At 52.1% G+C, this 279,192-nt stretch overlaps 20 protein-coding genes, 1 long non-coding RNA gene and 1 other non-coding gene across 41 annotated transcripts in view; 16 read left to right on the top strand and 6 right to left on the bottom strand.

Moving 5' to 3' along the window:
• LOC122368204 (double-stranded RNA-specific editase 1-like) overlaps positions 1-14,926 on the bottom strand; it is a gene marked incomplete at its 3' end in the record, with an annotated part of 20,673 nt that extends 5,747 nt beyond the window's left edge. The window contains 4 exon segments of the mRNA XM_043341921.1: positions 3,846-4,029; positions 5,731-5,964; positions 10,004-10,152; positions 13,652-14,926. Of these exon segments, the coding sequence (XP_043197856.1) occupies positions 3,846-4,029; positions 5,731-5,964; positions 10,004-10,152; positions 13,652-14,714 (1,630 nt within the window).
• A 12,248-nt stretch (positions 14,927-27,174) lies between these two features.
• On the bottom strand, positions 27,175-34,528 carry LOC122368228. The gene is made up of 3 exons (XR_006254203.1): positions 34,495-34,528; positions 27,768-27,816; positions 27,175-27,519 (listed from the first exon to the last, which is right to left on the bottom strand). It is a non-coding gene; the product is annotated as an uncharacterized LOC122368228 (long non-coding RNA).
• A 2,125-nt stretch (positions 34,529-36,653) lies between these two features.
• Positions 36,654-44,849, top strand: LOC122368227. Of its 2 annotated transcripts, XM_043341960.1 has the most exons (3): positions 36,654-42,861; positions 43,202-43,620; positions 44,294-44,849. In XM_043341960.1, exons 1-2 carry the CDS (start codon positions 37,071-37,073, stop codon positions 43,240-43,242), a joined length of 5,832 nt encoding a protein of 1,943 aa, XP_043197895.1. In that variant the 5' UTR covers positions 36,654-37,070; the 3' UTR covers positions 43,243-43,620; positions 44,294-44,849. The 2 variants fall into 2 exon arrangements, 1 of the variants encoding a protein (XP_043197895.1); XR_006254202.1 differs by lacking the exon at positions 43,202-43,620.
• A 24,754-nt stretch (positions 44,850-69,603) lies between these two features.
• Positions 69,604-78,455, top strand: LOC122368226 (SWI/SNF complex subunit SMARCC2-like). The gene is made up of 16 exons (XM_043341959.1): positions 69,604-69,756; positions 70,962-71,081; positions 71,391-71,495; positions 71,847-72,015; positions 72,252-72,395; positions 72,682-72,842; positions 73,021-73,142; positions 73,393-73,514; positions 73,857-73,963; positions 74,173-74,363; positions 74,556-74,673; positions 74,971-75,209; positions 75,566-75,689; positions 75,982-76,078; positions 76,399-76,649; positions 76,920-78,455. The coding sequence occupies exons 1-16, from the start codon at positions 69,643-69,645 to the stop codon at positions 77,676-77,678; spliced, it is 2,943 nt and encodes a 980-aa protein (XP_043197894.1). The 5' UTR covers positions 69,604-69,642; the 3' UTR covers positions 77,679-78,455.
• A 456-nt stretch (positions 78,456-78,911) lies between these two features.
• Positions 78,912-103,572, top strand: LOC122368223 (activating signal cointegrator 1 complex subunit 3-like). The gene is made up of 37 exons (XM_043341957.1): positions 78,912-79,085; positions 80,897-81,054; positions 84,279-84,909; positions 85,106-85,256; positions 85,581-85,758; positions 85,986-86,256; positions 86,547-86,747; positions 87,030-87,222; positions 87,445-87,557; positions 87,760-87,881; positions 88,163-88,289; positions 88,650-88,870; positions 90,315-90,420; positions 90,762-90,986; positions 91,255-91,374; positions 91,667-91,781; positions 92,076-92,212; positions 92,504-92,680; positions 92,953-93,181; positions 93,594-93,735; positions 93,937-94,048; positions 94,314-94,482; positions 94,757-94,977; positions 95,244-95,496; positions 95,886-96,020; positions 96,313-96,444; positions 96,582-96,743; positions 97,183-97,301; positions 97,644-97,764; positions 98,166-98,298; positions 98,645-98,812; positions 99,072-99,141; positions 99,429-99,619; positions 100,589-100,829; positions 101,216-101,413; positions 101,688-101,885; positions 102,296-103,572. The coding sequence occupies exons 2-37, from the start codon at positions 80,897-80,899 to the stop codon at positions 102,596-102,598; spliced, it is 6,543 nt and encodes a 2,180-aa protein (XP_043197892.1). The 5' UTR covers positions 78,912-79,085; the 3' UTR covers positions 102,599-103,572.
• On the top strand, positions 82,196-83,831 carry LOC122368224 (coiled-coil domain-containing protein 42 homolog). Its single transcript, XM_043341958.1, has one exon. It carries the CDS (start codon positions 82,396-82,398, stop codon positions 83,371-83,373), a length of 978 nt encoding a protein of 325 aa, XP_043197893.1. The 5' UTR covers positions 82,196-82,395; the 3' UTR covers positions 83,374-83,831.
• Positions 103,573-104,562: 990 nt separating the features above from the next.
• LOC122368222 lies at positions 104,563-127,513 on the bottom strand. Its single transcript, XM_043341956.1, has 9 exons — positions 127,412-127,513; positions 125,899-126,069; positions 116,472-116,562; positions 114,995-115,166; positions 113,067-113,225; positions 112,340-112,556; positions 111,841-111,943; positions 107,050-107,184; positions 104,563-106,525 (listed from the first exon to the last, which is right to left on the bottom strand). Exons 2-9 carry the CDS (start codon positions 126,030-126,032, stop codon positions 105,269-105,271), a joined length of 2,268 nt encoding a protein of 755 aa, XP_043197891.1. The 5' UTR covers positions 126,033-126,069; positions 127,412-127,513; the 3' UTR covers positions 104,563-105,268.
• Positions 118,238-123,215, top strand: LOC122368221. Of its 3 annotated transcripts, none has more exons than XM_043341954.1 (2): positions 118,238-118,702; positions 119,447-123,215. In XM_043341954.1, exons 1-2 carry the CDS (start codon positions 118,660-118,662, stop codon positions 122,614-122,616), a joined length of 3,213 nt encoding a protein of 1,070 aa, XP_043197889.1. In that variant the 5' UTR covers positions 118,238-118,659; the 3' UTR covers positions 122,617-123,215. The 3 variants fall into 3 exon arrangements, with proteins under 3 accessions (XP_043197889.1, XP_043197888.1, XP_043197890.1); XM_043341953.1 differs by having other exon boundaries at positions 119,390-123,215; XM_043341955.1 differs by having other exon boundaries at positions 119,377-123,215.
• A 441-nt stretch (positions 127,514-127,954) lies between the features above and the next one.
• LOC122368220 (NF-kappa-B essential modulator-like) lies at positions 127,955-131,953 on the top strand. The gene is made up of 2 exons (XM_043341952.1): positions 127,955-128,135; positions 129,178-131,953. The coding sequence occupies exon 2, from the start codon at positions 129,220-129,222 to the stop codon at positions 130,855-130,857; it is 1,638 nt and encodes a 545-aa protein (XP_043197887.1). The 5' UTR covers positions 127,955-128,135; positions 129,178-129,219; the 3' UTR covers positions 130,858-131,953.
• Positions 131,954-133,940: 1,987 nt separating this feature from the next.
• LOC122368218 (WAP four-disulfide core domain protein 5-like) lies at positions 133,941-135,572 on the top strand. Its single transcript, XM_043341951.1, has 2 exons — positions 133,941-134,390; positions 134,907-135,572. The coding sequence occupies exons 1-2, from the start codon at positions 134,083-134,085 to the stop codon at positions 135,106-135,108; spliced, it is 510 nt and encodes a 169-aa protein (XP_043197886.1). The 5' UTR covers positions 133,941-134,082; the 3' UTR covers positions 135,109-135,572.
• Positions 135,573-136,646: 1,074 nt separating this feature from the next.
• On the top strand, positions 136,647-156,336 carry LOC122368217 (multiple C2 and transmembrane domain-containing protein-like). Of its 2 annotated transcripts, none has more exons than XM_043341949.1 (18): positions 136,647-137,088; positions 137,648-137,756; positions 141,064-141,206; positions 141,559-141,638; positions 142,322-142,517; positions 143,164-143,306; positions 143,652-143,810; positions 144,818-145,004; positions 145,853-146,049; positions 146,360-146,462; positions 146,777-146,887; positions 147,525-147,670; positions 149,690-149,819; positions 150,095-150,190; positions 150,600-150,659; positions 150,934-151,040; positions 151,342-151,549; positions 155,096-156,336. In XM_043341949.1, the coding sequence occupies exons 1-18, from the start codon at positions 136,867-136,869 to the stop codon at positions 155,186-155,188; spliced, it is 2,490 nt and encodes an 829-aa protein (XP_043197884.1). In that variant the 5' UTR covers positions 136,647-136,866; the 3' UTR covers positions 155,189-156,336. The 2 variants fall into 2 exon arrangements, with proteins under 2 accessions (XP_043197884.1, XP_043197885.1); XM_043341950.1 differs by having other exon boundaries at positions 136,660-137,088; positions 150,934-151,037; positions 151,399-151,549.
• Positions 156,337-158,083: 1,747 nt separating this feature from the next.
• Positions 158,084-161,189, top strand: LOC122368216. The gene is made up of 6 exons (XM_043341948.1): positions 158,084-158,400; positions 158,730-158,833; positions 159,168-159,308; positions 159,966-160,082; positions 160,342-160,545; positions 160,745-161,189. The coding sequence occupies exons 1-6, from the start codon at positions 158,136-158,138 to the stop codon at positions 160,892-160,894; spliced, it is 981 nt and encodes a 326-aa protein (XP_043197883.1). The 5' UTR covers positions 158,084-158,135; the 3' UTR covers positions 160,895-161,189.
• A 4,506-nt stretch (positions 161,190-165,695) lies between these two features.
• LOC122368215 (zinc finger protein 706-like) lies at positions 165,696-169,821 on the top strand. Of its 2 annotated transcripts, none has more exons than XM_043341946.1 (3): positions 165,696-165,782; positions 167,110-167,255; positions 169,225-169,821. In XM_043341946.1, the coding sequence occupies exons 2-3, from the start codon at positions 167,112-167,114 to the stop codon at positions 169,312-169,314; spliced, it is 234 nt and encodes a 77-aa protein (XP_043197881.1). In that variant the 5' UTR covers positions 165,696-165,782; positions 167,110-167,111; the 3' UTR covers positions 169,315-169,821. The 2 variants fall into 2 exon arrangements, with proteins under 2 accessions (XP_043197881.1, XP_043197882.1); XM_043341947.1 differs by lacking the exon at positions 165,696-165,782 and adding an exon at positions 166,263-166,576.
• Positions 169,822-186,861: 17,040 nt separating this feature from the next.
• Positions 186,862-198,842, top strand: LOC122368213 (cAMP and cAMP-inhibited cGMP 3',5'-cyclic phosphodiesterase 10A-like). Of its 2 annotated transcripts, none has more exons than XM_043341942.1 (17): positions 186,862-187,208; positions 187,665-188,163; positions 188,609-188,715; positions 189,051-189,243; positions 189,820-189,918; positions 190,175-190,290; positions 191,241-191,387; positions 191,619-191,828; positions 192,336-192,576; positions 192,886-192,992; positions 193,271-193,389; positions 193,716-193,953; positions 194,280-194,483; positions 195,600-195,718; positions 196,761-196,872; positions 197,705-197,874; positions 198,358-198,842. In XM_043341942.1, the coding sequence occupies exons 2-17, from the start codon at positions 187,794-187,796 to the stop codon at positions 198,515-198,517; spliced, it is 2,712 nt and encodes a 903-aa protein (XP_043197877.1). In that variant the 5' UTR covers positions 186,862-187,208; positions 187,665-187,793; the 3' UTR covers positions 198,518-198,842. The 2 variants fall into 2 exon arrangements, with proteins under 2 accessions (XP_043197877.1, XP_043197876.1); XM_043341941.1 differs by having other exon boundaries at positions 186,902-187,208; positions 187,665-188,238.
• Positions 198,794-202,697, bottom strand: LOC122368214 (akirin-2-like). 2 transcript variants are annotated; one of them, XM_043341945.1, is made up of 5 exons: positions 202,683-202,697; positions 202,282-202,476; positions 200,920-201,134; positions 200,445-200,607; positions 198,794-199,374 (listed from the first exon to the last, which is right to left on the bottom strand). In XM_043341945.1, exons 2-5 carry the CDS (start codon positions 202,448-202,450, stop codon positions 199,364-199,366), a joined length of 558 nt encoding a protein of 185 aa, XP_043197880.1. In that variant the 5' UTR covers positions 202,451-202,476; positions 202,683-202,697; the 3' UTR covers positions 198,794-199,363. The 2 variants fall into 2 exon arrangements, with proteins under 2 accessions (XP_043197880.1, XP_043197879.1); XM_043341944.1 differs by lacking the exon at positions 202,683-202,697 and adding an exon at positions 202,643-202,661.
• Positions 202,698-203,254: 557 nt separating this feature from the next.
• On the top strand, positions 203,255-213,975 carry LOC122368210 (endoplasmic reticulum-Golgi intermediate compartment protein 3-like). Of its 3 annotated transcripts, none has more exons than XM_043341938.1 (11): positions 203,255-203,281; positions 205,942-206,069; positions 206,652-206,810; positions 206,963-207,082; positions 207,224-207,329; positions 207,748-207,913; positions 208,192-208,249; positions 208,557-208,685; positions 211,095-211,201; positions 211,519-211,613; positions 211,868-213,975. In XM_043341938.1, the coding sequence occupies exons 2-11, from the start codon at positions 205,973-205,975 to the stop codon at positions 212,001-212,003; spliced, it is 1,173 nt and encodes a 390-aa protein (XP_043197873.1). In that variant the 5' UTR covers positions 203,255-203,281; positions 205,942-205,972; the 3' UTR covers positions 212,004-213,975. The 3 variants fall into 3 exon arrangements, with proteins under 3 accessions (XP_043197873.1, XP_043197874.1, XP_043197872.1); XM_043341939.1 differs by lacking the exon at positions 203,255-203,281 and adding an exon at positions 203,564-203,572; XM_043341937.1 differs by lacking the exon at positions 203,255-203,281 and adding an exon at positions 204,079-204,183.
• LOC122368212 (reactive oxygen species modulator 1-like) lies at positions 208,913-210,476 on the bottom strand. The gene is made up of 3 exons (XM_043341940.1): positions 210,336-210,476; positions 209,851-209,984; positions 208,913-209,219 (listed from the first exon to the last, which is right to left on the bottom strand). The coding sequence occupies exons 2-3, from the start codon at positions 209,976-209,978 to the stop codon at positions 209,111-209,113; spliced, it is 237 nt and encodes a 78-aa protein (XP_043197875.1). The 5' UTR covers positions 209,979-209,984; positions 210,336-210,476; the 3' UTR covers positions 208,913-209,110.
• On the top strand, positions 210,671-210,742 carry Trnap-cgg. The gene has a single exon. It is a non-coding gene; the product is annotated as a tRNA-Pro (tRNA).
• Positions 213,976-215,103: 1,128 nt separating the features above from the next.
• Positions 215,104-219,376, top strand: LOC122368208. The gene is made up of 5 exons (XM_043341933.1): positions 215,104-215,947; positions 216,241-216,395; positions 216,954-217,101; positions 217,408-217,579; positions 218,306-219,376. Exons 1-5 carry the CDS (start codon positions 215,658-215,660, stop codon positions 218,612-218,614), a joined length of 1,074 nt encoding a protein of 357 aa, XP_043197868.1. The 5' UTR covers positions 215,104-215,657; the 3' UTR covers positions 218,615-219,376.
• A 2-nt stretch (positions 219,377-219,378) lies between these two features.
• LOC122368207 (protein PRRC1-like) lies at positions 219,379-227,496 on the bottom strand. Of its 6 annotated transcripts, XM_043341927.1 has the most exons (10): positions 227,330-227,493; positions 226,820-226,856; positions 226,192-226,658; positions 225,900-225,999; positions 225,236-225,471; positions 224,891-224,896; positions 222,209-222,311; positions 221,778-221,945; positions 221,239-221,425; positions 219,379-220,973 (listed from the first exon to the last, which is right to left on the bottom strand). In XM_043341927.1, exons 3-10 carry the CDS (start codon positions 226,655-226,657, stop codon positions 220,863-220,865), a joined length of 1,377 nt encoding a protein of 458 aa, XP_043197862.1. In that variant the 5' UTR covers position 226,658; positions 226,820-226,856; positions 227,330-227,493; the 3' UTR covers positions 219,379-220,862. The 6 variants fall into 6 exon arrangements, with proteins under 6 accessions (XP_043197862.1, XP_043197865.1, XP_043197863.1 ...); XM_043341930.1 differs by lacking the exon at positions 224,891-224,896 and having other exon boundaries at positions 227,330-227,496; XM_043341928.1 differs by lacking the exon at positions 226,820-226,856 and having other exon boundaries at positions 227,339-227,493.
• A 160-nt stretch (positions 227,497-227,656) lies between these two features.
• Positions 227,657-234,180, top strand: LOC122368209 (receptor-binding cancer antigen expressed on SiSo cells-like). Of its 3 annotated transcripts, none has more exons than XM_043341935.1 (5): positions 227,657-227,797; positions 230,296-230,462; positions 232,643-232,780; positions 233,017-233,139; positions 233,323-234,180. In XM_043341935.1, exons 2-5 carry the CDS (start codon positions 230,298-230,300, stop codon positions 233,467-233,469), a joined length of 573 nt encoding a protein of 190 aa, XP_043197870.1. In that variant the 5' UTR covers positions 227,657-227,797; positions 230,296-230,297; the 3' UTR covers positions 233,470-234,180. The 3 variants fall into 3 exon arrangements, 2 of the variants coding, with proteins under 2 accessions (XP_043197870.1, XP_043197871.1); XM_043341936.1 differs by lacking the exon at positions 227,657-227,797 and adding an exon at positions 227,869-227,917; XR_006254201.1 differs by lacking the exons at positions 227,657-227,797; positions 230,296-230,462 and having other exon boundaries at positions 230,627-232,780.
• Positions 234,181-235,926: 1,746 nt separating this feature from the next.
• LOC122368205 (sphingomyelin phosphodiesterase-like) lies at positions 235,927-279,192 on the top strand. Of its 4 annotated transcripts, none has more exons than XM_043341925.1 (15): positions 235,927-236,041; positions 243,378-243,487; positions 246,062-246,538; positions 252,460-252,593; positions 257,317-257,478; positions 258,092-258,195; positions 269,800-269,926; positions 271,669-271,841; positions 272,461-272,652; positions 272,858-273,028; positions 273,488-273,671; positions 275,816-276,000; positions 276,429-276,528; positions 276,812-276,900; positions 278,317-279,192. In XM_043341925.1, the coding sequence occupies exons 2-15, from the start codon at positions 243,430-243,432 to the stop codon at positions 278,375-278,377; spliced, it is 2,217 nt and encodes a 738-aa protein (XP_043197860.1). In that variant the 5' UTR covers positions 235,927-236,041; positions 243,378-243,429; the 3' UTR covers positions 278,378-279,192. The 4 variants fall into 4 exon arrangements, with proteins under 4 accessions (XP_043197860.1, XP_043197857.1, XP_043197859.1 ...); XM_043341923.1 differs by lacking the exon at positions 273,488-273,671 and adding an exon at positions 273,983-274,187 and having other exon boundaries at positions 235,928-236,041; XM_043341922.1 differs by lacking the exons at positions 273,488-273,671; positions 278,317-279,192 and adding an exon at positions 273,983-274,187 and having other exon boundaries at positions 276,812-277,657.

Raw genomic sequence — 279,192 nt, 5'->3', positions numbered from 1 at the left:
CAGATGTGGGTGACCACAGGAGGCGGTGATCGACGCGGTCCCTGGGGTGCAGGACCGGCTGTCGCGGTGGTCAGGGAAGTCCACTGGGATGGTAAGAGATAATCCCGGGGCAATGTTAGCCCACTTGGCGCACTGGAGACCCTTTGGGGCCGATATGGGTGAGGGAAGAGTTAAGACGGACGTCAGTAAACTAGAGCCATCACCGATATGCTTGGAAAAATAAATATCGCCGACCGCAGCATCACGATTCTGACACCCCGACACGAGGGTCTGCATTTGTCAGAGCTGCTGAGGATGCAGAGCTGTCAATGTGAATTAATGGTGCAAATTCAATCACAACTAGAGTTGAGCCAAAATCTGGCTCTGTCAAAACTGATTGTGTGACTGAGTTCAAAATAGTCAGACTTCAGACTCGGCAGCGATGAGCTTTTGCCGTGAAGATTGATTTCCAGGCCCAATCAAAATACTAGTTAGATATTAGCCCGACACGAAACATTGCTCGCAAAACATAGTAGCGCTGGGGATATGACAGGACTTACAGTTGTCCAAAATACTGCCTCTCTGCTCCCCAGCTGGTCCGAAACCCACGGTCTCACCACGAGCGTCGTGTCGGGAACGTGGCCACACCAAACACCCTCCGGTTTAGAGGACGGCCCACAAACAGTGCGCCGGCAATACACACGGCAGGTCGGCAGAGTTACGGCTGCCCAAACCAGCCACCAGTGCCACTCGGCCGAGACATACGCCCCCATCAGACCGCCGGCCAGCCGACCACACATTCACACCTCGTAATGTCGTCTAATTTGAAACCAGCGAGACGATAAGTACCCATTAGGGCGGCCACCAGCTGTCACAGCTGGTTGAAATTCCGCCGCCAGCGGCCACCAGTGTCGGGTCGGGTGGCACCACAACAGCGGTCTCTCGGGAGCGGGTCGGCGCGGCGCCGGAACACTGCACCGCAGAGCAGAGAGCGGCGGACGGGGTCCACCGGGAGCCGTACCAATAACGGCAGACCGCCGCCCCGGGAGCCACGACCACCGGCCGTCGGACTGCCGGTAACATGGCGGGGGGCGGGGCACCTAGCGACACCGGACAGCGGTGGCAGTGTGGTGGTGAAGAGTGAAGGTAGTGGCCACAATTCTCAGGGACCGATAACAGCACTGCTGACAGACTGAGCTAGCAGTGGATACGGCACATACCTACCACGCTCAGACCGGAGCCATCGTATAGTTCAGTTATGACTTTACCATGTAGTCATACTTCATAGCTGGCCAAGCATCTATGACTATCGTCGTACAGTTCGCCTCGCCAGTGCGGTAACGACAGACTGAGGGACGCAGCTACCAGGGGACCAGTGACCGCTGGTCAGCCATGGCCCATCGGTCAGAAGGCCAAGGCCAGACTACCCCCCCCCCCCTTCGGTCAGACCGGAGCGGGGTAGGGTGAGCCAATCCAGATCCAGCTCGGACAATGATGGAGGAGATGCAACGGCCATTGGGGCAATACAGCACAGGCAGGCGAGACGTGACAGAACACAGGGCAATGGGGCGATACTGTGGAGACAAGCCAGAGACAAGACGAGGCAGAGCAGACGAGGCAGAGCAGACGAGGCAGAGACAAGACGCAGACGAGGCCGAAGCGCTCCATCAGACCTGAACCAAATTAGATTATCGTCATCTCATCCTAATAAGCATGTGTAAGCGGCAGACGTGCATCATATCCACAGCTATAAGAACAGCCATACATGTCTCATAATCGCATATTTGCGGCCTGAATTTTACCGCTTTCATTTTCCTTCATATTTCTCAGCGGTCAGGTCGAGGTTTCCGAATTCCACCAGGTTCCAGCTTAGTGTCAACATCAGGATACCATTCCAGGGACAATTTCACACACGAATTATGGCCCACTTAAACCCAGCAAACCGTCGCGTAAACGGTCTTCAGCCACCCATTGGCAGAGGAATTATGGACAGTTTCACTGTAAAATACAGGTCCCGTCCGCCACCGCCATACGCGCCGTAATTCAAAAATAAAATGAGAAAGGTAAGGTTTGTCTCCAACAAATGAGCAGCGAGCAAAAATTGTTTTATCACCCCAGCATGTAAAACATAACAGCATCGATTATGGACCGTTAGCGACTGGATTGACTGATAGGTTGGAGCCAAAGATGCCGTTTCGCCGGTGACACATTGCCGAAAGAGAAATACCGACGCATCCCCAATCACTACCCGTAAGTATAAAGCTTGTATCCGACCACCCAGGCGGTTGGTTGGACGAAAGGTCTCTTATTCCCTACATCCGTCACACCTTTCCTAGTCGCCCATGCTGCGCGATATCAATTTCGACTCATTCCTCTGCGCTCCCTCTCATGCCTCTTCTTTTTCATTGCCCCTCCCTGGTCTTCTTTCGCCTCCTTCTCTGCTCTATTCTCTCTTCTCGCCTCTTTTCCTCCTCACTGCTCTCCTCTCGTCTTTTCTCCTGCCCTCTCCCGTCCAGCGGGCCGGAAGGGCGCGCGGACCGAGAACGACCGACGGCAGCAGAGCGGCGCGCTCGGTCGATACAAGGGTTTACTTGAGAGGCGCAGCGGCCGCCCCCGAGAGCCCTCGTCGCCGCGGGCACGGCCCCAGAGCCGGCCACGGAGACGGGCGAAACCTGGCGATGACGCCGATCGGAAAAAGTCTGATTTCTTGGAGGCAGAAAGGTATAATGATTGAATTATGTTACATAAATACATGGCTTTAGTGATCAAGGCCGTTTCAATATTTGGTTTGTGGACTCGTAGCATCGTGACAGGCGTGTAAACCCCTCGCAGAATATATGTACAGCCTGCGGCCCAGCACTGAAGCTCTCGGAGCCGGCGCTGGATCCCCGCCGTTCCCGCCGCTCTCCCAGAGTTCTCCGGTGACTGAGTCCGGTTCGTCTCGGCCCGTCCAGACGGCACAGCGCCACAGCGGCGGCAGAGCTCTAATGGAGCAGTTCGGGCGGTCGTAAAAACGGCGCCGGCTGCCGCCCGTCGCTTCTTCATGACACGGCCGCGCCGGCCGGCTACAACTATTGTTCCACAGGGACAGGCCGGAGAAAAGAACCGGCAGACAGCTAACACAGGACCGGGCAGACAGCGGCCGCGCAGGGCTGATCGTCCCTGAGAACAGCCAGTCAGCTGCTGATGACGCCCATGACGTCAGGCAGCCGGGATACGGGTCGCCGTGTGATCGGAATTCCGTCCGCCGTCGCTGGTTTAATGCAGGCGGGCCGTTCGGACGGCGCGGGACCGCTCTGTATTCACAGGGCGGAGTGAGCCGGCGACCGTCCGCCACCGGACCCAGTCGATAACCGTCGCCGGAGGGTTGGAGGCAACGCGGGGCACAGGCTTCATTGGCCCTGACTGCCGCCGCTCACATCTAGCCATCAGACATTGCGGCTATTTGACTACCGTTCCCGGACAGACCCGGCCCGGACCAAATCGTCCCTGCTCCCGCTTTAACCAGCTCCTCCACGCCTCCACCCGTACTGTACCGGGGCAGATCGCGACTGACCGGCAAACACACCGAATAATTCAGACGGTGGAGTTTCCGACGCCAACGCCCAAACTTCAGCCTCCATCGGAAAAGATCAACGAACTTTGAACTGAATCGGTCACCTGGGTGCGACCCATTGAGCCCGGAGAAGAGAAATGAATCGGACATTTACCAAACAAACCGACGGCGAAAAGTTTGCCGTCGCAGAGTAAAGTTCAAACCCATTAAAGCACACAGTCGAACGATCCGCAAACTGTATGATCACAATTCAAATTCCTGTCCCATACATCGTATTCCCACTCTCTACCCAGTCCCCTTCTCAACTCACCGACGCCGTCGAATTTCTCTCCGTCGACGAGGACGCTCATGCTGAATTTCTTGGCGTGCGGCTCGCCGGATTCCTCCTCGAGGTCGTACTTGAGGCCGGGCCGCAGCTCGTTCAGCAGCTGCACAGGGTTCTTGTCGGCCGGTGTGAGCGTCAGCCGCGGCCGCGGGGTCGAGCCGTTCGTACCCTGGTGGAAAGGCGGTGAGAGATCAGACTCAGACTCAGACGTGTATTAAGGAAATCCACTAAAAGCGGCTATTACATCCTCTCGTCAAAAATTAAAACGGTGGTTTCAAAGTCAAGATAAAGAGAGACAAGCATCACAATCACACTCGCATACATCATAGTCAAGATAATACAAGAAACATAGATACAGACAATACCAGCACACATACCCACACAAAAAATAAAACGGTGGTTTCAAAGTCAAGATAAAGAGAGACAAGCATCACAATCACACTCGCATACATCATAGTCAAGATCAATAAGGCGAAGGGTGATGCGATTCGAGTTTGCTTGCGTATGTGTGGAGGGACTGCAGGGAGTAAATGACAGGAGAAAGAAAAGCAATTGGAAGTGTCGAAAACATGCTTCGAAAACATGCTGGCCGGTACCAAACATGTTTCGATAACATGTTGGCCGTTGGGCCTGTTTTGCTAATATCAAAAGCACAGTTCAAACAGCAACCAACTCATTCCCACATCAAAGCGAGCGCCCACGCATTGCGCCACACTGATGTGACAGTCAGATATCGGAAATGAAGAGCCCGAGGCGTCATTGTGTCTGCCACGGTCCCAACTACCCTTCATTTTCAGCGGCACTCCATCGAATTGGCCTCTTGTTATCAGGCGGAGCAGTTAGGGAGTTTGACCGCCCCAAAGTTACGCGGCGCCCAACTTTGGGTATTGATCCGGAGCGTGAACATTGGCGGGCCGCCGATAAAACGCTCCAGTATGACCGATCGACTCGTATTATTCGGTAGCCCATATGTCACGAAGCGCGCTACTAGGCGATAAAATTAATGACCGGCCTCTGAAAGGCGGACAATTTCATGGCATTCGCATCGCCCGATAAGTACTCATAGTTCGGTCCAATTAGCTAGCTGACGTCGCGTCAGCGCCTGAAGGCTCGCAAGGCTACCTTACTGACCGGCCTGACAGGCGAGGAGCAGCAGCGGTCTCCCCGCCGCAATCTGCGCCCACTCGTGGGATTATGACCACACTACCGGGAGGCGGAGGAGAGCCTCCCCGGTCAGCCTGTTTTCTCTGCAAACACTGCCCGCGCACATAATCCCCGGCTCATCTGATGGAGAAAAAACGCCACGCCGCATGGTAGCTTCTTACGACCGACCCAATTTCTCAGAGGTTCGGGAGAAATCGTCTCTATTATTTTGGCAGTAATCCTGCACTTATAAACCTCCCAAAAGCCGTCTGACATCAGCTCCTTCCAATATCGACAGATGGGGACGAGGGAGGGACGGGGAGGGACACAGTCGTCAGATCAGCACTGCAGCCTCCCGGGGAGGTACGGCTCCCGTAAACAGGCCCACTGTTCTGTCGGCCGCCGGCAGCGACAGACGCCGCGCGTTAGTGGTCTGTTTATAGGCCGCCTGTAGCGCAGACACCCACTCCGCCTTCACCAGCCAGGAGAATGGGGACGAATGGATACTGGTGTGATCGCTATAGCAATGCAGTGGTCCGGACTTACATTTATAACTTTGAAGAAAGTAGGTTAGAGATGTCAATCAGATACCAACTTTTCGGTATATCGATACCGAGTCAATAACAACTTGGTATTTGGTATGTCAATCCTAGTTACTATCTACTCCACACTGTCCCGTTGCTACCGATACCGAACATCCCGCCCGCCAGTCGGGTCTGGAACGCACCTCGGCGCTGCCGTTGCTGTCGCCGTTGCCGACCGCCTTGTTGAGCACGAAGTCGCCGCAGCCGGTGACGCCCACGTCAGCCGTGAAGTCGGCGGCCGGCGCCGGAGGGTTGATGGCCAGCTGGAAGTCCGGCACGTTCTTGAACTGGATGAAAGAGCGGAGCGCCGCCTCGGCCACCGTCTGCTTGGCCTGCTTCTTGGAGCGACCCGTGCCGACAAACTCCTCACCATTCACCTGGAGCAGAGATAGAGAGACGGGGGTCAGACATGAAACTCTTTGTTATTTACCGAGCGGAGGAGGGGAGCGCAGTCATGTAAAATAAGCGGGCAGCCGTCAGTGCGCCGGGGTAGGAGCAAACAGCAGACATGTGCATGGATCCGAGAAAATGGATCTGGGATCTGATCCCACGGATCCTGATCTCGGATCCGACGGGATCATAGATCCAGCTCTGTAATTTATCGAAAGATCCGTAGGGGTCACAGATCCGAGTCTCATTTTTTTGCTTGAGATCCAGTGAGATCATAGATCCTCACTTATTTTTTGTCAACACATATATCCCAAAAAAGCACTTGTTTCAACTCACAAACGTTCTGTTTTAGTGATTTTATGTGATCGCACGTCATAATCCATAGTTTTGTGTCACTTATTGGCATAGAAACCCTTTATAAAATGGTTTCAAATGTGGTGCATGGTGGGATCCACTCAGATCATAGATCCAATGTCGTAATTTATCGTCAGATCATATGAGATCATAGATCCAAGATGTATTTTTCACGCCGGATCCGGTGGGATCATAGATCCCAACCTGTACTTTGCTTCGAGATCCACTGGGATCATAGATCCATCACTCAGATCCATGCACATGTCTGGCAAACAGCAGCACTGGAAAATAAAGAAAGGAAAGAGATCTACGAGGGATTTCCAAACTTGATCTCGCTGAACTGGAAAATAAAAGCGGAAAGGCAGATAATTAATTTTCACAGCCTCGTTACTATTCATTGTTTTCAGCTGAAGAACATCTATTCATTAAAAACAGCCGCCATCTCCAAGGAAGTTTTTTTTTTTGCATCACGGTTCACTTTCAGCAGGAAAGATTTTAAGGAATTCAACATCACGGTGGGAAAATAGCAATGATTAAAAATATGATGGTTCGAACAATCATTGCTGGGTCGATCACGTCTTTTATGCAGCACAGCAGATCCGTTTTCAGCCATCACAAGGCCACGTGCCTAGGGAAGTGCTCTCGCAGAGGGGGCCCTGCACCGTCCCGCGTCCGTCCGCGATGATTGGGTTCCACCATTGACCGGAGCAGAGTGGTCAGAAAGGCCCACTCTGCCGCCCATAGACGGGACCGGCCCGCCCCGGTCCGTCCGGCCGGCGGACACCGGGGCGGGGGCGGGGGCGGGGGCGGCTGCAGTGAGGATAATGAGCTGAGAGGCGCGCCGCTCCGGTCAGCCGGAGCAGCGCCACACAACGAGCGAGATGGAGGGAGACGGATCGCCACGGGAGATGGCAGGCATACAGCGAACTGGGATTACCTCGCGAGCGGAAAGGAGCTAGTTGTATAGATAAAAAAGAGCGAATGGGAGACGCAATGCAGCCGATCAATCTACCTCAACAGTGGAGAAGTCCCAGAATGAAGCACGGCCCCAGCACAGCGCCAGTAGCTGGACGTAGTCCAGGCTGTTCTCCGCCACCACCTTCTATTTCCTCAGAACAAAGCACCGACGGGCCAGGGAAGGCCGGGCATCGATTATCCGACACACCTATCCACACAGACGGCGCCCGTAACGAGCCACTCGTCAGGCCACTGACAATATTACTGACCTCCCGAGGGAGACTGACGTTTCCCCGATAACCAATTGGCTGAGCTGGGAGGCGCAACTTTTTCCTGTCATGGGGAAAAATCCAGAAAGAAATATGATTTTCCGGTAATCATACCTGTCTTTCATGGAGATATGACATTGTTTATCTCGACGGCTGCCGTTGTAAGAATTAAGAAAGGTTGGGGTAAAATCATCCCTGTAGTCGTCTTGTAGACAGAATTGACGCTTTCTCGCTCACTGTAGCTGCTGTCCAAAGAAAGGTCGCCGTTTTTCCAGCTCCGGTAGCTGCCGTCCGGTGGTGACTGACGTCGGCTGTGTTCGGTCGATGACCCGACACGGCCCGGCGGAGGTAACGAGCCACTCGTCTGGGAGGCGAAAAGAGAATCGAGCGGACCGGCTGAGACAGACCAGATGACTGTGCCCTCTGTAGTCCCCAGCTCAATACGGAGAGGAAGACCGATAATGAGCAATCGTTGACCGATAATGAGCAATCGGCGGCTGTCCAATGTCAGGCGATGGGTCATAAATCGCCAAGAAGTCAGAGGTTTTTGTCGATGTGGTTTCCGTGTCAATAGCGGCAAAGATGGGGAAAATATAGTGGTGGCTATGCCTCAATTGAAAAGAACCCTGATGTTGACAGTCGCCGATTTCTCAGACTGCGAGCGGTCACAAAACGACGCCACCGGAACTTGACGCGACCGCTGTCGCCCCCAGGCGCGCAGTTCGTTATGAGCAGCGCAGCACAAAAAGCCGGGATCGTGGCCCGCCGTCGGGCGTCACCCCGAACTGGCGTCGGCAGAGCGACCATCCGTCACAGCCGGCCGACAATGAGAGCCGCCGACCGGCTGACACGGCCGGCGCTCACAAAAGCCGCCACCGGCCGCGGTCGGTCAGACGGCACGGTCTTTCCCGGCGGCGCCGCGCCAGCGCGACAGACGAGAGCCGCTCTCCAAACGGCGGCGCGCACTGACCTGACGGCGAACCCGGACAGTGATTCATGTCGGCCGCGAAGCCACGTCGCCACCGCCGGCTGAAACGTGCGCCGTTCCGCTGCGTGAGTGATTTATCCATGATGACAAATGTCCCCTCATTTGGAGCGGGCGACGCAATAAAATACATCAGACGTCGCGCGAATCTGAGTAAATTTCGCCATCCAGCTCTGACGGCGCGTCACCGAGCAGGCCTCTGGGAGAGCGTCAGCCGACCGGGCGGACCGACAGACCGACGGACGGGCGAGCGGCACCGGCAGACGGGCGAGCGGCACCGGCGCACGGCGGCGAGCCTCTGCACGCCGTCCCCGGAGCCCTAACCAGATTACGCCCGCCGATCTAGAGCGGTTGCAGATCCTTTCATCAGACCTGCCAGCTACCAGCGCTGGGATAACGCCTGTCTCTCTGCTCGTCCCTGCGAGAGGCTGCCGGCGGCTCGACTGGAAGGGTGCCGGAATCGCGAGAATGACGCACATAGATATACAGCGACGCAGGCCCCACGACCAAGTAAAAGACAGCCAACTCAAGACATGCTCAAGACACGGGTTTGATTAACGATCACGGGTAACGATAGATGAAATGGCCTGTCCAGCGCCCCTACGGCGCTGTTAAACCGTTCCCAGCTCGAAATCTGGAGATGCTTTCAGTGCAGCCCCCGTCACGACTTCTTTTCTTAGTAGAGCAGGGCTTTTCTAAACCCAGATCTTTTTGAAGTTCAGCATTCTTACCGCTAAGACCTGGGCTCAACGGGGCAGATTACATAAGACGACTCTGTACACAATGACCCCATCGGCTTACTAACGTCCCAAGCGACCTCCGTCGGGCGTCGCCTGGGTCCGGTTTGGATGCATATAAAGCATCACCGCGCCCTGGGGACCATCTCCGGGCCGGCGGCGGCAGGACCACAAATCCTGCGGGTCTCCAATCAGGACAGTCGGGCGGCTCAGCGCACCACGTCCGACGGACGACCAGAGACCGCAGGCCGCTGCAGGGTAGGACCGGGTAGTGGACGAGCGCGGATATGTGCTTCGTCAGCGGAGACAGAACTGCCCGCCAGCGACAGGACGGCAAAAACGGAGAGTGGACATCTGCGAATGCCACGACCGCAGACACACGGGGGGGGGGGGGAGAGGGGGGCCTTGCGAGATCCCGCGGGATGACCGTTTACCACCACTCATGACCTCAGAATGAATGATGATTACCGGTCTGCTATTATAAGACTGCTAGTAACGGTCAATCAACAACTGTCAACATAAATTAATAAGTCCAGCAATACTAAACGGAGGACTACAGGTCAGTAGTCGAGGATTGATAGCAATGCCAGTGCTTTGCATTAGTTTCCAGATATTCAAACTGTTGCGGCATGTCATGTAACTTGTAAGATAGGGAATAGGTATCGCGTTGGCTCAGTTGCCAACCCACCTGGACCCAGCCCCTAGCCTGGCGTCTTCAACCTACCTCAATCTGCACAGTGAATGTGGGCGCGTGCGTGGGACCCTCCTGTTGGATGACTTTGTACTCGAGGCCCGGCTTCAGCTCGTTGAGCGCTGAGACGGCGTTCTTGGGCTGGGCCGGTCCAGTGCGCAGTTTTTTACGCCGCTGAATGTCTGAAAGACAGGGATATCAGAGGTTAGAAGTGCCAGACGAATCAAGTCGGGTGAAAAAACATAAGGTAGGACGACAGACCGTAACACACAGTACACATCACAGCAGCACCAACCTCTGCCAACATTTCCAGTAAGCAAACACTTTCGAACGCAGTAGGGGATATTGTTTGGCAAAGTTGCTTGGTGAATACGCGACTAAGCTTTGTTTGCGATTAACACGTCAGCCCTCCAATTCGTTATTCCAGCACGGCCCACGCGTTGCGTGCAGCTATGCAGCGTGTTTAACAGTCAGCGACGGGCAATGCTCGCTGTATGGTGGCACTAGGCTCCTCGGTACCTGGCGTTGGCAGTGGGTACACGGCCGGCACTTGAGCAGAATTCAAACAGGGCAGGATGGCGGTATCACAAACAGCGGGTGGAGCTGCGGCTGTGACTTAAACGCCAGGGGGAAGAAGGATGGCAGGGGAGCGCAAGGGAAGGTGGACTGAGAAGGAATGTGGAGCACCCCAGCGAATTAAAATCCACAAACAGCTTTCGGTTCTCTGGGATATTGGTGCTTCGAGTACTCACGAACTCTTGCACTGTAAATAATGGAGTTTACAATAGACATTTTGTTTAAATACTGGTACGCAATTAATCGTTTGAATAAATACCACCAGCGCTATTCATATTCGAACATAAGATACCAATTTTACACCACAGGACTGCTGCAACTGCTGCAGAAGTCAGCTGAGCTCATTTTCGTACTACTATTATAGCATGTGACCTTGTCACAGGATATTGTCCGACGTAAGTATCTGACAGGACTTTAGAAGCGCTCCTCCTTAGGCTTAACAGAGCGGATATTGGAGGCCGAATGGAGGAAATCGGGCACTTCCATCCATCGGGGAACGTCTCATCACCAATTCAGGCTTTGGTCGGCTGCAATCGAGCGCTCGCAGCTCCTCCAATACCGGCTGACGGCCAGATAAAGGCAGGCCGATTGGCGGTGGGCCACCAGACCAGCCAAATGTGCCCGCCGCCGAGCCCGTCTGATCAAAGTTTAGGTATTCACCGCACCGACCCAGCCGGGGACGGAGAGAACAGACATCAGACAGGTAAGTAGGAGCGCAGAGCTGGACCAGAGGGCAGTCACCAAAACTGGAGTAGGACGGCATCTCTGTGGCCAAGGTACCGGCAGCGGCGCTGTATCATCGGGAGGTGAGCCGTCACAATCGGGCGGTGAGCCATCACCCAATGCACCACCACACCACGCACTTTCACAACGGGTTGGCGAGCGAATGTTTAATAAATGTGCTACGCTTACTCTGCAATGCAGAAAATCGAAGCGGTTTCGCAACGCATAGGAGTCGTTAAGTGTATGCTTCCATTCTCCGAACTCTTCAATAAAAGAATAAAATAATAACAATCAATAAATAAATCACGACAAATTTGGTTTCCCAAATTTGTCGTGATTGAATTGATTGCTATTGATTGAGTCGTATACAACCCTGCATGTAAGATAGGGAATAGGTATCGCGTTGGCTCAGTTGCCAACCCACCTGGACCCAGCCCCTAGCCTAAATAAACTTTATTTAGCGCGCTAAATAAAGTGTCTTAAGGAATGAGGCGGCCTGGCATCATAAAATTATTCGTAAATTTCCACATCATCACTCACAGTACTTAGAAGACAATATGTAGCTATCCCTCAGTGAGGGCAACCATTAATATACCAGCCAGTAGGCCGAAACACGTCCCGACTAGCCCACCGCCGATGGGACCACAGCGCAGAGTCAAACGTTAAAACTTTACCTTTAGGACGCCTACCGTGCAAGCCACTCACTCGACGGCACCTAAGCGAGGTAGGCGGTCGGTCGATAGGCTCTAAACGGTCACTCAAGTTAGTGGCCGGCAGACCCGCACTGCACCGCAGGGTGGACCGAGATCGATACGATCACGCAGCCCACTCGCACTCCACACCCGACTGGAGTGGCCGAATTCGATACTCCAGGATCCAGGGACGGGTCAGAATGCAGGCGCCAGGAGCACAGGGCAGTGGGGACATCCACGACACGCCTACCACACAAGGTAGTAAGAAAAAAGTAAGGATTGCAGCCAGACACTGAAGTCTGTGAGGCTGGGTTATTATTAATTCAACAGTTCTGTACTGCTGGGTTATCATTCAGCAATCCGGGGAGTCCCGGGTAAAGACATTTGAAAGTGAAACGTGCAAAATCAAGCGTGTCAGCCACTGCTCATTACATGCAAAATGGAGAAAAAAGTATGTCCTGTCATGTCCACTCATAAGGAATGCAGCCATGAATCAAGGCATGGCTACGTTATCAATGAATCATGGATTAAAGCTATTTTGATGGAGCTGAAGGCTGCAAACTCGAGACGCATCTGTTCCCAGCAGAGATAAGTCATCCAGCCTGGCAAGTATGACGTCAATGAGGATACCGGCACCGGTTTCTCCAGATAGTTTACAAGGCAAACAAACATTTGATAACTTGATACCAAACGAACGATACAACCAGCTAGGGTCGAGATTTCAGAGCAGCTCCGACTGTCCGGCCCAGAGGGGATCCTCAGCGACATCCGTCGCCAGGAGATATGGCCCGGACAGGGGCCATTTCTCCGGCGGTGCCTTTCGCCCGCGCACGAAGGCTCCCCACAGATTAGAGCGACTGCGTCTGGGGACGGCACTTCAGCGACGGACGGCGGCGCTTTCGGCAAGGGAGGCGAGCTATCGGCCACGGTACTGACACCAATTTCGGCCACAAAGACGGCGAAGGGCGGCGGTCGAGCGGCCAGACCACAATTTGCCCATTTCTAGCGGGACAAAGCCAGCAGAGGAGGGCGCTGTGGACGGTGCTCGGTGCCCAGCCTGTCACTGAGCGCGGAGAGCCGACAGCGAGACACTCACCGGCCGTCGGAGCGGGTGCCGGCGGCGGCGGCGGCTCCTGGTGGAACGCACACCCCGGCTCATCGGCGAGCTCGGGCCCGGTCGGCTCCGGGTCACTATCGGTCGCCTCGGGCGCGGCCCGCGGCACCGTCCGAGTCACACCCATGGTCGCCGCCGGCCGGCGCCGCCGCCGCGGCCCCACTGACAGCGGCGGCGGCGGCCGGCGGCCCAGCGCGGCTGTCCCCCGGGTAACCGAGCCGGCCGGCCGACCACACGAGGGAGGCGTTAGGGCCGGCCGCCCACCCCGGCCGTAAACCCGCTCCCGATGGGTCCGATGGTCGGCCGCGACGTTAGCGGCGACGCTACGGCCGCCTGCCCGCTACACCGCCCGGCCGTCGGCCGTCAAACGGCGGGTAATGAACCATGAACCGCCCGCCCCATCCCCAGCCCGGACACACCGAGTGGCGCTCGTAATCAAAACGCCATGTGACTTCCTAATCGCGGCACCAAGAGATGTCGATAGGAAATGGTCCGGAAATGCTCAGAAAACGAATAGCTACTGCTAAACAGTGGGGCTGACGATGCAGTGGCGTGGGTCCAGAGACTCGTACTCACTGTTATTGGCATCCGCTGACGAGGCGTCCGTCGCCATGTCGGCCGTGTCGGTGGAGATCATCGACGCCGTCGACGCGTCCGGCTCCTCGCCGGTCTCATCGTCATCGACGCGCAGTCCGAGCAGGAACTCTGCCGTCTGCTCCACGACGGCGACCGTCTCCGGCGCCGGCGGCGCGTCGCCATCCTCCTCCTCAGCCGCCGGCGAGTCGTCCTCGGGCGTCGACGAGCGCGTCGACTCGTCGTCTGAGCCGACGCTGAAGCGGACCGGCCGGACGGGCGGCAGCCAGGGGTTGCCGGTAGGCTGCTGATGCAGCGGTGGTGGCGGCGGGTCGGGCTCGGCTGGCTCCGGCGGGGTGGCGGCGCCGTCCACCGGCAGTTCGGTGATGCGCACACCGCTGTCGGGGTCCGGCCAGGGCGCGCCGCCCGGAGACGGTGGACAGCAGAGCGGCGGCGAGAGGGGCTGCACCACCAGCGGCGGCGGCGGCTGCGGCGGCGGCGGAGCCGAGGCCACGGCCACGAAGGCGCCCGGCGGGCAGATTCCGGCCACCGGGCACCAGCCGCAGACCAGCGGCTCCGGTCGCTCCGGCTCCCCGGCGCCGTAGCGTGGGTAGAGGGCCGCTCGGTCGGGCGCCGGTTCCGCGGCCGACGCACTCACCCGCTGCTGGTAGTCGTGGTGGAACTGCGCCGCCAGCTGCTGCTGCCGCTCCAGCTGGTACTGCAGGAGACCCTGCTCCCGCTCGTACTGCTGCGCCAGCAGCTTCTGGCGCTCGGCCTGCTGCTGCGCCAGCTGCTGCTGGTAGTGCGCCAGCGGGTGGCGCTCGGGCTGGTACTGCGACACCTGCAGCCGTCCCTCGGCGTGCAGCTGCCGGCCGCGCTCCTGGTAGTGCGCGGAGGGCTGCAACTGCTGGTGAGAAATGTAGTTCATGATCTGCTGATGCTGCTGCTGTTTCTGATGCTGATGAAGGGAAAGTTGCGCCATAGCCTGCTGCTGCTGCTGCTGCTGCGGCTGACACTGTTGCTGCTGCTGCGACACGACGAACTGCTGCCGCCGCGCTGCCGCCATCCGTAGGTAGACTTCCTCGAGGCTGGCGGGCGGTGGCGGTGGCGGCGGCGGCGGCCGATGCGGGGGCAGTGGCGGCGATGGCTGCGCGGCGGAGAGCGGCGGGTAGCTGGGCGCGACCGTCACCGCCGCCGCCAGCGTCGGCAGGCTGTAGGCGTGCGGCAGCAGCAGCGGCGGACGCTGCGGCTGCTGCTGAAAGCGACGCTCATTTGGGTCACAGTCGCGCGACTTCAGACTCGTCGGGTAGTTGCGAAATTCATTGTATGAGGCTGTCTGCGGCAGTGGCGCCCCACCAAACACCATCCCGGCATGAGAGTGGGACGGCGCCGGAGGCGGGGCCGATACCCCGAAGCCGGGCACGGAGGCTGCCGGATGCGCGGACGAGTAGGGCGGGTTGAAGCCCGGCGGCGGGTAGCGGTAGTGCGAGCCGCAGGCCGACTGCCAGGCGGACTCTGCCGGCGGGCTCGCCGGGAGGGACGGCCTCGGTCCCAGCGCCGGCGGACGCCACTCCGGCGACGGCGGCGACGACCGCATGCGGCGGAACCTAGGAGGGATCTCCCGCATTTTGAGCCGCGGCAGCTCCGACTGCCCCCAGTCGGCCGCCGCCGACGGCCGCCACGGCGCCGACCATACCTCGTCCGAGCTGGCGCTCGACCGCAGAGCACTGTTGACGTACACACGGCTGCGAAATCCAGTGGCGGCGGGCTCCTCGTGGCATTCGTCGTCCTCTTCTGACGCCTGCCGGGACCGGTCGTGCTGCTGCCAGTGCGCGCGAGGCTCGGCCGGACCCACCCAGTGCCGCATTTTCAAAGCTACTGAGCGGCCGGCCGGGCCGCCGGCCGAGCCGGCCTTGGCCTCAGGGCGGAAGGCCACGTGACCTGGCCGGTGGCGCTCGGACCAATCACAGTGCGCCGTTGGGATTGACCTCCAGAATCAACGCTAGGGTCGAAACTCGCCAGCAAAACAGGCGAGGACAGGCGGACTTGTAGCCCGGTTTGCCATCGATCGCCAACGGGACACAGGAGCACGGGACCTTGACCTTTCCGTAAAGCTCACTATATACATACAGCGTCACAAGACCCAACGTGATCTTCAACAGCTCAAGTTTTCCACATTCTCCAATATCATCAACCTTGTAGCGGAGGAAACAAACAATACCGTCCCGATCCCCTGATAAACGATATTTTGCGAGCCGACTAGTAACTCAATAATGTTCAATAGATTATTATCGATTTTTTTTTTAAACAGGCACGAAGCAGCCTGAATAATTTGTAAATGGGGATATAAATAATTGTTTAGTATTTTATTTGATTCATATTAATCCTAGAGTTGATAGGGCACTCAGCATTACGTAACCTTTCAAGATCTGACAAACGAATTGCTTTTTTAAAGGTAGAAGATATATCTACACAAACAAGAGCAGGATGAAACACAAAAAGTAATGCGCAGCACCCTGTGCAAATGGCAAGCGTTTCGCATTTCTTGAGCTGTCTTTGATTCAACCATTTACCTGCAGCTAAAATCTTGCTACAATAATCAACGCAAAATGTTGCAAGAAGTTGCAGCCTTATGACATTATTATTCACCAAAATATTGCTAGTCCTAAAAAGCAGTTACTTATGTAGTCCGGCGTACGCCGTCTTCACAATGTCTTTGATGACAATTCTATGAAATTCAGATGCCGCAAATAGGCTAGTAGGTAGGTAGGGGAGAGTGGGGTAAGATGCCCAGGGTGGGAAAGACGCCCCACCCCCTCTAGCGACGAAACAAAGAATCGCACCTGGAAATTAATGTTCTTAGCGTAAAGCGGAAGCCTGCCTTGTTAACTGCACAAAAATTTGCGAAGCTCAGTTGGGCAACGGCTGGCTGGTGATTGCATGTTTTTTATTTGCTGCTTTCAAAAAATATTTTGGTGTCAAAACATTATAAATATCAAAGAAGGTAGATAATTTTTGCGTCCCTTGCTATAGTCGTGATACATTAACATGCGTGTACTGTGTCCCAAACAGTTTGTTTCAGGGTGTAGTTTTATGGCTAACAAATTGTACTGATTTAATGTCACTTCGGCACCTTGGGGTAAGATGCCCCCTGTCCTGATGGGGAAAGACGCCCCCCAAAATCCGTAGGCTGTCCTTCAAGCAGCCCGTCAAATCATTTATTACATACTTGTGATGAGAGACAAAAGCCGATCTGGGACTATTGAGAGTCCAGTACGGTCGGGTGCTCCCCATGCCGGTCTCTCGGCCCACACAGCGACTTTTTGGGCGGCATCTGACTCTGAGAGCCCTCACGACGGCCTCTGTGGACCCCATTATTGGCTCCAGGGCCCCTCACGACATCCTTTGAGGGCTCCCACGTTGGCTCCACGGGCCGCGCTGGCATCTGAGGTCCCCACGATGGGCTCGAGGGACCTCAAGCATCATGAAGACCTATAAGGGCCCGACAGTGGTCTTCGAACGCCACCACGGAGGCTTGTTTGGCCGCGCTGGACTATGATGGCCCTAACGATGACCTCTGAAGCCCCTTACGACTACTTTTGAGGGCCCTTACGATGATGTTTGGTGTCTACTGCAGGCTCGAAGAGACTACTGATTCGTTCAGGCGATTCACGTGCCCATTTATGTCACTTAAATTGCAGGGGGCATCTTACCCAACGCCAGGGGGCGTCTTTCCCACCCTGTGGGGTAAGATGCCCCCTTTCACTTCTTCGGGAAAATGCTTAATAGCAAAAAAAGTAATCATATTTCAGGCACGAAACGGTGATATTTTTGGAGAAAAATGATGTTGGCTTCCGTTGAAACTCCAAGTTTTTGCTTTCCGATCGTCATTTTCGAATAATATATGACATAGCAAAACCCTGGGCATCTTTCCCCACTCTCCCCTACTTCTTTAGGTAGAATTAATTTAACTAACATTTTTGGAAAGTAAAGCACTGAACTGCACGAAACATGATATTCAATATCTACACTTATCATCAAGCAGGTGCAAAATATCAATTAAAGTGAAACTGATAAAATATATCGCGCAAAAAATACATTTGTAAGTAAAAGCCCCACGCCTGTCTGCTCATGGCTAGACTTGGACCGCAGACAGGCTCACCGGAGCGAGGTCGGCGGGGCACGACCTCACTGTGAATTGCCTCGGGCACAGTGGAGACTGGCAGCTCGCTGGCTGGACCCGGCAGTCGCAGGATCCAGAGCCCCGCCGTGATAGGTGCACGCTTCGGAATAACAGAGGGCTGAGCTACGATGTAAAGTAAAACACTAGCTAAAGGGAAGGCATTTAGAACTTTGATTTTTTTGTTCGCCTTAATTTTACTTCAGACTTTCCGTAAAATTTCAGAGTTTGCAAAAATACAGTTTCAGTTACAGAGCGAACTATTCCGCTCGAAAACTTCTTCCAAATAGCTCATTATACGCATAACTGACAAGCGAACCAGTAAAGAAATGCGTAGCCAATAAATCGCTGACCATCGTAACAATGAGCATTGAGCATCTTAAGTCAGGGGCGCGGGAACTACTTTCAGACTGGGGGGGGGGGGGGGGGGATACCATAATAGAGATCGACCTAGGGTACCCCCAAATCAAGTTTTCTCATCGGTTTTAGGCCACTTATTTTTCATCGCATGGCTTTTTCAACAAAAAAGAAAACATTTGCAAAAAAGTGCGGTATTTCGTCTCAAAGTTGAGCTAAAGTGAAAGCTTACACAGTCAGCTAAGCCCTTTAGGTTGCAACATTCAGCCGAAGAGTGGCCACTGGCCAGCGATCGTTGCCACCCAAGTTCAAATATATCCCACTAGTCCGGCTGTGATGATGGCCCACTCCGTCGCGGGCTCCGTCCTGTGACTGTCGTGTCGGCCGTCACATCTCCGTCACTCCGTCACGTCCCGGTGACAGTGGCGCGACTAACGACGTGTCGGCGTGTCAGCGGCGCAGCGATGAGCACGTCACGAGCTTCAGCTATTGACAGATGTGTCTGATCAGGTGCGAGCGCACTGAAATCCGCCCAATCTGTCACGAAAAATATCAAGGGGGCAGCCTTGTGGGCAATAACTGGAAAGAGGCGCAATAAGCAGCCATGGCGATTGGCGCCTGACATTTCTGAGTCGCACAATTAAAATACCGAAAAAGAATTACAGGCCACTCCACATTTATATCCCATTGTTCCTTGCGTGTGATTTTAGGGCGCCCGGCCGAGGCCGGACTTCAGAGGTCATCGGAGGCACAGGCAGCCTTCACTGCCAGTCGAAAATTGAAATGTAACCAACTGCTGGCAGAATTGCTATTTAATGCCGAGCTCTGAACTAAATTTTGAAACGCGATCTGTGTAATTACGGCACTTGGCTGCAGATTGTTTAGTTATAAATCTGACACAACTTCCAGCGGGAATCTGCACATTAATCATCTAAGAGTGGGGAAAATTACCGTACAGGCAGCCTGGTGGAAATGAGCTGAGGCAATTTCGGGCCAATGAAATATGAATTTTAAATGTAAGGGGCTCTCTATGCACAGAAGTGGTAAAAGACTCCGTCTAATGACTCAAAGTGATATCGGATTAAAAAAAAAAAACGGCGACATGCTTCCGCGCTGTCGGTTTCCGGCAGCCACACCAAAATTGATATTCAGACGACATACCTATCAGATACATGCTTGCTGTGGAACTGAGTGCCACTGATATAGTCGAGTCCACGGTGCTACGGCATATGAGCTATTTCGCGTGTATCCAAAATCGCACTCAACAAAAAAAATCAAACAATATAAATTTTACTCGACACCGTTTAGAAGTCAGCACAGTAGAAACTCAGGCTCTTTATTTCACCCTTCTGATTAAACTTGAAAATATGGGACCTAATCGAGCGGTTTCTGTTTAACAGAAAGCAATACCTGTCTGCGCCCACAGCATAAATTCATTTCAGGTTATTATATGCGACAACGACATTAACCTTTCTAGGCCGCCCACAGACACCCCACTGGGAGCCTCGGGGCGCGTCCCGGGGTGGCCCGGGGGCCGGTGATCCGACGCCGATCTGAGGGGCCGCCAGGCGCGGAGGAGGGCCGGCCGACACGCGCTGACAGCTCGGAATGGATCGCACCGCCGCCTGAAGCCGTGATAAATCTCTCCGGCGCAGCGAGGAGCTGTGACGCCGATGGGGCGGCAAAGGTGGCAGAAAACGGTATTCGCCGCAGAAGCGCCACTCGTGTTTCTCCGAGACAGAAGACGGACGAGAGCCCACACCGACGGTGGTGGTCGATGACCGCCATTTGTTCAGTTTGTTCGGGTGAGCTGGAGCCTCCGCTAAGGTAGGACGGTTTATGCCAGAAAACGGCTGACCCTGCCACTCGCCACCGACAAATGATCATACACAGTTCGCACCTCACGTCTGTGCAACAGGGTGACGAAACTAACACGCCAGCCTCTCCAGTGACGAATCTGGCGCGTCCACTGCTGCGGTGACAACTGTGGCGCGGTAGTGGCGGCGCGGAGACGTTCTTGCCGCACCAGTGACACAGTCGACGACGGAGGGGATTCCAGCTGTCTGGCAGTGAGCCAGGTCGCGCCCGCCTGCTCTCCTAACGGCCGACATATGGCAGGTCAGACGGTTATAACTAGCCACAGCGGTGTCCGCATGTCGGACTCGATCGTTAATCCGGCAAATCTCAGATGAATCTCTGTTTGACAGTTTCACTGGCATATATGATGGTTCCATGGGTAGGTTATTGAAGAAATGCTCCACAAACATCAACAAAGTGACGCCAAATACGATGCTCTTCAAAATAGCCAGCGCGCTGCAATCCATTACCGTGTCTGTGCAGTAGGGTTGTTAAAAAAAACCGATTTTTGGAAAAAGTATATGGGCTCATGGCTCATGTGGTGCGGTATTCTTTTCTGAGTCCAATGAAACCCTTTTTTTCCGAAAAGTATTACTGCTAGGCGCTGCTCAAACGGCTTAAAGAGGACCATGTTACGCCCGCCGACCGGCCGGTGTCAATAAGGGCGAGAACTCGGCGCCGCGCGCCGGCGGCAGCGCCTTATCGGCACCGCGCGCCACGGCATCTGCCGGGCGGCCGGCTGGGCAGTGGGAAGTTACAAGCGCGTGGTCTTATTGCACACGATCGGGGTGAGCTATCCCATGTTTTCGGGGCGGAAAGTTTCAGTGCAGCATCGGTGCGGCTGCTGCGGTGGTCTGTGTCGATGGTACAGAAAATAACTCAAACAGAGCTCAGAAAAGACTGAACGATTCCGGATAGTTGCCTCGAAACAATCCGTTTCAAGAATACAGCTGCCTTCTTAACGTACTGTATCACTTTTTAATTCTTCAAAAAGCAAGCTCTGAGCAATAACAGACTTTTTTGCATTGCTGTTGACAATTTAAGTTGCTTTTGGACGGTGGCTCGCAGCTCCAAAATGCTGCCGCGTAACTCTATTCCAACGACGAAACGGCAACTTAGCGAGAATCGAAAATTTAACGAAGTAGGTACAACAGGAGCTGGCAAGGCTCCTGCATTGGTCTATCCGTCATGAGTGACACACCGGGGTAATGTGTCACGTCAGGGCAGAGCTGTGTTCTATGCCGGGTCTGGAATTGGATTCGGGTCTTGATCGGCATCGGTGGGCACGGCCGCCCTGGCCGGACTGCCGGCGTCGCTTATGCTCGAAGGATTGGATAAACGACGCTTTATAGGTACTCCGGCTAATGTCTCTACTCATGTCTCACTTCGTCACACTGTCAGGGTGGCCACCTGTCATTCCCGGACATGCTATGTTTTATTTCGGCCTGCTAATCTAAGTTAAACCTGGCGTCGATTCTGTTGCTTCAGCATTTGACATCAACGTATCTGCATAATGACATTGGTGACGCCCATGCTCGTCAAACCCACCCCCAAACTTGGACCGATGACTTCCGGGTCTCTATATTCTGTTCTTGTGCATTGCCAGCTCTTGCTGTACGTAAATCGTGAATTTTCGATTCTCGCACAGTTGCGCGTTTCGCCGTTAGATTTAAGATGCGTGGCAGCATATTAGGCGTGCGAGCCACCGTCCCAAAGTAACGTGAATTGTCAACAGCAATGCAAAGAAGTCTGTTATTGCTCAGAGTTTGCTTTTTAAGGAATTAACAAGTGATACGGTACGTTAAGAAGGCAAATGTATTCTTGAAATGGATTGTTTCGAGGCAACTAACCGGAATCATTCAGTCTTTTCTCAGCTATGTTTGACTTATTTTCTGTACCATCGACACAGACCACCGCAGCAGCCGCACCGATGCTGCACTGAAACAGGAAACTTTCAGCCCCGAAAACATGGGATAGCTCACCCCGATCGTGTGCAATAAGACCACGCGCTTGTAACTTCCCACTGCCCAGCCGGCCGCCCGGCAGATGCCGTGGCGCGCGGTGCCGTTAAGGCGCTGCCGCCCGTGCGCGGCGTCGAATTCTCGCCCTCATTGACACCGGCCGATCGGCGGGCGTAACATGGTCCTCTTTAAGCCGTTTGAGGAGCCCCTAGCAGTTAATACTTTTCAGAAAAATGGGCGTCATTGGACTCAGAAAAGAATACCGCACCACATGAGCCATGAGCCCGTATACTTTTCCAAAATTCGGTTTTTTTTTTAACAACCCTACTGTGCAGCGTTCAGTGTCGCCTATCACTCGCAAGGCTACTGTTTCAGCTCAATTGGAAATTCCGGGCACAATCTATTTGAACAGAGTGACAATATTGCTTCATCCGCTCCCGGCTCGTTGAGGGCCGGCCGTTTTATCCGAACCCACCGGCACAGTGGACACAGAACAGCAGCTCAGGATAGCTCGCAGCGCGAGCCTGTGCCGAATTTAAAGTCGCTGGATGGTCTATATAAGCCCACATGGACCATGTCGACATTTTCGTGAAGGGTCTATGATGTGGCGCAAGTGACGGCTGAACACAGCCTGGCTTATCATGGGGCGCTGGGTCGAAGGAGACTCAGGGTAACTTCCGAGCGAGGGATTTAATGGCAATGAGACACACCACACTGTGAATTATCAATGTACAAATTCACATTGCCGGGCAAGAGCTTATGATTCATCTTCACTTTCAAGCATAGTTATTTTCAAATCACTCAACATGGCAAGGAGAAAGGAGTTGAGCTACGCAGCAGCACAACAGACTTTCCTAAAATGGAAAACGCTGCGCCCAGCCGAATATCACAGTCCCCGCAGCTATTTCAGTCTATTTAATTCCATTATTTTGTGACCATCAGCGACTCTCATTAAAACAGCCGTCCCGTGAGATGGGTCTCCAAATCTGTCCTCCAATAAAGAATGGCGCGACGGCAGCGAACGAAAAGTAATGTACGTTTAGAGTAGAGCAGAGCTGATCACCCGAACGCAGCTCTGGGCTCCGCAGTGTGCGCCCCTCTCTTTACCCACCTATACAACCTTCCAGGGAATGGGGGGGGGGGGGGGGCGTGCTGCTGACACAGAAAGGCACTCGCCAGGAGGCACCGTTCAGGTCAGACCATTTCCCATCGGGATAAGATTATTGTGCTGAGAAAAACAAACGACGCGTGTAAGTGCTGTGCGCTGTCAGAAGCGTCACGCAGTGTTTGCATGAGTTGAGGTGCAATGTAAATTATCTGTGTTCGCATTCCTAAGCAATATATATGCCAAGAATCTCTATGTTGAGCTAATAATAAACTTTGTCAAACTAGCTGAAACTTGTGAAAACTCTGTCACTGTCAGAAAAAAAAACACCCACACCCACAAGATAAATGCGTTAGATGCGTGCCGCCGTATGCTTATGCACCACGCAGGGAATGAATACCAAATCACGCTCGCGACGCTTATGATTTACGGCACCGATCCTGAGAACAATTTCTCAAAATAGCAATTTAACTATTTTAAGTTACTTTATATTGGTGCGAGCTCGCCGCTAGTGCATATCTGGGCTTGGGACGGCCGAATTGTTGCAAAGGGATGGAGCCAGGGCTCGTAGTTGTCTATGCAGTACATATGTATGCTTACTCAATCGCTGTTAGACCAATCAACATTATTAAGCCTAAACAAAACTTAAAAGAACTATCGCTTAGCATGACGCCGTTGTGTGCAGTGGCGTACGCACATACAAGACATTCCGTGCATGCCCTGTCCCTTTGGCTCATCGTCCCCGGCGCCCTCAGTGACTGGCGCCCCTCTGTCCAGTGTTGGCGCTCCTCCAGTCGATAGCGGCGCGCTTCTAGTTGATGGCGAAGCCCCTCTGTCCAGTATTGGCGCTCCTCTGGTGATAGTGGCGCCCTCCTAGACGATATGGTGGGCCGGTGGCGCCCCTTTGTCCAGTATTGGCGCCCCCCCCAATCGATAGCGTCGCGCTCCTAGATGATGGTGGGTGACGCCCCTCTGTCCAGTATGTCAGTTATGTTCGTTCCGCACGTGTACGAACATAACTGACACATTCAAGTTTCAGATATGTGGCGCCCTCCTTGTTGTTGGCGCCCTCCTTGTTGTTGGCGCCCTCCTTGATTGGCGCCCTCTCGTCCAATGCCCTGGTCCTTCGCAAATTCCTGGGTACGCCACTGGTTGTGTGATATCGTAAAACTGCCGACCACAACATGACACCTCAATAGATTGACCGCAGGCACGAGGGGCTGCCATCACGAGAGCGGTCGGTAGCCGAGGTCCGCTCAGGTTGGCTATTTGTGGCGCCGTATAGCGCCGTGAGGCAGACGGATGACAGCATAATACGATGATTTGTGACCGGCTGTTGCACAGTAACGAGCACAATCAATCGCCGTCCGTCCATAAAGCCGGCCCGATGCAGGGAACGGAGGAAGAGCTAGGGAGACGACAACGCTCTCCAGTGAAGCTCAGAACTGAAGTGACGAGTGTGACCGCCCCCATCGTCCAGGGTCACAGACGGACCTCCAAGTTCAGTAGTTACAGGCCATGAAATCGTGATACCTCTACCGCATTACGCCAGGCTGAATCGAATCCAGACTGACGGATAAATCTCAGGACGATCGGTAATGATTGGTTAATGATCCGATGCGCACATTGAAAAACACTACCGCACGTTTGACTGAAGTCCTTGATAAGGGGCTTTCCAGCATATGCATATGCATGTCTTGCTTTATATCAACTATAATCCACCGTAAGCTTCACATGCATACAAAGAACGGTGAGACTTATCGCAAACATAAACAGAATGACGGCGATATTATATGCATAACTGGCTCTGAGGCCCATCTCGCGTCTATCTCAGGACTAGGGCCGGCGCCGTGATGGCTCAACACAGTCTACAGTGGCGCCTGAATGCCAGAAGGATAACAAACGATGTGAGGATTTAGCAAATCGCGTCAGACGGACAGCTCCTCGTAGTAAGTCCCCTTCCCTCCCCGCCGAACGACCCCCACCCCCACTAGTTCCACTCTCCACCGGCCGCTCTATCCCTACCGATCAACTTTCCAATCAGGCGTCCGATCCAATCCAATCCCTCACAGCCCCTTCCCCTCCCCCGCGTTCTGTCATGTATCAGCGTCACCTTGTGGCGCCCGGTGGCGGCGGTGACATCAATATGACCCAGATAGGCTCACGCCTGCCCGCCGACGCGCCGGTACGGTGCCTCCGGGCCGTGGGGAGCGCAGGGTCTCGTGAGACCCCCGCGGTGTGAGGGCGGCGGCACCAGGATGGATGGCGCGACGGTACCGGCTCGCCCAGTCGGCGATATACTCGGTGACAATGTCGCACGGTCGTGTCCGTAGTCACCCAGGTCTCAGATAGCGATATTGCTATCACCGGCGTTATAGTGCTATCGCAGACTACTGCCCACCCACCGGCTGGTGTTGGGACGTCATTAGCATGCGCAGCACGCATTCAATGCTGCCATTCACCATACGCGCACAATAGACGACCTTTCCTACCCTGAGTCGCGCCAGTCAGAAAAGCGCATATCAGGTAGTGATAGAAGACACCTGCTATTGACAGGTTAATACCATGACGGTCGAGATACAATTTTTTTTATCGTCGGCACACTCCTCAGCACAGTACAAAGGAAATCCCCCAGGCGAGCTTTCCAGTCTCCACACACGATCCTTGTGGCTCGTCTGGTAACCAAACGGGGCGGGTCGGCAGTTTCTAATCGTTACCGACTGCGGCTCCGTGTAGTGCTGTGCCTTGTAACTCGGCACAGGGCGAGTGTGGAAACTAAAATGCTGGCGGCAGTTTCGTTTTAAACTGTACGAGGTGCGTTAGCCCGATAAGAGTGATGTGGCACTGAACAGATAATACCCCAACAACGCAAAACGTCCTCGTGAAACTGACCGACTGAGTTCGGTAATGGGTGACTGAACAGCGAATCGCTCGAATTCGACTGATACCAGATGGCGGAAATGGAGCTGGCCCATCTCACACGTCCGGCAAATGAGCTCGCGTTGACCTAGTTTGATACTGTCGGCGGGTGACGGCCGGCGCTGCGTCGACGCCATGAATTCGTCACTGATGGCGCTCGGCAGCGGTGATTTACAGCGGTGGCCTGAGTTCGGGCGGTCCATCGCCAGCCGGCGCGGCGGGGTGGACGGGCCGAGTGGCCGCCCACCCACAGCGAATGGTGGCATTCGCGACCCGGCCTCGATGGCGCTAAAAAAGTTTGTTCGAGTACTGATACCTGACCATGAATAATAATAGTAAGGGAAAACAAGTAAAAGTAGTTAGTTAGGAAACACCAGATAAGTTGCATCCATATGAAAAATGAATGTGTGCTTTAAGCGTCGAAGCATAGAAAAAATACAACCACATCAAGAGATCCTCAACAGAAGTGCTTGGCATCCGCTAGTCGTTCATCAATGACAAGAGTTCCTTTTATTCCGTACATTTACCTAATTTAGGTTGTCACCATCAGTATCCCTGTGCGAGACACATCACCTCCCTGTGCCCCCAGCCGCGACGAGCGCACCCGACCGCGCCCAAAAAATCACCGCTCTACTGTCACTACACATAGAGCCAAGATCCGGTCAAGACCCGGAGCTAACGGCGGTGCTATTGCGAGTGCCACCCTCACATTTCACGGCAGGTGAGTCCTAAATCGGGCACTAGATGTCTAAGCCCAACTGTAATTGATGAGCGTTTAAAGGCGCAACGATCGTATATACGTTAGTCCTGGGGCCGACCGATAGATCTTCGGAGCCGTCAGAGAAGAACGCTCCGTTGGACAAAACGGCGGTCGTGCGCGACAACGTTTCATGAAGTAAAACAATCAATTCGGAAGGATCCTCTCCAGAGCGTGAAACAAATCATTGGAACACGAGACTGATGAGCGCTGACTTGAATGCACCGATCATATCCGTGAGCATGGAAAGCAATTCAATACGAATGATGAATCGCGTCAGAAAACCACTCAAAGTGGTTAGATGGTGCTACAATGCCAGACTTGTGTATGGACGTTGCCATTGTAGACTTCCAGTTCATAAAACAACCTGGCGTCGCTGGTCATTCCACATATTTCTAACAACGATTGAACGATTGGTGCTTGATGACATTGTATCGCCACTTGTCATCGACAAATGGCTCCCTAGGTGACATTTCCGACCACCAGTCTCACAGAAACCGCCGTACTAAAAACTGGCTACAATCAAATAATAAGACGCAGTGCACCATCCATTTCCAACGGGGCCATATAATCGGCATGTCCGGGGGGCACGACGGTGTCATACCGCACTCTGCTGGTACGATACCACCGGCGTAAGCCATTAATCCCGACACCTAATAGCCAGCGGCGCGATATTTCTGCCGAACGGGGTGGACGGTGACAGACAAATGGTCGCTAAGTCGTCCATCAGACACCCTGTGCCCAAACACAGTCAGACGGACGATAATTGGGGCGGCAGACGTGGGACAAATGACAAAACACGACAGGTAGGTTATCACACTGCACTGAATGAACACACGGCATGGGATGTGATGACCTTTAACATGATGCTAAGACTTCCTTTTATAATTGCGTTTCCATTGACAAAACGAATCATATGTACGCATTAAGTCTGGATGACGTAATTGAAAGCATGACAGCAATTGAAAGCAACTAACACTCACCACTGTCATCGAGAGCGTCCGACGGCCGCTTCAGAATTCCGTCTCCCTGCTGAAGAGAACAGGTCACATCAGGTCAGGTGAAGTCAGATTAGGAAAGGTACGATCAGACAAGGTCAATAGCGCAAATTCTATGGGACAGTCATGCTGCACCATACGTTAACGCTTCTGAAACCGATAACTTTTCACCAAAAATATACTGGAGAAGACGAGGTCCATGCTTATCACAGATCAGTGATCATCCAAACGCTTCAATAAAGCATGACGGTAGGGGAGAGTGGGGTAATTTGGCCGTTTTTTTTTAGAAAACGCTGTAACTAAAAATCGACAACACATTTCTGCATTTTCTCAACGCTGACAGGTGTGGCGTACATTTTACTTTCTTGGAGAGTAAACTTGAAATGATTGTGTAACTACTTATATTGAAATTGTGGCGCATTACAAAGGTCTGCAAAGCGGCCAAATTGCCCCACTAGCAGGGTTATTTGGCCGGGGGTGTGGGGCAATTTGGCCGGTGTTAGTTTGAGGCCGTGATTTTTGTTATAGGCGAGTCAGCTTCACATTCAGCAATGACGCGTGTCCTACGACGCATTTGAAGCATTTTGGAGGTTGACTCAGCCGTCACAGGGGTCAAAAATAGTCAAAATAGCGGCTCTAGATGCGATGACAGTTTTTTTACGAATAACTTTTGAAGTAATCAAGTTAGGCAAAAACTAAAAACACCATCGTAATTCTCTCGTCATTCCGCATCGAAACATGTGTGTGTTGACCTCGAGAGGTCAAGGTCAAGGTCAAGGTTGGCTTCAGGTCACGTTACCTCAGGTCGCTTGACCTCAAGGTTACGTGAGTTCAAGGTCATCATGTATATCATTCGATGCGCCTTAACGAGCTGAACACAATGAGACCATTTGCGCGGCTGTATCTTTTTCTGTAAGTATTTATTAGCAAAAAAACGTTAGTTAACCTTTGATGACGTCACATGCCCTTACAGCTGTCCAATAGGAAATATGGCATCAAGGTAGTCAAAGTTGGTTATGAATTATGTCCTTTATGGTATAATTGACCATGACAACTCGGCCGTCCCAGCATAGTGACTCTGAGCGCACCGGCCAAGTTGCCCCGCTTGTCCCGGCCAAATAACCCCACATTGCCATTCTGAAATTTTTTGTCTATAAAGTCGTCATGGCTGTACAGAACTAGATGAAATTGCTCTTGGAACCGCTGAACACCCTAAAAAATGGCGCTATAATGTTTTAATTCGTTTACAGCCCAAATACTACATGTTATACAAATTTTTAAACGGAAGTAAAAGTTACCATTTTCTAACGTAATTCACCTTTTATTAATTTTGAATAAAACAAAGAGGGGAAAAGTTTTGACATTTGTTCTCGAGTTAGTTTTGCCGATGACAAATGAATAGAGACTTAAGTTATTTCATTCACTTTTATCAGCTTTCGTACAGGTGGGGGCGGCCAATTTACACCACCGGCCAAATTACCCCACTCTCCCCTACACCACCAACAAATATCCATCCCCAAACTCATCCACCTCAAAACCAGCAGCACAGCCCCGTCACCTCCCAACCCACCGGCCACCACTCCCTCCCGCCATCCTGGCCCTCTCCCATCACCCCTCCCCCTCCGTCGACACCCGACACCCGGCCACCGACACCCGACACCCTGCGCCCCGGCTGTCGACGGCGCGCGCCACCACACAATCAGCGTAATGGGCGCGACGATCGGCGCCACCACTCACCCGGGCGGCCGGGGAAGTACTACGCACCTCTCCCAGCCGCGACCGGGTCACACTCACCAGCCGGGGAAGTACTACGCACTTCCCTTGAGCCAGGCAGGGTCACAATTACCGCCCACAGCCACACTGCACAGCAAGCGACAGACACACACCACTTGCGGTCCCGTACCAGCAGGTCTACCAACTAACCGACTAAAGTCCCGCACCAGGAGCACTCCAATCTCTTTCGTTATCGAATACGGACAACAATAATACATTACATCTCCCCAACCACGAACAAGAAAGAGCACTTTCCCTCATTCCAAAACACGATCAATAAAGCGTGTTGTATCTCCTCACCCTCAGCGAACACAGAAAGGCCGCCTGCTGCTGTGCGGTACAGCATACATACCAGGCGTACCACACTAGCGCCATCTATGGAGAATCAGGCAAGCTGCGAGCGTTTCGATAGGCTGCTTCGATTATGGCGTCAAAACGATGTGGTACTGACGAGAGGACAGACTATATTAACAATTTATATCACAGCGCAAACTATAATTCCAATGGCCAAACTTAAATGTAAGAGCGAACAGAATGGTGCAAAGAGAACAACGGCCGTCTTTCTGCATCCATCAGAACCATGAAATGTCGATAAGCGGTATCGACGATACCGCTGAAATAATTCAATGGGACGAAATCAACTATATTTCTACAACAGAATCGCCAAAAAATATGTTCCTGGTCATAATTTATCACGAAACTACCTTCCATTGTGGAAACATTGTGGGTGCATGGGTGCAGAAATCCAGCCATGGCCGGTGAAGCCGGGGGGGGGGGAGGGGGTAGGGAGCGGCACCCGAGCGGAGGCTCCTTGTGAGCTTTGAGGGTGTACCATGTCGAAAAGGTACCTACCGATGATAAGTGTATTTAGAAGCGTTGATAATGTCAATATTGACTACCGCAAAAAGTACCTAAATGCGGCTAACTTAGCCATTTTCGAAGATAGGTATCGGGCTAAAACTTTTGAAAGTGGGTCATCGGTATGTGTTCAATCACATGTGTTCCGTTGCTTCCTTTTTTACTTGAGCGCAAATGTAAGTTTTGAAGACCATCACAGTAGCAAACGCTTCTAAAGGTGGAAAGTGGGCAAACTATCCTGAATTTGTTGTGCTGCATGGGAAGTAGTGTTGATGAGAAAAGGGGTTTTTGTTCCAGATTATTGTGGGTGCAGAATACATTGTCTGCACCCACTGGATAATTATTGTGGGTGCAACTGCACCCACTGCACCCATGGTTCCTACGCTTATGACTAGCTATAATGAAGCACTAGCTATTTTGCTCTACTAGCTACCAGTATGTTCAATAAGTAAGTTCCGTTTTGATATAACTCTTTTATTTTTTGGCACATCTGAACCAAACATGGCTCACGGCTCGACGAACTCGCTCTGCAGGCGAACGCATCGGTCCCATCGTTTGGCCAGGTCCCGGATGGCCGCACGGAAGCTTTGAGTGAGGGTCTTTTCGCCATACTGGTAAAAAGCAGACCCGAGTGCAGACCGCGAGCCGAACCTCCGGCCCCGGAGATTTTTCTTCATGTCTGCGAACAGCCAATAGTCACTGCGTGCAACGTCTGGAGAGTAGGGATGGTGTTAGAGCACCTCGATGCCCTCTGCCTGCAGGGCATCCCTCGCCACGAGGGCACGGTGAGAAGGCGCGCAATCCTGGTGGAGGATGAACCGACCACGGGCCTTCCCGGGGCGGCAACTGGCGATCACTCGCAGGAGATGGTCTCTAATGATCCTGGCGTAGGCTTATGTTTAGGCTTTCTGTTATCGCCTGGACAGTAATCTTTCTGTTGGCCATCACCATCTCCTCCACTTTGGCGATGTCAGTGGCTGTGTCCATCGTCCTCAGCCTGCCTGCACGTGCCAGGTCGCGCACGCTCTCCCTCCCCTCCCCAAACTTTTTCTTCCGCTTCCGAACTGCGGAATCCCTAAGAGCATGGCTCCCGTACACATTCACGAAGTTGGCGTGGATGTTAGCCGCCGGCTAGCCCTGGATAGCAAGGAATCGTATCACTGAACGTTGATCCTCTCGGGTGGCCGATGCCATTTCTAAAGCAGTCTAAAAAATGGTGTTATTTGATCTGCTTCATATCGTCACAGAAATGGAATAAGAAGCTGAAAATGCGGTCACTTCGACATAAAGGTCTGATTTCTAATCCCTGAAAAAATCACGTGCGTAGACCGCGTGAATTTTATGTAATTGCTCTCCGGAACTTACTTATTGAACGCACCTAGTATATTGACGCTAGCTGTTTAGTCACTGCTGATTACGAGCGAGCGAGCGCAGCGAGCGAAGTGAGTCTTTTCAATATAACGGGAAAATCTCAGTATGAGCGGCCCGGCCCGGCCCGGCCCGGCCCGGCCCGGCCCGGCCCGGCCCGGCCTGTAACGCTTTTGAGAGGCTTATATCTCAGCAACCGCTGGACCGATTGGCCTGCGGTCTTTTTTGTTGGGTAGCCCCATCCCTTCTACCCCGTAATTGACTACTTTTGATACATCTCAGTGACCGTCGTGGCACGTGCCACGTGAAAAGTCAAGGGTGTTCAAGCTGTTTTGCAAAAGTAGTGATTTTGAGAGGCTCATATCTCAGCAGCCGCTTGGGCGATTGACTTGCGGTAATTTTTATAGGGTAGCAGCATCCCTTCTACCCAAAATAGGATACTCTCGATGCATGTGGGTCACTCCCAGTGCACGTGCAAAATACAACAATAAGAGGTGCCAAATTTGTTCCCATTTCAGTAACTTGGTAATTACTGGGGCGATTTCGCTGAAACTTGGCATACAGGTAGGCACCCACCAGGCAATGCATTCCCATGTGTTGCGGTTAGGGTGCTACTGCACGTGCGCACGTGCAGGGGGCGTTTCCAGATCTCGAGAACGGCTGGGCCGATTGCGCTCAAATTTGGTACACGGTTGGGGACCAGTTAGTAGGGTGCCGTGCAAAAGTCATTTTGGACCCCGTTTGCACGTGCGCACGTGCAGAATGCCGCTTCCAGATCTCAGGAACGGCTGGGCCGATTGCGTTCAAATTTGGCACACCGCTAGCGACCAGTTAGAAGGGTGCTTTGCGGAAGCCCGTTGGAAGCACCCTCTCGCCCTTCCGCACGTGCAGGGCTCACTATCTCGCTCGCTCGTTCTTCGCCCAAAAGGCGTTTTACTGGTTTAATGCACTAGCTATTTTGTATTACAAGCTATTTTGGCGCTAGCTGTGTTGTCACTAGCTGTTTTGAAGCACTAGCTCTTTTGTACTAGCTCAAAAGTCACTAGCTCAATAGTCACTAGCTGTTTTGACGTGGACCCTCCCCGTTAGTAGCTTATAAGGCTCAAATTTGCCTTACTCGTCTCTAACACAAAGGACTTTATCATACCACGTGTCACCCGTCCGCGTTCCTCCCCTGTGGTAATAAAGTGTCATCGTCGCGACGCGTCTCGGCCGCTATCCCGTCCCCAGGCCTAGCCCGTCTCTATCGAGCACCGTGTAATGATGAGCGACCAACGGCAGCCTGCCAAAACCGCGGTGTCGGCTACTCAGGAGAGCCGTGAAGTGTTTGTTAGCAAGACGAGGAGAGGGCTCGAAGGAACGAGACGGTTTAAATGAAAACATGGCTGGTGTTCATATGATGAATCGGCGGGGAAATATGGTGATGATGCGGAGGCAGTAAAATATATGACATGTCAGAGACAAGCTATGAGACTATAGGGTAAAAAGATACGTCTAGTGAGCCAACCAACCACCAACTTCCGATGTGCTGAGTGCAATGGTTAGAGAATGATACGGCCGCCTCGGCAGGCCCGCCGGGACCGATCCGCCGTCTGCCACAGCTGTGCACCGCGGTCGTCTCCTCTCTGACCAGGAGGGTAGCGAGTCCGCCACAGCAGCGGACCCGCTCAGCCACACCAGCCGGCTTGTTCGCTGCTTATTTCCCAACAGTGGCGCCGGGCATAACAGCACAGCCAGTAATACAAACGGCCTCGGAATGACTGATGTCTTCATATTGGTTCCATCCATTTCAAGTGGGTTCATATGGGCTGGCGTTTTGCGCCATTAGTTCTGAACGGTCGGTAATTTTGTCAGCGCTGTGTGACTGCCGAGTGCCTCCCGTTTTGATGGAATTTCGGCGTCCCGCGGGACTGCAGCACGCCGCACGGTAATTGCTTTAGCCGCGGTCTGTGGCTGCCCGGGATCGGGCGGCCAACACGGCACGGCGGTGGTGGCTGGGGATCGGAGGGGATCGCCGGGCCCCTGGGGACAGTACAGGCAGACTGCTGGTCTCGCTGGGAAGTCGGCCAGAAAACTGGGTCTTACCTAGAAATTCCTTCATACCATTACAGGGGACAGGCAGCCGAGTTACCTTTCAACGAAAAGGAACATGGCTTGCGAAATAAAAATGCCCAGAAAAAAATAGGTATAAAATAAAAATGGGTGAAAATAAAAAAGGTGTTTTTAACTTACGACACACAGGGTGAAAAATGATTTTTCATTCTTACTATTGTCTAGAGTTGTGGCAAACATTGACTCCCAATAGCTCCACCTCTCACCTTTCCCAATCAATTACTCTGACATTTCCCAAACGTCCAATCACCCAGACGAGCCAGAACGGCCGGCACGTCCCCACCAGACCACTCGACGTCTGAAGCCACACACCCAGCCCGTCGCCCGATCGCCCGACACCAGCGGCGGCAGTCCAGCGATGACCCGACCCGATCGCCGTCGAGCTTGGTCGGCGTTCGATCTGTTTATTGGGGGCGCGCCGGCCGGCCGGAGAGCGCGAGCGGCGCCCATCGAACGTCAGCGTGTCAGCGTGAGTGAATTGGATCGGAGCGGGCCGAAACCCGAGTGGCGGACGATGCTGCGGTTCGGTAGAGGTCGGCGGAATGATGAGATTGGTGCTCAATTAAAAGTGATGAGTTTGATGGCGAGCAGGAGTACTTACCCCAGCCATGTTTGGGTTGCATTCATTCTCCTTATTCCCTTGCATTCCTGAAACAGACAAAAATAAAGACGATTGTTAAAACAGATCACAGCAGGCGGCGTTCCAACAAATCCAGAGCGCGTCGACAGCAGTACAAAGTGACATCAGTTGTAACGGCTGGCGATTTTGCTGCGCGCCTGGCATTTCCAGGCCATTATGTCGCCATAGCGGCCGGCAGTTAGGGCGTCACTAATGCCGGCTGCAGCTGGACGGGCTACACGCGTCCCGCCCCCGCCCTCCCCTCCGCCCGCCCCCGTCCCCGCTCGGAGTCCAGGCATGCTGTGCAGCGGGGATGTCAGTTGGGGAAACTACGAGGCGAATGTCAAAAAATTAATTGGTCAATAAATGGACTTTTGATGACCATATATGGACATAAATGCAGCCCCCGCTAGTAAGGGTAAAAACGGTATAACAAGCCGGTACTTGCGGTATCGCGTCCACTTATTGGAGAGAAAAGGCTTCCATTTTTCACTAGGAATTAGCGTGATTTGATTAAATTCGGCGAATTGACTCGAAAATGGCGAAAGGAAAACGGCTTTTCTGCAGGTTCTGGGCGTCACAATCAGCTGGCCATTCAAAAAATGGATTGGTTTTATGAAAGAAAATTGTTTAAAGATTTAATTTAATTACAATAAACAAATATATTTAATTTTAAAATAATAACTTAACCAGAATTAGAAAAACCATAAACAAAATAATAAAAATAATGACATTTTTAAATCACGGTACTGCTTACATTTTTTGGCGCGTCTGTTTCAATCCGCCATATTTGCCAATCACGGTTTGACCTTGCGTTGTAACTCTGCGATTTAGAGCCGCCAGTTAATTATGCACCGGGTGAGTGTAGGCCTTGTGTGGTTAAAAACATTCTTATGCCTTATTTTTTCATTTGAATGCTAAAATTCATTGAAAAGATGAAGTTGTCTGATTTTATGACCATATATGGTCATCGCCCCGCCCACTCCAGTCGCTGATTGGCTAATCCAATTTTTGATTGGCTCCTCGTAGTTTCCCCAACTGATGTCGCCGGCCAGCCAAGTTCAGAGGACCACGGACGGCACACATGAACAACACATTTTAGAAAGCACCACAGACCGACGGCATTGGCACTTAACAATGCCGAATACACAGCAGCTTCAACAAAAGTGGCAAGTGCTGCACTCAGGCAGCAGGGAATTCGAGCCACGACCAGGGCATTCATATTCGTACTCATGTAATTCAGCGATGGGGGAGCAGCAATAATGTTTCAAACGTTTTAGCATTCCAAAGAGCGCTGCAGTGAAACAAACAATAGTGACAGCCCGACACTATAACTGTCGGTATATTTTATCAATAAGAGGTTTTGTATATAACCAAGTGTTTATGTCGGGAAGATTGGTGTGACTTATGCATATTTTGACGCTGGAAACGCATCCCACAAAAGATTTAGGTGTCATATACATCAACCTACTTGAAACGCTGAGTAGACTTTTCGCCCGTTAAGTAGATTCATTCCTAGCATAAAATGCAAATGTGATTGCCGTCTCTGCAGCTCGCCGGATTTATAAGGCTCGTTATAGGGAATCGATTGTTGGCGGGTGACGCGCGTCGAGTGCGGGTCGGATCCCCAGCGGACCGAGTCTTGGGAAGAGATGTGCTCGGAAGGAGATCCAGTAAATGAAAACTGGGTGGTACCGGCGCGCTTGTCCAGCCTACGAATGGCAGCTGATTTACAGCGACCTGAATTTAAGTGAAGGTGCTGAGCAAGCACAAACAAATAACTTCCCGCGCCAGCCCATTGTATTCCAATTATAAACATCTGTCTTTATAATCATATCCAAAGAATTGCAGCATCGAATTATGGAATAGACATCAATGACCACAATGCAAATAACGTCATTAATTGAAGAGCCCCAACACAGGCCCTGATAAGCTACACATTGACAAACCTCACCCAATGTGTGTTCTCTGAAAGGTTTGAAGCTTCGGAGTTGCGGTAAATGCCGCCATGGAAATCGTGTTTGTTTGTTTGTTAATTGGGGCTTTATTTGGGGTTAATTGGGCCATGGAAATCGTGAGAAACGGATTATATTACAAAGATGAATCGACTACATTCATTTATAGCCAATAACCGTGTCGCCGACTCTGTGGCTCCCCGAAAATGGGCGCACGAGCCTATGCCAGAATTTGTTATAGGTCACGTGCCGAGGTCAACGAATGTGCGTAAAAATGATAGTTTCGAAAATGAGGTCGATAGAATTTGGCGAGTGTGAATACATTATGAAGTGATCCGGTAAATACGTTTCGATTCGCTCGTTTTAACACATCGATTTAAACGATCTAACGTAACGTACTCGTTCGTATCATCGGAAATGTCAAAGTAATTCGCGACATTTTTTGGTCCTCCGGGCCGGATCGCTTAACGTTCGATATCGTGAAATACTTGCGCTCGATTTTGCATGTCTCTGACGTTTAACGTAATGAGCATGAGGCATGCCCTTCTCGAGCTGTAACGTAAGCCTTTTGCACAGTCTGTTTTTGTAATTGTCTTTCCGACAATGGATAGTGCTTCGTTAAGAAAACTGAGAAGTCGAAAGAAGGCTCAGTTTACAAGACTGTGTAAACGGGCTGATACTTTGGTCGACACATCGGGAAGCCGAAGCCAAATCGAAGGCTTACTTAAAGAGCTTGATGAGGCTCTAGACGCTGTAAGTGAAGTGAATGACAGCTACACGGACAGCCTGAAAGATGACGACCGTGAAAAGGATCAGACCGAAGAATACATGACAGACGTCGAAGAAGCACATCAGAAGATTTGTGAACGCATTCGTGAACACTTCAGATCCCGTGGGGAATTAGCGTCGTCAGAGTCAGGAACAAGCAAAACAACTTCGAAGTCACAGTCTGCTGTCTCCAGTCGGTCAAGTCGATCTGCGGCCGCAAAGGAAGCCGAAATCGGAGCATCCCTGAAACGAATGGAGCTCAGTCAGCTCGAACTACGGATAGAAGAAGAAAGAAAAAGAGACGAGCTGAAAGAGAACTTAGAGAGGCAGAGACGAGAGATAGATCGAGAGGCACGAATCGCCGAAGCCAGAGATGCTGCACATCTCGCAGCAAGAGAAGCGGAGCTGCGTAAGGCAGCAGAAAATGAACTTCAGTGGGAACGGCGGCACGATTTTGACGGCGAAAACGAACTCGCTGGACCTTCTCAAGAACAAGAACGAGTTGGAACAGCAGAAGAAGGACTTGCAATCGAAGCTGACACCCCTGTGGCTGATAAGTCTCAAACGGAAACTGGTAATCGGCCGGCGCCGGAGCTGACTCGGGGTCAGACAGCTACATCATGGATATTGGAAGCTGCGAACAGGCCACAAGACACAGAACCGCCGAGAAATGGTCACTCGGGCTATCGGAGTGTCCCGCAGATTCAGCTCCCAAAGTTTAGCGGTAAGGCCACTGAGTGGCCCCAGTGGATTGGCCTTTTTAAATCGCTCATCCACGACCAGCCAGGCCTATCGGACGCTGAAAAACTCGCCCATCTCCAGGCATCCGTAACTGGTCTAGCTAAGCAGGCTGTCGAAGGAATGATGTTCGATGCAGCGCTGTATCCTTCCGCTCTACAAGCTCTGATGAAACGATTCGGGAGAGAAGACGATATCGTGAGCGCAAGCCTCAGTGCCGTCTTCAACACGTCTCCAATGAAAAATGTGGACCCGGTCATGCTGGAAAAGCTACACGCCGCCGTTCACTCCGCGGTCACAGTGCTGAACGCCATGGGTTTCCACGGAGACCTTAACAGTACTGAGAACCTACGTCGCATCATTTTCAAACTTCCGAATGACTTGAAAAGAGAGTGGGGACGTGAGGTCATCAAAATGGAGCCGGAGCGCCCAAACATGACACACTTTGATAGCTGGCTGGGACTACAAGTTCGAATCGCAATGGCCGTTCCTGCTCAGCCGCAAGATCGCAACATGGCACGCCCCAGTTCTGACTTCAGGCGCGCGCCCCGCACTCACTCGACATCGGTTGCTGTAACGACGACTCCTGAGGTCAGCGACAAGAGCGCAACACGTCGACAGCAAGTCAGTCACAACGAGCAGCCCTGCTGCTGTGGGGAGCGACACGATCTCGCCGTTTGTCCGTCCTTCCTGCAAAAATCGCCAAATGACCGCGCTAAGTTTGTCGCTGAAAGCGGGCGCTGCTTCCTCTGTCTTCAGCCCGATCATCGGTCTCGGCAGTGCCGATCCACGCAAAAATGCGGAGAGAACAGGTGCCAGGGAAGGCACCATCACCTGCTCCACGGCAGCGAAAGAATCTTCTCTCGTGCAGCCGGCACTGAGGAACGTTCAAACAGAACAGTGGCAGCAGCCTCAGGTCTCGGAGGGACGACACTGCTACAAATAGTACCTGTGCGTGTACATGGCGAACACAGCTACATCGACACATTCGCCGCTCTCGATTCCGGTGCACAGACCTCGCTGTGCACGGAAAATCTGGCGAAAAAGCTCAAACTGACGGGTGAATCGGAGTCGCTCCGTCTTAACAGTATCGAAGGAGCCGGGCCACAGAGAATCGCTCTGAGAACGTCCATGAAAATCACCCCCCTGGCTCGGGAATCGGAAGAAACAGAAGTCATGGCAAATGAAGTGTGGACAGTACCGAGGCTGAATATTCCCGTGCCATACATCAGCAGCTCAGCACGTTCGCAGTGGCGTCATGTGGAGGGGCTTGACGTCGCGCTTCCGAGGCCAGAGCAGGTGGAGGTCCTTCTTGGAGCAAACATTATCGAAGGAATCATCCAGCGCGAGGTTCGAATCGGAGAGCCTGGCCAGCCTGTGGCCATAAAGACGCACTTTGGATGGGCTTTGACCGGAACGATAACAAACCTCGTTCCATCGTCAGAACATCACGTGATGCATGTTCATCGGAGCCCAGCACAGGACCTCGATCTGACCAACCTGGTTCAGAAGTGGTGGGACATGGAGACTTTTGGAACAACACACTCCAAGGTGAAGCCTACATCGTATGAAGACCAAAGAGCTCTAAAAATCCTTGAAGAAACGGTCGAGCTGGTGGACGGGCGTCTTGAAGCCCCACTGCTGTGGAAAGACGATGACGTCTCGCTGCCGGATAACCGTCTCGGTGCGCTCCGTCGACTCGAGCGAAGCGAGAAATCTCTCCATAGAAGTCCAGAGACAAGAAAGAAATACCAAGAAACTATCGAAAGCTACGTGCAACTCGGTCACGCCCGAAAGCTCGAAGAATCGGAAGTGTTGAAACCGAGCTCAAAACGCTGGTACCTGCCACATCATGCGGTTCGCAATCCAAACAAGCCGGACAAAATACGGGTCGTATTCGACGCGGCCGCCAAGTTCAGTGGCACGTCCCTGAACGATCACCTGTTGACTGGACCCGATCTCCTGCAGGACCTACCTGGGCTGCTCATTCGGTTTCGTGAGCGGCCAGTCGCAATCGCTGGAGACATCGACCAGATGTTCCACCAGGTGCAAATTCTACAGCGTGACCGACCAGCCCTCAGCTTCTTGTGGAGGGACATGGAGCGGAACAGACCTCCTGACACGTATGAAATGAACAAAGCGATATTCGGAGCCAAATGCTCACCAGCAATCGCCAGTTTTGCACTGCAACTAGTCATCAAGAACGGCTCTGAGCTTACGCTCTCTCGTGATGAGGCCGCTGCAGTGGCAAGACAGTTCTATATGGACGATTTCGTTACATCAGAGAACTCCGTGGAGACGGCTAAAGTGATGCTCCATACTGTCGTCAAACTGGTCGCTGAAGGTGGATTCAAGCTTCGGAAGTGGGTCAGCAATTCACGAGAGGTGATGGAGTCAGTAGCACCTGAAGACAGGGCTCATGCCAAAACAGATATGTCCATACCGCTGCCGTCCGAGCGTGTCCTTGGTATAGCCTGGGATCCAGAGACAGACATGATCGGTGTTCATCGACCAGAAAAACGCACTGCCCCGCCTACCAAACGCGGAGTTCTAGCCACCACGGCATCGATCTTTGACCCACTCGGCCTGGTCGCACCGTTCACCCTTCGAGCGAAACTTCTCATGCAAGATCTCTGGAAACAGCAGCTGTCATGGGACTCTAAGCTGAATGAAAACGATACACATCGATGGACGGCATGGAAGATGGAAGCTGAGCAGCTCTCCCGACTGAGGATCCCCCGCTGTTTTGCTACGCCGGAGAGTGAAGTCGTTCGAAGAGAGCTCCATATCTTCAGCGACGCGTCGGAAGCGGCATTCGGTGCCGTCGGCTACCTCAGGCAGATCGACTCGACCGGCACAATCGCCTGCTCGCTGGTGATGAGTCGGACAAGAGTGGCACCGCTGAAAATGCTGACCATTGTGCGGTTAGAGCTGCAGGGCGCGGTTTTGGCCACACGACTGCATGACAGCATACAGTCGGCCCTCACGATTCAAGTGAACCAGACGTTCTACTGGACCGACAGTGAAGTAGTTCTCGGCTATATCAACAATGAGGCTCGACGGTTCCAGACCTTCGTCGCAAACAGAGTAGCCGAGATCAGAAGCCGATCGGAACCATATCAGTGGAGGCATGTCCCTGGTTCCCTGAACCCAGCGGACGAATGCTCCAGAGGCCAGCCGCTTTCCGAGATCGACTCTGACAGCCGGTGGTTCCGGGGTCCAAACTTTCTCTACAGACCGGAAATTGAATGGCCTTCTGCTCCCAAAACGGCCCAACCAAGTGCTAGCGATCCTGAAGTCAAAACGGTGGGCTCCGTGACCGTTGGACAGTCAGTTCCGACACTGCTGGTCGACCCGGCTCGCCACTCGTCGTGGACCCGCTATAGGCGTGTTACCGCCTGGGTATTGCGCTTCGCCTGCAACTTCATCGCCAGACACTCAGCTCAGTATCGAGACTGTGGCAACAACGGACCACTGTCTGCAGAGGAGCTGCGACTCGCTGAAATCCACATCCTCAAAGCAACTCAGCAGGACGCATTCAAGTCGGAAATCGACCTGCTCTCTCGTGGGAAGTCGGTGTCTGTCAGTAGCACTCTGCTTCAGCTTACGCCGCTGCTGGATTCAAGCGGAGTCATTCGAGTTGGAGGACGGCTGCAAGCAAGTCAACTTCCATTCTCAGCCAAGCACCCGGCTCTCCTACCAAGACGACACGAGGTTACTCGGCTCATAGTGACTTCAGTTCACCGTCAAGTGCTTCACTCGGGAGTCGACCACACGCTGAATGAGCTTCGGCAGGTGTACTGGATTCCGAAGGCGAGGAGCACCATCAAGTCATACCTACGAGGATGCGCCGTTTGCAAGAAACTGCACAGCCGCCCCCAGGCCCCTCTGATGGGGGACCTGCCTGAAGCGAGATTTGATTCTCAGCACGCTTTCAGCTCAGTCGGGCTGGATTTTTTCGGTCCTCTCCAAGTGCGTGTAGGCCGCAGGACGGAGCGTCGGTACGTCTTGCTTATCACCTGTCTGGCGTCAAGAGCGCTACATTTGGAGACCATCCCGTCTCTCGACACTGATAGTTTCCTGCTAGCACTCCGCCGTTTTATCGCTCGGCGCGGGAAACCAGCTCAGATATTCAGTGACAACTGGAAAAGTTTCAAGAGAGCCGATAAGGAGCTTCGTGATGCTCTCAGAAACTGGAACAACGAACAAATAAGCAACACGATGGCACAGAAGAACATCAAGTGGAGCTTCAACCCGCCTGGCAGTCCTCACATGGGTGGATGCTGGGAGAGACTGGTGTCTTCAGTGAAAAGAGCACTACGCGTCGTCCTGGGCAACCAGCTCGTCACAGATGAAGTTCTCAGCACTGTTCTCATGGAGGTCGAGTTCATGTTGAACAGTCGGCCGCTCACGTATGTGAGCACCGATGCAGATGATCCAGAGGCCTTGACTCCGAACCATTTGATTCTCGGTCGCGACTCTCCCAGTCTCGCTCCAGGCATGTTTTCTGGGGAACAACTGAGTTTCCGGAGACGATGGCGTCATGCTCAGCAGCTTGCAGATGTGGAGAAGGAAATCATGCCTCCCACTCCCGATGGAGGCCCCAAATGTCGGACCCCCTTTTTTGTATTTGTCTGGGTGTCTGGGGCGCATAGCGACACGGGACCGCCGGCTCGCTGGCCGGCTGCCCGTCCGGTCACGTGCTTGCGTCCCGACACCCACCATAAAACCATGTTCTTCGGAAATACACGCGCTCACTTCTCCTCTACCGACTGTGACGCCAACACCATCCGCGGACCCCGGCTCCGACGAGGGCGGCCGAAATGGCCGGCCCACAATTGGTGCCAGCGGTGGTGGTTGGTTGTCGGTGGAGGATTTTTGGCTTCAGGTGAGTTCTCTTTAAATTAATTTTATTTGCTATTTGTGATGTTTGAAATTTAATTGTGGGCCGGCCATTTCGGCCGCCCTCGTCGGAGCCGGGGTCCGCGGATGGTGTTGGCGTCACAGTCGGTAGAGGAGAAGTGAGCAATTGCAATTTCATTGAGCTCAATTCATTGTAAATAAAGCATCCACGATATATATGCTAGTATGAGAGGTGAATGATTCTCATTTGTATGATTGCCAAAACCTATGTTGTCGCTTGCTGTTGCCATCTTTCATTTCTTTACATATGTTGCAATGTCAAAAATGTCTTGATACTGACACATTAGCCCTGTTTCTTTTTTCAGGTTCGTGCTTCTTGTGGCGGAACGAGTGCAGCGTCAAATAATACCCAAAGGACATGCATGCTTCTCGATATTCCCAATTAATTAACAGTATACTTTATCGAACTAACTACTGATTAGCTTTAATTTTAGTCATCTGGTAAAAAAAAAAAATGACTTCTATAACATTGACCAATAACTTTTGGCCATTCTGAACAATTTACACCAGCGAAAGTGATAAGTGGCAATAAAAATTGTCCACAGAAAGTTTGTAAATTCAACAATTTACCAGCGATATAACTACATTAGAAGTATTGCTGTATGCATGCCTTCCCAAACGATTTCACGGGTATGACGTAATACACAGATGCACTCGTTCAGAAGACGCCACTCTTTAAAAGGACTTCATTTTTTCAACCGTATATTTTTTATTAAACAACTAAGTAAGTTCTAACACAATAGTTAGATATTCCAATAACACTTTAACCCACTAAAAACATTGGCCTCTTCAATTTATTCGTTAAAGTAATTCACTTGGCAGTACTATTAAAACCGGTCTTTTGCTAGTCATTGGCTCATTAGCCCAATTTTTTTTCTCCTTACTACTCACTTTGCGACGTAAACGATCTCTCGATCGACTGACCGGCGGTACTGCCCGTTTTTAACAATCATTCAATGTTTTGCTATCCGCTGTGTCAAAAACATGTCTTCCGTGTCATTTATACCATGATGTCTTCCAATGAATGTTCAGCCTTCACAAAGTTCATACTGCCGTTTTATCACCCAATTGTTATCACACACCAGGGAAAATGTATCACTGACCGGCACAGCGATAGCACAACATTATAACAAAAAGTGTATGTGGATGCATGTTTGAATACTTGGACACGGAAACAAATTCGAATGTCCTACGGACCCGAATGTTTTGGCCTTTGAAAGTCCATGGGTTCCGTGGCACGCCTGGGGAAGCATTACGACACTTGTGTCGCCCAGTGCTACGTGCCTTTTGTACAAATGTTGTACTGTACAGCTGTAAATATGAATGACTGTTTTGTATGATGTATATGTTGGGGCATTGTTTCGGCACATTTTAATTCGGTTCTTTTTCTATTACAGTCCTTGAGTTTCTGTTACCCATCTGGGAGTGGCCACTATCTGACTCCCCGAGCATCGACTACGGAGAAACGCCGATACGCATCACGGTCTGCAAAAGCTGGATGATCATAGTCATGATGGGATCGGACGCTCATCGCCGACCCGTCTGGCTGTCTCAGTCGCTCTGCATCTGGTCCACGAATCACACACTGCAACTGCGGACGCCATCACCGACTGCGCAGCAGCCGTACCTGCAGCAGCAGCAGTCGTACCTGGCGTTCCATGCGCGGTGTCATACGTGGATCTATGCAGTTAGGATCGTGATTGCTTATTGGTCGCCTCCTTTTGTCGGCTTGTTGGGGGAGGAAAGATATGTGGAGAAGGAAATCATGCCTCCCACTCCCGATGGAGGCCCCAAATGTCGGACCCCCTTTTTTTGTATTTGTCTGGGTGTCTGGGGCGCATAGCGACACGGGACCGCCGGCTCGCTGGCCGGCTGCCCGTCCGGTCACGTGCTTGCGTCCCGACACCCACCATAAAACCATGTTCTTCGGAAATACACGCGCTCACTTCTCCTCTACCGACTGTGACGCCAACACCATCCGCGGACCCCGGCTCCGACGAGGGCGGCCGAAATGGCCGGCCCACACAGAGCACTTTTGGAAATGCTGGCACAAAGAGTATCTGCCAACCCTGATGAAGAGGACCAAATGGTCGCGAGAGAGCCGACGAGTTCAGGTGGGCGACGTTGTGCTAGTCACCGACAACAACTTGCCGCGTGGAAGATGGCCGCTAGCACGAGTGGTGAAGGTCTTCCCCGGTTCCGACGGTCGCGTTAGAACGGTGGAGCTGAAGACTAAGAGCGGCACATACGTGCGACCGGTAGTCAAACTGTGCGTATTGGATGCCTCGGATGAGGAATAGGATGTCCAAAGGTCAACGTTCGAACGCAGTGTTAGTAGAATGCGCTCATGCGATTAGTGCTATGTTTTGTATTTTGTAGCCGGCGCGCGTGTAGTTAACGACCGTTTCCGCAGTGAGGGGGGAGGATGTCGCCGACTCTGTGGCTCCCCGAAAATGGGCGCACGAGCCTATGCCAGAATTTGTTATAGGTCACGTGCCGAGGTCAACGAATGTGCGTAAAAATGATAGTTTCGAAAATGAGGTCGATAGAATTTGGCGAGTGTGAATACATTATGAAGTGATCCGGTAAATACGTTTCGATTCGCTCGTTTTAACACATCGATTTAAACGATCTGACGTAACGTACTCGTTCGTATCATCGGAAATGTCAAAGTAATTCGCGACAAACCGTAAGAAAATGGAATCAATCTTTCAAAATAAACCACTGGTATCATAATTTACAATGCCATCAAGAACATAATCATCGCCAATAATTCAGCTTAGATTTGGTCTAAGTTCATCGCTATTTATTAGATTGGGATAGAGTATTGGCCATAGAACAGCACAGCTTGTTGCGTGGACGGTGACCACTGACCAGCCGACAGATTGACCCATTTCAGTCACCAGACCAACTTTACTGTCCGCCGATTGAAGCGTGCCTGCCAGATTGGACACGGCTCGCGGTGACCAGTGAGGTCATCAATGCGGTCCAGTGACGTCACGCCACCGCGGCCGGCGACAGAGAGCGATGGGTCGGCCGTAACGAGAGCCGGCCATTCGTCACAGAAAGGATGCAGATCCCCTACCAGCCTCCCGCCGGATGGGCCATACATCACCCACATACCGCCCGGATAGCCCATTAGTGTATCGAACAATCTCCAACGCATTAAACATACGTAATATAAATCAATCATTGTCATCCGCCTACACCTTATACTCAGCAATAAGCACAATGTCTGCTTATTGTACCAGCTGCAACGACCCTATACTCGGCATTGCCCAGCACCAGCCTCTAGCACCAGCCACGGTACGCAGACCGCACCGCCCCGGGGAACTAGGGGGTGGGAGCGGCATAACTGCATGATCGTGTGGAGTCAAACGGTCACACATGCGGTATGCGAGATTAGCGACGCACGCAGCACGGATAATTCCCTATGCAAACTAAGTGACGTACCACGGTGCATCGGCGAATGAACACAAGTAGATCCTGGATTAGAATGATGATGGTCTGAACGGGCTGGCCTTCAACACTCAGCAGTGGTCCAATACGGAAGCTGCATAATAATTGTATACAACTTTGCCCGGGAGCCCAAAGAAAACCTACAGAAATCGGCAACAGATGTCCACATTTTCGATGGGCCTCTCACTCTGAACTTATCAGTCTTCCATTTCATACTGCGAAACTATGGAAACGCGTATTGCCACGGGAAGAGGCTCTCCTCATGGCCCCATCGATCTGACCCCAACCCCGACCCCCTCTCCCCCACACAGTCAAGTGATTGAGAGCACGTTAACCCCGGCAGAAGTATCCCAGTTGAGACTCTCCTGCCCGGAATGAATCGTTAACCGACGAAACTATCCCCCACTGTCGTAACCCTCGGAACAATCGCTAACCCTGCGAGTGACGCCAAGGCCATGATGCCTCTTTATGGGCCATGATCCTGTTCGTGTCACGATAGCAGTAGTTACTGGCACGCCCCGAGAGCAGACGTCATAAGGTGCTTTTGATCGTGAGACGCTAACGATTCTCACACGCGAGCAGGTCTAGTCTCAATGGGGTTGGGAACTCGATTTTTTAAGAATGCATGAAAATGATCAAACTATTTTCACAGAATTTATGGTGCATACCATTGCCTCATAAAATCAATATGCTGAGAGAAATGGGGGAAGAAAGATAGGAAACTTGTTTTGAAAAGTTCTTGAAAAAAGATGCTCTTGATGCTGTTACGTCACATGTCACATTCTGCGGTTGACAAATAATGGCGCATCTGGCGCACCACAGATTACATGTTATATCAATGGGTGAAAGATGTTGTTTGTTTCACTCTGCCATTCGCGCTGTTTTTAACTTTAAATTATGCTAAAACATTTACGGATGAAATGTTCAGTGTCAAAAATTGATGTGTCTGCCGTGTACTATATTCCCACTTAACATTGAGCGCGTGATAAACATTTTATGTACCTCGAATTTTCAAATGATAAAGATGATGAATCGGAGGATGCTGAAAAGCAAAAGCTCATTCCAATATTTGGACTACTTTACGATTAAAATGTTTACATTCCTGTCATCTTATTGATCATTTATTTGTTCTTTTTTATGAAAATAACTTAAGGCGTTGAGAACCGAGGTAATTTCTATCTACCGTGCCTTAAGTTACCAGCAACAGCAATCTATCTACGCCCTACGGTGGCAAGGGAGACTGTGAAAGAAGCGTAAGATGGATTCTAAACAATTCTTTTGTGATATACTGAAGGGCAAAGTGCAGAGAAGAGCGTACAAGTCCTGTTTTGTGCCAGGCTGTTGCAGTAGCACTTATGAAACTCCGAAAACGATCTTCGTTCATATCCCGAACAACATTACCCTGAGGAGATGATCGTCTGCATAGCAGGAAGAGCTGATGCAAGTACTTTGAAATCCACTATCAAGTCGGTGCTATTGTTGTAATGATCACTGTGAGGTGAGATATTTTGTGCAAGGGCTGAGTGTAACCTGGAGTGTAATGCCCAGGAGATGACCTCCATTCGCCCACTGACCGGTCAGGGTTATAAAATTTGAGTGGATGGCGGTCCGTTTGGGGTTCAGATGTCAATTGTATTTTGTTACTGTCAAACAATACATGTTATGCTGGCAGCGAATGTGTGTAACGTCGGTTTTCGAAACAGAAGTTAGAACTGTAACGGCAGAGTGCTTGCTGGTCTCATCGTAAGTATTGTAAGTGTTGTAAGCAAAAGCATTGTCAATATTGTAAGTATTGTGAGCATTGATGTATGGTAGATATCACCTCACATGATCTCGGCTCAGATAACCCTCCCCGGTGTCCCTGTCAGTAAATGGCACCTGGATCATTACAGATAAGATAATTTGTCATAATTCTTAAAGAATTGGGTGGTTTTGACTCGTTTACTCGAGGTGCAGGTCGCATTTCAATACTTTTCCATAGGCTTGCAATGTAAAGGTCACGACTCTGACCTAACCTCAGGTCACAGATCAAAAATTCTGAGATATACAAACGACACATACTGCAGGTACTGTTTTGAAGACTTGATGAGAGGAAATAACTTCGTGAAAAACTCAAGCTCTGACGAGTTTGCAAACTTTTCTGAGGTGGGGTCAACAAACCCGCTCTGGTTACCTGACCTGACCTGACCCGGCATTTTTTTTTTTTTGCTGAGATGTGCGCAATGAGCATTTAGGAAAAGTCACCAAATATGAGCTGAATGTCTCGCGGCGTTTGGCAATTGTACAAGAAAATCCTGAAAGGCCTCCCCGTCCGAAATAGGAAATAGGGTTAATGTGTATATGAAGAGTTGCAGATGCCAAACATACCCAGATCTAAGACTGCAGTTCCCAGCGCCGCTGCAACGTTTTTAAAACAAACATACATAGGACATACAAACATGTTTATTTGCATCTGTTTTGGATAATAGCAACTCATGGCGCCATCACCCGCGATAACTGTTAGGATTTGAGATATATTTTTATTTAGGCCATTAGTTTGGCTGTAATGTTAATTAATATTAGTTGGGCGGAGTTTGGTAGTTTTTTATTTAACTTGTGGTATGTTGTGCTGATTGCGGGTTGTTCAAACCTTTCAAATGTAAGGACCTTATTGAACTCAACCCTACCCCTACACTACCCTACATACGACTGGACGCTTTCCAAGCCCACAAGCATCACGACGCCGAGATGGAAAGTAGCCGGGAAATCACCCTCGCCATCTGCTCTAGAGCTAATCGTGTGGGGCGGCGTGTGGGGCGCCGCTTAGCCTATGGGGGTGCACTTCTAGTGGATGGGGGACGGGGGTGCACCTGCACCCCTTTCATATGGAAAGTTACTTCCCTGATTACAGCTCCCCGTATTGCACCTAATCAGGGAACGGCCAGCAAACGAAGGAACTATTTCTGGATGACAGGCGAATAACCGCTCACGCAAGGAGCGGAGCTCCGCCCCGTCCAAAGTGGCCAACAAAGCAGAGACAGAGGCAGCATCACATCTTCCATCAAAGAACTGGTTTCTGGCTTGGAAGATGAGCTCCATCTTTGCATCCGAGTCGGTGCTGTCAGGAATCAGCTGGTCTAATGGAGTGAGAGTAGTCAGACGACTAGCTATTGTATCAGAGCTGCCTGGTCTTCGTAGCATTTGCACCGATTCTTCTCGATCGGACTCTGAATTCTGTCCCTCCTGCGTATTACTTGAGGCATTGCTATGTAGCTAAGTCTTTGGCACAGTTTCATTATCCATGCTTTGCAAACAGTGCCATAACAACACAGTTAATTAATCACCAAGCTTCTTTGCAAGTTCCAATACAGTTGAATCGCACGCGATTTGAGTGCAAAAATCAAGAAAAGTGCCAACTTGTTCCCGTAAAATATTTTGAATATTGACCTAAAAAAATGAGTAATTTCCAGATAAAATAACAGCGAAATCAGTTTTCGCTTGCCAATAAAACTCACAGATATTGAAGCTCCATTATTAAAGGAACATTTTAGTATATGCCATTCTTGATAAAACTTCTTAGCCACGCAATACCAGCGCAAAATAAAGAGACACTGAAAACACGACCAATCACTCCGATTTACCATAGGAAAATACCACAGGGGAGCAATGCCGCTTCAACCCTATTGGCCGTAGTGTCTAACGGTGGCGGCCATATTGCGCAGACCAGAAACCGGCTGCCGCCTGTGTTGAGGAATAGGGAATTCGGGACCTCGATTTACGTTTGCGGCCGCCGTATCCGTTACGTTCAAGTTACGTAGATACGGAACCCGGCATCTTACGCAGAATTGAGTGGGGAACACGGTCGTATCTTCAGAATTCCTCAAATTCACTCGCCTGACCTACATTTGCCCCGGCCGAGGGGGTTGGTTGAACCCACCTCGCTAATGCACCGCTAATTAAACTAGAATTAAGCGGTAAAGTGGTCGTATGCGGCAAAGTATAATGCAGAGTGACTGGTAGGAACCCGCTGTAAGGGTCTCAGGTCAACCGGTGACCTCTGAGGTCAGGTCAAGTGATCTAAGGCACGGGTTCGGTTTTTGGTAAATAACTTCGCCAAAAATGGCCGTAGCGCCGCGATTTTGATATCATCGTGTTCAGCTAGCTCAGGCGCATCGAGTGATATACTTTTTGTTCGGGTCAGGTCAACTTAGGGTATTGACCTCAGGTCAAGGTCAGGTCAGCACCCCCAGGTCACGAAGCTGGTCGAAAGAGGTCATGTCGCATATCATTCGATTCGGCAGGTCTTCCTGAGTCCATTGGTGGCTTTCCCGACTCGCTAGCTCAATTTGATCGGGAGTTATTGAAGAAAAATGGTGACCCTTGTGACGTCACGAATGACGTCACGCAAGGGCAACAATGCAAATATGAAGCATAGGACCTTGCAAAGAGTGCATGAAATCATGATTTTATATGCTTGAGATAGTTTCAGATCATTCTCGGCGCCAAAATAACAATTTTCATATTTCCCCATTGACTTATAAGGGTTTAACGTATTAGTTCCTTATAGCTGATGATTTTTTAGGATTTCATCTTGTTCTCCACTCAATTCTGCGTAAGATGCCGGGTTCCGTGTCCACATAGCTTGAGCGTAACGGATGCAGCGACCGCAAACGTAAATCGAGGTCCCGAATTCCCTATTCCCCAGCACAGGCGGCGGCCGCTTTCTGGTCTGCGCAACATGGCGGCACCGTTGGACACCATTTGGCGGCCGATGCGCATTCCACATTATAGAGTTCAGTGGAAAATACATAGAAAATGTCTGTCTCAACTGCGCCAAATATACAGACAGTTATATACCTACATGTGACGTCATGATTAGCCCGACCAATCAGAAGCAAGTTGTTTTCAGCCACAAATAATTAATTTCTGAACTAACTAGGCATTTTTTTAACAAAGTGATTTTAAATTAAATCATTAAAAATTCTGAGCTTTTTTATTTTACCAAAACATACAGAGCATGCAGATAGGTCCCAACCCTATTAAATGGATGTTTCGGGATGAAAACATGTTTTTTAATGCTAGTACGGAGTACCACTGCCCTTCGGAAAAGATAATAGACAATTCAAAAGATAAGCAGTGCTAGGACTCGAACACATCCTACCAGAGCACCAACTCAGTCCCACGCGCCAGACAGGTATATCAAATTATTCAAATAAGGTCACCTAGCGACAACTTATCGATGAAGGTACGACACCAATAACATATTTCCTACAACACCTGAACGGCACACCGTCATAAGACCATCCCAGACGATAAAATACAGCCGGGCGTCACTTCACTACCAAGAAAAGCGTCACCGAGCCGCCGGCGTCCGTGTCAATTCAACATTTACGTCACAATTCCCCGACCCAATCAGCCGCGGCCGGCTGTAATAGCCGCTGACGAATGGTACGACATCCTATTCGGCGCACAAATTGAAGGCCGGCGGCGGCCGGTCCCGGCGGGCACTGGCGGTGACCCGCGACCGCGACATCAGGTACAGGATCAGCGCTCGGCTCTGTTCCAGCCTGCGCGGCGACACCATCATATGACGTCATGGGAAGCCTTGGTGAGTTAATACGGTCAATTAGTGGACATGTGCAGCAAGTGGCAAGGAAACAACACCAGTTGTTTGAACTGGCGGCAGCAACCAAAGTTACGAGTACAGCTGATAAGAAAACTGAAAAACAAAATGGGGCCCAGACTGTCTCACCATCGACTAGCAAACCCGCTAAGCGAAATACACCTTATGGTGTTATAATTATGCTATAGCGAACGTGACCAGAAAAATCATAAAGCAAATCCCGAGAAATAGCCGTAGAGGTACATATTGAATCATGCTGCCACTAAGAGCACGGCCCACCGAGTCAGCCTCCCAGGGTTTCCAACGGACCGCGGTCCCACTCTGGGCTCGGTGGTAGCCCCCGTACATCACCCACCATCACCGTCACGTACAGGCGTCACCCGTTCGTTCAACTAACTGCAAATGAGGGCCGGCCGGCACCACTGCCGGCCAGCGCGGCCCTGCTGGCTGCTCAGCTCACTGGGCTGGATCGGTCAGCCACCGCCATGAGAGGGACGTATGGTGGTGTGAGCGTAGTCAATGATTAGCCAACTACATATTCGTCTTGTAGATTCAGGACATGCTGTGAAAAGCTGACACAATATACAAAGAAATATTTGCATTGTGCGCCTCAATAGCGCAATCAAGAGACCAGTTCCACTAAGTCGAGCCGGACAAAGAAAAATGGAAAGGATTCCAATCCAATCATTTTCCTTCGAAACATCCAGCTCCTCAGGCCACAGCCGTTTTCCACGTTCTCTGATATTCGACCACTTTCAACAAACAAGCGCTGTAGAAATAGAGAACTGGCAACAGCGGCTGGCAAATCAGACGGTTGGCTGTCGAGTGCGCCCAGATTGTGTGGAGGCCGTCGGCCCGTCAATTCCCCGTCAGCGGCAGCAGACAAACTCCATTTCTCTCCGACGTTAAAAGTGTCTCCACTCGACGCAAGTGCAACCAAGGAGGAGGCGAAATGAAAAGCATCCAGGCCGACGGTCATTGTAGGGTAGGAAAGAGCTCATATAAAAGAAGGAAGACTGTGCGAAAAAAGGATGAGGGTAAATAAATTTGGCTTTGAAAATATGGCTAAAGAAAAGTTGAGTTTCCTTAGACAGGCATGCAGAGCATATCATATCTCTATGTCCATGTCAGGAAGGTAAGCGGCTGTCGCAACTTGGCATTCAGTCTTAGGTGTCTCAGCATGAACCACGTATTCCAAAACAAAGCAACAAGGCGAAGGCGCAGGCAGACAAATACGGCACAGGTTAACAAAATCTTGGTGATTCACAAAAAAATTGACGGCGTTTTACTATATTCAAATTTCAATACAACCAGCAAAAGAAAACGATGAGCAACAGAAAACAAAATGAAGTGAGCATCGCAAAAACGCAGGAGCTGGCTTTCCGGACCCGGTATAGGTCCATTGCTCAGTGTCTCGTCAGGCATTAGCGATCGGACAGTGGACCGTGGACAGTGAATGGCCGACAACCGGGACTAAAAGCAAACGGGACTGGGGCATTCGGCCGCACTCGCGTGTACTGACAGGGTAGGCTGTACCGCAGCGCACGCCTGTCGCGCGGCACAGTCTACCAGTACAGGCAGCGACGGACCGCGCGCGGCGCACACAAACCCCGCCCACCACGCTCGCTCCACCGCTCGCGGGGCAGAACATATAATTCACCGCCGCTCACTTCCACAAATCTCCACACCACTTAGCACCCGGCTTACTGATAACGGGCCAGAACGTTCGCTATTCATTAGCGCGGCACGCAAAAACACAATCACGTCGCTCGCAGGCCCGGTCGGCCGCTAAATAATGAGGTCTGGAGCGGTGCGTCCGTGTTGGTGCCGGCCGCTCGGGCCCGGAGCTGTTACCAGGGTCGCTGTGAGCGGAAAAACGGGCGGAGGTGGAAGCCGCCTACAGAGTGATTGGATGGATGGCACGGCCCACCTGCCACTATAGATCCGATTCCGATTCGATTCGACAAAGCACATTCGATTTGCTGACAGACAGCCACGGCGTCCGACGGCTTGTTGGGAATGCACATTCGGAAATTGATAACATCCGGTCACGTAACGGGCTGCAAAAACACACCGTATTCGTATACAGGCGGAGGAGCAGTGGGGATGGAATGACTGGCATCCATCGTGTTCCTTGAGCATATTTGCTGTTCTCCGATATATTTAAACAATGCATGAAAAACCAAACAGATGAAATCAACAAAACCGTAGGCCAATGGAGATAGGTATTAAAGGCTTTTCCACGGTTGTTGATACATTTCTCCATAGGTTTACCTCAATAACATCGATTAATGACAAACCTTTTCAGCACATAGAGGATTCTTCATGGCTCAGAGTGAAAGATAAGGATATCTTTTCCAAGCGGGTTACTGAAAAACCGAGCGACGAAGGAGCGAGGTTTTTCTGTAACACGCGAGGAAAAGATATCCTATCTTCCACGAGTGAGCCATGAGGAATCCTATATCTTTCTATGTTGAGGTTTATTTTTGATTAATAAAATATCATATTTAAATATATTCATCTATGTAAAAATAAAATAGATTCCGAGTAGTTTGTTCTTATTTCATAAGTTATAAACAACCAGTAAAAATGTCGTTCGGTTATTGACCCATCATCACTTGAACTCTTGATTTTTCGCTATGAACCCTCGAGACCTTATCTTTGCATCTCAGAGGGATGCAGAGATAACAATTTCTTATCTCTGCATCTCAGAGGAGTGCGAGATAGAAATATCCCTGCACTGTAGACCCAATGGCAAATAAACCTCAACTAGAAAGATAGCAATATCAATCCGCCATGCATCGGGCGAGACGGCAAAGGAATGACCAATGGTTTCGACGCGGCCCGAAGGACGGCCTCATGACGGCCTCAGTCACAGCCGGTGGATAATGCATGATTCCAGCGAGCGTCTCTCGGACGTCAGGGCCACTTGGACGTGAGTTTACTTCAATGGGACTCTGTCGGCGACACTGCTGCAGCGCTGACGAGTGTATGATACCAGCATAAAGCGGCCTGCGGTATACCGATGCAAAGTCGCCGTCCACACTGGACATTATTATTTATGTTGTGTGACAGCAGACGCAGAGGTCTCGTAACCCGACTTTCTGATAATGCAGTTAACAGTTGGACAAAAACAGGCCAAATCGTGAATACTTTTTTCCGGGTGAGTTAATTGAAGTTAATTGAAGTCAAGAGTCGTAGAACCATTGCGGCTCTGGGAAACACACCAAGCCGAGCAATTAAAAACCAAACACTGGGTAGCTAATCTGAGTTCAGCCACTGTGAATCTTTGACTACGTAACTTGAGAATGCAATCAGCAAATGGAAAGGGAAATCACCCACTGCCACCCAGACATACTGTTACCCAGCCGCACTAATACCCCATTCGGTGCGTTTCAGACAAAGCAAGTGCAGACCAAAAGTCGATCTAATCCCCCACACACCGGCACGCAAGCCATCCACGGTTCTCAGCTCGCATAAGAGCCTCGTAGCGGCCAGTAACGGCCGCACGGCGCTCCGTTCGTCTGTTCGTAGACGGAGCACGTGCCAGGCTAGCCTTGGGCTGGGGCGCCGGGATCAGTGGGACGGCCCGGCGGCTTCCCTCGAGTGCCCTCGGGCCGGCCGCGGCTGCCAGCGCCTCTCCTCCGCTGCCATTTCGTGGTGGGATGCGTCGTAAATCCACAGGGACTCAGAGGTGGCGAGCGAAGGCAGCTGGGGAGGGGGGGGGATAAGGTGACCCTAAGGGGGATGTGGAACGATGGTGTCAACGCCAGGCCACAGATCCAGGAACCTGAAGATAACGCACACCCATAATTCATTGCATAATGTGGAAGCAAACGAAATGGAATCGACAAAAATGTCCCGTTGGGGAATTCGTGGGGAGAAATATGCTTCTTTGAAATGGTTTGAATGCCAAGGCAGCCTCCATCAGCTTACCCTCAAATAAAGCATCTTCATCTCGGTTTTTCCTACGCCAGTATCCATCAAAAAGGCGGCTTAGAAATGCGAGGCGACGATCCTCTGATGGCGAAAGTTGATACCGTCATCTATTCTCTAATCTCGCTAACGGAAAGGCACCCTAAAGTGTACCATCCGGTTCGGGCGCCCTCAAGTCCGTCTCCTCGCGCTCCCCTCGATACTCTGGTCGTGATAGTGCGATCAGAGAACAGCAAGCCGGCTGCGTTTCAGTCAAATAAAACTCGGCGCCATCAGGGACGCGATCGCTAGCAAACAGCCAGAAACAGCAAACGAATTGCGGCCAAAGCCGCTTACAGATGTCGGCCTACGCCCATCATTCAGGATAAACCGTCCCAAAAGAGTTACGAGTGTATTTCGTGGGTTTATTTATATCCACAATGGTGATTAACTGCACCGGATGTGTTTTAATAGCCCTCAACAAAACAATATTTGTCATAAAGGAGACAGAAGGCTTGACTATTTTTCAGAGAAGCTGTTCACACTTCAAGAAGTAAGCAAATCAGATTTTGTTATTTTACATTTACAAAAAATGACGAAATTATTTAAAGGTACAGAAGCATTGACGACTTGAAAGCGAGAGTGCAGTGCATAAACACATAACATTCATTTATGTCATTCACCCAGGCTCAGTCACAGGCTCACAGCACAATTCCACCACTGAACCGGTTCGAGAGTCCCGACAATGGGAACTACCAGGCGCTATCCAATCAAACATGGCGAAACAAGCTCCCGGTGTTAATCAACTCGTGCCAGGCGAGGAGACCGTCTAAGTTGACAGGGCTTGTAAACCACTCTGACCTCTAGCAACGTCACTTCGCCAGGGGTCAGAGAACTCTGGAGTACAGTGCCGTCTGAATACCAGCCAGCAGCATGGTAGTTCTGAATTCGAGTGCTGCCGAGTGCCGGCCTGAGTCCAGCACGACAAAGAAGTTTGAAATTCACATTAGCCCTAACCATGTAAGTTGTAACCGGCAAACATTCTAGAAAAAACGAGTAAACAACTGAGCTTCTTCCATGCTGCTCCCCACATCGACCATCGACACTGTCATATTAGCACCAGTGCCCGAGCCGCCTGTCCCGTGCGTGGTGCATCACCTGCTCCAGCCGGGGGCACGGTCTGGACTGACGTGCTCGCGTGACGGGGCGGACAGAGCGGGGCGATCATCGCTGGTCCGCCGGGGGTGACACGCCACGCGCGGCTGTCGCCACAGACTGACTCCGTCCGCCCATCGCACTGCAGTGACGAACGGCAGCGGCGAAAGGCAGCGGACACGGACAGACAGTGGCTACGGCAAGAGAAGGAAGGATGGGCGTCACTGGGTCGGGCGTACTGATGGACAAAGGAACAAACCGAAGAGCAGCTACCACCGGACCACGGCAGGAGCCCGGCAGACGAACGGGTTCGCCACCGCGGCGCGGCGCCCGTCACCATCAGTCACAGCAACCGTCACCAGCCGCCGCCGCTGTCGCCAGTGCCCCGGAGCCCGTGCCAGGAGACGTTGCCATCGCCGCCCCCGCACCGCGGGCGTCCGTCCGCAGGGATGACAACACACGACAGGCACCGCGGGACAACGGTACTGGCACCTGGCCTAGCGGCTCACCGGTCTGAGCAGCGGCCGAGTCAGAATACCAGCGGCCGCGGCTAGCGGCACACAGCAGGGACAGTACCGTCCACTGATGGCCCGGCGACGAGCCCTCCCTCCCTCCTCCGCACACACGCACACGGGGCTATTGGTGGACGGTAGCGGGGAGCGCTAGTCATTACCAGAGTCACGGAGCGCGGGTCTGGGCCAACACAATGGCGCAGAGTCGACCGAGGGGCGCACCGGCCACTGTCGACCCCACGCACTCGGTGCTGCATTAGCTAATGGTCAATACCCGCCAACAAAAGACGGCATACGTCAAAGGCGACACAAGCGAGCTGAATATTAAGCACCAGCAGTCAATATCTTTCCACGCCACGGCTGTTGTAGCTGATGCTAGGCAAAAGCGACTCCGCTGCGTGTGTCCCGAGTCGCGTGTCAGAGGCGATGGCGGTATCGGCGTCGCCGGCGTGTAGGTGGGGTGGCCGGCCGCACACCGGCCGCGCCGGTCACATTGGAGGGGAGGGTGAGCCCGACCAGGGTCGACGGGGAACGCTCTGCTGCTGAATAAACCATCAGCCGGACATTGGTGCGTAGTCAGACAAGGGCGGTCGTGGCTGCGGCGGTCGAGCCTTCCCGGATGGACATGAAGGAGGCGGAAACAACACTGTTTCTGGGACGGAGGAGGGTACGGGTCAGTAGACGGGCCCTCTGGGCGGCTGAACCGGTTGGTGACACAGCTGGAAAGGTGACAAGTTGGCTAAGCAATTTGCTTGTTGAGTTTTAGGGGCATGCCAACAGGAACCGTCACCGCCAGTACCGCTGTGCCACCTGCCCATGCCCATTAGCCAAGAGTCTAAGACTAATTATCTGCATCAGGCGTGGATCCCGCTCGAAGGAAATAACTAAAAGCATTTATACCATTGAAAAAAAAAAACAGTACACCCAATATGTGACCAGACTAGGCTGGACTACCACCGCTGAAAGCATCGGGACGCACCGCTGACGGAGATAATAGAAAAAATGACAGATGAGCTCGGCTGAAGGGACCGATGACATCGGAGGAACGACAGAGCGAGCGACGGACGCGGCGGCGGAGCTGACGGATGGAATCGGTAGCGCTGATAGATCGAATCGGTGTCGCTGACGGACGGAATTGGCGACGATGGTGGATGATAAGGAGACGAGTGTCAGAAAGAGGAGGGAGTGATAGCAGCGCAGTGAATTAGATAGGAGACAGAATAAGAACGCTTTATCTCTCGAGGCGGAGAAAAGTGGAAGCAGTCGCTGTCAGTGCTATGCAAGAGAATCTTATGCATCGGTGCAACTGCCACTCAAACGTACAAGGTCGACCTAGAAATGTCCAGGATCCCGGAACCGGAGCCCTGAAATCCCTGACAGCTGGGACATAAATGATAGCCGAATTAATTCCTCTGATAATACGACTGTGGAGGCACCTTATCGAGATCCGTCACCCGCAGACCACCATCGACGTCCAGCCGACGACATATTGCTCCCGAATGCGCCAGCAGACCGCCAAAGCAAGCACATTCCGCAGATATCAGCGGCAATCCATCAGCATCGCATAATACTGAGAGCATCCCGGCGGCGGTGTATTATCATAGCGGGGCGGTATCGCGCCCGTGTGAGTACACCCGCGCCCCGGTGACGGATGCGGCCCAGAGATAATGGTAACCGAGAGGGCGACGGCGCCACTGCCCCGGCACGCCCGGCGCGCGGATAGCCCCCACCGCCCGGCGGCCCGTAATCAGCCGAGTGACACGGAACGACGCTGCAGCGGAAAGGTGCGGTGATGGAGGGCACTTCCAGCCGGTCATTCTGTCCGACACATGTCAGCCGACAATGTGTCCCAAATAGCACACTGTCGCCAGCGGAACGGTTGAAATGTGCTCCCGTGTAGCGCTGCCGTCACAAGAGCGGTTACTTTTACATTGCATTGATGCTTGGATGGTCGAGCAACGGCAAAGTTCCACAGTATAAACAAGTGATTTGACGAAAATGTTGAAAAAAAGAAAGAATGCAAAGTGTTGAAGAATGTCAAAATTGCGGATTTTAGGAAACAGCACATCTGAACTACGTTATCCTCAGTCCACAGGTAAAGTATGCAATTATGCATGCCTTGTGGCATTGGCTGGTCTTCAAAGACCGATTTTACGCTTCAAACACATTCATTGGCCCGTTTGTTAATTAAGTTATTCATGAGGAGGAAAAAAACGGAGAAACTGCCATAAATTGGCTACCAGTAACACGCTAAAGTCACTGCACGATGCCAAACATCAGAAACGCATCAACAGCAGATGGTGCGACCATCGACCCCCGTCCGTCGACCTTGGTCTTCGATACTGAAGCCTACACCACTAGGTCATCCACGAGTTCGGCAGACCTAGCCTCCCACCGTCTCTCGAGTGGCGAACCCGGACTAGCCCCCTGACCTTACACCAGCTAACGACACCCGCAAACATCACTGCACCAAACGACCCCAGTCTACCTCTGCAGCGCTGTCGATCCCGGCACCACTATCCCCGCACGAGAGCTCAGACGAATCCCACAGCACCCACCTCTGCGCGGCTGACCGCGGCGGCCGAACCGCCGAAATCTCGGCCCGTTCGGACGGCGCTTCATGTTCCGTCGCCGGGCCAACGCCGCTACCTCAGAGACTGCACGCGCGCCGTCCCCTCACTCACACCGTCCGCGCCCTGCCCACGCTCCGCGGCCGCGCGCCCTGCACTGACGACGGGACGCGTCGCTGCCGACGGCGCGGCCGACGCGCGCTCGGCGCTCCGACGACCGACGGCGCACCGGGCGGGTGGTCACGGCTGGAAGGCCGGCGCGCGGGGAGAGGGAGGAGGAGGGGAGGTGAGGGGTACCAACCAGGTGACCCCCGATAGGTGGCTCCCGGATGTCTGTGGTTCGGTCACGGACAGCAGCTGAGAAGGACGGGCTAGGGTGGAGTGAATACCGTCAATCAGTGACTTGGTAGTCATATGTTTTACAAATTAACATCTGGTCAATCAGCGAGAGCTTCATGTCTCCAGTTTTATCTTCGGTTCTATCCTTTCACTTTGAATGGAATTGGATGCTATTATTCTGAAAAGTTTTGTGCAAAAAGACATCGTTGACATGTTTTTACTTCATCAACGTCCTCCTAACTCAAACTTCAATCTCAATAATTTTCATTAATTCATCGCTCCTTCACCAGTTTGGCAACTTTCTCTCCACCTTGATATTGAAGTAAAGTTTTAATAGCCAACCGGCGAAAATAATAAGGCGGAGAGCACTATGGCGGGCACTCAAGAACGATCAATAGAATGTCAAAGACCATTCGCCGAGAGGCAACGCTATGTTCCTGGAGCGTATTTCGGGATGTGAGAAAACACCGGTAATATATAATACTGAACGAGGCCGGTGTAAATAAATTTTAAAGACCGATTTCCTTACTGACTTTTTGAACGAGGCCGAAGGCCGAGTTCAAAAATCAGTAAGGACTGAGGTCTTGAAAATTTATCACCGGCCGAGTTTGGTATGTATTTTACTGTATGCCAACGATAAAATAATTGTCTAGACCGAAGCTCTTAGCCGTTTTTTGAACGAGGCCATCCCAAAATGTTGACTTGGTAATTCGTTTTTGACCGTGGTCAATTTGCTTACACCAGTTATTACCACACCCCTCTGGCTAATGTATTTGAATAAGCCAGGCATACAGTAAATACCACGGAACGAACACCGGAAAACACGAAAAATGAGTTATCACCGGACATTACAGTAATATACCATACCGATCGACGCATCAGTTACACGTCGATTTTGACAGCTACCGCACACCTCGGTTGCCGTTCCGACCAAGCCGTCGCGTCAAACAACTCTCCTTGACGAATGTCCCGTGCCCAGATGGCTTATTGATTCTGACAGGTGACGACCAACTCACCTCATTGCACCTCAACAACGCGAACGGTCGAAGACGGACCGAGCGGCGGGCCGCGGCCCGTGCCGAGGTCCCATTCCCTTCACCGCGCACCAGTCGTGTATCGAGCCATCGTCGCCCAGCCATGGGCACCCAGCCGGGGGTCTGGACGGACAAAACGGCGCACCATCGACCTGGGCGGACTCGCACAGGGGCCAACGGGGCCACCGAGCGACACCTGGCCACCACCACCGGTCACCCGAGGTGGTTACACGGTCACCAACAGACCTCAGTCGTTAACGACAGTTGCGACCGACGGCGACAGTGCAGCGGTCAATGAGTGCCGCGCGGTGACTTTGGCTGTCGTCTGGTGACATGACTGCCCTCTGGGAAACCAGGCAAACTCAGCCGGCCCGACAATCACGGGAGGACCTCCCGGCCCCCGCAGTGCCTGCGATAAGCTCACAGCGACACGAGACACGGCGGAGGCTATTCAGCGAGATGACCTACTATCGCTGAAACTAAACGGACCACTCTCTATGCAATGGATGGGGTAGATTCTCTTATAAAGTCTGATGGCCAAGAGTTGCGAACGAAAATTATAATTAAAATCTAAATCTTTTTGTATTTCAGACGTTTCGACAACACTGTGCCATCGTCAGTAATTGATATAAAATATTTCCTAAAGTCACAAATCACATTTTAAAAATAACCTATTTTTATTAAAATAACCTATTTTTAGTTATTTTTAAAATGTGATTTGTGACTTTAGGAAATATTTTATATCAATTACTGACGATGGCACAGTGTTGTCGAAACGTCTGAAATACAAAAAGATTTAGATTTTAATTATAATTTTCGTTCGCAACTCTTGGCCATCAGACTTTATAAACATGTCTTACAATATTGAACAAAGATTCTCTTATGTCGGGAAATGACTATCTTCGCCCGGCGGAATTCAATTTGCAGATATGAACAGGGGTGACACTGAACGCTATCAAAGTCTGGTGTTCACGGACATTTGATCAAACACAAGGCGGGTTCTCGCAGGCAATAGAAATGAACCTATCGGAAGGTGTCACATGCGAAATGATCGATAGTAGTCGGGAATGTAATTCTGCGGAGTACTTCTAAATGTGGTGGCCCAGTGTCAGCCAGTGTCAAACGTTCTCAATGTGAACGTGACGGCGTCGATAGGACCATGAGCAATTGTCGACCCTGAGCCCCGGTCCGTCGGACGTCCCGCTGGAGCCCGTCCAGCTCGGCCGGCGGTCCAGCACCTCTCCGCCGCTCGGCGACACGACCGCTCAGACCGACTGACGGGACTGGCCCCGTTAATCGGTTTGGTCTTGTCGTGAGTTCGGCACGGCTGACGGCCGGTCGACAGACTGTTTATTTGTTCACAGGACGGCCGGTCAGGGGTCGGCTCAGGCTGTTGACAGTGCTCGTTCAGCGGTCTGCCAGGTGTTGACCCGGAGGGCCCACCGACAGGGGGCCTGTCCCGGCTAATCGACGCCGCAGGGGCGACAGGGGCACCGCTGTGGGTGAGAGGTCACTGCAACGAACAGGCTTTCAGAGTGTGGTGTGAAAAATGAATGAATTGCAAACGATCTGAAAAGTATCCTGAGCTCTTTGAAGCGAAAATGAATTTTGAAGGCTTTGCAATACATTCTATTCCAAATACGTCCATCATAAATAAAACCGATGCTGCTGGCTATCTGCAGATCCCAGTTCAGCACAGGATACCAACAGACATGCTCAAGGGGAATGTCGCTCCGTAATTACCTATTCCGCTTTTTCCTCATATTCACCATAGACATGGATCCATTCCCAGTAACCACAGCCAGTCCGCTGACCACCCATCCCCATCCGTCACCACCCCGTCATCAGCCCGTCATCCGTCACTCGCTACCGACGCGTCACCGTCTGTCGGCTCAATACGGGCGACACTGTCACGGCGCTACGGCCGCCCCGCACCTTGGAGACGCAAGGCGCGCTGGTGAGTACCCGTCGTATACCAGCGCCCAGGCCGGGTTCGGCCCGCCACTGTGTATTATGGTAGTGGCAGACCCAATTCACAAAGTCGGAGATCCAACTGCAGTGGCACACAATGACGCCTCGTGCTCGGCCGGAGACGAATGTCACCGCCAACAATGGGACTGCTGTAGCGAACGCTGCGCCCAGCCGAGTCGTTGTGTACTAGATGGCAGAGTTCGTCAGCGTCAGACCCCCCCCCCCCCACAGCTGCAGACCGGCCCGCCGAGACCCACTCGCGCTGCAGAGCGACGGGTAGATAGCACTCTCTGCCCCTCCCCATACCGGAACAGTTAGTTCCGTCCGGCCCCCGACAACAGCGGCGGTGCGACCGACCTGGCGCTGCCCCGGGACAGCGTGCGGCGCTGCCGGGCGCCGGGTCTACTGAGAATTAGTGCCGGATATAACTCACGCGTCCGTGATGGATCGCATTCAAATGAAGCTCCAAGCGACCCAGACACTGAATGCATTTGCAAACGCTCACAATTGAGGAAAGTGCGCCGAAATTAATGGCTAAACATCGAGCAAAATAAATTACGATTCCCGAATAAAATACGATTCCCGTTCAATGCTTGTCGAACATGGTAGCTGTAAACGCTTAACCACTGTGATTAGCTGTCAGTATCAGCACACGCAACCGTAAAATGGCAAAAACAATCAGAAAAGAAAGTTCTGAAGACACACCGGCTGCAGGCAATCTGTTGGCAGCAGCTGTCCGTAGAGACGGACCACCGGCCAGCAGTCGACAGGAGCTGAGTGTAGACAGAAAAGCTGTTGACAGGAACTGGCTGTAGAGAAAATCCACTGTCGGTAAAAGCTGGCTGTAGAAAGAAAAAAAAAACTGTCGGCAGGAGTTATCTGTAGGCAGAATAACTGTCCGTCGGATCTGACCGTGGACAGGCCGGCTGTCCGCGCACTATGGAGACTGGTGACCGGAACCGATGGGAGGAGCAGCTCGCAAACAATACATCAGTGCGCCGCCCGCCGACGGCTGGCCGTCACAGCCGATCCGCGGCTCGCGTGCCGCAGCAGACAGACAAACAATCGACGGGCGCCCACGGAAGACTCAGTCGGAGGAAGACTGAGGCTGCCGGCACCGGATGGCGGATCTGCAGCGTAATTTGGTGCAGATGCGAGAGGAGGACTGAGATTCCTCAAAACAATATAGGCACTAGGCAGATCCGGACACCCTACTTTATTAACGCAAACAAACCATCCCAAACAAACAACGCACTGTTCTGAAGAAAAAAAAATGTATTAAGGAAAAGGAAGCTTGAAAACCGTAATTTTGAATTCATTTTGAAGTGATTAAGTAATTTTGAAAGCATCCAAGATTCACGAAACACGGTTCTGCGGCCGTTTTGAAGCTTACAACGGCACATTAGCACTAGCTCCGCAGTGCTCAAATCCGACTTCAAAGTGAAGCATCCTGTAAAACTAAAAGGCAGTTCCATTGGCCAATGACAGAATCATAAACAGCGCCTGCTGCTTCGATGCCTTTCGCTACATTCATCGGGCCCTGTCTACCCTATCTTAGCTATATCCTTCGCCCCAGTGGGGGGGGGGGCATATGTTACCACCCTGTCACGTTTTTTGCGTGTAAATAAAAAACCGCGGCGCGTAGCGCCGCGCCGCTTGGGGTAGCTTTTGGTACATCAATTTTGAACAATGTGTGAAATTTTTGACCCCAGGTCATGTCAGGTCAGGTCACCAGGTCAAGTTAACTGACAAAGCCTAAAAAAAGTTTGCAAACATGTCCAGTCTGCAGTGTTTGTCAGAAAGGTTTTAAACTTGGTGGATTGCATGATGTTATGGGCGCCTACAATTTGTATATCTCGGATTTTTTTTTTTATATCCGTGACCTAAGGTCAGGTCAGTGGCGTGACCTTTCCATTACAAGTCAATGGAGAAAAATGAAAATGCCTCTAGATCCGTGTGTACGCATAGGAACAGTCCAACTATTTCAGAATCATAATGATTTGGACCACCCGTGATGACCAAGGTGTCACTTTTGCTGATAGCCTCTAGAAAGGTCATCCGAGGTCATTTGAGGCTACAAACAGTTTTTTGCTAATAACTCGCGATTGGAAAGAGCTAGAACGCTGGGGATGGCCTCATTGTGTTCGTCTTGTTGAGGCGCATCGACTGATATGCAACATGACCTTTTCCGGTCAGGTCATGACCTTGACCTCAGGTCAAATTTTTAAGTTGACCTTTCAAGGTCAAATTATAGTTCATTCGACGCGTCTCGGCGAGAGGAACACGATTCTGGCAACAGAAATGTCGTGGCTTTTTGTAGTCGAAAGTTATTGTCGAAAAACACTTTTCGTAAAAACAGCTATCTTTTTAGTTTTTGCCCTCTGGAGGCTAAACCGTTGACCTGAGGTCAATTTGGCAAATTTTGACCTTTGATGACCTCTGGTGACCCCAATTTTGCTCTAAGATGAAAATGACCGAAATACTTTCAAACGTACGCATTGAGAGCAATCGACTGCTTTTTACCGCGTCTTTCTAGCCCTCTTAGTTTTTGAGTTAGAGGTGGGTGGTAACATATGCCCCCTCCCCGCACTAGGGCGAAGTTGGCTGAGACCGCCACTGGGGCGCGGGATATACCTAACCCAATATTAATCAGCTAGCGTTCCCCGGTAGTGTCCATCGTTCACCGTATCGTCCACGATCCCTCGTCTCGTCTCGTCCGTCGCTCTGTATCGCCCCGGCCGTCAGCCGTCAGTGAGGGGAAGTGGGCGTGTAATCGGCCAGGCGCCGCGTGTGACATCGACACGGGACGAGCCATGATGGAGCGCCGGAGGTGACGCGTCGATCGAGCGGCGCCGCTGAGCGCGCGCATACCTACCGAGCCGCCGGCGGCGCCGGCCGGAGCCAGGTGCTCCCCATCCCAGCACGTGGCCCGGTCGGATCGGCGGGCAGTGGACTGAGCTCACCGGTACATAACGATGGACAATGGGCAGCGAGGCGACCATTCAGTGAATATTCAAATGTAAACCTAACGACATCATGAGATTCACCGTATAAATAACGTGGTTCACGGTTTCATTCGGTCGAGATGAAGGTTACGAAAGGAATGGAGGCATATAAATAGGTAGTTATGCAGTAATGGAAAACATAAATTGTAGCTTTTACATGCCCAAAGGTAGTTTTATGTTACAACTTAATATTCGCTAGATCCGAGAAAAGCCAAGGTTATATCCGAGGGAATCAAAATTATATGAACATCAATCACAGCATTCTGGTGTCGAATGCTGAAAAGATCAAACCAGTACCGCTGATGCTCGTATCATTTCAGAAATAACACGAAATTGATGATGCTTTTCTTGTGCCGAAAACCAACGCCATTAATTTCGGTTCAGCAGTCCGGGCGGCGTTGGGTTGGCTGGCACCACATTTTTCTCCATACTGTCCGGTGTACGATATTGGGAAGAGGGTGTTTCAGACCCGCCTATCTCCTACAGCGAGAAGGAGATGCAGCACGGTCGGCACCACGAGTCCCCGAGGAGTGCCGTTAAGAAACGGCCGCCCCCGGCGCTGCGGAACGAACGGCCGACGGCGCCCCCGGCCGGTCGGGGCCGGCCATCGCCGAATGGATGCGTCCGCCGGGCGCGCGCGACCCCGGCTGCATCATGGCTCATGGAGTATGCATGGTGTACCGGGTGTGTCACGGACCGAGGGTCCATTTCAGGCGGGCTTCACACGACGGCGGAACGGGCGGGTTCGTCGAGGTCGCAAGGGAAATACCGCTATCGCGTGAAGGCAAGTGGACAACTGACGAAATTCGCATACATGATAAACAACAGCTTCACGATAAAAACGGAGACGGATAAAATGAAACACACGGCACATGTGACAACAGTTTGTTTAATGTTTATAGAAGAAAAAAACACATCGTCTGCAGCTAAACGCAGATTTATCAAATAGGTACGCGTCTACCTCCTCGAAAATTCATCCCAGCCGCGCGTAGCGATCGAAGGCATCCCGAAAATATGACCGAAACATAAAAAACTGGATCTCTCTCATATCTCTCCAGAGAGAGACCATTTTTCAACACGCCATTTTACCTCGCTCAGACGCCTTGCTTCAGCCACGCAAAAACCGTCAATAGCGCCTTCCCAGCTCAGATCGTACCGATGAAACTGGTGTGTGGAACGATCGGAGGGGAGGGGAGGGGGATTGTCGGGGGTTCGGGCAGGTTTGGGCGTCCGTCAGTGGAAAGAGGGGGGGGGGGGGATGGGACGGTCCGGCTCGAGCGGCGATCAGTAGGAGGGGGAGGGGCTTGTCAATGTAGGTAAACAAGCCAGGGAATTCCAATGGGTACTGTGTCAAATGACTATTTAATTGTAGTAGCACATTTATTTAACCTAAGTAGGTAGGTAGGTACTCACCTTCAGTGTTCTCTGGCAGTACATTTGCACCAGGCCTGGTGGCATCCAGGCTGGCACCTGAACTTGACTGTGGCACATTTTGAGCAGTTGATTGCATGTCTATGTCAGAATCCAATCCACTTTGCACTTTTGTCACCATAATTATTGCCTGAAACAAAAAGGAAAATGATGCGTCAAACACCATACATGGACAAAGAAGATTATGGGGCCTTGAAGAGGGCACCTTGATTGATCTAGCTGAAAAATGACATGAAAGACAATGGCTATTACATTTCAGTTTGTTTTGACAATGATGCAGATGATCTCAGCAGCCAGCCACAAGGAACTACAATTGGTACAGCTGAAACTTCAATTTTGTCATGGTCAATGACTGCACCTGACCTAGCCCAGCCTCATCCCACCCTCACTGAGTCACACAAGCACACTGATATCAATATACCTGGCCATTGCCAGGTAGATCAAGATAAGCTGTAAAATGATAAGGAAGAATACTTCAAAGTGTCACTGCTCGTACTAACTAGGCCACTTAATTCATATTCAAAGAGCTTTCAACAAAATCTTTGTATCCTTATATCAGTGAAGCTATCCGTCGCCTTGGAAAAAATAAGAAGAGGCTTACATTTGAGTCAGAAGGTTACCTACTTATCTGCACAGAGCACCCAACAGACTGAGATCAAGATGGGAATTAGAAAACACTGACAAGAGTGAGAGAATCCTGGCCGGGACGGTCTCTTCTCATCTCAATCTGGCGAAAACTCGCACACATGCCGAATGACAACAGCCAGATAAAAAGAAATGTAAAAATGTATACTATGCTTGATGGACACTACATCCACGTATTGGTATATATGCTGCTTTGGTCTACCGTATCAGTATCCAGTGGAACAAGTGCTAACCGCACCGGAGGGGTGTTCACGGGCACCGCACACTGCTGCGTGCGCTGTGTGCGGTGCGTCCAGCAGGCGTGGGGGTAGGGGATGGGTAGGCGGCTCTGACGTCACGGCTGCGTGCGGTGGACGGTCCGCTGTGGCCAGTCCCGACCGGCCACAGCGATCGCTGTGTGCGGTGACGGAAGGCTGACGTAGGGACGAAGTGGGCGGAGCTTCGAGGCTGTGTGCGGTCCGACCGCACACAGGGCCCGTGAACAGCCCTCGGAACTCTCACGCTGTTCCAAGTCAAAGTCAGGGTATATTGAGTGAAGTCAAAGTAGCCTGGCAGCGGCAATGGCCAATGTGAATGCGACGTCAGACGTGCATAGCCCGGGATTCGAACCCGGACGGCTGTATTTACAGGCAGGGAACTTACCAATATTCCCCCTCACGTTCCTGCAATATACGTAGGTATTTCCGTATCTACGCAGGACGTATATTACGCGAAATTGACTTCAAATCCAAGGCCAATTCAATCCTCAATCCAAGGCCTTTAATCCGACGCAACCGACAAACAAAAACACACAAGTCGCATTACTTTCAAGTAAAATACACAATTCAATGTAGTGAAATGACGTCATAGTTGAAAGAGTCTTTATTTATTTGAACCAAAACTAAACGTTTTTTATCATTAATCCCATCTTATTTAATAATAAAACAATATAAGTATTGAATATAATGCAATTTTTGAATCTATTATGTGTAATAAATTCAAAAAGTAAAAAATTAGACGAATTTCATTGGCCTAAAAATATGACGTCACAAAGCCTTTTGAGCAATATCAATAAAGCAAATGGTTTTGAAGCGATAATGAAGTGAGCGCCCGAACTAACGCCGGCAAGATGGCGTACGCACCGAAGAATGACGGCCGTCCGAATGTCAAGTTCTACGAATCTGCCGATATTTTGTCTCTTTTTGAAGGAGTTAAGTCATGGCTGATGAAGAACGCAAAAAAGGTATGTGTATACTCCTTATGTTGTGGTGTTTTAACGCTTTAAATGTGCGCCAAGTTCGCCGCATTTTGGGTCCGAGCTATCTCGCCACAATTTTACCCTTTTTACTATTTATTTTGTTATTTATATTTTAATTTACATGATCTTTTGATCAATTTTAGAGCACGGATTAGGTTCACTAGTCTCTTGTTAGTAAATATGATTTAAGGCACCAATAATCCCAGGCTGATAAAGTTCATATGGGTCGGTCTAAAAAAATGTGATAAACGCAGAATAGTGGAAGTAATCTGTTAACTATACCTTTCATGATTTATAAAGAGAACTAGTATATGGCAGTTATTATTAATTAATGGTTGCTGTGTTTTGGCTAGGATTGTGGCATAGACCACTTTTTCTTGCATGTTATAACAATACTGTGCTTCTTAATTATTTTCAGTCCATTGTGCATGCCCCACACAAGTTGTCCTAACTGTAAGAGTCTGCCCCGCAATAGCTGAACCCTCCCCTGAATTTTCAAAGGCTGCCGGGATTTGTGCCCTTGTCCCAGCGAAATTTCATCAAACCCTGCCACATTTTGCTTGGTGGAGTATTGTTATTGACCATTTTAATCATATGTAGGGTTGACTTTGTATCCATTTTGATTGTAATTGTAGTTCTGTTTGACATCACCTGAATCTCAAAGCTGACCATTTTTAAACAATCTGCCTCATCCTGTCAAATAAATAATAATTTTCCTTGAAGATTACCTAATGCCCATGTAATATGAAGTTGCTCATGCAGTGCTGAATGGTAGGATTGCAGATAGTTACCTAATGATCATGATCTGCATTTTCAAGCCATATGCAAGGGCTAGCTTGTTTTTGTGCAGCCTGCAGGCATTCTCAAAGTTTTATTCTGGTTTTATGTTTCCCTTTTCATTCTTCTGTGTGCCATAATTAGTATTGATCTGTACTATTATTGATTTTTCATTAAGATGTCAGTCATCTTGCACCAGTGGCAAGATGTTTAGGTAATAACTATTGGGGTATGGTAGGCTTAATGCTTTATTAGGTCTGTAAGTTTTAATTGGCATGCTATACATGAATTGCCTGTGATATATCATATCATCTGCTACACAGAGCAACAGGGATGTTGGTCATAGAGTAACAATATCAATGGTACCTTCAACCTCTAAATCACACTTATTACTAATGCATTTCCTTTTTCAGCATGTTGCTACAGATCCTCCAACAGCAAAAAGCCTGTCTCAACTGGTTGTTCAACTGCTGCAATTTCAAGAGGACAATTTTGGAAAGGATGCTGACAAGCCTGCTAGAACACGACTTCCTGTAAGCTCTATCGCCATCCAAATGTCATAGTAACATTGTGCTTCTGTGTGTGCCATGTTCTCTGACTTTTAAATATAATCTAAGACAAAAAAAAATTATGAAATGCTCTAAATGCAACTGTTTGTAGTTGATTGTGAAAACTGAACAGAACTCCAGCCTTTAGGTATTGTAATCGAGGTATGCCATTTTTGTCATGCATATATTACTTATTTCACTTGATGTCAAGCCACTTTTTAGACCTTGCAGCGTGTGACCCATGTTAGTTATCAAAGATGTTATTGACTATTGAGACCTGTTTTTTTTTTTTAGATGCGCTGCTTTGTGGATTTTGAGCCTGGAAGTGGCCTCTGTCAAATTCTGGCTGCTGCTTACAAGTTCAAGACAGACCATGCCCTTCGCAGATTTGATTTACAGGTAAAATATGGAGTTACCAACTTTAGCCACCATGATACTATGGTAGATGAATCATATAAAGTTTGATGCAAGAAGAGCGACAGTAGCAGTTGCAAGGTGTGAACAATTGTTTAGCCTGTTAATGATAGCATGCAATCACACTGTCTAAGAGTTGAAAATGGTTTTATTCTCAAACCTTTTTGAGGTAAAGAAAGTAAGATCTTAGTACTCGGCCACTGTGTTAGTGGCTGATTTCTGATATAAGTGAGTTTTTGCTAACTGAGCAACGATCGCACTGTATGACTGTGACTTGGCTCGATGTATATCCTCCACCTCCCGACACGTCGGTCTGACGGACTCCGCTCGTCCCAGTCGCCCTCCAAGATGGACCGGCACATCGAACTGTTCTCGGCCATCGAGAAGGCGCTGGTGGCCGCCGGCCAGATGGTCGTGCCGTCCGTGTTCATCACCGCTGAGGTGGACAAGGCCGAGCGTGACAAGCTCAAGGAGACGGTGCGCTCTCACGGCGGCACCATCGCGGGTGAGCGCAGTTGCGGGCTGGCGATCAAAGCGCGTCATATGGAAAAATGTGCGGGGACTGGGGCTGCTTGGTTGTGATCGCTGCTGCAAAGCCAGGACTCAGCACACTTGAAAAAAAAATGCATCAATACCTGAATAATATTTGTGGGTGAGTGACTGCAGTATACCACCCTGACGCGAGACGTTTGATAGGTGTTTTTTTTTTTCGTGGGACACTGAGGATCGTTTCATTTCCAGAGTCGCGCGACAAGGCGACGCACGTGGTGTTCCCGACTCAGGACCCCCTGGAGGAGGAGTACGCCCGTCCGCTGTTCCGGCGCGACAAGTACACCATGCTGCACTGGTACTACTTCCCCGACTCGTACGACACGTGGGTCACAGGTGAGCAAGTCAGCACACTGTACAGTTGATCGTCAGCCGCTTCCCTGGGTGGAGACAGCCATCTGATGACATTAGAACCCTTTTGGGTTAATGTAATCCGATGGTATTGTCGGCAATGTCACACGGTTGGCCATAGCTTCCGATCTTTTTTCGGGCGGCGGCAAATGTCGAACGAGCTCTAGCTAGGATCGATCGGTATTCGGGACTAGTTTGCCGCTCGTTTAGCGAGGCCAATTTAGTGTCTCTGCCAAGTTCATGACGTGACTCTGCCGTGTCGTGACGCCAGGTCTGGACCTGGACGACAGCGTGCCGGAGACGCCCGAGTTTGACGCCGAGAAGCAGTGGCGCGTGACGCTCAACTGGGTGCAGGACCTGGACGAGTACAACGAGTGGATGAACGAGGAGGACTACGAGGTCGACGAGGCCGGCAAAAAGAGCAAACATGAGGTAGGCTAGCCATGTCAGCACTAGATTTTGGGTCGGTACTTGGTAAAAGTCGTCGGTTCGATGAAGTGCCATGAAGGGTGGTCTGTTGTGTTTGTGTAAGCTGCACCTTTTAAGCGGTTTATGCTGGTGGAGTACTGCGCCGTATTTCCCGTGGTCTGACGGTTTCCCTGCCCACCAGCTTTGTCTCTCCGTGGATGACCTCGACGCCATGGCCGCTGGAGAGTCGGAAAAGTCCAAAAAGGGCTCCAAGAAGCGCAAGCGGTCGCCTTCGCCCGCCGCCTCGAAATCAAAGGGCAAACGGTGAGTGATCAAGTGACCATGATATACGAAAACAAATACGCTGGTATAATGTGTCAGCTGATAATATATTGCGTCGCAACTCGCAACTTCAATAAGTATGATCTCGGGTTGATTGGTGTCTTTTATGCTATTTGATTGTACTGCATCGCTAATTTCAATTCATTGAGTAACATTCTGCAGTTGTGCGCGCGCTTCAATATGCTAGTGAACAATAACTGGGTATTAATGTTTGGTGACTGCGTCCCGACAGGACGCCGGGTCCGAAGCCGAAGAACAAAAAGTCCAAGACTGAGGAGGAGGAGGACCTGACCAAGGACATGGAGGACCCGCCGGCCGACACCAACCTCACAGAGGTGGTGCTCCCCAAAGGATGTGAGTCGACAGATTTACTGGGACGGCGGACAGGGTGGAAGGGGCGGATGGCCTAAATGGCCGGTAACACAACTTTTTTCTCAAAACTATGAAATGTTTCCGGCATTTTTATGCCTTCTTGTGCTTTGCAAACGATTAAACGACCGCTTCTCTTGCAATGGGAATGCTGTGTTCATAGTTTTGTAAGGGGAATTACGGATTGGGGTGCTTCAAGCGGTGGGCGCCGCCTAATTTACATCAGCGCCAGCTTGCCTCGAAATTTACGTTGTAAATTATTAGGCGTGATTGTGTTATCGCCGAACTATCACTGAGCCATTCGCGTCTCTCTATGTGTGCGTACAGCGAGCCGCAAGGACGCCGACAACCAGCCGGTGAAGGGCGGCACGGTGGTCGATCTGGACGAGGAGGCCAACCAGGAGGACCCCAGCAAGTCCGCAGAGGAGAAAAAGGTGGGCAAAGTGACCCTCCACGCGCCGTTATGACCTGACTGAATGGGCGACAGCTAGTTCGTGTTCCTGTGTTGGGCAGGCGTATTGACTCAGCTCTGTGCGCTGCGCAGTGTTTTGCTTTTGGATTGTCATTGGATGAATAGGGTGTCTGAAGTGGGAAAAGTTAAATTAGTGTATTTGTTGATGTTGATATATGTGTGTCATATCAGGATGAGATGGAGGATAACGCCACCGAGCAAACGCACAACATCATCGTGCCGAGCTACTCGGCTTGGTTCGATTACAACGCCATTCATGGCATCGAAAAGCGCGCCCTGCCCGAGTTTTTCAACGACAAGAACAAGAGCAAGACGCCCGAGACCTACATCGCCTACCGCAACTTCATGATCGACACATACAGGTAGGAGTCAGTTAAGGAAGAGTTACCGCTTGAGGCTCGAAAGTAGCAGGGGGCGCCCTATCCGGAACGTATACTCTTGTTTTCTGTGATATATGTAGCCATGCCGCTTACCGGTCGTCTGAGTAATTAATGGTTCGTGTTTCTCCTGGCATCTGCCGTGACCTAGGTCTGATCCAACACTCTCCGCCGCAGGCTGAACCCCACCGAGTACATGACGAGCACGGCGGCGCGGCGGAACCTGGCAGGAGACGTGTGTGCCATCATGAGGGTGCACGCTTTCCTCGAGCAGTGGGGACTCATCAACTACCAGGTAGGCGTTCGAATGCTCTCATTCAAGACTGAATGGGTTGGTAGGTAGCGTTATAGTGAGATGGCGACCGGTTAGTAATTGTCGGGAACTGTCTGTAGCTACAGCTGCGGCCTGTCTCACGTATCCATGGTTGGTTTAGTGAGTCGCCATGCTGTTCCTCCCGCCCATGAGTGGCTTCATTTCTCATGTTCACTGCGACTCATTGGTCGTACCGTTTTCACCATCCCCCGGCTCTACTCGTACCAAGTCCATCTTTGCGGTGCCGCAAGCCTCCGTCTGACATGTCTATCCCCTCAGGTGGACAGCGACAGCCGTCCGACGTCGATGGGCCCGCCGCCCACCTCGCACTTCCACGTGCTGTCCGACACACCGACCGGTCTGCAGCCCATCAACCCGCCCCGCACCGGCCAGCCGTCGGCCGCCAAACAGCTCTGCGACTTCGACAAGAAGGCGGAGGGCGGTGACACGGCCGGCGCCGGAGCCGCCGGAGCGGATAAGAAGGATATCACGGATAACTTCGGCCTGAAACTGGACCAGTGAGTAGCACTGATGAAGGCTGGTGTGATTAGGCTGGTTGGTAGGTTGGCGGAATGCTGGGTCAGGCGGGACACCAAGTGACGGTGTCCTAGCAGCTGAGCATAGTGCTAAAACGGGCGATGCTTATATGCCGGTCGATTATCACTCAAATACTACATTATCGATGGCTTACCACACCGAAAGGTTTTGAACCATGTCTATTTCGTATGTGTACTCGTACAGTTTCCTTCTCTGTTTTAAACTTTTCACCCAAATTATGTTTTGCATTGAGATAATCTCTTTCTCTCTGAAGCCTTTCACTCCGATCCCGTTTCCTTTATGATGCCACTAACCTACCGTCCGCGCCATCCGCCAGGTACGCCAAGAAGTCGGGTCTGATGCGGAATAAGCAGGCGGCGAACCTGTCTCGCGACTGGACGGAGCAGGAGACGCTGCTGCTGCTCGAAGCGCTGGAACTCTACAAAGACGACTGGAATAAGGTACGACAACGTTTGGATGGGAATGATGAGCCGTAGGGAGGAATGTGTCGTGGGGCGCAGTTGAGAATGAGTGGGGAAGGAGATTGGTTTCGCTATTTGTTGAGTAAGGCTATCAGCAACAATTCATGTCCCGAGGGACAGGAAAGGTTGCTTGCTTATCTGCATTGTGTAACTACCAAGTTACAGATGCCTGAGACGCTGCTGATACTGCTTGCATATCAGAATAATAACAACCTCAGCTCCGCCGGGGTGCAATAGATGTATGATAACTGAGATTGACGTTTGTTGGCAGGTGTGCGAGCACGTGGGCACGCGCACCCAGGACGAGTGTATCCTGTACTTCCTGCGACTACCCATCGAGGACCCGTACCTCGAGGATCCCGCCTGGGGTGAGTGGGCCGACCCGCATTACTCCGCGTCGTCGGACGGTGCCGAGGCTGAGTGTTTCAGTGTCAGACCAGTCAGGAAGCCAATATCAGCTCGGATTGAGCAAACAGAAATGGCTGAATATATTCTCCTGTCAAAAATATTATTGTTTAGCACTCTCGACTGTCGTAACGCTTCTAGTTAATACTCTGATGTGCTACTTGTCTGTGCATTATCGTTTTGCTAAGGTGACTTAGGTGACCCCATGACTTAGGTGCTGTTGGATCAGCCGATGTTTGACCCATCGCCCAACTTTGACCGTCCCTCCCCGCCCCTCCACCAGGAGAGGGCGCCATCGGCCCTCTGGCTTACCAGCCGATCCCGTTCAGCAAGGCCGGCAACCCGATCATGTCGACTGTGGCCTTCCTGGCGAGCACGGTGGACCCGCGCGTGGCCGCGTCGGCCGCCAAGGCCGCCATGGAGGAGTTCGCGCGCATCAAGGAGGAGGTGCCCTCGGCGCTGCTCGACCAGCACGTCAAGAACGTGGCGCGCGCCGTGGCAGAGGGCAAGGAGCCCCAGTCGGCGCTGGAAAAGGTATGTGGCAACGACGGTTTACGGGCCTTGTCGAGTAATTTAACAGGCTGACAGTGGAGGTTTTCCATATGTAATTTATTCGTGGCAGTTGTAATGAACACGCTGAAATAATGAACGTGCTTTTTTATCACAAAATTAATTTACGCTGACATTTAACACTGAATCATTCACAGTCATTGATTTGACTCGCATACTCATTGTTGATTCACTAACTATGTGGCGAGTTTAGTCTTTCACGATGATTATTTGCCATTGGCTTGTGGCCCGCAGAGCGGCATTGCCGGTACGGTACCTGAGAAGGAGGAAGAAGGCGAGAAAGAGGACGAGAAGAAGAAGCGGAAAGAGAAGGAGGACGAGTCTGCTGCCGGCGGTGAGAGCGGTGACAAGGCGGAGGACCCCGCCGCCGCTGGGGAGAAGGCCGCCGCCGAGACCAAGGAGGAGGGGAACGGAGCGGCCGCCGAGAAGGAGGCGGGCGCGGGCGGCGACCAGCCGGCTCCGGCGGCGGCCGCGGCCGGCGGAGAGGTGAAGGAGGAGCCCGCCGAGCCGCCCACCCCCGAGGAGGTGGCGCGCGTGGAGACGGAGCGCGACCGGCTGGTGAAGGACGCCAGCCTGCAGACGGCCGCCTCCGCCGCGCTCAGCGCCGCCGCCATCAAGGCCAAGCACCTGGCGGCCGTGGAGGAGCGCAAGATCAAGTCGCTGGTGGCACAGCTGGTCGAGACCCAGATGAAGAAGCTGGAGATCAAGCTGCGCCACTTCGAGGAGCTGGAGACGACGATGGACAAGGAGCGCGAGACGCTTGAGTACCAGCGGCAGCAGCTGCTGCAGGAGCGCCAGCAGTTCCACATGGAGCAGCTGCGCGCCGCAGAGTTCCGCGCGCGCCAGCAGGCGCAGGCGGTGCTGGCGCAGGGCGGCGCGCCGCCGGCCGTGGCCGCCGTCGGCTCGTCCCCGGTGCCGTCGCCGAGCACGGGCGCCTCGCCGCAGCCGCCGGCGCAGGCCTCCCCGGCGCCGGTCTCGCCGGCCGTGCAGTAGGCGGCGCGCGCGTCGCCGGCCGTCCGCGCGCCGCCGCCGCTGCCCCGGCACTCTGTGGCGCTCAGCCTGCTCCGGGCGCCCAGCGGCGGCGGCGGCGGCGGCGGGCCGGCGCCGTGGGGCGCGGCCGCGCGGCCCCGTCCTCGGCCGCCGTCCTGCGACGACGGGTCGGAGCACGCGCTGCCGTCGTCCACCACGGACCTGTAGTGAGCGCCGGACGGCCGCGCGGGCCCACCGCCCACCTGCCGAGCCGTCCAGACACCCGCGTCCGGAAAATGGCACTCATCGTATGTGTATCCGGCGATCACCGAGCAAAACAACGCCTAATCAAGGACCCAAAAACTTTAAGACCGCCTGAGGGCTGAGAGTGTGGGCAAATTTGCGATTGGTGGTCATATTTCTCTGCGTTCAGCTCTGTCTGGGGGTGTCATCGCAGACTTCATCACGTCTTGTCACGGCTGCCCGTCTGGGACTGCCGTGACGTCATCTATTGGAATGGGTGTGTCGCCTGCGCGGTTGTGTGCTTTTGTGCGAGATCGAATTTCCACAGGGGGATGATAAGAATTAGTACCTAGTGAATGATGTGTAACTGTGGCATATGTGTAGATGAGTAGATCTGCCGGGTTGGAGGTCCTGGCCTTTTCCATGGTCTCAGTTTTTTTTCGCGGCCTCGTCAACTTGAGTCCATTGCCTGCTTTTCACCGACTCATGTACAACTCCTCCGACACTTGTGTTGAACAATATGTCTCATATGCCGCATTGAATATAAAATGATGTTGACGATGTTTTTTTTTCAAAATAATTTTATTGCCTGTCCCTGAGTAGGTATAAGGCTAGGTCTTGTTTGTGAGGTTCAAACCGTAATTTAAAGAATATGCTTTGTCTGAAATCAAAGCTGGCCGCATTGTCGGGGATTTAGCCGAAATTTGCCGTGCCCGCCTGTTGCATAACGTTTCAGAAACTCCGTTTCGTACAGTGCCCGACGCGTACCTATCTACAACACATATTGTCATTGGAATCCGTATTTCAAGGATTGAGATATCTCTGCTTTTTGTTTTGCAGTCAATGACCTGTTGCAATTTAATTTACAACCCTGACATATTGATATAGCTGGGCACTTCGTATCGGCATTACTGGAAGTACTCATTACTGGATCGATGGAAACCCTCTTTGGCCACCTCTATTTGTGTTATTTGGCCATCTCTACTGTTTTTTCAAATCTGACGCACCTGTGACAGCGTATAAATGTCAACAAATTCGCCGCATGCCGCAAAGCCATTTGCCGCTCGTCCGAGTTCTAAGTTGTGATTATCCGTAATTTCTTTCATTTTAAAGCCAAAAGTAAAGCAAGGGCTTATCTGTTATATTGCCTTTCAAGCAGCTTGAGGGCGTTGTCCTCTTTGGTTCAAGGTTAGTATCTAATCACCTACAATAACAATTGAATTGCATGGCTCCAGTCCACGGACCGTGACAGTGAGTAATTGATTAATCTTAATTAATGAATTTAGATTTTGATAGAATGACATGTCAATGTCTTTTGCATTGGATTGTTACTACCTACATTATGAAACAACTTGCTGTGATAAATGTTTTTTTCACTTAAGATATAGAGAAAAATGAAGTAGTTCAAAAGCCAGATAAAGGTTCTCTGACAGGAGTCAGAATGTCACCAACTTCGGCTATTTTTTGTCTGATGGTATCCCCAAATTTTGCCATCCACACTGTAAATAGAAGTTGTTGATTAGAAAAGGGCATTAGCAGAGCAGAAGTCACACGACGGTTTTCCAGCTGAGGAGGTTTGTAGGTTGTAGGATGCAGGTTTTCAGGTTGTAGATTTGTAGGATGTAGGTAAGGTAAGGTCAGGTTAGGTTAGGTTTGTTTAGGTTTTGTTAGAAAGAAGCAGCTCCGGGTATGGGTATCTCGCCTCTCCTTGGTTGGTAAACCAAAACCTTCATGTGACGTTTGCTCTACTATTACCGAGAAAAGCAGCATAAATGAGTCTGTCTTGTTTTGTGTTTTCACATCACTATTTTCAAAGTGGTTGGTTTAACTTGAGGGAGACAAGACAGGATTGGGGGAGGAAGAATTTAAGGTATTGGTATAGGCAGCTTGCAGGTTTTCTGTTGGTGAAACTGGCCTCAGATGAATAAGTTAAATGTGGTGGTCATTTCTGTTTTACTGATTATCATGTTACACAGTATGTATGTGCCACTTTGCTCTTACTGGGATGTACTTTCTGCCTCTTTCTGGTCTGTTGTCCTATCCCCCTTTGTTAACAAGTTTTATCAATGAGAGGTTCAGATCTGACTGGCAAAACCTTCCTTAATTCTGGATCCAGTAAATTAAAGTAGGTAAGGCAAAAGGTAAAAGTCTTCTTCTGCTCTACAATGTCATACCTTTTAGCACATACTTATCATTCTGCCATGAATTGGCAAAGACTTGTTGGGTCACCCAACCTCTGGCCCAACATTACCTCTGACCCAGCATAGTAGCTTTTGCCTTTGCACAGCAGCTTTTTCCTCAAGATCCTGATTAATAAGGTATTGTGGCTAATTGATACCATAATACAACATGAACATGTTTTGATATATGTACTCTGTAATATTCATTTTAGAGCCATTTCATTCCCTTTTTATAATAATTCAGGTGACATTCAATAACATCACAGGCCATAACAATGTACTATGCGGTATATTTATTTGTCTTTTACCTAATTTCTTTTACTAACGGTTCCTGAGGTGACAAATGCACACATATTTGTGTGAATAAGTAGCTGAACTTGATTGGCACTAAACTGAACAGGTTTAATTAAATTGATAAAGCCCAGAAAATATGGTGATGTACATATCTTAGATGATCCTTGAAGTATTTTATAAGTCCTTGTCCTTCAAATGAGATGAAAAGTTATTTATCCTGCTACTAACCTCCCTTTTGGCATAGTTTTAAATAATTGCAGGATGACAGAATGAATTGAGACTGATAGAGCCCTTTATTTGTCATGTTTTCCTAGGCTTCATTGTAGCCATTCAACCCTTTGTACCAGGTAAGTCACAATAATCTTTATGAGCATGCATCTGTTATCTTCATAGGCAATCAATCAGTGGTGCCCAAAAATGCGATCAATGATTACATGACCACTTGATCATGAGCTCATTGGTTCACACTGTTGCCCTGTACCCCCCTATGACACTGTGTGACAGCTTCTGTCCCGCTGCGGTCAGATGGCTCCGACGCAGGGCCAGCCGCCGCGGCTGTCGGCGGCGCTGCGCCAGTTCACCGACGTCTGTCCGCGCCGCGCCGCTCCGCCGCCGGAGGGCGCCGCAGCCGCCGAGAGCGTCCTGGCCCGCCGGCTCCGGCAGAAAGCCGAACAACAGAAACGGTGGGTCCCGGGTGGGGCAGAGGAAACAGTGGGTGGGACACTGGGACAGATGGGAGAACGGGAACAGTGAGTGTCATCAGCGATGAATTGGGTACTGTTAAAATGGTGCGTGGGACGGATGGGACAATAGAAACGATCTGTTGGTGGGACCGGGTGCAGCGTATGTGATGGGTGGGACGGACAGGGCGGGTGAATGGAAAAGGGATGAACGAGAGACTAGGGCGCAACTGGGAGACGGTGCGATACATTGTGCCATTCACGGAACAACCGGGAGACGGTGCAAGGAGCGGACGAGACAGTGCGAGTGGTCTTTGCCGTTTGGAACTTGTTTGGAACTTTGGAACAGACAGGACAGCGTGAATTTTGGACAGAGTAACGTGAAGTCTAGAGTTGTCCTGTTTCCATACGGTCTCACACCGGGCGCATGGTAGTATCTCGTCGCGTCTCTTTTTTGCCCATCAATTGTCACACACGTAAAGCCCGTGGTCTCTGATTTATAAAGGCTAATTGTGAACGATAAGGTTCATGCCGTTCCCCATTACGCACCACATGGCGTATTGTGTCGGCAATGAAGATATTCCTACAGGCTTAATTAAACAATTGGTTGAAAATAATAGTTTTGACGTTTATGTAAACAAATGAATAATTAAACGACGCCTGATTTTACCGTTCGGATTCGATTCATGTAAAAGCAGCCGGTGTTAGGTTATGTCTCTGACCCGAGATGGCGCTGTCAGTCATCAGTGAGCGCCTGAGGGGTATACTGTGTCGCAGCGCAGCACGTTTATCGGCTGAGAGCCTGCACATCGGGTGATTCTAAATAAAGCAAGTCGAACTACCACACTCAACCAACGAAATGTGTTTTGCTATGACTTATGGACGCTGCGGACCGTGCGGGACGACCGGCGGCGCCGTTGTGTGATCGATATTCCACGCTACTGCGTCTCGGTATCCGGGCCGACTGGCCCACAGTGCGTCCGGTCCGTCCGCGGTCCCCATGCAGCTCTGCGCTGGGTCACGGTGTGACGCTGACTTTTGTCTGCTAACGGCCAGCCAGTGGTATCCCCTGCAAGAAGTTCGCATATGAGATTTATAGCGTGGCTCTAGCGCTGACCTCTTTTTCAAGGCATACTTATTTGGTGCTGGCTGTTGCCCGTGACTTGTTCTGTGATGCTGAATTGGGTCGCAATAACATGCTGAGAAGGAACGTTTGAGGACACCACTGAAGCAACTACGATTCAAATTATCGCTTATCGACCACGGTACAAACACTAAAAGCTTAAATAAAAATTGACAGATAACATTTGAAATTTACCCAAATCGTCTCATCAAACTCCAACCATGAAGAAGACTGAGAACATGATGCGCGATCTGGAGGACTACTTCCGTATCCGGTTCGAGAACAAGATCGCGATCCGCCCGCGGCGCGAAGACTGTCACCTGGCGGCTGCCACGCGGCTGCTGGCGCGCAAACAGGAGCTGGCAGAGGTGGAGACAGAGCTGCGACGCTGCAAGGCCAACTACAAACAGCGCATGCAGGAGATCTCTGAGGAGCGCGATGTGCTGGAGCAGCGAGACAAAGCGCTCAAAACGTCACTGCTCAAATTCGACAAGTTCCTGGCGGAGAACGACTCGAAACGCTACCGAGCTCTGAAGAAGGTCGAGGAGGAGCGAGATCTGCAGCATGTCAAGGATCGTGAGATCGCGAGGCTGACGGAGGACCTGCAGAAACTGAATGACTCGAAGGCGCTGATCCAGGAGCGGGTGGACGGCAACAAGCCGTTCCAGGATTTCATGGAACGTGCGGTGGAATCGACTGAGGACTTTGAGGAGGTGCACGACATCATGAACCGGTACGACATCCTGTTCGCCACCAAGCAGCATCTGATGACCAACGAGCAGGCCAACCAGGACCTGGTGGAGGCGGCGCGCATGGATCTCATCGCCTACTCGGAGGACCGCAACACTGAGATCCTGGGCCTCAACAACCGGCTGTCGGAGCTGCAGACGCGCTACGACCGCGCCCAGCAGGCAGTCGTCAGCTGGGAGAACACCTGGACCAGAATCAAAAACACCGCCGCCAAAAAGACGCTGCTACTGGGCCAGGTGAAGATGGCCATCCACAACCTGTACCAGCTGTGCAACCGGTACCACCAGGCGCGCAGCCTGGGGCCCGAGGAGGCGGTGGCCTGTCACGAGCCGACCACCCAGCTGGGACGGGTGCGCGAGGTGCTTATGGACCTGCTGTTCATCACGACGGAGTGTCGGCGCGCCGAGCAGGCACTTCAGCAGGAGACGGCCGCCCAGGCCAGCTACTGAGCCCAACTACTGAGCCGTCCCTCAGATGCGGGCAATGCGAAACTGCTGAATGGTCCAACCGGGCTCTCGGACACGGGCTCTCTCCTGAACCAACCCGAACGGTCTGTGACCGAACGGCCCGGCGCCGAACTGAGTTACCAGCGGCTGCCGGCCGCCCGACTCGTGGGACGGCGCTGCAGGTCTGCTGAATGCGCAAACCATCATACAATGCCGGCCATGTGGTCAATAAGGAAGCAGCTCACAGTGCTGGATAATTGTTGTGCTCATGGACTGGTTTGGGTGTGCGAGAGCCATAGCATGCTTCGAGAATGCTGCTCCCTGCTGTCGCTATAGCCAGCTTTTACTACTAGAGATAATAAGATTGTATGCAAGTGCATAAACGGCAATGTTGCGCGGTCTGCCTAGAGCCCTGGCCGCCCTTTCATATTGTCATGTAACGAATAAATAACACGAACGAACTTTGTACGAACGATACTGATGTGATCGAAGCATCTTGGCAGTAGCTCGATTGCATTTCGAAGCTGCGCCAAATAAGCCATTTTCATAATTGAATTTGCTTTTAGTTCGTCGTAATTCATAGGTAGTGCCGCACGGTCTACTGAGTGCAGGCTAGCGAACAACAAAACTGAATACAAGTCGGTTCGAAAACGTCCTTGGGCATTCCTTAGTTTCACAATTTTTTTTATACGTTTTAATGTAGTCTACGACCACTTGATCTCTTACATCGGCCGTATTAACAACAATTAAGTGGAATCAAAGCATCAGTTTACGATCGAAATGGACATTTTTGTAGCTGACAGGTATTGAGGAAGTTGTCCTGGGTCGGACTCGCTGGCGGTACGGCTGTTTGGTGTGCATTCGACAGTTCGACACCACTGACGCCCACCCGTGTCCCCCATCGGCAGATGCGCCGGCGAGCAGTGGCACCGACTGCAGCAGGCGGCCGGGCCCAACTGCCGCCGCCAGCTGAAGCAGCTGCAGCTGGCGGCGCTGGCGGCGCTGGGCGGGGACGCGCCGCCGCCGGCCGTCGAGGAGGCCGCGGTGACGGCGGTGCGGCTGTTGGCCGGCGCCGAGCGGCTGACGGCGCCGCTGCGACACCAGCTGGAGGCCGCGCTGCCGGCCGTGACGGCCGCCGTCGGCCAGCAGCTGCTGCAGGCCGTCCAGGATGCCGTCACCGAGATGGAGCCGGCCGCGCTGACGGCCGCGCTCAGCCCGCCGCAGCCGGCCGACGACGGCCAGGAGGCGGAGTTCGGAGCCTCACTGCGGCTCGGCGGACTGGAGCCGTGTGAGTGGCAGGAGCCGACCCTCTCCGACCTCGGCGGCCGGCCCAACGGCACCGCCGGCGCCGACAGCTCCTTCAACATGCTGTACCGCAGCGACGCCGCCCCGGAGAAGAAGTCGCTGCCGTACGGGCCCGACTGGCTGGCTGCAGAGCTGTCCCGCGCGGCCGGTCCCAGCGACGCCCTCGACGACCTCAGTCTCGGTGTCTACAACCTGCTCGAATCGAACTCTGACAACGACGCACTCCAGAGCGAGGTAAGCTTCGAGCTCTTCGAGTAGTTTAAAGATCGGCAACATCCAATGCTGTGTTCCGTTGTGTTTTTTCGTTGTGTTGTGCTTTTTCATTACCTTGAGTGAAGTTTAAGGCTTGCGTGATTCAGACCCTACCAAAACGCTGTCTTGCTTTGCATTTCCACCATCGATGATGACCCGGCCTCTTATCTGTTCCCAGCTGCTGGACCTGTTGGGCTTCGAGCGGATCGAGCTGGTGTCGACGCTGCTGTCCCGCCGCTCTGAGGTGCTCGAGGCCCGATCAGCGGGCGCCTCGCAGCGCAGCGTCTCGCCAAGAACGTTCCAGAAACTGTCGGCGCTCGTCAATGGCCGTAAGTTGATATGACGGCCCTGTTTGTACTCGGGTAGCTGAAAAGAGCCATGGGTGGGCGAATCAAAATCTTACTTAGATAGTTTGTTGCTTCGTGACCGTTACGGATACAAGAGCTTTTGCATTCCATATGCTGGCACCCTCGCTAGTGTCAGCGCTAAAAAGTCAACAGGACCGCAAACTAGGCGATAAGGCATGTGCTCAACCATCTTTCCTGCAGCTTATTAATAAGTAACAGAAGAACCACTCATCTGCTATCTTTTTCCGCTACTCGACTCGTTAACCACCCGCTGGTACCCTGACACCTCCTCTCTCCGTCATTCAGAGAGGCCGGCCAACCTGCCCGGTCAGTCCATCACCGTCCAGTCGCAGCGCGAGGTGGAGGCCAGGAAGGCGCTCCGACGGGAGGAGAAACGGATGCAGAGGGAGCGGGGTCGACAAACGGCCACCGGACAGGACTCCGAGGCGCCGGCCATACAGCCGGAGTTGGCGCGGGCTCAACGGTATGACAGGGGGGACGCTAGTCGTGCAGCACCACTCACTTAGCCGAATGAAAATGGAGAGACACCTGTCGTGCGACTTGAGTTTACTAGCACGGGAATAAAGATAGAGAGTAGTAGGGTAGGGGTGGGGAGCGGGCAATGAAAGAGTACGTATAGTGTACCGTCACATTAAATGTATAATATCTGCCCTCTCGTAACCTGACCTGACCTGACCTCTGTGCCGGCAGTGAGATGGAGCTGCTGCAGGCCATGAGCGCGCCGCTGTTCCCCGACCGGCCGCGGGCGGCTCCGTCCCTCGCCGAGCGACTCCCGTACGTGTTCGACGCCTACAGCCAGGCGCGGCAGACGTCCGCGTTCGTGGCTGGCAACAAAATCAGTCTGCCCGTAGGCTGCGAGTGGAGCGACCACAAGCTCTACCAGGCGGTCGAGATCCCCGTGGCCGAACAGGCGCCCACCGGCGTCGGCGATGAGCGGGTGCAGATCAGCACGCTGGACCAGGTGAGGACTGCCGTCGTCTCGGCGTGTTTTCCGCTCGTTCTTCTGTCTGTCTGTCTGTCTGTCTGTCTGTCCGTCTGTCCGTCCGTCCGTTTATCTATCCATCCATCTCTCTGTAACCGACGGCGCCTTTCTTTTTTCTAATGGCTGATGAATGACACTGTTTTTGACACCAGCAGTGTGTTCTAGTTTTTGTTTATCCATGATGAATGCTTATTTTTCTCCCGACATGGTCTTTCTTTCATTTGCTTGTAGTTTATACACTAACCGAACCCGCCCGTCTGCCTCCTCAGATCGGTCAGAAGGCGTTCGGTGGCATCAAGCAGCTGAATCGAATCCAGTCGGTCGTCTTCAAAACGGCGTACGAGACCAACGAGAACCTGTTGATCTGCGCTCCGACCGGAGCCGGAAAGACCAACATCGCCATGCTGACGGTGGTGCATCAGATTCGACAGCACATCGACAAGGGCGTCATACAGAGGGACGCCTTCAAGGTGGGTGCCTTGTCAGTTTAGGGAAGATGAAAAGACTTGTGTATGGGTAGAGGTGGAGAATGGGTGTCGGGAAGCGCACAGCGCGCGGGGTAGGAAGAGGAGACTTTCGAGTATACCGTCACAATTTTTTATCGACATAGTGAATTATGCTTGCCGACTTTTTTATTCAAGTATAAGGATATCTTGCCTGTATGGCTGCCATTCCCGTTTGGAATGTCAGAATGCGTGCCACCTTCCCTGTTCTAAACTATCTATAACGGCCTTCCGTCTCTGTTCTGTCAGATTGTGTACGTGGCTCCGATGAAGGCGCTGGCGGCGGAGATGACGGCCGGGTTCGGCCGCCGGCTGGCGCCTCTCGGCATCACTGTCAGAGAGTGTACCGGCGACATGCAGCTCACCAAGCAGGAGATCATGCAGACCCAGATGCTGGTCACCACGCCCGAAAAGTGGGACGTGCTCACCAGGAAGAGCACAGGTCAGCTGGATTCCATTGCCTTGCCGATATTTTAACCACAATTGCTGGAATATCTGGTGAAAAAATGTCGTTTAATTGCTAGCAAATATATATTATGTACGAAGCGATTGACTCAGAGTGCTGTGCTCGGAGCGGTGCGGTGTTACGGAATGCTAGCAGCCACTTAGTGATGTGTGGTAAGCGGACGTATCGCAGTGTGCTGACGAGCTGTTTTCTGCGCAGGAGACGTGTCGCTGACGCAGCTGGTGAAGCTGCTGATCATTGACGAGGTACACCTGCTGCACGGAGACCGCGGTCCTGTGGTCGAGGCCCTGGTGGCCAGGACATTACGACAGGTAAGTTACCGGAGGCACGTCTTGGTGCGAGTTTATGTAACAGGTACCTTAACTCGACTGTTCGCAATTGGAAGGTATAACCGTATGTCCTGAATGAATGTTCCATGAATCAATTGTTATGTATTTCGCTTCTCACTGTTTTACGGTCATGAAAAGATGGCCACTCCCCCTTCACGACATTACTATGCTCGTTTGTCGTCAGGTGGAATCGTCGCAGAGCATGATCCGTATCGTGGGCCTGTCGGCCACCCTGCCCAACTATATAGACGTGGCAGAGTTCCTCCGAGTGAACCCCAGGAGGGGACTGTTCTTCTTCGACGGACGGTGAGCTCAATTACTGACTGCGGATTATGTGTTTGATGACTGTCGTTTGTCATATCTTGCCTAATGAGAGGAAGAAAGGTGTGGCTGCTAACTGCCAGTAAGCATAGTTAAAAGCAAGGTTGGAAATACGTGATGCATCCGTAACGTATTCAAAATGGCCCAGCTGCTGTGCCCTCGCGTCTTTTCATGCGCTGTTGTTTGTCACCTGTCCTGCCCTTCCCCGTCAACGGTGAATACTATCCCGATGAATGTTCTACCCTGACCTGACCTCTCTATGACAGGTTCCGTCCGGTGCCGCTGGGCCAGTGCTTCATCGGCGTGAAGGCGCTGAACGCCATGCAGCAGATGAACGACATGGACACGGTCTGCTACGAGAAGGCCTTCGACATGGTCAGCAAGGGTCACCAGGTGCGTGCAGCTCTACCTCGGCGGTACCGTTTGTTCTCGGTCAGAGCCGTCAGTCCAGTCACGGCCAGGTCCAGACGGTTGGAAAGGACAGAGAATATGTCCGGGGCCGAGCGACTGGCGGCGCTCTCCGTGTCTCTGGTCCAATGGTCTCGTCATTACGAACTCGAGGCGTTCGGAAGAGGTCTGTTCTAGGAACTAGCGGTTCATTGGATGATGGCCTTTGGTATTAGCACGGTTCTTCGGTAATGTCCCGTCGAGTCCATCGTAACACCCAACTTAACATTAGCCGTCAACCAGTGAGGTCCCATACCCATCAAACGACTGCACCCCTCTGACCCCTCCCTCCCCTCTCCACCTCAGGTGATGGTGTTCGTTCACGCCCGTAACGCCACGGTACGGGTGGCTACCCGTCTGCGCGAGATCGCCAAACAGCGCGGCCAGCTGGGGCCGTTCCGGGCCGAACAGTCGCCGCAGCTCGGGGCCGAACAGAAGAACGTCCAGAAGAGCAAGAACCGCCAGCTGAGGGAGCTGTTCGATGACGGGTTCGCCATGCACCACGCCGGCATGCTGCGTCAGGACAGGTGAGAGGCGTGGCGTATGACAGCAAAAGGAGCGATGAGAGGCGAGGCAGGACAGGATGGTTGTGGATGGTTGTGGCTTGTGGACAGCGGTTGTGTGGAAAGAGGACTCACTACAGTGATGCATCGGGGATGGGGACTTTGGAGCACGGCCTGCTCATTATTGTGAATGGTCTGATTACTTGCAAAATTGCTGTGCTTATATTCTGCATCCTGTAACCAAATGTCCAAATGTCCAGGATGAATGCGAGAGATTGAACTTGCTACAGACATCAGGAAGGACGATCAGCCGCCATGCACACTACGAGCACGGGCGCTGGAACACATTGCCTCATATGATGGTTTTACCTCGGTTTTTACAGACGGCTCGAAAACAGAACATGGTGTCGGCTGCGCTTTTGTGATTGGTCATGACACGCACATTCTCTTTGCCAACTTCTGCCTCTGTTTTTTCTTCCGAGCTCGTTGCGATTGAGAAGGCTTTGTGTTTTATCGAGGTGTCTGACAGCTCCTGCTATCTGATCTTGTCAGACTCCCTTAGCAGCCTCCTATCTTTACGGAGTTTTAATCCAGACAACCCGATAGTACAAGACATTTTATCTCGTCTTACGTCGGTGGAACGAGCAGGTAAATTCATCCAGTTCTGCTGGATACCGAGCCATGTGGGCATAAGAGGCAACGAGCTTGCCGACGCGGCCGCAAGACGCGCGGCCGCGGCCCCCTACCTCCGTCGTTTGCCTCTGCCGGCTCGCGATTTTTACCCAGCCGTTCGATCTTTTACGATGTTTAGCTGGCAGACAGAGTGGCGTCTCCATGGATCCGAGAAGCTACGAAAGGTGAAACCTACTCTGGAGCCCTGGCAGTCCTGCTTTCAAGGCAAAAGACACCATGAAGTGGTCCTCTGCAGACTACGGATAGGGCATACGTATGCAACGCATGGCTATCTCCTCCGTGGAGATGATCAACCAACATGTAGCCATTGTGCCGTGCCGCTCACAGTCACTCACATTCTCTGAAGTTGCCCGCACCTCGAACCAAACCGGACACGCTGCCTCGGCCGCATTGCCCCAGGCACCACCATTCGCCACCTGCTGGGTGATGACTCACCCTGGGTTTTATCCGGCAGCATCTTTTCTTATATTCAATCCATCAGTTTTCCTGTGATATACTCGTTTTACTAGTATAACGTATCTCAAGTAGTTCTAGTCTTCTTCAGTTCGTCAGTTCTCTGTTGACATATCCGCTTTACCAGTACAGCGTTATGGGCGCAAAATGACCACCGCAGTCGACGCGCCCGTAAACCCCAATGAACGAATGAACGAAAAGACAGACAGTTGGTTTTTGTTGTGTATTTGCTTCACGTCCGTCGGCTCTGTTTATGAACTCTGTACGTCATTGCCTCACTCATCACTTGACTGCTATCTGTGTCGTCTGCTCGCGTCCCCAGGAACCTGGTGGAGCGGCTGTTCTCTCAGGGGATGATCCGCGTGCTCTGCTGTACGGCCACGCTGGCCTGGGGAGTCAACCTGCCCGCTCACGCCGTCATCATCAGGGTAAGTACGGCTGGGACTGGCTGATAGCAATTAATTGTCGGGGATGTGCGGCGGGGGCAGGGGGTAGGCCATCTTATCTATGCTATGGAGTGATCAGCGGCGAATGCCTATTGCAGGGCTTATGACCAGACGAATCAGTGTTTTTCGTGCTTATTATGCTAATTGTCTTTGTTCGTTCTTCTATGGGATATCAGGTTATCGGTATCATAAAAGCATTTTGGAATCAGAGACGAATTCCGAGACAGTGCTCCCAACTTCTAACCTGCACCGTCAGTGATTCGTCTCTAATTTCACACGCTACAACTGTCTGACTCCTCTATCACCCTTCTCCATTTCGACAGGGAACCGACATCTACGACGCCAAGCACGGTTCGTTCGTCGACCTGGGAGTGCTGGACGTGATGCAGATTTTCGGCCGCGCCGGTCGGCCCCAGTTCGACCGTTCCGGCCACGGAACCATCATCACCACGCAGGACAAGCTGTCGCACTACCTGTCACTGCTGACCAACCAGTACCCGATCGAGAGCAGCTTCACCAACCTGCTGGCCGACAACCTCAACGCCGAGGTGGGTAGGATTGTCTAGGTAGGGGCGTGTGAAGTAGATGATGTGGCTGTCTTGTCTGTGGCTGTATTCACTTCACCATGACTGGTCTTCCTTCGTCAGTCGTCACTAAAACGTTTCCAGCTACGTAAAACCCATAGAGCTTATAATATTATTTATTATAAGATCTCTATGCATAAACCACGATCTATCTGTTCACGATTATCACAATTATCTGTTCACCAGTGACCAGAGACAGCTAACTGAACTAACGTCCCGCTCTTGTCCTCAGGTGGCGCTGGGCACGGTCACAAACGTCGAGGAGGCCGTCCAGTGGCTTAGCTACACCTACCTGTACGTGCGCATGCGCAAAAACCCGCAAGTGTATGGCATCAAGCCCGACGAACTGCAGGTAAGGATAGCCATTGAGCTGTATATGGTCAGAACTCAGAAGCATGACATTTTAGGCTACCCACAGCTTAGCCTAGGTAACATGGTACATGGACCAATTAGACACTGGTAGACCATTCACAAATTAACTGAGTCGAATGTATGTTATGGTTCATGACACTATTGCCATTCAATGCTCAGCTTCATTCAGTCATGATTCTGGTCGAACCCGAGGCCGAACTGTCGGCAGCATTAACGTCCTAACCTTTGACTTTTCCTGACCTCTGACCTGTGGCAATGTCGTTGCGTGGCAGGACGACACTCAGCTGCTGATCCGGCGACGTCAGCTGATTGAGAGTGAGGCCGCCAAGCTGGACAAGGCGCTGATGGTGCGCTACGACCCGCGAACCACCTATCTCGATGTCACAGGTGAGATGGGACTGCACTCCAAAGTCTGACTCATTTGACCCGCAAACCACCTATCTGGACGTCACAGGTGAGAGGACTCTGCTTACTGTCTGGGGGTCCTACCAAACCTCTTCGTACAAGTTGGCCACTGTAAAAGCTGCACACGGGCTAGGATCGACTGCAGCACTTTTTGATCGTACAATGGCTTAGCTCCAGACCTGTTCTTTCTATATACTCTGTTCCGGACTCCGTTTCTCTAAGCGTCTTCTCCCCTACATCATTGCGGCGTTCTGATCCGCCCGTTTCTGTTCTCAGACCTGGGCCGGATCGCCAGCCACTACTACATCAAGTACGACACTGTGATGGTGATCAACGAGCGGATCCAGTCGTCCATGTACCAGCGGGACATCCTCGCCATGATATCGCAGTCGTCCGAGTTCGAGCAGATCAAGGTAAGGGGACGCACGGAGAGACGGGACGGTTTGGGGAAGTTGGGAGCTGGGTCGAGGCCAAGAGGATGGGTCGGAAGAGGATGAAGGATTCATTGGGAGGGACGGGAAGTGTGTCAATTTTCCCCGCTCAACTTAATTTTATGCGTCCTGTTTCATGGAAGTGAAGTGTGTCAGCAATCTTGCGTTCTCGCGTGTTCCTCGCCGTACTCTGTACTGCGCTCTTTGTGCCACGCATCACATGCGTCGTCGCCGTGACGACCGTTACTTATGTGAAGCCTGTGACGGCGGCAGGTGCGTGACGACGAGCTGGACGAGCTGGACCGTCACATCCACGAGGACTGCGAAGAGCCGGTACTGGGCGGCTCAGAGAACGTCCACGGCAAAGTCAACATCCTCATCCAGACGTTCATCTCGCGCGGACGCATCGACTCGTTCTCGCTCGTCTCCGACATGAACTACATCGTCCAGGTAAGGAATTGTATAAATAAAGAGATACCTTGCGGATGAGAAGATATCGTACACGGGATCGTTGTTTGTACTTCGCTGATTATCTGTTACTGATGAAATTGGTAACCGATATGATACAGGGTGAAATATCACTATGTAAAGACTAGATGACTAGAAGACTAATGCGTATGTAATGTATTGTATATATGTAATGCGTTTGTTAGCGCCACTCGTTTCTCGTCACCAACTCTGAACTGTCTCGGCCTCCCCCCCCCCCCCCGTCTCCGCCGCAGAACGCCAAGCGCATTGTGCGCGCCGTGTTCGAGATCTGTCTGCACAAGCACTGGCCGCTGGTGTCTGCGCACGTGCTGCAGCTCAGCCTGCAGCTGGAGCGCCAGCAGTGGGCCTCGGAGACGCCGCTGCGCCAGTGCGGCGGCGAGCTGAACGCCCTCATACTGGAGAAGCTGGACCAGCGCAACCTGCGGCCAGACGACGTGCGGGAGATGGACGTCAAAGAGCTCGGTAAGTGATGGGGATGGTCGGGGACGGAGGGAAGCGACAGGTGAATGGCTGGGCAGAAACTTGGTATGTTATGGTTTTGAAGGAGATAGTTGCTTAAGTAGCAGAGAATAGCGCCGACGACCTGTTTAGTCTGGGCGCCCAAAAACCCCAGTTCGTCATCATCATTATTAGAATAGACCCTTGAAAGACGCTTTTGTGAAGACCATAGACTGCTGACTGGTGACCACTGACTCTAGGAATCTGAGCACTGTCTGGTGAACACTGACTTCTTAGCACAGTCTAGTGACAATTGTCTCACATCTTACTGCTAACCACTGATCAATGACTGACTGCTGACCGACCAGTGACTACCGACCACTGAGCACTGACCGTCTGTTCACTAACCATTGATCACTGACCTGACTGCGTCCAGGTTTTCTGATCCGGGACCAGAAGAAGGCGCCCGCCATCCGTCGCGCGGCCTCGGAGATCCCTGCCGTCACCCTGGACGCCAGCGTGCAGCCTATCACCCGGCGGGTGCTGCGAGTGAGGCTGACCATCACACCGGACTTCAGGTGAGTAGAGGTGACTTCACATCATCACACGGCCGGTCCAGCTGACCATATTCACACTGGACTTCAGATCACTTCAGATTATGTGACACTACCACAGCTAGTCCGACAGACCATTACACTGGACTTCAGATGAAACGATTGGATTGGCCCAGAGGTGATAACGCTGATGCGAGGTGATGACGTAAGAGCTTTGTTCGACAGATGGAGTGACCGAGTGCACGGCAAGACGTCCGAGACGTTCATCGTGTGGGTGGAGGACCCCGACAGCAACTATATGTACCACCACGAGTACTTCATCCTGCAGAAGAAACAGGTCAGTCAAGGCCGCATCATACAGTCAAACGACTGCATCGGGCAAAAACGTTAATCGATGGATAAACGAAAGAGGTCACCCTAATCATAGCACAAATTTGGGCGGTGATTTTTCATTCGTGTTTAATGGTTGCAGTTACACTGAAACAAGTCACAACCACCCCGTTAACATCTCCGCGCCTCCAGAGCATCGCATTACACCCAAGACAACAACCGCCGTCCCAGGCAGCCCCTTTACCCCTCTGACGCTCCCCGTCGTCCCCCAGGTGCTCCGCGAGGAGCCGCAGTCGCTCGTGTTCACGATCCCGATCTTCGAGCCGCTGCCGGCGCAGTACTACATCCGCGTACTGAGCGAACGCTGGCTGGGCTCTGAGGCTGTGCACCCGCTGTCGTTCAAGCACCTGATCCTGCCCGACCGCCACCCGCCGCACACAGGTGAAGAGCAGGTTAATGGTGGTGGGTGGAGGACGCTGTTTGGCTGCTACTGTGTCTGATTCTCATTTCGAAATACTTTATTTTTAAAATCATTGTGGCTGAGTGTAGTTATTTTGCGTTATCTCATATGTGCGATATGATATATTCGCAGAATTATTATTTACAATAGTGCCTAGCCCACCTTGGCGCTAGGTGGGTGGATTGATCAGACCTGACATCTGTCCCTCACAGCGGCGCTCCCACCTGACTTTCCCTACCAAACCGTACCTTCCAGATCTGCTGAACCTGCGGCCGCTGCCGGTCTCGGCTCTGCAGAACATCCACTACGAGAGTCTCTACGGCTTCACCCACTTCAACCCGATCCAGACGCAGCTGTTCCACGCCCTGTACCACTCGGACTGCAACCTGCTGCTGGGGGCGCCCACCGGATCCGGGAAGACGATCGTTGCAGAGATCGCCATGTTCAGGGTGTTCACTCAGATGCCCAAACGAAAGGTGGGTGAGATTGCGGACAACAGCGCGACGATTGTAAGACTGCTATTGCTTTGTTTTGAGATAGATGCTGTGAATATTATTTTATATTCCTTATGATAATGTTTAATGTTTTGCTTATGAACTTTGCTTTAAAACATCAACTCGTGGTCAATATCCATCGAACTCTTTTCGCGACCTTAAGCTCGTCAACTGTTTTCGGCCCTTGCAGTAATTGCAGTCTGCCCGTCCCCGTTATCTGACGGCTCTCCTGCCCCGCCCGTCCGCAGGTGGTGTACATCGCGCCGATGAAGGCGCTCGTCCGGGAGCGCATGAACGACTGGCGCGAGCGGCTCCAGAGGAAGCTCGGCCTTCGTCTCGTGGAGCTGACCGGTGATGTGACGCCCGACGTGCGGGCCATCCAGTCGGCGGACGTGATCGTGACGACCCCAGAGAAGTGGGACGGTGTCAGCCGCAGCTGGCAGACGCGCAACTACGTCCAGGACGTGGCGCTCATCATCATCGACGAGATCCACATGCTCGGTGAGCGTGGGTGGAGGGCAATTTGGCCGAATGAGACGGGTGTGGTGAGTGGGCTGGGATGTAAATAGAGGGGTGATGGGAGGTTGAAGAAGGAAGGACCGAAGTTTGGCTTGATTTCGCGGGCCAGATCGGCATGTATTGTCCAGGAAAACGTATGCAGTTGTCTGGTCATCTTTTAAGTGAGATGTGCCATGTGTTTGTGGCTTGTGCTGGCGTGTCTTCTCATTCTGGAAGTATTGTGCCGTGTATGTACATATTCTATGACGTGTTTCAGACTGTTACCGCAGTCCCGGTGCTGCAGGCGATTGTATAAACTCGCACGGTCCATAGCAGCTGTGGCCTGTGTGGTCAGTGGTCCGTCTACAGTTTATCCTTTCCCTGCGTTTCAGGCGAGGACCGCGGCCCGGTGCTGGAGGTGATTGTCTCTCGGACCAACTTCATCTCATCCCACACCCAGCGTCAGCTGAGGATCATCGGTCTGAGCACGGCCATGGCCAACGCCGCAGACCTCGCCTCCTGGCTCAGTACGTCATCGCTCGTGGGAAGAGGGTGCCAGTTTTTGGCCGGACGGTGGGACGTTATGTGGTAGTATTTGATATCAATCCATGTTTTCAAATGCCCTTGTACTGTTTGCCGGGAGTCTTATTTATTCGCGATCATTGCAATAATTATGGAATGTGGGCGGCGCAAAAGCCTTCTCTTCATCATCATTCATCAACCCGAGCATCTGGCCCCGCAGACATACAGGGCGTCAGGCTGTAAAACTTAGGACCGACGATACGGTCTTGGCCTGACCTTTGACCTGTGACCCCTCAGACATCAAGGGCGTCGGTCTGTACAACTTCCGGCCGACGGTACGGCCGGTACCGCTCGAGATCCACATCCATGGATTCCCGGGCAAACACTATTGTCCGCGGATGGCCACCATGAACCGGCCCACCTTCAAAGGTAAGCAGTCTGATACGGGCGTTACAGCGGGCCATCTATGCGATATTTAGACTCGCCGGGTGGACCAAACACTATTGTTGAGCGGGACGGCTGTTGAGCGGAGCGACTCTCTGACCGGACGACTCTCCCCTCGGCAGCGATCCAGACGCACTCGCCGGAGAAGCCGAGTCTGGTGTTCGTCTCGTCCCGGCGTCAGACGCGGCTGACCGCCCTGGACCTGATCGCCTACCTGGCTGCCGAGGACAACCCCAAACAGTGGCTGCACATGGACGAGGCAGAATTACAGCCCAAACTGGATGGTAAGGGAGGCCGGGAGGACGACCCCAAACAGTGGGAGGGGAGGGACTAGGGAGGGAGACAACTCCAAACAGTGGGAGGGGAGGGACTAAGGAGGGAGGTCGACAACTCCAAGCAGTGGGAAGGGTGGGAGGGGAGGGACAACCCTAAACAGTGGCTGCACAATTGCACATGGAAGAGGCCGAGCTTCAGTCCAAACTGGATGGTACGGAGGGGATTCATTTATCGCCATTGTTATCTGTTCTCGCTACCATGCCTGAGGTAAAAGGGGCTGTATCTTGTAAACTTAATCTTGATCTTGTCTGCCCTGATCGGTGCTGGCGCTGCTTCCCTGACCTTTGTTGTTGATCTACCGATGACAGGTTCTGGCCTGGTGCCGATGCCCCCCCCCCTGACCTACCCCCGCTCTGACCTGTGCCGTTGCCCTGCCTCACCTTGCAGAGGTGCGTGACCCGAACCTGCGTCTGACGCTGGCTTTCGGTATCGGCATCCACCACGCCGGCCTGGTCGAGTACGACAGAAAGCTGGTCGAGAAACTGTTCGTCGAACAGAAGATCCAGGTCGGTGGCCGCCGGTGGCCGGTGCTAGTTGGACCGTTTTCTCCGGCGTGTGGACTGGATCGTGTTATATTTGTGATTTCTAGACACTAGGCTGGTCTGTGTTACATTTGTAACTTCTAGACACGAACACGGTTATATATGTCGACTGTTTAATGGTGTTTATGGATATCAGTCTATACTTAGGGTCATTATTATAATTGAGGTAATTTTTGCTTGTTATTAGTAGGTCGAAATAAGCACATGCTAAGAACTTGACATTACGTCGGTTACAGAGAACTTGCTACTGTAATTGTGGTGCTGCTTCTTGTGATGACCTATTCCGGTTTTCCTCCCTTTACCCAGGTGCTCATCGCCACTGCTACGCTGGCCTGGGGCGTCAACTTCCCCGCCCACCTGGTGGTGGTGAAGGGCACTGAGTACTTTGACGGCAAACAGAAACGCTACGTCGACTTCCCGATCACGGGTGGGTGATTGTGCGAAATGGCCGGCTCCGGTGGAGTGGAATGGGGTCGGATGAAGTGGGCACACTCATTGACTAAATACCCTTGATATCTGTCTGGGTCGGATGTACGAGATACTGCCTCGCAGACTGTATGTCGCTGCTGAGTAATTGGGCATACTTATAGTAGACTGGCAGTCCAGTGGCACGTATGTTCGATCATGAGCAGCGTATGCTGGATACTGTGATTTAAACTGTATTTCCATACGAAGCTTTCTTTAGCATACGAATAATTGTCGACGACAATTTCGTATGCTTTTCAATGAGACATATGACGTTACCAGCTCCGGCTGCGCTGACCCAAATGTGGGCGCTGCTGTCATCCCCGTGCTCCACTCACCGTACGGTGCTCTGCGTTCGGACAGACGTGCTGCAGATGATGGGCCGCGCCGGCCGGCCGCAGTACGACGACAACGGCGTGGCCGTCGTGCTCGTGCACGACCAGAAGAAGCACTTCTACAAGAGCTTCCTGTACGAGCCGTTCCCCGTGGAGAGCAGGTGAGACACTCAAGCCGCTTTTCACCGTCATTAGGGTTTTATTTTATCAACTACCTATCCTGACTGTCCTTTTTTTGACCTTCTTGTCACTCCTTCCTCAAAGATCACTGGGCGTAGGTCGGTTTGCGTCTAATCTCATCACGCTTACCATGAACCCCTAGCTGACTACTCGTATGTCTGACCCTCTGACCATGAAGCTGACACTTCGCCCCTTTTGACCGTCGGCAGTCTGATGAGCGTGCTGCCCGACCACCTCTCATTCATTTCTTACCCGTAACCCAGCTGCCATCAGCTGACTGCGTCTAACGCTCTTATAACACCTAACCTACTCTCTCGTCGTCCTCAGTCTGATGAACGTGCTGCCCGACCACCTGAACGCCGAGATCGTGGCCGGCACGCTGCAGAGCAAGCAGGACGCCATCGACTACCTCACGTGGACGTTCTTCTTCCGGCGCGTGCTGCAGAACCCCACCTACTACGACCTCGAGTCTACCGATGGAGACTCGGTCAACAGGTAACCGGAGCCAAATAGATGACCTCGTACTTAACTCTCAGGGCCAGATACACGCAGTGTTTACGGACGATATAACGACTGCCCTTGAGCTCACCATGTCGACATAAAAAGCAAGCATGTAGTGTTAACCGAAGCACTTTATCCATATGAGTTTGAATGGTATTGGGTTATAAGATTTTGTTCAGGATATCTGACATTAATATCAGGAATACCCTCTTTCCCTTAAACCCGCTGACCTGCTTCTTGTTTTGCTTGTCAGGTACCTGTCTGAGGTGGTGGACGGAGCCGTCAACACCCTCGAGCAGAGCGGCTGTGTTGAGGTGGACGCCGTAAGTATGCGCAGCTCTCTACAGACTGCAAAATATGCGTGTTTTATTAGGGAAATTAACTTAGTTATACTACAGTGTCGGGGTTACCAGTACATTTTTTCTTGTCCCAGACTACTCCATTCATTGTTTTGTAATCCCTGACTCTTGCAATCTTAATATATCGTAACAAGATTGTGATAATTTATGGACTCAGCAATCAGGTCTTTATTGCTGACATGCTACAAGCGTTCCCTCAGCGTCACATGAGACTTCCAACTGACTTACCTCGCCTGCTACTCTCCCGTCAGGACAACCGGGGTCTGTACGCCACCGTGCTGGGCCGTATCGGCTCGTTCTACTACCTGAACCACCGCACCATGGAGCTGTTCAGTGAGCGGCTGGGCGCCGACACCTCCGACCACGACCTGCTCAAACTGGTCTCGGACGCCTACGAGTATGACGAGATTCCGGTCCGACACAACGAGGACATCACCAACGGGTTAGTCGGTGGGACTGGTGGAGATGGGTGGGGATATTTGGTACCGGAGATGTGTGTGGTATCGGCTGTGGGATGTGTCTGGGGGCGGCGGGTGGCAGGAAATACATAGTTGAGGTGAGACTCATAGGCAAGGGTAAACTCAGTGAGTGATATGCCTTATTGTGTCGCGGTATCTCAGCAGCAGCGAATTTCCTGGATAGATGGAATTCTTGAATGGCCCCTCAAGTCAGCTCTCATTGTCCGTCTGACATTTCTCCTGACTACCCCTGCAGTGAGTTGGCGGCCCAGCGTCTCGAAGTAACGTATTGCCGATCCTGGCCCTGCCATGTCCGTTGTCCAGTGATAACATATCATGTCCCTGTCTGCCCGCAGTGAGCTGGCAGCTCAGTGCCCGGTGGTAACATCTCTCTCCCTGTCTGCCCGCAGTGAGCTGGCGGCCCAGTGCCCGGTGGTAATATCTCTCTCCCTGTCTGTCCGCAGTGAGCTGGCGGCCCAGTGCCTCGAAGTAACATAGCCCCGGTTTTGTCTGTCCCGCAGTGAGCTGGTGACCCAGTGCCCGGTGGTAACATCTCCCTCCCTGTCTGTCCGCAGTGAGCTGGCGGCCCAGTGCCCGGTGGTAACATCTCCCTCCCTGTCTGCCCGCAGTGAGCTGGCGGCCCAGTGCCCGGTGGTAACATCTCCCTCCCTGTCTGCCCGCAGTGAGCTGGCGGCCCAGTGCCCGGTGGTAACATCTCCCTCCCTGTCTGTCCGCAGTGAGCTGGCGGCCCAGTGCCCGGTGGTAATATCTCTCTCCCTGTCTGCCTGCAGTGAGCTGGCGGCCCAGTGCCCGGTGGTAATATCTCTCTCCCTGTCTGCCCGCAGTGAGCTGGCGGCCCAGTGCCCGGTGGTAATATCTCTCTCCCTGTCTGCCCGCAGTGAGCTGGCGGCCCAGTGCCCGGTGGTAACATCTCCCTCCCTGTCTGTCCGCAGTGAGCTGGCGGCCCAGTGCCCGGTGCCGGTGGACAAGTACAGCTACGACTCTCCGCACGTCAAGACGCACCTGCTGTTCCAGGCGCACTTCTCGCGTCTCCGGCTGCCCATCGCCGACTACGTGACTGACCAGAAGTCGGTGCTGGACCAGGCGATCCGCGTGTGCCAGGCGCTGCTGGATCTGGTGGCCGAGTCGGGCTGGCTGGCCACCACCATCAGGGCCGTCCAGCTGCAGCAACAGGTGCGGGGATAATGGGCGGGCGGGCAAGTGGGTAGGCGGTGGGTAGGTGGGTAGGGCCGTGACGGAAGGAATTGGCAGGTCAGCAGCCTATCGAATGGGCGAGCCGAATGACTGACCGATCGGCGTATAGCGTTGACCGATCGGCGTCTAGCGTGATGATGTGACTGCCGCTGATGCTCACACCAATTATGTGAACAATGCGAAAGGCAGACAATCGTCAACCTTAGCAGAATATCGCAAAAATGTTCTAGTTGTGTTACTACATACTTTGCATGATGCAGTGATACGGAAATGTGTCTCGGACTGCTGCAGTGGTTTGATTCCCCCCCCCCCCCCTCCGGACTACATGCATGTCAGCTGACCGCACCGGCGTCTGTTCTCTGCAGCTGATCCAGGCGCGGTGGGTGACCGACTCGCCCCTTCTAACGCTGCCGCACCTGGAGAGCGGCCAGCTGCGCCTGCTTGGCCGGCTCGACTGTCTACCGCGCCTGGTGGAGGCGGCCGGCGGCGGCGGCGACCGGAAGGCGTTCAGCGCCGTCCAGGAGAGACTGGCGCAACACATGGACGGCTGGCAGCTACAGGAGGTGGGTGCCGGATCCGACGGCCGTGACAAGGCATGACTGTCTGATGACTGGAGTACTGGAGAGATTTTATCTGCGCCGTAGTCATAGGCGTAGTCGTTTAATAGAATTCTTCCACGTGGTGGCTCTTACGAACTCCGTCGAAAAATAAACAGAAATTGCACATATGAAACGATTTCTACTAAAATTTGCCAGACTTATCCAATGCATATGAAAGTGTGCCTGCCTGTCTGAAGTATGGTATGCGGATTGTCTAACATCTCTTATCCTCTTTCAGATGAACGACGCTCTGCGCCGTCTGCCCCGGATGCGTCTGTCGGTGGCCGTCGAGGGCTGGTGGGAGGCGTCTGCCTCGGCCGAGCGGCGTCCTATCGCGTGCCGCCAGCAGCCGGCACAGCCCACCTGGCTGGACCTGCACGCTGACCAGGAGTACACGCTCCAGGTGGAGCTGCGCAGACTCAACCCGCCTCCAAAGGTCAGTGACGCCCGCAGACAGCCCGGCGGCCCGGGGTTCCCGGCGGGGACGGGGCCGGCAGCACGTTGTAAGGAACGTGAGCTAATCGTGCGTCACACCTCTCCTGATTTTGATATTGAGCGCGCTCTGTTAGCGTTCTTTGGTCGCTGTCTGTGGCATAAATTAATTGGTTTAATATAACTGTGACGCAACTATACTATTCTAGTCTTGTTGATACACGGTATCTGTTTTTTATAAGGCTTGCTGGCAAGCCATAGCAGATGATTCCCTGTTAGTGGGCTTCAGATAATAATCCTGATTGTAGTTCCCTGATCATATGCGGTCTTGTCGGTGAGGTGAGTCGATCAATACCACTCGGTGTCCCGTTTTTCACCTCCTCCCCTCTCACCCGTCCCTCTGTACCGTTCCAGGAGGGCCGGGCGCTGGCTCACGCGCCCTGCTTCCCCAAGCCTAAGGACGAGGGCTGGGTGCTGGTGCTCGGCGAGGCTGACTCGGGCGAGCTGCTGGCGCTGAAGCGGGTGGGCGCCGGCCGCGGACGGTGCGCCGCGCCGCTGGCGTTCCGGACGCCGGCCGAGACTGGCCGGCATATCTACACGCTGTACCTGCTGTCAGACAGCTACCTGGGCCTGGACCAGCAGTACGACCTCTGGCTGAACGTGGTCGAGCCGTCGGTGTCGGCACAGGTCAACGGCGAGCTCGGGGACCTGGAGTAGGGCCGGCCGGGGGGGGGGGGGACAGAGGGGTGCTGTGTTTACGGGCCAGGAGATGGACTGGTGGACGGGGGGATTTGGAGCACAGAGGGGAGCCACAGGACAAGCGAGAGCGGAAAAGACCAACGTGTGGACTCTAAGTGCTAGAACGCGTTCTTGAGGCAGAGGCAAATGCGTCATATGAGCTGCGAATAACCAAGAAATTGTTACGTTCAGGAGCGTTAGGCTGTCTCAGTTCGAACCGAAGGGACTGATTCAGATGAAGGAACAGGTATTGTGTGTCATTGGGTCCACGACAGAAGATGGAATGGGCACATATTCTTCAAACGTACGTTTCGTTGACCGTCCCGGGTGGGTCAGTACCTGTTACGGTGTTTCTGTGTGTATGATGGCACGGAGTCGCCGGTAGTGACACGTGGGGGCCACCGGGGCTCCGGCAGTCCAGACGGCAGGGCTTTCCTTGTTACGAGTGCTGCGACGGTCGCAGGTGATTTTGTATTGTGTGCTTCTGGCTCGGTGTGGCGAGTTCACTGGTGTTTATACTGCATGTGGTTTCATGTGACCCGTGCGGAGAAGACTGACAGGTCGAGAGGTCAGTGCTGTTTCCTCAACGTGATAGGGTATCACAGTAAGGCCAGAGTGCACAATGCCTCACTGTTCGTTGACCAGAAGCTTTATATGATTGTCTCTTCTTATTGTATGATTTTGTAAAAAGTCATCAACTATGCATTGGACCGAAGGGCGGATGGCGGGATCTGTGATACCCCAGCAATTTCCACAGCCGCTTCGCCGGAGGTCACAGCTGTCATGTGTTGTCCATGTCATCCGTGTTGCGACACTGACATACCAGCAAAGCCTGTGTGATTTTGTCGCGCCATGAGCGACAGTTTATCACACCCGCCAGTGCGTCGTTCCTTGCGAGCCCACAGTTGAGCATTATAGCCCAGTGACACGTTGAATACAGTGGTGATCGGAAAGCTGTTTTGTTATGTGCATCCGCTCAGGTGAGGAAAGCATCCCTGTCACAATGAACCTACAGAACCTATTTTACGACTATTAGTCGCAGCTCTCAACGTTGACCAACCCTCGCGTGGTTTTGTAAGGAACGTCCCAATTTGTAAAATATTTCAGCTCTCAGCCGAGTAGGTAGTCATCCCGTTTTTGTAACTGAGAATGTGGTTGAGTCTGCGATATGCCAGACAAAGGGACGCACCGAGCTTGCCAGACGCTCTTTTTACCACCGGGCGGTGAGAGCGTGGAATTGCCTGACCCCCGAGATCAGAGCATCACCAAATATGACTGCTTTTAAGAAAGGTATGTCGATTGCGCACTTAGGTTGATGCACTTGTTTGTGATTACTGTCATGCTAGGTACGTGTTTCTGTGTGTGTATCTGTGTGTCTTTCATTGTCGCTTTTATTGTCGGATGACGTGGATTGCTGAAAAACCATTTTATGGATGTTGTCCGAAATACATGATGATGATGATGATGAGGGAAGTAGGTAAATCCTTGTAACTGGCAGTTCTTCGGACGGCTATTGCTGCCTGTATATCGTGTACCGCTCGCATGTCATTCATCGAATCCTGAACCCAATCGCACTCTGAATTCACACTCGGCTGAGCTCATTCACACCAGATCCGGCATTGATAATGCTTTCCAGCAACAGACGGACTCCGTTCCATGAGGGTGCCCGAGGAGTCAAAGGTCCGGTTTGGTACGCGTGTTGCGTCAAAAGTAATGATAGATGCTACAAGTAATCGGCCCATGACGGCCATAACCCACATGTGTTGAGCGGGGTGTCAATTCTTGCCGACACGTGCGTTGTGATCCGTGTACCAATCTAAGAAGGAGAGTTTAGGAGACCTCTGGAACAACATAAGCCGGATATGAGTAACCGGCTTATGTACAACCGCACCCTCCGCGTTCACCTCACGCCCCACTCAGCCGGTGTACGGCAAACACCGCGCTGTCCGCTCCACTTCCAAACAGCCTGTATTGCAGCGGACACGCGGCCGGCGACGGCCGCCCGCCGTCGCACCCGCCTCGTTCCGGAGATTTGGCCGCACAATAGAGTCGACATGTCTAAAAACAGACCGGGCGGGCCGGAGGGCCGCGTCGAGGCACAGCTGACAAATTACTAGCACTCCCGCGTGCAGGGCGGGTGTACACGGGAGACGCGGCCGCTCCCAGGCCGCGCCGAAAACAGTCGTCCACAGGTAAAACGTTGTAGGAACTCCCCGAGCACCCCCTCCCTTCCCGCAGTCATGCCCTTGCTCCCAGCCGTGGTTCATCACATACAGACGCCCAATAAGGCGCGTCCAACGCACGCGCGCGCGTAAAACACAAACATGGCTCACTACGGCGTAACACAAGGCTGCATCAGACACCGGCATGCATAATAAAAACAACGGCGCTAATATCACAAAATCTGAAAACGGGTCAACACTATCCGTCCAGTTTTCGCATAAAATGGCTACTTCGTAAGCCTGCAGGGTTCTCAAGGCAAGACATCGTCCCTGTTCATACACCGCGACAGGAAAGGCATAGATCGGTTACCGGCCGGCCCTGGCCACTGCGTCCCCAACGAAACATCAAGGCGGTCACACGGGCGCGTCACGGCGGTCACGCGGGCGCGTCACGGACAGTAGCACCGTCACGGCGCGCAGCCGACTATCAGCTGGGCGCGTCGGCCGCCCCGCACAGCGTCACCTCGCTGAAACAGTACTGGCGCACGCGGCCGCTGGGGTCCAGCTGGGACACCACCTCGCGGTGGCTCAGCAGCAGCAGCAGGCACGTGCAGCGCGACATCATCGTGTACAGCTTGCGCTGGTCCAGCACGTCCGTCACGTCCACGTCCTCGGCGGGTAGCACAAGCACCACCACCGGGCACTCGAGGCCCTTCATGCGCAGCAGCCAGGTGACGCAGAAGAGGGAGCGGTCGCGCGCCTCGAGCAGCGCCTCCACACCGCGCACCGCCTGCGGTACCAGACTGCCGGGCTGGTAGCCGGCGCGCAGCCGCCCGTTCAGCGCCTCCACGTCCACGCTGTTGTCGTCGAAGAACGGCATCACGCAGATGTCGCACGGCTGAAAGCCCTTGGCGCCGGTGAGGTCGACCACGAGCGCGGCGACGGCGGCCGTGTTGTCAGTGAACTGGGCCAGGTCCACCCAGAACACTGGCGGACCGTCCACCGCGTGTGCTACGCTCAGGTCGGCGGCGCAGTCGCACAGGCTCCTGAACAGGTTGAACACGTTGCGCGTGCTGCGGTAGACACTGGTGAGGCGCAGGTGCGGCTCGGGAGGGATGCACACCGAACGGAACACGGCCGGCACCGTGCGCTGGTTCTCGTCCACCGACACCCAGAAGTGGCCCAGCGCCAGGTCCACGGCGCCGCCGGAGCCGGGCGCGCCGCCGCCGCCGCCCGCCGCCGCCGCCGCCGCGTCCGTGCGCTGTCGGATCGTGTGGCACGTGCCGCAGCAGCCGGCGTCCAGCTCCATCGGCTCCGGCGTGTCGGCCGGCGCGGGCTCCGGCGCCGCGTCCCGCCCGCCCCGCACCCGGCCGTCGTCGCCGCTGTCCCCACTGCCCTCTCCGCCGCCGTTCAGCGGGTGTCCCATACCGTTCACTCGGCCCGGCTCGCTGCCAGTGCTGGCGCGCCGCACAGCCGCGTTTCCCCGCACATAGAGCGCGGCGATCTCGTCCACGATCTGCGCGCAGAGCGGTGAGATGAGCACGCTCTCCAGCTCGTCCACAAACACGTGCCGGAACCCTGCGCTCTGCTGGCGGCACCAGCGCACGAACCAGTCGTTGCTGATGCTAATCCTCTGAGTGACGACGTGCTCAATGCCCAGCCGCTGCAGTCGCTGCACCACCTCCATTCGAATACCGGGCCAGTAGCACAGGAACAGCGCCTGGCTGTCCGGGCCCAGCTGGCCCTGACGGACACAGAAGAGAGGGGAGGGTCAGAGGGTCCCTCTCATAGAGGGTGAAAGGACGTATGAGAGCCACACTTAATCCCTGCCATATAACGGTAACATGGATTGAAACAAGGAAGTCAGATCAGATACCACACAAATACGTGGGGTGAGTGCCATATTCAGATAAGAGATTAGCTGAGAACGTGGGGTTACAAAGTACGGCAGGAAATAAAACTCGTCCTAGTGTACTGAGTGATAGTGATAGCTGTATAAACACGAGCTATCAACACTTCAGACGTGGCATTTGTGAGCTCCGTCCACGTTACATGTCCACAATACGCCCCGCGCCCAATAGCTATAACCGTGCCTACGCTCTTCTACGGCATGCCAAAGGCTATACTATTTTGACAGTTACAGCTACACAAACAAGGGACAGTGTACATAAATAAGTCCTTCAGAGATAGTTAGAGTCTGGCGAACCAATATCCTAAGCACTCATCCACTCTGCCGCCTCTGACCGTCATTCTCTCCAGCTGACTCACCATATTGTGCAACATCTCGATCTTCTTCATCATGATGAGCGTCTTGCCGGTGCCGGCGGCGCCCTGTATGACCAGCGGGTGTACGGTGCCCGGCTCCAGCGGCTGGGGGCCCGAGTGGAGCAGCCGGTGCTGCGTCTGTGGAGAGCAGGAGGTGACAGCTCAGCTCAGGTGGGAGAGCAGGGGAGGGTGACAGCTCAGCTCAGGTGGGAGAGAAGGGGAGGGTGACAGCTCAGCTCAGGTGAGTAAGGGCCGGTCGAATGACAATGGAGATGAATATACCTGAGATAGAATTCGGTACTTCCCAGGGGGAAAATGTACAAACAGTCCGAATGGCCTAAAGGCGACGTTATCGCAATGCATCAAAATAAAAGCCATCACTAATATTTCTGCGGCACGTTTGCGGCGTCCTCCGAGTCGCCACCGTAGTTCCAAATGAGTGGACACCCCGACTCACCTTACACCGGCATTCCCCGTTAATTCTCGCTCGTTAGTGTCGTAATTAGCTGGTTACTGCCGCGAGCCTGAATACCGCCGAACGTAACGGTCCACCCACCATCCGCTCACCAGACAGCGGCAGTCCAAGGTTAAACACCGGGTGACTAGCAGCTAGCAGCGCGTGCTTAAAATCCCTTCGTGTAAGACGTGTCCATTGTCGAGCTGGGTGGTGAGCGGTTGCTTATAGTTGGATAATGGATGGTTATAGTTGGATAGCGGTTCCAACTATAGCGGATCCAACTATAAGCGGTTGTTTATAGTTGGATAGTTATAGTTGGATAATGGATGGATATTGTTCCGTGTATGATCGCTATTCAGTCGGTGACACACCAGGGAAATAAGCTAAAATTAGAGCGCTCTATTTATTGCTTCCGCTACTTCACCGTCTCCCATAGGGTCCTGTGTTGAGCTGGTGTCGAAGCTCTAAAAATGACGCCGATTTTTGCACCCTTCTCACGAAAACCGCTCGGACCGCCTGGAAACTAATTGTTCCGCTCTAAAAATTTCATGATCGACGGGAAAATGAACGAGGAAAAGATTGGTCCTGAAATAATTTTGAACTCCCTGTAGAACTTATCGAAATATGGCTGCAAACTAGGAGCATGTCAAAATCGACAAAACAATACAAATAAACTTACCGGGATTTTTTTATTTTCCATGCAACTGTGTATAAAATCAGTCTCTTTTTCGGAAAGATCATCTTCTGTTTAATAAATAATTCCACAATTGCAATCGAGAAAAAAAAAACATTTCTGCTGTGACAGCAGTTTTGGCATTGTGCCAGTTGTGTGGCGTGCGCGGTGCTGCGTGGTCGTTGGGACGGAGTTGTGAGTATTTTCGGTGTTTTAAATGGTTGATGGCCATTTGAACGAGCTTTATATTATTTCCTACCAAATTTTGCATCAAATTATTGCTTTGAAAGACCATTGAAACCCCTTATCTCTTCTTGAAACACGATCATATTCATCGTCGACGAAAATGGCGCGGAACTCCATGTGCGTTTCGATCGAAATAAATCGTAAATTAAATAATATTCGATGATAAGTATCATATTCTAGTGACACATTTTCATAACATAAGGCATAAACTTTGCAAGTAAGTCAACATTGGATAATTGGATGCTTATTTTGCTCACATATCCTGGTAGTAGTCAAATGGCTCAATTGTTAGATAAATGTAAATATATGTTTTGGCTTGATGTTTGCTGTGAAACCACCCAGCCACTTGCTGGTTGAGTGGTTTTTTGATAATTACCTGATAAGCATTTCTCCTTTTCCTTAAAAGAAACTAAAATTCTTTTCAAAGTAACCCATTTTTAGGAAAGGCGGGTTGCTCATTGACATTTCATGTTCTTGTTTTGTTATTGCTGGCAGTATTTTGATACAATAATGCAATATGAATTTTTTGCAATAATAAAACCTAAGACAAACTTAGCCAATGCGTCAATCAAACACCCAACAAAGATTGTCCTTGTGATGTGAAGTAGAATATTCTATGAGTGTTTTATAGAATATGCCAAATTTTAAATTAATTTATTATTTGATACTGATAGCCGAGCATGTGAATTATGCCTCAATATAATTTCATTTTCTGGTTTTGAAATAGCCGGCAGTATTTTACTTCAACAAATGTAATATACATGGAATACATGTTGTTAGGTTATGTTAAAAGTTTAATAACAGGCAACAGAAGGGGCTGTTTCAGCAGATAATGTTTGTACCTTATGCATTACCTTTCTTTTCTGCAGGACCATGCTTCCGCTGGGTGGTCGACATTTGCCTCCTGAAGAAGTTGAGCAACATGAAGACCACCAGATGAGGTGTCTGCAGTTCATGTGGAACTCTGCAGACTACAAGTGTTATGCCAACCACAACCAAAGTGATCATGGAGGCATGAACCTCATGACAACACTTCAGATTTGCAGTTGTACCAAAGTGTGATTCAAACCACCTGTGGCATCTCACTCAATGCGTGAACAGTGTGATCATTGTGCAGTGTTCAGCTGCAACTAAGACATTTATTAGTGACTTGTTTTGCAATTAGCCAGTAGTCACCAAAAGTATTTTTGGGCTGGCTGCTGTAATTTGTTGTGCACTGCGCAATAGTGGTAGTGTTTTATCACTTGTCAAGTTGTCAGTTGTGCATGTTGCATGTTTCTTTCCCCTCGGCCCTCATTATCAGTTAAGTGGTGAATTGGCATCACTCAGTCTCCCCAGATCTCCATTGACTGTCTGTCAACCACCTAACTTGAGATGGTATTTGCTAATAGTGTCAGAAAAGAAGTGCTTGTAGACATTTTTAGGAATATGAGCTCCGTTTCATGCGTGTTCCAGTGGTCATTTTGTCACATGTCCCATAGTGTAATAAATGGAAACTGTTGTTCCCTTTTGAAGGTACTCGCGGATGCAGAAAGCGTTGGGCCTAATTATTAAACGCACCCTCCTATCAGCGACGCACGAAATCGACAAATATCATCCTTTTTAGAACAGGAGGAAACGAAAACTTGTGAACATAGCTGTACCTACAACAGTGCATAAGGAATTGAAATTCTGGGAGTTTTTGAAATTCGGAGAAACTCAAGTTGTCGACAGGTATGCCCCTTCTACGTCAAAGATCGCCTAAAAAACAAACTCTACAAAAGAAGGCAGTATTCGTATGTTCGTTGCAAATGCAGCCGCCTAGCAACATGCATTGCGGTCCGATGGCGAATTACACTCGTGCTCAAAAACTATGCCGGCAACTGCCAATGCACTTACTAAGGTGAGGAGAGGAAGGGTTATGTCAAATGTCAACATCATAGAAATGGCTTCATCTATTGAGCTGTGCCTATCGTACATAATTCAACTAATCTATGCATTTCGTTTCTTGCAATCTACTCATGCTTTCACTCCAGCTTCAGAGTAATCATCCCATATTGTACGTCTTAAGATATTGATTTCTATGGCGGTTTGCAATTGCTAGCCACGTCTTATCTCAGTTTGGTGGCCCCGCATCGGTCCACTCGGCCGCTCTAAAATTGACTTACGGAGGAGGATGGTGGCTTTTATTTTAGCTTCTCCGCTGACTGCGGGGAGCGCCGTCGCCGAGGTAGGAGCAATAATTAGCTTATGTTTGGGACTTGTTTCTACGCTTAATTAACATTTTAATGTTATTTTAATTTATTCATGTTAATCTTTGACGCATTCTCTTTCTATTGGTACCATCCACCGGTCTGAGAAGTACTGCCTTGCTGCGTAAGGGCCGATAAAAGATCACGCTTTTAGGGGTATCTCTTCAACATGGGGCAGGAGCAATTAATAGAGCGCTCTAATTTTAGCTTATTTCCCTGGTATGTCACCAACTGTATTCGCTTATGATCGTACAAATGAGCGAGACTATGGCGAACCACATTGATGGCCTCAAATCAAACGCTTTTGCATCGTTACTTTTAACATATTGTGCTCGAAATTTTGAAATTGTGCACGTCTGCAAACCAAAAGAACAATGCATTAGAACAAAATATCGTTCTGTCTCAATAATCAATCATTTTGGTGCCCTATTTTTGTACTTTGGGTAGATATTCACCGGTACAATAAAAGCGATACGTTATTATGCTTTGGAAAAAAATGTTCAACGCGGAACTGCCGGTCTGGGACGTGGTGATTGTCCAAGTTGATGGATACTTCCCTAGACCGGTAGCTTATATAACACAGCATACGTTCACGCTGAGGCTGAGCGAAGGTCGGATATTTTGCAGAGGAGACCGTGCATTAAAAATAGAACAGGTACTTGGTAAACGACTTTTTTATAGTGACTTAAACGTCTCCGGCCACGCGATGAGGGCAACGGCCAAACCACTTGCGCTGCGGGAAAACCGGTTTGCCCTAAATAAACCGGTGGGCGTAACACGCTTCGCTCAGGTTTAATTTCCAACGTTAAATAACCACGAGCGCCATAACTCATAAAAGTACACAACTTATCACCCGCCGAGTTTGGAAACGTTCTGGGAAAACCGGGGCCCATGAAATTCAGCCGAGGGCCCGGCCTGGGTGACGGCGGCGCGCCCCTTACCACAGAGAGCAGAGCCACGGTGACGGCGGCGCGCCCCTTACCACAGAGAGAAGAGCCACGGTGACGGCGGCGCGCCCCTTACCACAGAGAGCAGAGCCACGGTGACGGCGGCGCGCCCCTTACCACAGAGAGCAGAGCCACGGTGACGGCGGCGCGCCCCTTACCACAGAGAGCAGAGCCACGGTGACGGCGGCGCGCCCCTTACCACAGAGAGCAGAGCCACGGTGACGGCGGCGCGCCCCTTACCACAGAGAGCAGAGCCACCGTGCGGTCCATGTCCTGGCTCATGGCAAAGTCGAGCTCGCCGCCCAGCTCCCGGACAGAGGCGCCGCAGGACAGCAGCAGGAACCTGCCGGCCGGCGGCATAGCTCAGCGGCCCGGTCTGGCTGCCTCGCGCTCAGTTAACACAAATAAATACGGCAATATAAATAACACTTGAACACGTCAGACATCGAGACATACGGCGGTGCCAAACATAGCGAGACATACAGTCGAGACATGCAGTCGAGATACAGAGCCCTGCGGTCACTTCCACCTGTGGAGCAGATTGTTAGTTATTTCTACCAGACTATGAAGCAGTTTGCTGCTGTAGACCTAGCTCGCCTGTGGGATAGTTTCATCTACAGATTCTGTATCACCTGTAGAGCAGCTTGCTCCACTTTGTCCGCTTAACATGTGAAGGTAGTTTACAACCATATCGTTCGTGTCACCTGTGCAGCATTTCCCTCTGTTTCCACCGTCTCACCTGTGGAGTAGTTTGTTCCAGTCGGCCAGCGGCAGGTCGGGAGTGCAGGCGAGTCGCTGCACGAACCAGCGGTTGAACAGCTCGCCCGAGGCCAGTGTGTCGCAGAACAGGTGGAAGTCCTCGGCCTGCCAGCGCGCGTTGGTCTGGTTGGTGCGCACGTCCACCGAGCGACCGCACAGGAAAGGCCACAGGATGAAGCCGGGGATGCACTCCTCACCTGCAGGGAGACGGCAGGGTCACAGTCAGGGCACAGTCTGAGTTACCGCGGTAGCGGTAACGTCAGTTGAGCAAATCTGGAAATAAACTAGAACAGTGGTTGACGTCACAATACGGAAAAATGTGATTTGTATTGAACGCACGCGCACGTTTTAATGTCCCCAAAACCATACACAAACATAGGATTGCTGGAGATACACCTTCCACAGTCATCACCGCTCGTCCTATTTGCAGCGTTGGGCTTTACCCCGCCTTTCCGTCATATGTCACATTGTCACATATGTAATATGACCTCGTCACAAGCGGATTTCGCTCTTTGGCGAATCGCCGTCACGTTCCGCGTCTCAGAAATCAGATACGGAACAACAATCCGTGACTACATCGATCGGAGCCGCGATTCTGAAAATACGCCTACGGTCCAACTAACCGCGACATAATCCCACTACACGTTGATCCCCGGGTGAGCGGTGGTGCCGGCGGCCGCGTGCCGCCGCGGCGCGTGGCGTCTCACCGATATTGAGCTGCTGGGCGAGCACCTCACGGTGCCGGCGCAGCTGGTTCAGCGCCGACCGCTTCTGGTCCTTGACCTCACGCGCGTTGGACGTCTTCAGCATCTCCGACTGCGAGTCCGACGTGGACTTCACCTCGGCCAGCAGGATAAAGTGCCGGTCTGTAGGGGGGGGGGGGGGGGTCAGATAAGCCCAGGTAACCCGACGGCTGATGGTGGGGAGCGAACCGAGGGAAATGATGGCACGTTGCTAACTAGTAGGCCCAAAACAGCCAACCTTTATTTATTTATTTCTATATCTAATAATTATCAAGTTATTCATTTATCTATACATTTATCTATCAACATATTCATTTCTTTATTTATTTCCTTATCAGCGCCTAGTGGCGAAATCCAGCCGTGATATCATGTCAGAGCTGAGTTGGACCTGTGTCGAGCTTCGTGAGGGAAGGGTTTTCCGATCTCATCAAAGGACATTGTTGTTGCATGGCCTGACCAGTCATGTACTTGGTACTAACGCGACGTCATTTACAGGTAGTTATGTGATAATTGCTTTAAATTTTAAGCTAAAGCATATGCAGTGCACTGAAAGATATGGCATTACACCAATTTACACACGCCACCGTTCTGGGCGCTTCTAAGATTCCACACTGATATCCAACTACCAAGTTAGCTTTGCCTCCAGCTCATGTCAACTCATGGCGATAAAACCGGCACAAACTGGTTGTTAGTGCTGGCCGGCGTAGACTAGCTGATGCCATCATTTACCAGCTTTTATTTATTATATTAAGAAATAATTGACTCTGGCGTACACAGTGTGCCAGTGAAGGGCGCGCGGTTGGGTCGGCTCTATTCTGGGGGCGCTGCCCGACGGAAGGGTGCCAGCCGCACGGTTCTCAGCCCGGTCGGCCCGGTCGCGTTACAGCGCAGCGTACACGGCAGGCGCGCCGCATGGCCGACAAATAATGAAACTCACAAATAAAAACCAGATCAGCGACAGAGGAAATAAATAACGAAACTATCTCGAATGAAAAAGCAATAAAAAGCGGTGATTAATCATTAAATAAAAAAGAAATGTATAAATAGGCAGTGGCAATTACAGAGAGACAATGGGGTCGAAGAATGCATGCAGAGCCTTCCGCACCGTACGCCGTGAGGAATAAATAAATACATATTTCAATTAAACTTGCAGCACCACGCGCCGTGAGAGAGAAATAAATAACAATACTTTAAAAAGCTCAGAGCAGAATATATAAAGAACGTAATGTTCAAGAAATAAAGAAGCAATAAATTAATAGTAGCAATAACACAAAGACCCTGACGGCCACGCCTGCGAGCCTATATCACCGTGAAATAATTTATATTTGGTAACAGTTTGTTTGCTGGAGTTGGACTGCAGCGTAGCCAGGTCGTCGGACTCAGAACCCACAACCTAGCCCCTGTACGTATTAACCACGGTACATTAAATACCAAAGGTACCTGAGCATCCGCATCGTCCCAGATCTACATGCATTAGCATACAGAGCGGCGGACAAAGCCGACACATTTGTATTTTATGGCGCACAGACTACAGAGCAGTCATCAGCGAAACAAATCGACAGCTTTCAATACGTTAGCACTGACTACGCTGTTCATCCTTTGTTTGCATTTTTATTGTCTTTATCTTTAACATGGTGAGAGAACATACAAAGACATAAACTTGTAAGGTATTTAGAGTACCCACCCCGTCCCAACATTTAAGGCATTGAGATTTGAGAATGAGTCAATCGTAGCCGCTGAATACTTCTATACCCCCACCCCATGCCGTATCGCCCGGTCCCCGTACCGCGTACTCATCCCGGTACCACCCCAGTACCCATCACCGCACCGGGTGGTACGTATTCACCACGGTACCACCCAAGTACCCAGTAGCACCCGTGTCCCGCACTCACCGTGGTAGCGCACCAGCACCACGTAGTCGTGCTCTCGGGTGATGAGGTTGCTGCCCGAGGTGTGCTTGGCCGTGCGACCCGCGTAATGGCGACCATGGAAGAACAGCACGCCCAGACCGGGCGCGTGCAAGCCCCGCAGCAGTTCGAACACGATCCGCTCCGCCTCCGACGCCTGTGTAGAAGACGACACAGGGTCCGGTCAGGTCAGGTAGACAGACCTCAAGTCAGACAGACATGACAGGTCAGATCGAGTCGCATCTGATTAGGTCAGGTCAGGGCAATGAGGTTTACGTCGGGTTAGGGCGAATCTGATCGGGACATGTCAGGTCAGGTCGAGTCGGATTACGTCAGTTCACCGCAAACCATTTAGCTGACGTCCGACGGTAGAGAGGTTAGAGAGGCGATGTCAGTGGTGGGATAGGCGACAGATGGCTGAATTACCTTCCGCCGCGGAAAATCCCAGCGATTGAACATTCTACAGTTACAGAATGAGACATGGAACAATGCCCGAGGAGAAACATCGAAGCTTTGCCCATTATTTCCAACGTCCGTTCAGCCAGGTGTTCGACCAGATATGTTCCCGTTGCACCGAAACACTTCAACTCAAGCACTGATGTGTGCAAGCCGAATGCTCACGCTGTTTTCCGCCTGCCTGCTCAAAGTGGTCGCTTATGACAGCGACAACCGCAGCTCGACGAGTTCTCGGATGGGTAATTATCGGGTTGCTATGGTGCTTGGAGTTACGGAGTGCCTTCGACATGAGCAGTGAGCATCAACGCATGGATTTTCAGAGCAACATGCATTCATGCAAGGGCTTTAGGTCGGCATATTATCGCGTCGGTGCCATATGCCAGACCGCTATAACGTTCAAAACCGCATGGTAGCACAGCATGGGTGGTTGAGTATACGCGCCAATGACGCACTATTTAGGACCACTGCACCAGCACTGCACCAGGAATCGCTCGGGTAGAACAACGACAGAGCAGTTTGAGCTAGAGTCCTATAACGGATAATGTTGCATGTAATAACTTGAAGGTGCGCTAATAACAATGGAATCGGTGCGCTTCGCTGTCTAAATATGAGCAAGATTCGATGGCATGCATTGTCACTGAACAACGGGTAGCGAGTCTAGTTTGATCTAAACATGCTCGCAGCACTTTTCTTGCGCGTTTTATCTTATCGTCTCCGGCTATTCCATTCAAGCATAGAGCAAGCGAGCGTGCTGTTGCCATTTGATGTTCAACACACATTAGCGCTATCATCACCAAGAAAATAGATCCTCCGCTGCCTAAATGGGAAAGAATGGTAGGTACCTATTTCTGTTAGCGTGGCAAAAAATAATAATGACAAAAGTAATTCAGAATGTGGACCTTGATCTCTCCATCTACCTCCGTGGGCTTTTAGCGCGCTACAGGGATCGCATTCATCGGCGGCCAGCCCGGCTGACGGGGCCCAGGGGCGAGTGTGTCCGCCTCACCTGGTGTTTCTCCGATGGTATGTAGACGCTGGGAAGACTGTACACCACCGACTCCCGGCTGTGCAGCAGCGGAAACTCACGCGAAACATAGCTGAAACAAACACGGCAAAACGATATTAATGAGTCATAAGAGGAACACAAGCAGATCCTGCCACTCAATACAATTTAGCGTCAATTGTAAACACAGAGCCGGACATTCAAAATAGTCACGCAAAATAGTCAACGAACCAACAACAAACCATTCACCAAATCACTGCCGAGCATCGTTTACCAAGTCATTGTCACACATCCAGTGTTCAGGGCGCGGCTTAGCGATTGATCATGCAGTTATATAAGCCATAACCAAGATCGCCTGGCATGTTTTGTCGCAGCCTGGGTCGCACGCGCCTAGCGCTGACAAAATTCGACCGCCGCGTGCCGAGTGCTGGCGAACACCGTCCGCTGAGCGCTGACAAACACCGGCTGCTGAACGCCGGCAAACACGGCTCCTGACCACTGACCAACATCGGCCGCCGCTGAGCGTAGAGCGCTGACGAACGATCGCCGAGCGCCGCGGGGCGTGCGAGAAGGGTGATGTATCTCCACCTCGGCGGGGTGCGTCTCTGAAGCGCCCGACCGGCCCTTCTGCCACCGCCCGGTCCGGCCAGCAACGCCGTCATGTCCAAGGTTACAGCGACGCCGTGCTGCCGCCGAGACGGATGACAGACCATCGGAGCGAGAGACATCGCCGGCAACGTTGCGTCAGCGACCGGTACCTACCGCTCCAATCAGGTGTCGGCATCTGAGTCGGCAGTTTGCCGCTCCTGGGCCGGACGCACGGGCCCGGCACTTGCAAGTCAATGACGGCGAAAAACGGCCGCCCCTGTGAGATTCAGCAGGCAAAGGCAATCCTGGCCATTTCACGGCCGCTGCTAGCACGCTGCCAGTACACGTGGCAAATTGGATTCCCATGGAGTTAACAACAAACTCGGACGCTCCAACATTGAGTGACTTGACCACAACCTGTGATGTCAGCTCGCGAAATGCGCTGGTAGCAGGCAGTGTGGTAGCAGCGTGCTAGCAGCGGCCGTGAAACACCGCCCCTGTGTGTGATGCCTCCAATATAGGACCGGCGTCATGTCATGAACGGTGGCTGGCGAAACATGGCGCTGTCCTCGTGTTGTGTATTTAGCCGGCGCTCTGTCCTGGGACCGAGTCTGGCTGGAATATCTCGCAGCACCAGATCTGGCTCCAGACGCCGGCCGTTAGCCCATAATATGGCCGGAGGCAGAGCGCGCCCGAACGCGCCGTCCGATCCCGCTAGCCGCGGGAACCCCGCAGTTCGGGGAACGGTCGCTACAGTTCTGCGCCCACGGCGACCCACACATAGTTCAGAGCTCTCAAACGGCGGCGCGCAAGGACTCGCTTCCTTCGAGGATAATCTCCAATTATTTCGACTATGTATCTAAAATTGAACACGGGTGAAAAATGCACCTCTCATCCACAGCGTGAATATGTTTTGAACCTCACCCGAAACTAGTTTTTAGCTCGACCTTGGAAAATCCTGTGGCGGCAATACATGACATGTGTTATCCGAATTCATTCCTGTTCCCGCGAGAACGCAAGTCATATTTAGAACCTAGTTAGATAAATATTTATTCTTCAGCATTGCTGCGACATACCGACACTGACAGTAGTGGCATTTACCGCCGTCCCTAATAAAGAAAGCTGTTAGGTATATTACGCAACACTTTTGACAGCTCGTGGGTAGGTAACCATCCTGTCGTGTGTTCGAGCCCTTTTCCTTTATCCTCCCCGTGCCTATACTAGTTTCCTTTCCGACTTTTAAAGTATCCTCTATCTGGTAGCCCGTCCTGGATCCTTCACATTGCGCTGTATAAACCGAGTTGATTTCGCCCCCGTTTCGTCCTCGTGGTGGAGTTCCGCCCTGACTGCCGCCGTGATTGTGTCGCCGCCACGTGTTGAGAGTGTTGAGAGTCGCCGCCGCCGAAGATAATATAAAGTAAAATCAATTCAACTCTTTCTTGACAACGAACCGGCTATTTTTATTGTTAATTCACCACATAGTCCTCCGCTGGCCGGATCAAGATTTGCTGTTTGTTGTTCTTTGCTTTGATTTTGATTGAGATTTTGATTTTGAGATTGAGATTGTGCCTTCAAGATTTGAGTGTTTCTGTCAAGAGCTGTGATGGAGGAAAGTGAACTGCGCCAGAAGCGAACCTTAGCCAGAGGTAAGGTAACCAGACTTTTGCGCGACCTCTCTGCCAGTGATCAGTCGCAGGAGGATGAGCTGGCCCTACGCATTCACCACCTCGAGATGCATTATGAGCATATGCTACAGCTACAATGTGAACTTGACAAACATGGGATCGGGGATGATAGCTCACACATGCAGGATGCGTATGATGCTCTCTTCAAGGCTAAGCGTGTTCTAGCCAGGCTCGAGAGGGGAGTAGCTTCTGCTCCAGTACTGCATGAGCGCCAGAGTGCTTTTAAACTTGAGCTAAAGCTGCCTAAGTTTGATGGAGCAGTTGACACATGGCCTGAGTTCTGGAACCTGTTCAGAACTGCTGTTCATGACAACAGAGCTTGTTCCCCAGTGGAAAAGTTTGTGCACTTGAAACTGTACCTGACTGGGAGGGCACATGCAGCTATCCAGGGACTGCCGTTGACTGATGCTGGATATGTCAAGGCCATTGAAACCTTACAGGAGAGGTTTGACCATCCGGACCTGCTGAGGGAGTCACTGATGCAGAGACTGTTGAACACTCGCTGTGTCCCTGATGACCATGACCTTCTGCAGCTGCGTCAGATGGTGGATGGTTTGGTGTCTGATGTTCGTGCACTGGAGACGATGGGTGTGACTGCTGAGTCGTTTTCTGTGCTTCTCATGCCTGTGCTGAAGTCCTGTGTCCCAGAGACATGGAAGCTGCAGTGGATGAGAGCGCAGAGTGGTGTCTCCGAGAACCTCCCAGACTTCCTGCAGTTTCTGCAGAAGGAGGTGCAGATGAGAGAGGATGCAGCTGCACAAGGGACACCAGCCGCCAGCCCAGCTGTTCACCAGAGTCAGCCGTCCCAGCCAAGATCAGCGAGGTCAGCCACCAGTGTCCTCAGGATACAAGGCAGGTCAGGCAGGGCTGGTTGGGTTTGTGGAGTGTGCCAGAATGGGAGGCATGGCCTCTCTGCATGCCCCACTTACAGGAGCATGGATGTTGCCTCACGCTGGAGGGCCGTCAGGCAGGAGGGCCTGTGTTATCAGTGTCTGGGGCCTCACATGGTGCGAGTGTGCACGAGCTCTGCATGTCCCAGGTGCGGTGAGGCTCACCACTCATCTCTGCATGATGCGGGAGGGTCTGCTGCCCCTGTGCGCCCATCTGCTGCCTCTGTGCGCCCACCTGCTGCCCCTGTGCACATGTCTGCTGCCCCTGTGCGCCTGCCTGCTGCACCTGCACGCCAGGGCACTGCTCGTCCGTCACCTGCTGCGCCGCCTCGTGCTGTTGACCGCTCAATGCACGCTGTAACGTGTGCAGCGCCTGCTGCTGCTGCTGCATGGTCGCCTGGCTGGCCTGACCATCTGACCTTCCAGGACAGTCAGACACCAGCGTGGACAGGGAGAGCGCCTGTTGAGCTGCCGTCTGGAGGTGAAGTGACTGGGCACGCCTCTGCCGTCGGTCCGTCCGTCCAGTCGCCCAGCGCAGCTGCCGTCCAGCCGTCCTGCCAAGCCACCAGCCCTCGTGAGGGTAAGCGCCTTTACAATGTGAACGCTCAGAGCAGCTGTTTTGTTCAGACCGTGTTGGTAGAGGTCAGTGGACCGGGAGGTGTGTGCCAGGTGCGCGCACTCATCGATGGAGGCTCTGACTCTTCGTTTATCAGGTCGTCTCTAGCAGAGAAGTTGGGCCTGGAGACTGAGGAGCAGGGAGTCTTCGCCTGCGTCGGGTTCTTGGAGAGCACTGAGGAGGCCAGAGTCTACGACCGAGTGTCAGTTAAGTTGACTGGCAGACAAGGAGGTGAGGCCACACTGTCTTTTTGGAAAACTGATCGCCTGTGTGTACCTGTTGGGACGTACAGCCTGCCTGAGAACCTGTCGCTGCCCCCAAGTGTCGTGCTCGCTGACGACTACCGTGAGGGGTCTGTGGATCTGTTGATCGGGTGTGATCAGATCTACCAGGTTGTGATGTGGGACCAAGTGGAGGTTGGGCCCGGACTGCGCCTGATTGAGACGGTGTTTGGTCATGTTCTCCATGGGCAGGCACAGAACCAGCAGACTGGACAGAGGCGCGTCTACCGCTGTCAGCTGGCCGACGTGGAGAGGATGTGGAGCCTGGACGCCGTGGGAATCTCGGCGAAGGAGACTGCAGACGAGGTGCCACCTGAGCCGACCTGGAACCCAGAGGAGCAGCGTTACCAGATGGGTCTGCTCTGGAAGTCGGACAGCAGGCCGGCCTCCAAGCTGACGTCTACGGAGCTACGCACCCGACGTCTGGTCTCCAAGATGAGTACCGACGAGCTCGACAGGTATGATCGTCATATCTCAGAGTTGATTGTGAACGGTGTGGTTGAGGATGCTCCTCTCACAGATGACCCTGATGACGCCTTCTTCCTGCCGCACCGGGGTGTTGTCCGGGGTGATAAGCTGAGGGTGGTTTTCGACGGGTCCGCTCCTGATGCCACCGGGGGGAGCCTGAACGAGTACCTGAGCCCGGGGGAGAACCTGTTGAGCCGTCTTCCCTCTGTCTTGCTGAACTTCCGCACCAATGCTGTTGGTTGCCAGGCAGACATTCGAGCCGCCTTCCATCAGATCGTCTTGAAGGAGGAGGACAGGCGCTACGTGCAGTTCCTGTGGGGAGACCGCCACCTGCGCTTTCAGAGGGTCCCGTTCGGTGTGTCATGTTGGCCGTACATGCTGTTGCGCACAGTGTGCTGCCATGTCCGCCAGTGCCTTGTCTCCCAGCCGGAGCTGATGCAGAAGGTGCAGGGAGCGCTCTACATGGACGACCTGTGCCCGACGTTCGGCACCAGAGAAGAGGCGGCTGCTGGGATGAAGGAAGTCAGCAGCGTCTTCAGCAAGGCCAGGATGGAGCTGCACAAGACCCGCACCACAGGTGATGTGTCCTCCGAGGACTCAAAAGTGTTGGGTCTGGCGTGGAACACCGAGACTGACCGACTCGCTGTGACCGTGCCTGAGATGTTGTGTCCTCGCACCAGGAGTGAGCTTCTGTCCGCAGTGGCAAAGCCGTTTGACCCGTTGGGCCTGCTCACCCCGTGGCTGGTCAGAGGGAAGGCTCTGTTCCAGCGGACCTGGTCGGTGGAGCTGACGTGGGACGAGCCGCTGCCTGACGCGCTGCAAGCTGAGGTCGCCGCCTGGTGGCAAGATTCTGCCGGCAGCACCGTCTCCTTCCCGCGTGCTGCGATGATCGGTGAGACCAGTCTGGGCACGCATGTCTTCTGTGATGCCTCCAAGACTGCCTACTGTGCCACTGTGTACGTCTCGCAGGGTGGGGAGTCTGATTGTCAAGTTGTCCGTGACAATGCCCTTGATCTCGTCAGTCATGCGCCGCGGTCAGTCAAGTGGAGCTCCATCCCCGAGGCCGCCCCGTGGTGGGGCGGGTTCTGGGAACGGCTCGTCGGTGTGACTAAGAGCGCCCTGAAGATAACGTTGCACCAATGTCACCTGTCGTATGATGAGTTGGCTTTGACGCCGTATGAACTTGCTTTTCATCTCAACCTGAGGCCCCTGACCCCTGGTGATGGAGATGATCTACTTACCCCGGCTCACCTGTTGTTTGGGGTTACCACTATCTCCGGTGTGGTCTGTCCCAGTCTTGACTCTGACTCCCATGTGGGCAGGACCTGGCGTAACCGGCGCCGTGTGAGTGACCGTCTCGTCCGTCGGTGGACGACCGAGTACCTCGAGACGCTGAGAGGCTGGGCCGCGTCACCGCGCGGCCGCCCCACTCGCCTGCCCGCGGTCGGCGAGGTCGTCCTGCTGCAGGGCGAAGGACGCCGGGGCACGTGGCCCCTCGCCCGGGTGGTGTCGCTCATCCCGGGACCGGACGGCCGCTGCCGAGCGGCTTTTCTCCGTGTGCGCGGCAAATTAACGCGGCGGCCAATCTCCCGACTCTTCAGTCTGGAGGCCGCCGAGTAAGACTCTCGTCCGCGCGCCTGTCGGTGTGTGCGCGGAATGGCGACTGACGTGCCCGAGTGCCGAGTTGTGCGCGCGTCAGAACTAGAGGACCGTTTCTGTGTGTGCTGATTGCACTTGGTTGTGCTCAATGTGTCGCGAAGTGTCGAGACTAGTTTAAGCGCTGTGATTTGTTTTGTGCGTCTGACTGCGCACTTGTACCGTCGCGAAGCGCCGAGCTGGCTGCTCGCGGTCCGCCCTGTGTTGCCGACGCTTGAGCATTGGCTTTTGCGAAGTAACCAGAGTTACTTCGGGTGGGGAGTATGTCGTGTGTTCGAGCCCTTTTCCTTTATCCTCCCCGTGCCTATACTAGTTTCCTTTCCGACTTTTAAAGTATCCTCTATCTGGTAGCCCGTCCTGGATCCTTCACATTGCGCTGTATAAACCGAGTTGATTTCGCCCCCGTTTCGTCCTCGTGGTGGAGTTCCGCCCTGACTGCCGCCGTGATTGTGTCGCCGCCACGTGTTGAGAGTGTTGAGAGTCGCCGCCGCCGAAGATAATATAAAGTAAAATCAATTCAACTCTTTCTTGACAACGAACCGGCTATTTTTATTGTTAATTCACCACACATCCAATCGACTTTTATTCCAAGGTAAAATCCATCTCCTGATAATGGAACCCGAAACGGTCAACCCTGTCAGCGCCCCGCACAGACAGCGCCGTGCAATCTGCAAAATATTTACACAGCAAATGCAGCGCTCAAAATATAGAAACCTATTAACCCTCGCACGACCAGGCCATTTCTCATAACACGAACGACCAGGGGGGGGGTTGTTACGACCCCCCCCCCCTGGCGTTTCGAAACGGAAGGTCGTAGAGCTTAGCGGAAAAAACCAACGGATTGCTCTCAACGAGATCTCGCGCTTGGTGGTATATTTTTTGGTCCTAGGTCAACATTTGACCTACTTTTGACCGGTCAAAGGTCAAATTTTCGGAAAAATAGACTTTTTTCAACTTTCGGCGGCGATTGCGGCAAAACGGTGGGAGATATCGACTTGAAACCTTCACTATCGTGTTCCTTGATCAATTCTCTATCGTTTGGTATGTATTTCGTTTCCCTAGCTCTAAAAATGGCGCGTTGGGAGCGCCGGAAGTCGGCAAGGTCACAGTCGGCGGCAGAAATTCGAAAAATCAAAATTTAAATTTTTGAAATCTGATTGTATTTTTGGATTTGGGAGGTCCATTTGCTCCCTATAGAAGCTAATATTGCTGCATATTCCCATTGAGGTGACAAGAATTAGCAAAATAGTGGTTCGGGCGCTTTTCAAAAATAGTACCGGACGCTGTTCCTCTTGTGACGTCATAGCTCCGTGACCTGACCTGACCCGGTCAAATTTCTTATACCATATGATAGCCAATACTTGCCCCAACATGCATGGGAAGTTTCATCACGATCCATCAACCGATGTCCGTACCACCGGCAGGAAACCTCGGGCGTTGGCACTCAGTTTGTGAAAATCCGGCCGGAGGCTGTACCTCTTATGACGTCATAACTCCGTGACCTGACATGACCCGATCAATTTTTTTCGGCAAAAGATGCGCAAAGGTTGCCCCAGAGGGTATTGAAAATTTCAGCCCGCTACGACAAGCCGTTTAGCGTGCACTTCGAAAAAACCTCAGGGGGGGGGGTTGATACAACCCCCCCCCTAGGCGTTCTAGGGTTAAATCGGCGGCGCGGCCTCTGGCGCCGGCCCGGAACGGGAGCGGGCGGCGGCGGCCCACGTCAGCTCGCTATCTGCTCCTGCACGGCCGGCCGGCACGGCACACGTGTTTTTGCCGGGACGCGCCGGCGTGTTTTTCAGGTGCGGCCCGCCGCGCCCCACTCAGCGGAGCGGCCTCGCTGGACGGGTGAGCCCGCTCCGCGGAGCACACCAAGACGAGCGGCTGCGGCGGCCGGCCGCTGCGCCACTGCCCCCGGCCAAGGAGCCCCCGGGGAGCGCTCCGACCCGACCTTGTCGGTGACCTGGCAATGAGGGCGGCGGCCGGCACGTGGGCCCGATGGCGTGGTCTACAAACTGTGACAGCGGTGTTGTCCGCGGCACATGGCAGCTGGCGCCCGGAGGATCGGCGGGGTGCTAAATCACAATAATTTGAAATGGGTGTAACGCTCTATCCCAAGGCCTTTGGTCATCTATCAGAAACGCACCGCCAGTCGGGCGCTAGTACGTATATAAAAATTATACTTGATAAGCCGGCTTAGCCGAGGTTATAGACTGAGCTTATATACGGTTATGTTTCTCGAACTTAACTGTGCAGATGTGTTGTATTTGGCGTTAATGATAATGCGAAAGTAAGATGCAGCGATATAATTTGTCCAATTCCCGATATGGGGCCGGGCCAGAATAATTGAATGCGTGCATACGATCTACAAGGTTAACAGCACTAACAAATTTTGGCCTTAAAAACTTGCAAATCTAACTAACATGGCCAATTTCCGCGACAGACCCAGCGACAACAGGAGTTGTTTAGCACTTGTTTAGCGTTCTGCGTCACCTCATTAGGAAAATCTGTGTACAAATCATTATATGGAACTGAGCGTTTAACGTGTCCACATTGCCGGAAGTATCCGACTCCATTCGCGAACCGCGATTCATCTGACCTGAACCAAAAGCACTGCCAATGACCGCAACACGCAAGTCATCCCCGTCAATGGTAAAAAAAAAAAAAAAAAAAAATGCGTCAATGGCCCGAGCCGAGTTCTCGCCGCCATCTAGCCCTTCAGGAATCGAGGAACAAGCATTTCAAAGACCTTTTACGAGACCATTTCCGCAGATTCACGCGGATTTCGCGAGGCTGCTTTACTGAGTAGCGTTATAACGCGTAACACTATTTATTTAATCGACCATGAATGCGAGATCGGTACTATCTTCGTCTCATGCGTCCAAAGATCAAAATAATAAAACGCGTCGTGGACTTTAGAAACCGGTGCCAATCCAGTGTATGACTCCTCGCGCTCACTCGCTAAGTGCCAAGTCGATTGAGAGAACAAACCGGCCTGTTGCCATTGGCCAACTTTGTCGATCGTATTCTACTGACGTCTGTCGACGGCCTCAAGGTCCTCCTCGACCCACTCCGGCTCGCCGTGATCCTAGATATCCCAGAGGTCCTCCTATGACCTCCCAGATTCACCAAGGTTCTCCTCTGACCTCCTCGACTTCCCGAGGTCCTCTCCTGACCTCCCAGATTCACCCCGAAGTCCTCTGACCTCTCCGGATCGCCGGAGTCACCTGATCTCCGCCGACTCACCTGTTGAGTGTCGGCTCGAGCTGCTGCAGCTGTCCCCCGAGCTCGTCCAGAGCCGGCAGGTAGACGCCCACCTGTCGGACCACGGGTGTGGCGCTGAGCGGCCGGGGCGACGCCCCGCCTACACAGCCGTCCATGCACTGCGCGGCAGCCGGCCGGCAGCGGCCGGGTCATCTGCCAGCACAGACACCACCCAGGTGATCAGGACTGGGTCACACAGAACACTGCCCCATCCGCTCAGCTGTGAACAGGGACAGCCAGGCCTCTGGTGGACTTGGAAGCGGCTGTGCCCTAAAGGAAGCTCATGAACATAGTTCCTGTCCCCAAGATCTGATGCTTCAGACAAGAGATTCAGGGCACTGTTCATGGCATGTAAGGCTTTACTCTACATTGCAACATGTAACATTTAAAGGAGCTGCAGTGGCTTTGTGGCAAGCTGAATGCAGATAGTAGATACTGAATTAAAAATGTTATTGAAGCCTTCAATTCCATCATGTTACCCTAGTGCATCCATAAGAATGCTGATGTCCATCAGTTGGCCATAATTTATTCAGATCTCAGCAATAGTTTAGATGAAGAACAACCCATCTTTTCTTAATCAAAACCAACATTTCTTTAATCAAAGGGCCTTTAACAAACCATAAAATACCAATTGAAACAATGTACCTTTACACTTTTGGTTTGGACATAATATTCTTAACACTCTTTGAACAGTCAACACACTCAGTCAAGTCACTTTACCTAAAAGAACACAAACATGTAAGTAAGCTTATACCTACTGTACCACTACACATTTTATGACTTGACAAAGGCCTGTATCCAAAAGCTCAACAAGCTTTCTTAAATACATGCATCAGTGTTATGTTTTCTATATTTTAGGAACATGGTCTATGAATCTACAGATGGGAGGCATGGCTGTCTAAATTATTCAAGTTCAAGGTTGAGGTAGGTAGGTAACAGACAGCACAAGTCATCAAGTCTGAGCCATGATAACAATTTGGGCTGCATCAAATCAAATAAAAAATGGATGAGAAGTGAAGCACTGTTCTTTTTTAAAGACATTTAGTCTGCATGGTACGATGGGTGAATTAAGAGCCAGCAACTGCTAAATGCCCAAGAGCTTGATTAGGTAACCTAACACCAAATTCCAAAGATCCACAAGCTGACAGCATCACCTGCTTCCAATTTACGTCACTATGGTGTCAAGATTTTAGCCTAATACAAGGTAGGTATTGCAGGTAGGCACATTGCGGCACAGTGATATTGGCTCTGGGTCTAGCATAGCTGTCTTGTCAGTTGCATGCTAGACTAAACAGCAGCATGAAAGCAAAGCTCGTGCCTATCTTCGTTTGTTATCATAACAATGTATGAATCCAAAGCTATGATGACCTGTCCCGACTGCCGCTATTAAAAGGCATGTCAGTACTCAGTATACAATTATTTACTCAATATTTTGCCGACTTACAAATTGATTGATAGCATAGAAATCTAAAAAATCCCAGCGACGCCCACTCACCTATTCACCCTCGACAGCAACGTTCAGCAATTCGCAGCAGCCTCGGAGTGGAGTCAGAGTGAGATGCCGCCTCCGTGAACTTCAAGACCACTTCACGGACAACCCTTATATTACGACGTCATCGCGCCTATTAGATGCTCCATCTAGAGTGATCTGAGTGATTCCTCAATGGAAATTATTATACCACCATAATTACGAGAGGTCTTATGACGACAAACTGACGTCGAATCACATCACATAAAGAAAATATTTTGTCACAGATGCGTCATTTCAAGGTTGTCTATAAAAAGATGTTGTTCCTGCTTAACACGTCATTTTTTACAGTAAAAATTACGTCATCAGAAAACAATTAGCCCGCTAGTAAGGTTTAAAAAATGAAATATCTATTGTAAATTCTATCAGGAAGACTCTTTATTTTAAAATCATATTTAATACCACTAAAATCATAATAAAATAGAATCAACCTGAACACAGAGAACAGAATATACTTCGAACATGATGACGCCATAAAAAGTATATGTGACCGACTCACGTTGGATCAACGTTGGATGCAGCATCGAACTATGCAACATAAATATTGTGATATTTTTATGCATGTTTATATTTGAAGGCATATAGGAATCTTGACATTTTCCACAATTTTGAGATTGGGAACAGCCTGCCGAGTAAAATCCTGGTTCTTTAGTTGAATGGTTTGGAATGCTTCCGAACTTTTGCAAGCAGCGTAAGTATTGACGCTTACAGTGACTACACACAACACGGTTATATGGCCTTGCACAACACCATTTACACCACAAGGTCACTACCTATTTCAATTTGTCGCAGGTGCAGGCATTGGGGCTTTGAAGATTTTTATTTAGAAAAATAAACTTTAAGTATTGGAATCTATTTTTTGTGTTTTAAAGCACATTTGAATATTTAATTTATGGTTATTCCATTGCCCCTATTTTGTTTTCATTTGGTTATAATATTGTTAAAAAAGATGCTATATAAGTACCCAAACAAATTCAGAGTTTCTGAATAATTCAGAAATTTAATGAGCTATTATAATTTTGCAATTATGGGTTTGTTCCCGTCGCTCCTCTAACCTCCTCCAAGCTCCTCTAACCTCCTCTCGTTTCAAAAAATCGTTCCCGTCGCTCCTCCAAGCTCCTCCAAGCTCATCTTCATTTCACATCTCACCACCACTATTTGCCTCCTCCCTCATCCCAAACGAAAGTTGGTTTTTTGGAGGAGGCTCTTGCGTAGACATATTTGGCGCACGTAATACAAATGTGAGTTGTTTATAAATGAGATTTGAGGGAAGTGGAAATGATTTTAGTGATTGATGACGATTGGATATCTTGAAATAGTAATGTTTGACATAAATCTAAGGTTATTTTATTAGAAAGCGATTATTATCTCTTGATTTATGTTTGCGCGCCATAAATCGCCGACCGTTACAGCCCGCAAACAGCTGATTTCCTCGCGAAAATGTTCCCGTGGCTCCTCTGAAACGGCTCTCCTCCAAGCTCATCCAACCTCATCCGATATTTTTTGGGAGGAGCGACGGGAACAGACCCATAATAGTAGCACCTCTGAAATGTCCCTATTGCTTATACAAAAGTAGCATTTTCCTCATCAATCTTAACCATTTCCTCACACAAAAAGTGAACTGCTTTCAGTGTTTCCTACAAAGTTGCCCATTGTCCCAGCTGGGAGGAGGGAATAGTGAACACTGAACTTGCAGCCCACAAATGCTAACTAAACTTCATCTACTTCTGCAGAATGAGCCAGCACTGACAGACGACACCAGCACAGCTGATGACATGGACATGAACTACCAGCCGCTCTCCCACACCTCTAGCAATGGTCCGGACATCGACAGCTGGGAAGAACTGCAGTTTGAAGGTCTGGTGGGCCCACAGCCGGCGGCTCGCGACTCGGCCGGCAGCGGCTCCGGCCCGGGGTCGCCGGATCGGCCGCGCTCGCGCTCCGACCCCAGCGCGCTGATGCTCTCCTCGTTCCTGTCGGGTAACTCGGCCGTGCTCGATCTGGACGTGGACCAGCTGCAGACCAAAATCCGCGGCGTGCTCCTGGAGAACACCCGGCTGCGCGACTCGATCCGCGACAGCTCGGCCTCGCTGCGCCGCCAGTGCGAGGCGCTGCTCGCCTGGCGTGACGAGTGTCAGCGGCTGCGCGAGGAGCGCCGCCAGGTAGCCGCGCACTGCCAGCGCGCGCGGGACGTCATCACCCAGCTGCGCGAGGAGAACGCCGACCTGCGCCAGCAGCTGGCGCAGCAGCCGCCGGACGCGCCCGGCCGCGAGCCGCAGCAGGCTGAGCCGCCGCAGGACCTGTGTCGGCGCGGCGAGTCGCCCGGCCCGGCCGGCGCCGAGGTGGCACTGCGTTCGCAGCTCTCCCAGCAGGCGGCCGAGCTGCGAAACAGTCAGCGCGAGGTGGCGCGCCTGCAGTCGAAACTGGCGCGCCAGGAGGCCGAGCTGAGCTCCTACCGCCAGGTGGCACCGGCGGCGGGCCCTCAATCAGCGCCGCCGTCGCCGGAGCTGCAGCGGCTCAAGGACGAGGCGGCCCAGCTGCGGCACAGTCTGGAGAGCGAGCGCCGCCAGCGGCAAGAGCTGGCCGCCTGGCTGGCCGGCGACCAGCAGTACACGCCCGTGCTGGAGACTCTGCGCCAGGCCTCGGAGCGGCTGAGCAGCGGCCAGGCGGCGCTGGACGCGCACGCCGCCCGGCTGGCCGACGCCGGCCGCGCGCTGGACTCGCTTTCCGCGCGGCTCCCCGGCCTGGCCGTCTCCGAGGAGTCGCCGGACCGGGTGGCGGCCGAGCTGGCGGCGCTGCGGGCCGAGCTGCAGCAGCTGTCGGCCGCCGCTGCCGAGGACACCACCGACGGCGGCGAGGCGGTGTCGGCCTGGCGCCGGCTGAGGGACCTGTTCAACAGCGTGGCGTCTCGCTGGGAGGCCGACGCGGCCGGCCCGGACCCGGCCGGTACCAGCCAGCAGGTGCACACCGACGGACTGCAGGCACGCATCCTCTCCATGGAGGAGCTGCTGAGTGCGCGCGGCACCGAGTGCGAGCGTCTCCAGCGGCAGGTGCTGCAGCTGCGCCGCGACCTGCAGGCGATCGACATCCTCAAGGCGCAGGTGGACGTCTACCAGCAGGACTTTAACCAGGAGCGCCGGCAGCGTGAGCAGATAGCCCTGGAGCGCGACCACCTGCGCAACGAGCTGGCGACGCAACAGACGCGTCTGCGCCACCTCCTGGCGCGTCAACAGTCGGCCACTCTGACGACGAACGCGGACAGCGTGGAGCCTTCGCGGCCGCCGCCGCATCCGGCCGCCCGACCGGACCCCGACGTCCAGTCCACCGTCTACTCGTGTCCCAAATGCGACATGGCGTTCCAGGACTTGGAGCCGCTGCAGAACCACGCCAACCGCTGTCTGGACGGCGACTAGAGCCGAGTCTGGTCCGGTGCTGACTGGGAGCCCGGGCAGTGGGCCGATGCCCGTTGCTCCGGCGGCACAGCTCGGGCGGCGGATGCCTTACCGCGCCACCTGACGACCGGCTAGAGGTGCTGGCCTCCCCACAGAGGGCGCCGGCTGCCGTGGGATGCGACCGAACGTGAGTGTTCCGAGATTTTGCTACTTAAACGACCGCTTGTAGTTGCCGCTAGTGTCCGTTTCATGCAATATGTGATAGATGAACAGAGTTCGGGGGAGTCTCTTAGTCCGCGGCCCTTGATTCAATGACTCTAATTGTCACTGAGTTAAATGAAAACCAGTGGTTTGATGGTAGGATATACCATGATAAGCATGTAAATATGGCAGCCCCCTGAGGTTCGACCAGTGCTCGAATGGGCATTTTCGGGCACTGGGCTACTGTGTCTCCGGTGTGGTGTGATCATTTGTGGCCTTGGCTTTAAACCGTTTTGGAATTGATTCACTTTCCAATTAGTACTGATAAGATGCCTTCAACTCAGTCCAGTTTCCGGACATGAGCTCGCTTCTTTTTTAGTTGATGGCCGACGGGTGCCTCTAATTAAGGTTTACTGGTTTATAATTGCAATGAAGTTTATTGATTTTATCCGTCATAGTTTTGCACAGCTGTTAGATTCCGTATCGAAATGTAGTTTTGCTTTTACGATAAGGTATGTGCCATTACGTATTTTACCAAGTAATTCCACCCCGACGGGTGGCTCACAAAGACCGAAATTCAGCCTCTATTTCAGTCGTTGTGATAGTGATTGTGATTGTGATACTTGTGGGCAACTATATGAGCGGACAAATGTAATGGATGATGAATGAAGCAGGTACGATGTAGAAATGCATGGTCTACGCAGCCTTACCACCAGTCGCCTTCTGAAAAGGACGTGGTGAGTTAGAAATAAATTAGCCGCGACTTTCTATGTAGGTATTTTAGCATTGTCTCAGTGTTTATGTGCGTGTTGTAGAATGATCAACAACTATGCTAGTTACTAACATTCTAAAATGAATGCTTATTTTGTTATGCAATATGTGTCACAAAAATACATTGTAAAGCAATCAAACCAAATTGTTATCTCTACCACTACGCGTCAATTGATTGTTACTCGACCGAGGCCGATTTTGTTGTGATTTGGGTAGCCTTGCCCCTCGCTGCTATATATAATCCCGCTGCACAAAATGCTTTCCAACCAGCTTCGATTTGAATCGGTCCAATTTTTAGAAGCTTCCAAGTCATTCGGTTATGTTGACAATGGTCAATGATCCTGTCTAGTTTTTTTTTTCGGCCAAGTCACGACCTCAACTTCAATTGACCCTTGACAAATGTTTCATGTACCGTCACTCACTTGCCTGTCCGTTTGAAAACGGTCCATACACAATGATTATCAATTTGCGTTAAAAGGACCAAAACGTGTTGAATGATGAATTGTTGAAAATGGCGAATGAGAAAAAGAGCCCACTTTGAGCATGCCCGGTTATTTCGAGGGGCGTTTTTGGGTGGCCTCAGCTCTGCCCCTTCCCATGACTCACTGCATGGCTCATGTGGACGTGCCCATTGCTCACCGGGCTATCACAATGGTGGGACCGGGCGGCGTATTCCGGTTACTGCAGCATGTCTGATCGCAGGTGACACCACTGGCAGATCCGGCCCCCTCCCGTCCCGGAGCACTGTGCATTCGACCGTTCATGTGCAGAAATACTGCGTACTTCGGTACTCGGCAGACTGTGGGTCATATTTGCCAGAGTGGCTTCGTGAAAGCTATATTGTCTGGAGCACAGTCTGGAGTCATTGGCCTTGCCGAATCTGAGTCAATTCTGAGCAGGGCTTCTCGCCCAATTGCACGTTCTATCAGTCCAATATCAGTCAGCCTATCAGGTGAAGGACACTGCGTCACCATGCTTGTCTCATATCAACGTTCGACGCCTAGCAGAACGGAGTGCGCCGGATCCCCCCGGCTGAGCGCCTGGGACTCTCCCGCCAGGAATGCGTGGAAGCCGCGAGACGCCGTACCGGCCACTCACTGATGCTGCGGGAGTACCGGCACCGAATCGTAGGTACTGGAGAACGATCCCACTTGCCCTGAGTGCGGGCAGGAGGATGAGACGCTAACTCACCTCCTGACCGACTGCCCCGCCCGGGCAGTGGTGAGACTAAGGATATTCGAAGATGACGAACCGGAGGTGAGGGAAGCGCTGGGAGACCCGACGAAGCTGGTGGAGCTCCTGAGGCGGCTGGGCCGCCTGTAAGGCCCCCCCCCCCCGTATGGCTTCCCAGCCAAGGGCCGGAAGCACTTCAACTTCAACTTCAGGCAACCAAAGTCGTTCGACAACCTGTCTACATAAACAAAACCGAGCTCCCCTGCACTTATGGTGCTAGATCGCTGTGAGCATGCCTCGCGTATTCGAGATGACATTTTTGCATTGAAGCTTGCAAGTTGCAACACAACCGATCCTTAGGGAGCTTTCACGGCACATAAAGAAACCCTTCAGACAATCGATTAGCACCATGTAGGATATGCGTGTAGCTCCGCTTCCCATTCAGGACGATCATTTTGAATACATTACAACCGTTCGGAGTGCATCGTTTATGATGTTGACTATGTGATGTGTCCGCTGCTGCTGTCAATGCTTAGCTAAGAGCTCACTTGAATCTTGTCGGCTGAGGCTACTGGAGCAGTTGTATTCGACATTGATCTTCCTTGACATCAAGTCCATCACCTTGTCCACGTGCCCCGGTCAGTTCGGTGAGACCACGTCCCGGTCAGGTGATACGTGCCAAAAGGTGACGGTAGCGGCTGGTCTCCCGGGACCGGTACAGGTGCACTCCGGACCTTTGGTACCTGGGTTTGGCCCAGGTACGCAGTCCTCTGTCATCATGTGCACCCCTGCTGGCATCCCCATCTGCAACCCCTGCACTGATGTCCGGGAGGTTCTGCACGATGCACAGTGCACTGCAGACTGGTGGTGGTCACAGGGGGCGCAATGGGGCCTGGGCAGGGGTCAGATGAGGTATAAAAGTCGGGGCTGCTCGGCCCAGGTCATAGTGCTGTCCGGTATACAGGACGGTCGCACCGCCAGCTCCTGCCGCAGTCAGCAGTCACCAGACTCAGCCGCCGTCCGAGCCACATCACCTCGCTCCGATCCGACTCGCTCTCTGCCCCATCAGCCTGCCATCGTAGTGACCCTCTCCAGGTCACCATGAAGTTCTCCGTCGCCGTGCTGCTGCTCGCCGCCGCTGCTGCCGTCGTCTCGGCCCAGGAACCGCCGCCGTCCAACTGCATGAGGTACTGCCGGCGCTCCCGTCTGGAGACGACGTGGGACACCTACTGCTGCCAGAGCTCTGAACACGCCGGCTTCTGCCCACCGGTCGTGGACGGCTGCGAACCCGGCGAGGCCGCCAAGAGCGCCCCGCGGCCGTGCGAGACCGATGCGGACTGCGCGGAACAGGACAAATGCTGCATGGACGGCTGTCTGAACATGCGCGTCTGCAAGACGGCTATGCAAGGGTAAGCTCGCGCGGCGGACAGGCTCGTCGCCGCGGGGCTGGAGCTGATGGGGTCGGAGGTGACGGTGGGTATTTACTGTTTACCTTAGTGTGCGCGGCCGGGCAGTTCACGGGGCTCCGCTGTCACCAGTGGTATGCCTCCTTGCTCACACGTTCAGGCACGAACAAACGCAGATTGAAACAGGTGTGAGTGGGCGAGGCACAGATTCTCTTCGTTTTGTCTGGTGCACAAGGCAACAGTTATTTTTGTTTTGAGATCACCCCTACAATAATGTTTTTGAAACTGTCAGTGGCTTAGGTGACTTGTCGCCATTTAAATAAACGTTTTTGCAATGAAAGTTATCCGTCCTCTTTAGTGCCTCTCGTCATATCTCTCCTACTGTGAAGCACATTCGAAACGAACGGGTCTTCCTCGACTGTCCCCTCCCATGTTCCACTGTTCTCTCCTCATGCCCTCGGTTTGTTGGGTCGAGCTGTCTGTACCCCTGCCGACCGCGGGACTGCTCTGACGCGGCAGGTCACCGGTGCCGATCGTCCACCCCGGCCGCTGCCCGCGCCTGTTCCCCTGCCTCTCGGGGGTGAAGGGGAACGGCCAGCCCCGGCTCTGCGAGGACGACGGCGACTGCGCTCTGCGCGACAAATGCTGCAGAGATAGCTGCATGGAAGACATGGTCTGCAAGACTGCCGTTCGCGACCGGCGTGTGATGATCGCTCAGTGAGCGGAAGAGGCTGAAACACTCGGCTGGAGTGGTTGGGGTTCGTTACTGAGCGAACAAAGACTGGCCAGTGCTCTGTTCGGGGGCACATTTCGGTGATGGGAGGTCCGACACTGTCCCACTGTCGCTTTTAAGCACAGCAGTTGTGACTGGTAAACAAGTGCACGGTGCTCAGATATATTCGGACAATTACCGTGGTAAGGAATCGGCACTTCATCGAGCAAACCGCCTTCAATAGAAATGTATCATGGACAATTTGTAAGGTTAACAATACAACGTCTGCAACTGTTATGTCGGGCTTTTAACCGTCACCGAAATGCACGGTTTCGCTCGCCGAGTTACGAGTGCGTGGCAGCGGTACGGCAGCTTTATCCAAGGTTTTATCATTGTGCAAACGTTCTCCCGTTAGTGCAGCTTACCACGGTGGCATTAGAGTGCGCTGCCAATGTGCACATACATACTCTCGATCCTTACCTACATACAAGCATAACTCGTTACATAAAACGAAATATGCACTTCAATGTGAAGGTCGATATGGTGAAACTCCGCCCATCGACCGGAAAACGTTGGCAATCATTCCTACATATCTTTGAGACCGCTCGTTAAATAGCATAATTTGGAGTTGCTCGATAAGAAGATCAATGTCTCCCAATATAAGCGATGTCGGTAAAAATAAGCGATAAAATTTTTATTTCATCCGTGACCGGTGACGAAATGCTCAGAAACGATGCCAAGCATGAGTTGATTAACTTTATGACATTTCCTCGTGTTCGTCGAACAACTGATGCCTGATTGCCACCACTAAAGCCAATAAACCTCAATCCCTCGTCTACCTTCGCTCCGCAGTCCTGTTTCTCTACCGTCGTCGGTCGTGCCCCGCAGTCACCACCGACCTTCGGAGCAGAACAGTCGGCTGAGTTTACGACCCGCACCTGCCACTCTTCGCGACGCCCCCGGCCCCCGCCCTGCCCCGCCCCCGGCCCTCGCCCGCCTGTTTATTTTCAAGGGTACGCAGATCGAAGCTGCCCGTCTCGTGTGTGCTGGTCGGCTGAGGCAGCGAAAAGTGACCTATAGCGTATAGCGTTGACGAATGTTTCCTGGTTCGGTGGTTAGACGGGTCTACCGCTAGGCGCTACTCGCTTTCCCACTACGTAGCGAAAGCTGAGCTTTTCACACCCGTTTCACACTCAGTTGGGCGGTAGTTCCGGTCCGGTATCGGTGTGGTCTGACCCGGTATTACGGGACTACTGTGGTGTGACCAGTGTAGTAGAACGGGCTGTGGTTGTTGTAGCTTCAGACCACGCCTCCCAGCAAGTGCAAGTGCCCTGCTGATTCGTTTTTGCCGGGCTCTGTCGTCATTTCGGGGTGCTGCACGAAATCAACGGTACATACAGCGCCGCCCTCAATCCTTCCGTATCGGGGCCCGGGAGCGGCATACCGACCGACCAGCCCTGCCCCGCCCCCACCGGTTACACCCTCCCCCCCCCCCCCCCCGTCGCCGTGGTCGTCCTGCCGCCCGGTGGAGCCACCGTCGGCAGTCGACGGCGTCGCGGCGCGGCGGACGGTGACGCCGCGGGGGGCGCGTCCGGGTGACGATAGTGTGACGCCACGTCCAGGTCCTCTGAAGGCACTGGGTTAACGTGTGTCGCGACTGGACGCAGTGTGAGTAGTGTGTGCTGTGCTCAAAACACCGCCTATCCGAACCAGCGCACCGTGCAACAGTGGGCTGGCTCGCCGCCGGGCCTCCCCGCTCAAGGTCAGATGCACTCGCAGGCGGCGGAGCTGGGCGGTCGGCTGCGCTCTCGTGTGGCGGCCGGCCTGGAGAAGCACGTGCCCCGGCTGGCGGCGGGTCTGGAGCGGCAGGCGCCGCGGCTGGCTGCCCAGCTGGAGCGCAGGGTGCCGGCCCTGGCACACCGCGTGTCACCGAGCCGCCGCGGCCTGAGGCATAGCCATGAGGAGCCGGAGGACGAGGATGGAGGTCAGGTGAGAACTGCCGGGGATAGAAAGAAAGGGCTTCTGGGAATAGAAAAGATACGGAGCGGGGCTTGTGGGGACGGCTATGGCACGAAAGTGAGCTCTTGAGGATATGTATGGACTGGAAAAACACTGATGGGGATTAGATACGCAAGTGCAGAGGAAAAGTGCTGAGCACTCAGCGCAAGCGGGAGGAAATATACCCGAAACTTACTGCTGAACCCGGGAGCAACTAAAAGATCCTTGACAATTGACATTTGGATTACAAAGATACCGATCCATGCGACTGGTTGGCAGCCAACCGCACTGAGTCATTTACTGGCAGCGCTGAAAGGAAGCGGGCTATTACTGTCCTGCTGAATGCCTCATGTCTCTCGGTTGCGACCGATGCACGGACTGCCGGAACTCTGATTCAAAAGCGTAATCTGTGTCTAGCTGATCTCTATTGTGATGCCGATGAATTATATAGATCGTTCGTTCGCGAGCCAATACCCGATTCATGTCGTGATGTATTGTTCCATAGATCCCGGTCCATTGACAAGCTGTGTTTGTACTGTTGTTTTACCAGGGGGAGGCGGACTCGGCCGCTGCCGCTGCGGAGCCGGCTGCCATCCCGACCCTGGTGCTGCACGTGCGTCTGCTGCATGGCCGCCACCTGGTGGCCATGGACAGCTGCGGTACGTTTGGGCGTTCTCCGACCGTGGGATTTAAATCGGCGCCTTTGGCTGTTGACAGCTCGGGTTACGTATGTTGAGTGAGGTGTCTCGGGCCGGCCAGTGTGGTTATAGAGAGCTGCATTACGCCTTCCACCCTCCTTCACCGTGGCACGTCAATGCCCACCAGGCGCGGATACAAGGGGGGGGGGGCCATGGGGGCCATGGCCCCCCCCCCCTTGGCCGATTTTTTTCAAAAATAAAATAAAAAGTTAAAAAGCTGAAAAGGGGGCCTCCTGAAAATAAAGTGGCTATTCATGTTGAGATGTTGCCTGAACAGCTAGATAAGCTCAATAGACGCAGTTTTTTTTTTGGGGGGGGGGGCAACAAGTGGGAAGATGGGGCCTCCAACAGGTGGGATTATGGGGGCCTCCTGGTTTCTAATGGCCCCTCCCTTGGAGATTTTCTGGATCCGCCCCTGATGCCCACTGCATGCGGTACGCGCTGTCCTTTTTCGATCTGACACGTATACGCCACTGCTACTGCGCACCATACCGGTTACATCGGTCTCGCCCGTCACATTGGGCCCCTGATGGCCTGACCAGACTAAAAGCATAACGCCTGGATGGTCAGGATCTCCGTGCGAGCTTCATTGCGGATAATGTTTTTGACACAATCATCATCTTCATCATCTTCGTGTTATCGGGGCAAGAGGCACGATGTCCTGTAGGGCCCGTTCTCGCCGATTTCCATAACTTCACTTAGTACTCAGTCTGTTACAGGACAGGAATGGAGTACCAGATCGACTCCCAGTGTGCATCCAGCCTGTTCTTAAAGACGTTGACTGAGGGCGAATGTACAATTTCTGCTGGAAGCCCGTTCCAATCGTTAATACACCGCACAGAAAATGAATTCAGTCTGGCACGGCAGGTTGCACGAGGCTTCCGTAGTTTAAGTGTGTGACCCCGAGTTCGCCTTTCAGGATTCGTTGCCAGAAGCTCTGAAGGATCAGTATCAACGTGGCCGTGCAGCATCTTGTATGCGTGAATCATATCCATGCGTCTACGCCGATAGTACAGTGACGGGAGCTTCAGTCTCTTCAGCCTTTCAGGATATGGAAGGTGGCGGATGCTCACCACTAACCGGGTGGCTCTTCTTTGAACCCTTTCGACTGCCTTCTGATCAGCTCTATTGAACGGACCCCAAACAAGACTGCTGAACTCCAGGTGAGGCCGCACGAGAGATTTGAACAGAAGAGGCAGGGTAAATTCATCTAAAAAGGCGAAGGACCGGCGGATGACCGCAAGAACTTGAGACGCTTTGAAGACCGCCGTAGACGCTTGCTGTCGAAACTTCAAGATTGAGTCGACCTGCACACCCAGGTCTCTCTCGACTGACGTGTTTGTCAGTCTGTCCGACCCCATTTGAAATGAGTGGTGGTCCTTGGCTGCACCAACATGAAGCACTTTGCACTTATTCTCGTTAAATGGCAGCTGCCAAGTTCTAGACCATTCCACGAGGGCGTTCAGGTCTGCCTGCAATGTCCGCACATCATGTTCAGAAGAGATGCCTGAGAACAGCTTTGTGTCATCTGCGAACATTCGCACATTTGAAGTGACAGCATCTGGCAAGTCATTGACATAGAGCAAGAAGAGCAATGGGCCCAACACTGAGCCTTGGGGCACACCACTGCGCACAGGGACCAAATCTGACAGGTTTCCATATAGGGACACTTGCTGCATTCTGTCTTCCAGGAATGATTCAATCCAAGACAACACTCGGTCACCAATACCATAACAGCGCAGCTTGCCTATCAGTCTCTTGTGTGGGACGGAGTCGAACGCCTTTCGGAAGTCAAGGTAAATCACTTCGACCTCCGTCTTGTCCTCCAACAGGCGGCTCCATGAGTCTATAGAGTCAAGCAGTTGCGTATCACAAGATCGCTTCGGGCGGAAGCCATGTTGGTCCTTGGACAGCAGGTCATTTGACAGCAAATGGTCCATTAAACAATCACGAATGAGCGACTCGAGAATCTTACAGGGAACAGATGTGAGGCTGACAGGTCTATAGTTTCTTGGGTCTTCCTTTTCACCTTTCTTAAAGATTGGTATGACTTTACCGTGCTTCCAGTCTGCAGGAATAGACCCAGTTTCAAGCGATTTTCGGAACAGTAAGGTCAAGGAAAGGGAGAGAGGACCACTCAATTCCCTTAAAACGCGGGGGTGAATGTCATCAGCTCCTGGGGCACTATTGGGGTTCAGTGCTTTAAGCTTTTGCTTCACTGTGAAAAGGTTAACTGGTATATCGATCAGCGGCGGCCCTGTGTAACGGTTTGCTAGTTGTGGCACGACATCCGTTTTTTCAATAGTGAATGCGCCTGAGAAGACGTCATTCAGGAGCGAGCGAGGCCTTCTCTTTTTCCTCGCTAACAAGCTGGCCCTGGTCGTTTCTTAGATCACCAATACTTGATTTAACTTTACGGCGGCTGTTCACATATTTCCAAAAAGCCTTCGGGTTTTCTTTCATGTTTGCTGATATCTTAGCTTCAAAATCTTTCCTTAACTGGCGAGTCAATGTCCTAAGCTTATTTCTGCAAATCTTATATCTGCTATAGTCGATGGGGTCTTGCGTTCTCATGTACACTGACCACAGTACCTTCTTCTTCTTCTTGAGATTTAGTGAACGGCTATTCATGTAAACGTTCTTTTTAGACTTGACGTTTCTGGCTTTGGGTATGCACTCACTCATCAGCGATTCAAGTTTGCTCCTAAACCACTTGTAACCCGCGTCTACACTCATGGTTGACAAACAGCTCCAGTCAACTGCATGTAGTTTTACACGCAAGGCCGTGAAGTCAGCGCGGTGAAAATTCCATTTCAAGCCGGCAGCATGTACCTTCGTTTGGGTGGCATTTGCTCACGGCATGTGTCGACGGGGTAGTTCGCATGTGTAGAAGTTTTTGCTATACTTTTGACGAGGTTCATTCCCTGTCGTCCTGGGACCGTCAAATATGGAAATTTCAGCGTTTTGGGATTTGTCTTTTCTGTCAAATGGTGCAGGTGCAGTTTTCAATTTCACTTTGCCATATGCGGCACTTTGAACGCGTCGTTGCATAAAGGCAAGGCAGTAAGGCTTTTATCGCGGCCTACCCGTCAGGAAACCCGGGAGTGTCTTAGCTGTGCACCTGTAATGCTTTCCTGGCTTATATTGTTTATAGATAGCTTACGAACCTGCTATGTCGTTCTTTGTGTCTAGGATGGCTCGCCTTCCGTTACACATGCGTGTATATTGCCAACTTGACTGTTCCTAATTACTTTTTACAACCTTTCAGGCACCAGTGACCCGTATGTGAAGTTCAAGCTGGGCTCAAAAACCGTGTACAAATCCTCGATCTCGTACAAAACTCTGAATCCCGTCTGGAATGAGACGTTTCAGGTGGTCCTTCAGAGGCAGTTCAAGAATCTCAACCTCAAGGTGAGCTATTGTCTGCAATTCTAAACGTCGAACTTGTGGACTTGCTTTGTACAGGTCTCGCGAGATTAAGCGCTAGGTTTTGCACTTTTACATTTCCGGTTATATCTTAGAAACTAATCGATCTACGATGAAGCCAATTTACACGATCATGGCCGGCTTGTTACCCAACAAGTCGATCGCATCTTCAATACTTAAAAGCTTAAGACGACGAAGATATAGCCTGAAGTACACTAAATTTTCTAGGTGCAAAACCTACCGCTAAAACCCGCGAGACCTGTACATCATGTAACGCAATTTTCAATACGATATTTTGCAGTGATAGCACTTTTTACTGATCTCTGACCGTTTCCAGGTTTATGACCACGACTGGGGTCTGAACGACGACTTTCTGGGCCAGGCGAAGATCGACCTCTCCTCTCTGCCGCTGGACCAGTGAGTGCGCGATGCCATCCCCATTTGCAGCAGCACCCCCGGCCAGAACCCACTCGAACTTACAGCTTTGCAGGCACTGACTCATAGGCCCACGCTGTCGCATATGTTTGCCCACTGGCCTTGAATTTGACTAGTGCGTTGTGTTGTATTCGTTTCGTAAGGCTTCGAGTGTCGCTATCGGGAAAGGCATTGCTCTGGTACTGCGTGTTTGCATGTGCAATGTCAATGTCTCGTTATGTAAACTGGTTAGCAAGTTCGCTATCAAATACGTCGCCGCATGTAGAGCAATGATAATTAATTGAATCATCCGTAATGGAAATACGCAAATGAGCCATGAATTGCGTCACATGACCTCGAATGCTTATTCAGAACCACCCATTTCACTTTAGGTTCCGGAATATGCAATGTGCTGAATAACCAAAGGTTTCGAAAGAGGGCAGTTTCCTCTTGTACGTTTTCCGGGCTGAAAGCTGTGAATCCGCTGCTTGCGCTAATTTTTGTGAATTAACAGTGTTTTGATGAGTTTCTTATCCCTAACATTTTACATTTGACCCCAGTGGGGCTAAGATCAGGTGAACAAGTCACAGTGCTTTGAGACACATCTTTCCGAATATCGCCGTGTTGTGCTCTCGTGCCCTGTTCGTACACCTACCGATCTGACATGGAGCGTGTTTCCTCCCCAGGGAGCAGGAGGTGACGGTCGCCCTGGCCGACCCGGACGAGGCCACCGTCACGTTCACCAGCCGCCACCAGGTCGCTGTGACGTCACCGGGACAGGGTGTGGTGACGTCACTGGATGCGGGTGACGTCACCGGACCGCTGGGCACAGTCAGCCTGGCGCTTCGTCTTGTGCCTCTCAGTGACGACGAGATGGAACAGGTCAGTCGGCTGCCAGTGTCTGGAATGCCGCCAAGACAGCCCATACATAGGCAGCCCTATGCAACCCGGCTTCAACTCAAATTCAGCCCATATTCGGGACGCCTCGGATCCACTCGAAACTTTCACACAACGCCTTTAGTGTGTGGAATACGTGTCCCAAGTCACTCCTGAATGCTATGCCTAAAACACGACATTTCAAAAAAGCTCGCTGTTTGCTTGGCTGTTGTATTTTGGACAGTTATCATATACATATTGCAGGGGAGACAGGCGTGACTTAGCCAACATCCTGGTGACTGTCGTGCCTCTGCGATTCCCTGCTTCCAATATATGGGGTTAGTGACTTGGACCCCCGAGTGATTGAAGGCTCAGAAGTACCCAATGACTGGGTGTCAGCCAGGTCGGGAAGGGCGTGAGAGAAAGTGACGCGAATGTGCTCAGCCTGACAGAGAAGGTAGATCCGATCCGATCTTTGTAGACTCGGCCTGCCGCCGGGGGCGATATCGCCCGTAGACCAGAGAAGGTGTGGTTCTGTTGTTCGATTTGTGTCAGCTGGAGGAAGCTCTCGGTGCCGGGATGATGGCAGGCAGCGGCTGCAGGACACCGTTTTATTGTGTCTAACCTGTCCTCTCCGGATCGCCTTCCTCAGCTGGAGGGCAGCTCCCGGTGTCGGGATGAGGGCAGGCAGCGGCAGCAGGCCTGGAGTCATGTGGTTCACGTTGTGCTGGTGGAGGGGCGTGACCTGCTCTCCATGGATGTGGGCCACACCAGCGACCCCTACGTCAAACTCAGGTCAGTGGCACTGCGGGCCGGTTACGACGATCCTATGATCAAACTGAGGTCAGTCGCGATGAGCCTAGTGACTATACATCAGCAACTTTTTTGAATTGGCACTAATTAAATTTTGAAGAACAATTTTTTGCTATCACACCAATGTGCATACCGAATGCGTTCCAATCTTTTTGTTTGTGTGCTGTAGGCATCTGTCTGATTACGTGGGGCCCCGAGTCTTGAGAGCCGACAGATCTGAGTCCTGAGCCCACTCAGGGACATCTACAAGAATACAATCCAACCCTCCCAGCTTCTCTATACCCGCATCACCACGACTTGTAGTCTCATTACCTATCTCGTTTCCAGACTGGGTAAGGAGAAGTTCAAGAGCCACACGGTGGGTCACTCGCTGAGTCCGTACTGGGGCGAGGAGTGCTGCTTCCACCTCTACCCGGACGGGTGCCAGCGGTTAGAGGTGGAGGTGTTCGACAGGGACCAGATGACCGTCGACGACTTCATGGGAAGGTGAGAAGCGCCCCCTCAGCTGCCGTATGCCGTGAGGTCAAGGTGGTGAGTCTAGTGGTGCTTGAACTGTTAATGATATGTTCTGTCAACAGCTGTGCTATTAAACTGCATCGTTATCTCGCGTTGTTCATCTCACGAGTCACGACCTGGAGCGGCAGATTGCACCTGCCACTGTGCACAGTTCTGTATTGGTGTCCTGACTACTATATTATCTCTGTATCGGTGTTCTGTATCCCAGCGGCAGCCTGGACCTGTCCCCTCTGTACTGTATTGACTCTGTAATCCTGTATACCACAGCGGCAGTCTGGACCTGTCCCTTCTGTACCGTATTGACTCTGTAATCCTGTATACCACAGCGGCAGCCTGGACCTGTCCCCTCTGTACCGTATTGACTCTGTAATCCTGTATACCACAGCGGCAGTCTGGACCTGTCCCTTCTGTACCGTATTGACTCTGTAATCCTGTATACCACAGCGGCAGCCTGGACCTGTCCCTTCTGTACCGTATTGACTCTGTAATCCTGTATACCACAGCGGCAGTCTGGACCTGTCCCTTCTGTACCGTATTGACTCTGTAATCCTGTATACCACAGCGGCAGTCTGGACCTGTCCCTTCTGTACCGTATTGACTCTGTAATCCTGTATACCACAGCGGCAGCCTGGACCTGTCCCTTCTGTACCGTATTGACTCTGTAATCCTGTATACCACAGCGGCAGTCTGGACCTGTCCCTTCTGTACCGTATTGACTCTGTAATCCTGTATACCACAGCGGCAGTCTGGACCTGTCCCTTCTGTACCGTATTGACTCTGTAATCCTGTATACCACAGCGGCAGCCTGGACCTGTCCCCTCTGTACTGTATTGACTCTGTAATCCTGTATACCACAGCGGCAGCCTGGACCTGAGTCCCGTCTGTACTGTATTGACTCTGTAATCCTGTATACCACAGCGGCAGCCTGGACCTGTCCCTTCTGTACTGTATTGACTCTGTAATCCTGTATACCACAGCGGCAGTCTGGACCTGTCCCTTCTGTCCCCGGAGCGGTCGCACAGCGTGTGGGTGCCGCTGGAGGAGGGCGCCGGCGCCGTCCGACTGGTCATCACCATATCCGGCACCACCCACGTGGAGACGGCCTCGGATCTGCTCTGTCACCAACACGACCCGCCGCACACCGAGCAGCAGATACGGCAATTGGTGAGGGCAAATACAGCACACACGGACCAACACGACCCGCCGCACACCGAGCAGCAGGTTCGGCAGCTGGTGAGGACAGGCACGGAACAGCAGATACGCCAGCTGGTGAGAATAGACGTACAGACACACGGACCAACAGATACGGCGGGTGGTGAGGACAGACATAGCCCACACGGACCAGCACGACCCGCCGCACACCGAGCAGCAGATCCGGCAGCTGGTGAGGGCAGTCTGCCCGGCAGACAGAGTAGACAAGAACCACTGCAAATAGAGCTGGTGAGGGCAGACAGCAGACACACGGACCAGCAGGTACGCAGCTGGTGAGGGCCAACACACGGGTTACCAGATACAATAAACATACGGACCAGCAGATACGGCAGCTGGTGAGGGTAAACATAGACACACGGATACGGCAGCTAGTGAGGGCAAACACACGAACTGCTTGTTACATACCAGTGCTGGTGCAACGTCTGGTGCGACCAACAGGTATAGCCCTTATTGTGTCCAACGTGATCTCTATAACTATCAAGCTGTGATACTTTACTGACATACTGCTGACTAAATAGGTCGTGATCAGCCAGAGGGCGCCACTGAGAATGAAACAGAATCATAGAGCATCAGTGTATCATACGTCAGTGCTGCTTCGGTCAAACTCAAAACCACGGTCATGTATAGGGGAGAAACAGACCCATGTTGGGGATGAAACATAAGACTGTCATCCGTGGTCAAAACGACAATAAACGGTGAGTCACATAGGCGCCATTTGTCTCGCCCTGTATCCCGTATGACAGTGTCGCCCCTCATCCTCCCGAACTGACTGAGTAACTGACGAGTCCCCACTCTCGCAGAGCTTTCCGAGGACGCTGGAGCGCCTGACGCCCGTGGGCCACCTCTCGGTGAAGGTACTGCGCGCGCGCGGTCTGGCCGCGGCCGACCTGAACGGCCGCTCGGACCCGTTCTGCGTGCTGCAGCTGGTAAACAGGCGCCGCCAGACGCAGACCGTCTACAAGACGCTGGAGCCCTACTGGAACAAGGTGTTCAGTCTGTGAGTGACCCCGGCCGCTGCATGCTCAGTTTGTAAGTGTTACTTTCAAGCCAAAACGTTTAGCGAATGGGAAGCCTTGAGTGAGCCCTAGAGGCTCCTTACTGCAGCACTGAACCGTCTACGTCTTAGTGCCTTTATGACCATATTTTTTAGAATAAATTTTGTCTCAACCTTTTGAATGGAAGGATTTACAAGGGCAGTCCCTGCGGAAGCAGAGCTTGTTGCGTTGGCCCTGCAAATCCATTTGCCCAAATGCCCATCCAATAAATCACCCTCAAGTTGACGGTAACGGTGCTGTTTTGTCTTGCAGTGAGGTGAACGACATTCACAGCGTGCTGGAGGTGACTGTCTATGATCAGGACAAGGATCACGCCGTGGACTTTCTTGGAAAGCTGGCCATCCCACTGCTGCAGGTATACTTAATCGCTAGTCAACTGACTTCGATATGTATCGGTCTGTGTACGAATACATTCCGGGCTTGTCGACAGCTTCCTGTCGCTGTGCTAACAGCCAACAATCTTCAAAGTTCGCACTACCATCTGTTTTAAATAGTTCAAGTCGCATTACGATCTGTTTTAACTATTCCAAGTGTACATACATTGAATGTCATCGACACCTGCGAATCTTGTGTTTATTTGGACTTATGCTGAAAGTGTCCTCATTGGAAAAGGCACTTGAACGTGAAATGTTCATGAACCATATTGAGTCCGTTTTGACGATTTTACAGATACAGTCGGGGAAGCGACGATGGTATCACCTCAAAGACGAAAGACTTCGACACAGAGCGAAGGGCAAAAATCCCCAAATTCTCCTGGAGTTTGATCTCATTTGGAATCAGGTAATGAAATACCACGTATCATGTTTCAGGATTAGATTATATACGTACCTTCGTATAATTTTGCCGTTTATCACGTTCATACGGTCATGCCTGGCGAACCAAGGCTAAACGCTGCCTGCGAAGTTGATGTGTTTGGAGTAGCTTGTCCATTATTTTTATATTTATGTGCATTTTTATTGTCACAGTCGTGACTATGACTTGTGATAAGATTTTCTATTTGCATTGACGGCGATCTCAGCAGCTCATCTGTTATCTGTTATCACTGTGGTGCGCCGTTGTCTGACGGTCATCGCCCCGTCGTGCCACTGGGGCGGGGCCGCAGTCCGTTCATGGGATCTGGTCTGATATACTGCCGTGCACGGGCACGATGTGCTGACTTGCACGTTCTGCAGGCAGCGCCGGCCACTCTGCTCCGCCCTGTACCGGTGCCATGACCGGCCGCTCCCGTTTAGCTCGACCGATCGTGACTACCGGCCGACCCTCCCCATCGGCCGGTCAGGTCGGCGTCTCGGGCCCCGACTGACCCTGGCCCGTGCCCTCTGACTGACCCCGGCCCACACCCTCTGACTGACCCCGGCCCACACCCTCTAACTGACCCCGGCCCGTGCCCTCCGACTGACCCCGGCGCGGTCCTCAGGTACGCGCCGCCCTCCGAACGTTCACACCGCGCGAGCAGCCGCTCGTCCGGCCGCCTGTCCGCTTCAAGATGTCTGCGTTCGTGCGGATTCTGAACCGGCTGAACGCGCTGAGTGTGGGTGCTCTGGAGCTGCACGCCTTCATCAGGTACCGGCGATGGCGTGGCAGAATGATTGTAGTAATTATAGAGACTTGCCCCAAGTGACATACAGCAAAGCAAGGCTACTGAGCGTACAGTAGAAGTGCTTTTCCTGTATGGTTGATGCAGTCTTGCAATGCAATCCAGCCATCCAAGAAACTTTGCGCGAGACGTTTTCTTGGATGGTTTTCTTGGATAGCTTGATTTCATCAAGGGCTTCTGTTTTAAAGAAAATGTGTAAGCTTTGCTGAATTGTTAAGTAATTAGAACTGCCAGTATTTCAGTATTTAACGTGTAGTTAATGTTACTGTATTTTATTTATGCATATTTCGGCCTTTTTTAAGCAAATAACGAACGATATTAAGAAACATACAGGAAATAATATCTATAGTTCGTTTTTTTTTCAAAAGGACTCTGGCTCCAAGTATGTTTTTCGAAAAAGCACGCGTTTTAGCGAGCAAAACGAGCAAAAACTGAACCTTTTTAACATGTGAAGTATTCCCAATAATTCACATACGTGCGTTTTGGAACCAGATATGAGAACAGTGGTGACGTCATGCTGTCGAACTTGTATTGCAATGTAACGTATAACTATCATGGACGAAACCGCTTACTCGATTATAACCTCGGCAACAGTGAAAAACGAAGTTTCCCCAAATTCTCGAAACTTTGTCCCATCGTACGGACATTGGGTGCCTGCTGCCACCAGTGACGTCATCATAGTATGCTAACTTTTCAAGACACAGTTTCCGGGTACTTACCGTGCACAATTTGAAATCAAATAATAAACCAATTAATACAAATCAAATATATTCAAAATCAAATATATTGTGTATTTTGAATATATTTGATTTGTATTAATTGGTTTATTATTTACATCATTATCCAATCTGTCATGGATACTCAACATTTGAAATCAAATGTTTTTTTTTCGGTAAGCATGGCCAGACGCTGAAGCTGCCAAAACTCACGTGAGGGCTTCGATCAGGCCCATGTCACTCCACTTTTGATGACATCATAAGGGGGCCTCAGGACAATTAATGGCGCGGTGCGCCACAATCGCTCCCAAGGTACTGGCCAACAGCTGCCATTTTTGAAAATATTATTTTGAAATAAAGTTTCAAGTAATGAAAATATTGTAATGAAGTTGTAACTTTAATCTATACCACATCTAAAAACTTACTGAAAAATGATTTATCCATAGTAAAAATATAAGCTCGATGCGTTTTCATGTTGCTTTCCTGCTGCTGCAGAGGGGTTTTAAATCGTCTATATCTTCAAAACCGGCCATTTCTTAGCATATTGCTGCTCTTTTTTGTCGCTGGAAAATTAGTTGGGCTTTCCATTGACATCAACGGCTGAGCGGTATGAGCAGAGTGCCATCAATAATCTTCAAATGAAGTTAGTCATTTTTACGTTGCAAAGGAATGGAGTACCCCTTCCGAGCATCAGGGATGACGTCACTCAGGATCTGTCTCTGATTGGTCGGCGGGGGAGTGACTGTACCTTCTATAGATGGCCTTGGCTTCGATAAGGAACTTGGAGCCAGCGTCCTTTTGAAAAAAAACGATCTATAGGACTCTACCGCGACGAAATATTTCTATCTCGAGTTTTCAAAGAATTTCATGCACTCGGCTAAGGCCTCGTGCATGAAATCCTTTGAAAACTCTCGAAAGAAATATTTCGTTTACGCGGTATCGTCCAAGAATGTATATTCCGTTGCAAGAGCATGGCTCTCCTAGGATGTTTATGTAATTTGATTTGAGTGCAGGCTCTTTACTGTCAAGTGGTTAATATTTCACTCCAAATATGTCCCTGCCCCTCCCCCTCCCCGTAACCCGCTTATCTTGGAATCTAACACGTCTTCTCCCTCTCCTCCCCACAGCATGGTGCTGGCCTTGGAGTAATGGCGCCCCGCTCCTGATGTGGTAGACCTAACCCCTCTTTCCCTTCCCCTTACAGCAGGGTGATGGCCTGGGAGTCGGCGCCGCGCTCTCTAACACTACCCCTTTCCCTTCCCCTCACAGCAGGGTACTGGCCTGGGAGTCGGCGCCCCGTTCCGTCTCCGTGTGGATCGGCTTCCTGTGCGTCACCTACTGCTTCCAGCTGTACATGGTGCCGGCGCTCCTGCTGCTCGCCGTCTTCGCACGCTGGATGGTCAGTTCTATGGCATTCAACTAAGAGGTTAATTATCTTCTGAGTCACGCTGCGAATCTGATGTCGGTCTTCTCGCCGTCTTTGGGCGTCGTAGAATGTCGTAAACATAACATCAACAACTGCATGGAAAGTTTGAGCTCGCCATATTTTGCTTTTCTTAAATGGTCGAAAATGGTAGCTTCCGCACTATTAGAATGTTCAAATGTCTACTAGCGCAGCTGCAGGCTGCAGCTATATGGTTTATCGTTCTATCGTGCTGTATTAACTGTCTTCAGATGCGGATGGCGTCGTCGTTCCGCGGTCAGAGTCAGGCCGAGCTGGAGGGCGGCGACCCTCCGTTAGAGGAGGAGGACGACGCAATGGAGGACGAGGTAGCGTGCTCTGATCTCCGGTATATAACTAGTGTGGTGTTTGCTGTGGCTGTTGTGTTTACCGCGTGTGGTCCCCGGGCTGGGAGGCGGTTATCCTCCGGTAGAGGACATGCGGGAGGGGTAGTGTGATCTGCGCAGCTCCGGTATAGGGTGTATATTTAGCGCATGATGCTTACTGCGGCTTTTCACCTTGTATGGTCATAAGCCATCTTCTGTCGCGTGAAATAATCTCGCGAGGTTCAGGACGGGTGTTTCGCCATCTGCATGCGATAAACCTCAAATCGAGCCCTCACGTGCGCGGGCTGTGTTGATGGAAATAAAATAATAAAATCCTGTTACCAATCAGCTGCGGATTTTATTTTTGCGTAGTGATATATCCGCTGTTGTGACTGCGCTGCGCCTGTTTCAGGATCTGAGCAGCTCCCGTGAATCTCTGGAGGTGGACCTCCGCTACTGGCGGTACCTGCCGGTGAGCTACGATTAGACCCGGCACCCTTGTATCCATTTAATGCAGATTATTCGCAATTAGCCTGGCGAGTGATGATAGGAATTATGTAACATCTATGTCTCATATTTAATTATAGGTAGGCAAAATAATGATTTCGAACGATGATGGAGTGGAGGGATGCATTCGTGCAGACGATGCTTGGTAAAGTAATCATATTACATTAGATTAGTCCGTTGGCCATGACTGTTGTTATGCCGGGTGAGATTACATGATGTTTCTGGTTCGCTCTTCCCAGGACGAGAAGAAGACTCTGAAGGAGAAGGTTCTCTCGGTGCAGGAAGTGACGTCACTAGTACAAACCTCGCTCGGCTACCTGGCCTCCCTCACCGAACGAATACTCAAGTACGTGATAGGAATAATGAATATTTCATCACTGCTTATGAAATTGAATGAAACAGTTCTTCTTGTTCATTATCATAGAGATTCAATTTTGTCGTCCTCCAGGTGTTATTTGAATCTTACCGGCGTTTTTGTGTATCATGGGGACCGGTTATAACTGTTCTGTTTATATTGTTAGAATGCATTAGGATTTTTTTTCCTTTTCAAAGACTATCTATCTTTATTTCCTTCAAACAGATTACACGGTATGAATAGTCTCGTCGTGTCTCCCTCCGACTGACCCATATCCACGGTCGTCCCGCAGCACGGCGGACTTTGTGGTGCCCTTTGTGTCGTGGCTGGCCGTGCTGCTCCTACTGGGCACCACGGCGCTCTGCTACCTCCTCCCGGTCCGATACATCGTGATGCTGATGGGCAGCTACAAGTTCACCAAAGGCCTGCTCTTCCCGGGCACGGTGTCCACCCACGAACTCATCAACTTCCTGGCCTGCGTGCCCGACTCGGAACAGCTGGTAAGTCGGCGGGGCGGTGGGATTGAGAAGGCACTGAAGTACTGCTGGCTGATAAGATACGCGGCGGTACGAGTATGGACTAAGCTCTGAAACTCGTGTATCCAGAATGCTAGTATGTCATTATTTATTCATTTAATGTGACTGAAAAAGTGCGTGGGTGATTTTGTAACGCGTAACCTGAAGAGGAAAAGGGCCACCTTTAACATGGGGATTGAAACTGAGATAGCCATCTTGTAGCCCGTGTCCGAAAACCTATCTGTCTACCTCGTTACGGCCGGTTTCGGCCTCAATTCGTAGTTATCGGCAATTTTAAGAGAAAATACGCCAGGAATGCGTCCTTATCCCAGGAATGCGTTCTTATCCGAGTCCGACAATACAGCCACCCGCGGCGAGGCTTTGGTTTTTTACCAATCAGCTCCAACCAGCTCAGCTTTAACCAATCAGCTTATCTGACACAATCCGACGAGTCTGTCTTCTGAACGCTGATTGGCTTGAGTGTGACGTCATCGCTATGCCATCATACAGTAGGTGCCGTAGAGAGTATCAACATAGTACCAATATGTTAAATAGTTTTAAATACTTTTTCGCGAATTGTGCACTCCTGGCACCAGTTTTAAAAAGAAAATGAAAAATAATAATGTCAAAATGAAAAACAACGATATCTTCATATTTCACAAAGGTGGCCCTTTTCCTTTAACCCTATTCCTGGCGGGCTCCGCCGGGACAAGATACTGGCGAGATACTTTTAGACCTTCAGATCTAAAAAACTACACTTCGCAGCTACAAACGGCAAACGGCGTTTGATAGGTCGTTTAAAGATCTACAACTTTTACATAAACATTTTCAGGTCAGGTCAATATTGAGGTCACCAGAGGTCATCAACGATAAAATGTTTTGGAATTAGTTACCTATATAACTTTTAAACTAAGAAACATAGAGACATAAAACCAATACATTTTTGTTGCTCTCGCCGAGGCGATGCGAAATAAGTATGTGATGACCTTCACAGGTCAATTTGAAATTTGACCTGAGGTCAAGGTCAGGTCATTCATCAATGAGGTTGTGGGGTATGGTCATGCTGCATACCAAACGACGCGCCTTGACCAGGCGAGCAGTTTGGTACCACTTACAAGTCTTCAGCACCATCATGTCGTGATTTATTGACAGAAAAACGATTTATGACGTCACATGACCTCAGATGACCTTTGCCGGTACCCCTGTCAATTAGCGGCACCAGGATCATCACCAATGAGATAATCTTCCATAATACTGAAAGAATTGGGTGGTTTTGACTTGTTTACACGAAGCAGGAGGCGTTTCAATATTTTCCCATAGGCTTGCAATGTAAAGGTCACGAGTCTGGCCTGACCTCAGGTCACAGATATGAAAATTCTTAGATATACAAATTGCACATACTGGTACCCTAACTAAAACCTGAAGAGAAGAAATTGATCGGTCAAAAACTCTAGCTCTGGCGTGATTGCAAACTTTTCTGAGGTGGGGTCACCAAACCGCCTCTGGTGACCTGACCTGACCTGACCCGGCAACTTTTTTTTGTCAAAATGTGCGCAATGAATGTTTAGAAAAAGTCACCGAGCATGAGCTTTCAGTCTTGCGGCGTTTGGCAATGGCACAAGAAAAACCTGAAGGGGGGCCTTAAAGGTCCCCCCCCGCCAGGAATAGGGTTAAAGCGGCAGCGTCCTCCCAGATATTCATCGACCTCGGAACCGTTCTTACGTTTCCGCAAGCGTTCGCATCCACATAGGATGCAAACGCTCGAAGCTCGATCTTGTGTGGGATGTCTCCTCGGTTATGTTTTTGTTTTGTTGTGTTAGGATATTTCGGCAGGATATTTCGGTCTAACGAGACCATTTTAGAGCCGGAAGGATGATGGGATACGGGGCGGGGGACACTGGTCTGAGCGGGCACCCTAGTGAGTCGTCGGGGCTGAGCCCATCCAGTGGACAGACCACCCAGCCCCCTGACACTCACGGCACCCGGCTACGGGCGTGCTCCTAGGGGAGCTTCCCGCATGGGATAAAGTTGCCCTTCCAGTCATGAACAGGGAGTTAGGGAGAAGGATTTGAATGTCCTGAGGATGGAAACGACGGAACGGTTGCCCTCGGTTATGCACTGTCAGCGAAACACCCGGCTGCCGCTAATGGAGCTTTGGCAGAATGTCGAAGGGAAAACGCGGGTAGAATACATGGTTGGGTTTTAACTAAAAGCTCATTGCATTACGTGTAATAAAGGCGCAAAGCTGTGGTGAGTTGTCGAATGTTCAACTTCCTGGTACCATTTAGAAGTCAGATATTGTCATTCAAATTCTGGATAATCGTCGATCTCCGCTGGACAGAGGAATAATCGTTGTGTGACCTTTATGGATCTTGGAAGAGACACGAACTAGCCAACATTCCAAACTTATCAAAGTCGGGAATCAGAAGGTTAATTTGCATATTAGCTGCACCGTCAATCTCCGCTAATTCAATACCAAATGCATAAACATTCACCGGTGTCTACTCCACCCCATCATGTTTACAAGCACACAACATGTAGCCTTCCAGAAGCCCATTTCCATTCGCGGTATCTGCGCAGTCACCTCATTAGTGTCCGGCGTATTTCCGCGTCTGCAGCGGCGGACGCCTGCATCGTGTCAACAGATCGTGCCGCAGCTCGGGACGGCCTCCGCCCCGGGGCGGCGCGGTTCCCACAGCCATGAGCGCAGCTCGGCAGACTCGAGTCACCGTGAGCTGCAGAAGCCGCGCCGTCACGCTCCGGCGGCAGCTCTGCGGCGTGCCTGGCACCGGGGAGTGCTGACTCATCGTGTGCTACCTATCAGTGTCCGTACCGGCTCCGCCTCACGGGGAGAGAGCACGGCCGCTCTCGGCAGTTCGTGAGGTTCGCGCTCGGACGGACGGGTTGAATGTTCGGACGGGTTGGTTGTTTATCGTTCTCGGAGCCGTGAAGGGCAGGGACGGGACGGAGCGGGGCGAGTGGTACGCGGCACAGGGGATAGATGCAGGAAAGGGATGAGGCGCAGGGGTAGTTCGCAATGTGAGAGGACGGAGAGAGAGGTGAGCGTTGCGGAGTGCGCGATGTGGGGACCGAGAGATAGCACAGAGACGTGACGAAACTGAGCGTGTGGTGCGCGGTACTGGATAGTGAGTGGATACGGGGTATCGACTACGGACCAGTGCAGTGTATGTACAGGATATCCGTTTCACAGAGTAATGCTGTGGACAGAGAGGGCTACTTTGGAATGCGCGGAGCGCAAAGCAGTTTATGAAGTGCCGAGTCAGAGTGGAACCCTGAGCCGTACCAGACCTGGGCCACATGCCGAATATTGCGGAGCACAGTTTGAGCAGTGCATGGTTCGGAGTTCGGACAATGACATGCCCACATTGAGATTACTGAGTTGATGCTGTTGTTCCGATTTCATTAATGCTTATCACTCTTGTAAACAGGTACGCTGCTCCGTGCTAATGTCCCCTCCAGCGACGGGGCTAACTTTTTGTTTGTATTCACTGCCCGCCCGTTCCGTTTCAGAAACAGTGGCGAGAGCTGGGTCCGCCGCCAGTGACTGCTGCCGATCGCCGGCGCCGACAGCGGGCCAGACACCGGCTGGGAAGACGTCACTGATAAGTGAGAGCACCATGGCAGGAGCGGTGACACCTCAATGATGAGTGTGGAAAATAAGGTAGCGAAGGAGCCCATTGACGAGTGTGGATATCACTGGAGCGGTGGCTGTGTGACCGGATTCTGGTATCGGGCTCCGGACGTCGCATGCACTCTGTAGTCTTCGCTGTAGACTCCGCTCTGGTTGAAGGCCGAAGGCAGGCAGTTAAAGCTCGGCTGTTTGGTATTTTTACTTCATCGCATTGTACGGATATAGTTGTCCTCCATTTTACCACTCAGGATATAGGAATGTAGGTATCCACTTCTGATATTTCAAGAGAAATGACCTCTGCTTGATCGTTCATCCGTGTGTGACGCCAATCATCGCATCGCCGGTGCTCAGTTGTTGTGAGGCTTTTCACTTGAGAATTTGCGCTTCATGTTCTATTTCCTGCTGAGCTGCTAGTTTAGGTGTGGCCAGGGGCGATGGAAGCTCAAGGTCAGGCACATTGAACCGAACTTGTCCGGTTTAAACTGTTATTATTGCTCAGTATCACGTTAGGTCTACTGGTTGTTTTGATGGTTGTATATCGTGTAAAAATCTCATCAGTTACAAGTCAGCCTTGAGTCCAACAGTGCTGTGACGTGGCACCAGAGTTGATAACGTGTGCATAAGACGATATAATAACAACTCATTCTTGCCTTTTGAAGCAATGATGAAGATCCTTGTAGTACGTAAGGTAAGACCGCCTACATTTTTTCTCGTAGAATGTGAGTCGCACTTTATGGAGCCGATGAGATGGTGTGTTCGATACAAAAGCTACTGCACATGCGTCAGTTGCCTAGCATTGATTTAGCTAGTTATGATGTGTATATATTTTTGTTGTGTAGCTCAGACGTAGGCAAAGCAAAGCGACAAATAAGTAAACCGCCATCAGACTTCGACATTTTATCGGCACAAGTGCGTCTATACGGTTTACGCCCATTTCGCATGTCGACGACTGTCGGTGGTGTCGACAATGAATAATAGGCTGGCCACCTTTGTGATGTGTCTGAGGCAGATGAAAATGCGTAACTATGCTAGATACAATTTGTTATACGACCATTCCTTTTGTACTGCAACTTTCAATGGATGCATCTTTTGTTACCTATAATAAATGCAGCAAAATGGTGATATGTTGATGTTTTAGGCGAGTGCATTTTAATTTGTACATGAGCTTAATAAGCTTCTAGTCGATCCATTCTCGATGAAAAGCTTGTCAGTATGAAATACGGAGCTCGGGGCGGAGGTTTATCCTCAAGTGAATCCGGACATAGGCCTTGGCGCAGCCTGGATGCTATATTGGTAGTATTTTCAGTGTGCACTGCGGAGAGACGGATGTGAATAAGTTGAAGATGTGCAATGACGAGAGCACGATTAAGTCACCACCATTTTAGCCGCACAGCCACCCGGCGCTGGTCGCGGTGCGCTGCGGGCGGACCGCGTCCTCCACCTCTGTTACTGACCGGAGACGGCCATCCTCCACCTGCACCGGCACGGGACGCACATGGGACGGGCCGGCCGGCCGCCGACACTGACGGACAGCCATCCCCGCCGGCCTGGCCAATCACAACACCGACTCCTGGCAGTGCCGGACGCGCCAAGGTCAGCTCAATAAAGGGCATGGCAACGCCCGCCGGCGCGGGGCGGCACGAGCGGCGTCCGGTGCCCGGCGGCGTGAGAAGATCACCGGCGCCGCTCCCGGGCCGGACGGGCAGCACGGGCATACCCGCGGTGGGCTCGCTCCGGCCCAGCTCGGCGGCTGCGAACCGGACAGGTCCGGTCACCATCAGCCGGGCGGCAGTGGGAACTTGCGCTGTGCATGAAGGGGGTAGGGTTGAGTTCGTCTTCCATCACCTGCTAAAATTATGTCAAACAGCATTGCCACTTTAAGAATCTCGACACACAATTCGATGTCAATTATAGGCATTCCATTCCCAACGTCATTCACAACCGCTGTAAAATGTAAACGATTGGTCATGGTGGCCCCAAGCATAATGAAAAAAACGCATGTGTCGCATGACAGTGTCGTATTACTTACAAAGTGACGTTTTATTATTTTTGTAAACCAAGTGAACGGGCTGAATACCGTCCTCGTCGGCAATTTATTGTACTGAGCCTGAGAGCCGTAATAGCTCTAACTTCGAGCCCATTTTACAGAGACTCCCGATACTTTACCGGCGCCCACCGCCTCTAATTTCCTACATAACTAAATGTACCTACATTGCAAGCAAGAATACGCACAACGCTGATGCTACATGAATCTTGTTACAGTTTCCTCACTCGTTGTTGTGGTCTTGTGTAATGCTCCATTTGCTGCACCCGGTGTTATTTTTACATGTGCATTGTAGTCACCGTCTAATGGTGTTAGACTGTGTCATGTTGCAGACTGCAGTATCCGCTCAGTGTTACTGTCGTGTGTACCTACTGTTGCAGTCTCCAATTCTAGTGTTGGTGTGGTGTTACTGCCATGCTATTGTTGCTAGTGTTCTGTGTGCTGTTGAAGCCTCCGACTGTGATGTTAGTGTTGTGTTTTACTGTTGCAGTCTCCGCCTGTTATGTGTGTATTGATGTAGTCTCTGACTCTGACGTTAGAGTCGTATGTATCGTTGCAGTCACTGTCTACATTGTTGGTTTGTGTCTTTGTTGTAGTAACCGCTTTGGTGTTGCTTTTATGTGTATCGCTGTATAGTTTTATAAGCACTGTTGTAGTCTTTGCCGCGTAGTGGGATCAATTGTGTCATGTGTGTATCACAGCATCCCGCCTCCGTCCTATGCTGTTACTGTTCTGTATATTATTGCAGTCTCCACTGCGTGGTGTTTTTGTCGGTAGATTTTTGTCTTGTGTATTTTTGGCTGTTGCCGTATCCGTAGACCGTCCCTTGGTGCTAGCGTCGTAATAGAAGCCCGTGTTTGAAGGACAATGATAACATGAGATACAATATGCAAAGTTCAATGCCGACGTCGGGAGACGCAGTTGGTTCGGCCGGCGCGGCAGTTAGCGGAAGGCACGGCCGCTCTTCACGAGTCACTGTGTGCCGCTGCGGCGCCACCGCTGTTGCCAGCTGCCGCCGGCTGCAACCGCTGCAGCAGGCCGCCCATGACCGCAGCGGGCCGTGTATAAAGGCGGCGGGAGGCGAGCAGCGGCCCGCAGACACCGCCGACCCCGTCCCGGCCACACACCTCCCCGAAACAGGTGAGCCCTGCCCGACCGGCGCTGGGCAGAGACTTGGTGAGCTATGGTGAGCTGGTAGAGCCTTTCTGCAGATTGATACTTGGCTCACTGATTAAATTTCTAATCGTAACTGCAACAAGAAATGGTAGCTTGTTTTGTTGCAGCTCTCGAATTTCGAATAGTCAAAAATTATGAGTTTATTTCATCATTATTAGCTTAAGCACAAATTACATTATTTAACCACCGTTTTATTTGTAGCAATTAATACTTACAAACCGTCGTTAGTTTTAAAAGCTCGTTGTGCCGTCGCGGTTTCTCCGTTGTTTCAGTGTTGTTTGCTCCCGTTTCAGCCGTTATGAAGTCCGTCCAGCTCGCCGTTCTGGCGGCCTGCCTTTGCGCCGTCTCTGCCGGCTGGCTACCAGAGAAAATGGTCAAAAAGTTCGCCATGAAAAAGGTGAGCTCGGTGTCTGGGAATTGTAGCACAGAATGCCATCGGAAACGGCGCTATGTGAGTCAAAATAAGTTACCAGTCTCGCTCACCGATCTTTAGGGAATATCGCGCTCTACATAGTTTTTGCGCATAAAAACTATTGGGCAATGATAAAGGTCGACAGCATTTAGCTATGATCATAACGCTACTCCCGTTCAAATGTGCTTCAGTCGGCAACGCCAAGGTGCCCTGGATAAATACGTCATTGAAGAGAGCGCTCGATGAAAACACCAATATCGCTTTATAGTTATTTTCAGCTTCATCTTTTTTTTACATGAAATGTTCCCCCGGCCGGCAGATTTACGCGGACTGTTTCGGAAAGGAGGTGATGTCCTCCCTGCGTGAGGAGATGTACGCAGCGCACGTCAAGTGCAGCGGACACCACCCGGAGGCGCTGCCCGCCGCCGACGCCATCGTCACCGGCGACGACGAGCTGTCGGTAAGGCTAATGACGTCACAACACTAACAGTAACACAATGACTCCGTTCTTACTTCAGAGAACCGTTATGACATGAATGATGCTAGAGTGACATTCGCTGAAAAAGAGTCCTAGTGAATGTCGTTTGATGCAAAGTTTATATTATAAAGCTAAAAACTCAACCGTATAAAGGTTGGAAAATATAAAGGTTAAGGTTATGAAGGTAATTAATATTAAGGTAAAGGTACATAAAGGTTATATAAAGGTTGGAAGAAACCTTCACCTCAACTGACCTCGATAGCATTACTGCATAGCAGTTACCAGTTACATGTAAATATACCAAAACACATTTTCAACTCACCATCGGCTTGGTGCTGAAGTCACAAGGACATCGGCCGCTATGCCCTGTCCCGTCCATCGCACTCTAAACATTATATGGCTTCTCTCTCTCTCTCTCTCTCTCTCTCTCTCTCTCTCTCTCTCTCTCTCTCTCTCTCTCTCTCTCTCTCTCTCTCTCTCTCTCTCTCTCTCTCTCTCTCTCTCTCTCTCTCTCTCTTTCTCTCTCTCTCTCTCTCTCTCTCTCTCTCTCTCTCTCTCTCTCTCTCTCTCTCTCTTTCTCTCTCTCTCTCTCTCTCTCTCTCTCTCTCTCTCTCTCTCTCTCTCTCTCTCGCGTTGCAGCTGGTTCGCCGCCGTAGGCAAGCGCGCCACTTCAGCCCCGACAAGCTGGAGAAGATGCGCACCAAAATCACCGCCTTCTTCGGCAACGCCACCTGCGTGCTCAGGGAGCTGAAGATGGTAAGGAACTTCAAACCCGGGTACCGTTATGTGGTCATGTCTTTCCCCACATGTTATGACCATCAGGTGGCCTGGCGTGAGCCATTACATATATGACGTAAAAGCGGCATTTCATAGCAAACGTCTATGGTATGATGAAGCATTAAAGTGCATTTGAAGTTTCATTTTCGAAACGAATAATGGACATCAGTCCTTTGGTGACCTGAGAGTGGAATCGTGGCACATTTTAGTAAAAATAACTCCGCTTTTTCTTCTTCAGCTTGACAAGGAGAACAACGTGGACATCGACTCCATGCGGGAGCGGCTCTCCAACATGGACATTGACGAGACCATGAAGACCGAGCTGGGCCAGTTCATGACCGACTGTCACCAGTTCGCCTCCTGCATCCCTGACCACGTGCTGGATAAGCCGGGAGTGCTGATGGGCTTCGGCCGCCAGATGACCTTCTTCAAGTGTTTCAAGGTAAGATTCGAGCAGGGCTGCTGCTGCTCACTAAAAGAATCGCGGCCGGGAGGAAAATGTACTTTGCTGTCTGTATGGCGCCACAGACGCGTTGTGGCGACGATGTGTGAAGATGTAATGCCTTGTTGTGTCGCTATTTGGATATTCTATTTCCATGTGAATCTCCACTCACACCTTCACCGTGCGTCTGTTTACTCAGGAGTCCAAGCTGGAGGCGTGCATGAAGAAGTCGTTCCGCGAGGACTACCTGCCCATGCTGGTGGAGGAGAACCTGCCGGTCGACGAGGACGAGAGCTTCTACACCATCATCACGACGGCCATCATCGGCGAGAAGGAGTCGTTCGAGTAGGTCCCGGTCTGGGGGGGCGCGTCACGGACGCAGCAGCAGCCGCGGGGCGGTCGGCAATACTCATATTCACCGGTGTTCTGTCTCACACACGCGCAGCCGCCGCGTGCTGCCGAGCTGTGACGGTGACCAGAGGGGATCCTCTGAGACCGGTTACCGGCGGCAGCACACGCGCACTATCCCGGTGGCATCTCTCTGTTCGCCAGTATTCAATAAACGGTCAGTTGTGTAACGTGTACAATGTCAATAAAATGTAATAAATATATTCCGTCCTAGCGAAATAAACGAAATAACTATTTGTCTGTGAAGAATGATGTCAACCCAACGCCAATCTAGATGTCAACGTCGTTCATCGGGCGTGTGAAGCTCAGAGGGTATCTTTGCGCGGAAACATTCCATTTTTATTTATACCTTCCTCAGTTAGGTACACCTTCAGTTCGCAAACTTTGCCTCATGCCAACGATGCCAACATGTTTGCGTCCACCAGCTGTCACCGTAAGAAGCCTCAATATTTTATGCTTAGCCAAATTCATCAACTTTCCAACCATCAGTTTCCTCATAAATAGCATCGAATTAAAATATGCACATGAATTGATCTTCCAAAGGATAACAAATTTAAACGTGTTATACTTTGGAACACGTTTAACTACGGATTCTGGACGAACTACGTTGTCCAGAATTCACTGAACACCTCCTGTTAGTCCCATACACTGGATTGTGTCCGCTTTGCTGCATTCGCTGGCCAACTGACGAACAAGCGGCATTTGCAGCAAAGAGCAAACAGCAGCAAACACTATTTGAAGGAGATTTCAACAATACACTCGATACTAACACCGCGGGTATGGTGATTGTAACAGAACACACGAAACTTACGTATAAGCCGTCTTGTCGACGATGGAAGCTTATAAGTGTCGGCACTTAAAAGTCTCCACATCCTGTTGCTATATATCACGAGATATGGAGACTGTAGCAGTACACGCGACACTAACACTACGGGACATGGAGACTGCAACGTAACACACAACACTAGCATAACTTGCAAGAGACTTCAACATAAGATACGATGCTAACACCACGGGATACGGAGACTGCAGCAACACACAGGACTGTAGCATCACGGGACATGAAGATTGCAACAGTGCACACGACACATACACCACGGGACATGGAATCCACAGCAGTACCTACACAACAGAAGCACGATGGAGACCAAGTGCAATACACATGAAACTGGCAATACGGGACATGGAGACTGCAAGAGTACACTGTCTGCACAGGACACTAGCACCATAGGAAGGAGACTGCAACACTTCACACGACACTAGCACCACGGAGCATGGACACGGAGACAGCAACGTAACACAAAACAACACTATCACAACTTAAAGTAGACTTTAACATAGCACACAGCACTAATACCACGGAACACGGAACATGCGAATGCGGAGCTGGAGGGCATTGACTGGGGAACAGAATTCTCACAGCTTTCCTCGCACGAAGCATTCACAAAATTGCTGTCCATCATGAACCCACTCATAGACCGACACGTTCCAAGAAGGATGCACGACACTAGACCAATGAAACCCCCCTGGAAGTCAAACCCTCCATCGTCTTTGAAGCGCCTGCGTAGGGAAGCATGGCAAGCTTACAAGGATATCAGATCCATGCTTGGCAGAAAGTCGCCTGAGACGTGCTTGGCACTGAAAACATTTCTCGAGACCAACAATAACATACGATCCTACGCTCATAGGTCCCAGATAGAGTACGAAAGGTCACTGATAGCAAGATCCAAAGCAAATCCGAAACTTCTTCACTCTTACATGAGACATAAAAAGCAATTCCGCTCCTCCGTGGGTCCACTGCGCATGGACCCAAACACCATTTCTGATGATCCGGGGGAAATGGCAGACTGTCTTCTTCGTGCTTTTGCTGACATTCACACTGCTGCGGTGCCGGAGGAGCCGGCTCCTCATCAGCGTTGCGAGGCCGCACTTAGCGAGATCGAGTTCGGCCCCTCTGACGTACGCACACTGCTCACCGGTCTAGATCCAAACTCAGCCATGGGACTGGACGGGCTGCACCCAAGACTGTTGAGGTCTTGTGCCAATACCCTCACCAGTCCCTTGTATATTATCTTCCGTCGGTCCCTTCTAGAGGGGAAGCTTCCTCGAGCCTGGAAGTCATCACTGATTGTGCCTATCTTTAAGAAAGGTTCCCGTCACGACCCTCAGAACTACAGGCCGGTTGCACTGACGTCAGTTGCTTGTAAGAGTCTTGAGAGATTGATCTTCCGTGGACTTTATGATTACTTCTGCGAAAATGCGATTCTCTCTGAGGAACAGTTTGGTTTCCGTCCAGGTCGCTCCACGGAGGACCAGCTGATTCTCACTTATGATGAAATCACTAGCGCGCTTGACTGTGGCCATCCTGTCGACCTCATCATGTTCGATTTCTCGAAAGCATTCGACGTGGTTTGTCATGCCATCCTCCTCGAGAAGCTAAGACAGATCGGTGTGCAGGGAAGGCTTCTTGACTGGCTGTATGATTTCTTGGTGGGAAGAGAAATGCAAGTGCTGGTTAAAGACACGACAAGCAAGCCAACAGAGGTGCTGAGTGGTGTACCACAGGGCTCCGTTCTAGGACCGATTTTGTTCCTATTGTACATAAATAACATCGCTTCAACTTTGACGAGTAGCTACAAGATATTCGCGGATGATTTGAAAGTGTATATGAAGATGGACAGAGAAGCCCCTCTGACTACAGCGGAAGATCTCCAGAGGGACATCGACCTACTGTACGACACAGCCACATCGTGGGGGCTGGCGCTTAACCTACGAAAGTGCGCTGTGCTTCATTTTCGGCGCCGATATCACGCCCAGTCCATCATTTCATACACATTGAATGGCACCGAAATACCGCACGTTTCGGCCTACACTGATCTGGGCGTCGCCGTGGATGACAGTTTAAAATTCCACGAGCACTGTGCCCTTGCTGCGAGAAAGGCTGGGGGCGTTGTCCATAACTTTCTTAGATCTACTCGCTGCCGATCACCTGACTTCATGATGTTCATTTGGAAGACACACATACGGCCCATTATTGAGTACGCTTCATCTGTGTGGAACAGTGGATATGTTCAAGATCTCAAGAAGTTAGAGAAAATCCAGAGACTATGGACGCGTAACACTCTGGGCCTCAAAGATACGTGCTATGGTGACAGGCTCAAAACACTTGATCTTTTTTCTGTGCAGGGTCGCCTTCTTCGTGCTGATATTTTGAAGTGCTGGAAAATATTTCATGGACACTGTCACATCTCGCCGGAGGATTTGTGGAGTCTGGAAGTAAATGGAAGAACACGTGGTCACAGACACAAGATCAAGGTCATCCGCGCGCATGTTGACGCGAGGTCCAGATACTTCACACACAGAGTCGTCAAAGAATGGAATAGCCTCCCGGGGTGGCTAGTGCAAGAAACCTCCCTGCAGAAATTCAAAGGAGGACTCGCAGAGGTGTTGGGCGCGAAACTTTACGATTACTCAGTCTAATGTTGCTACGTTATATGACAGATTACGATCGGTATAATGTCAAACCATTGGATCCCCCCCCCCCCCTCCATGGTATGCGCCCCGTTCTTAACAAGCAAGGACAGGGTCAGATGCGCCATGGAGCTCCAATCGGTCATTCACCACTTGCCTCCTGATTTCTGCATTCCCACCATGCCTGGCCTTCCTTCACATGTCATTCACCCATTTGGTTTGCGGGTGAGACAGCATTTGCGTTACACTTCACAGCCGTTTCTCTCTCTTTCTTTCTTTCTTTGTGGAGCATTAGCACCAACTACGAGTCGAGTTTTGTCGACTTGTGTCGACTTGCACCAACTACGAGTCGAGTTTGTCGACTTGTTGTCGAGTTTCCACAACAATTCACACGCAGACGCACAACACCAGTTCCCTGACTCAAGGCCCACCCACTGGCCCCAGCTTGTGTCCAACTATATTCTTTGGAATTGGCGCGTCTCTGAACGACTTGGGTTTCCCTCCTTCTCACTCCTCTCCTAAGAGCAAGGCTGAGGAAACCCAACAGGTGAGTTAAACAGGTGAGTTAAACATTTAGACTGCAGTGGTACACAGTCACAGCACCAAGGCCATATACTAGGCACAACATCCAGGGGCACAACACTAGCTAAACGGGACGTTCATACAGGATAGCAGAACACACGACGCACTACACCACGGAATGTGGAGACTGACATGCCGCTGGAGTTTACGCGACACCTTGCGCGACACTTACACCAAGTTTTTTTGTTTTGTTTTGTTGGGTTAGGCCCTTTCGGTCCAATTAGACCATTTCAGAGCCGGAAGGATGATAGGAATTAGGGGGAGACATTGGTCTGGTCTGGGCAGGCACCCTAGAGAGTCGCCGGGGCTGAGCCCGTCCAAATGGACAGGCCGACCAGCCCCCCCCCCCAAGCACTCTCTGCACCCGGCTACGGGGTGCGCTCCCTCGGGAGCAGCGGTGGCCGGTGCCGCTCCAAGGGAGCAGCCCGCATGAGATAAAGTTGCCTGTCCAGCCCGGAGGGGCCGTTGCGGCGTTGGGGAGAAGGACTTCAGTATCCTGAGGATAGTAGAATGCTAGAAGCACCGGGAACGGTGTTGCCTGTGCCCTGGGACTGACTATTTATAGTCACCGTGGGGCTGACCACTGGCGACTGAAGACCACGACCGGCCGAACTTATATCGCCTTGCCCTGGGGCACTATCGATTCGAGGTGACCACCTCCGCTCGGCGTGCGGTGTGCCGGTTAGTCTGCCGGGAATTTCAGTGGCAAGAGGTTGTGTCAGTGGTGAGGTGACGTGACGCACTACATCAAGTGCGGCCGAGAGTGTTGGTGAATGGCGAGGGCTCGAAAGCAGCGGTTTCAGAATCGATGTGCAGCTCAAGATACCTATAAGAAACGTGCAGCTTGCAAGCAGCGAGTGGTGGAGTGGAACATCCCGCCTGTTCATCCCTTGCAATTAGGTAATCTTTTTCATTCCCTCATTTCTTGGGTTGATTGGGGGCGGCGGCTGAGGGTATCGCCATTGAAACACTTGGTTCAAACCAAACTTGCTTCACGGCTCTCGCCCTCGAGACGCGGGTGCCGGTGCGGGGCTCCTTTTGTCCGAGGGGTGCAACCAGTTGGCTCCGGCCATCTAGCGATAGAGTACCTATCACTGATCTGCCTCCATTCAGCTAAATCGCCAACAAGGGCTGAATCAGGTAGCGGCTGGTGCCCTCCTCACCATCGTTATCACTTATCTATTCCCATTACTTCTTCCGGTCGGTCTGGTCCCGTCCAAACACTTGTGTTGGACGGGATGGTGTTGCTGGCGTAGGTGAGCGAAATCAAGAGAAAATCGCGATGGCATTGACAATTAGCTTTTTAATCTTTTGCAAAAATTACGTTTCTAAGGGTGCTACAAATGTTTGAATTCCTAAATCAAAAACAATACTGATGTTGGAAACATTCAAAGCTGCCCAGCGCTTAACTTTACATGAAATTAATTTAGCAGCGGAGTTCAACAGCCCTCCCAACCAATAACTGCGCACATCTTGCAAACGTGGCGAAAAACTCTCGCGCGACACAAAACGGCGCATCCAGCTGGTTCTCTATTGGCTTTCTCCTCTCGTGGTTGTTGTTGGAGTGTAGGTAAGTTCATAATATTTATTTATCTGTCTGCTAATTTCATCAAACGGCATTGTTATTTTACTCATATTATATGCCACTGTTTCTGCCTCAAATACCACATAGAATCTTTTGATAGGTGGCTCACAACTGAAGAATGCATTGAATACAAGTTTTATTTTCGTATTGTTTGGCAGACACGTGTCTACTGTTATTAATGCTTCAAGTAATTGAAACACTTGCTTTATAAGTTAACATTTAATATGATGCTTATTGTTGAAGAAAAGTAAAATTTTAGGACATGGGATATGTCTCAATATTAAACTGTCAAATTCAAACAAATAAGAGATGAGGCATGCATTTCATCTTGAGGTGTATTTGAAAGTGACTTTTTGACCACAATTGCTGTATATCATTGCTTCAGTATGCTGCATAGGTTTAGCAGCAAAAAATATCAGTGAAATATCCTTAAATGCATCCCATTCTGTCGATCTCGTTTGGTTTCGAATAAACAAGTAATTGTTGAGGTGTCAATTGTCAATATTGTCTGTTTTCAGCCATGGCGCGAGGCCAGCAGAAAATTCAGTCACAACAGAAGGCTCAAGCTAAGCAGGCAGCTGCCAAGAAACAGGCTGGCCACAACCTAAAGGAGCAGAAGAAGGCTGCGGCTGCTGGCCTCTCCTACAACTGTGACATTTGCAAGGCTAGTAACTTATGTTAGCTAGCCAGCAATTGAAACCTGCTATTGTGCTGTTGGGATTCTGATGATTTCAAGGATTTTCCTCTCATCTCTGCCTCAAAATTGCATTGTAAAAATGTGAGACTTCTCTTGTGCTAGGAAACCCACTAATATCCCTAATCCCTACATATCCCCAATCCCTAATTCCCTACAATGTAGACTAGTTGCTGCAAGTGGAGATTGACCCCACGTTTGATGTCTCTCGTACGACGAAGATTCTACGTCGTCCAGCCAATCCCGTTCAAGTTCAGCGGGGGCTCGGCTGCGGCCATGGAACGTGATTGGCGGGACGACGTAGAATCTTCGTCGTCCCAGAGACATCGAACGCGGGGTGAAGGACTTATATGAGACCTTGTTGGTTCATGAATAGATCATTGTCAAACTTTTCTATCAGAGCATATGTTTCATTAAGTGTCCAGGGGTGGACAAATGTACCGAGATGGGGTAGCACGGGCGCAGCATATCGTCGCCGCATTAGCGGTGACCTTTACCTCCGCCGTCTGTTGCGGCTCCAAAGCCAAGCCGGCGTGGAATTGGGAAAGCTCGTGCTACGCCAACTCGGCACAATTATCCACCCCTGTATGTGTCCTTCAATCACTAATTAAGTAAAATAAAAAAATTAGACACAATGTTTGGATTTTGGCATAAGGAGAAAAGTCGTGTGTCAATTTCAGTTTGTTGTGTTTTTCACATAGAGATGTAATAGTGTTTTTTGTTTTTGTTGGAGGATATTTGTTCAATATTTTTCAAAATAAGTTGACCTAAGTTGTTCAATGAGTGGATTGACAGTCATAAGTCAAACCTAAGCTCAGCAGAGTTTGTATCACAGACCCTAACACCTTCAGACGGGTTTATCGGGCAATTCTGGACATTTGGAGAACTAAGATGGTTAAGTTAAGGGTGCTCATCAGTCTTCACAGCTGGGGCCTGGGCATGATCCATTTCGCTCAGCTGACGGGAGTACAATGCTGTACCAACTTAGATATACTATGAGTGACTTATTACTAAATGCTAGCTCAAGCTTTTAATTTCGGTTTGCTTAGAGAGGATTATCCTTTGAAGCAGGTGCCATTTTAGCATTGGACAAGCCTTTTGAAGCCATCTGAAGTAAATATTTGTAGGTATATTGTATACTTACGCACAGGTTGTGCTCTTCAGGGCTACGGAGTCGGAGTCGAAATCGGAGTCGGAGTCAGTCGGAATGGACAGTTCTGCGCGGAGTCGGAGTTGGAGTCGGAGTCGCCAAAATCTTACCTGCTCTGACTCATGAGTCGGAGTCGACATTTCATGACTCAAAGTCATGCTCAATACCCGTTAGATGTCAAATCTTAGATTCATTTGCCTTTCCAAGACAGATCTTGTCGAAGCTAGACCCTTACTCGTGTTTTTGACAGGCTTTTTAAGCGTAAAAAGCAGAAGACTGTGGTTGCCTCACAACCTGCCTGTAGTTCAATGATTATTTATACTTGTGTTTGCAATATGAGGCCTCGGAACGCGCAAAGGATTATTTTAGACAGGCTAAAAAAGCGTCTCCGTCTTGAACTTTACTACCATGGCGATGTCCGGAGTGGGAGATAGAGCCAGAGTCGCAGTCACCGAAAGGCTATGGACGCTGGAGTCCTGGTGCTCTTATAATATGAAGCTTATATTATGGTACCTATAGTGGAAAGTGGAGTTGACAAATCATTTTATGGAGAAAGGGGTGCACACTGCATATTTCGGGAAAAATAGAACCATAAGAAAGGGAAATATTTACAGCGACGGGGCGTCATCAAAAATATGTCTTCTTTCCTGGCATATTGCACTTGCCGGCCAACGCATCGGCATGCCTGCCCCATTGAGGTCTTTACCGCAACCTCGTTTCTTGTGGTCTGCATCTACGAACATTGGACGGAGTACGATAAGTCCCTGACAAAACTTGCTTCTGTTTCAGTCGCAAATGCCGGACCCGAAGACCTACAAGCAGCATTTTGAGAGCAAGCACCCCAAGAACCCGCTGCCGGAGGCGCTGAAGGACGTCTAGCCCGCGGCGCTCTGGTGACTGGGTGTGCAACAGGCGCTGCGCACACCCGGTCCGCCGGGGCGGTTGGGTGGTGCTCGCGCCGGAACAATGAGTGCGGTTGTGGAGCGGGTCGGGACCGTGGCACGGTTATCGTCGGTGTTTCGTCGGTCGGCTTCAGCGGACCTTTGTGAATTCGGGTCCATATTGATTCGAATTGGTGATGACGTGTTTATCCTGTTTTTTTTTTTCATTCTTGTTCGCTTCTCTCAAAGTATATTTATCTTGTTCAGTTGGCAGTTCAAGTGATCTGAGGTATGGTTCATTGCATAACAATACCTTCTAATTCTCACGGTATGTGCAAGTTCCGTGTCAGGGGATCCATTATTCGCGTATTTGAATGTATACCTGATACCTCTCACTTGAGACTGCGTCCAGCTGCATATACTGCATCAATCCATTCACGCGACAACGATACCATTTCCCTCGGTATACACTCACATGACATGATGAAATAAACGATGATAAATGTGACGTGTTTTCGCGGTAGTTGTCAAGGAAATCAACCGAGCACATGGATTGGACGTTCAATAAAATAAACTCTTCGAAGCACGATGCCAGTCAAAGACATGCCAATCGCCATCTGTCCTGAATTATGGCTAATCGAAGATTGCCTGGAATTTTAGGCTGCATTTTTGAACTTCACCCACAGTTCAGACTTCAGTACACTTTGCACTGGTGAAACACTGCTGTATTGTAGTTCAATATTTTACGTGAGCCGCCGCGAGCCGGTTATCATCCCCATAAAGCTTGGGATGAAAAGACGTTGCGATAAGCAAAATTGAAGACATTGTAGGGATCATCTATGCGATTTGTCATTTCATATTGTCATTTTCATTTATATTGTCACCGCTTTATTAATCAATCTGTTACCTGTTGTCAATTGCGCGTCAAGTTTGTTTGCCATTTGTAAACCGGCCTGCCGCTGGCCTCAACCTTTCTAGTAACCGCTGTGCCATACGCTATAGAACGTGTCGTGCAAAGGTCACGGCGGCACCCCTGAGGCGGCCGCTGCCCGTACGTTTAGGAGCCCATTGTCGTGACGTCATGACTGTGAGCAAAGGTCGCGGTAGGGGCTCTCCCGGCAGCCGGACGGTGACTCATACGTTAAGCTTGTCTCTCGCCGCGCCTGCGGGCATATTGGTAGTACTAGGAACGGCCAGCATGTGACCGCGGTTTTCGGCGACATTGTCAATTCGTTTTTCGACTCTGCTGTTCGCTGCAAGACCAATACACATAGAAAACGGCTCGGGCATTTGGAGAAGAGCGGCTACTCTGAGGCGAGGGAAGAACACGGAGATTCACACAAACGACCTGACTAGGTTGCACCGGCCACAGTCGACCGAGGTGGGCTTCCGCGCCCTTAAAGACGCCTCTGACTGGCCATTGCGCTGACACCCTGGTCGGACCACGGTCATTGATCGGACCCTGCCACTGGTTCGTGCTCAGGCTGCCTTAGCGGGTAGACCTGCTCGACCAGACGCCCCACTGGTGGGCGAGTGCTCGGTTCCGACTTTCACCGCCGGTCCAACAGCGTTCTGCTGGTTCCCGCCGATCCGGTTACGACACCGCAAGTGCCGTACCGACTCGGGCGTCCCAGGTGGGCGTAACGGTTACCACACCAGTTCGCGACCCCCAGGCTCTGTCAGCCGTCGTACGGCTCTCGGACGGACACTCTAATAGATCAGCCACAGATCAATAGGTTGTCACAGACCGTCCGTCCAGCCAAGCGCTACCCACAGCGTAGTACGACAATTGGTGACCCCGACGTGATCTCCGTTGTTCAACCTTAGCCTCTCGTCATGCCGGCGGACAGCGCACAGTCCGGCGCCGCAGCTCAAGACCCAGCCAGCGTTCCAGCTTCAGCCTCCGAGTCAACTCATCGGCCCATGGCTAGCTTCCGGCTACCACCATACTCTCCGGAAGAGCCCGACCTGTGGCTACTGCAGGTGCAGTGCGCTTTCGACGTCAGCGGGGTCGACTCCGACGAGCTGAGGTTTAAGCTCCTCGTCGCAAACCTCCCCGCCAACATCGCCGTCCAGGTCAAGGACGTCATCCGGTCATCTCGGTCTTTTGACGTGCTGTGTGCAGCGCTCCAAGCCCGCCTGGCACAGTCACGCGCCGACCGACTACAAGCCCTGCTCGGCCGCCAACAGCTCGGCGATCAGAAGCCGACGGCGCTGTTGCGCTCAATGCGCAACGAGCTAGCCGCAGCCGGGGACGCCCCGGTTGATACGGAGCTCTTCCGTACCCTATTTCAACAACGGCTACCGCAGCCCGTCCGTGCTGCCCTCGCCCTCCTGCCAGCCGACAGCACGCTTGACGCACTGGCAGAAGCGGCCGACCGGTACCTGGAAGCTAGCGGACCCGACCCACGGCTATCAGCGATCGCGGCACAGCCGTACACACAGCCGGCACTGCCCATCGCTGCTGCAGTGACAGCCCCAGCGTCAGCTGCAACCCCTGCGCTGGACACCGTCATCGCCTCCCTGGTCGCTAAGATGGAGCGCCTGGAGGCCAGTAACCGACGACTCGAGGACGCCGTGCGACGCGACCGCAGCCGTTCCCGGCCGCGCCAGGCGTCTCGCCAGTCTCGCCGCCCGTCACCGGCTCGTCCTTCAACGCCGCCGCACGACGACACGCTGTGTTGGTACCACCAGCGATTCGGCGCCCAAGCGCGCCGATGCAAGTTGCCGTGCTCCTGGATCGCCTCGGAAAACTGAGGCGCCCCGTGCTGATGGCGCAAAGCACGGGCGCCCCTCCTGCCGCGCCACTCCTCTTCGTGAGGGACACGGAGACGGACCGGCAATTTCTAGTCGACACCGGGGCGCAGGTCAGCGTGCTGCCTCGCCGCTGCCTGCCCAACGGGTCCACACTGACCCCTGGTCCTGTCGGCCAGCAGCTCGTCGCGGCAAACGGCTCACCGATCGCGGTGCACGGCACCTGCCTGCTGGACGTCACCTTGAGTCAGCAGCACCGCCTGAAACATCGATTCTTCGTCACTGACGTCACCACACCCATCTTGGGCACCGACTTCCTGGCCGCACATCACCTCGTCGTGGACGTTGCCAACCAGCGTCTCCTGCGGAACGGCACCGTCTGCGCCAGCGCCGAGCGGTCAAGGCTGTGCTCCATCGGAGTGCGTCTCGTCCGGGAGCAGGCTGCTGCTCGCTTCGCAGCTGTCCTCGCCCGGTACCCGGATGTGACCTCACCAAAACCTGGACCAACACCGGTGAAGCACAACGTGACGCACCACATCGTCACCAAGGGTCCACCGGTGTACCAGCGGCCACGACGCCTCCCGCCGGAGCGCCTTCAAATCGCACGTGCTGAGTTCAACAAGATGCTCCAGCAAGGCATCATTCGACCGTCGAGCAGCAGCTGGACAACTCCACTCCACATGGTGCCAAAGAAGAGACCCGGCGAGTGGCGTCCTTGCGGCGACTACAGAGCGCTGAACGCCCGCACCGTACCAGACCGCTACCCGCTGCCGTACCTGCGGGACTTTTCAGCCGACCTGCATGGGTGCACCGTCTTCAGCACCATTGACTTGGTGAAGGCCTACCACCAGATCCCGGTGGAACCTGCCGACGTCCCCAAGACAGCCATCACGACACCGTTCGGCCTCTACGAATGCGTTCGGATGCCGTTCGGCCTCAGAAACGCCGGACAGACCTTCCAGCGTTTCATGGATGAGGTCCTCCGCGGCATACCGGGCTGCTTCGTCTACCTGGACGACATTCTGCTGGCCAGCCCGACTGCCGAACACCACCTGCAGCTCCTGGACCAAGTGCTTCAGCGCCTCAACACCTACGGCGTCGTCGTCAACAGGCACAAGTGCGTCCTGGGACAGGAGCAGGTGGTGTTCCTCGGCCACTCGGTAGACGCCGACGGCGTCCGCCCGCTGCCTGGACGAGTCGAGGCCATCAAAGACTTCCCGGAACCGACCACTCAGTCCCAGCTACGGAGGTTCCTGGGGATGGTAGCCTACTACCACCGCTTCATCCCCCAGGCAGCCGAGCTCCTGCAGCCTCTGCACGCCTTAATCACCCACAAGGCAAAACGCTCGAGAGCGCCTGTCACGTGGACAGACTCGGCGCGGCAGCGTTTCAAGAACGTCAAGGACGCCCTGGCCACGGCGACACATCTCGCACACCAAGTCCCGGACGCGCCGCTCGCCCTCTTCGTCGACGCCTCGGACTGCGGAGTGGGCGCCGTCCTCCAACAGCACGTAGCTGGCGAATGGCAGCCGCTAAGCTTCTTCTCCAAGACGCTTCAACCTGCAGAGAAGAAGTACAGCACCTTCGGGCGCGAGCTGCTCGCTATCTACCTGGCCGTCCGGCACTTCAAGCACGCCATCGAAGGCCGGTCGGCAATCGTCTTTACAGACCACCGCCCGCTGGTAACGGCCATCGGCTCCTCGTCCGACCGCTACTCGCCACGAGAGGTCCGCCACCTGGACTACATCGGCCAGTTCGTGTCTGACATCCGCCATGTGCCTGGCAAGGACAACGTGGTCGCCGACACGCTGTCACGCACGGTCTCGATGGTGGCCCAGCCGCGACCCCCGCTCGCCGACTTCACTGCCATCGCCAAGGCCCAGTCCGAAGACGGCTCGCTGGAAGACCTCGAGGCCTTAGACACCTCACTGCGCCTGCGCCACATTCCGGTCGGCGATGGACTCCGTCTGCTCTGCGACGAGTCCACCGGATCGCCTCGGCCGGTCCTCCCAGAGGCGCTGCGCCGGCCCTTCGCCAAGGCTCTGCACGACCTGTCGCACCCTGGCGTCGAGGCCACCGTCAAGCTCGTCTCTAAGCGGTTCGTCTGGCCCGGTATGGATCGCGACGTGCGCCGCTGGACCCGAACCTGCCTCGCCTGTCAGCGCTGCAAAATCGGCCGGCACACCAAGTCTGACGTCGGCACCTTCCAGCCACCTCAGCAACGCTTCGACCACGTCCACGTGGACCTCGTCGGCCCGATGCCTCCGTCAAGAGGGCACTCGTACCTCCTGACGTGCGTCGACCGGTTCACTCGGTGGCCAGAAGCCATCCCTCTGCCGGACATCCGCACCACCACGGTCGCCCGCGCCTTCCTCGAGCACTGGGTCGCCCGATTCGGCGTTCCGTCCATCATCACGACGGACCGAGGCGCCCAGTTCGAGTCGGCCCTCTGGTCGGAGCTACAGCGATTCCTGGGCTGCCAGCGAACTCGGACGACGTCCTACCACCCGGCCTGCAACGGTATGGTGGAACGCCTGCATCGCCAGCTGAAGGCCAGCCTCCGTGCACACCAGGCTACGTCATGGACGGACGTGCTGCCGCTGGTGCTCCTGGGCATACGCTCCACCATCAAGGCGGACCTGCAGGCGACGTCAGCCGAGCTGGTGTACGGCTCCTCACTGCGGCTTCCCGGCGAGTTCTTCACCAGCAGCCAAGCCTCACCAGCATCACCGGCCGGTTTCGTACAAGACCTGAAGCGCGCCATGTCTCAGGTGCGGCCGACACTCCCACGTCCGGTCCAGCGCGCCACGTACGTCCCGACGGCACTCCAGACGGCGACACACGTCTTCGTGCGCAGGGACTGTCACCGCTACCCGCTGGACGCTCCATACGACGGACCGTTCCCGGTTACCGAAAGGACCACCAAAACCATCACCATCGACCGTCGACAGAAAAAGGAGGTCATCAGCATCGACCGGTGTAAGGCCGCCTTCCTGGAGACACCAGACGAATCCGGTCATCGACAGTCTGACCTGCCGACTGTGCAGCCGCACGGTACTCAGTCCAGCGGCCCGCCGGCCGCGCCACCGCTCAGCAATGAGCCCAGCGGCCCGGAGCTTCTGATCTACGGTGACGCACCAACTCGCCCTGCAGCCGTCGCTCGGGCTGACGCTGCACCATTGCAGCCTCAGCCGATACTACGGACGACCCGCTCCGGCCGCGTCGTACGACCTCCGGTGAGATATCGCCATGTCACTTTTGTCCGCGACATGTCTGGCGAGGGGGTACTGTAGGGATCATCTATGCGATTTGTCATTTCATATTGTCATTTTCATTTATATTGTCACCGCTTTATTAATCAATCTGTTACCTGTTGTCAATTGCGCGTCAAGTTTGTTTGCCATTTGTAAACCGGCCTGCCGCTTTTTTTTTTTTTTTTTTTTAATTTTGTCTTCCCGGCATGCCTAAGGCAACCGCCAGGGAAGGGGAAATTACTAAGGCTGGCAATGAGCCAGATCTTTCGTTTTACTTTACTTTACTGTCAGCTATTTAATTCTGACCCAAGCAAGAGAGAGAAGCAAACTTTACTTTAATTCGGCTCATGTGGCGTCCGATTAACAAGGCAAGGGTGTCCAGAAAGGGGTAGAATATTCATACTTGCTGCTGTAAATCTTGCTGCTGATGGTGTGAGGTGTTGCAATGTGTGATGTTTGTTGTGGGATGTATTTACCAGGAAAAGTCCTAACTAGAAAAAACCTGGTGCCTAAGTCAAGGGGCAAAAACTGTCGAGTACAGTAAAAATCCCCGCAATAGTTACGTTACGTTATATCTCTAATGTGGACAGTGAAAGTGTGATTGCGCAGGCTGTTCGCAGGGATCGGCCAAAATAAAAACCGGCCTACCGAGTGAGACAGCCAGCGGGTTATGGCAGCCGGTGTGACCCGGGTGCCCCAGTCATGTCCCGCCCGTCTCAGGGGTACAACTTTGACTGGAATTTGGTGGCTCTGGAGGAGTAGCCGTGAGGCATAGCTCGACTCCTAGGCAGCGATGTTGGTAGGGCTAGTGGTTACCCGTTGGAGGAATTCTCTGAAGGAAGATACGGCGTCCGTGGTGAGGGGGTCCGTCAAAATAGAAGCCAGCCACGGCTGCCCTGTACGCTTTGGATTCTGGGCGAAGGTCAAGGTCGTATAGTCGGATTTCATGGTCAAACCAGTAGAGGGTGGAGGGAGGGTAGGAAAGTCGCCTGCCGCTGGCGTACTCAAACTTCAGCGACCCGATGTCAGGTGGAGGGATCTCACCCCTGGGACGTCTCTTCGGGATCAGGTCTGGATCGGGATCGTCGGTGTCGTTTCGGGGGCTGTCAGGCTGGAAGCTCGCCGTGTAGCCTCGGGTGAACGGCCTGCTTCGAGAGCAGCCGAAGTCGTCGGGGTCCGTGGTTGGTGTCGGTGAGTCGGGGGTGTCAGTCTGGACTTCGGCAGAGACCAGTCGGGCGGGTCGAGTTTGAGAGGTCGAGTCGAAGGTGGTCAGTTTGGTCGTTTGGGTGCTGGCGTCGGTCGTCTGAGAGCTGGCTGTCTCGGTCTGGGTCTGAACAGGGACTGCGGTCGCCTTAGGGGCCATGACCTCACCATCTGTCTGGACAGAGGCGTCTGTGCGAGCCGGAGGGGGCTGCATCGTTCGGTGCTGACTCTCAAGTGGAGGCCAAGCTGTGGAGTTGAGCGGCGGGGGTTGGAATGGCGCTCGCTCTCGAGTGTCTCGTTTGGTGGTTTTCCAGACGGGGCAGCTGTTTCGGTCCCATGCTGGGTGTGGACCAGAGCAGAGAGGGCACTTTGGGACCGAGGTACAGTCACCTGTGGGGTGGCTGTCCCTGGCAGAGCACTGCCCGCAGACTGTCTCTTTTCGTCGGCAAGAGCGCATGGAGTGGCCTAGCTTCCAGCACCTACGGCATTGCCTTGGCAGCTGGATCCAGGGTCGAACAGGGACGGCGAGGTACCCGCAGAGGAGCTTTCTTGGGAGATCGAGTCCTTTAAAGCGAAGTCGAATCAGGGGGTTTGGAGTTCGGTCCTTGGATTTGAGCCTCTGCACCTCGATAACACCCTGCGGGGCTAGTTCGGTGAGGAGCTCTTCGTCAGAGAGGTCGCTGAGGTCCGGACAGTGAATGAGACCCTGCGATGACATCAGGTTGGTTGCAAGAACAGCCGAAACAGGTTTTCCGAGCATGGTTTGGCAGGAGAGAAGGGCAGAGCTAGGCGGCCTCAACCTTTCTAGTAACCGCTGTGCCATACGCTATAGAACGTGTCGTGCAAAGGTCATTTTTTTTTTTTTTTTTTTTTGAATTTTGCATCCCGGTTGCACTAAGGCATACCGGGGAGGGGAAGCTAATAGCTGGCAATGAGCCAGATCTTTCGTTTTACGTTACTTTACCACCGGCTATTCAAGACCGGCCCAAAACTAGCGACTAAAGCAAATAGCTACGTTAAACCGGCTCATGTGACGTCCGGTGGGAGGAAAGCTAGGGAGAGCCGAAAAGAAGGCCAGAGTGGCAAGGCCGAGATTTAGATGAATTTTAGTACTTACTTCTGATGTCTTGCAGCTGTATCTTCGTGTTTTTTGTGTGGTGTTGTATTGTGGAGTGTTTGTTGTGTATGATTTCTACCAGGAAAAGTCCTAACTAGAAAAAACCTGGTGCCTAGCCAAGAGGGCAAAACCTGTGCGTTTTTGCCAAATTGCACAGGAAAAATCCCTTTAGAAGTAATTACTTTACGTTATATCACTAGAGTGTCACTGTTTTGTGAGTCTATGAATGACTGAAAGGTAGCGGGTAGTACCGGTGATGCATCAGCCTCAATTGAAGCCAATGCCGCATCGGTGGGCAAGGAGGAGGTCAAAATCGGTAGGGTTCCCCCGACGCCGCCACCAGCACACCCGCCGGCGCCGACCGCCGCCGGACCCAGCCCCCGCCCCGCCCCTACCCCATCAGCTAACGCGGAAGGGCCAGGTGCGAGCCGGGCCCCAAGCAGCGACCGGCGCCGCCAAGCGCGCCGACAACAACTCGAGCTGAACCAAAGTTTCAATTCCAGTGAAGTCTCATATTCGGGTAGTCATAGTCGGTTGGTGTCAATGTTGGTAGCAATTTTGGCTCTCCCATCGGTAATGAAGTAGCTCTTAGAGCTGACGCTGCGACTCAGTGGTTGTCACGTTAGAACTAGGCAACGTCGGGAAGTCGCGTTCAGTAAGCCCGGTCAGGCCTTGTCGTGCCCCAGTGGCGAGGGAGGAGAGCCACATTCCCCCGACACCAGGGTTGTCCATAGGAGAGCCCTTAACGCCCGGCGGCAGCTGGCCGAACAGGTTCCCCCCCTGAAAGGCTTAATAACCAGACGGTTTAGGACCGACCGATCCTGTCTCGAGTGGGCCTCAACCGTGAAGCGGGATCCCTGTCGAGAACCGGGCAAGACCCAGAAGGGGGAAGTCAAGTCCAGTTGGGACCCCAGGATGTGTCCAGGCGCGCCGTCAGCAACGCTAGGAGGACGGATGTCAATTCCAGTGAAGTCTCATATTCGGGTAGTCATAGTCGGTTGGTGTCAATGTTGGTAGCAAATTTTGGCTCTCCCATCAGTAATGAAGTAGCTCTTAGAGCTGACGCTGCGACTCAGTGGTTGTCACGTTAGAACTTGGTAACGTCGGGAAGTCACGTTCAGTAAGCCCGGTCAGGCCTTGTCGTGCCCTAGTGGCGAGGGAGGAGAGCCACATCCCCCCGGCACCAGGGTTGTCCATAGGGGAGCCCTTAACGCCCGGCGGCAGCTGGCCGAACAGGTTCCCCCCCTGAAAGGCTTAATAACCAGCCGGTTTAGGACCGACCAATCCTGTCTCGAGTGGGCCTCAACCGTGAAGCGGGATCCCTGTCGAGAACCGGGCATGACCCAGAAGGAAAAAGTCAAGTCCAATTGGGACCCCAGGATAGGTCCCGGGCTCCGTCAAACCTCATGTTAAATGGAGTTTTCTAGTTTTGTGTTGTGCAAAAAGTTAAAAAGGAGTTCTAGCAAATCTGGATAGGTATCTCCTAGTATATTTTCGATGTTGAAAGTTATTTTATGTCTTTGCGTGTAATCAATCAATGGTTGTCTAAAACGATGATATTGTGGGCAGCTTATAAGAAAGTGTTTTATATTATATCTGACGTCATCCCCGCAATAGTGACAGTTTGGAGGAGGCATTCCTTCTATAATGTAATTATGTGTAATTTTGGTGTGACCCATCCGTAGTCTAGCAAGTATGATTTCCTTAATTCTAGTATCCTGACTAGAGGAGTGCCAATGTCCCACCTCTTGCTTAATAGGGTAAAGGTGAAAATGTGGGTTTACGTTCCAATCAAGTTGGAAAGATTTTTTAGAGGCTAATGCTATTGCGTTAAGGTAATCATTGACTGGGCAGCTAATTTGATTTTGTTGGGGGTCATTCAAGCTTTCTTTGGCTGCCAGGTCAGCTCGATCATTTCCACTTATCCCGCTATGACCGGGAATCCAAAGGAATTTGATGTTATGATTATTGGTATTAATAAATGATCTTATTTCATCCACTATGGGATGTGATAGTGAGTTGAGAGAGGCCAGAGCACAAATAGCTGCTCTAGAGTCTGAGCAAATGACTGCGTTATCAATGCTTTCAGTATTTACGTATTTTAGAGCTGCAAATATCGCAGAAAGTTCTGCTGTATATATAGAAGCAATGTCTGGTAGCCGGAAAAAAAGAGTAAAGTTGTTGTGCACAATTGCTGCACCTGTGCGGTTCTCTGATTTGGAACCGTCGGTATATATAAAATCATACTCATTATGTTCGTTTTTGAATTCATTGAACATCTCCTGGATTTCTAGGGGATGTATTAGGATTTTTGGGTCAGAGAAAAGAAGTGTTGTATCTAGTGGTTCAAATAGCCAGAAGGGCTGCAATTTGGGAACCAATTTAACGTTAGGTGGGTCAATTTTGTGATCTTGCAATACTTTGCTTATCCTTACGTTAATTGTTCGATAACGAGCTTGCTTGGTAGTTAGCCGTTGAGGTACTGGAATGTTCAGAATTTGAGAAGTAAGATTTTCAGGCGAGTTGGAGCGAGAGGTCCAGTTTAATCGACGGCTGGGGCTGGCTGGGTTGCTGACACCAGCTCTGGGTGATGTCGTCGTACATGTGGTGCCGCATGGCTGCGGCGGTGCATGAAGCTACCGTGTCGTGCGTTGAGTCTCTGAGGCTACAGAGAGCGTCACTGGGAGCGTCATCATCGCCCTCCGGATGTGTAGTCGCGATACCGGCTGCCTGTCGCTGCAGGCAGGCCTCGGTGAAGTGGCCCCGGCGTCTGCAATGACGGCACTGGCTGCGGTAGGCGGGACAGGATTTAGCGCGAACCGCGACAGAGGCTTTTACGCCATGACCTGTCCGACGACAATATTGGCAGACGTCGGCCGGTCCTGCGACTGAACTCTGTTGACGGCCAGCATCGCCAGCTGATACTCGCCGCTCCTGCTCGCCGATGCTCGCTTTCGCTCGCCGGTACTGGCTGCGGGCGGCGGCCACACCTTGAGACTGACCCAGCGTCTGAGCGGATCGCTTACCAGCCTCTTTTGCTTCGACGAAACGAATGGTCTCTTCCAGGGGGATCGGTGTCTGGCCTTGGGCGAGGAGGTCCAGTTGAATATCCCTGTCCGCTAGCCCCCTGGCGAGCGTATCGCGTGTGACTTCATCCTGGTAGCTGACGACCCGTCCGCATTCGCAGGTGACGTGAAACTTACAGACAGCCGCCTGCCCGCGAAGACGAGCGGCGAACGCCCTGACCGGCTCTTCGTGCTCCTGCGTCATGTTGTGGAGCTGGACGCGAGCCACTGCGAGGTTTTCCTCGCGGACGGCGAGACTTCGCATTGCGGCCAAGACAGTCTGTTCGTCCTTGGATGAGAGGGAGCCCCCCGAGAATCTGGTGAGGTCCCTGCGGAGGCCTTCGTCGCAGCATTCAAGCAGCTGGATGACGCAGTCTGTATCGGTGAGTCCGGTGGCTTTCTTGTACTCCGTCCATCGGCTGGTGAAATACTCCCAGTCCTCGCTGGATCCGGCAGCTGTCACGCGCGGTCTGGTGACCTTTTCGGCAGTAATGCTCACTGTAGGCCGGGTATGGGCCTCGGACTGGTGCATTTGAAGAAGTTGTACGACCACGATAGGTGCGGTATCTGCAGCGACGACGTATTCACAGCCGCTGAATGGGCAGGCTGTTGCCATGGTTCGAGGCTCGGGTTTCGACGTTATGCTTGATTGCAAATTAAGATATGTCCAACATAGATAGGCATGCGCGCCATTTCGATATTCTGTATTCGGAATTCAGTGAATGTTGGACATATCTAGTCCTGCGGACGAGACAGAAACAATGTTACAGAGGGAAGGCACTGCATACATGTCTACCCTTCGCCTTGCGAGTGGGGGAATATTTGTATCTATATTGAGATTCATTGCCGGAGTTGTTCTAAGACCTCCTGTTATTATTCTAAGTGCTGCATTTTGAATTACTTCTAGTTTGTTAAGGACCGTTTGAGATATATCACCGAACAAAAAAGCATTGTAGTCTAGAATGGGTCGAATTAGAGATGTATAGAGGCGAAGGAGCGTACGACGGTCTGCTCCCCACGTCCTTCCTGCTATACATTTAAGAACATTTATGCGGCGGGCGCATCTAGCTTTGAGTTTTTCTACGTGATCATTGAAGGTTAGGCGTCTGTCTAGTGTCAAGCCGAGGTATTTAAATGACGTAACTAGTGGGATAGTTTGACCATTCAAATGCAAGGGGATGCGTGGAGAAATGTGCAGACGCTGCGTTGAGAAAATCATGGTAGCTGATTTTGCAGGGGAAATAAACACACCCCATCGGGAGCACCATTCTTGGATCAGATTTAGAGCTAACTGGATATATTCATTTGCCCTATCTACGCTGGGGTGTGAAAACCATATCGCCAGATCATCAGCGTAAAGAGAAAACTTAATATTAGAAGAAATACTAGGGAGATCTTTGCAAATATCATTAATAAGCATCAGAAAAAGTGTAGGTGAGAGCGGACTACCCTGAGGTATTCCATGCTCTTGTGATGTGCGCACTGAGTGTGCTACGCCACACCTAACAGAGAAGGTTCGGTTACTAATGAAATTTCGGAGGTAAGTGGCGAGAAGGCCGCGAACGCCCATTTGGTGTAATTTAATTAAGAGGGCAGAATGATGTACTTTATCAAAGGCGGCCTTAAGATCGAGAAATAGTGCTACCGTTACGTTATTGTTTTGAAATCCGCGCTGTACTGAGTCAATTATATGAACTAGGCCGTCGGACGTGGATCGGCCAGGCCTAAAGCCGTTTTGACAGTTTGTAAGTTTATTGTTTGATTCAATGTAAACTCTAATTCGACTATTCACCATTCTTTCTAGGATTTTTGAGGCACAACTACATAGAGAAATGGGGCGATAACTGGAGGGATCCTTTGGATCTTTTCCGAATTTTAGTATGGGGATAAGCGTGGCATCTTTCCAAGTATCAGGGAAGCTACCTTCTTCCCAGAGTTTATTTATTGCACTAAGAAATATTTCAAGTCCAGACTCTGAAAGATTTCGAAAAAAGGGGTAGGCTAGTAGGTCTGGACCAACTGAAGTATTACCGCATTTGCTGATGGCAAATTGAAGCTCCTTTAGTACAAATGGTTGATTGTAATGCTCTGTGTTGTCAGATTCGAAGTGGAGTGTTGAAAGTATGCTGTTGAGAGTGTTGTGTTGTTGCTGTGTGTAGATGTTGTGTGCTGATACTCGAGCGTAATGGGCTGCAAACTGGTTTGCGACGTCGTAAGGTGTGGTGTATTGTATGTTTTCAATTGAGAGATGAGGTATTTTAAAGTTAGGTTTACGTTTGAGTTTAAAGCATCTAATAAGGTTCCATATCTCACTAAGGGGGGTAAATCTGTTAAATTTACTGGAAAATTCTTCCCACGCCTCACGTTTTGCTTTAAGGATTGTCATTTTAGCATCATATCTAGCTTGCCTAGCCTCCTGTTCGTATCTAGGCGTAATATGTCTTTGGAATGCCCGCAACGCTCTGCGTCTCCGGGCTACCGCTTTCCTACAGTCATCGTTCCACCAAGGTGCGTGTTTTTGATCTTTCCGACCTATATTACGGGGTATATTGTCAAAAGCAGCTTGTGATATTACGTTAAGTATTTGATTTATTTCAATACATTCATTTTCGGTTTCAATTAGATTCTCATCAACGTATTCTCTAAATTTATTCCAGTCTGCTTTCTTAAATCTCCATTTTGGCATAAACAATTCTTGTTGTATTGAAGGTGCTCCTATCATAATATGAATGGGAAAATGGTCGCTAAAGTAAGTATCAATTTGAACTTCTGGTTTAAAAATAGGCGCTATTCTAGGTGTTGATATAACGAGGTCAATTACTGACTGGGTATGTCTCTCAATTGAAAGACTTTGGCGTGTTGGAGTAGTGTCGTTGAGAAAGACAAGCTGATGCTGGTCAAGTAAGGTGTTGAGTATGTTTCCGCGAGTGTTGTTTGTGGAGCAGCCCCAGGCTACGTGATGAGCATTAAAATCACCAAGTATGAGGGTCGGGGTAGGTAGTTGTTCAAAAAACTTATCAATTTCTTCACTAGGGATAACATTAGTTGGAGAAAGGTAAACTGATATTACGTTAATACTTTGTTCTGCAAGTTGAACATTAGTTGCTACATAATTAAGCGTCGAGTCTACGTTAAATTGATAGTGGAGAAGCTTATTTGATATATAAAGTGCCGTGCCACCTCGGCGGGGTTGTTCATTTACGTTATTGAAGTAGGCTGAGTAACCAGGCAAAGTAAAAGAATAGTTCTCAGCGTCTGAATCAAGGAAGCGGGTTTCTTGTATTGCGGCTATCAATGGTTTTTTGTCGGTCATATATTCTCGGAATTCTCCCCAATGGGATACTAGCGAGCTTGTATTCCATTGGAGAATGAATTCCTGTTTGATGCTACCCATGTTAGTGGTTAGAAAACTTTAAAGCGTGGTTTGACGGAGAACCGGGGAGCTCTGGGTGGTGGACGGGGATAAGGTCCGCGAGCTGCACCTGGAGACTGTGCGATTACGCAGCCGCAAAGACTGCTCTGAGTCAAGGGGCGACTGGATCTCCGTTATTGTTGAGTTCACGTCCTCTTCAGTGACACTGATTTCGTGTTCCACTGTTGAGGCTTCTGAGATTGGGGAGTTGAAAGGGGACTCCGTTTCCGCCGGGCTTCCCAGCTGGTCCCCTTTTTTCAGTGTAGCGACACTTTCAGTCGCTACGGGGGGTGCATGCGCAGTTATCTCTTTTCCGGATTCCTGCGCATGTGGCGCCGCTGCGCTCTTTGCGTCAGCAGGATGGCGCGGGTCGGGAGTCAGGCTAGACTGCCCCTGTTCGGAGTTGGGAGTTTGAGCGTGCTCTGCGCGCTCGGACTTTTCTGATCGGGTCGGGTGAGCGACAGCTGGCTGAGGGCCGGCTGCGTTTGGGCCACTTTGAATGGGTCGGCGCTGTGCGTGCTCGTCCCTGTGACCTGGAGCTCGCTTAGCGTGCTCCTGCCGGGTGTTCGTCAGAGGTGGCTCAGCGGCTCTGTCGCTTCGAATGGGTTGGCGCTGTGGGCGCTCATCCCTGCGACCTTGGTTGGGTTGCTCTTCCCGGTTGGGGTCGAGCCACTGCTGCGTGCGCTGGGCGCGTGCCGGCAGCTCTGGGAACTCTTGTTCCTCCGGGGGCCAGATGGGGCGGTTGAACCGCGGCCCGCGAGCATGATGCTCCTCTCGGGCGCGGGCCTGTTCGGTCCGATGAAGTTCGGCGGAATACCGCCGGATGGGGCATCGTCTGTCCCAGGCAGGGTGATCACCGCCACAGTGGGCACAGGTGCAGCTCGCGGCCTCACAGTGGTCTGTCGGGTGCTCGTCCGCGCACCTGCCACACAGCGGGTTACGGCGGCGGCAGTGTCGGGTGGGGTGATTTGCCCAGCAATTTTGGCACAGGGGCGGGGGCGGGACCCAGGGATCCACCTGTACTCGGGCATACCCGCACTGGATGTGGGTGGGGAGCTCTGTGCCCGAGAAGCTGACCCTGATGGTAGGGTTTGGTCCTCGCGTCGCGAGGTTCCTTGATGGCATTCGCTGCACCCGGATGACTTTTTGGGGAGCGAGCTCTTTCAGCAGATCGGCGTTGGTCATGTCCGACAGCATTTCACTGCGGATCACGCCGTGCACACTGTTTAGGTGCACCGCCACTTGCACGTTGACATCTTGACCCAAGATGGACTGGGTCGCGAGTGCTTTTTTAGTCTGGTTTAGGTTGTGGGTCTTTAGTAGGAGGGCTCCCGACCGGATCGGCTTAGCGTCCAGAACGGGGCCGAGCAACCGGTCAACTTCGCGGGCGAGAGCGAAGGGATTAGTCTTTTTAAAGTCCGTGGACTTGTCTTTTTTGGTTGCCAGGAGGAAGCAAGCTCCCTCCGGCGGTTTGTCGTTAAGTTCGAGGATGGCAGGGGGATCCTCCCCCTGCCGATACATGACCGGAACGGTCTGACTTGAGACTATGTCAAAGATTACTGATGAAAAAATATAAAAAAAATTGGGCGGAGCGGGCCGGCTTGCCGGTTACCGCGGAAAACCCGACTCACCGCGAGGAGGAAAGATGAGCGATGGGGGAGGGGGGAGAATAAGAGTCTCCCGAAGAGCGGGTGATAGGAAAGATGAAAAAGTCGACCTTGCCCTATATGACCTACCTAATTAGCTAAGCATATAGGGCTGAAGGCCAGGCAGAGGCGACCGGCACCAGTTGGTGCGCGGATAGCACGGCGAACCGTGTGCGCCCACCGCTGTAACGTGGCGAACCGCCCCCGTCACAGCAAGTGTCCTCGTGCAAAGGTCACGGCGGCACCCCTGAGGCGGCCGCTGCCCGTACGTTTAGGAGCCCATTGTCGTGACGTCATGACTGTGAGCAAAGGTCGCGGTAGGGGCTCTCCCGGCAGCCGGACGGTGACTCATACGTTAAGCTTGTCTCTCGCCGCGCCTGCGGGCATATTGGTAGTACTAGGAACGGCCAGCATGTGACCGCGGTTTTCGGCGACATTGTCAATTCGTTTTTCGACTCTGCTGTTCGCTGCAAGACCAATACACATAGAAAACGGCTCGGGCATTTGGAGAAGAGCGGCTACTCTGAGGCGAGGGAAGAACACGGAGATTCACACAAACGACCTGACTAGGTTGCACCGGCCACAGTCGACCGAGGTGGGCTTCCGCGCCCTTAAAGACGCCTCTGACTGGCCATTGCGCTGACACCCTGGTCGGACCACGGTCATTGATCGGACCCTGCCACTGGTTCGTGCTCAGGCTGCCTTAGCGGGTAGACCTGCTCGACCAGACGCCCCACTGGTGGGCGAGTGCTCGGTTCCGACTTTCACCGCCGGTCCAACAGCGTTCTGCTGGTTCCCGCCGATCCGGTTACGACACCGCAAGTGCCGTACCGACTCGGGCGTCCCAGGTGGGCGTAACGGTTACCACACCAGTTCGCGACCCCCAGGCTCTGTCAGCCGTCGTACGGCTCTCGGACGGACACTCTAATAGATCAGCCACAGATCAATAGGTTGTCACAGACCGTCCGTCCAGCCAAGCGCTACCCACAGCGTAGTACGACAACATAAACCGAGAGATTATTCAAGATAGACAAACCAACATAGTCTGTATATCTATGCAAACCAACAACACATGACGTCATACTCTAGCGCAGATTGGCGGGTAATTCAAACGTAAACAAAGAATTCGATAACCTTGAATTTGTTATTTCGATTCGTGCAGATTCGTGTGCCGTGTGCGTCTTTTTTTTTTTGTCACGGCGGAACGGAATTGAGCAAGTAAACCAAAAACTTTTGTATTTTCCTGTAAAATCATTCTGTTTCATGTCTATTTAATGTGCTTAATGTGTTTCTACTGATCTTTCCTTGAGCATTACACATGTTTCACATCCCTATTTGATGATAAAGCGTGGACTTGTCAGCGTCAGAAAGCAAATTGAAATCCACCAGACGAGCACTGAATAATAATCATAATTGTAATTCGTCCGAGCAACATTGAACGGTAAGCAAGTTTATCATGCATTGCATTTTGCTTCATTTTCCAGCGGTTGCTTATATTTACTTCTATAATAGTCGCGTAGTTACTTCTGGTTACTTCTATTATACTCACGGGGCTTATAAATTGAAAGTAAGCCTTTCAGAACAAGCGATGTTTGCCAGATGTTTGCCGACTTGGATAAAATCCATGGCATTCACAGCCTTTCACATTGGATAGGTAGGTAATTGCCGACACCAAAACAAACTTTGGAACGAATCACCGGTCATGAAGGTACTAGGTACTTAGGTACCTGTTTACCAGTTTATCCAGATTGAGATCATATCGAAATCTTCCCAAGCTCCATTCTGATTCATCTCTTCCTCGGCATCCATTTCTATGCGGCACGTCATCAGTAGGTGTCCATTTCGAACCTCTTGCAGCAGTAGTTTGACTGAATCACCTGACACCTGATGCACCCAGGCGATGAGGTCGCAGACCCTCTGAGGGGCGGCAGACGAACCTACCTCGGACGGCATAACGCCCCGTCATCGTCTGACGTCAGTGCTGTGCGGACGGGACATCGGGTCGCATCTCCGTCTCCCGAGCGCCATGTACTCCCGCTCCAAACGCGGCAGCAACTTCCTTCAGGAGTCTGAGCGGTCGCTGCTGCGCTCGCGCCGCGACACCGCCTGGCAGAACGAGCTGGCCTCCCGCAGCCAGTTGCAAGCTGTCTTCTCTTCGTCGCGGGCGACGGAAGCGACCAGGACTGGTGCGGCGGCGCGGACGACCGGGGGCCCGTCCGCAGCTGCGGCGCCGGCCGCCGGCGGGGCCCAGGAGGGCGGCCCGGTGACCCAGCGTGGCTCGGTGGCGGACACCGTGCGCCGCCTCTCGGACCCGGTGCGCCGCAAGTCGAGCGGTCTGCCCGAGTCGCAGTCAGGCCTGCTGCCCAGCGCCAGCATGGGCCCGCTGGCCTCGGCAGGTGCGCTCTGCGCGCCCACGTGCCTGGACGCCTCCTGCGTCGCCGAGCTGCTGGCCGAAGGAGGGCCCGTTCCAGGTTGCTGGTGTGTTCGTTGCTAGTGGGAGGGGTCGCGAAAATCCATCCAAATAACTCGTTTCGTAGGCCTATTTAACATGTACTGGATTATACGCTGACGTGATTACTTCAGTGAACAACTTATAAGCGCATTGCATGACAAACGTATTCCATTCCTTAGAAGTCAAATATGATATGTAAGATAAGAAGAAAAAAAGAACAGGTGGGCTTCTCGATTATCAAAGTGGCAATGCTGTCGATCGACCCGCCATTCACCGGCAGAAAGGATTGACGTCAATTCACGATATTGCTGGCTAAATTATTCTTAAATGTCTTTAGTTTCTGCAGCCATTGCAGCGACGTATCGTGCGTGATTGTTTCCCGTTTTCAGTACGGTTCAACGCCATAAATGAAGACGATGTCGTGCAGTTTCTCAACGCTAACCCAGAGACGATCTCTCACTATGTCAAGGAGTATGTCGACGTTCCAACTATCAAGGTTTGTGCTAATTTATTTCCGATCACTATGCCTTTATCCGCCTATCTAAGGCCTTTACATCCCTCTAGATTGTTTAGGTGAAATTCGTAACACGTTTCGAGCTCAATATTTATCCGAAGTGACATGTGACGGACGGTGATGAATTTCTGTCGCTATAGAAATATACATAAATTGCTACCCTTATGCTAATCCTGATGGCTGATAAATCATACACCCGCTCATAAAATTTATTACGCCATCTTACTCTCACAAAACCTCACCTGCCATTCCCACCCATCCAGACAATCCATTCCGCCCCGCCGTCCTGACCCACCTCCTCTCCGGCGGCGCCGCAGGGCTGGCTGTCGGCCAAGTCGTCGGGGGCGGTTCGCACGCTGGTCGCTCCGGCCGGCCACCACAGCACCTACGGTGAGGCGGCCGCCGAGACGCTGCGCCGCCACCTGCTCGACGAGGCCTCGCACCCGGACCACACGCCCCGGCTGCTGCACGAGCTTGCCAGGGTGGCCGCCGTCGCTGTCGGCGCCGATGGTACGTCGGGAAGGGGGGGGGGGAGTTGTGTGCCCCCCTCTCGTATGTGGGGAGGGGGCGCCTAGTCGGGCAATTCGCTATCCATGTGTGCTCATGTTGAGACAGGGGGGGGGGGGAGGGGCAGGGTAGGCTATATCTATCGTCGCCGATGCGCTGGAGGATTTCTATTTTATTTTAAATACGAGCCGACGCAGACGTTTACTTTTCGCCGCTCATTGATAATTTTTCTTAGCAATTAAATTAGCAGTATCGGACGGAAGCGAAACGTATGCTCAATCCACTCGGCTGGGCTTATTCTGAACATATGGCTTGCTCGATTTGGAATAATCTTGGTGTTTTTTTTGCGGGATGGGCAGTTGTTATCATTGCCAGTGTCAGTGAAATGGGTGAGCAGCAGTTCGTACACATTGCCCCCGGCCGGCGTACTTGTAGCTAAGTTTTCTTGGTCGTAAATACGGCTTTATTACTGTCTAACCGCGCGTAAATAAAGATTTCGTACTGCCGTGAGTATAAACGTCCGTATATTTATCTACTGCGGCGTAAATAGAAGAAACCGTGACCTGACCTGTCCCGCAGGGTTCACCCTGTTCCTGATCGACTCCAAGCTGAACGACCTCATCGAGTACACACCGGGCCGGGACGACTTCGTCCAAACAAAGGCATCCATCAAAATAGGTGGGCTAGTTCAAACTCGCGACTGAATAGTAGATGCCTTGGGAGGATGATGATGTGTATTTAGTATTTAGCTGCACCTACGAATTATCCTCGTATGTTGTCCTCTCACTCCACTCTCATTTCAATAGCCGGTCTACACAGCCGGCCGGTCTCCGGTGTCGGTCGGTCGCTCGTCGCCACCCCGTCAGTCCTCCCTCCCATCCCCACCTCTCCCCTCCTCTGGTGACCTCCCCCCCCCCCCTCCCGGCGCCTCCAGTCGACCGGGAGACGCCGTCGGCGCTGGCCGCCGCCACCGGCGAATCGCTCACCGTCGAGTCCATCACCTGCGACAAACGCTTCCCGCACGGATTCGGGCCGGGCGTCTCCGAAAAGGTAGGTGTTGGCTGGTAGCTGTGCGCCGAGTGGTGGGCCTGTCAGGGTGCATGGTGAACTACGACTTCAAGGTAAAGTCGGGACTTTGCTTGTTTTTTTTTTGTCTGTCTGTCTGTCTGTCTGTCTGTCTGTCTGTCTGTCTGTCTGTCTGTCTGTTTCTTTGTCTGCTGTCGCCTGCTTATTTGTTTTTGTACGATCCGATTTTTTTAGTGTAGTGAGACCATCAATTATTTGGTTTTGCTGGGATACGCTCTTTGAGTCTAATGATATCTGCATTTCAGGGCCTCGGGATCGGATATCAGGATCTGGGAGAGGAGGGGGGGGATAGAAGGGGAGCGTAATTGGTACGGGCGGCCACCATAGTGCGCTGCCGCGGCGGTGTTCGGCCCGAGGGATAGGCCACTCAGCTGCGCTAACGGTCACCGGCTCCGCAACGGAGTATGGTCTGAGAGAATCTACTCACGTCGAATAACAGCGATTGTACATCATGATCGTCCATCAAAGCAGTGACATTCCATCCCGGGACAAGGGGACGGGTTTTGAGAAATAAGCCGTGACGTGTCCTGATAATTGATAAGAAGGATCAATTTTCGAGGGCGGGACCACCACCATGTACCCTCCCCGCCCTCAGGACCGATAGGCCCTAGTGCTTCCTTGGGGTACCGTGTGATACGGTATAAGTACTATACATACGGTGTATTTTACTCTCCCAGTCACAAGGGTCGGTGGCGACGCTGGTGGCACCATATGTTGCCTTGCGGTTCTCTACCCCGTACCCTGCCCGGGGCCGATCGGCTCTGAGTGCTACCTATGATACGTCAGAGGGTGGTACAGAGGGTCTGTGATGCAGTGCTGTACCCTGTAGGCCTGTGCGCTGTAGCCTCCCCAGGACCAGTCGGCGATGGTGGTAGTAGTGGTACCATATAGTGTTGTGCTGTTCATATCCCCAGGACCGATCGGCGCTGGTGGTGCCCCTGCCCGGTCTGGCGGTACTGGAGCTGCGCCGCGGCGTGCACCACGAGCCGTTCGAGCCCGGCCACCTGGAGGCCGTGAACGCCATCCTGGTGTGGTTCAACATCGCCATCAACCGGCTACAGGTGGGCAGGTGCCGGCCGTAGGATGCACGGAAGAACCGGGGGTCGTAGTCAGCACCAGCCGGTCGCGTATCCAGTTACCTTGTGTCTAACCGTGAACTTTGTTAACTCTTAAGGTGTTTAAAGCTACGCCGATTTTTATCTGTCACAATCAGTACCCGCGCCCCAGTTGCCACTTTGACCTCTATCTTTCGTCGCTTTACACCCCGTCCCCCTTTCCGTCTCCGTCGTCAGCTGAGCGAGGTGCTGCAGCACCAGCAGGAGCTCAACTCGTTCCTGCTGGAGGTGGCCAGCGCGCTCTCCGACGAGCCATTCGGCCAGGAGGCGCTCATCTCCAAGGTGATGCTGCAGGCCAAGGCGCTGGTGGCCGCCGAGCGCGTCACCTTCTTCGCCATGGACGAGGAGAAACACGAGCTGTACGCCTCACTGTTCGATGACGGACAGGTGGGTGTAACGTGATGTCTGTGGTGGGGGAGGTGGTGGCATGACTTACGCTGTCAGTGCTCTTCAGACAGATGATAGAGAAAATATGGTCTCCTTCCGGCTCCGAAGGTGCCAGCATGCGGTGTGGAACCATAATGCGTGACCCAGTCCACCCTTCTTTTTTAGCTCCCCCCCCCCTCTCTCTCTCTCTCACTCACTCACTCACTCACTCACTCACTCACTCACTCACTCACTCACTCACTCACTCACTCACTCACTCACTCACTCACTCACTCACTCACTCACTCACTCACTCACTCACTCACTCACTCACTCACTCACTCACTCACTCACTCACTCACTCACTCACTCACTCACTCTCTCTCTCTCTCTCTCTCTCTCTCTCTCTCTCTCTCTCTCTCTCTCTCTCTCTCTCTCTCTCTCTCTCTCCGTCGCCCTCGCCCCCTCCCTCCCTCTCATCCTTTATCGTCCACCGCTAAACCATCTCCACTCTCCGTCCTCCGACAGACCATCAACGGCTCGCCGGTGCTCAGTAAGCGGCACGAGATCCGCTTCCCGGCCGAGCGCGGCATCGCCGGCCACTGCGCCCGGCTGGGCCAGGTGGTGAACGTGCAGGACGCCTACTCGGATCCGCGCTTCAACGCCGAGGTGGACCGCAGCACGGGCTACCGGTCGCGCAGCCTGCTGGCCGTGCCCGTGAAGGCGCAGCACCGTCTGCTTGGCGTCCTGCAGGTGGTCAACAAACTCGGTAAGCTCGACATGAGGATGAGAAAATGGCACGCGGGGTGGACAGGACACAAACACACGCGTTGTTTATATTCGACGCTGAGTAATGCGTATGACGAGTTATTTGCGCCGTTTGCGTTTGGCGGCGGGCGGGCGTATTTTTATAGTTCTAAGTTCCAACCTTCGGATCCGCAACGCTACTCGAAAAGCGCTGCCCGGGCCTAATACGTATGGCGAGTTCCTAGACGGGCGTTTGGGCCACACTGCTTACTTCGCAATTAATTTGCGTCGTCGTAAGATTGACTCACTGTGTGTCTTTACTGTGCGCCAGACGCCGACTGTTTCTCGGAGACGGACGAGGCCTCCCTGAAGATGTTCGGCATCTACTGCTCGCTGGCGCTCTCGTTTGGCGCACTGCACGAGCGAGGTCAAAAGAAGGTATGCACGCAGGTGTCACAGCGCTACCAAACCAGACCAGGCCAGACCGGTCGGCTACTATAGAGCGGCGGGACCGGTTTTTACAGTGGCTCGTAAACAGGAAACCGATATAACGGAAATGGGATCAGTGACTTCAATTGATGGGTTGCTTGTTAGACTTCCTATGAATAATTTTAATCCATGTCATTTTACCGGCAATTATTTCTAAAATCCTAAATAAATGGGGGTTGCGAAGATTTCTGCCCGACCGAAAGTCACGTGGCCTGACCTGACCTCAGGACAATCAGCTGAGCGTGGCCCTGGACGCCCTGGAGTACCACACGACCGCCTCGCCGGCGGAGCTGAAGAAGTACATGGAGCAGCCACTGCCGGCCTCCATCCCCGACTCGTTCGACACGTGAGTTGGTGCGCTCCTCTGGCGCGGCACTGACGCCGCTCGGGATCAGCGGGATGTTAACGGCAAGTCGTCGGCGGTGCGGCGGCGGGGCTGGTTAATACTCGTGACTAGTTGAAACTCGCGCAACTTCTTCATTCAGATTTCCAGCTCGCCACTGCCGCCCCTTCCCAATATCCGTCATGTCTGGGCTCACTGTTTTTCTTGCTTCGCTTCCCTTTCCCAACAGGCATCAATACTACCCGGTTCCTGATCATGTGTTACCTGAACTGTTTTTATCCAGTTTCCTGACATGCCTCCTGTCCCTTGTCCCGTCCCACTCCGACCAGGTTCCGCTGGGCGCCCGAGCCCAGTCACGACCTGAGTCGGCTCTACCTGCACATGTATTTCGACCTGCTGGGCGAGGGCGCGTGCGGCGGCGCCCCGGAGCGGGTGGTTACCTTCACCACCACGGTCATCAAGTCGTACCGCCGCGTGGCCTACCACAACGCCACGCACGCCTTCATGGTGGCGCACACCATGTACAATATCCTGAAGAGGAACACCAACGTCTTCAGCCGGCTGGAGGTCGGCAGAGGGGGGAGGGGGGAGGGGAGGACGGCGTTTATAAGGCAGGATTGTTTAATACACTGGCTGAGAAATCTTTAGATTTTGGTCTCATCCGTCGGCCACGCTATCGTGTCGCACACGTCTCTTGGCAAACACACTAATTGCCATTGCAATCATGCGATCCCGAACTTGCCAACGTTTACTCTCATTTTCTTCTTTGCGACAGGTCTCTAGCCCCGTTTCATTGCCCGTGTGAAACCTGACACCCTCCCGTGCCCTCAATCCCCGTTGTTCCGAGTCACCCCATCCTCCCAGATCCTGACCTATCCCTTCTCCCCATCCAGCTGCTGTCACTACTGGTGGCCTGCATCTGCCACGACATCGACCACCGCGGCTACAGCAACACGTACGCCAAGGCGGCCACGCCGCTGGGCGGCCTCTACAAGGCGTCGGTGATGGAGAACCACCACTTTGCCACGGCGGCGGCGGTGCTGCAGCGGCCCGGGCACGACATCCTGGCCGGGCTGACGGCAGCCGACAGGAAGGAGGTGCGTACTGCGTACAGACGGATCGGCGCGTTATAATTGTGGACGGTTATATCGATAGACGGATGGACGGAACGGTGAACATAAGGAACGGTATATGTAGTTAGACTTTCAAATGACCTTTTCCTCGATAATTAATTAAAAATGCAATAAAAAGCAAATATTATATTGTTTGGCAAATTTTCGAACAACAGTTCATTCTCAAGCCACATGAAACAATTGACAATTGTTGACAATTGACAATTGTTGTCAATTCATTGACAACAATTGTCAATGAATCGACATTAAGTCATTGTTAAGTCAATGAATTAAGTCATTGTTCATTCTCAAGCCACATGAAACAATTGACAATTGTTGACAATAATGAAACAATTGACAACAATTGTCAATTATTGACAATTGTTGTCAATTGTTTCATGTGGCTTGAGAATGAACTGTTGTTCGAAAATTTGCCAAACAATATAATATTTGTTTTTTTATTGCATTCTCAATTAATTATCGAGGAAAAGGTCATTTGAAAGTCTAACTACATATATCAAGATGTTCCTCGCTAGAGCGATTCATACTATTTCTTCATAAGGAACGGTAGATGATATGGAACGACTCTTTACTTCATGGGCAACGGCGCAATTATCGTTGCTGTCCCTTTGAATTGCAATATAAAGCTGACGTGACCCCGAGCGGTTTGCAGAAAATCCGGCACTGTCGCCGTTACACCGTCCAGCTTATCGATCGTTACGGTATCGTTTTCTGTGTATTCATTTTTCAGCGATATATTTGTGTTCGTCTGATGATAGAGCAGTTTTGCGACTGGTCCGTCGTTCGCCACTAGGTGGCGCTTCTGTTCCACGAGCGCTGGATGGTCGTATCTCTCTCAGTCAGAGAAGACGTCCAGTCACTTGAGCTCAGCTCCCTCAGCTGCAATGTCCATCTTTGAGAACGATGTCTGAGCTCAAGTATTTCCCATGCAATAGTGTACCAGCCGAACTACTTGACCGACATCCGGCATCCCTCAGATGCCGGACCAGATGTATGTACGAGTATGAGGATGTACTCCGTAGTACTCGTACATACACAGTTGTCCTCTGACCTGATCAGACCTCTGACTCATCCCCTCAGGTGCTGGACCTGATGTACGAAGCGATCATCGCCACTGACCTCGCCGTGTACTTCCAAGTTCGGCCGAAACTGGAGTCGGCCATGACCGGCCAGTTCAACATGCACCAGACGGAACACAGGTCAGCTGAAATGGAGCACACGTCAGACACGGAACACAGGTCAGAAATGGAGCACATGTCAGACACGGAACACAGGGCAGAAATGGAGCACATGTCAGACACGGAACACAGGGCAGAGACAGAACATACGTTAGAGACGGAACACGGGTCAGGGACGAAACTCTTTTTTGTCTATTTCTTTCCCTCGCTCACCGCCGCTTGAACCATCGGCTGATACCGTCCTTGCCTCCCTGTACTCTCTCCAGACGTTGGTTCCGCAGTGCGATGATGACCTGTGTGTCTCCCCCTCCCTGTACGTCAGACGGTGGTTCTGCAGTGTGATGATGACCTGTGTGTCTCCCCCCCTCCCTGTACGTCAGACGGTGGTTCTACAGTGTGATGATGACCGCCTGTGTGTCTCCCCCCCCCTCCCTGTACTCTCCAGGCGGTGGTTCTACAGTGTGATGATGACCTGTGTGTCTCCCCCCCCCCCTCCCTGTACGTCAGACGGTGGTTCTACAGTGTGATGATGACCGCCTGTGTGTCTCCCCCTCCTGTACGTCAGACGGTGGTTCTGCAGTGTGATGATGACCGCCTGTGTGTCTCCCCCCCCTCCCTGTACTCTCCAGGCGGTGGTTCTACAGTGTGATGATGACCTGTGTGTCTCCCCCCCCCTCCCTGTACGTCAGACGGTGGTTCTACAGTGTGATGATGACCGCCTGTGTGTCTCCCCCTCCTGTACGTCAGACGGTGGTTCTGCAGTGTGATGATGACCGCCTGTGTGTCTCCCCCCCCCCCTCCCTGTACTCTCCAGGCGGTGGTTCTACAGTGTGATGATGACCTGTGTGTCTCCCCCCCCCCCCCTCCCTGTACGTCAGACGGTGGTTCTACAGTGTGATGATGACCGCCTGTGTGTCTCCCCCTCCTGTACGTCAGACGGTGGTTCTGCAGTGTGATGATGACCGCCTGTGTGTCTCCCCCCCCCCTCCCTGTACTCTCCAGGCGGTGGTTCTACAGTGTGATGATGACCTGTGTGTCTCCCCCCCCCCTCCCTGTACGTCAGACGGTGGTTCTGCAGTGTGATGATGACCGCCTGTGACCTGTCGGCCGTCTGTAAGGCCCCGGAGGTGGTGCTCGAACATACCCTCGAGCTGTACGTCGAGTTCCACGAGCAGGTGAGGAGGCACACGTGTGGCTGAGCTAGTCTGACAGACGGCACCTGTGTACGAGTAGACAGGCCCAGTGCTGAGCTCAGACAGTGGAAATGGGACGACGGCAACCAATGTCGGCTGTGGGGTTAATATACGGTAGTGCCTGAGCGGTACGGGTGACCAGTGATCATGTCAGCGACAGACAGGCAGTGTGGTTTCGTTTAGTCGTTGCTGTGATGCCTTCTCGTTCTGGGCCCTGCTCGCGCTGCCTCACTTAGGCATTTGTACTTAGGTATGTGAAGCGGCTGACAGATATGAACTGAACGGTCGGTATGGTAGGTTGAGTGGATAATTTCATGTTTATCGGACTTACGTAACTTTCCAGTCAACGTAGCACGTACCCTTTTGTGGATGCATTGTGATTTTGAATATTTATCTAAACACGTCGGCGTTTTGTTTTCACATTCCCCGGTGGCAGTCATTTTAGTGCTCTCACGTAAACGGCAGCTCGGCCTTTCAGCGATATCAGGATAAGTATAGGCTATAGCGCCCCACACCAGAGATTCGTTTGTTATTCATCGGCCGTCGGCTTCCGGACGGCATACTGATGGGACAGACCGACGACCCGCCGCCGCTGAGCCAAGCCGAGCCGTGCCCACCACCGCCACCGTCCTGATCGGCTGTAAGGGTTTACGGGTGTAAGAACCGGCGCCGCATACCAGCTGCGTGCGTTTCAAGTGATTGTGGGATGTAATTCCAGCACGATGTAGTAAGTAAGAACTAGCGGCAGTATCGTCGGAACTCGTTTCCTGTCCTCCGTAAGCTTTTCCCGGCACTGACCCTTTCCACCATCCAGGGAGACAACGAGAAGAAGCGGGGTACCACGCCCGACCCCATGATGGACCGTACCAAGGCGCTCAACCTGCCTAATGACCAGATCAACTTCATCAAGTACATCTGCATGCCGGCCTACGAGCTGATCTCCAAAGGCCTGCCTAACACCAACGAGATGCTCGTCAACGTCAAGTAAGCGTATAATCGCTGCGGTTCATGCCTTGGTTAATCGATTTGTGACATACTTTGCTTAAGTTTTGGTTGTGCTTTCGTGGATAAATTATCTGTCGGATATAAAACATGCAGCCCGCCGATCAGCGTCGATCCGTGGTTCCCTAGGACCGCCAGTACCCAGCGCCCCCGTCCCATCATTGGCATTCCTGGCGGTCTCGCCGCCCTCCCCACCACATAGGTGGCAGCACCCATCCCGTATTCACCACCAGTCGTCCCCACGGCCGGATATGTCACGTATTCGGCACGGTGGCGGCTCTGACGGGCTATCTCTCGCCTCATCCACCGCCGCCCGGTAGGCAGTTCCGTACGCAGTCTGTCGGCAGCTGTGCCGCTCCCACGCCACCATGTCGCCGTGTCATGTCGGTGCTTGTGTTCTACCCCTCCCCCCTTCTTCGGAACGGCCGCAGGCGCTTGTCTGAACGCCTCCCCCCTCGGTCACAGGCGGACGCTCGAGTACTGGGCCGACCTGCGCACCAAAGACGCCAGCGTCTGGAAGCCGTACGCCAGCTGGCCCAAGCCGGAGCACCACGAGACGCGGCTGCAGCTGCCGCGTCGGCAGTCGAGTCGGTCCCCGTCGCCAGCCCGCCCGTCGGCAAAGTAGACGGTGGCTGACCGCGGTCCCAACAGCTGCCGAGCCAAGCAGCACTCTCGGTCAGCCGCTCAGGACAGTTCTAGTTAATATTTTTGTTTGAACAGTGCGAGAACAATGTTCTTCAGATTTAATCGTGTGCAAGCGGTGTTATCAGAGTTTCAATGGCGCTTAAACGACATTTTTAGAGTTCAAATAATCGTGTACGGAGTAGGGACAAAGTTTTTTTTGCAACTGCGCGCTTATTGTTACTTTTCTACGTTATCCACGAATTACGCGTGAAGAAGATTTCGGTAATGCCAAGCGATTTATTCTGCAATAAAACGTTAATTTGCCATCCTTATCTCAAAGTCCTACAGCACACAAATTTTACCACCAACTCAGCGCCTGACACTTCCAGAGAAGCTACACACTATGTACAGGTATACGCAGCGGATTAAACAGCTATGTAGGGTATCTGACTAACAACAGCTACGCGATTTACACATGAAATCACAGAGCGGTCGGCCGTGTACAAAACTAACCAAACAAAATGCGTCATCACGTTGCCCTCTGGCGATTTCCAGACGAGTTAACCAAACTCGCACTGGCACACGGTCTCACTCTTGCACTCCGCACGCGCACGTGCGCGCCGCGCGCAGATCACCGCACTCTCTCACCTCCGCACCCACGGGAGCCACTCGGAGTTCGTCGGCGGCGGTGCCCAGCCGCCCGCTCTTGGCACCCACGCACTTGCCAGTGTAAAGTCAACTGATATAGGCACTAGTCAAGTCACCGGAATTTCACAGTAACACGGTAGAGACAGTTCCGACGATGCAGATCTATTTAATCCTGGTTCTGATCTTCCAAGAAGCCACATTAAGATAGATCTGGAAAGAAAGAAATCAACTATCAATTTTTTCAACGATGCCAATTTCATACACACTAACAGGTTGACGTATGGTTATGCCCCTGAGCAATAAAAATCAGCGTTCTGATTTATCCTGCAGCCCTGAATTCTGAGTGGGCCAGGAGGTGTTCCGGTTAATACTAAAATGCTCCAAATTAATTTCTAACAAATCCATTCAAATTACATGAACTGCGAAAAAGTTAAGGGGATACGAGTGAAAACGCCTCGCGATGCCACATTCAGCGCAAAAATAGCCGCGAACTTTGTCTTCTGGACGACGAAAAAGGTCAGAGACGGCCGTTTGGCTGATACCGTCCCACACTTCAGGTTATCGGGCGCCCTCCAGCGTAATAACGGGAACTGCTCTCCCCTCCCCGCTCCCCGGTTTCCAATTCCGGAGGCCCGCGCACAGGCCCCCGGTGCGGTCAAAAGCACTGCCCTCCGATCGCAAAGCTCGCGCACCGCGACTGTCCGATCTAACCTGACGGAGCACGGAACATTGAACGCGGAACATGGTATTGAACATTGAACGTGGACAGAATCCAAAGGAAGACTCGTCGAATATTATTACTCCCGTCATATAAGTCGGGTCGGTTGGGCTTCGCCCACCGACCCGCATTAAAGCATGCAACATTACCCTCTTAAACCAATTTGCCGATTTCTGCTGAGCTCCGTTGACCACGTGCCGCCCCAGGCACATGGCGCGATGACCCAGCGACAGCCGGCGGATTACATAAGCGCCGCGCTCGGTACCGGATCACCCGAGAGCGGCGGTATGGGGGACGTCAGAGCTATATATTGACGTCAGTCCGGGCGGGCTGGGCCGCGTCCCGAAATGTCGAGCACGCTCGACTTTCACACCGTAATTCCATCGGATGGCGCCGATACCCGGAATAGCTGGATCAGACTGCGGCGGACCACAGCCGCCACCAGCTCCGTCCCTCTCTGATATTGATCCCGGGAGTGAGTCATGCACTAAACGGAACGGACTAGCTACCGCGCCGGACAGCTGGGAACGCCGCTGACGGGGTAACAGGACACGGTACTCACAGCTGGGCGCCGCGCTGCTCTCGAAGTTCCGGACGATCTGGTCCTGTGTGAACTTCACAAACATGTCGTACTGCTCCTGCAGCTTGGTCGACAACACGTTGTCGTACTCCTCCCGTATGTGGTTCTCGCGCTCGCGCAGCATCCGCTCACAGATCATGCCGACCTGACGGAGAGGAGGGACGTCAGCGCCGCTACACGATGTTACCGAACTCAGGAAGGACAGACACTTTTTAAAGTCATAATGCTAGCAAAACATGACATTTGTCTAGTTATACTGCTCTGTCAGACGTCGATAACTGGAAAGAAACAACAAAATTGGCAAGACATTGTTTGTTTATTGGGGCTTAAGGGCGCGCCGACTACAAGGAAATTGGCAAGACAGCTGCTGCCTGCTACAGTACACCTCCATCCTGCACCACACTACTAAGGCCATCCAAAACCCCTGCCGGCGTCTGCTAACCCTCCCCTCTCCTACCTGTTTGAAGGTGAATAGCGGCTTGTCCGCCTTAGATGTGGTGGCCGCCGCGGTGGCCGAGCAGCCGGCGGCGGCGGAGGCGGCGGGCGCGGCGGCCGACGCCGGACTGGGCGTGTCCGAGTCGCTGCTGCTGTCGGAGTCGACGCCGTGATACTGCAGCTGGCGGCGCCGGTGCAGCCGGCGGATCTCGTCTCGCACGCTCGCCGCGATCATGTCTGCCGGCGGAACAGTGACGGTTCAATGGGACGCTGATATCTGGTAAAAAAGGAATCTAATCGCACTTTATTAGTTCAATTAATAATAAATGGATGAATGAACACTAAACAATCAGTTGGGCCACAAAACAGTCAAATGTGAAACCATTAAAAGTTCGCATTTAAGAATCTAAAAGCCTCTCCATTAAATTGATTGACAGTTGATTCATGTCATGGGGCCTGAGATAAGGGTTGTTTTTGCAAGGGCAAACCCTGGTTTGGAAAAAGTCCATGAAAAGTTCTACAACTTGGTACATGAGTGAAATATATTAAGAATGCACCAATGTCAACTTGCTGTTTTCATATTCATGTTCTATGAAATGGTACTGGTGTGTTGTTTCTAGTTTATCTTTAAAAATAGATCTATTCTTCTCTGTATATTTAGAAAAATGCCTTCAATTATTGCCCTAACATACTTATTACCAGTGTTTAAGGCAGAAAAATATTGATGGGGGCAAGAGTGAGCTACCTAAATAAAAGTTAGGAATGAAACAAAAATATGTTAGCAATCATGTCAGTAAATTAGGGTATCCCAACAGCATCATACTTTAGAATGACTTAACAAAAGCATCACCTAACACTTATTTCAATTCACAAGCAAATCAAAATATAAGCATCATCACAAATTGAACATGAACATAGACAGTTAGGCAGCAGACAACATCCGGTTGTTAGACTGCAGGCCTGAATAACTTTGAATGGGGAGTGATCTACAATGTTGATTGAATGTATTAATCCTTCAATAGGTACTGTACCTTCTTGCCATTTTTCAGTACACATAATGTTACACATGGTTAGTAAAAAAAAACTGGGCAATCTATCTGCATATCTGACCTTGAAAGGTACAGAGGATACTGCAGCTGAGAGAGTTCCAAAAGACAGAAAATGCAGAAATGTTATTACAATGGAAAGCAACTGCTCAACAACACCTCAAGCATGCACCAAATGAAGAGCCTGCAGATATTTTATGTTTAAATGCCAACAATATAGGTAATGTATGACAGTTGTTTCAGGCACATTGCATATAAACACAAAAGGCATAGAAAATAACTAACTAGATATGAACATCTCTTCTCACATGAAAACAATTGAATAGTGAGTGACCCACCTGCAGAAACTTTGGGCGTAACCGCCTGGAAGGGTGTGGGCTTGACTTTCTGTTCCGAAGCAGCAGTTGGAGTCACAGACAAGGGGATACACCGCCTTCTCTTCGGAGATCTTCCAGGACTTCCGAATGGATCAAAATCCAAGCTCCTTTTCAACGTGACACACGCCATCTCAAGTGTTCCACACCAAACAGGACCTAGTGACAAAAAAAAAACGTTCACTGGTTGAGGACCCGGCGGAGCCTGCTAAATGCGAACCTCTCGAACCACAGGTGAAAGACCCAATGTCTCTTCCTGCACTATAGAGATTCCACCCGGATGTCACTTAAAGAAATATCAGCGTCAAGTTACAGCTCCCCTCACCACACAAACGTTCGAAAATCACACAATGGACGACGCGCACAACGCAAGCGAGGAACAAAGATGGCGGCCGTCGAATTTCCGGAGAACAAATTTATCAAACGTGCTTACTAATTTTATCTGTATTTCACAATAAAAATGGAATAAATCTGTTAAAAATCCATTTTATTAAATAAATGCAAAATCAATATTTTTCCAAACACAAAAGAAATGTATTTATTTTGGTTATTTTGCAAGCTAGAGACAGGCAACTCATTTATTTTTCCTTTTGATTTTTGAACAAGTATGAGAATAGAATAAGAGTATATAAAGAAAAAATAATTATGAAACCAAACGAAAGCGATTGTTTCATTATGCTTATAAAAATACCGGTTTTTAATAAATAATCTTCTTTTATTTTCTACATTTGCTGCGCATTTGCGACATACATTAGCTTTGCAAATCTGTTTAGCGGCCTTCGTTCTGCTGACGTGGCTTCAAATTGCCATAGTAACAGCCAAAGCAACAACTTCATTGACCAATTAAAGACTGCGGTCAAGAAAGACGACAGAAAATCACGGGCTGGTGAATACGCTTGAACGAGTTTCGTGAGTCTACCATTTTATTAGCATTGTTTGTTGTTAATTTGATTTACTTTATAGTGTAAATAATTCTGTCATTTTTTCAGCCTCATAAATCTGCGTACTTTTTGAATAAAGGCGCTGGGCATTGAGCATACAAGGCACACCCAAGGCACACCCGTTAGTCATGTTCATCCTCACATTCCTCAGGATGTTCAAATCAAGGCCGTATATTGATATTAGGGTTCAAATCAGGCCCGCCCGATGACACTCTACTTTTGATTATAAATTAAAGGGGCCTCGGGACAATAGTGTCTCACGACTGCTTCTTCACTTGACTATGGCTGCCATTTTTATAAAACATTTTTGGAATGTAAGTTTTAACCTAAAAAAATATTGTAATATCGTTATTGATTAAAATGATGCCATATCTAGAAATATATTGAAAAATGATTTTAACATAGCATGAGCAAACAACATAGCATGTTCATGGGTACCGCACACTGCTGAATACGGTGTGTGCGATGTGTCCAGTAGGCGTGGGGGTAGGGGATGGGTAGGTGGTTCTGAGGGCTTTTCACGGGCCCTGTGTGCAGTCGGACCGCACACAGCCTCCAAGCTCCCCCCACTGAGTCCCTACGTTAGCCTTCCGTCACTGCACACAGCGACCGCTGTGGCGCGGACCAGACCATCCACTGCACGCAGCCATGACGTCAGAGCCGCCTACCCATCCCCTAGCCCCACGCCTGCTGGACGCACCGCACACACCGCACGCAGCAGTGTGCGGTGCCTGTGAACACCCATCTGACGTCACTGCTGCGTGCGGTGGACGGTCCGCTGTGGCCAGTCCCGACCTGCCACAGCGGTCGTTGTGTGTGGTGACGGAAGGCTGACGTAGGGACGCAGTGGGCCGAGCTTGGAGGCTGTTACGCCGTACGGTCCAACCGGACACAGGGCCTGTGGACAGCCCTCAATCTCATCAGTGTAAGTTTACTGTTAAGTGGCATTGTAGCTGCATCCCCAAGGCCAAGGATATGATAATTTAGCAATTAGCATTCACGGGCACCGCACACTGTAGGGTGTTTGGGGCACAAATTGGGCTCTTAGCAACTAGGTGCATTGTGCAACCCCATTGATTTTCGAAAAGTTACATTGCTGAAGCATTGTGAAACTATCTGGATCATGGATGTGTGTGTAGTGTATAAACATTGCTTTTCTTCTGCTGCAGAGGGTTTTGAAATGCCTAGGCTATATCCTCAAACTGTCCATTTCTTAGTGAATTGGTGTTTTTTTTCTGGCTAGGAAATAAGCTGGCCTTTCTATTGACATTACAGATTTCACAATATATGTATAGTGCTTATGCTATGAGCCTGCAATAATTTTTAAATGAAGTTGGGCATTTTAACATTGTAATGAACCGGAGTACCCCTTGCCTTCATCAGGGGTGGTGTCACTCAGCCCTCAGGATCTGCTTCTGGTTAGTTGGTGGGGAAGTGACTACCTTCTATAGATGGCCTTGGTTCAAATGCTTCTCCTTCATTCTGCGACCCTCAGTCCGGGCTAGACACTAGACAGGCAACTTGATCTCATGCAGGCCGTTCCCTTGGAGTGGCACGGCTGTCCTGCTCCCAGAGGAGCACACCCTTAGCCGCGTGTAGTGAGTAGGTACTTTGGGGGGCTGGTTGGCCTGTCCTTTGGGATGGGCTCAGCCCCAGTGACTCACTAGGTTGCCTGCCCCAGCCAATGTCTCCCCCTAATTCCTATCATCCTTCCATGAGTTCCAACTCTGAAATGGTCTTGTCAGACCGAAAGGGCCTAGCCCAACAAAACAAAACAAAAAGAAAACAGCATACAGGGACAAGATAATGAAGTATTAGATCTTTTAATGTCATGAGATGGGTACAGGGAACCGCAGCTACTACTGTAATGCAGTCCTCGGTCAATTGTCCTAGCATCCTTTCTTACAGGGAACTGCTGTAAATTATCAGAATGTATGGACTGCTGACTGAAGCCCTCAGCTGCTCCTGTACAGGGCCTGCAGGTTTTATCACTCAATGCCATCTACCTAATTACCTACCTATAGAATATTACTGTACGCCAACAGCTGTTAAGCCTAGGCTCTACTACGCGATTTTCCAGTGCGATTTTGATATTGCGATATCACGTTATCGCAAAGAATTCTGAATTCTTTTGCGATAATGCGATACATGAGAAACATGACATTGACAAATGCATTCAGCACAAGAATCGTCAACGACTGGAACGCCCTGCCGCCCACAGTAGTGTCAGCCACATCGGTTGCTCAGTTCAAGGCGCGACTGGGCCGACACTGGGCCAATGAGATGCACGGCATCCCGAATCCCGGCCTCGCCTGTACCCTGTCACACATGCTGTTGTTGTTGTTGTTGTTGTTGTTGTTGTTGTTGTTGTTGTTGTTGTTGTTGTTGTTGTTGTTGTTGTTGTTGTTGTTGTTGTTGTTGTTGAGACCCCACGTAGCAGGGCCGCTACGTAGCCTCACGGCTCTGGAGGTACCTCGCGGCGGCCCCAGGGCCGCCATCCCCCGCCGCTGCTTCGGACTTCCTCCTCCCTCGGGTGTATGTTGTCTAGGTGCCGTAGGCATAGTTGTATCAATGCTGGGCAGCGGAGCAGAATGTGTTCCGGCGTGTCTGCCTCCCCTTCGCCACAGCAGCCGGCCGGCCGACACGTCAGAACTGACAAACATAATTGCTGACACTATTTCAGAGTTGCAACAGGATTGGCTTGCAAGCACAAAATGAGTGTGAAATCATTTTTAGATAAACTAAGAAACTTTGATGCTTATCCGAAGCCACTTGAGGATTTCAGAATCAAAACATGTGGTGGTGCCTCAGGTAAGTTGTTTTTGTAAACTTCTGTCAGCTACTTGTGCACTATTTGGATCCTGAATGGTCACTGGTCAGAGCTGACTGTTTTGGCTGGAATCAGAGTCAGCCAAAGCATACTGACTCTAGGTTGTAGTTGATATTTATTGTTGATATTTATTCATGCTCTTAGCTTGCTTATTGATATTTTAGGTTCGTTTTTAACAGCCATGTTACATGATGTAAGTTTATTACAATATTACTTAGAAACTCAAAGCAGCTTGTCATGGTCAGTCTGGTTCGAGATCCTGTGGGCTGTGGATATTGTAGGGGTCAGACCGCCTGTGCGTCAAACTGATAATCAAAGCCTCCAGTGCTCTCAGGCCAATGTGGGACCTCTCACACCTCAGCATCAGGCCCTCAAAGGTCGGCGTAGTCCTGTGAAAGTGTTGGTGAACTCGTACGTCGAGAAGAAAACACCGTGAAGGGTTTCAAGGTCACTGTAGATTAGTTGACTCTGCAGCCCTTACGAATTCTCGCTCTCGCTATATTCTCTCGCCTGTGTCATAGTCAGGACAAATCCAGGCTAACAGAGCGTGTCCATATTCGCAGTGACTCTGATTAGCGGCATCATCATCCTGCTGCTGTTCATCTCGGAGGTCCGCGACTTCATGGCCGTGGAGCAGGACGAGGAGCTTCTGGTGGACACCACGCGCGGCGAGAAACTGAAAATCAACGTGGACGTCATCTTTCACAACATAGGCTGCAACTGTGAGTTTCAGTTGTGTTGTAAACCAAAGTCGGTTGTCAGACTTGTATAAATGTATACAAGTGTTAGAAATTCGTGGTGTCAAGCTTTTTCTCTGTGTGCATTTCCAGGTTATCATGAGTTTGTTGCTGATCTACAATTCCTGATGTTCCAGATGTTTCCATCGATGCAATGGATTCTTCAGGAGAATCACAAGTTAATGTCGAGCATAACATATTCAAGCGTAAACTGGACCTCGAAGGAAAGCCCATCGAAGATCCAGAGAAAGAACACAGTAAGTCTCCATGTAGCCATGCATTGTGACGACAGTCTACACTTTCGTTTCCGTAGATGGCGCCCCAGTCAGCTGATTTTCGATAACTAGCAATGGATTCATGAGCTAGTATAACCGTGCGTTTTTCGCTGTGGTCCACAGAGCTGGGCTCGGCGGCTGCTCAGAAGGCCAACACCACCACTGACGTGGCCGTCGCCAAGAAGGACGAGTGTCTCAGCTGCTACGGCGCGGAGACCGACGAGCGCAAGTAAGAGACTGATAGCTGGGTTGGGGGATTTTGTCTTGTCCTTTTCTTCACTTCCCTTACCCTTCCCCGGTATCTCTTTCATCAAACCATGACAATTGACAATTCATGAATTTCATCTAGCTTATCCGTGAAAAATACCCTCGTCAGATGCTGAATCGTCGTCTTGCATGTACAATTTGTGAGATGATGTCGGCAATTTAGTTAGTGTTTTGACTCATAAGCCGTATTTATTTGTTCAGCTTACATTTGCCGTACTGCCAGTGATTACCACAAGCGATGGAAAGACTCTTCTGAATCTCGCAATGTTTGACGTGAATGAACTTGGTACTAGTTATAGAATCGGTAGAACCAGTTTCGAGTGTAGTCAGCTACATCGGTGAAGCGGTAATTTCACGGCTGTGTCGACCGTCCCTGTCAGGTGCTGTAACACGTGTATGGAGGTGCGCGACGCCTACATGAAGAAGGGCTGGGCGATGCCGAGCCCCAACAGTATCGACCAGTGTAAGGGGCTGAAGCTGAACGACGCCGACCTGAAGGCCCTGCAGGAGGGGTGCCAGATCTACGGCTACCTGGAGGTCAACAGGGTGAGTGACCAGGCCCGACCGGGATATCTGTGTGAGATTGGTCAGCTGAGTTTGAACTGTACTGTCTTGACTGAATGTACTCTTGTGGACATAACGTTAATCGTGATTATGCTATTGTTATTTGTTATTTGTAAAAATTGTGCAATATTTCGTCAATACTTCATCGCTTGTGAACAATGCTGACTGCTGAAGCAGCACTGTTTCCCAAACGTATCGGTGGCAAGGTGGCATTTGGATAGACTAAGATAACACACGTGTCATGTACATGTGTTCCGCAGGTTGGGGGCAACTTCCACATTTCACCCGGACGCAGCTACCAGCACGGACACATTCACGGTACGGACCTTCCCTTTTAGCGCATCGTTGATCGAGTTCGATTAATCAATTGGCTCAATTGGTTATGGACCTAAATTCAACTATTTCTGAACGTCGTTATTAAAAAGGTGTACCATTTATCACGGAGCGTCGGGCCTACTTTTGTATCAACCAAAACTAAATGCTTTACCGATATTTTAAAAGCTTCATTTCATGCTCTTTTGTGATCGCAAATTGTGCTAAATAAATGATCACCGCGCTTCCGACCAGCGCCAGCACCGCCTACATAAACCCAACGGTTACGGTAATTTGCGATCGCCCGTTTCAGTGCACGACATGCAGCCGTTCTCGGCGCGCGAGTTCAACCTGACGCACACGATCCGACACCTGTCGTTTGGCCAGAACGTGCCGGGCAGGACCAACCCGCTGGACGGACTGCAGTCGGTCGCTGAGAAAGGTAAGATGTAGGTGAGCGGCGCGCCGCACTCGCTACGGGCAGACGGTTACCGTCCTTTTAGCCGTCGATGTGGCGCGTAGTCTTGATATTTGTAGTTGTCTTGTTACATAGAGCGGGTGGGAATCAAAAGTTGATGGGTATTACGCAAACGGAGGAAACATGTGAAAAATAGAGACCAGTGTCACAGTTTCGTTATGCTATGTTGACAGACGAGACACAAACAATGCTGTTGATATACTGTGGTTGTTTTATTACACAATGCACACTACAAAACAGCGTTTCCTGCTCAACCCATTGCAATAACCATATGAGGTGGCTGAGGATACCATACATATGATTCAGTACGGGATTTCAAGTGGCCATTTGAATTCCCGGTATCACACTAAACACTCGCGAGACAGCATGGCGAAGAAGGGGCGACATGGTCAACACCGAATGCCCGTGCCTATCGCCATGAAGGTGCCGAACGTGCCGCCTCCTTGCAGCATCACCTTGCCCACGTTGTTGATAAGCTCCCGGCCTCGCAGCCCGTACCTGAGGCAGATACAAGCGGGTAAATCAATCTTGTTTTTGGTATGTTTATCAAGCTTGGTGGGGTCACGCCTTCCCAAATCATGTCATGGCAGTATGATGAGTATTGTGCATCTTTTATGAAACATCTTAATTTTTTTAATGAGCTGATTCCTCGGCCCATGCAAAGTGAATCATGTTATGCGGGTCCTGGCTGTTTACCCCTCGTGTGCAAGCTCTTTAATGAAAGGCATCATTCAGAGTTGTGTGGACTGTGGACTATAATCAGTTGAAGAAATCAGAGATAGCCTGCCCCATTTACAAGCCCATCTGGCTTGCAATGCAACCGCTGCCACATAAAGCAGGCAATCACTGTTAGATGCAAGTGAAATCAAAGATCCTTGGTTGGGAATCTTATCACTGGCCAGCTGATCAGATAAGTCTTTCTAATTTCTTTGGGCTTTTCTACTAGAGATTCCATCATTGGGCTGTAAGCAATGCTGTTCTTACCTACCTATTGTTTGATAAGAGATGCATTTATTGGTTGACATTTGTTTTATTCACATTTTTAATACTTATAGGGTGTTAATCCTAATTATTTGTCTTTTCATATTATCAAACAACTCTCCCACTATTTATCCTACTTGTCACTAACCTCAGGGCGGAGAATCCTCCAAATAGGGCACCACTTGCCATTCCGACACAAAATCCAATGCCAAATCCCATCTTCATCTTGTCAAAACAGCTTGGCCCCTGGGCCCCATATCCAGCAGGGATCGGCATTGTGGCCTGAAATATGTCATATGAATATGTGAATGAAGAAAATGATCCCTTAAGCTGTCTTGACAACTATGGAAAATGATGTATGCATACCTATCTAATTTGCTAAATAGAGATCTAATACAAGTGACACCTTGAGTTTAGTGCATGGCGTTTATCTGACACAGTGACATAACAGATAATTGCAATTAGGCTAGATGGTTACTCAACCCTCTTAGCCAGAAATTAATTTGTGTTTTCCTGCCAACAAAGTGACTATCAGAGGTCCGCCATGCCTTCCATGTTGATGTAGCAGTAGTGAGGTGGCACAGCCACATTGCTATGAGCCCACTACTATTTGATTGTAAATTTTATTCTTACCTTTGCACCAATCTAGCAGTTCTAAAAGTGTTTTGTATTTTAACTTAAGTGATTTCCCAGCGCTTATCACTTATCACCGGTGTCAGCCCGTGCGCGTGCGGCGAAAACTGCGCCGTATTGGTATGGGCGCCGCCATGTTGCGTAGGCGCTGACTGCTTCTGCGTTTCGATGTCTTTTTTTAAAAGGTGGTGATATATAGCAAACAATTTTTTAAATTTCGTTTTTATTTTTGAACAGTCATGAGAAATATTACCTCTCGGCATCACGTTTTTATTTTTGTGGTTAATCATCAGCTTATGTATGGTCAGAAGCGCTATTCGGACGGCATCCGCATCGGCTCGTTGGTCTAGGGGTATGATTCTCGCTTCGGGTGCGAGAGGTCCCGGGTTCAAATCCCGGACGAGCCCAACGGTTTTGCAGGAGGTGGTTCCACACTTTCCACCGTAGTTCCCTGAGCGAGCCCTAAGTAGGCGCTAGGATGTGATGTGACATCCATATTTCCATTCAAAGACGACGTCGTTGACCACGCTTGCGTATGTGGCTAGGGGACACCACAGCTATCTATGCCGTGCTATGTATGCCGACCCCGCGGTGGGGTGGGCTGTAAGAATCTTGGGGGTGGGGGCCACAGGGACTGGTTACTGGAAACAGGTCATCTCGCTCCTATATTTTACTTTATTGCACATTAGCTAAGGTGTGTAAATAATGAACATAGCGGTGGTCACTAGTTATCTGATTTCGTTCCTCTCTCCCGGCCAGGCGGCACCATGTACAAGTACTTTGTGAAGATCGTGCCGACCATGTGGCAGAGGCGAGACGAGTTCACGCTGTTCACCAACCAGTTCTCCGTCACCCGCTACCACCAGGTGAATACGGACCAGGACCTTGGAACTGCCGCGGTGGGACGCGAGCGGAGGGGCGGCTGGAGGGAGGGGAGGGGCGGCATTAGTGTGAGGGCAAAATGCAGGATAGAATCTGGGGGACTATGAGCTTCAAAGTCAGCTGGGGTTTGAATATGAGTGATGCGTAGGATTACGGGTAAAGTTATAGCGAACATGAAAGGAAGAAACGAAGCGATAGTTCATTTCAGTTCCGTGCGATGTCCTTTCCACATAGGAGGCTGAGTAGTGAGTAGGTAGCTCAGGTGCTATCTCACTGACGTATCATGTGTGGTTTATTGCAGGCTCTGAACGAGTTTTCGGACGGCAGCTCCGCCCCCGGCGTGTTCTTCTCGTACGAGTTCGCACCGCTCATGGTGAAATACACCGAAAGAGTCAAGTAAGTCAGTTTGAATGGTCCGCTGGACTAGCAAGACTTTTTGCTGTGTGTGTTCAGCTAAACAGATCACCTGGATTGAATCTGCGTACCTCATGTTTTTCACGCCCTGTGAGAGCCGCCCAGTCTGGGCAGTGCCGAGTGCATGTGGTTTGAGCGAAGCGTGCCCTGCTGAGCGGTTAGATCTGAGCGGTGTGTGATCTGAGCGTTGTATGGTCTGAGCGTAGTGACCTGAGCGCGGTGTGTGCTGCCGGCAGGTCGGTGGGCCACTTCGCCACCAACCTGTGTGCCATCGTGGGCGGCGTGTTCACCGTGGCAAGTCTGCTGGACGCCGCCATCTTCCACTCGGTGCGTGCCATACAAAAGAAAATAGAACTAGGCAAGCAAGGCTGACCGAGCCGTCACTAGTCGCTAAATGCAGAGGAATAGACCAGTCTTTTGCGCAAGCTAAGTGCGAAAGTGCAACGCTCAGTTAGTGAAAATACTGATGTGAAAATAGAACTGGGCGATTCGGGTTGCCCGGCACTGGCAGTGTACCTATTGTGCTGGTGGAACGGGACTGACCGGAGTGAAAATAGGTCGCTATGCCGCGGCGGTCGCCCCGCTCCGCGTCCATCTAACGCACAAGTGTCGACGGAAAAAGCTGCCTACGCTACCGGACCACCGGAACCTGAGTGCAGTACACAGGTCACCATGCAGTGGGTGGGTCCGCTGCTGATCAGGTTTTTGGGGCATTAGGACCGGTCGACCGGGTCGCCAGGGAGTGCTGCATTGACCCGTGCCCCGCTGATGACATCGGATAGAGCGGGTCGACGGGAGTGCGAGCTAGGGGACTCTGTTAGAGGACATACACAGCCCCCGGTCCCGAATTCTGTGATGTCCCGGGCCTGTGGATACTGAAGGGTAACTGAAGGCGCTCAGACAGAACCGAAGGGCGTTTGGTGACGTATGGAGGCGAGTACCGTCAAATGCCATCGTAGGATTATCAGAGGAAACCAGTGTGTGACAAATATGGTGTAGTAAGGACGAGGTCCAATTGTTTTGCGAATCGTTCAAAAGAGCAGCTTTGAAATCGGCATCAAAAGCCATGTTTGTTATACTTTACCAGCTACTTCTTATTTATTGTGGATACCCGCTTAGCGTTTTGATATATTTTCCGTTACTAGCTTTAGATTACTGACAATTGTGGTTATTTCACGTATACATATATCTGGATGAGTACGGTAAACGCCTAAACGGTACTTCACCATGATAAAAATAATCAGTTTATAAAACTCTTATTCCTCACTGAAACGCGTAAGCTATGAGTTTTGCGTATTTCCTGGGTAACAAGACGATATTGGAGAATAATTCCCCAATCCCTATGTTCCGAAAAGCGCACGTAGGTTTATTTCTTTTTGATGCACCCCATTGGTGTATTTTATCCTCAGCTGGTGAGATCCGGCTTAGTGTGATGATTTTACGATGATCGCTTGTTTGGGTTGTGTCTATCTGTTGCCGTACCGTCCGTGTGCTGAAGTGTGACGGGAAGGGGATGGGTTTTGTGTGAAGTGTTTATTATTTAAATACCACATGATCATTACAGCTGCTCCAACACGTGAACGTTGGAGGGTGTCTCGTAGTCGTGGCGTGTATCTCAGTGGAACGGACATTAGAAAGTGTGGTATTCGATGGTGTTGTTTGAGAAATGTACGCACTGACGAACTACTGCCTTAGAATTCCAGAGGAGTTATGAAGTGTCCCTTTTGTATTGCTGTGTGTTTGTCGCACTGAAGTGAAGTGACCGCAGTTGTTACTTTTCCGTTGGCATTTGGTGCTGGGCTTTCCGGACAGTATTTATTATATTGCCCGTTATGGATGGGCTGACAGGGGACGCTTACGTCATACGTGAACACAATATCAGCCATAGAAGCGACAAAACATGGTAAATTTTATGCTGTAATGGCGATGTGAATGACCACCTTAATGGATGTCGGAATTTGTCTCGACACCCGTTTGGCCCTGTTCAGTTATTGATTAGTCTAAAGCCGTGGGATTGCCTTTCGCAGCATGCTCTTCCTGGGATTGGGGGCGTGCACCTGCATATAGTGACATTCACCCGTGTGTGAGTGTGTTTGCAAACTTTATCAAACTTTTAGTAATGCGAGATGTTAATTGATTTGTGAGCTGCACCATTCACCCATTTATCACCAATGTGTTATCCAATTGTGCATGCGACCAGCGCCAAACATTTCATGCTTTTCTGCTGTTTCTCTTTACAAAAAGGAACTCAACATTGGCTGCACCCAAGATTCTTACAGACAGGCTGCACCCATCGCCATTCCTGTATGACTACCGTTTTCTAAATACATGAGTGAGGATTTGATCTATACTTGTTTACTGGTTCCGCACGCCAAGGTTACCAAGGTCATCCAGGGAGATCAATGCTGAGGCTGATTTATTTTTCGATAATCCTGGTGAATGACGAAAAATGATAATATGAAACCCCGACCCTGGGCAGTTAGTTTTCGGCCGCCGATTGATGTAATCATCTGTCGCTCTGCTGTGGGCGGGGCGGCCGTTCGAACTGGTTAGACGGGTCTGGGACAGGGACCGGCAGTGGGAGCGACACTGACTGACCCGACCCGCTACCTCGAGCTGGGACCGGGACGGGACACGGGACCGGGATACCAGCTCGACTGGACCGGGACGGCAGAGTGACCGCCCGTGCTGCGCGGCCGGCCGGGTCTGACCGGGTCGGCGACCGGCGCGGCGGGCCGTGAGACTGGATCCAGGTCACTGGGGAGCGGGGTGACGGAGGGGGAGAGGGAGAGTTCCGAGCAGCCACCGCTGCGAATACACCGGATAGACGGCGTGGGTGGGGGATAACTTCCCATGGGCCGCTTCCCGTCACTTTCTGATCGACCAGGTGAAGGCGTTTCGTGATCATAACTGTCACGAATGGCATGGTGAATGGTTGTAACGTTCACAGTGTCTTCGTAACGTCAACTTTATTGACCCCGCCAGACTGCGAAATGGCTAGAAAACGTGGGAATAAAATATTCATGTAGCGGCATTTCAGTGATCGACGAATTGCTCAAACCATGCACGACTCAATGCGCTCGGCAGACATGACGATGGAGACGAATGGCGCTCAGTCCAGAAGTTTCAGCTTTAGGGTAAGAGTCCTCTGATATGGCTTGCGTTGGACGTGTGTTGGTCTTGTGTCGCTACGCTCAGCAGCGGACCAATCTACCCGCTTAACCTCCATCTTCCCAAACAAAAACACATAGCGTGTGCATCTCTGCGGAACACGCGACGGCGGAAGCGTGAGCGGGAGGTGGTACATGGTCGGAGCAGCATCGGTAGCCGCAGAGGAGTCGGCGGCGGCCACTATGTAGATGTCGACTGTGACGGTGCACGCCGCTCCGACACCGGCGCACCGTCGGTCAGCCGGTCTGCCGGTCGGTCGGCCGGCCGGTCGGTCCGCCGCGTCAGTCGGGCCCGGCGCGTGGACCAGGCGACTCCGTCGGGGAGAGCGGCGGTCGGTCGGTCTGTCGGTCGGGGTCGGTGCACGGTGAAAGGAGCACGGTGCACGGCTGGTTGACAGACGGTGAACAGTGATCTAGTCAATACTGGGCAGTGCCTGGTGATACACGGACTGACTGAGCAGCGTGCCTCCGAGTGGTCGGGCGTCGACCTGCAAAAGTCCACGTTACTCATACCCTGTGTGCGAAACTCAGTACCGACCTCCAGCTTACGGGTGCATCATCCCTCTGAAAGGGAAGGTCAGTCAACTAACAGCCCCCGGAGCCGGATCCATCACAGCTCGTTAGGGAGTCCTCCTGAACAGCGTGTTGGAGCAACCGCAGACCCAAGATTTCTTCACTGACTGCCGTCTGACGTCTCTCCACCGACTGGGCCCTCGGGCGCCCTTACCCGTTCATTACATCCTAACTGGGCGGCGTGATCACCAGCCTAGCCTTACATCCTTCACATCGGACGTACCGATCGAGCGTACCGTCTGTCCTCTCCACTCTACCACTACCTCGCCAGATCTCCTTCACCATGATCTCCATCATCATCTACCGCATGTTCTTCAGCGACGGCCGCCACAAGGGTCTGTACGTGCTCACCATGACTGCCTACTACACCATGTGCTTCCTGCTGGTGTCCGGGCCGCTGGCCATGCTGTCGGAGGAGGAGGAGAGCCCGCCGCTGCTGCCAGTAGCCGAGGTGCCGCTCTCGGAGGTCACCACGGCTGAACTCCGGCGGAGGAACGTTGCAGACCGGTGGGCCCTCCGCGGCCGGCTGGTGGAGCGCTACTGCCAGGAGGCCGGTGCCACCAGGGCGCACAGGTGGGTACAATAGATGCGCTGGTGGATAAACTCAGTGACAATGAAATTCGGGCCGCTTATCGCCGGTCAGTTTTTTTGGAAGACTAAACGGTACCAATAGATTACGCGCAGCCCACAGTGCTTACTTTGTATCGCGTTGATTTCATGTTCTTATTTCCATGGTCTAATTCTCACATCAGGACTGTTGCCGACTTTCATGTACGATTTCATGTCAACACATTTTTATCTTAGAAACGTGTTTGTACATCCGTATCACCCAACTGACCGTTCCCATTTCATGTCACTCATCTCAGCCGGCCCGGCCCCAACATCCGCGGCCTGCTCATCTCCAGCCGTCACAAACTAGCCTCGTGCGCCGAGGGGGACACCGGTGACCACTTCTGGCTGAGGACATTCACGAGACTGGCTCGTGCCGACCCCAGCCACCGCTGCGGAGAGCGACCCAACGGTACGCGAGAGGGAAAATTGGACATGGAGCGGGGTCAGCGTCAGGTGGTGTAGTCGGGACGTTTTTTGTTTATTGTGGCGAGTTCATGACCGAGTCGTGCCGCGTTATAAGACCGGCCGTGCTGTTGTGGCCGTGTGGTGCCGATGGAGCGGGTGATACGACAAACCCTGACCTGTTTTATCACTAATCTCAAATGTAACCTCCTGGACCGTTTCGACTTAGATGTCAACTGTGTTATCCGCCCGCGTGTCATGTCCCGTTCAGGGACTCGTTTCGGTGCCGGGGTCAGTTCTCCCACGTGGCTCAGTCCCCACCCGACAGACATTACCCGCTGCAGGTGGACGCTAGACACCGTTCTCTGGTCCCCGCCCCTCTCGCTCCCCTATAGACTGGACCCACCGACTCTTTCTCTGGCTCTGACTCAACCCACTTCTCCCCTATAAACCATCAATTGAATACAGGACGGTGAATGCTTTCTCTAACCCCTCCACTGCAGACCCGGGCCGCCCCGCCACACCACAGGGGAGCTCTTCTCTGACTTACGTCTCTCCCCTACAGACCTGACCCGCTGTCGGGAGGACGCCCGCCGCCTGCAGGCACTGAAGGACGGCAGCTCCGGCAGCCCGTTGGACTCTGCCGACTGGACCCATGTGGTGACCGTGAGCCATCCTTACTCGAGGCTAGCAGCAGCCTACCTCAGGAAACCGTGAGTGAACGCTCTCCGTTCCCGGAGCCAGAACACGATGGACATTTGAGACTTGAGAGGAGCACTTGACCTGTTTCAATCCGACCTCTAAGCAGTCACACATTCTTAGGGGCTGGTGTGTGCATTATAAATTCACTCACATTTCAAGCATCAGGACCTCATAAAATCACTCCTATTTTGCCTACCTACAACCAATCGCTAAAGATGAGGACGAGAACAGTTCTTCCATCTCAGCTATCGCTTCGTATATAATTTCACAAATTGTTTGAATGACGTGTTTTTCTTACCTACCGTCTCCCTCTTCAGGTTCCCCACGGCGACCTCGACATTCCCCGAGGCGGTGCACGCGCTGAACTCTGGCGACGCCGGTCTGCCGGAGGGCCTCGGACCGCTGACAGTGACCTGTGACCTCTGCGGGGTCATCGGCCGGCGGCTGATCGTCCAGAAAGAGACGGAGGACGAGGAGCTGGAGGAACTGGTGAGAAACTGTCGGGGAGAGGAAGGGATGTGAGGGTTGACCGGAGGCTGGTGAGGGGCAGGGGTATACTCAGAGGTCGTGTACTTCTGAATGGCACGATCTCACGATGCCAGGTTACGGAAGATGAGTGGCAGTCATGAGATTCAATAATGCAGCCGTGAAGGCAGCGTGGGCACTAACTACTAACCATGCGCTGGGTCAACACCCGTCGAGAAACTGCAATGACGGGTAAAACAGTAACCCCACGACTGGAAACTGGAAGCATGCATTAACAATCACTCGAAACAATAAAAATTGCAACACCATTACAAAACACCAGCAAAAGTGTCAAAAGACTGGAGACTGCAACATCGCACACAAATGTAACTCTCATCACAGGAGACTGCAATGCCTCACACAATAGTAGCACCATGTATGATTTGGAGACTGCAGCGCCCCTTGCACCGCTAACATCAATTATCAGAGACTGCAACACCCTCTACAAAGACAACACCAAGCTCCGGAAACTGCTACATTGCAGTCGGCTGACAAGACCGAACTTGGCAAAAGCTGCAATGCTCTAAGAACAATAGCACTGCAAGTACACAAAGAGCATCCAACAGCGGCCGTCAATATCACCCCATGCATTGGAGACCCGACCACTCTGTCCCTTCCCGGCGCAGTGGGTGAGGTCATCTCTCAATACTGGCGTCATTTGTTGACTTTTGCGATTCCCTTTTTCCGCAGGGCCGACAGTGGGGTATCTCTGACTACCTGCGGCGGCCGGCGCCGAACCCGCGCAGTCCGGCGGCCCGGGCGGCAGCGGCCGGTCCCAGCCCCTCCACAGTCTCCCAGCTGCTCGGCCAGCTGTCGGCTGACCAGCTGCGGCAGCTGCAGCGGCTCTACCGGGCCGACTTCGAGGCGCTGTCCTTCTACGACCCGGCAGAGTTCCAGGGATCAGCCGCGTCACCGCCGGACTACAAAGAGCCAGTGCGGATACCAGTGCAAGAGCTGACACGTAAAACGAGCCAATCAAAGGACCCGGAGGGCCTATAAGTGGCCGGGACGTTGGATCTCGGCAGTGTGATGACAAATTCAACCGATGAGAGTGATGTATAATCTTGCCGGTGAGGTGAAGGACTCCACTGGTACGAGTACACTGGCCACAGAATCTCCTACGACTGATAGCTTCGTACCCTGCCAACAGGGACGCTGTCGGGTTTAGTCTCCGTCTCTCCGATAGCCATGAACCAGCCCCCAACTGCCGTACCCTGAGGGTAGGGTTATCCGGAGATATCGGAGAATCAGGGGAGCGCTGCATGCGATTGAAGGTGAACGCGAAACCCTGCACGGACCAGTCAATGTAGATATGACCTCGTTCTTACCGCTCCTATAGAAGGCGATTGTCATGCAGGAACGAAGCTTGAGGCTAACTTTCATCGATAAGATGGACTCAAGATCGCAGATAACGTGATTGTTGCTCGTCTACAAAGACATTCAGCTATTTGTGAGGGGTGACCAAAGCACCGTGATTTGTGCCGATATAACCAGTTCGCGCTGTGAACATACCATGCTCTTACACGAAGAGAATAGGAAAATCGGCACGGGATAGTTAGTAGTTACCCTGAAACGCATTTCTGTGGGTACTGACTGATATCGTGCGTGCTATTGTTACTTGTTATAGATGTTACTTAGGATAGCGGAGGTTCCTGTGTAGTTTTCATTCAGAACCGGGCATTGACGCGGATACATGACAAAAATACTGCCGATGTCATTCATGTATGGCGCACGCTGTGTAATAAACAAATTCACAATCGATGTCAATCTTTTGTCTATTTATTCATAATAAACATCCTTCAATAGTTATCAACAATAGCGTACAGCCGCGCCAAAGCTCCCCGATGCATATGAACGGCACTCTTTCTTGGTGCCCCAAACCTACCCTCTGCGTGCTGTGCTGGAAAAATACTTCAAACACAACACGCCGGGAGCTGCTGTATGGACGCAGTCGGCATGAATACATGACAATAAGCCCTAGAGCTTTTGCGTAGAGAAACTAGGGAATTCGTAACATATTCGCAATAGACAGAAACAAACTGCCTTGATAGCGCATTCAAGAGCTGGAGGATCGATCACCTTTCCACAAAACTTCAATATAGTTATTATCATTAACCCGGTTTACATAGCATTTTTGACGAGGCTCTAGCTCGTTAATTTGGCGATAATTTCGATGCAGTGGTCTTCAAATATTTAGAGGGGATCATTTTGTAAATTGTTAAGCACCATTGGCATCTTTTGCAACATCACGGACGGAGATATAAGCTTGCAACAAACCCTATGTAAACGCGTCTATTTACTCAATCAAAGATGCCAGGGATCTTAAAAATATAACTGGGAAGCAACGCAATCTTTCTTTACGAATACGCATATCTCTTACAACGCAACATTTTGCCCGTCGACCGACCACTCGCCTATCTTCGTATCAATTAGAGAGCGTTCGGGAGATCCGGTCTCTCAGCTATCATTGAGATGACTGGCTGATTCGAAAAGCAGAGTCAATTTCATGGCGCTGGCTAGGCACGCGCATCCACACGCTGTCTTATCTACCAACAGTGCAACCACCCCACGCAGAAAACCACACACTGCCTAGTGCCTACCTTCAAGCACCAAGTGCATGGCATGGCTCACAAGACTTTTGCTTAGACACTTGAACTTAGTTCTGTGCTTACCTTAGAGCTACCGAGCACCTCAACCAACTGTAAGCAGATAATGCTAGCCCAAAACAACACTTTTTCGATGTTTCACTATAAGCATAAACGCCACACATTTATCAAATACGATACTCCCAGGCACAATAAACTGTTAGTGAACAAAACGTAACGCCGCATCCGTTCATAAAATATGGAATTATTACATAAATACACTGGCACGGGATTTTCGTATCGATAACCAGACGTGTCTTTAATGAACAGGTGCAACTGAGCATACGCAGCGATGCCGCAATATTAGATAAAAAACGTTTTAATTTCGTTTAATTTTGACACCATCAAAAAAAAAAACAGCATCGATAGACCTTATCGCTGACGCCCAGGCCGGACAGGCCCAGTTCGGACCCACCTCGGTCGCCGAGGAAGCCATCACACCGTTCTTGCCAGTGACCTCCGCAGAGACCGGGCCACTTCGCCGCCCGCCGCATGTGTGGTTTGTGAGCCCACACCTTCACCGCTCTCCAGCATCATGTCTCATGTGTGATCAATGATCAGTCCCGGTCCGTTCGCCGGTCAGGGAGGGACATAGTGACACCTCAGGAGCCGCGCCGCGTCCGGAACTGGTGCGCCAAACTGCGAGCCGCCGGCAGCAGCAGCTCGCGCCGCGTCAGACCGCAGGTCACCTCGTGCCAAGCAGACGGCGCCACCTGCCGACCAGAGAGTAGTCGCAAGTCGCTCGGTAAGGGCTTCGCATTCCCGCATCCACTTTATTTCATAAAGAAACGTAGGACACTCGTGACACTCAGGCTGACACTTGTGGCCGACATACTCAATTGAGAATGTAGTTGTTTATGGAAGTTCGGCCCAGGTGACCAGACACTCAAGGGCCACTCCCTGCTGGATCCCCCAACAACATATTCACTGTTTACCCGCGCTAAATGCTTAAAATGAAATTCCTAAGGTCTAACTGACCTGCAGTGTCTCGGAGGCCACCTGTCCCACGGTGAGCTGCAGGCCCGCCCAGCGCTGCGGGTGATCGGGCGGCGTCGAGCCCTCCATGCGCTGCACCCACGCCTCCGGCACCTCGGTGGGCTGTGTGAACACGCTCAGCGCGCTGCCGGCCGGCTCGTCCAGCAGCAGCAGCGTCATGTCGAACCACCTGGGTGAGTAGCAGCCAGCAGGGCGGCGGGACGTCAGCGCAACGCACAGCACGTCAGCCGCGGAACGGCACACATACGGACAGAAACAGAACGGATAGACACGGACGGACAGGACACGTTAGGTCCACTGAACTTGACACGCTAAATCCTCCGCACAATACCAGCGCCAGATTGTTCAAAAACGAAAAGACCGTCTCCTTTATGTTTGTTCGGACTCTATCCCCATAAAATATAACCTGTCGCTTCAGACGTCAGTGCAGGAGTGCCATCACAAGCCTGCCCAGTGCCCATCAACCTCATCTTATTCGTCTCCCTCCCTCAGTCCCTCCGATGCTTTCCCTCAATCGTCACCTCTCCGGTTGCAGCTGGACGATGAAGCCCTCGGCAGCCACGATGGCCTGCTGGGCCGGTACCAGGCCTGAGCTGCGCAGGGACTGCACGCGAGCCTCAGCGGCTGCGCGTGCCCCCTGCCATCCGACCGGCTGAGGCACCAGACAGGGGCCCGGTGACGGCACACCCCTGTGGGAAGTGGAGAGGTCAGTGAGCGGACACTCACCGGTAATCGGTGTAACAACTAACGCAGTACAGTAATACGTCGCATAATCTCAAGAGTATTCGCAATGTAGTCCTCATATTATAATCCAACAAACTAAAGCAAAATATTGTAATCGTAAATTAATACCGTCAGGTGCTAACTGCGTAAAATTCCATAGATCTCCCACCGACCCCTCCCACCAATCCCCGCCCCCCCCCCCCCCCAGTGTATCCCGCCTCCGACTCACTGGACGGTGGCCTTTCCGAAAACGAGCTGGAAGGCCTCTCTGACGGCAGACACCTTGACCTCTTTGTCGGAGGCCACCACGATGTCCAGGTCACCGCCCGAGTCTGCAGGACACACACAATGGCTAGGGATCACACGGACACCAAGCCATACAAATGAACGTATTGCATCGTTCGTGGAAGGCGTTTAATACAGCAAGGCCATGTAGCATACTCAGAGCACCGACATTTTACACATTAGAATAACACGGATGTTTAGGGTGAAAAGTTATCACCAGAGAACTCACTGAAAACGAGATTAGGAGTTGTATAGATATTCTCTAAAGGACCATATGATACAGTAAAATGTCATATTAGTTAATGCTGCCAAAACCATGAGCAAAACTAACGCTTGTAAACAATTATACAGCGTCAGTCGATCGGGGCACATGAAAGGGTTATCGGGTTTTCGGGCTACGTATTCAGTAGGCGGAACTATGGTCAAGCGTACCCATTTTCGGGAACGCATTTTCGTTCCCATGTTTGGGAACGATAAACCCAAATATGGGAACGCCATGTAGGCATTATTTAAAACAAGAAAAAGAACCGCTAAATGACGTCCAAAAAATATAAAACGACCGTGAACCGCCTGATATTTGTCTCAATATTGTTGGGAAAGAGTTTGATATTGTAAGGCCCATCGTAGTTTCAAATCGTTCCCCTATTTCTAAAGCAGTCCATCATCCGGGACGCGAGCCCAAATTTGGGAACGCTCTCGTACACTGGCGCTGCAAGCGTTCCTTATTATGGGAACGGCGTACCCAATATTGGGAACGATTTCACCGACGCCTTTCAGGGGCTCTTTTCATTAACAAGCATCACGTCCAACGCCGCAACTCATTGTTAACGCAACAATCATCAGATGACCTTTCCGGCAAGACCGTCGCATGTTTCGCCCGGTCGTCTGCGCTTTTATTCCCGTCGATCTCGTAGCGGGCACGCCCCCCTCTGCAGGATTACGTAATTCACAACGCTCAGCGATGTTCAACAAGGTCTTCCGTACCTATATCCATCGTCCGCGCCGAGGGTGGAGACATGTCAAGCACCTGTCTGTTTAACACTGATAGTTGACGAGCACAAGGAAGTATCCAAAAATGGGAACGCTGAATATGTTACACACTCAAAACACCTAGTCCCAATGAAAATCTAGTTTTTTCCTTTCTTAATGAGTGTAAGTGGCAAAAGGCCTGGTAGGAAGGGCACGAGGAATGATCGAAATCAGCATAAAAATTATAAACAAGCCACACAGAGCGACCTATATAAGAGAAATTCCCCCAAAACGATCATGCTTAGAAACACGGAAGACAAAAACCACGCTCATGACGCTCCTTATAAAACAACGCTAAACAGCTAGCATCCAAATAAAATATGTCTTTCCGGGCTGATAAAATACAGCTGAATAATTTTAAACCACTAAAACTGAGTTTACAACAGTAGTTCGGTAAAGTCACTGACGTTCCACGAGGTCGTGCGCCCCGACACCAAAAGTCAACAATATTACCTCGGGACTGTCCGCGTGTTCGCTTGCATATGTCAGCATCTGGTGTCGCTAATATGAAACTTCATAACCAGGCGAAAATTATTATCCTTGACCTCAAAATGCAAAAAACGCTTCATTTTCCTTAAAATTGCATGTTAAATGTAGAATAACCCATGTTTTCACCATTCCGTCATTTCAAAAAATCATTAAAAATATCATTCGACGGTCAATTTCCTTGTTCGACGGTCAGATTAAAGATAATTTTATAGAGACTTAGTAGATACTTAAATTAGCGTGCACTTTTTTGAGACGTGGTGCACTAATGAGTTTTAGTGGGCGAACGGCCGAAAAATTACCTTCCGTTCTCATAAATGGGAACGCCCGTTCCCATATTTGGGAACTCTGTTCCCAAAAATGGGAAAGTTCCTATATTTGGGTACTCATGACCATAGTTCCACCTACTGTATTGGGTTAAAACATTGTCATACCGATATATCTGAGTAAACGTGGACCGACTGGATACCCGTGTGTCCCAGAGTGAGCCAGTGCCAGCTTTATGGTGGTGAATCAGCTGCTCGGGAAGAGATATGACGTTACCTGTCATAACTAAATGATTAGGCTTTTGAGCGAACGATACCCAACCGTTCGCAAACTGATGGCAAAATGGGAACAATGAACAAAAAATCAAGACAGAACTTTGAACGACTGGTGGTTGACTTGTATGTTGATTGGAGGGCAACACATCTGTCGTCCGTCATTAAATTTATCGGTGCGTTTTGCGTTGATCTTGGCACAGGTCATTGACGGAAGCCCTCTTCTAATTAGAAGAAAAACCAACATGATTACCCTAGCAGCTGACTCCTCTCCAAAGCATAGAGATGCAAATGGAAAGGGTCGCCCGGACGTAACAAAGACACAAACCCACCACCACAGACACCACCACCACCACACTGTTATAGCCCGACACACACTGCCCAGCCCAGGCGAAGATGCGCAACGAAAACAGGATAGCAATGAAGACCCAGCGCCCCTGCTACCATCAACACCGGCCTCAGCAGCGCGACCACATGAACACACAAGCTGCACAGTCCGCAGGCGCGGCAGGCGGCCCGGTCCTACCAAATACCGACAGCACTGCCCCGAGACCGAGAGGACCTCTGCTCACCACCGTCTGAGAAATAACCAGGGATAATTACAGTACAAACAGAGGAAAATTACAATCAAAATGCACAGGGACGGTCCCAGTCAGCCACATAGCACAGGGCAAGAGTAAAATTAGCGCATATCACAAATATGTGGCTATCGATTTGGAAAGCGCGGTAAACGGCGCATGATAGGGTCGAGTACCGACAAGTTATCATGACTGGCTGCCGACCAGTAAATCGAGGGCGATCGATTTGTTGCACGTCCGAATAGCAAACGTGCGATATCGAAGGTGCAACAACTCGTAACAAAACATATTACGAATGAACCATTCCTATATCATCCTTCACTTCCGTTCAGAACTTACATATGATGTCGCGCATCTGCGGGTCCAGCGTGGTGATCATAGAGTCCATGGAGGTACGCGCGCGCTCGGCCACCTTGCTCAGCACCTCGCTCTTCTGGACCGTGTCCTTGATCCAGCCGAGCCACCCCTCGCCGTGCGCCCCGCCTCCGCCAGCGGGGTCTGCAGCCCCCGCGTACGAGTACGGCGTCTGGGCGTAGTCGACGGTGGCGCCGCCGGCGGACGACATCGGCATCACACTGACAGCGGAGGTCAAAGTATGAGATATAGCATGGTTGGTCAGTGGTGCAATTATCAAGCTAGGCCTTCGGGTGGATAGTTAGGCTACCCTGAATCATAATCACAGCTTAAGTTTGATTATTCACAGTCAATTTGAGCCGTCATTTATACGAAGAAATGAATGCGTCATTACGCATATGATCCGCAAGAAGTGCATTTAATCCGTGACATAACTTTGTCACGTCAATTTTTATCACTTTATCAATGCCAATTCAACTCATGATAGCAAATCCTTAGACATATCCAAATCACGGATTTCAAAATATTTCAATATCCAGAACCACAACCTGTTCAATCATCACATCCCCACACTTTGATCTTAGCCATGAGTCACCCCAATGCAGCCCAGTGGCTGGCTTGCGTGTACCACACATCGGTCACCACTGACCTGACGCCGCCCAGCTGAGAGTCGGGCATCGGAGGCGCCCCGGTCACTGCTCCCGTCTGGTAGAGCGGGGCGGGGCCCGCGCCGCCCGTCGTTGGCAGCTCTGAAACGAACATACTTCCGCTTAGGAAAATGACCAGCTGAAATTTGATATGGATGAATGAACACTGAACGTAGTATTAAGAGGCAGCATCAAGATGCTTCAGCATAATGGCATAATGGTACCTGTCATAGACCGATTGTGGCATAATCTTGAAGCAAAAGCTCGAGTCTTCTTACAGGTCAGTGAACATACCTGGCGGCGCCACGTAGCGCGGCCGGGAGATGTGGCCGGCGTACGAGAGCGGCACGTGGTGGCCGGTGCCGGTGGGCGGTGGTGGCGGCGGGCCGGCGGTCGGCGGCGGACCTCCCACCGGCGGCACGGGCACCGTGCCGGCTGGCTGCAGCGAGGGCAGCGGCGGCACCGACTCGTTCAGAGCCAGCATGCCCGTCGGGATGGTGCGCAGCGGCGGCGGGTGGGTACTGCCTGTGGGTGGGGCCACACCCACTGGCGGTGGCGGCATGGCAGAGGCTGCCGGTGGTGGCGGCAAGGAGCCTGCAGCAGGCGGTGCGGAACTAGCAGCGGGCGGGGCAGCAGAGGTGACAGCTGCAGATGTGCCAGCTGGTGGCGCCACTGCTTCAGAAGCTGGTGGCGGCAAAGGAGCTGCCACAAATGATGGCAGTGCAGCCGGTGGGGGCACATTGGAGAGAGGGTTGGACATCCTGAAAGAAATCAATACAGCAGTCAATATAAGATACTTCAAATAATGAAAAGGGAAAAGTAGAGACACCAGCAGACAGCAGTAGGTACATGTCACACACATTGACATGTCCTTAACTAGTGAAGCCCTCACCTGGTTCACTCACCTGGTTCACTCACTCACCTGGTTCACCCACTGCAACTTTCAGCCCCTAGACCTCCTGAGACCAGAATACAAAATATGGTAGGTGCCTAGGTATACGTAAGATGCAATCATATCAATGTCAGGTGCTAACTGGAACACTTGGACTTTTTACAGTGTTGGTGTGGGGCAGCTTTCTTCAGTGTTACACATTGACATGTTTTGAATAAGAGCATAACAGGGGAGGCCCAAACTGCAAACATTAGTGAAAGGTGACACACGTACCCACGGCAGGTGAAATAGTTATCAACTATTGAGGTGCAATAGTTATCAGAGTAAGCAAGTAGGTATTGCCTTCATATTTGCACTATGGACAAACATAATCTTGAAATACTGTGGAACTTCATGTAATTCTTAAGTCAACATAGGACCTATCTACATACATATACGTACCTACCAACCTACCTACTTCCCTAAGTTAGCTTAAGTTAGCCACTATTAGGAAATTCAAAATGTCATAGAGTAAGGAAGCGAGCTATAAATTAAACCCACCTGCTTGACCTGCTGCTTTAAAATTTTCAGATAACTTCTCTTCTGTCGCATCCAAGTGTACGTTGATGTACTATTGGCACCAAAATCCCAATGGAAAAAGGCAAAGCACGATGTGGGAAAAAGGATGGGAAAAAGTGTTGACGTGGGTCACCGAGGGAAAAACCGGAAAAACAACGATTCCTGTTTGAAAATTAGATGCCCAGCTACATTTGTGCATTTCAATTGGTCATTTGAAAATATGCGCAAGGTGATTTGCTATTTTCCGCTTACGCAAGCGTCACTTTGATAAGAAAACACAGAAACAAATATTTCCAGTAATGACGCTTCTTGGACAACTAATGCGCACTCTGACGGAGACGGCTTCTGTTTTTCTTTTTTTTCCATTTTCAAGGCCATTTTTCTTTGCATTGGAGAAGCTCAAAGTTGCAAAGTTGCAGTGATTAACTAACAAGTTTGACTGGGCATTAGGTAAGCATTCATTAATGGTATACATTCTATGACTATATCTTTGAAAGCTGGTTGCCTTTTTCAAGTCTGTACCTACCCAGTATAACGCCTTTTGGGGCGAGTAACGGAGCGAGCGAGAGGGTGAGCCTTGCACGTGCGAAATTTCGAGGGGGTACCTCCAACTGACTTGTGCACGGTACCCTACTAACCGGTCTCTAGCGATGTGCCAAATTTGAGCACAATCGGCCCAGCCGTTCTCGAGATCTGGAAGCGGCACCCTGCACGTGCGCACGTGCAAAATGGGTCCCAACTGACTTGTGCACGGCACCCTACTAACTGGTCCCTAAATGTGTACCAAATTTGAGCGCCATCGGTCCAGCCGTTCTCGAGATCTGGAAACGACCCCTGCACGTGCGCACGTGCAGCAGCACCCCAACTCTGGCACACGGATATGCAGCGCCTAGTGGGTGCCTACCTACATGCCAACTTTCAGCGCAATCGGCCAAGTAGTTACCGAGATATTGCAACAATTACAAAACTGACACCTCTTCGTTTTGCACGTGGCACGTGCATAAGGGGTCACCCACATGCATCGGTAATAGTCCAATACTTGGTAGAAGGAATGAAGCTACCCTACAAAAATTACCGCATGTAAATCGGTCAAGTGGTTGCTGAGATATAAGCCTCGCAAAAGCGTCCGCACGGCCGGCCGCTCATACTCAGAAATTTCCGTTAATCTAAGGAAAGACTCCGCTCGCTTCGCTCGCTCCGTAATCACTATCATAGCTATGGATCTCGGCAGAGTCAGTAGAGTTAAGAGTAGGTAATATTAAAATGCAGTTCGTTGTTGAAGAGTTAGGGTGCGCTAAAAATGAAGTTCACTATTTGGACAATTTCATGACAGTAGTATTTGTCGCCTAGTTGGTGAGCCTGACGCAGTTATAAATAGCTGAGTTCAGATATTTTGATAGTCTAATTCTTGTCTCAGTCTAGGCTGTTTAACTTTAGCTTTATATAACATTAATTGAATTAATCAGCATGCAGTGTTTAATCATTGACCTAACTTTGTCCACTCAAGAGAAGAATAAACTAGCTGACCCCCCACCCAAATTCTGCACTGTATACCTATTGTATATATGAGGGTGAAGTGCCGTCACAGTCAAGTCCCTCTTACCTTAACCTGCCTCACCTGCTAACAGCTGAGTGGGACTGTTGGTATTTTCTATCATGCAAGCAAATAAAAAAATTAAAAAACCTTCATTGGTAATTGTTTAATCTCCAGCACATCATTGTTAATAAGAGAGAAGGTAAAAGAAAACATAAAAATGAATAGGGGCATTAGTACATAGTGTATGTAAGACACAGTGTACAAAGTACATAGTGGGGGCATTGGATTTATCTGTTACCAATGTCCCGGAGTCTTGCCTGCACCTTTTGGAAGTCATGGGACACACTACACACTACACAGTGTATGGTAATTGGTAGGTACCCAATTTTAGGTGTCAGGTCTACCAATGACCTTCAGATTTAGTTGAAGAACTGAAAGGTTGTTTTTTTTCTTGGCACTAACTTGCAAAATTGGTCTGGGCCATATCTGGTTTTACCCTGGCTAGCTCTGGCACATACTCCGGCCAAAGTACGGGCAAGGTCTAGAGCTCTAACTGGAGGTGACACTTTATCCTGGAGTCGCCCGCATCAGCCGCGCCGCACCGCAACCGTACTCTAGCCACAGTAAGCCAGAACAGCTACGAGGCAGCCGAACCTGGCCTTAGCACGCCGTGGCAGGGAGCCGGACCTGTGCCGGAGTTGGCGGTCCGAAACCATACCAACCCGGAGCGTTACGGCAAAGACTGGCCAACCGGAATAGAGCCATATCGACCCTGTTCCGATGGCGTTCCGTTTACACCGGCCCAAATCTGGCATTATATCTGAGTTGCCGGGGCGAAACGGACTTGAGCCAAGCCAAATTGGTAGCTGGGTGAGTAGAGTAGCCATGTCAAAGGCTATACTTTGTGACGGGGAAAGTCAATTGGGTATGTAAACATCTGGTCCGCGCAGGCTAACAGCGTTGGCTTTGCTGACAAATGGCGAGTCTCCATTTTTTCTTTTCATGGTTTACCTGGGACTCAGTTGGCACACATCCTTACTTTCAATGGGTACCTACCTACCTGCATTGTATTCATGCTTCGTTTTTCATTGTATGGTGATAATTTCCTCATTTGAAGTTTGAAGAAGCGACGAGGCCCCCAAAGAGCAAAGCGTCGTGAAGATATTTTCCTGTCGGACGAGGATTTTACACCGTCGGCCGTAAAAAGTGGCTCTACACTTCCAATTATGCATGCAAGGCGGAAAAACGCACTACTGTCGCCTATGTTTGGTATAATACCGGAGCTCCTTGGTACTCCACAATACCCTCATCATAGCAGCGTTTTAGTACTGCAATGTTCCGCGAGTGACTAAGGAGTGTTGGTCGACTGCTGCCAGTGCGGCCGTGGTGTGACCCGAGCGTTCCGTTTCAGAGATGGGCCTGCCGCGCCTGGTGTGGATCCGCGTGAAGGCGGCGCTGGCCTGCCTGTGGGCGCTGGTCGGCCGCGCCTTCTGCTGTTTCAAGCGGCGCAGGAAGCTCTCCAACGTGGGTCTGCCCATCTCCGTGGACGTCCAGTCGGTTCCCGTGGCTCAGTCGGAGGTAGGTCCGGTCCAGTGTATGTGGTCCAGTCGGTGCCCGTGCCTCGGTCGGAGGTAGGTCCGGTCGGTGCCCCTGTGTACAGTGGTACACACTAGCCAGAGGTAGGTCCGGTCCAGTGTATGTGGTCCAGTCGGTGCCCGTGGCTCAGTCGGAGGTAGGTCCGGTCGTGGCTCAGCCCCGTATGTCCCCGGACCTCGTATCTATGTATGTGTTGTAGGTATTTACGATCGTGGGCGATCCACACATGGCCTGGCGATTACTGCCCCTCGACCGCCGCCGTCACATAATCGGAGGAAAACCGGACACATAGCCGGAAGCAGACTCAGTCACTGGTTTGTTACATGCTGGAGCACACCATTGATGTGGTGAATCATGAGTTCATCTTTTCATTTGATCTCAATTTTTGTTGTTGCGATGAGCGGAGATGATAGCTTCACAAGCTTTTTTCTCTGTCAAATGTCCCCAACTTTATGATCGCCTACGGAGTGGTACACATAGTACGCTGACCGTCTGGAGGTGTCATAAGCTTCAACACACGTTTTGGTGGCATTGCCGTTTAAAGAAATCATCTCTGGTAAATCGCCAGGATTTTTTTTTTCTTCAATAAATGCCGGTCAACATCTAGAATAAATCGTGTAAATCGAAGACCATAAAAACGGAGGTCACGAGTAAGTCTTCATCTAAGCCGTTTTGTCGAGGTTGTCTGTGACATTGTTCCATTGAAATAATTACAGATATTTGACCTTTCTTTTGCTGGATAGATATTCAGATATTTTGCAAATTGAAGCGTATTTTTCAACTAAAAGCTTTTTCGTTTTATTTCGCCGCAAGTTGTGGAGCGCGGCGCAAAAAACTGCATTGCGCAATAAGTTTCCGTCCAGAAAGCTCCGCTGCGTCGCGCTGGTGTCGCATTGGTGGCGGTCGCACCGGTGCTGTGTCCGGCGGCGCTAGATGTCTGCCGAGCCCCAGGCCCCGCTGCCGCTGCTGGAGGGCCGACTCGTGTTCGACCACAGCTCGGAGGCGGACTCTGCGGTGGCCGACCTGCTGCACGACGAGCTGTTTCCGTCGGAGCCGGTGGACGAGCGCCGGCCATTGTACGCCCACCGGCCCGGTGCCGAGTCCCCGGCCTCAGACGGCAGCACCGGCTCAGACGGGGAGCAGGAGGGAGGCGGCGGCAGGGGCGCTGCCGTCTCCGCCGAGCCGTGGGTGGAGGAGGCCACTGATATGGCGCCGCTCGGGGACGAGCTGCAGCACGAGCATGACGAGGAGCCACTGTGCGCCGCGGCGCTGCACGTGCTCGACCGACGCCGGGTGATCCGGGAGCGGTTCGCGCGGCGACAGGCGGCCGTACGCGAGCTGCAGCGGCGCTGCGGTCAGCGGCCGGCGCGCGGCGCGCCCGCCTGGAGCCCGCCGGTGCTGGTGTACCGTCCGCCGCCGCTGCCGGCCGTGCAGCGCCGACTGCTGGAGCCCGGAGAGCTGGCTGACACGGTCCCGGAGCCGGCCAGTCACACCCGCTGGCAGATCGCCGAGTTCTGTCGCCGACACCTGGGACCCGAGGGAGCGGACGACACGCCCCGGTAGACGACCGGAGGGAGTTACGAGCGACAATAAAGACAGATTTCAGTGATGACATGCTGTAATTGGATGGTACCTACATGGCACATGTCAACACTGAGGATATATTGGACAGATTTTAACCGGCTGATGACTTGCTTGTTCCGGAATTTCGTGGTTTCCGGCCGCTGAGTTTCTTGGACTTATAGATCGATGGACGGGAATGGGATCCAGTCTCTGAACAGGTTTACACCGTTACGTCCATTAGCCCCTTGGTTCTAGTCCTGGTCGGTGTCCGGTGATGTTATGTTTGATTGCCATTCATAGCGGTCTTTTACTTGCAAGTTATAGTGACAACGCATGTCTTTCTTATGTAGTTCTTCCGAAATAAAGAAAAGCCTGTGTAACTCGTTTTTCACTTGGAATATTCTTTACTTCCGGCGAAACAGCTGCCTTTGCTGACTAAGGAAAACGTACTATTCAACCGGCTTCTCCTTAAGCTATTCTGCTGTAATAGGTATGGAACAAGTAGCTCTATTTATTAGAAAATGAAGACGAATTGTGTCTCTCACTATTTTAACAGTCATCTCGACTTTGACTTCCTCCTGTGTCTACCTAACTTGCAGGAGGACACGGCTGTCACCTGGAACTGGGAGGATCAGCCCACATCCGTAGTTACTGTCCAGGACAAGATCCGCGCCTACCGCGACTCGAGGGCGCGCGTCTCCGAGTCAGAGCCGGCACCGGAGCCGGACTTCTTCTCGGTAAGTTCAGTTTGACCTATCCCCCCTTCCTCGGTGTTTCAGTCGTCGGAACCCGGATTTTCAGCAACTCCACCTGAGTGATAATTATTTGATATTGAGCCCGGAGTCACTAGTCAGAGCGATTTTTGAGGAAACATTTTCACTCGCTTTCGACACTTACCGGGCATTTGAGCAAACGTTTTCTGTATTCTCTCATATTCCTCCGTGTGACCGATGTGCCCGTGACTGTTTTCCAGGACATGGCCCCGACGATCCGCCGCTCTCAGAAGGTGCTGGTGGCGCCCCAGGATGAGCCTCAGACGGCTCCCGGCGGCTTCTCCTCGCGTCTGGCCTACACAGACACCGCACTGGAGCCGCAGGTAACGCGGGATTCGTGGGCTGGCGGAATGATATGCTTACCGTGTTTAGTGGTGTGGATGGTCGATTTTCTTTATTTACTGCCCACACACTATACAACGCTGGTTTGCTTTGGGTATCGCCTGGGAAGTCTGGCCTGCCCTGATGGTGTTTCGTGATACTAAAGCTATCTCTCCATCCACCAGGGGGCTGAGCTGACTGACCTGGAGGAGCCCAGCGCCTGGGAGGCGGACGACATCAACCCTGACGCCCTGGAGAACCACCAGAGGGCACTGCGCCACCAGCAGCTGCAGCAGAAGCGGGAGCGGCGGGGCGCGCCGCCGGTCCGGTGACCTGAGACCGGGTCACGGCTGCAGGTCACCGCGCCGGGTCATCGGACGGGACCGAGCCGTCGGCAGGTGACCTGACGGATGGTCACGATGGAGGGTCACCCGACCTGGAAGGGTCCATCCAGGTCACTCGTAGATAGCTGACACAGTCCATCGAAAGTGGACCACACAGACGCTCCTCGCGCGGCCTGCATTCCTCTGTAGCGCGTGAACTGAGCTTTGGACGACTGTAAGGCGCCGGCGCACAGTGGACTACTGCCACCGATGGCTCGTCGGGACGGCGTTTGGCGCCTGGGTGTGAAGTGGTCGGCTGATCGGCCGCAGGTGGGGACCCAGTGAAATGTGCGGAATGTGTGGCGTTTGATGCGCGAAATAGACGTGGAATGTAGCGAGAATGGAGGCGCCGGCGGCGCCTAGAATGCGTGACGCTTATTCGTGGTTCTCGTGGTTTTAGTGTCACCACCGATAATGTTACATGTTTTTGCACCGTTGCACTGTCGTGTTGGTGGTGTGTTGTTTTAGTCATCTGCCGACGATTTGGTGATCAAATGAGTGATTTCAGTGATTTCCGAGACGTGAGATGGTTGTGCCGCCCCACGATGGTGTTCTTTATTTCAGCGGCTGTGGGGATGAACAGCTACTGTGTAGTCCGATGTGAATGTGATCGTAACAATGGGGCTCATATATTACAATACAGACGATTGGTATCAGAAACTATTAATTGTAGTGCTGCGAAAATTTCTTTTTATCGTTTCTGCTGCGCAATTATTGTGAATAGCTGCACTTTTGGGTGAATCTGGGTGTCCGACTCATGCTAGTGTGTTGATTGAGGCTGTCATTTGTGAACTGCTGAATTGCTAGCCGAAAAGGAGGATCTATGGATAGTGGAGACAGAAGCTCACTGTTCCTGCTACGTGAGTTGGTTGCATTGTAGGTGCCGGTAGTTGGGGAGAGGGGAAAGGCGTGTTATTAGGGCGACGGGGCTGGTGAGTTCTGTCTCTGGGTCGGCTTGCCGAACCGTGGACGCGTGGACAGTATGTCGCTGGCGTTTTTGTTAGCTTTGCTCCTAATGGTGACGGTTTTAGCTCGGCGTGCCGCCACAATTACAGCAGAAGTAGACTGAAAAGACAACGGGAGCGGTAAGAAACTGTTTCAGCCATGGTTTAACCGTTTGCTGCCCTGCTGCCGTTTCGGTGAACCCTGTCGATCTATTTCCCTGCTCCTCTCGGTTCTTTGAATGAATGGCTGTCGATGGACGAGACCAATTACGCCGACTTCCTCTGACGAGAAAACTGTGCCCGGGGCTGCCCTTAATGGTGTATTTCTCCTGGGCCACTCTCACCTTTCCTATGTGGGTCACAGGAGTGTAACCTTGACTGAGTCGCCATTGAATCTCGACCGTCGCTTAGACCGGAGAGTCGTGACTGTAAAATAGCTACTAGAGCTTCGGACGGACCTCTCGACTGCCAGTGTAATGACCGGCCAATTAGGAGCCGCGCGAGTGACTCGGACACTATTGACCCGAACGTATGGACTTCCCGACCGAGACGATATCCGATCCCCGCAGCGCTCCTTTGACAGTCCTATTCCTCGTGCCTGCCAGCGGCGCTGAGGAGGCGGCCCACCCGGCCGACGGCGCAACTAGCCGGGAAATCCGACCCGACGCCGGTGTCTTGTGTCGGAGATGGCGCGCGATATCTCCTGAGCCGGGGTGTCGGGCAGGTCGGACCGCCTTCTTCCTCTCCGGGCGCTTTCTCTGTCCGGTGGACGGTGAGGCGACGCACCCGACCTGACCCGTCACCCTGTGGTCAGCGCCCGCCGCCCAGCGGTGCCCCGGCGCCTGAGAAGTACCCTCTCGGTCAGTGATGACTGGGCGCGGAGGGGTGACGCGAGGACCAACAAGAAGGTAACGAATTCAACGGAATTGGCCGTGGTGGAAGATGTAGACGGAAATATTTACACATTTCCCTAGCGTTTATTGAATTCATTTCAAGTCCCTAAATCTAGAGCTGTATGGGCCCATCAAAGTGTGCTTACGAAGTCATTGCGAATGTAGGCAATATCGTTTCATCGATGTTCAGCGGAAAATTGCAATGCGTGTTATGTTGTTAAGTGCCTACCATTACAACCGACGAAAGTGACCTTTCATATGTAAGAACAAATATTATCGTACTGAGTTCGTGAAATGCTCTACCAATGGCCTTACGTTCAAAGACCTCAGAGGCAATCCGGTGTCAAAATAGTCCGTTTGCCAACATCTATCCAGCGACATTTATCTCAGCTCCAATCTGTACCATGTCCTCACCCTTTCCTATTGTTCCCGTCAACAGTACCTACAGCGCCCGGCGGCCGAAAATAGCCAGTGTGTGTGCCGGGCCCCGCCCGCCGCGCCGCCGCGCGCTGCAGCCGGCGGGCCGCGGCGGCGCCACCGTCGCCGAGCCCCGCCGCCGCCAGCCGCTCTAGGTCAGTGAGCCGGCAGCTGTGCGCGCGTGTTGACGTGGACCGCGGAGGGACGGAGCGCCGCCGAACCAGCAGCGCCCGCTGACCCCCCTGACACGGGACGGAGACCTTTGAGGTGAGTTCAGGTGGTCCTGTCACTACCTGCTAACGCCATGGAGTGGTGTGAATCGGTGCCGCTGCCTCATGTTATTCCGATGCACCTGAGCGAATCCCGTAATCACTTTGACCTCCAATCGTTGATGGAGCAAAAACAGCGCCATAACTCTCTGGTTACGCGGTGTTGGCTGGCGGTTGCTGGCGGCTAGACCGCCATCCTGTCTACCATGGACCCCAGTCTGGACGGAAAGGAGTGGGCTACCGACAAGGAGTGCTTGCTGGTGCCGCTCGTCTGATAGGTCACGGAGGCACATCGACCGTCCCACGACAACGAGGGACCGCTGACCCGACGCGCTTATGCAAGAGTCGCAGCGATTAGCGGCGTCTTTTACACACCCAATCGCGGCGATCTTACTGCAGCGACGGCACGCGATCACCTTTCCCGCGGCTCCACAGAAGGGCTGTGGGCCTGGCTGCCAGGCGGACTGACTGAGAGCTCGCCTGGTGCGATCACCGCTCCGCCGGCGGCCGGCGGCCCACACCAGACGGCTCCAATGAGTGATGGTCCGTTTTAGGGCGGGCGCTCCCGGAATGGAAGGGCTCTACCGGCCGGCTGTCGCTGGTGGGGATGTGATGTACCGACGTGGCAGTAGCGGTGGCGTGATCTGGTGAGAACTGGATCGCGATCGCTCGGTGGAGAAACCGAGTTGTGTTTGGTCGGCGGTTTCCTTTATCGCTCTCCGGAGACGTTTTGCGATCGGGGAACACTGGCCTGTCCTCGGCTGTCACCGACCGCTCACGCTCGACGAATCCGCCAACTTGCAGGCTGGCCCACTCAAATACCCCTCAGCCGGTGCCGGTGCAAATGTCTGTGGGCCACGCGCCGAGTGGGCACTTAGGGTCACTTAAAGGGTCACTTAGTCCTCTCCTGCCGCCACGCAGTAGGCCACTGCTGCTGTGCAAACGGATAGCGTGCACTAAGCAGTTGTGAGGCGAGGGACAGGGCGGTGAACTTGCTGCATAATGTGGCGAGCAGAGGCGAGGCCAGGCGCCTCCCTCCCCGCTCGGAAGGCGTCGGTGCAGATGGAATTCGTCTGATGTTGGTGGGCAGTGAGACATCAAGTGACAGGGTGCGCCAATATGATAAATATGCACGGAATAGATAGTACGTGCAGCTAGTGCAACTGCAAGTTATCAATGATGCGGGGGTATATTGGAGACGCTACTGTTTGATTTCAGGTGCCGTCAGTACGACGGGGACTGTATTGCAGCGGCACCATTCCTGCAAACCTCGGAAACTGTGTCATCGCAGTGTGTTTTTCTGCTCCATCCGGACATTCCGTCCGCTCATCCGTGGCATCCGTATCGCAGAAACAATCCATACTGTTATCGTAGTCGCTCGGCGTCGGCGAAAAACTGGCTTTTCACGTGCCGCCTCTGCTGAACCGGCTCCTGCGCTCGGTCGCAGCTAGTGCTGTGCCGTGCACACGCGTGGTATTAACGACAGGCGGAAACGGAACGACTGGCCGCCGATGCTGAGTGGTGGGGTCGGCACGTGACCCGCTCCTGATTGCTGTATCCGGCGTCTCCCGTGAGTCAGACGGTTCCCGGAGTGAGTGCTCCCCTGTGATCAGACCGTCCCGCTGTGTGACCGGGTCACCTGCAGGTCACGGCTGGCGGAACCGGTCCGGCTCCGTCCCGGCTCGGGCCGCCGCCGTATACCGGACCGACCGGACCCGAGCAGAGCGGTCCGGCAAACCCACCGGCTGGACACTGGGTCGTCGGGCGCGGTCTGAATCAGAGCCCACCGCCGCCGAGCGCCGGTCCCACGGTCGCGGCGTTCCGCACCAACAGCCCGGCTACTGGTGCCGCCGCGGCACCCGGCTAGTCGCCACAGTCGGCGAAACTCGGGCACACAGGCGACACTGGGAACCGAAGCACAACCCGTCATTTCTGACCACCATGTGTCAGCGTCGGCCGTTTGTTATTAGCGGCGTATTTCCCTCCGTGGCTGGGACCGGTTTAGGCCCCTCCTCCGTTTGCATACCATCCTTGGACTCCTCTTGATCGTGTTCTGACGTCATCAGTGTGTTGTAACATCAGCGGCCGGCGGGTGGAGAGCTGTGCTCTCCGTTCGTCGGGGAACGGGCCGGCGCTCTGTGGAACACGTCTGACCGGATAGGCCAACGAACGCGGCGTCTCGGGCCGCGCAGATGCCCAGTGCGATTCGCCGGGCGGGCGGCTCTGACTGAGTTGGGTATGTTCCGAGCCCGTGTTCGTCCACTGTGCAGCGCGCCACACGCGATGGTGTCAGCTCGTCTGGTTTCATCCTAAAACAATGACGCTCGGCCGCTGCGGCAAATGCGCACGTTTGCACAAATTGCTCTTATCGTGGATAACGTGCTTACTGACGAATATCGTGAATAGGTGCGCTGAAGTGAATGTTTGTTACAGCGCTAATTGAAGTCGCCCCGCGTCATTTTCGCCAATGTTTATGTACGCTATCGTAACACTAAGAGCGCAGACTATACACCGCGTATCGGTTACGCCCCTTATCGGTTCACTGACACACGGACGGCGTGTGACATAACCCCGGACAGGGGACGCGAGAGCCGGGTCCCGGGAGGGGTGTGTTCTGCTCTGCGATTGGTCTGCCGCTGATCACACCACCGTGCGGCGCACCGCGCGCCCTGCGTCACAGACGGTCACGCCACGATCGCATCACGTCACTTCACTCGGTCACGGTCACCATAACGTCCGTCTGAGCCGGACCAGATTCATACGGACTACCGCTGGTCCCAATTCTGTTTATAACTTCCAGATCAGATAAATTGAAACTGTTACAAGTTTCAGTTGGGTACGCATTACGTAGTATCGTACGCAACCGTTCCAACCGTATACAGGGTGATCCAAAAAATTTGGAACCCCTAACTTAAAATGTCTATAAGTCCGAAAGTATTCACTTTATTGATAAATTGCAAACACCATTAGAAAGAGCATTAAATCTTCTATAAAATTACGCCAAATTGTTGCATGTATGTTGTAAGGCATCGACACACTATTAGCTTTTGGAATGAGCGTCAGAAAACTGAGTGAAACGAAATCGCCAATTGTTAACAATGCACTGAAGTCCGTTAGCACTCCATCTGTTGTTTTTTTTTGCGAATAACACCACATTCAATTTCAATTTTATTGCATAAAAGTTTACACAGAAGCACACAATAGAACAGATAAACGCGTCCTAGCTTCCGCTGTTCATCCCAGCATGTGCTCAAACCGAGCTCTGTTGGCCGTCACGAAGCCTGCAGTCGCTTCGGGACGGCTCCGACGGCGCCGGCCAGCAGTCTCTGGGACAACTGATCCCAGCAGGCCGTCAGCCTTTCCTTCAACTCCTTCATGGTACTGACTGCTGATCCTCTGACCTCTATACATAATTCGCTCCACTTTGCTTCACACGAAGAAGTCAAAAGGGTTGAGGTCAGGGCTCTTCGGTGGCCAGGCATCTGGCTCGATGAAGGCCGGGCGGGCCTGTTCCAGAAACTCGACCACTGAGTGGGCCGTGTGGCACGGAGCACCGAATGACTTTTTGCTCCTGTTGAAATTCAAATTCCTTGCAATAGCACGTGAATGGGCTATTTTTATTCATGAACCTCCAACATGCGACATGGTCAGAACAGCAAACCGCAAATCACTGATTTGCGCATAATGTTCAAAACCGTTTCAGTGAGTTTCGTGACACAAATTTTATAGGCATATAACTAGGGCAATATGTATAGTAATAGTTAAGTTCAATCAATTTGGTTTTATGGAGAATTGAACGTTCTTTCTAATGGTGTTTGCAATTTGTCAATAACCTGAAAACTTTCGGACTTACGGACATTTGAAGTTAGGGGTTCCAATTTTTTTGGATCACCCTGTATGTTATAGACCGGACAGACCGTTTTGAATGACCAGTTTTACCCATACGTATTGTGTAATGGGTATACTTTGGGTATACCTGCCTTGAGTTGGCGTACATCGGCTCAAACGTAATTCAGGTGGCACGTATTTCTGGAAACAGTAGTGCAGTAACGCTGAACGGTGATCTTGCCGATATAATAGAACCCGTCATGGATGTTGGTTCTTGGCAATATCGACCTAACACAAAACCATAGATAACATGACTCATTTCACGTTGTTACACACGGTTTTGTCAAACATAGTCCATGACTCCACAATTCCCGTTTACCTGGTGTAGGTGATAAGACCTCACGACAATCAACCGAGGGCATTGATCCCTGAACCTATAAATGGCTTTGTCACGTAACAGGGAAGTAGCGATATTTGGAAACCTGTGAGAGCGGATTGATCGTGTCCGAACCACTGATATTCGATCTTTGTTCGTGACTAAAGTGAATTGAGTACGAATTCCTGCGTCGAATTGGCCGGTTCAGTGACAGGCGGTGTCGTGAGGGTCCGGACCTGAGCGGCCCGATTTCGATAATATTTATTCCAGTCAGAGGTCGAATGTTATAATGTAATTGTAAACCCAGACGATCCCCGTGACCTAACTACGCTCAAATGTCAAACGCAAAACCACTCGTTAAAAACTTCCTATTCTTATATCTACTGCGTATGAATACGGAAACACAACTCAAAGACGCAGAGGGAGCTATGCAAATGTGATGTGAACATTTTTTTTTTAAACAAAAAGTGCTGCCAACGGATGGGTCAATTCAACAGCAAAGATCACATTATGATCGCTTCTGGTCGACGTCATGTTGTAACACCGACCTTCTGTGTTACGAATGATTTACACTTTCTTCGCCGGTTGGTTCTGGGTGATTGCCAGTGGTTGGCCACGACGAGTGATCACAGCTCTCTACCCTTCCCGCATCCGGTGTTTCCATTCAACTACAGACCACTTTCTTCTGTTCCGATCGCCTCTGACCGGACGCGCATGAGCCGCGTCTCTCCGGGGCGCCGGGCGTGGGTCTCTCGGGGGCGCCGGGCCGTGCGTCTCCCGGGGGCGACTAGCCGTCTTCTCGGGGGCGCCGAGCCATCACACCTGCCCAGTCTCTCCCGGGGCGCCGGCCGTGCGTCTCTCTGGGGGCCGGGCCACTACACCTGCCCAGTCTCTCCCACAGTGACGCACCTGGCCGACCGAGCACGCCACGACCAATAACGGGCGCGGCTCTGGCCTCCGCCCGGCCAATTAGGTTACATCACGGCCGCCGTCTGCACCCGCAGAGATTTCTCCACCACCGCCGCCGTGGCGCAGCGTCGAGCCACCCGCAGGCCGGGCGCCGGCGAGTTTTCTAACGGACCGGGCCGCGACCGGGCGCCGCCGCCGCCGGCTCCGCGCTCCAGCGGCTGGCTCAAACGGTGCCGCGCGCCGCCCCACGCGCGCCGCCTGACCCCTGACCTGGCGTGGCCAGCGGCGGCGTCCCGCTGGGAAGGTCAAGGTGTGTCCGACTTGGCCGCCGGCCAGGGACGGCTATAGTACGACGTGGAGGCGCGGCGGAGGTCGCGTGAGCGCGGTCTCGTGCTGGGGTTGCCGGTGGCGGCGCATTGAGAGCTCTCCCACGTGAACTCTGAATGTGTGCCGGTCAGTGGGCCAGTCCAGACACGCCGTCTGGTGCCCGAATGAATTGCGGAAACGTGGACCGACTGCGGCGAAACGGCCAGGTTATCAGTCTGGCCTCAGCACGGGACGGTAGACCAGTACCAGCGTGCGACAGAATCTTCGGAGGAGTCGGAGCCGATGGTGCCAGACCGGTATGAAACCGTTACTTGTGATCCAAGGGGGGGGGGATTTTCAGCTTCGACTCAGTCGGCTGACTTGTCTTTTCGTTGTTGAGTAATGAACCCTTTCGCTACTTTGCAATGTAAATGTCTCGCGTGCAAGCAAAAGTTTCAGGCGATGTTGCATTGAAAATGTTGCACCTTCTGTCTGACCTTTGTGCTAGCAGCATTAGTACATTTGTACGAAACCAAGTTTTATCGGAGAGCTTTGCAGTCCATCGTCAGCTTATTTTATTAGAAATAGGTTCATGAGACAAGAACGACAAGCTGCACAATAGGTACACATGTTCTGCCCTCTAGTGAATCCATACTAATAAGATGAAGCTCATAGCGTATTATGCATGCCTGCATTGCTGAATGCTAATGCGCTGCTGGCTCAGAAGCAAGTCACCACTTGGCACAAAAGACGCATTGCAAAACCGTGCAATGCAAAATTCCATCGTTCCAGGTGCTGTGCACATACGATGAATAATCAAGCATATTTTGGAAGTAACCGTATAACCCACTGAACCCTGTGAGTACGACGGACCGCCCTGCGCGTGCAGCGGTTCTGTCCAGGCGTCCGGCCCTGGGTGTCCGTTACGGCGCCGAGGTCGGTCGGAGGTGGCAGCGGCACCACACTGGGGTCCGCTCCTCGGCCAAAAGTCGCGGGAGCGGCGCCGATAGTAATGAGCCGGCGGCAGCGGTCGGTGTGTGTCTGACTGACCCGAGTCGCCGCGGCCGCTGCCCGTCCCACGGCCTGGCCACACCGGCTGACCTGACCCCTGTGACCTGGCGACCCGGCGCCTCCCTGACCGGTGCAGGTCCGCACGGAGTAGTGATGTGTGCATTAGCGGTCATTAGGGAGCACACGTGGCGTGGCGATTGGGTACCTCAGTCGAGCGTTGTAGCTCGTTGGAAGTAGTGACGCAGTGATAGACAGGCTGTATACCTATACCGGCTGTGGAAGACCGGCAGGCTGAAAAGAGACGTGGTGTCGCATACCTGATGCAGAAAACAGGACCGTCGGCGTTTGACTGATGTGTCCCACCAAATAAAAACAAGACGTTCGTTTGACTGCTTACTTATGCATACTGGATGGTTTGCCAGTCACAGATGAAGATTTGAGGAGATTAAGCACAAAGCTGTTTTTCTTTGACAGTGTGCTACTGAGCTTATCCTACTATGAATACTACTGACTGTCGGGGTGTTTGCTACCAGATATTTTATATTGATTGTTTGGAATGCCCTTGTCCTTCTGTTTGACGAGTGACGAATGTCTGTCCACGAGGTGATTATGTCTAATTGTCTACCTACAAGTGTGACATTGCCCTCGCTACATACGGAACATGTGGGGATCCCCATACCACAGATTGTACCTGTTATTCTCCGCCCTAACTGGACCGCACTTCAATTATCAGCAGCCACATACGATCGGCAGCATCTTATCCCAACCCATTTCAACACGCGTGCATTACCGACCGTTCTTTCTGTGGAGCCGAAACGTCTCATTCGTCTATTTTGGTGGATGTTTTGAACTATATCGCTCCTGCCTGCCCTTCTGACCGCCCTGTGTCTGTGTTCTGTTTCAGACGGCTCTGAACTTGATGCAGGCGCCCATTACGGACCTGTCTCCTCAGTAGTATGAGCGGTGCCCTATGGAGTCTGGTATCAGCACTGCTCCTTCTTGCTACGTCAGAAGGTAAGACTAATGGGGTTAGCCCGAACTCAGTTACCTACAGATCACAAGCTGTCCGACGTTTCCGCCACTGCCGTCTGCCACCGTGGTGCATTGTCTCAGAGGTGTGGGCTCCAAACGAGACGACAGATTGGTAGTATCTTGCTAACTGATCGATGTTGAAATATTTGATATTAAATAGCTAGCAAGTTAAGTGATGAAAAGCTGTTTTAATTAGTGACGTTTTGTTCACCGGTTAATCTGACCGGTTCCTTTGTATTTCCTGTTTTACGTCTTACCGGTGTAACTGGGGATGTGCGGGTGACTTGGCGGTGACTGAAGCGTTGACTGATTGTTGGGCTTGTTTGTGGGCTCATGTTCAGACCCGGCTACACCCCGTGGTTGTGGATTTCTCTGGCATTTGTTTTCAGTTACCAGTCATTTAACCTGCTGGGCACCGCATCACTAGGTACTCGGCAGGCATGCGATTGACTTGCAATTGCAAGTGACCCAGTGCAAATAATTTACGATATGTTTCGTATGCACCTGTGCTACTCGATCATAGTGCTTTCTGATTTGCTGAGTGCTCACTAGGTTTACCTCTCGCTCGTATACCGAAAGGGCTAATGTAATAATTGAATGAGGACTTTACTCCACAAGAAATCGTTCGGGTCGGAGCTTTCGAATTGTATTACAAAGCTTCGTCAGCGTATCGTAATCGGGTTCGGGGGTATCGGTCGCAAAATAGGCCGAACCCGATTACGATACGCTGACGAAGCTTTGTAATACAATTCGAAAGCTCCGACCCGAACGATTTCTTGTGGAGTAAAGTCCTCATTCAATTATTACATTAGCAAACTCCACATCATGTCCTTTACCGAAAGGGCTAGTTGGGCACCAATTTTTCCTCCACATATGTATATCGTCTTTCTAGCTTCTGTCATCCCATAGCAGCATGTCAGTAAGGCAGCAGGCACAAATTTAATGTCATTCAATCCAGTGCCTTGAAGTGCTAACGGCTTGAGATACGTGTGCGGCAACATTTTTAAGACTCAATATTTTATACATTTCTTCTAGCTTCTATCTCCACCTGCCTCATGGGATTCCCATCTCAGCTCTTAAACTCTCTCCGTCTCCCGCCCTCTCTCCCTTTCCAATTTCCTCTAATCACCTGTCCACTCTTTCTAATCTTCTCTCTCATAGCCCGTCCGGTGTGGGTGTTTTTGCCGCCGTAAATGGCGGTTGGTAACAGCTCTCCGGCACGTGCCGGCCCGCCGCCTGGGTGGCGTTTGGTGGGCCATGGGCGGCGCTGCCGGTCTCTCCGCCCCTCTACCTCGCGGTCCGAGTCCAGTCCTCTCCGCCCCTCTACCTCGCCGTGTGCCCGGTGCGCACCTCTGTCCGACGGGCGGTAGCGGCGCCGCGCCAGACGGAGGCTGCCGTTTTTCAGCGCCTGTCCGGTCGACTAGTCAGTGGTCATCAGTACGGTAGTCACTGCTGTCACCACAGGCACCGCTGAACGCCGGACGGCGCTGGTCTGTGGGCGTGTATGCGACGAGTCTTACGGATGGGACCAAGGTCTGGAAATGGATGTCGAAGCCCAGGTTTTTAACGTTGTGGCCTGAATTTTATGCGCATCATATTATCCGTTGAACTGACTACTCTTTATGACTAAGGCAAGCTGTGTTCGTTAACTATTTGAGCTTTGGTTCGAAAAGTTACAGCCGATAACGTTTTGGACGCCATCCGGACGCTCACACTGGAGTCAATGAAGCGGCAAAATAGTGAAACACGATGTCTCCGTCCGTTTGGTAGGTATGTACTAGCCCAGTGATTTCGACCACAGTCATGGGCTGCTTGTTCGAGTCACGGGTACGAGCTGGTCGCTTATCTCCGGATCGCTGGCTGTGGAGCTGGGCCCAAACATGCGGGGACTTACAGAAGCCGGTCTTGTCACCAGCTCGTCTCCGGCTGTCTGTGACACCAGCACGTGTTTTCACTTTGCCGTGGCGGCATCCAGGCGAATGATGCGAGTGACGCGTTTCCATGCCACATCGACGTGAACTATTCGCGAAACACGACGTGCAGTGTGCCTTACAGCTGAGACACCTCTACTAAATTACATGTGGAACCGTATGTCATGTGGAACATTGGAATTACATGTGGAACCGTATGCCGTAAAATGCTTATTTTTTCGGATCACGCGCCTGAGCATTGAGTGAAGTATGCAGCTCTAGGTTGATCGGCTTAGTTTGAGTCTGCCAGTCGGTGTCGCGTGCCTGCTGACTAGCATTCATGGGACTGGGAAAAGTGAGATGCCAAGTTGCAAGTCTTTACGTGACAACGCATTCTTCAGGTTCACGAAACTACGGCCTTATTGCTAAGGAGGTCACTATCGCTTTAATCGCCCTCCAGTGACATTTTACATAGGTTAGATTGCAGAAATCTCCAATCACCCCTGAGCCTGTCCCCTCCCCTTTCCTAGAAGTCTGTCCGCTCCCCTTTTTGTTTCTGACCGTATTTCTCCCTGTTCGTCCGTCCCACTCCGGAGTTTGATCGTCTTCCTCATGTTCTGACTCTTGGCCCCTGCCGTGTCCTCAGGTAGCCCGTACGTGTCGGAGGGTGCGCGGCCGCAGCCGCCCGAGGCCGCCTTCCCGCCGGAGGGCGCCGGCCCGCCGCCGGTCGGCGATGCCGTCTCTCCGCCGGAGGAGGTGGCTGCCGCAGCCGCCGAGTGGGCCGCGCGGCGCCGCTCCTTCTCCGGGCACTCGCGGGACGACAACCGCCTGCCGCCCTCCGAGTACGTGCTGCCGCCCGAGCTGAGCCGGCTGTTCAACGCGCGGGTCACCGTCAGCAGCGGCCGGGAGGTGCGGCTGTCTGACGTGGAGTCGCTCAACTTCACCGCCATTCAGGTGGAGCTGGACGGCCTGCTGGACGAGCAGCGGACCGGTGTCAACCGGCAGGGCAGGATGTTCCCCTCGTTCCTGACGTCGGCCACGGCGCTGCTGGACATCAAACAGGTCTGGCGAGAGATCGAGACGTCCGTCATGTCGTCAGTCTCCTGCACCGCCTGCAAGGCCGGTGAGTTCACTGTCGGTGGTGGGGAGGTGAGGGATTCTGCTGTCGAGAGTCTGCTGGGAGGGAGGGATGGTCCCCCAGTGAATAACTGGATTCGGATTGAAGGACCGAATTGAGGCTACTTTGCTGAGTGAATGTGCTTTTGCAGTTTTCATAAGTGATGAATTGGTAATCCGGGACCACGGTCCAGACACTACGTCACACCTTTTGCCGGACAGCATGACGTGTCATTTACATATGTAAATAGAAATTTCATTTCTATTTACATATCTAAATAGAAACCGTGTGACACCTCTACCCGGTAATGGACGTACAAGGAATTGCAACATCTGCACTTTGCAGCGTCGTTACTTCTTCACACCTTTTCCCCGCGAGAAGACCCTCGCGGTGACCCGAGATGGAAGGCCTCTTGCGCCCTTGTTCGATTTATGACCCAATTACAGGGAAGTAGTACGGTTAGATGTTCTGAACCCTTGAATAGATTTAGTCGGTCAATCGCAAGTCACAGGCGATATTGCGTCACTTCAGAGTTGAGGCGAGATAATGATACCCTTTGGCCTGGTGAGAGAGTTCCGAGCTAATCACACGCTCTGAAATAGAATGCTATTAGATATATCAGCTAGTGTTAAACTTATTGATGCGTGCACCGTACACGTTTCCTCCTCGTCGAAGCCTTGCCAGCCGTCCGATTTATTCCTGTTGCCGTTAATCCCATCGCCGTTTCATCATTCCCAGGTTATTCTAGTCTGTTTTGCGTTCTTTAGTGGAACGGTTTATCACATACAGAATCTAATTCTTCGACCTCTCAGCCACTTCTCATGAGAAGCGAATAAAGCTTTAACCCGCGCCCTGCTGGGGGGGGGGGGTGTTTGAACACCCCCCCTTGTGGTTTTTCGCGAATATCTCAAAAACGGCGGCGCGGAGCGCCGCCGTTTATGGTACACCTTATCATACATCAATTCTACACATGTTGTGAAAATTTCAGACCAAGGTCATTCAAGGTCAGGTCGCCAGGTCACTTGAAGTGACCTCACCTCATAAAAAGTTTCAATGTCTGTCATAGCTACACCGAGTGACCGATCGCTTTGAAACTTTCAGCGATTGATAAGGGTAACAGTATCTATAAAATGTATATCTCGGAATTTTGATATCGGTGACCTAAGGTCAGGTCAATTTTGCGACCTCCCCATTGTAAGTCAATGGGAGAAAATTGAAATGCGCCTCTTTTGGACGAAAGACATTATAAACACTCCCAAACACTGAATTACAAGTGGTTTAGACACACTGAACATGAAAATAGTGTCCGTGACCCTTGTTTATGCCCTGAGGTCATCTTAGGTCACGAATGGTATCTAACAGTTTTTCGCAAATAACTTTTGATAGAGGCATGCTAGAGCGATGAAAACGCCTTAGATGTGTTCAGCTCGACGATACGGATCGACTGATATGCAACATGACCTTTTCCGGTCAGGTCATGACCTTGACCTGAGGACAAATTTTCAAATTGACCTTTCAAGGTCAAGTTATAGTTCATTCGATGCGTCTAGACGAGAGGAACACGATGCCGGTAAAAGTAAGCTCGTACAAGGCTTGGGTCAAAAGTTATTGCCGAAAAACTGTTTCCGAAAAAAATCGGCTATTTTTGCAGTTTTTGCCCCCTGCAGGCAAAACCGTTGACGCTAGGTCAAATCTGAGAGAATTACTCAGAAAGGGCGTTAATAGGGCTATCGAATGCGCTTTTCCGCAGCGCTGTAGCTCTATTGGTTCCCGAGTTATGCGTTGGCTTCTTGGAAATTTTCGATATTAGACCTGGAAATCGGCGAAATTTTGCCTTAAATGACCTCTGGTGACCTAACCTTTGACCTGACCAAAAAATTGACCGAAGTGATTTCGTCATTATTTTTGACGCTCTTTCGAACGCCGCCTTCCGCGTATCGCTACGTGGCCCAGGAGCCGAGTTACAAGGGGGGTGTTCAAACCCCCCCCCCCCCCAGCAGGGCGTGGAAAACCAGGACCCCCAGCCGGGCGCGGGTTAAGCGGCCCTTTTCCTAAGTAAGACTGTGGCGACACATGGCCGCCCGACCGCCGTTGTTTTCAGCTATCAGTACCGCGCCGTTCCGGCATCTGGCCACATTGTTACGTCTCAACTGCCATGTAAGTCGCGGCATCTCACCAGCGTAACACCAACACGCCGATAAAAACCGGCAGACAATAGCCGGCTAATGTGCGGGCCGGACGCCCCCTAAATTCCGTGCGGCGCACGGTGGGACCGCCCCGCGGCGTGTCCGCGCTGCACGTGACGCCCCGTGCCCCGTGCGGCGCCGGTTGGCACGGAGTCGGCGCAGTCACACGCGGCTTCACACTGGTGCCGGCAGGAGCGGGTTCTCCGTTCCTACCGTCACGGTCGGACTAGGGGAGTAACCGTGGAACGGTGATCGTGCAGGGTGGTTGTTGACTGACTAAATAAGACACCGAAAACTGATAGTTAAGTGTTTTTGGTGACTATGATATCCCAAAAGTTTCTAATGATGAAGAGTTGACGCTGTTGAATGCTTACTTTTCTGATGGTAAATGTATTCCTGTGCCTGAGAGTACCTATATGTCGTTTTTGCAATTCACTCCCCTTATGACCCGTCGTTGCGGTTCTCCGACGTTAGTGTCACGTTCTGATGCGGTGATAGCGGACACCCTTCCTCAGCCCTATCCTTTGGAGGTGTTACGCATATCGCAGTCATGTCGGCCACTAACGATGTGATGACGTCACGGGAACGAACGTCTCGACAACTGAGACAGGCTATTATAGCATTTGGTTGTTTTATAAATGTATTTCATTGACATGCAGAATATTGAAGAATGATCCATGCATAAGCACTTAGGCATATTACGAGCACTTGCGGCTAGCCAATTAGCGACAAACGTTTTAGAAGCTTATTTTATATCTAACATTCCATGGTGCCGTTACAGTTGTTGCTTGTCCTAATTTTCACGGTATTGACGTGCAGTTGCACATTTACGACTGCTGCGGTTTGTTCTCCATGGCAAAATTATCTAGCTTCTGTGACAGCTTCTGCTCCGCTTTTGAATCCACAAAGTCGGCCTCAGTTTTGCGAGTATGCCGTCCCCACTCAGTTTGACTCTTCGCTCTCTTTCTCTCTGCTATTCTTCCCTGCACTGTAGCTCCCAGCATGGTCTCGTTGCTGGCAATCGCAGATGGCTCGGTGACTGGTGCTTGGCTACGACTCGACCCTAAAGACTATGTTCATGACCAGCTTTTACGACGACTATCGTCCCGGCTTACCGGCCACAGTCTCGACCAAAAAGGCCATCTCATGCGTGATTGCGGCTTTGTCATTCACACCGTGTCCTGCTTTGTTCCACTCCAGCTCCCTAGGTCAGCTGGCCGACGGATATGATAGGTAATCACTGATTAGTGATAGCCTGACTGTTAGCAAGGACCGTTTGTGTATTTTCGATTTTGACCAGCTCTCACAAATCTCACTAATTCGAGAAAAACAGACGCACTCACGACCAGTTCTATATAGATGTTCTCGCCCACTCTCCAACTATTCAAGCCTATCTGTGCGGTGCTCTGGCATGGAAACTCATCAATCTTCCCGTCATCCTTTCATAGCCAGCTGTGTCCGCCGCCGGAAAACAGGCTGTACCCCTCCTCAGCCGGCCTTCTCACGGCCACCATTTGGAGTCACACTGCGTGAAATGACGGCTACTCCGTGAGACGAGGCGGATGTTTGGTGAATATCGTTGGAGCTGGAGTAATAATCAGGCAATCGCCTGTCAACAGAGTCGGTCGGCGGGCTGCACAGCTGGAGACGAATAATTGTCTTGGCCGTTATGACTGGCTAGATAGACAGTCGAACAGTTGGACACTCAACAGACGGATCGCTTGGACGCGGAAGGCAGGTGACGGAGCGAATACAACGGACAGCTCAGTGGACAAGACACACACAGGAATAAAGCGAGCATCGGATACCCCGAGTCCAGACAGTCGGAACAGCTCCGACACAGTAGAGCCGGCGCCGCCCGGTAGCGCTCTCCTCGGAGTGACACGATCGGCCGCGTGTAACCCAGTTCCGTGATCCTTCATTGCCCCCACTCGGTCCGGCGTGCCCAGGCGCCACCGATCGCAGCCCGTAATTGGCAGTTTCTCTTCGACTGTCCGCTGCCGGTGCCTGAGGAACTAAGAGGTACTGTCTCAAAGAAAATAAGGTTTCATCTTCAGACTCAACTGCCGGCTATTTTTGTATCCTAATCGCTACTTACGTTCATCGTCGATTCCTAGGTGTTTCTCGGTTTCTTTAGGTGGATCGCAATCAGCTCCAGTTCTCCACAAATGACTTCAAACGTTTGCACCCATCAACTCCCGTTACTCGATCGTACTAGCACCATCGTCTTCCGATTATCCGCTCCCACGTCCCAGTTACGCTGTTGACCTTCCTGACGCCGACGGAGACTGGGTCAGCTCCCCGCCGTGAGCCGGCGCGCCTCTCCACCGGTGATGCGTCGTCACGGAGCTCGCACCGTGACGTCACGCGGCCGTGTCGTAACGTCACGCGGCCGTGACGCGGTGCGGTCGGAGGCGTCACGAGCCGGCGCCGGCCGTGACGGAGGGGCTGATGGCGGAGACGCCGGGTGGTATCACATGGACCATCGCGCTCATGGCGTGGCTGGCCTGGTGCCTCAGTTATGTGGCCGGGAGTCGTAAGAAGGAGAGGCGATACTTTATTTCGAGGTCTGACACCCGAGCGTGAAACTGTGACGCATCATTTTCGAGGCCTTAGACCTTAGTTTCAGAGGTCTCACGCCTCAGTTCCGAGGCTTGATACTTTTTAGATTTGAAGATTTAGCCTCGTCTCCTAACACCTCGTAGACTCGCACCGCCGTCAGACACGCAGTCTGACGCCTGGGTGGTGTGAATGTTAAATGGCACACCTATGTAGGCGGGCTCGCTGGTGAGAGTAAATAGGGATATCGGGAATGCAAATAGACAATGTGTAAGTTTGTAGGTGCGATGGGTGTATCTGTCAGCCAGGAGAGGAAGACAAACATAGCTTACTTCTAGACTGACACGGAGTCACCGACTTTTCTCAGGTCACGCGTAAAGGCACGGAACCAGTGTCCCAGGTCGCGTGGATACGCCATGCTATTCTGCGATATTTCATCGACTGCGTACATACTTTTTAGGTACTCATCTACGAATTTGTGTCACCCATGCTGTTATAACCTTGTCAAGGCAGCCTGGGAGCCACGCCGCCCTCCTGCAGTCCATGAGAGCGCCGGTCGGCAGGAACTGGTGACCGCGCCAGGTTTCTCCCGGTCGGCAGATCGCCAACACTGGCCACCGAGGTTACAGCGGGTGCCGATGATCACTTTCACTTGCCTCCCTGCACGACCCGTGGCAGTTGTTTGCGGGCTTTACTGCTGCTGACTGTTCATGGGCAACCATGATCGGTCCCACGGTCGAAATGGGAACGGGCAAATAAAAATGAATAAATGTTGATTTATGTAATGTGTTCTTGATTGTAACGCTAGAAAATAATTTATGCTAATCTCAAGCGGAATAATATTGTTTGTGATGAGGTCACTCATCACTGCTCTTATGTCGCCGGCTCTCAACTGGCGGCGAAAGGTGTTGATCGAGCTAAGACAGAACCCTGCTTCCGTATGCAGAAAGTGACATGTCAGTACACAAGTTTGCATATTTGTACACCTCACCATCCAGTGTAGCCGCTGACTCCCGTTCCTTGCATGCTTGCATTTCGACTCGCGACGTGTCCGTTTTCACTGTAGCCGCCGTGCTTACAATCTCACCACGATGACCATGCACAGCCGTGAGACTCGGGGCCCCCTCCGTGAGACAGCTCTCCTCCCTGCGCCCTTCTGACCTTATTGGTGCCTCGTTCCAGGCGTGGGACTGCTGCAGCACTACGTCTCCACGGGTCGCTCCAAGGGCGAGATCGTGCGCGCCGCCGTCAAACTCTGCCGTAGCCTTCAGTTTGAGAGTCCGCGGGTCTGCGAGGGCATCATTCACCTGTTCGCGGTAAGCAAACGCTTCCTGACCGGTTCTAACGTACTCTGTCTGTACGGAATTGAAGAAGTATTTGTGTGAAAACGCGCATTGAGTGAATAGTTTCATTGACTGTCCGATTAATCGATTGATTGTTTGAGTGATTGATTGACGAATAATGAACATTTACTCATTCATTTATTCATTCAAGCTACACACTGCATGCTTCTCTTGGCTGAAACATGTCCCTTATACCACGTAATGCACACTACACAGAAGCGCCCAGTCCGTCGCCGCTGGGTCACTCGCCTTCCGCACCACTCGCCTGGGTTAGCTCCGGTGCCTCTTTTTGTCCACTCACGATGGACGTAATTCATCTCCAAAGGACCGCCACGATCCATCAGTGAAACGGCTCTCCATTCCTGCTGTGGCCCGTTATCGTCCATCGTCCCGGGCCGATCGGCGTGCCCGCTGCGTCGGCGCCCGGCGCCGGGCCGTCTGCCGTGAGTGCGGGTTCTACTCTGAGCGCGGCGCACTTTCGCTGGAGCTCGCGGCGCCCGGCGCCTCCAGACTCCCAGTGGCGGCGATCTTTGAGTCGAGGGCGTGGCCGCGGCGACCCGACACTGAGAGAGGAAGAGTGAAACCAGGGCTGCGGGAAGAAAGCCGTGGAGGAATGCGGAGGGCGCGTGCTTTGGCCGCTAATGATACGGAGGCGTCAGGCCCGTGGTGGCTGCTCTGGACAGCGACAGCCCGCTGGGGGTCGGCGTAGGTTTAATGAGATCAGATGAGGCACTACATGTTGAGATCGATGGTGTCAAACAAATTAAAAAGGGTCGGAAGACGGCGCGGAGCAACGTTCCACACGCGGACTCATGCTGGTCTCACGGGTGTAGTCAGATGGAGGAATGCCAGTGTTTCCCTGCTAGAGGCTGTGCGGAGGTTAGAGGTCAATTTAGAGGTGAGTTTCGCTGATGACCGCTACACTACGCCGAGCTTCTCTTTCACTCGTGACCGTGGTGGTAGGAGAGACCGGACTCGGTACCCGAGGGTACGGGCGAGCTAAAACCAATGAAAGAGAGGGAGAGGAGAGCGAAGGAGGGTAGCAAGGAGAGATAGGGAGAAGAGAAACGAGAGAGAGAGAGAGAGAGAGAGAGAGAGAGAGAGAGAGAGAGAGAGAGAGAGAGAGAGAGAGAGAGAGAGAGAGAGAGAGAGAGAGAGAGAGAGAGAGAGAGAGAGAGAGAGAGAGAGAGAGAGAGAGAGAGAGACAGACAGACAGAGAGAGAGAGAGAGAGAGAGAGAGAGAGAGAGAGAGAGAGAGAGAGAGAGAGAGAGAGAGAGAGAGAGAGAGAGGGAGGGAGGGAGGGAGGGAGGGAGGGAGGGAGGGAGAGAGGAAAAGAAAGAGAGAAAATGAGGAGAGAAGAGAGCTGACATAGGGTGCGCCAACTGAATGCTTTGAACGTTATGATCTAAAGCATTTGTCGTGCCGATGGAGTTTTTGGGTATCTGCCAGCAGCTGGCGAACATCTTTGGGAGAGAGCGATCATTGTTCACCGCCGATTAGTGCCGTCCGGATCCCTCCTCTGTCCAGTAATTATCGGTCGTTTGGGGCACGACCCGTTAAACGGACCATTGGAAGTCACATTCACTTTCATTAGTTCAACAAAAACACATTTTACTCTTTATGAGACGCTCGGAGGCGGAAAGAGAAACGCAGGTGAATTGTGGCGCTCATTGTCATAGAGAGCGTGTAATTTCTGTTTTGAGTCACCTGCAATTATGTCCATTAGTTCAAACCGTTCAAACCGTCATCCGAGGTAACGCAGTTGGCTTTGAAGGTAAACCTTACAAGCGATGTCATTTCTGCATTTCTAACAATGTTTTTTTTGAATAGGTACAATATTGAGATTAGAGTAGACCTCTAATCAAAATGGGCTTGTTTTTTTGGAGGCCTTTTGTAACTAATTCGTACTCTTACCTAAACGCCCAGATCACAATTTCCCTTCTCTGACAGTCCACATAAGCTACGCTGTCATGCCAGGCTTGCGTGGACTATCGCTCAACAAACGTTCGTCAGGCATGCAGGGGCGATGATGCGAGAAGATAACCACTGAATACGCCACATAAAACACATCATATCTGGTTATCACTGGCTCCTTGGTCCTGGCTATCACAGTTTCTTGGATCTTGATCGCACCGCTGCGACGGGGCGTGTTGTGAGGTCGTCGGGCGGGCCCGCTGATCTTTTGTCCTGTAATCTGGTGTGGACGCTGCGCACTCCATCATGTGCAGCGCCGGCGGGCCCCTGTGGTCGCCTCCTCTCTGCCGTATCCGGGTCACAGGAGCACCTCCCAAACAAGTCCCGCTGTTCCCCCGGTGCGGGCGGCGGTGTCGCTCGCAGCGGGACCTCCTTTTCTCCTGCGCCGCGCCAGGAGCGGAGTTTTCCCTACCCAACTGGCCGGTTAAACCTGTACCTACCCACATGACTCTCGTCTGGAAGGACTGGTGGCCTGTCTTCCCCAGGGACATTTGTCACTCGACGATGTTAAATCGGATGCGAGAGAGAACGCGAACCGGTCATTCATGACGATTCAGATGCTCCGGCGCAGCTGCTGTCGAGTATTTTAGTGACTTTTCTTGTCAACTCGCGTTCCAGTTCGTCAACTTCTTTATTCTGATTGCGTTTTTGATATTGCAGGAAAATCATAGTCGATGATGGCAAATGGCAATGTTCGACAGATGAAATATTAAGCCTAAAAGCTTGTGACAACATGCGTAGAATAAGATTACTAGACTTACCTACTTTTTAGACGCCAGGCAGCATTATATGTCCAGCACTGTCGAGATGTCATCCAAAGCGGTTTGGCTGGTTCTCGTCTTGTTTGACATAGGTTCTCGTTCTTTAGCCACTTTCCATGTCTGGTGCGATATGTCTGCTGTATCTCTCTCCGTCGACAGTTGACACCGGTTAGTTTTGAGGGATTCGTTCCGCTTCAACTTCAGCTTTGAGAGACGGTTTCCCCTCGCTTTCAACCGTGACGCCAGCTTAAGATGCATTAGTAAAGAAGTTCTTTCGGGTTCACGCAGCAGGAAATTTCGGTAAGCGACAGTGAGCGTTTACTTTTTTCCTCCGTTCTCGACCGTTTTATTCGCTCAGTCTCCCTACCCCCTGTACGCTAACCCTAATTTCATGTGGATACCCGTCTCAGTATCTCAGTCACACTGTGCCCTCTGTCTCCTAATGTTATTTTCTTAGCACTCCCGAAGTCCGTCCTCTTTCCCTGTGTCTTCCTTCTCCCGGTATCCGTTTCCCTCTCATCTCTCCACACCTCGGATGTGTACTTCTTCCCCCCGAGTCCGTCCATTTGTCCCGTCTCACTCGCCCCTCTGCCATTTAGCGGCCCTGACGGTCACTATCAGTCGCCTCTCTGCGCGTCCGAGTCGCGCCGGCGGATCACACGCCTGACCGAGCATGGCGCACCTTACCGCACCGCAGCGTCGTCCGGCGGGTCCCGTACTCCCGCTGGCCGCGGCAGCAGCTGGTCTGTGGTCCGCCGTTGAGCCAGGGGAGAGATGAAAGGCTAAAACGAGGGGAGGCGGGATTAAAATGGGGTGAAGGAGGATTAGGGTTACGTAGGTTCGCCTGCAAACACCTTTTGTTGGGACATGAGCTAGTGAGTCGGCAAGGGATTAAAAATGATGAATGCCTTCATATTTTGAGGAATTATTCACAATAGTTTTGCGGCTCCGCCTGTTTTGGAATACACACCGCTGGGCATAGAAACTGGCAACCATAGGTCTGTTCCCATGGTGTTTTCTCACAGCCCTCATCTCCTCCAAGAATTCTGATGTGTTCCGATTGCCACACACTCGTAAAATTGGTTCCATGGCGACCCTAATTCGCATCCACCTTCCTCCTAAACCCATCCATCCTGCTTCCATCAAAGCTAGGTCAAGCGGGAAGAGATTTGAAATCTCACTTAGCAAAACCGCCAATTTGCCTAGATCAACAACACGTTTGTGTCTGCAGTTACTTCCATCGTCTCGTGAGTGATACCATAATCCATATTGAGTAGATTGCTGATATCAATCTTATTGTGCATTCCCGTCGCCACTCTAGTACGTCGTAAGTGCCGATTTCAATCTCCTCTCAACACTTCCCGTTCGGCGTCACGGGAACAGACTCTTTGCAATCAGTCTCCACCACCCGTGACCGTCTGCCTTTTTACTGCATCCCAGACTGCGTCTGTCATCCCGCATACGTCTGCAAGTACCGTGACCTGGGCCACTCGATCAGACGGTAGCATTTCCCGGCCGGCTACCTTCGTCTGACGCCGGGCAAACGTGCAACGTGTGACACGAACTCAGCCGGGGCCAATGTGGGTCGCCGTCCGGCCGGCCGTCTGTTGCCTCCCGCCCGTGGCAGGCGGACGGGGAAAGTGACGGCCCGATGACCGGACGACAGATATTCACTTCACGCACATATACAGACGGGTTGAATGAATGAATTCACCGTAACTCTACCGTCTACGTCTGGTTTGTGGTGTTGGTGTTGAAAATGTGCATACGTTGGCTTGTTATTTGTGAAATTAGATCTAATGTTCACACTTTGACTCAAACAGGAAGTTTCCCTGATCTGTCGATTGTCGACAGGAAGGCTCATAGTTTGTCGAGGAGTCACGCCGATAGCCCTCTCTCGAGTCGACCTACAGCGCAGAGCGCTGCCTCTAACAGCGTCTCCGTCTGTCTCTCCCGGCAGGACGAGGTGATATTTGTGTTCCAGCGGATCGCGCTCTCGCCCGACGAGGTGTGCGGCATGGTGGTGGGCGACGTGTGTGCCACGCCCTTCAACCCGTGGCACGAGTGGACCGTACCGCTACCCAGCATACCCAAGCCGTACACGCCCACACCCGAGCCAGACGTGAGTACTCCAACTGAACGCAACTGAATTGTGGTGGTTAAGCCCGTATGTGAGCTCATACTACGTTATAGGTATGCTGTAAAACGGTTAACAAGTTGTTACGTGACCACTCGCTCTCATTAAAGATAAATATGTGCTTGTTTTATCAAGCTTAGGTATTCCAATGCTTGTATTTGTCAGTCCACTTTTCGCGATTGATGTCGTGCTCAAAACATCGATGGGGTGAACTAAATGTATGAACCGAACTAGTTACGCTCACCGGAACCGAGCCTCATCTTCAGAATTGAAAAAAAAAACTGCAAAGGTCTCTTTCTAAACTCCCAAACTTCTTGAACCTGCGGTGTTACATGTTAAACGTGCTGAGCTGGCTATCCAAACAGCGCTGGTATTTGTCTTGGCTCCCACTCGGTGGGAATTCAGCGTCAATTTCCTTTGCGCTCGTGACTGACTGAGGCATTCGAGTGGTACTCCTGGCCAAGCATTAGTTTCTATTGTTTCATCGGAACACTGATATGGCTTCTTTACCTAACTGTGTTACGCTTTGTCATTCGAGTCCAACTCACGAGTCGCGGATGTGCAGAGACTCACATACCCTACGTCTTCCGCCCGGCAGCCGGAGGCGCCTACCGCACGTGTTCTGCACATCTCCGACACTCACTTTGACCCGTACTACAAGGAGGGCACGGACGCCGACTGCGGCGAGCCACTCTGCTGCAGGTAAGAACTATACATCTCTTGGGATTGACGGTGGTACTATGTGTTAAAGGAAAGGCCCTGGAGTGTCATCTGCGCTGTGAATTGAATCATTTATGTCATGCATTATAGCATCTAGATAATTTTTTCAATTATATAATTTTTTATTGATTGTTTTTTTTTTTACTGTAATGCTTACATTTCTATGCATCTGACCACAATAGAAATGCTTATTGCTTAGTGCTTGCCGAGCGGTCGGACTTTTTAAGCCCGTCTGTGTGGTTGTCTGTTTTTCTATCGACCGCAGTAATTAGTGACAATTATCCGCGGTGTCGGTCTAACTGTCCGCTGGCTGCTGGGTGCGCCTAGCGGTGATGATTGGGTTATGGTGAACGGTGGTGGGCGATGGACGGCGGACAGATTGGACAACAAACGTGACCAGTGAACGGTGGAGGATGAACGGGGATCGGCAGCCTGACGAGACGGATAGTGAACGGTGTTTGGCGAGCGATAGGTGGTAGACGGACGTTTGAAAGGGATCGCTGATGACTGGTTGGGCATGTAGACCTGGGTGACATACGGTGGGTACTGGGTAGTGGATGGTGACCAGCTCAATATTCAACCGGAGCGGTGGTCGGTGGGCGGAGCTCATCAGGCGTCCGGCGCTATTAGTCTGCGGGCGTCCACCGACACGTGTGCCACCGCCGCGCTACACTCGCCGGGTGCGCGGTGACCGACGGTCGGACGCCCATCTGCGCCCGTCGCTCCGTTGGTCAGTCGGTCGGTCCGCCGTGATTGAGCGACTAACGGTCGGTCGCGTGTGACCGCTAGTGAATCGTCTCCGCGGTGTACCCGTATGTGCGTTTATGTTACACCGCGTCGCTGCGGTGTCCGAGTCGAGTCGGGGCTGACCTGACCTCGCCCCTGCGGGCGCCCTGCCCTCCGCCGGAGCCTGACCTCGCCCCTGCGGAGGTTACCGCCGCGGGGCACCGGCTGACCGCTGACTGCGGCGGCCGGCGGGAGGGCGGGCATTCGGGGACGGAGCCGGAGCGTGACGGTCGTGCGGTTTTCGTGTCCGAGTGCTCACAAGCGGTGAAAATACAGTGTGCCTTTTTCAAGAACTTTATGTTGACTCTGGCGGCGCTCCGCTAACATTGGGGGCTCGTCCTATGCGATTTTGATAGCGCCAGTGATTCAGTAACAATTATCAGTGACTAATTCAAAGTGACTATCAGCACCGCACGGTGCCGGTGATGGCTGTCTCTGCGCTGCACCAGCCGTGCCTGTAGTCGGTGCCTGCCGTGCCGCTGGTGCCTGTCTCGACGCGGACCGTGCCTGCCGCCGGAGTCTCGACACGGACCGTGCCTGCCGCCGGTGCCCGTCTTTTCTCGAGCGTTCCTGTCTCGACGTGAGCCGTGCCTGTCGCCGGTGCCTGTGTCGACACGGACCGTGCCTGCCGCCGGAGTCCGTCTCTACACGACCGTGCCGGTGCCTGTCTCGACGCGGACCGTGCCTGCCGCCGGTGCCCGTCTCTACACGACCGTGCCTGTCTCGACGCGGACCGTGCCTGCCGCCGGTGCCGGTCTCGACGCGGACCGTGCCTGCCGCCGGTGCCCGTCTCGACGCGGACCGTGCCTGCCGCCGGTGCCCGTCTCGACACGGACCGTGCCTGCCGCCGGTGCCCGTCTTTTCTCGAGCGTTCCTGTCTCGACGTGAGCCGTGCCTGTCGCCGGTGCCTGTGTCGACACGGACCGTGCCTGCCGCCGGAGTTCGTCTCTACACGACCGTGCCTACCGCCGGTGCCTGTGTCGACGCGGACCGTGCCTGCCGCCGGTGCCCGTTTCGGCGCGGACCGTGCCTGTCTCGACGTGGACCGTGCCTGCCGCCGGTATCCGTCTCTACACGGACTGCACCTGACTCGCCCGCTGACCGTACCTGCACCAGCCGTACTTGTGCCGACCGAATCTGGCGACTCTACTTGGCGTGAGTGCTCAAATCTGCCGCACCGGTGAGTACCTGGTACCGATTGCAGGGCGCGAACTTTTGTGCATCACTGCATCTAGACCGCGTGCAAACTGATTTATTTGTATGGTTGAAATATTTCACCATATTTTGCGGTCTGTGACACTTGTATGGCCCAAATAACGACGGAATTAGGCGTGATCAGCCCTGTGTTTGTGTGAGTGTGTTCGAAAAGTGTGGATCGTACGCTGCTGATAATTATAGGTTAGCCGGTGTGTCTCATTCTCATAGGTCAATTGTATTTGCTGGTTACGGTAATCGCATTCGGGAAATTTGCCATATTTATTACCCGTACTTCCATAAACACGCAGCCGGGGCTAGGACCAAATCCAGCTATCCAAACATGGCACTATTCAGACATTGTGGTATATACATTGCTTAGTCCGTCTACGCCGTTGTCGGCAGGGTCCTGTCGCCTTCGTCATCACCCGGATCCTGTCCGTCCCGTCGTCGGCTGGATCCCGTCTGCCCTGTTGTCGGCCGATCCACAGTCTGCCCGTCTGCCCGGTCGTCGGCCGCGGCACCGCCTGCCCCGTCGATCGGATCCCGTCTGCACATCGCCTGCTCATCGTCGATCGGATCCCGTCGGCACCGTCGTCGGCCGCGGCACCGCGTGCCCCGTCGATCGGATCCCGTCTTCACATCGCCTGCTCATCGTCGATCAGATCCCGTCGGCACCGTCGTCGGCCGGGTCACCGCCTGCCCCGTCGATCGGATCCCGTCTGCACATCGCCTGCTCATCGTCGATCGGATCCCGTCGGCACCGTCGTCGGCCGGGGCACCGCCTGCCCCGTCCATCGGATCCCGTCTGCACATCGTCTGCTCATCGTCGATCGGATCCCGTCGGCACCGTCGTCGACCGGGGCACCGCCTGCCCCGTCGATCGGATCCCGTCTGCACCGTCGTCGGCCTGTGTGCCGCCTGCCCGGTCATCGGCTGGGACATCGCCTACCCATCGTCGATTGGATCCCGTCGGCACCGTCGTCGGCTGGGGCACCGCCTGCCCCGTCGATCGGATCCCGTCTGCACATTGCCTGCTCACCGTCGATTGGATCCCGTCGGCACCGTCGTCGGCTGGGGCACCGCCTGCCCCGTCGATCGGATCCCGTCTACACGTCGTCTGCTCATCGTCGATCGGATCCCGTCGGCACCGTCGTCGGCCGGGGCACCGCCTGCCCCGTCGATCGGATCCCGTCTGCACCGTCGTCGGCCTGTGTGCCGCCTGCCCGGTCATCGGCTGGGACATCGCCTGCCCATCGTCGATTGGATCCCGTCGGCACCGTCGTCGGCCGGGGCACCGCCTGCCCCGTCGATCGGATCCCGTCTGCACCGTCGTCGGCCTGTCTGCCGCCTGCCCGGTCATCGACTGGGACATCGCCTGCCCATCGTCGATTGGATTCCTACATTGATTCACCGCGTCTCTTGCGGCTACTACGGTGAGTCAGAACGAGATGGCTGAGCCGGAGGAGCGTGTTGCTCAACTTGAGCTACAACTGCAGGAGGCACTCGGGCGCATCAACGAACTGAGCGAACTGCTGGCAGAGCGAACGTCAGTCGCACCCACTCGGGATACATCTCGGTTACCAGCGGCAAGCCGAACTGAAGAGCAACTTGTTCATGTCCCGGAAGCGACCCATGCGGAGCAGCCCATGCGGGATCAGTCAAGACCTCCGGGGAGTCGGCCTGGTGAGGGATCGTCTGGGGGATTCCTTCTTCAGCAGACGTTCACCATTCCGACTTTTGGTCTGGGTGGTACTACAAGTCTGAACCAGTACTTCCAACGATTTGAAGATCACTGCTCACGCACGTATTCCGGAACTCTGGACGAAGCTCTTCCGCTTCTGCAGTCTCTCTTGGTCGGTGAAGTGGCCGAAGTGTTCTCGGCTTGCGGAGGGACCGAAACCACGTATGCAAAACTGAAGGAACGTATGCTACGTTGGGTGGCTGTCCAAACTGACCACACACAGCAGAGTACTCGAATTCGTTTCGACAATGCGAAACCAGGACCAGGAGAGGACCTTGCGCTCTTTGCCCTCCGACTGTCTTCTCTTTTCGAAGACGCCTTTCCTGGTGAGGACGTCCAATCGTCTGAGCTTCTACGAGACCGACTTTTCCAGAGCCTGCCACCTGTTATCCGGGAACAGCTGAAACTGGACATCAGATATAACAGGGCTATCCACGGCAAGACGCTGCTATGGGATCATTACCTGACGATTCTTCAGTGTAAGAAGCACACAGTAGCGGGATTAGACTCCACGGTACTGGCCGCAATGGAAGAACCGCCACGAGGAAGAGCACCTGAGAGACCGGGGATGGCAGTGGATCGAACTGCTCGCCGTTCTCAGAGGAACACGCATGATGAGTCCGGCACTCGGCGACGAAGTGAGAAGCAGCGGAATGAAAGTGTTCATAGAAGCCTTCAACGCGAATCAAGGTCTGAACAATCCATGGCCAGAGGAAAAAGCAGTGACAGATCGCGGGCGTTCTGCAGTTTCTGTGGCCGTCGTGGACATGCTGAGGACATCTGTCGACAGAAGCTTGGTCTGTGCTTTGCTTGTGGAAGCTCAGATCATCTAGTTCGAGACTGCGAATCACGTTCATTTACACGGAATCCAAGCCGACGGGAGGGAGGTGCGGAAGGTTCACAGCTCCGTCAGAGCGGGTCCGCTTCACGCGCCCGGAGGCGACCTGGAGCTGGTGCTCGATCGGAGACTCGTTCTGCAAGTGGCGACAGTTCTCGATCACCATCCCCCGTCCGTACAGTTCGATCAGATCGCCAGGGACACACAAGGCAATCGGAAAACTAGTCGGTCACACAGGCGAACCAGGGCAGCCTGCTGTGACCGAATACAGCCCTGACGGCGAACGTTTTCGTGAAGAAAGCAGCATCAACGGAGCGGACGTGTCTGTTCTGTCGCCTGTTAGACGATCGTCTTCCTTGTTGGCCGGGTCAACGTCTGCCTCGTTGCCAGCGCCGCCTGCCCAGTCGTCGAATGGATCCCGTCGGCGCCGCCGTCGACAAGAGCACCGCCTGTCCCGTCGTCGATTGGATCCCGTCGGGCTAACGTCTGCTTCGTCGCCCGCCGGGCCTGCCCTGCCGTCGCCTGCTCTGTCGCCCGCCGAGCCACCGTCTGCTCTGTCGCCCGCCGAGCCACCGTCTGCTTCGTCGCTCGCCGGGTGGCCGTCTGCCTCGCCGCCCGCCGTGTCGCCGCCTGTTCCGTCGCCCGGCGGGCCGCCGCCTATCTCGCCCGCCGGGTCACCGCCTGCCCCGTCGTCGGCCGGACTGCGGCCCGCCCCGTCGTACGCCGGGCCACCGTCTGCTCTGTCGCCCGCCGGGCCACCGTCTGCTTCGTCGCTCGCCGGGTGGCCGTCTGCCTCGCCACCCGCCGTGTCGCCGCCTGTCCCGTCGCCCGTCGGGCCGCCGCCCGTCTCACCCGCCGGGTCACCGCCTGCCACGTCGTCGGCCGGGTTGCGGCCCGCCCCGTCGTATGCCGGGCCACCGTCTGCTCTGTCGCCCGCCGGGCCACCGTCTGCTTCGTCGCTCGCCGGGTGGCCGTCTGCCTCGCCACCCGCCGTGTCGCCGCCTGTCCCGTCGCCCGTCGGGCCGCCGCCTATCTCGCCCGCCGGGCCGCCACCCGTCTCGCCCGCCGGGTCATCGCCTGCCCCGTCATCCACCGGACCACGACCTGCCCCGCCATCGACCGGGATATCGTGTGCTCAGGGAACTCAAGAAAGAACGCATCTAAACACCTGCAACGCCAGTGAAGTTGACCCTGTCTCAAGCCTGCTTACCGTTGACGAACACAATCCTACAGATGACTGTGATGGTGATGCACCCGACTCGACGAACGCTTCCGTCTTCACTTCTGCTATTTCATCTCCGTCTATTTTGCGAGTTTCCGTTCAGCTGAATTCAGAAAACGTGGAGGCGGTGTTGGACAGTGGGTCGGGCAGAACAATCATTGAAAGTAAGTTTGTGGATGTGGATTTTATGACCCCAAGTGATGAAGTGGTAAGAGCTGTTGGCAACAGTGCTCTGCCAGCCCTTGGCCGAGTATGCCTTCCAGTGAATATGCACGGAATCGAACTCCAATTGGATTGTTTGGTGTTGGACAGCAGCAAGTGCCCTGTCGAACTTATCATCGGGAGAGATGCCATGCAGCAACACGGCCTCTGCCTGGACATGAATAGAAACGCTGTTTCTGGGTCTCGGAAGGATCGATCTCGATGGACACTATACTTACCACTCGGAAAGAAGGAGTCTTGTGTATTGTTCATGACTGATGTACCGTGTGTGGCGGTACGAGAAACCCGAGTGACGAAGCGAGACACAGCCGTACTAGGTTGTTCAGCCGTCCTCCCTGCTGCGTGTAGCTCATGCGAGATCAATTCCCGTCCTCTTGTCTTTGCTGGTCGTGTGGACGCGTCAAGTGACCTAGAGTTCGTCTCGGGTATCTTTGATCCAACCAACCCGCGTGTCCTCGTATCCAACCGGGGAATGGCTTCAGAATCAGTGCGTAAGGGTTCTATTCTCGGTTACCTGGACTCCGCCGCGGACAGCGCCCTGGACGTGGAGGGAAGCGTGCCGGTGTACTCTTCTACAGCATCCACAGACGGGATCGAGCCCGATGGTTCCTGTCCCTCGGCCTCCGACATACCGGGTCTCTCTGAAGATCAGCGAGCGGCGGTACAGGAGATCTTCGAACGTCACTCAACAGTGTTCATGCGCTCGGATGCGGATGCGCTCCAGTCGTTGATGACACCACATCGTATTGAGTTGACTGATGATACGCCCATTTACATCAGACCACGGAAGATGTCTGCCCCAGTTGCGGACGAAGTCGAGCGTCAGTGTCTAGACTTGGAGCGTCTCGGCATCATTGAGCGATGTGAATCTTCTTGGAATGCTCCCATCGTCCCAATCCGAAAAAAGGATGGCACATTGCGACTGTGCATTGACTATCGCCGGCTAAACCAGAAGACTGTAACAACCAGATTTCCCATGCCAGAGGTCAACGATACTGTTTTTGGGACTCATCACGGAGTGCAGTGGTTCAGTGCACTGGACATCTCCAAGGCATATTATCACCTCCCTCTGGAGGAAGAGTCACGTGACTACACTGCATTCAGCACACCCAGGGCCCATTGGAGGTTTCGACGCCTTCCTTTTGGATTAAAGAATGCCCCAGCACAATTTCAAAAGGAAATGCAGACGATTCTTCACGGATTTGCACGTGAGAAGCTTGTCGTATATCTAGATGATATTCTTCTGAAGGAGACTACGTTTGAAAAGCATGTGCAGCTGGTCGACGACGTTCTTACGGCGCTCGGATCCCAGGGAATCAAGCTGAACGGACGCAAGTGTACTTGGTTTCAACCAGAAGTGAAGTTCTTGGGACACATCATTAGTTCATCGGGTCTTCGGAAGTCACCGGAGTACGTGGACCAGATCCAGCGACTGGATAAACCGCGAACGGTTCACCAGCTGCGACAGTTCTTGGGAATAGTGAATTACCAGCGGAAGTTCGTAAAGGACTGCTCTACAATCGCCAAACCTCTGTCTGCACTGACAGGCTTACCTGCAAAGACTGTTCTGACCTGGACTGATGAGATGATTGAGTCATTCGAACAGCTGAAGTCCGACATGCAAGCTGATATAACACTCGCGTTCCCCGATTACAGACCTGATGCAAGTCCTCTCTGTCTGTGGGTGGATGCCTCTGCTATCGGTGCTGGAGCGTGCTTAACTCAAGAGCAGGACGGACAGCCCAGATTCATTGCTTTTGCCTCGATGACCTTCACCAGCGCGCAAAAGAACTACTCAGTAACTGGTCGTGAGCTTGCTGCTCTTCGCTGGGGAGTCAAGACATTCCACTCATTCTTGTGTGCTGTTCATTTTAAAATCTACACTGACCACCAGGCACTGATGTACCTCCACAACATGCGGCTCGTCAACCATCGTCTTGCCCGCACCGTGGAAGAACTTGCTGATTACAACTACGAAATTATCTACGTCCCTGGACAATCAAACTTCGCCGCAGATCTCCTGTCACGGATGCAAGTGTCCTCAGCAACAGCCGCTGGGACCTACCAGAACGAAGAACTGCCAGACGGTCTTCGTCTTCGGTACCGTCCTGAAGGCGGTGGAAACTCTCTGGTGGATTGTCTTCGACACTGGATGACTGAGAGAGATGGGTTCCCTGCAGACGGTGGGGACATTCGCCGGAGGCTGGTAGATGAGGCCCTTCGGAGCCCCGCTAAGTATGGCTTCCGGCTCGATCGGTTATCTCGACAGTCTCTGAGGCTGATGCGGTTTTCAGGACAACCTCTGGCGATGGATATGCTCACCGTGGCAGCAGCCATGTACAAAGTAAAAATTGTCGTTCATTTTGGCCCAACTAACCCGATGACCTTCACTGATGACTGTCGTTCAGCGAATGATATCCTGCACCTACAATGCCTTGGGGGCATTCACTTCAATCTCCTTCAGTCGTACCTGGAGACCGACAAAACGCAACTGACCGCTGCGAGCGTTGCGAGTTGTCGAGTCTCTGCAAGGAGTGTGGAGGAGACACCAGTCACGGCATCTCAGGTTGATGACACGACGTCCTCCAACTCGTCCTGCAAGAAGTTGAAGCCAAGCTGCGACCATGACCAGCACACTCAGTGTACCATCACAGCGTTCTGCAATGGGGTGCCGCTGTGTGGATTACTGGATACCGGTGCGGCCATCGGCATGATAAGTGCCAGTGCATTGCGGCTCATTTCATCTCATGATCCTGGCATCGCCATCCAGAGAGTTAGCATACCCATCATAGGCCTGTGTGGGCAAGCACGGTGCGAGAGGCTCATCCACGCACAAGTCGGTATGCCGTCACATGCTCCAGTGGCCATGGTTCTCCTCGTTGACGAGGCCGATTCCTTCGGCCATTGTCTACTCCTCGGTGCTGACTTCATTCGGACTGTCGGCATCTGCCTAGATTTCGCGAGTCTTCAAATTCGACTGGGTGGGAGTGAAGTAAGCATGTTCGCCGATCCTGACGCTCAGAGGGCTGCCGCTGTCAGCTACACTGTTGACATGGGAGTCCCTACTACATCGTCTATTCGGGAGCATCAGGCCTCCAGTGACCAGCTGAAGGAGTTGAAGACGCATGTCGAACAGACAACCCCGCCTGGTCGTCTGCCTGAGAGCCTGAAATGTTTCAAGAAGCACATGGATCATTTGCAGCTGAGGGATGATTTACTTGTCTTCGACCACCCGGACAATGGTCCATTGCCGGTTATCTCGCGGTCATGGCTGGTCGAGTTGGTGTTTCACGCGCATGAAGATATGGCACACATCGGAAGAGATAAGCTGCTCGATCTTTTTGGTCAACGGCTCTTCGCGCCTGGACTTCAGTTGGTGATCTCAGACATTGTACGGACCTGCCAGCGCTGTCAGCTTTACAAACCATCGCCTCAATTACACCCACCTCCCGTGAAGAAGATAGAGTGTCAGTCGCCATTTGAGTTGGTGGCAGTCGATGTCGTCATGTTCCCTCGCTCAGGAAGAGGTCACCTGGGATGTCTGGTGGCGGTGGACCACTGTTCCAAGTGGGCAGTGGCAGTGCCTTTGCGATCCAAATCAGCAGCAGCGGTGGCACGTGCGTTTCATCATCGTGTTCTGCCAGCTCTTCTGAAGGTTCCTCAGCGGGTGCTGTCTGATAATGGTCCGGAGTTTCGTGGCATGGAATTTGAATCCGTCCTGAGCGACTGGAAGATTCAGCACGCGTACAGCACGCCTTACCATCCCGAGGGTAACGGTGCAGTGGAGCGTTGCAACAGGACGATTGGTCAGTCACTTCGCTTACTGACGGACTCCGCTGGTGACTGGGACCTGCACCTCGCCAAGGCTATGACAACGTACAACAACACCAAGCATGCAGAAATCGGTACGTCACCTGCGGCCCTCCTACTTGATGCGAGAAATGCGGACACAGAGTCGCGTGTCGCCTCTGATGAAGGGCAGGATGTGTGGAAGGCAGGCCATCCGAAGTTTAAGCCATTCCGAATCGGAGACCGTGTGAAAAAGACGGTCCAGCTACCTGGACATCGCCTCGAAAACAAGTTCGAAGCACGTTATATTGGTCCACTGACTGTATCTGAAGTGGCTGAAAGTGGTGTTACTTACCTCGTGAAGACGGATGATGGTGTTGAACGGAGGGCTCATCACTCACAGCTCCGTACTTACTATGATGCACCGGCTTACCTCAAGCAACTGCTACATCGCCGTACCTCGAAGGATGTCATCACTGCCGCAGGACCAGCGGTGGCGTCGGGCTCCCAGCCGGATCCGTCACAGATAATTCGTGCTGGAGTTCTGACTCCAACTGGAGTCGGTGAGGCTCCGACTGGACAACGTCTTGTTCGTGCAGCTACTCGGCCGATGCTTCAGCATCACGATCGGACGCAGTCTGCCACTCTGCGACGCAGCTGCCTTCGAGATCCCGCCTCATCGCGAAGAAGTCAGCGGGTGCGTTTTGAGATGAACGAAGATGGAGCGAGCAGGGGGCCATTGCAGAGTAGCCCATTCTTCCGACGGTCGAGGCGCGTGCGTGACCGTGGACGGCGGGCGGCGGCACTTGGCGATGGGGGTTCCGACGAAACATGTCCTTCGGCATCTCCAACTTCGTAAAGTTCGTAAAACCCTTAGTTCCGATGACCGCCCCGGCTGCTGTTGTTATACATACATGGAAGCTTTGTCTGAATGTTTCTCTTTACTACGGGTGAAGTTGCTCTGTTGATGATGCCGTACATTGACTGTGATGGCGGGTGAAAAGTGTTTCTTTTGTTGCGCTTCTCGTTGCGATTTGTGTGGTTTGGCGAGTTCCGCAAGATGATATGACACGCGCGCCAGTTTTGTTGGTTGTTTTGTTTGTCCGCGCGACTTGGTGTAGAGGGGGGCAGTGTACCCGTATGTGCGTTTATGTTACACCGCGTCGCTGCGGTGTCCGAGTCGAGTCGGGGCTGACCTGACCTCGCCCCTGCGGGCGCCCTGCCCTCCGCCGGAGCCTGACCTCGCCCCTGCGGAGGTTACCGCCGCGGGGCACCGGCTGACCGCTGACTGCGGCGGCCGGCGGGAGGGCGGGCATTCGGGGACGGAGCCGGAGCGTGACGGTCGTGCGGTTTTCGTGTCCGAGTGCTCACAAGCGGTGAAAATACAGTGTGCCTTTTTCAAGAACTTTATGTTGACTCTGGCGGCGCTCCGCTAACAGCGGCGTGGGTCGGTAGCGCGCCGCCGCCGCACGCACCGCTAAACAATCGGATCGCCCTCATTGCTGGTTACCCAGACAGCACCGTCTGAGCCCACTCAGAGAATATATGGGACTGGTGGGAAATAGTTGCCTCGTGAAACCCGTTTGACTCGCCGCTGACTCCTGACTGGTCGATTGTTTTCTTACCACACGGACTTGGTATCGCCTCACCTGAGCTGACTTCTGTCAAGCTCGAGCCCACCAATGCCACATTTGTATGACTGAACTCAGAATACCCATGAACCATGGAACCATGCGTCTTACGAGACCCTCACTGACCCTAACCGACCTCTGATGCCCCTCCGTTCAACAGGGAGACCAGCGGCTACCCGAAGCGGAAGCGGGCGGCGGCCGGCTTCTGGGGCGACTACCGGCGCTGCGACACGCCGCTCAGAACCATCGAGAACATGCTGCAGCAGATCGCTGACGTTCACGGACCGGTGAGAATCGTCAGAGAGTCGCTGAACCTCGCGGACTGACTGACACTGACAGTCGAACCCTTCCAGAGCCGCTCCGATTCTCCCTGAGTCTTGTCGGGCCCTAGCAGACTGGCCCGGGCTTCTCCTCGAATCCTCATCGAGCTTTCTAAGCCTCGAGTCCTTTCACGACTCGGGGACATCGATTCTCACACCAGTGAACTATTATCACCATAATCTAAACTCCTATGCTTTAATATGCTACATGAACCCACGAGATAAGTCTTTGAATGAGCGAATGGGTGGGCAAGTGATTCAGATACACGATGGCGTGATGCTAGTGAACGGTAAGCGCGCCATGGCTGTGTGAACAGGTCCTTAAGCCGGACGGTTTCATCTGCTCGTCACGTCTGGCTTACCGCCACGGCCGCGCATATGATCAGCTATTTGGTGAAATGTCCTATGCAACGGGCATGCATTATCAATTCATGACGGCCGTTGAAAACTTTCACCGTGCCTTCTTTAAGGCCGTGAGACGAGGACGCACCGATAGCCCAGGGGCACTGCAAACTATGGGAGTGGCGTCGATAGTGTGGCGCATAACACCCAAAGGAATTAGTTTCTCGGAGCTGAACTGCTAATCGATAGGCGGAGTCACTAAGGGACGAATCGGATCAGAGGGAAACGTGCCACTCCCATCACCTGTGATGAACTTTCGCTCGAAAAGAAAAGTGGGAACACTTGGAATGGTCGTAGCTGGCGCCAGGATATCCCGTCTTCTCTTCGTGGGAATCACTTTCGCTGTCTGCCGGTCGCCACGCTGAGCGGCGTCGGGCGGTGTCGGGCGGTGGGCGGTCCCGGGCGGTGTCGGGCGGTGGGCGGTGGGGGATGGGTGGTGTTAACTGCTAGACGGTGGGTAGTGGACACTGCGGTTGGCGGTCCAGGGGGCTGGCGGGCGGTAGCACAGTGTACCTATATAAATACACTGTGCGGTACACAGCGAAAGCGATACACTGGGCGGTAGGACAGGTTATCGTTTTGCTTAGTTTAAAAAAAAATGTTTTGCTGTCTGATTTTATAGACAAGTGAAAGCCTTGCCATTCTGATTATTTATTTTTTTCAAGAAATCATTATAACTGCACGTACTCAGCAAGTCTCCTAGAGAAACACTAACGCGCCACCGATGTTTGTTAATTATACGCGTAAGCCGGCCACAAGCTATTGAACTTTGACGCTAACTTTGTTTACGGTCGTATCTTATCTTTTTGTGACGGCTGTCTTCAAAGTACCGATCTCGATACTGTCTTGGTAAATCTGACTCAAGATGTGTATCAACACCGTAAACTTATCCTCCCTACAACCTGAGACCTACCCACTGCTCTTTAGCTTCACTCTCACATGTTATGCGTTACTCTCTGGTTTCAGCCACTCACATGGTTAGACCACTTTCACTACTGAATTATCCGAGAAACGGTCACGGAAAGTACCCAACAACCCTATTATGTTTTTCCAGCAGGTAATAGACCGTTCTAAAACGGGCAGCGATGGTTTTGTTTGTCAGTATGGTGGAATTGATCATCCTGTAAATCCCATTCCTTGGTGGAGGATATATAATGCGGCTTCACAGTGGAATTATATGACACGATTCGTGGTCAGGCTTCATTGTCGCCATCTCATTTCTAACTTATTTAGCGTATATCGGCCACTGTCCAGTGAGTGTGGTCTGCTGCATTGGCATGCCTGACCGTCCGCCCCTCCCTCCACAGACGCTCGACTACATTATCTGGACCGGTGACCTTCCGCCGCACGATGTCTGGAACCAGACCCGACACGAAAACATCAACATCATCCGCCAGAGCCACCAGCTGCTGCTGAAATATTTCCCGCAGACCCCCATCTTCCCGGCACTGGGCAACCATGAGGCCGCTCCGGTCAACAGGTTAGCGCACGGAGGGGAAGGAGGAAGGGGTGGAGAGAGTGGGAGTGTGTTAGGGGTAGATCTGGGGACAGAACTTCAGTCGTGCCATCTCTGCTGGAGAGGCTTGCGTTGTGTGCGCTTGGTGACTGCGAAGTAAATCTCTGAGCGCGGTGCGCAAAGAGCCCTAGTGATAGATAATCTTGCAAGCGATGCTGTATCTGTTCATGGCCTACGTGGCTGTGCAGACGCGGCCCGCTGCGTGTAGTCGATGAAAGCGTAACCGACCCACGGGAGGTCGGCATTTCGTGATCGTCTGATAGAGCTCTACAGTAGGAGTGGCAATGCGCCACAGCTGGCTTCGGCCGGTGACTATCGCACTGCGCTATCTCTCATTGTATTACTCGGTAGCAGGCATTGAACTTAGTACTGTAAGTGAAAGCACAGGGCTGCAGTGATGCTGCTTGTAATCATTTCGGCTCATATCGTGATCGGCGGCCGTCACTCTGCCTCCTGGCTGTTTGACGTCACTCTGTCTCTGTATGACGTCACACGGTGTGTCTGTTTCCAGTTTCCCTCCCCGGAGATCGCCGGCCGCCACTCGGCCTCTGTGTGACGTCACGTTGTGTGTCTCTGTTTCCAGTTTTCCTCCCCCGGAGATTGGTGGTCGCCACTCGGTCTCCTGGTTGTACGATGAGCTCGACAAGGAATGGCGTCGCTGGCTGCCCGAACAGACTTCGGCCACCGTCCGGCGAGGCGCCTTCTACTCTGTGCTCGTCAAACCCGGGTTCCGCATCGTCTCGCTCAACATGAACTACTGCAACAACAAAAACTGGTGCGTGGGATGAACGATGAGCCTAAAAAGCGAACGACAAATGAAGACAAATGGAATACAGTAGATAGGAGCTGGCGTGAGCTCAATAACAAATGATGCACTGCCACTTATCATTGTCCTCTGCTAGGTATGTTTTGTGCCCAGAGCAAATCGTGCTATGGTGTTTTGTGTCGCTTGCTAACCCGTCCCTCCTTGTTCTTCACAGGTGGTTGCTGTTGAACGCCACTGACCCCGCCCAGGAGCTGAGCTGGCTCATTTACGAGCTGCAGTCGGCAGAGCTGAACGACGAGAAGGTGCACATCCTGGGCCACATCCCGCCCGGGCACACCGACTGTCTGGCCGTCTGGTCGAAAAACTACTACCGCATCGTCGATAGGTATGTCGCGGTGGGACGGTTGTAACCACAGGAGTTGGCTCTGGTTTAGTCGATATAAAACTAGGACTCGAGAGAGATGTGAGGGGCCATATTTCGCTTGCAAAGTTACTTAGATAAATGTTTTTACTTTAGTGGGCTGATATTATGACATGCTGAATACCCTATATACGGCCTTGCTGAATACTTTTTGTAGTTTCCCGTGCTTTGTCCACACATTGAGCTGCAGTAGACTGTTCCTCCTTAGCATTTTCGTCAGATCGTTGTAACTACTGACCTTTGCAGTTCCTTTTTGTTTACTAAAGTTACTCGAGACATGTAGTAGAAGATTGGCTTGTCATCAGACCCTTTTGACTGGATCAACTCATGGGCCCATGACTGGGAGCACAGACGGGTGGGACGGCGGACCGATGTCCCCTCCCCTCCTCCAAAGACGCGCTCTCAGCTCACTCTTCCCGGCAGGTTCTCTGGCACAATTGCCGCTCAGTTCTTCGGACACACGCATTACGACGAGTACCAATTGTTCTACGACATCCGACAGCAGTACCAACCGAACAACGTGGCCTACATAGCTCCCTCGGTGACCACTTTCTTTGACCTGAACCCCGGCTACCGGGTGTATGACGTAGACGAGGGCCACACCAAGGTTTGTTGACCGACCGATGGACGGACGGTGACGGGGATGGTGACGGGGACTGTGACGGTGGACGGGTACGGTGACGGTGACGGTACGGTGACAGTAACTGTAAAATGTAAATAACCCTTGACCTACACACTACTCGTTTACGTCTGTGACGTGACCCTAGCGGCGAGCACCCGACCTGACAGTCAACACTCACTCGGTGACTGACCTGTGGTGACGGACATCGCACCCCACCCCTCACCCCGCACGTCCCCTGGTCGCCCCCCCCCCCCGTACCGGGTCTGTACAGTGGCGTGGTGCAACCCGTCCCACAGGTACTCGGGCACCATCGCCGCCCAGTTCTTCGGTCACACTCACTTCGACGAGTACAGCCTGGTGTACCCTGTGGCGGCTCCTAACGGCTCGGAGCCAGGGCCCGTGAACGCCTCGTCGGTCATGTACATAGCGCCCAGCATTACCACCTACGTCAGCCTGAACCCGGGATACCGGGTGTATGACGTGGAGCGGGACGGCAACAAGGTACTGACCGCGGCGCTGTGTCCCCGGAGCTGCTGCCCTTTACCTCCCTCTGCCGGGGTCCAGCAGTCCTTGAATCAGTAGCCGGCCCACAGTGCCTCTGCCGCTTGAACATGGGCTTGAAGTGGCTGGCTGATGTGTAATAACACTGTAATAACACCTGCTTTACGGGTTAACACGAACACGGATGAATGGAGAACAGATAACGACGCATTTCAGATGTCTGCTACGCTCACTTGAATGGCTTCTGTAAATATGCATGTGTTATCGTTTTAAGTGTAAATAGTTTAACCACATGGAGCTGTAATTTTACCGCTAGCCTGTGTTGTTGGATTAAAATGAATGCTTTGAAATAACTGCGATGCTTGAATAATTCATCAGCATGCTTTGTATGTTTTCAATGCAGGGGAGATTCGGCCAGCGCCGCTCGCTTCTGAGTACGTCCTAAAGGAATGTTCATGTCTCTATCGACGATATTTATCCCTATTAGTGGCAGGCTCCTGGCTACCCCTATTAGTGGCAGGGGGGGGGGGGCTGTTTACGACCCCCCCTTGATATCTCGAGATCTAACGGTCCGATTTTCAAAATTCAAACGGCATTCGATTTCGCTCAACGTGATCTACATTTCTAAAAAATAAAAATTAAAAAATGTCAATAGGGGGGTAGAGGGGGGTAAAAACGGGCAAATTGCAGATACATTTTAGACTGTTTATCACGGCCAGGTTTCTGAACCAATCTTAACGCAACTTTTGCCGATCGATAGAGAATGAACCAGGAATTCACATGGATCCTAAAAATATGCATTTTCAAAAATCATAGGCGGATACAGATAATTGAGATTGGGGGTACACAAAAAGTATAGTAAATAAGGTTTTTGTTGGTACTGTTTCTAAAAAGGGTGGCAATGGTCTTGTTATGTTACAATTGTCTTATGAGAAAACGACTACAATTGTATTGGTCATGCATAGGCGGTGTCAGGGCACCTATGTTGGGAGGTAAAACATAACCCCCCTTTTTAGACGCCTGGATCCGCCTATTATAGCAAAAACGTGTCAAAAGAGGATGCACAATAACTTTGTATATGTTATCACATGATACCTTTCATTCAATGTTCGTAAAACTGGTGTATACAGTTATAATACATCAGCATCGTGATCTTCGCCCCAAATGACTCGCTTCACGAATAGGACCCCCCCAATTCCCAGTGCTCTGGAGCCGCCCCTGGTAAAGGTATGAACTTGAAATTTTCAGGGAATGTGCCCAATTTAGTTTTAGGAAAAGTCAGAAAATCACAGCATCGTAGCTTCAGCGGTTTCGGAGATATTCCCGAAAAACCTGAGGGGTGGATAAAAACAACCCCCCCCCTGACACTAATAGGGTTATACGACAGAAACGTCTATCGGCATAATAAATGCCGCACGCACATTAATCTGTTTTTTGCCGCTAATTTTGATGTTATTGATAAGCTTTTATATCTGATAAATCCTCGTGTGTTAATGTTTTGTCACATATCTACACGTCACTCTTGCTTCAAAACAGTTTGCTCAACAACCCTCCCCGGTATCCCCTCCTACCCTCCACCATACCCCTACCGTCTGACCTTGACCGAAGTTTCCTGCGGTCACCACCAGATGGTGGTGGACCACGAGACATGGGTGATGGACCTGGACAAGGCCAACCGGTTCGGTCGGCCGCACTGGTACCGGCTGTACTCGGCGCGCAAGGCGTTCGGCATGGCCAGCCTGGCGCCGCACGAGTGGGACCGGCTGGTCCACCGGATGGCGCTCGACGAGCGGCTCTTCCAGAAGTACTACCGGTGAGAGTAGTGGGAGGAAGGCAGGCGGGGGAGAGAGAGAGAGAGAGAGAGAGAGAGAGAGAGAGAGAGAGAGAGAGAGAGAGAGAGAGAGAGAGAGAGAGAGAGAGAGAGAGAGAGAGAGAGAGAGAGAGAGAGAGAGAGGAGAGAGAGAGAGAGAGAGAGAGAGCGAGAGAGAGAGAGAGAGCGAGAGAGCGAGAGAGCGAGAGAGCGAGAGCGAGAGGAGGGGAAGGGCGTTTGGGTGGTCCTGGCTGGGTTTGTGACTTAACTAGGTTAAATGACGCTTTTTAGTTAAATTGACTAGGCATGACTTGGGCATTCTATGCATTGAACCTTTTTGGGCTTTACATTTTATTATATGCATTTGGATCATAGCTCCAATTCAGCGTCTCCGATATGTGTTTTGACATTACATCGTGGTTTTGTCGCAGGTTTTACATGAAGGCGTCGCCGGTGCGGCCCAAGTGTGACGCCGAGTGTAAGAAGCGGCTGCTGTGTGACATCGTATCGGGCCGATCCAACGCCAGACAGGTAAGCACCATCAGTGATATCGCTCGGCTCAGCTTCCTGGGCTGATTTGACGTGATGCGCTGCCAGGAGCGAGAGGAGCCGCTTTATACCGCTGAGATTCCTCTTCATTGGCAACCTTCAAAGTTTTATTTAATGTGTTCCTTTTAGCTTTTTTTTTTTACTTATGTAACGCTCGTGTTGTCATCGGCATCTTATCGAGATGCTTGATCCTGGATCCAACTCATTGGACGGCTCCCGAGTTTTTGCTCTGCGAGTCTGACCATAAACCCGTGCCTTTTTTCAGTTCACCTGCAAACGGTTGGAGAAGCAGTTTGAGAAGGCGCAGAGCCGCGCCGGCTGGATGGCCCGGATGGGCGACTACCTGGGCATGACGTACGATTTCTTCATGTACCCGATGCACGCCGGCTGGCGCCACCTGCGCAGCTGGGTCGGATAGTGGCGCCACCTACTGACAGATGGTGGCGCCTCTGCCGGCCAGCCGGCAAACTTCTCACTCTGTTCATTTATCGACCTTTCTTCTCACACTTCTATTCTCTACCTATTTCTTGCGACACAAAGCTGACCTAATTTAAGACATTAATGACACATATTTTTCCTCGCCTTTTGGTATGTCTTTTAGCGTTGTGATGAAGATGCATGCGAAATGAATGACCATATACTGCATGAATGACGATGAACGTAAGCGGTCTTTACCGATTCAATATTTGAAGAAGTGACATTGTGTGTACTGGCGCTATAAACCATAGAATTTATAGCTGCTCTCATCATCAGAGATATCACATTGTGTCCACATAGCAACGCTGTACCAGATTGGTAGTGTGGGAGTCGTGACTCGTCTGTTAATCATCACATAGGGGTTAATATTTTATTATGGATACCATATAGACCGTTCATAATGTGTCCTTGCTCAGAGGGAGGTCGGTTTGCGGTCTGCGTGACGTCATCTCTCCGAGTCGCCGGTCGGCGTCTGTACGCCGTTGCCATGGTTACCGTGATCGCAGCGTGTTCAGAGTGATTGCGGACGGAGATTACCGCAGCAATGTGACGTATGGTGTTCAATAAGTACCTTTGGGTGCAGTGGTTACGATGGGGTCGTGTGAACGTGCAAATAAACCGTGTTTTAAGTCGTGATACTTGTTATAAAGCTCTGACATGTGACGTTAGTTCAGCTTCAGCATGCTTGATTATCTTGGAACGATAAGTCAGACCGATTTGTCTGCAATTGCGACTTATCTTTCTGTACTTTTCTTCCCAACTACCCTACTTCCACAACTGATGTGGCTTCCACACTGCGGAACTAGCATGCGACTTGGTAAGTTCATCTATTTCTCTACCATATGCATACATTCTTCCACTTTCTATGAATGCTATGATGCTGACCTAATATCTAACTACTTATGACCTGACAGCGCCGATACTAATATCGATGCTTATGTCTGAGTCATGCTCGTAAGCTAACTAAGCTGTAGGCCTATCATAGCTAGTTATAGCTAGTTTATGATTTCTTCACTCGTTTCACTAAATTTGTGCATGATGCTATTACTTCTTATTAGTTTTCAAGCATCCAAAGTATACTTTATCGTAGTACATGCTCTTTATTAAGCAGTCGTGTTTCTTGAGGCAAAATTCACCAGATAATTGGTTCAGTAATGCATCAGGCTGGTTTTCTGGCTAAATATTTGGAGTCGCTTTTGCTAACACAACGGCACTGCAATATTGTGATCCGATCTTGACGTGCCCTTTCGATTTGAATTGGCCTGACCTGACCTCGCGTGCCGTCCGTTTCAGGCCGTTTGTGATCGGTGCGATCATGATCAGTGTACCTCTTCTGTACTTTACCGTCGGATGAAAATGCTGGAGTTTTGTATTGGCCCCGGTGGGATAGGCGGATAACAGTCTCTTTCTCGTCGGTGTCGACTCCGGTGCCAACTCTCGTCACTATCGGACTACATAGAATGGAGCTCAAAGATCAACGCTGGTGAAAGGCGTGTATAAGATCAATCGGTGCATAATTGTAACCGGTACAGTACGGTGGAACCAAGACCGGTGAACGAAGGCAGCTCACGAAATATTAACGGTGGTTTATGTCCAGTCTCCTGCCGGTTTGATGCCATGCTGCGACCACGCAAAGTTACCATGTGCAGGAGAGGGCGCTCGGGTCCCGTCCGTGGTTTGGTGCCGACGGTGAGCGCGATAACCTAGTCACTGTGAGTGAACTGCGAGTGAATGTAGGACAGTTTGGGTACGGAGGGAGCCGCGACAGTTGCCCGCGTCTGTCTGGGAAGAGCTGAGCTGAGGGTGAAACTGTGCCTGCCTGTGACTGGGTAATAGAGACTGAGTGATTCAAAATTGAGACCGTGTAACTGATTGATCCCACAACTGATTTAGTGTCTTGAGGCCGTCATTAAGACTGTAGCTGGCGTCGATGGATCATCAGACTGCTTGCGAAGCTGGGTGTGAATCTGTAAATGCGTATTGATTTCGACTCGTGTAGTTTGGATTGTGTTAGTTTGAGGATAAGCCAATTGATGCGTGACTGCGAGGTAGGTGCGAGGTAGGTATATCAGTGTAAATACTCGTCTGAAAGATAAGTGACGTTTCGGGTTGGTGGTTAATTGAGGATGTCGTGACTTGTGAGGAATGTTTTAGAATTCTGTAAGTCAG

The sequence above is a fragment of the Amphibalanus amphitrite genome, unplaced genomic scaffold, assembly GCF_019059575.1.
Source record: "Amphibalanus amphitrite isolate SeventyFive unplaced genomic scaffold, NRLGWU_Aamphi_draft 000932F_arrow, whole genome shotgun sequence".
In the NCBI taxonomy this organism is placed as follows: Eukaryota; Metazoa; Arthropoda; class Thecostraca; order Balanomorpha; family Balanidae; genus Amphibalanus; species Amphibalanus amphitrite.
Note: the sequence above shows the minus strand (reverse complement) of the source record. Positions and strands in the feature narration are given on the sequence as shown.

Excerpts from the sequence above, each read along its gene's own strand:
- LOC122368216 (XM_043341948.1), top strand. The coding sequence starts at position 158,136 with ATGAGATACAATATGCAAAGTTCAATGCCGACGTCGGGAGACGCAGTT. Across the intron at positions 159,309-159,965 it reads CCGGCGACGACGAGCTGTCG|CTGGTTCGCCGCCGTAGGCA; the intron begins GTAAGGCTAATG and ends CTCGCGTTGCAG. Across the intron at positions 160,083-160,341 it reads TGCTCAGGGAGCTGAAGATG|CTTGACAAGGAGAACAACGT; the intron begins GTAAGGAACTTC and ends TTTCTTCTTCAG.
- LOC122368220 (XM_043341952.1), top strand. The coding sequence starts at position 129,220 with ATGGACATGAACTACCAGCCGCTCTCCCACACCTCTAGCAATGGTCCG.
- LOC122368212 (XM_043341940.1), bottom strand. The coding sequence starts at position 209,978 with ATGCCGATCCCTGCTGGATATGGGGCCCAGGGGCCAAGCTGTTTTGAC. Across the intron at positions 209,220-209,850 it reads GGAGGATTCTCCGCCCTGAG|GTACGGGCTGCGAGGCCGGG; the intron begins GTTAGTGACAAG and ends TATCTGCCTCAG.
- LOC122368214 (XM_043341945.1), bottom strand. The coding sequence starts at position 202,450 with ATGGCGTGTGTCACGTTGAAAAGGAGCTTGGATTTTGATCCATTCGGA. Across the intron at positions 201,135-202,281 it reads TACGCCCAAAGTTTCTGCAG|ACATGATCGCGGCGAGCGTG; the intron begins GTGGGTCACTCA and ends TTCCGCCGGCAG. Across the intron at positions 200,608-200,919 it reads CGCTATTCACCTTCAAACAG|GTCGGCATGATCTGTGAGCG; the intron begins GTAGGAGAGGGG and ends CCTCTCCGTCAG.
- LOC122368205 (XM_043341922.1), top strand. The coding sequence starts at position 243,430 with ATGAGCGGTGCCCTATGGAGTCTGGTATCAGCACTGCTCCTTCTTGCT. Across the intron at positions 271,842-272,460 it reads GAGGCCGCTCCGGTCAACAG|TTTTCCTCCCCCGGAGATTG; the intron begins GTTAGCGCACGG and ends CTCTGTTTCCAG. Across the intron at positions 276,001-276,428 it reads CTCTTCCAGAAGTACTACCG|GTTTTACATGAAGGCGTCGC; the intron begins GTGAGAGTAGTG and ends GTTTTGTCGCAG.
- LOC122368210 (XM_043341938.1), top strand. The coding sequence starts at position 205,973 with ATGAGTGTGAAATCATTTTTAGATAAACTAAGAAACTTTGATGCTTAT. Across the intron at positions 206,070-206,651 it reads AACATGTGGTGGTGCCTCAG|TGACTCTGATTAGCGGCATC; the intron begins GTAAGTTGTTTT and ends CCATATTCGCAG. Across the intron at positions 208,686-211,094 it reads GCAGTCGGTCGCTGAGAAAG|GCGGCACCATGTACAAGTAC; the intron begins GTAAGATGTAGG and ends TCTCCCGGCCAG.
- LOC122368222 (XM_043341956.1), bottom strand. The coding sequence starts at position 126,032 with ATGGACGGCTGTGTAGGCGGGGCGTCGCCCCGGCCGCTCAGCGCCACA. Across the intron at positions 115,167-116,471 it reads TACCATCGGAGAAACACCAG|GCGTCGGAGGCGGAGCGGAT; the intron begins GTGAGGCGGACA and ends TCTTCTACACAG. Across the intron at positions 106,526-107,049 it reads TCGAGATGTTGCACAATATG|GGCCAGCTGGGCCCGGACAG; the intron begins GTGAGTCAGCTG and ends TGTGTCCGTCAG.
- LOC122368224 (XM_043341958.1), top strand. The coding sequence starts at position 82,396 with ATGAAGAAGACTGAGAACATGATGCGCGATCTGGAGGACTACTTCCGT.
- LOC122368223 (XM_043341957.1), top strand. The coding sequence starts at position 80,897 with ATGGCTCCGACGCAGGGCCAGCCGCCGCGGCTGTCGGCGGCGCTGCGC. Across the intron at positions 88,871-90,314 it reads GGCATGCTGCGTCAGGACAG|GAACCTGGTGGAGCGGCTGT; the intron begins GTGAGAGGCGTG and ends TCGCGTCCCCAG. Across the intron at positions 93,182-93,593 it reads GATGGACGTCAAAGAGCTCG|GTTTTCTGATCCGGGACCAG; the intron begins GTAAGTGATGGG and ends GACTGCGTCCAG.
- LOC122368215 (XM_043341946.1), top strand. The coding sequence starts at position 167,112 with ATGGCGCGAGGCCAGCAGAAAATTCAGTCACAACAGAAGGCTCAAGCT. Across the intron at positions 167,256-169,224 it reads ACAACTGTGACATTTGCAAG|TCGCAAATGCCGGACCCGAA; the intron begins GCTAGTAACTTA and ends CTTCTGTTTCAG.
- LOC122368208 (XM_043341933.1), top strand. The coding sequence starts at position 215,658 with ATGATCTCCATCATCATCTACCGCATGTTCTTCAGCGACGGCCGCCAC. Across the intron at positions 215,948-216,240 it reads GGTGCCACCAGGGCGCACAG|CCGGCCCGGCCCCAACATCC; the intron begins GTGGGTACAATA and ends CACTCATCTCAG. Across the intron at positions 216,396-216,953 it reads CTGCGGAGAGCGACCCAACG|ACCTGACCCGCTGTCGGGAG; the intron begins GTACGCGAGAGG and ends TCTCCCCTACAG.
- LOC122368207 (XM_043341927.1), bottom strand. The coding sequence starts at position 226,657 with ATGTCCAACCCTCTCTCCAATGTGCCCCCACCGGCTGCACTGCCATCA. Across the intron at positions 221,426-221,777 it reads GTCCAGCTGCAACCGGAGAG|GTGGTTCGACATGACGCTGC; the intron begins GTGACGATTGAG and ends CTACTCACCCAG. Across the intron at positions 220,974-221,238 it reads TGGCCTCCGAGACACTGCAG|GTGGCGCCGTCTGCTTGGCA; the intron begins GTCAGTTAGACC and ends TCTGGTCGGCAG.
- LOC122368209 (XM_043341935.1), top strand. The coding sequence starts at position 230,298 with ATGGGCCTGCCGCGCCTGGTGTGGATCCGCGTGAAGGCGGCGCTGGCC. Across the intron at positions 232,781-233,016 it reads CGGAGCCGGACTTCTTCTCG|GACATGGCCCCGACGATCCG; the intron begins GTAAGTTCAGTT and ends ACTGTTTTCCAG. Across the intron at positions 233,140-233,322 it reads ACACCGCACTGGAGCCGCAG|GGGGCTGAGCTGACTGACCT; the intron begins GTAACGCGGGAT and ends TCCATCCACCAG.
- LOC122368221 (XM_043341953.1), top strand. The coding sequence starts at position 118,660 with ATGGAGGAAAGTGAACTGCGCCAGAAGCGAACCTTAGCCAGAG. Across the intron at positions 118,703-119,389 it reads GAAGCGAACCTTAGCCAGAG|AGACATGGAAGCTGCAGTGG; the intron begins GTAAGGTAACCA and ends CCTGTGTCCCAG.
- LOC122368226 (XM_043341959.1), top strand. The coding sequence starts at position 69,643 with ATGGCGTACGCACCGAAGAATGACGGCCGTCCGAATGTCAAGTTCTAC. Across the intron at positions 73,515-73,856 it reads GGTGGTGCTCCCCAAAGGAT|CGAGCCGCAAGGACGCCGAC; the intron begins GTGAGTCGACAG and ends GTGTGCGTACAG. Across the intron at positions 76,079-76,398 it reads CCTCGAGGATCCCGCCTGGG|GAGAGGGCGCCATCGGCCCT; the intron begins GTGAGTGGGCCG and ends CCCCTCCACCAG.
- LOC122368213 (XM_043341941.1), top strand. The coding sequence starts at position 187,794 with ATGTACTCCCGCTCCAAACGCGGCAGCAACTTCCTTCAGGAGTCTGAG. Across the intron at positions 188,716-189,050 it reads TCGACGTTCCAACTATCAAG|GGCTGGCTGTCGGCCAAGTC; the intron begins GTTTGTGCTAAT and ends GCGGCGCCGCAG. Across the intron at positions 192,993-193,270 it reads ACGAGCGAGGTCAAAAGAAG|GACAATCAGCTGAGCGTGGC; the intron begins GTATGCACGCAG and ends ACCTGACCTCAG.
- LOC122368217 (XM_043341949.1), top strand. The coding sequence starts at position 136,867 with ATGCACTCGCAGGCGGCGGAGCTGGGCGGTCGGCTGCGCTCTCGTGTG. Across the intron at positions 145,005-145,852 it reads AGCAGCAGATACGGCAATTG|AGCTTTCCGAGGACGCTGGA; the intron begins GTGAGGGCAAAT and ends CCACTCTCGCAG. Across the intron at positions 146,463-146,776 it reads TGGCCATCCCACTGCTGCAG|ATACAGTCGGGGAAGCGACG; the intron begins GTATACTTAATC and ends ACGATTTTACAG.
- LOC122368227 (XM_043341960.1), top strand. The coding sequence starts at position 37,071 with ATGGATAGTGCTTCGTTAAGAAAACTGAGAAGTCGAAAGAAGGCTCAG. Across the intron at positions 42,862-43,201 it reads TGGAGGATTTTTGGCTTCAG|GTTCGTGCTTCTTGTGGCGG; the intron begins GTGAGTTCTCTT and ends TTCTTTTTTCAG.
- LOC122368218 (XM_043341951.1), top strand. The coding sequence starts at position 134,083 with ATGAAGTTCTCCGTCGCCGTGCTGCTGCTCGCCGCCGCTGCTGCCGTC. Across the intron at positions 134,391-134,906 it reads TGCAAGACGGCTATGCAAGG|GTCACCGGTGCCGATCGTCC; the intron begins GTAAGCTCGCGC and ends CTGACGCGGCAG.